This window comes from Dermacentor andersoni, chromosome 7, assembly GCF_023375885.2.
Source record: "Dermacentor andersoni chromosome 7, qqDerAnde1_hic_scaffold, whole genome shotgun sequence".
Lineage (NCBI taxonomy): Eukaryota > Metazoa > Arthropoda > Arachnida > Ixodida > Ixodidae > Dermacentor > Dermacentor andersoni.
Window position 1 is genome coordinate 70,989,452 of NC_092820.1, and position 288,358 is coordinate 71,277,809.

The 288,358-nt window shown below is 47.0% G+C and overlaps 2 protein-coding genes, 2 long non-coding RNA genes and 2 pseudogenes across 5 annotated transcripts; 3 read left to right on the forward strand and 3 right to left on the reverse strand.

Moving 5' to 3' along the window:
- The first annotated feature begins 4,648 nt into the window (after window positions 1-4,648).
- On the forward strand, window positions 4,649-21,601 carry LOC126534825 (uncharacterized). The gene is made up of 4 exons (XM_055072807.2): window positions 4,649-5,265; window positions 7,148-7,282; window positions 11,753-11,911; window positions 19,827-21,601. The coding sequence occupies exons 1-4, from the start codon at window positions 4,804-4,806 to the stop codon at window positions 19,995-19,997; spliced, it is 927 nt and encodes a 308-aa protein (XP_054928782.1). The 5' UTR covers window positions 4,649-4,803; the 3' UTR covers window positions 19,998-21,601.
- Window positions 21,602-31,180: 9,579 nt separating this feature from the next.
- Polr2D (RNA polymerase II subunit D) lies at window positions 31,181-36,308 on the reverse strand. The gene is made up of 2 exons (XM_050181597.3): window positions 35,970-36,308; window positions 31,181-31,514 (listed from the first exon to the last, which is right to left on the reverse strand). Exons 1-2 carry the CDS (start codon window positions 36,150-36,152, stop codon window positions 31,263-31,265), a joined length of 435 nt encoding a protein of 144 aa, XP_050037554.1. The 5' UTR covers window positions 36,153-36,308; the 3' UTR covers window positions 31,181-31,262.
- Window positions 36,309-36,595: 287 nt separating this feature from the next.
- On the forward strand, window positions 36,596-146,476 carry LOC140219423 (uncharacterized). Of its 2 annotated transcripts, XR_011895709.1 has the most exons (3): window positions 36,596-36,896; window positions 126,718-127,041; window positions 146,361-146,476. It is a non-coding gene; the product is annotated as an uncharacterized lncRNA (long non-coding RNA). The 2 variants fall into 2 exon arrangements; XR_011895708.1 differs by lacking the exon at window positions 36,596-36,896 and having other exon boundaries at window positions 121,583-127,041.
- LOC126534313 (uncharacterized) lies at window positions 39,838-43,138 on the reverse strand (annotated as a pseudogene).
- On the reverse strand, window positions 110,711-112,780 carry LOC126534317 (tigger transposable element-derived protein 6-like; annotated as a pseudogene).
- A 1,212-nt stretch (window positions 146,477-147,688) lies between the features above and the next one.
- On the forward strand, window positions 147,689-161,288 carry LOC129385745 (uncharacterized). The gene is made up of 3 exons (XR_008613282.2): window positions 147,689-149,656; window positions 151,361-151,449; window positions 160,411-161,288. It is a non-coding gene; the product is annotated as an uncharacterized lncRNA (long non-coding RNA).
- The last annotated feature ends 127,070 nt before the right edge of the window (window positions 161,289-288,358 follow it).

Sequence of the window (288,358 nt, forward strand, 5' to 3'; positions counted from 1 at the left end):
AAGGTGTGCAATGAGTGCATTTTGCCAGTGCTGACATATGGGGCAGAGACTTGAGAGCCAGTTAAGGACCGCGCAAAGAGCGATCGAACGAAGATTGCTAGGCATAACGTTAAGAGAGAGAAAGAGAGCAATTTGGATCAGAGAGCGAACGCGTATAGACGATATTCTAATTGACATCAAGAGGAAAAAATGTAGCTGGGCAGGTCATGTAATGGGTTACAGAATGGGTACCGAGAGAAGGGAAACGCAGTCGAGGACGACAAAACACTAGGTGGAGCGATGAAATTAGGAAATTCACGGGCGCTAGTTGGAATCGGTTGGCGCAGGACAGGGGTAATTGGAGATCGCAGGGAGTGGCCTTTGTCCTGCAGTGGACATAAAACAGGCGGATGATGATGATGATGATGACAATGATGATGGAGGTGGTGCCCCCCCCCCCCCGAAAAAAAATCCTGGGTACGTGCCTGAATTGGAGATCGCAGGGAGTGGCCTTCGTCCTGCAGTGGACATAAAACAGGCGGATGATGATGATGATGATGATGATGATGGCGATGATGATGGAGGTGGTGGGCCCCCCCCCCCCCCCCGAAAAAAAATCCTGGGTACGTGCCTGGTTGCATGACATAATGGACGCTTCAAGAGTTGAACAGCGTGGTGTCGTGAGGTTTTCAACAACTGAAGGTGTTTCCAAAAAAAAAAAAAAATTAGTCGCCGTGTGGCTGCCGTGTACGTTTGAACATTGTATTTAATTGGCCACTGTGAAGCGTTGGAGCAAACGGTTCAAAGAAGGACGGGAAAGTTGCAAAAACATTCCAAGACCAGGCCAAAGCCAACGTGCAATCACCCCCCACACAATTTCAAAGTTTGATGAGCTGATGAGACAAGAACAGAGGATAAGCATCGATAAACTGGCAGACCGTGAGAACATCAGTCAAGGTTCGGTTCACGCCATAATTCATGAACACCTCGGTTATCGGCTATTGTGTGCGCAATGGATGCTCAAGATTTTGATCCCCCGCCAGAAGACGGAGAAGTTTGGCGCTGCCGTGACTCATCTGATCCGGTATCACCATGAGGATGACGACTTCTTGTCTGCAATTGTGGTCGGGGACGAACCAACGTGCCACTACTACGAGCATGAAACACGACGGCAAGGCTTACAGTGGAAACAGAATATACCACGCCCAGCGGGGAGTGGAATATGCCAGCGGGGTTGGAATGGGTGAGCCGAACATGGTGAAACAGTCTTGTGTGCGCAAAGGAGAAAAGCGGAAAGCAAGCGCACTGCCTTCCGTCGCGCGCGACACATCGGGGGTAATGGATGGAATGGGTGAGCCGAACATGGTGAATCAGTCTTGTGTGCGCAAAGGAGAAAAGCGGAGAGCAAGCGCACCGCCTTCCGTCGCGCGCGACACATCGGGGGTAATGGATGGAATGGGGGCGGAATCTGGGATTCTGTGAATCTGTGATTGCGCAACATGTTTATTTGCCTTGTTTGACGCATTATATACAGTAACTTTTGCTTATATACGTAGATTTATTGGATATTTATACGTATATTTAAATATCTTGTTGCGAGGTTTTGTGTATACGTGCAATGAACTTTGTTTCCAGTGACACTTTTTAGCCCTTTATCAAACCGTATTTTCACATTTGTATATCCCGTTGTATCTTCGCATTTCTCATGTACAAGGGCGAGTCAAATGAAAGTGAGCCTACGCTCACCGCGCAATAATGGTTCGGTTCATTATCTGCGAGGCCTGCGCGTAGCACACACGCATCTCTCATTTAGAAAAGTGACACGCAGGTGTAAGGATAAATGTTCTTTAATGCTCTCATACACTGGATTGAACATGGTTCCATGACATAATGGACACTCCAAAAGTTTAACAGCGTGGTGTCGCGAAGTTTTTGACAGCTGAAGGTGTTTCCAAAAAAGAAATTAGTCGTCGTATGGCTGCCGGGTACGTGGAACATTGCATTTCATTGGCCACTGTGAAGCGTTGGAGCAAATGGTTCAAAAAAGGACGGGAAAGTTGGGAAGACATTTCAAGACCGGGCCAAAGCCATCGTGAAATCACCCCCCACACAATTTAAAAGGTTGATGAGCTGATGAGACAAGAATGGAGGATAAACATCGATGAACTGGCAGACCGTGTGAACATCAGTGACGGTTCGGTTCACGCCATAATTCATGAACGCCTCGGTTCGGCTCTTGGGTGCGCAATGGCTACCCAAGATTTTGATCCACCGCCAGAAGACGGATAAATTTGGCGCTGCCTTGACTCATCTGATCCGGTATCACCATGAGGATGACGACTTCTTGTCTGCAATTGTGGTCGGGGACGAACCATGGTGCCATTACTACGAGCCTGAAACACGACGGCAAAGCTCACAGTGGAAACATTCGAATTCACCACCCCCAAAGAAAGCAAAGGCCGTCATTACCGCCGGGAAGGTGTTGTTGACCTTTTTTTTTATCGTCAGCGGTCATTACTGATAACATTTGCTAAATCTTGAGACACTATCAATTGTTTCCGATATTTTGGAACGCCGGAACGGCTGCGTGTCTCAATCAAGGACAAACGACATGGAAAATTGACGAATGGGATCATCTTGTTCCACGACAATGCCCGTCTCCACGTCGCTGATGTGGTTAACAGAAAACTGGCAAAGTTCAAGTGTGAAACGCTGCAACATCCGCCATACAGCCCAGATATGTCGCCTTGCGACTTCCACATCTTGAGGCAACCGAAAAAACAGCTCAAGGGAACCAGATTCGTGTCGGACGCTGACGTGAAAGAGTCAGTTACAGACTTTTTGAAGCAGCAACCCAAGTAGTTTTATGTGACGAAAATGTGACGTGACTCGTTAGTCAATGGGACAAATGTCTAAATGTTCATGGAGAATACTTTTAAATACAGTACCCCGTTTGTCATATATTCGCATTGGCTCACTTTAATTTGACTCGCCCTCGTATATCTTGCAGAACTCCTGCTTTTTTTACGTGCTCTCTGTTGCTACTATAATTTCGGTACAATTACTCACGATACACGACCGGTGACAGCTGCTCCTGCGTAATACATTGGAACAAATGACAGCGACATTGAGATTTTTCACTGGTCATTGCATATGGACAAGAATGTAAACACGGTTCTTGAATGACAAAGTTTCATTAACGTATTTGTCCTCAACTTGTTCATTTTATAGCCTTTTCATTTTTCATATCAGCGGCATGCACTGCTTTCCTGATTTCGAACTGATATAGTTCTAAAGTTCGTGTGATATTTTGTTTACTTATTAAAGAGACAAAAAACATGGAAGCATTGATATAAGTTATTTTGGTCGCAATTTTTGGCACATACGAGTATGTTCTTTTACGAAAAATGCATATTTTACTTGTTTTGACAGTGCGTAGTGTTCAAGAATTCGTTTGCAGCATCTTTGGCAATGGCAATGCAATTATTATTCATGTATTTGATGCATCGAGAAAATTTTTAAGAGGAAACTTTAGCTCGGTGCCAACTCCGACGTGGCCCATTCAAATACATGTAAAACGGAGATACGCTATTCTGAGATAATCCCTGAATCGCTTTTAATGAAATTTGTTGCACTTGAGACAGAAAGTTAAATTCTAGTGTCTGTTGGAAGCGGAATTTCGATTTAGGGCCTGAATTTTGTTTAAGATATTTTGAAAAATTCGACAGTTCGAAAAAATAGAAGCACGACGTTTACAAACTAATAGCTATGTATCAAGAACAGATATGGCGGTTCTGTAAACGGCATCTACTATAACAGTCAAAACAGACGGATTTGCTGTCAATTTGTATCTTACGTGAATTTGTTGCGTTGTGTATAAGGGTTCTGCAGAAGCCGTATTTCCATAATACAATTTTTTCAATTCATGTGTAGCATATCTATTTCTTCCCTGTAGATGTACTATTAGATGCAATTCAAACAATTGTGATATAATTTTTCATTGTTGAGAGATAGTTTTAAACATGATAGTCTCGTTTTCTGAAAATTTGGGCTTTTGGCCAATTTTTCAAAATTCGAAACCAACAATCCTTACAATTTAAGTTTTTCTTTTTGCTCAGTGGCTATGGTGTTGGGCTGCTGAGCACGAGGTCGCGGGATCGAATCCCAGCCACGGCGGCCGCATTTCGATGGGGGCGAAATGCGAAAACACCCGTGTACTTAGATTAAGGTGCACGTTAAAGAACCCCAGGCGGTCGAAATTTCCGGAGTCCTCCACTACGGCGTGCCTCATAATCAGAAAGTGGTTTTGGCACGTAAAACCCCATAATTAAATTTTTTAAGTTTTTCTTTTAAATGCAACGAACTTCGTCAAATTTGGTGCTCCTAAGCTTCCTCTTAGGAGGAGGCCGAGCTGCAACGTAGCGAAAATGTGTAAATATAAATTTGCAGTTTAAATAAAGCACCAATTTAAGAGCGTACGCGCGCAATTAGTCTCAGCGCCCGCAGTGAAATTGCGTTGAATATGCCGCGAAACGCGTCTCCACCCCAAGCCAGTTCACTCGCAGCGCCCTCGCAAAATTTTTCCACACGCAGCGCCTCAGCTGGAGAGCGCCGTTCGTTCCACGAATACCTTTGGTTCCACTCGACCATTATCTAGTACATGCTACGCGAAACCGTTTAGAGGGTCTGGCAACCAGGAGCAGCAGCTGTAGCCTACGCGGCGTGACGCGGCTGACAAGGCGGTGAAGGCGGTAGAATTTGACGAAGAACACAGGTTTGTCGGCAGTTACTTCCTTCGAGAGCCCCTGACGGCACCTCGTCGGCATGGCTGGAATATCGGCAGCCAACCTTCTGAATTGCCGAGACGCCTCTATGCTGCTAGGTGCATTTAACATGATCGCCAACGACGACAACGGCGAGGTTAAGCAGTTGTTTTTCGCCCCCGGACGCCAGCGCCTCGAGCTCCTTCGCTGGGTGCTCACCGCCATCGACCCGTCGGGAAAAACCGAGCAAGAACTGGGGGCCGGCGACGGGACTAGAGAGGCGCTGACAGAGCGCATATCGTCGGTGCTGAAGAGGCTGAACCCGGCACGCGCCCAGGACTTCGCTGCTTTCGCGGAAGGCACGGCCGCCGACAGCGACCAGACGCGCCTCTGGCACATGCTTCTAGGGACGGCTGAAATGGTCCAGAACTCCGAGGGTTCTTCGGCGTCGTCGACGTTTTCCAGACCGTGTTCCGGGAGCATGACCTTCAAGCCCATGGTGGCCTCCACGCCCATGCCACAGGTTCGTGACATTTGGGCTAATTGGTTTAGAAGGCTGAGACGAAATTCAGCGCAATAAGATAGAAGTTATGAGAAGAAGCACGTAGTTTGCTTTGCTTTTCTTTCTTGCCGTACCTTGTGTGTTATTGCGCCTGCCGGCGTCGTCAAGAACAATGCGACGCTGGGAGAGGCGCTCGTTCGACGCCCAAGTCTGCCGACGCTGAAAACCCGTAGGAAACTTGTCCCATGTGGTTGGTTCGTCTCTGCGTTCATGGCGTGAAATGGTGCGAAGGCAATTGCACGTGACCGCTCAAGATGAACACGCCTATTGATTAGCCGAGCCGGCCATTCTCGCGAGACGACCGTTCTTTTTTCTGTGCATGGCATGACCTGCTAAATACAGTACTTTCACTTACGTATTAATAATATTCTATAATGCTTAGAATCTGATAGCGCATAGGGTGTATGCATTAAAGCTCACCCGCGGCGCTGCGGTGCCTCGGTGCAGGTTGCCACATTTGTGGTTGCTTCTCAACAGACAATGTGTTCTGCCCGGCGTTGCTGTGCAAAGGCATCTTGTTTTGTCACGTGTGGTTTTGTTCGACAAGAAAACTAGTATTAAACGCTTCACTGAATGTGCTGTGTGAACGTGCGATATTGTGAGCTTGGTGGTGTAGGTGTGAGCTTCGCCCAAATATGTTAATCAATCTCCGAGTGTGCGCTCGCAGGTCCGGATTCATTAGCAGTGAATGGTGTGGTTCATGCGCTTCTTATAACAGCTCAAGAAACAAGCGCGACGTCAGCATTCGAGGGCTGGTTCCTATGGCATGCTTACGGAGCGAAGTGTACGAACAAGCATCTGCGATTCCTGCTGTGCAGGTACTGTGCCAGTAGAGGAAAGATGAGTTTTATCTCCGCCACGTTTAGTCATCCCAACTCAAACCCATCCACCCTACTAAGTACGCAGTCACGAGAACGCAAAGTCTGTGCGACCAGTGGGAAATAGCTCTCGCTTCACCACCGAGCCAAATAAACGAACGATATACGTTGTGCGTTGTGGTCATTTTGAAATCAAGTTGACCGCGTGAAGCTTGCATCAGGGACAGGGCCCTTTAAGAATGCGAAATCAATGTAGTTCGCCGGGCATGAAATGCCAACGAAGCGTGATGCTGAGCTGCGGTCTATTCAAAACGTTGCAATCGCAACCATTCAAGTGCGTAACTTAGAGTTAGATCACACCCCTTATCACAGAAGGTGAAACTTCTTCGTGATAACGTCATCGTGGTGCGTTTAAGAAGTCGCAGCAGGAATACGGGCTGCTGCTGAAGTCCGACGAAGTTAAATACACTATACACTCGTAGACACAGATGCTTGTTCACACATTCGGTTACGTAAGCACGTCGTAGAATCTCGACCTCGAATACTGACATTTTTGTGCTTGTTTCTTGACCTGCTAGATCAAGCCCGTGAACCACACCATGCACTGCTAATGCGTCTGTACCCACAAGCGCACACTCGGAGATCGATTCACATATTTAGGTGAAGCTCACACCTACACCACCAAGCTCACCACATTGCACATTCACACAGCACATTCAGTGAAAGATTCAATACTAGTTTTCTTGTTGAAGCGGAACCACACGCAATAAAACAAGATGCCTGTGCACAGCAACACTGGGCAGAGCACGTCTGCTGGGGTGCAACCACAAATGTGGTAACCTGTGCTGAGACACCGCAGTGCAACGTTGCGGCCGACCTTTAGTTCATACACCCTATGCTCGGATACAAGACAGGGGTTTTTGCGTTAAAGTATGAGATTCGTTGTTACAACTGTCGCAACAAAGCCCCTGTTTATTTCTTATTTATTTATTTGTTGTTCATTTTCTAGTTTTCTTTTTTTGCAGGTGGGGCCATCTGTGGTGTCGTCATCCTCGGACAAGCGTGAAGGGAAGGCTGCCAAATGTCTGTGGCATTCTGACAATGGAGCCAGACCCAGTGACAAGTCGACAGTCGCAGAAGAGGACCCTCTGGATGTGCTGGTATGTCGCTTCAGCACAGAGCTGACCTGCAGTTAGTCCGATATCCCTCGGGCGATGGATTTTCATTTCAAAAATATTCTTAGCGTTGAGTGAAATGTCACCTGCAACAGAATTAACAAATTGTTATGCAAGCACAATATCCCACAATGCAATCTTATGCCTCCTTCTGCACAACTGCTGACGATAGAGCTCATTTTGTGGAAGAGACCCAGCAAACGCAAGTCTAGAATACTGGAGTTGGAAATATGAGTTTCTCCTATGCGGCGCATTTTGACTACTCGGATCCTCTTGACAGCCACTTTAGGCACATTGTTCGGGGTTGCCAGAAAGCCTGTATTAACTGAATAAGTAAAATAAACGGTGGGTATCCAGTGAATGAACCAAGAGCATGACTTCAATTTATTTTGCCGACTGTGAAGACTTGGCGGCTGCGGCATAACTCTGCCAAGAACAAGGTTGCAGGTGCCACATTCCAGCTTGCTTTGAATTCATAGAATGCCTTTGTGCAGAGCTTTAGGCGAATGAGGCTGAACTGTATTTCATCAAAATTAATCCAGTGCCCTCCAGGGCAGCATCTCCCGAAGTCATCCACTTTGCTTTGCGGAAATAAATAGTATTGACCCACTGTCTGTTTACATTAAGTGGCTTCGAAATGCATTTTAAGAATTTGCAGTGCATCCATCCTTTGGAGGTGATTGGGGACATTAATGCAATTAACGATCTATCTTATGATGGGCGTGTAATAGGATGAAATGTTCATGATATTTACTATGAACAGCAGCACATACCTAGAAGATCTTGGCCTGTGGCCCAGGTTGGCGTCATAGAGATTCATTGAAGAGATGCAGAGACTTAGTGACCCATGTTGGCGTGAAACATGTTGAAGAGCGATAAATATCCAGTACCCCAAGTTGCCGTGAAGGAGGGTCACCTAAGAACGGCTCAGGTCCGGGGACGTCGACCGACGGCTTGAACTGGTGGACTGGGCGGAGAAGGCCAAGCAGGCCCAGGGCCTTACTTGAGCCCGATCTCTCAGCCATCTCCCCCTTTCCCCTGCCCGCTTTCAATAAAGTTTACCACCACCACCTGAAACGGCAGATGCCCAGTGCCCCAAGTTGGTGCTAAAGTTGGTGTCAAACTCGATTCCTTGAGCACAGCAGACCAAGTTGGCATGAAAGTGGTTAGACATGGACGGACTTATGCACAGACAATACTCCAAACTGGTTGAAGTTCCCAAAGAATGCTAATCACATTAATGTTACGTGCCAGTCAACATCGTTGAGGTACGTTGGACTTATTGGAGCGAGAAATGTGGTTACTTGACCGCTTAGCTAAGAAATAGTGTTTTACCAAAACTACTACGTAGTGTAAGCTGCAATCTTTCCTATCACATCGTAGGTTCCACATTATCTGCTCCACACTCCTACCTGTAGGTGTCAGGGCTGAATGAAGCAAGTGCCCCAGAGCTATATAGGATGGGCACACATTCTTGTGGTCATGCTATGTCATTCTTCCCCATCCCGTGCACACACATTAAATGCATCATGGGAAGACTTAATCCTTGGCAGCTGCCTGTATCGGTTGAATGAGAGGCGGGAGTGAGGAGCCCAGTTTTTGTTGGTCACAGCCATATGAAGCCAAGGGATAAGCCTGGGATGAGGCATTTAGAAGGGTGGCATACTAGGTTGCCCGTGGAATGTCCACTGCGCAATGTTCTGTGCAGCCTCTATCACACTGGCTTATGCTGTCAAGTGCTGATTTCAGAGTATTATAGAGGTCATGAAGTACAGTTTTCAAACTCCCTAGCGAGCCGTATAAACTGAGCACAAGCAACAAATCTGATATGTGCACGAGTGCTACACTTGCAATTGAATTTTATTGCGAAAATGCGAGCCTAGGGAGCCCTGAACCACTCTGAGCTCATAGACAAGCAAGCGATTTCTCTCTTGCTTTTGCCACCCTCCGCATCGTACTCTTCTTCAGGAGGCATGTGGGCACTACACCCATACCAAATGTCATGTTGGCACTCTTATTGTTTAGAGGTGCCGTCAACTTCCGATTAACAGGACTCCACGCTTTTCAGTGATATCCAGTTGCTGTCACATGCGTAGTGCAAAATGTACTGCACCAGGCGGAGTCAACTGATTGCAGATGACAGACAAGCAAGACAACAAATTGCTTCAGCTGGGAAACAGATCAGAAGTGTCGTCCTTTGTAGATTGTGCTTTTGCCCGGTTGATGTCACGACTTGTGAACAAGGGACTGGAATAGCCTGGAGAGGGGCACAGGACTGTTTTTCTGCCACTGATTAATTGTGCTAGATGACGCCATGCCAAGTCCTGCCGGCAGGTTTGAGGGGTAGGGTAATGCACACCTAAATTTAGTGCTGGAAGCGTGTTGTGCTGAATCGGAGAGCTTGTAGCAAGTCCATTGTTAGTGAGGGAGTCTGTAGGAAATTTACTTGATAACCATACTGGATTTTATATGTTACTATGCTGTGCTTATGTGCTTTTATGTTGCATTTTCTTTTACACCAAAATGGCAACATACTAACTTATAACTTCATGCCAAAAGCTTACCAGTTATGCAAACAAGACATGCTGCACTGCGGGAGATGGTATAACATTTGTATCGGTGGCGGCATTCTTGGCTGACGCTTGTGTAATTTTTCAGAGCTCACAAAAGCTCTGTGCACAGTAACAATACCTGGAACGATGTGCAGTACCCTTTTGTCATTTAAGTTTGACTTGCATTGCAGCTGCCACGGTGGCTATGGCATTCTGCTGCCAAGCACAAGGTCGTGGGTTCTATTCCTTGTATAAATTGGCTGTGCTCCAATGATGACGGATAGCAAAAATTTTCTGTGTTGTGCTTTAGTGTACAATAAGGACACCATAACTGAAATTAATTGTGAACCCTTCATTACAGCCCCGCTAATCACTGATGTGTTACTTTGAGACGTTAAATCAAATAACCGGAAATTATTGCAAGAACTTCTGGGCTCTCCTGATATCTAATATCTGGGCAACTCAATGATATATGACTGATTCTTGTTATAGTGTTGCCTCGCGTAATGAACTTAATTTATTCCATGGGAGGGTTCTTCCTGTTAGACATTTGTTCTGCAGGACACATTTTCCGTTTTTTTTTCCATGGTAAATCTATTAATTCCCAGACCACTGTTAATCAGTCAGAAATGCACAAAAAGAAATACAAGCATTGTAACACATAAAGTACAATTTGTCAGCTAATTTACCAAGGAAGCAGGGCACTCGAGATCCAGCGAGGTGGTGGATGATAAAAGAAAGGGGACTAATTCCACTGGTGCTTACAACCGCTTGTGCATTTTTAAACGCTTTGTGGTTCAGTGCAAGTCTGTCTCCCTCTGCTAGATAAAGCTGAAGACATTTCCGTGAAACTTTCTCCGGTCTGTTGGAAATGCGCAGGTTCGCCCATGAACCAATACGTCTGCTTTGCTCAGAGGAAATGGGCTTGCTCTATTAGTTAAGAGGACACTTTGGCTCAAGGCCAACTCCAATTTCACTATTCAGATGTGTACTACATGTAAAACACAGAATTGCTTTTGATGCAACCACTGGACCGATTTGAAATTTACTGCATTTAAGAGAGAAATGTAAATTTTCGTGACATCTATGAAGCAGCATTTTATCTAGAGCCAGGAAATTTTTGTGAAAGCTACTGAAAATGCAAGTTTAAGAAACAGTAGAAACACAGAGTTAACAAATTTATAACAGTTCACCAAAATTGAAATATTGCAGTTTTTTAAACTGCATCTGTCGGAGAAGATGAAGTGGGCAAATTTTGATATTGTCACGGGTATAAAGCTATTTACACGATGTATTTACAAGATGCATATATAAACAGTAGCCCAGAAACCTGAGAGGCTGTTGCCACTTCGTCGTCTTCACCGTCCACAACCTTGACCTCTTTTTCCACCGTAACAATATATACATTTACAGCTTGCGTGAGATCGTCACATATTTAATAATAGTTCTGCTAGATTCTTATCTATAAATTAATAGCACGTTCCAGAGTGGTGTATACTACATCGATTTGGTCTGTTTTAGATTTGTTAAGTGTGGCTCACAGAACAGTGATATTTTTTCATTGCCGAGCTAAAGTTATAGACTTCGTAATTGATTTTTCTGAAGTTTTGTAATTTTGAAGTTTCTGAAAACATTGACGGCCTAAGGTCAATGTCAGCTTCCTACAGGCACTAGAGTGTGGCATTTCCTTTCTATGCAAGAAACATCGTCAAAATCAGTGCAGCCATTACTGGGAAAAACGATTTCTCTGTTTTCTTGTACTTAGGTAGGGATTCTGAGCTAAAAATGTATTGTGAACGAGCCCATTTTGCTTCACAAAATTTCTCGGTGAAGCACCACTGTAAACTGTCGTCGCTGATGCTTCCTGTGTGTTTAGTCCTCTTCGTGAACTTTCAATGTGCAGATTAAGCAGCTCGAGGAATCAATTCGTGTCGACAAGGCAATGTTGGCTGCCGCAGCCGCATCACCGGAGCCCGAGGAGCCACCACTGGACCACCGGCTCTGTGCCAGCTACCGCCAGGCTGCCGAGCGACTCGTCAAGGCTGGCAAATCCCTGATGCAGGCAAGCAGTGTCACATGTGCTTTCAGTGTTGTGTGCATTTCAAGGAGTGCTGCAGAACAAAAAAATTTATATAAACGGGAACAGACATGCAAAGCACCATGCTGTCCACACTCCAAAGCCATTGGTGAGGATTAAAAGGCGGAGTCAGCACCATTGCTGGTAGCGGCAAATTGCTTCCATGAAAAACGGCACCGAACAGAAAGAAGCTTGGCAGCAAACGTCAAAAGTATCTAGGCCTAGCGTTGCCGCGGTGTAGCTTTGGCTGCCAGCAGATCTTTGTGTGAAAACCCCAGCTCAAGGTGGCGAGACAACCAAAATGGCGGTGGGGGTGGTTTTGATTAATGCCATTTCAGACCTGCTGTCATGGCAAAAAGTCCAGAAAACTGGAAGGCAAAGGCTTTTTGCATCCAAAATTTCAGACGCTCTTATACGTTCACTCTATGGGGTTCATGGCAGTGCCGCGAAGGCGTCCAAATTATCAGGCATGTCCAAAAAATTGAGGGTCCGGAAAATCTGTCATTGACTGTACAGCACACCCGTCACTAACAGAAGAATTGGTGATGCGTGCCTGTACATGTCTGCTCACAAATTTCTGCCACATTTTTTCTTCTTTTTTTTTTTCATTATTGAGGGCTCTTATGCCTTCCTCTATGGTAGTGTCAGAGGAATGCTGGTTGAAAACGCCGCCACGTGATTTGGCACGCTGCTAAGAGCATTGTTGGAGCACAGTATGTTCAAATTAACCATCGCAAATGTTTGAACATTTGAATTACAGTTGAACCCACTTATAACAACATTCAAGTTTTACGAAAACTCCATTGTACCGATAGTGGTTACAACTGGGATGCATGAAAGAAAAATCAGAATGGGAGATGGCATAGCTGTTCCGAGAAAACCATAATGGCAGGGAGGCCTGTTTCCCCCCCCTCCTTCCTCCGTCCGGCTTCTGATTGTGGTAACTGTTTAACGCTGGTTCCTGCGCACTCCGATCGCGTGTTGTTAAGCTGCAGGTGTCGACGTTCAAGAATGGCACTGCTATAACAACTGCAAAGGAGGGACCACGGGCGGCAAGTGACATACGAGCTTCGCCAAGGCATAGCTTTGGTGGCCCCAAAAGGCGCCTTTTAAACAATGCAGGAAGGTAGCCACAGCAGCATCTCACCTTGAGAAATCTAGAAGAAACGCTGGGACGTGATCGCCACAAGCATCTCGCCACTTACGTCCCACTGGCTTCCACGAGAAAACTGCATGTCCGTTGGCCTTGCTTGCTTTACGCGAAGCTTGCAGACATCCTTCTCCAAGGCATCAAAGTGATCCACGTAGTGATATGGAAGGTCCCTCGTGAAAACAGTCCCATGAGGGACTGAATCATCTAAGGGACCTCCCGCGGGGACAGTGTTGAGGCAGCCTGTCTTACCGTATCAGCGCTGCCGTCATGGCTGTCACTGTCTTATCCGATGCAAGCACATTCACGACAATCGTCTCATCGGTTAGAAACAGTTCGTTTCCAAATCTATAGCAGTGCACTTTCTTTTCACTGGCAATGTCGTGCATTGCCGATGATCAGTGGGCAGATCAACCATCTTCCGTTTCGGCAGTGAATGAAAGAGGCTGAGAAACAATGTGGCCAGGAACGACTTCGACGCAGTGAACAAAGACAAGCACGGGCGGCTTAATCTGTTAGCAGAATTACGCAGAATGAGGGCCTTATAATAAAAGACCAACTGCGAGGGCCCAGTGAGCAATCTGGGAGCAGTGCTAGTAGGGCCGGCAGCGCAGTTCGCGCGGTCCATTCTTGTTTCAAAGGGTGGCACAGCCCATTTGCTTTTGTAGGGTTCAAAGGGCGACGGAAGGGATACGTGTGATGCTGGCGCTTGTCTCTCATGGAGAGAAGTGCGTGGCAGCAGTTGGGGTGGCGGGCGATGGTGCAGCGGCTGGCATTTCACTTTTTCCTTTCTTTTTTTTTTTTTCAAGGATTTTGCATTCCATTACTTTCGGCATGAACACCCAGCAGCCAGACTTCGTTATAACCGGTAATGTGGCATGGGGACTTGTAGTAAGCGGGTTTTTTCTCCATAGAAAACATGCAAGTGTTGACTGTGCAGCAGCTTTTCATTGTTATAATCGATATATCGTTAAAACTGGTATCGTTATAAGTGGGTTCGGCTGTATCAGGCGTTTTCAGCCATTGGAATGACCATAACTTTGATGGGGCCACAACGTCAGTCGGAATAAACCGAAAGTTCGAATTAAGTGTGTTCAAATTAATGAAGTGCGACTAATTTGTTCAAAAAACAAGATTGCAGCCATTCCACTCGTTGAATGTGGGCTACCAACGGAGCTGTAAAAAAGACGAAGCACGCCACTGAGTGTGAAAGTTTACCTATTGTGGGGCTTTTCCCTTCTGTGTCTGTAAAATATTCTGTGAACTCGCACAGTTGCTACTAATAGCGGCTCAACCTGTTAAGGTGTCCAAATAGAAACTCCAAGCATCTGAAGACGCTGGCTTGCCTGAAAGAAATTCATAAGTGCATTCTATGCCACTCGATGCATGCATTCATTGCATAATGGTTTCGGTGTGGAGCTTGTGTGCTAGAGGTCTTGTGTTCGAAACCTGCTGGCGGATGATTTTAATAATGTTTATGTAATCATTTATTACACAGTACTTTGTTGAAAATGATGAATTTAAAAATTCAAAGAGATGTTAAAAGCCAGAAGGTTGAAGTGTAGGCAAATCCATGTACAGTAGCCGGCCAATTTTTCGGACTCCAAAAATTCGGGCCTTATGGGTATTCCAGACTTCATAAATGCACCGTCAGGGTTCCCATAATCATTTTCGGACAACATAAAGCCAGAAGTTAGATTTTCTGGACAAAATTTGCTGCGACCGACCAGCGCTGTGACTCGAGGGGGACACCATCTTGAATCTTGAGCCACCTGGCTAGCTTCGGATCAGATGTGGATTGACTTGCATTGGTACAGTAATTTGATTGGCAAGTGTAGGAGGCCTCCAAATCCGTGCTGGAACGGTGACGCCTGTTGTAAGAAATGCCAATCTTAAAGGTGATGCTTTTTTTCTGTAGCCTGCAGTGGAAGCGGTTTTGAGAACCAGACACAGGTCATGCACGGCCATTTTTGGACACTACCTATGAACACCAAGTGATGCTGACGATAAGCACCATCATCATCAGTTTTGCTTCAGTGTCGTAGGTAGTGTCGTGCACGTTTTCGTCCAGCAGTGATCCCTCAGCCTTTGTCAATTCCAGTGCAATTGAAATCATCGCCTTCCATGACTAGCCGCTGGACAATGTATCATCGCCATTTGAGTGTCTTGTGGCCCTTCATTCAGAGCAACGCTGGCGTGTTTTCGACACCATGACCCCAGCTCTTCACCTGCCTCCACCGAGTGTGTCGAAGAAGTGCGGAAAATATTTGACCATGACACTGGACAACAATGCTGCCATTATCAGGCCTATTGAGCTAGGATGGACCCAAGTCGACGTCACGAAAGAGTTTAAGCTCTCCAAGCAGACATTGTCTGATTACGTGAAAAACAAAGATATTTTCTGCAGTCTACTAGTCGCACGGCAAAACTACAAAAAAATGACCGAAAAAGACAATATCCGAAGCTTGAAGAGGCCCTGCAGCTGTGGTTGAGAGGAGCCCTACCAGAGAACCTTCAGTTTGGGGCAACATGCTCAAGCAAAAAGCAGATTCTCGCTTTGAAAATTGGCATTCAGGACTAAGTTCACTGATAGGTGGAACCATGGTTTCAAGAAAAGGCACGGAGTCTGTTTCAAAAAAGTTTGTGGGGAGAGCATGCTAGGGATCAATCTACTGTCAAAGATTACCGGACGAGTAAGTTGAAGGCTCTGATACAAGAGTATGCTCCTGCAAACATTTTTAATTGTGACGAGACAGGTCTGTTCTTCAAAATGCTGCCAGACCGCTCACTTTTTTTACTAGTAAGGCCCGCACTGGTGGGAAGCATAGTGAGGAGAGGGTAACTGTCATGGTTGCAGCAAATGCGGTTGGCACCGAGAAGCTGCCCTTCTAGTGATAGGCAAGGCGAAAAGTCCCAGTTGCTTTAATAAGGGTGCAAAGAACCTTCCTGTGTGGTACAGCAGCAATACAAAGGCCTAGATTACGCAAAGCTTGTTTGAAGATTACGTCCGCCGTCTGGACCAGTTGTTTGAGCGCCAGAAGACGCAAGTGGTAACATTTGTAGACAGCTGCGGGGTACATGGCACCCTAAACAACCTGCAAGCTATTCATCTTGGATTCTTACCGCCGAATACAAGAGTGCTCCAGTTGAGGGACCAAGGGGTCATTAAACACCTCAAGCTGCACTACAGGGCCAGCCTGCTTTGCATATGCTTGCATATGCGTGGAAGGCTGCTCAGCCTTTGACAACTGCAAATTCTTTAAGGCATCTGAATTTTGCAACTTTGAAGAGCCCATGGCCGGAGAGCCAAAAGGCACCACTGAAGACATCGTCAATGCAGTCGACAACGGCGAGCAGCTGATTAGACTTGCACAGCAGTGGGATGAACCTTCCTGTTGCTGTTACTTTTCACGAGTTTGTCGCAACCGACAACACCTTAGAGTTGTGCGCGGAGCTGACGGAGGAGATAGTGCGCCAGGTGATCGCGCCGCCGCAAGGCGACTCGGATGACACATCTGGCCATTCACAACTGTCCGCGCTCTGACATTGTTGTCTAGTGCTTATGACGAGAACATGGCACTTGCACAGGTACGAGCAGACGTCATTACAGGTAGCAGGAATTGAAAGCAAGGGACCATCCGCAACTTTTTTTTAAAAGTCCAGTTGAGCTGGAATAAAGTTCTGTTTTGCGACTCACTGATTTTTTAGACCTTTATTTTATTTGGACAATTACTCGGCCCCCTCCAGGTCCGGAAAATCGGCCGGCTGCTGTACTTCCCATGATTCCCATGCTGGGTGAACCACCCCGATTGCCGCTCCCGTAGACCTAGTGCCCGAGTTCCTTCTAGTAATTATTGTATGAAACTATATGTTAGGTGGTTTCTTAGCTTTCATGTTGCTACACCAGGTGTCAGCATGTGCCTTACTGGTTTGCCTTGTCTCCTCATGGAGGGCGCGCGAATTTTGAGGCACGGACATTGAAAAATGTGTGGGAGGATAGACACATACAGCTCCACTGTAAAACGCATCCGACTGGAACCACCTTCTCCTCCATGGCTATTGCATTCTACTGCCAAGCAAGAGGTCTTGGGCTTGATTCCCAAGCAGTCTCTGCTCCACTCTGATGGGCGAAGGATGCAAATTCCGTCTTCCATCGTGTACAGTGCTTCGGGAGCACATTAAGGCTGAATTCATGCGATGGGCCAAATGGCTGATTGTATGCACCAAGGGACACAATGCGTCTGTGTCGGTGAATCATACGGCACAGCAGCACAAAGCAGACTAGCTGCTTGCAGGGTGATTTGGCACAGCTGAACAATGTAATGCTCATCCACTGAATGAAGCAGTGATTTTAACTGCCAGATGAATCCAGCTTTACGAATCCCAAATGGTCAAGATTAATCTGCAGCCTTTTACTGTGGTCTCCCTCCTAACCGAGCATGTAATTCTAGGATGAGGAACAATTGTATTTTAATTTTAAGTACCTTCCTTGCAAACACCTTTTGTAAATGCATGCATTTGAAATATTTATAACATCCTAACTATGCTGTAAAGCACAATGCTAAATGTAGACAGAGGCAGGGAAAAAACATGGACATACCATTCGCACCTAATCCTTTCACTGTGGTGTTTTCATTGCACGGTCTTGCGTAAGTGTTGTTTGTGTGAACAAAATCTGTTGGAAGTCAGTGCAGTCTGTGTTGTATCTTGTTTCTGTCTGTTTTGGCCTTGAGCTGTGAGCATATTTAGGATGACGCACCAGCTAGCCCAAACACTTACCGTATTTACTCGAATCTAGGCCAACCCCCGATTCTAAGCTGACCCCCTAAAGTTCGAAGCCAAAAAATATATATATATATATATATATAACCTTGAATGTAGGTCGAGCAAAAAAAACGAGGACAGCGTTCGCAAAATGCGAACAGCATTTATTGAATCTGAATGTGCCGAGCTCATTAAACGTCGTCGTCGCTGCTAGACTCGTCACTGTGTTCTGTGTCACTGTCACCTTCAAACAGTGCACTATCTTCGGTACCGACAAGCGCATTAGTTATGCTGCACTTCTTAAAGGCACACACAATCAAAGTACCTGGGATGTCGTCCCACGCTGCAACTACCCAGCCCGCCAGCTGCGATAGCGATGTACGTTTGATGCGGCCCGTTGCCGTTAGCATGTGGTCTTCGTCAGTCAACTAGTCCGTGTAATATTTCCGCAGACGATCCTTGAAAGGTTTGTTGATGCAGACATCAAGTAGCTGCAACTGGCCCGTCATGCCGCCCGGTATAACAGCAAGGTTCGTGTTAGCTTGAGTGAGCCTTCACGTTGTCGATCAAGTGCCCATGGTAAGAGTCGACGACAAGAAGCGAGTTCTTTGTCAAAAGGGCTCCTGGACACCGTCGCCACACAATCTTAACCCACTCTTGCACCATTGCACTTGTCATCCACCCGTTCTCATTTGCCCGCACAATGACATTTCTTGAGAAAGTTTCTCGAGCAGGCAGTGTCTTCCTTTTAAATATCATATAAGGGGGAGTTTATGTCCATCAGCTGTGCAGCATAGCATCACAGTCGCGCGCTGCTTCTCGTAGCCCACAGAGCGCACCCTTTTCATTCACGGTGTATACCACTGGCATATCAAAATACACAGCCGTCTGGTCGGCGTTGCCGATTTGCCCAGGGTTGTAGCCTGCCGCTTCTCTCTTTCGCAGCATGTAGCGCTGAAAAGCTATCAGCTTTTCTTCGAAATCGCTTTGCAGCTTCCGGGTGATTGAAGTGCGACGTCGGAGGCTGAAGCCGAGGTGCTTCATGAATTTCTGAAGCCAGCCCCGGCTGGCTTTGAAATCCTTTGGCGTTAGGCCTTGCTCCCTCGAAAGTTCCCTAGCTTTCGCTTGGAGCACTTCTGTTGTCACTGGAAGGGCAGCTGCTCTCTGCGTTGGAACAAAGTCGGCCAAAATTGTCTCCACTTTGTGGTGACCGCCTTTCTTTGGTCCGCTAAATGCCACCCTCGTTGCGGCGCACCCAAAAAGCTGCTGGCGTTGTCCCCTCCAACGACGGACGTTTTTCTCGTTGACGCCAAAGTCCCGCCCGGCTTGAAGGCTCGACAATGCCTCTGCGGCTATCACAACTTTTCGCTTGAAAGCGGCACTGTAGTGGCATCTCCTGCTTGGTGCCACCGCAATAACACCACGCCGCACGCCGATACAGCCGTCACGGCACAGGTCAAAATGGCGACCTCACTTGTGTACGGTTGGCCACTGGCACAGCTGCGATAGTAGCTGCGATACTGACTTTTCTAGATGGCACTAGCTATGCACCATATTTAGCAGTTTCAAATGAAAAACTGGCACGTTTTTTAAAATCCTCGAATCTAAGCCGACCCTAGAGTTTGGAATATGATTATTTGAAAAAAAGCCATCAGCCTAGATTCTAATAAATATGGTACTTCGCTAAGTTTAGTAATAATATTTATTTCATACAGAAGGTTACATGTGTTCACAGCATTTTGAGTACAATACTTGTTCTAGGGAATTTATATTTAAGGCGATGTTGCTTGGAGGCACCTCATTCGTTTGCATTGCAAATGGCCACGAACAGTAGGGAAGAACATTGCTTGTTCTAATTTCTAAACCAATTCTCTATGGTAGCACCTGATAGTTGAGCCTTGAACCCAAGGAAAAGAAATGGAAATAGGCGGACCATAATGACAGTGATGCAGTATTGGTTGAAATGTGGTACTGGTACCATTACAGGGGCCACCTTCTCATCTGCCTCCTCTGGTGCTGGACGACAAAGACGGGAGGCTTGTTGCAGCTGCCAGGGCTTCCCTTGAGGCCCTAAAGAGTAACCTGTTCCATGCAACACTTCTCAATGCCCTCGAAGGCCATGCAAAGAACAGGTCATGCGGCACTCGGTTCAAGTAGAACTGAAATGTATTGCCTATGTTGCATTTAACTTTGTTGCACTTTAGGCTTGTATTTAATGTCTTAGAACTTGTGTAAATCATGTATTTTACTTATTTATTTTTTTAATGTAAAATTGCATGGGGAACTATAGATCATAAATTAATCTGGCAGTTGAAAAAAGCTTTCCTAAACACAAGCTTAACGAGTGGGGTTGCCATTTTTATATTGCCTTTCGTGTTACTTAACCATCAAACTGCCTTCTTAAGAAAATGGCACATTCTCAAGCTTTTTGTCCCTGCTGCCTGCATTTCTTGTCTATATTTAAGAATTTTAATAGTGAACTGAAACCAGGTCTTTTTGGAAACAGGAGGCTATCTGCGAGGCCCCATGCTCTGCCACTTTTAAGTTTGAGTTGGAACCAGATTTTCACTGGAAGTGAAAGAACATAACAGAATTCAGCAGTGGTCTAATCTCCAGATCGAATCCTATGTTTGGGTTGTTTGTTTCTTTGGGAAAGCAGGGAAAAGACGGGGAATGAGGGAGATGGAAATTCAAGACGATGAGCAAAACGTGAACAAGGTGAATGCAGGAAAGCAGTAATTTGTGGCAGCATTTAGCTTTTGTTTGTCCATTCTTAGCATTTTTCATTTTTGTACATAACACGACTGTTCTTACGCATTTAATCTAAATTTCAACCTTCCACTTCATATGTACACGAAGTGCCTTATTTACACAGTTGTGCACAGTTTTAAAAAACTAACTCTCTGCTTACAGTAAACATGTTTTCACTGCTCTGGTGCTTAACACGATCCAAGGCCATCCCTGCCTTGGTAGATATGTATGGATAGTGTAATGGTTGACCCACATAATTTGTCCCATAACTTGAATATATGCAAGTGTCACATAGTTTCGCAGAACCTAGGTAATGTTGTTTGCCGTCGCTTGCAGCAAGTTGGGCAATTTTTTTACTATGCCTAATTGCATAATTACCTAATTAACATGATTAGATATTATGTTCAGAGCAAAAGTATCAATGAGAAAATTGTAAACCATTCTGAAAAATTCCCAATCCAGTTCTTGGTTGCTCAATACGTGCTACGCAAGTTTTTCACAAGCCTGAAAGGAAGCCTGTGAAATGAAATAGGTGCTGGCACGTTCTTGCGCGATACTTCTTTTGTAGGAAAACACTTTTATGTAGCATGTATTAGGCAACAGAAAGCTGGATCTGCAATTTTTCAGTATGGTCTACAATTTTTTAATTGACACTTTTGCTCTGAACATATTTATGTAATGTAGTTAGGCAAAATACAAGAAATTGTCTGGCTTGCTCCAAGCCACGGCAAACGTTACTTTGGTTCTGTCCAGCTACGTAGCATTTGCATATTTTTACATTTTGCCGCAAGTTGCATGGGACATGTGCTATGTGTGTATGCAGAGCGTTTGTACATTTTTGTTCTGCCATAAAATAAATACTTATTTATAAGTTGTCCTTAATATTATAGCAAGCTCACAATTTCTCATTAGTTTTGGTGTGTGTTGTTCATCTGTTGAAGTGCTCTTGCAACAAATGTGTACACCTAGTGCCAATTTTATAACTATTGTAATAAATTTTTTGACAACTACCCGTGTTTGTTTGGCAAAGGCTGACATGGAAGGCTGACAGCTCTGTGTTCGCACAGTGGTGTGCACGAGATGCAAATTGGGTATCGAGTGTCAGATCTTTAAGACTTGCAGGTTAGAGATCATACAACATAAGCAAGCAATGAGAGGGGTATTGTTTGTGTGAATCCATAGCAGATTGCAAGTATTAGCAGTCAATTAAGTATTACAGAACAATTATTCACATCCCACACACCACAGGAATCGCTGCTGTGCAAAGCATTTTGTGGCTAGCTGGCTGTCCAGTGTCATTGTGCATTCTGCGATGCCCTACCAGACGGACCTATGTGTTTGTGCGAGGCAAGGCATTATGCATGCGACAGCAGCATTATTGCACGAAGCTGACAGCATGGCGACTCATTTTGCTTTTTAATCCAGTGAAGAAATGTTTCTTTGTGCTACAAACGAAATCCCAAAGCCAGCACAATGTTGTGTTCAGTATCCACGTAGCGTCTGCTGTCAAATGAAAGGACTGGGGAATGCACATGGAGGGAGGAAACAACTATGATGGGGCATTCTGTAATACGATTGAAGCCAAACGAGTCGACCCAACACTTTGTCACTTCAAATGGCGTGGTACATCTTAGCGTTTCCAGTCCATACACGCTCTGCTGATGTAGCAGCGGATTGAAAACTGTGCATTGATTAAAAACAATATGCAGTGCCAATGCACGTTGGAATATGTGAGGCAAAGCTCGGGTCAAGCGGTCATTTAAGTGCTGTACAACTTGCGGCAATGCATACAATTTTGCTTACTTTCGTTCAGTGCGACATGTAATCTCGTGGAATGTATGTTTAACCACTGCAAAGGTCACAACTTCAATTTCATGCGAATTTTTCGTTCATGTACTACACTGTTTGCAAGCTATGCCGAATCAAAAACACCAAATCTGGCAGATGTGCAGTGCAAGTCGTATGCGCAGTGTTGTGAGTGCAAAGGCAGCGTATGATGGTTGTTTAGGGAAGAATCATGATTACGAGCGCATGCACAGAAAAGTGTGATGCGTATCAAGCAACATTTAGGGATTCTGTACATCTTATGTGACAGTGGGACATACCCAATGTGAAGTATTGGCCGAGAACGGGAACACTCCCACTGGCATATGCCGAATGGATAAAGCAAAGAAAATGAAAGGTTCGTTCAATTTCCCTGCACTCTCTTAACTACTTCACCAGGTGCTGCACGTTGTTGCTATTCGTTTCACCAGTTTAACCTTGTGGCGTCTGCACGTCATCGCCAGTTTCACTCGGTGTGGGCTTCGTCCAGGACGAGTTCACAGCAGGTGCCACGGCAGTGTCGCGCGAGCAAGAACTGACGAACTGGCAGGAACCAGTTCATGAAACGCAGGGTGAATCGAAACAACCCAAAGTAAATCTGTTAAATAAAGCAATGAAAGAGGCTAGTTGGTGCACGTTCATGATTATGTTGCGCTTAGTTTACGCCGGCCAAAAATTAGAGCAGGGAACAAGAACGCAGACGGGCGAAGCACAAAACTACCAACTGCTTAATTTTGTTAGAGAAAGTGTTAAGATGCACACTGATAAGTGGGGAGGAGGGGAGAGCAGTGAGGTGTCCTGTAAAAGAGTGATGACCACGCAGTTCAATTGCACCCATTCCGTCCAGTGAACTGGATTTCGGCTTCTGTGAGCATGATAGTGGGAGTGCTTATGCACTGGTCTCTTTCTTTTTGGATTGCAAAGGCTTCCCCCTTTTTCTATTTACGCTTTTCCGATAACTGTGGCCCTGTCTGGCAGAGGCAAGCATTCACGCTATTTACAGTGGGCCACCAAGTTGCCAGGCGTTGTTATGAGCTGTCACTTGTGCTTATGCGTCCTTAATCTGTCATTCAAGCAGCATCTGCTCTGACCTATGCATGTGAGTGGAATGCGATACACCACACAGGCTCTTTCATTCGACTTACTTGGTCTTATGCTTGGCCTGACAAGCTTTTCTTGCTTGTGTTCTGTTTTCACTTTTTTTTTGCACATGCCTTTTAATTTGTGTGGTGCTGAGAAAAGCGCTTTCATGTCGTGATGTTTGGCTGTCTTTGGCCTGTGCGATCGACACTGGCTAAAGCCACAAGCCATCGACGAATACGGTTACGTGAATTTCAAAGACTTGTGCAAGTGCAGTGCCACGAGTTTTGTGAACTTACTCAAGTTATACCTACAGTCAGTGTTTATTGAACGTACCTAATGATTATACGTGCATGAACAGAAGGACGGTATTTCTACAGGTTCCTACATTGCTCCCATCCTTTATGACTTGTTTTATAGTGAAGCTGTATACCTCTGCCCTTCGATGCATTTGTTGTGTGCGTGAGCAAAAGTAATCTCTTTTCTGGGCTAATCTCGGAGGTAGTGCAATCGTAGGCTAAAATTGAAAGGAAAAGTTTGCATATGCTTTCGAATCACGCATACAGTGCATACCACATAGGTCGTCTCAATGAAGAAAAGCATAAAACATGTCTTGTGTTAAAATGATGGGTGATAAGGCAGTCGTTAACAATGGGGAGCACAGAATGATTGATAATGACATCTGCTTGTAACATGGGACGTGGCGTCAATACCCATATAAAATGTAAAGTGCAGGTTTGTGACCACACAGTTTGTAGCACAATACGTGACATGACTACATTACATATATATAAAGAGGGACCGCCTAGTAAGGTATTGAATTTGTGTTGCGACAGTGCTACGGGAAGACGACGTATAGCGAGGACTCCTGAAGATCAGCATACGATATGCATACGAGAAGCGGCGAAGAAAACAGAACAATGTGAACAACGGCGTTGTGCTCGTGCCATGGATGAACATCATGGCCAAGACGCTCCCTGTGCAAGCGCCAGGGGTGGCAGGATGATGACGGGTGTCATGAAGCTGAGAATGCGGCCAAGCAACGATGGTACAATGGAATCAATCGTTTCAAGGATGAAAATGCTCAATTTAAGAAGGAATTTCTGAACACAAAGTTTGGATTTAGTTGCTTCATCTGTGATCCACTGTGGTTCCAGGGCAAGTGCATTCCGCCTGTCTCTGGTCCACTCTTTGTAGCTGCAAGAAGGAGTGCCACAAGCCAAGTCGCAGGCCGTTGAAACGTCTTTGGCTAATAATTAGGTAAAGTGCGTGCGATTATTTCCATGCAAGTAATTTCAAGTCATATCGCAATGAGTGATCGTTCTAGGTGTCGTTTACAGCTTCGCTGTCCAACTACCTTCACAGCGTGGATTGTAGCCCAAGTTCTTTTTTTAGTGTTGGTTACCAAAAACGGACATATGTGTCTGATGCAATTGACATAATCTGCTGCTTTAGATAGGTAGATTATTTCATTGTAAGCACGAAAGCAATGAAGCACTGAGTGAAGACACTATCATCAGCATGTTGACAAACGCTCACGACGGTCTTGAATTGATGTTGACTTAAAGCTAAGGCTAACCAACTCCCATGTATGCTGATCGTACAAGACTAGAGAAGAAACTACTGCAGTGCGACTCTTGCCACTGCAAAAAGAGGCATCGCCTAGAATGTATCAACAAAGCAGTCGCCATATTGTGCCACCATGCCATTGGGGAGGAGGAAGAGAACAGGAATAGGCGGAAAGACAGGGAGGTTAGCCAGCCGTAGGGGAGAGCACCAAAACACGAGTAAGCTGCCTTCAAAAGAGTGGCTAGCCCAACAGTTAGCTGGCGCACATATGCGAACAAATGCTGCCGGAAATGAGGGCAAACAGCAAAAAAGCACAAAAAAGGAAAGAAGAAAAACCAAGAAGCCAGAAACCTTTTTGAACTAAGCAGTTTCAGCCAATATGGTGAGACTCTGGGAAGGGGGGGGGGGGGGCACATGTTGGGCTAAATTTTTGAGGGAAAAGACAAAGGAAATGGCATCAATGAGTGTTGGCCTGCCAAGGCTGGCTGTATGATGTAATTGTACTTTCTCCCAGTTTCTTTCTCTATGGGAATCTGGAGTGAACACAACATGTCAAAGCGTAAGCTGGCATGACAGGACAAAGGGGAACTCTTTATTTTCTAAACATCTTGTTACTGTACAACACGACCCATGCGAAAGACAGTGATAAATCAGTGGCGAATCGGAAACTGGCATGAGCACATGCTCTCACTCATCCTATGCCATGTGATGGATGCACCCGTGTCATCAAAGAGCTAGTTGCCATAGGCCTGAGGGATGCATGCATGCAATGGTGGCCTAATGGTTCGAGCATCATGCTTTTATGCTGTGCTCCAGCTTAGGGCGCCATTGAGCACTGGAAAAATTTTTATTTTAATATGTCCTAAATGATGCAAGACAGGATCCTACCTACGGCAAAGTGCTTGGAATGAGCCAAACAATGCTGTCCCATCTTTTTTCGTCATCTTTTTACCTGCTTGCGCTAGACTTGGTTGTCAATTGAAGCACGTAAAGAAAGCAGTGGCTTTATTCATTTTCAATTTATATTGTTGAGAATGTTATGCAGTTCACTAAATCAGTCTTCTGCTGTGGCCCAGAGCTGTAATGTATACAAGAAAACTTTGAGAAATTGTGCAGATCCCATGCACTGTGGGAACTGATGCAATGCAAAGCATTTTGCAGGTGCCAAGCTATCCACCATAGCTTGGGGTTCCGTAAAGCTATACCAAGTAGACCAACATGTTTGTGTTAATTGAGTATAGTTGTGTCTATGTGGGTCACGAGCACACGTGTAACGACAGCAGCATGACGATGACCACATTGAAGACAATCAACTTATGCAAATGGTATGATTTCTAGGCCAGCCGTTTGGCACGAGCTTACAACATGGCGGTTGGGTTCTACACAGGTAGCGGACGAGCGTAAGTGAGAGAAACAGGGATGGTGATGCCATTAGCGACTATGTATTGTACAGTCATATGTACTTCTGGCCATGTCATGTGGTGTTTGTTAAAATGTTGATTTCATATGTACTTTGCAAAGAAATTTTACAACATGATTAACATGGTTGATCATGGAGTCGGTGCAACTTTGCAAAGTTACCACATAGTGTAAGTTGCGGGGAGGAAAGTACTGGGGAAAGTGGGCCACTCAGAGAGATAGTGCAACCTAACATGACACTCCAAGGTGTGCTGTCACAAGGGAAGAAGATGGGAAAGTGGCACGGAGCGCATGCGTGGAAGGTTTCAAGGCGCTTGCTGGCATTGGAACGAGAGAAGTATATGTGTGATCGTGGCCTAATGGGTACCTGCACAGCAGAGGTTTGATTCCACCATAGGTCAATTTCTTTTTGTTAAAGCGAAGCGAGACAGTAACTTACCTGCCTAGGTGTACTTACCCGCTATGTATACTGCAAAGTGCCAAGAATGAGGCAAGGAATGCTTTCCATTAAAAGTGACACAGCCAGTGACACCTTCGGAGCTGTCGTTAACTGCTCCAAGCATTGAGTCGATGAGCACATACCGACTTTACCAGAGTGTTGGGAACAAGCTGCATATTCTTGATGGCTCTTGCAGCCAATCAGTACAGCTCATCTGCATAATCATTAGTGACACGCACCTGAGCTCTAGCCAGTATCATTCATAGTAGTACTTGCCTTGGTATCAGTGATGTAGGTTTGATGTGATGTTCAGACAGCCGCCAAAGTTTACAGACCTTGGGATTTGAGAAAAAGCTGAATATTTTCACAGCCTCCAAATGCAGCCCAATATTCATATTCACAGCCTGTGTGTGTGTGTGTGTGTCTATATATATATATATATATATATATATATATATATATATATACAAACATCATAGTGTTGTACATATTTATATTGGATGCAGTCACAAATGGCTCAGAAATTATGCTTTTGTCGCATTTCTCACATAGAATTGAAAAAGAACTACACCTACACTGGAGCAATGAAAAGAAGTTAGGATAGGGAGCACAATGAAACAGTTTTGAAATGTATTCATAACAAGTGTTAAGGAAGACTCATGGAGGAAAAAGCCTTCACCACGTGATTTCCAGGCTAGAGAGTTTCTCGCTAAAATTACTATAGGCAGAATCCTGGCACTGCAATGGTTCAGTTACCATGGGAACAATTAGTAGCATACGAGTCTGCCTAATATTTCTGTTCGTGGTGTGTGTCGTGGTGGTTGTCGACAGCATGTTGTCTGATACCCCAGTCACACGAGGCACTTTTGATCATGGTCGAGCCAAATCGGGATATAAATTCTCTATTTCGATTCGCTCCTCTGTGCATGCTGCAAAAGGGAGGAGCCAGTCACGATCAAGAAATGCAATCTCTATTGGGTTTGATCGCAACTAAAACTGCCCAGTGTCACCAGCATATGTGCAAACTCTGCCAAATTCTCCGTAGGGTTTACGAATTTTGGTTATTTTTACGGTTTTAATTATCTTGCGTCAAGCCCAACAAAAATTAAATTATGCTTGAGAACATGCTTGAAAGGTCATTACAGGGCAGTGCAAAATGGAAAAGTCATGTAAAAAATAAATTGTAATAGTAATCTGTGCTGCCCCGTTGTGGCAGCACAGAGACAAAATACTCATTATCAATCAAGACGCAAATACTGATTACAGTTAACTTTCACACAAACTAACCTTCAGGTGTAGTTATAGCCCCAGCACAGTGTCTGACTAGAATTCACTGTCTTCAGATCTGTGTACATCTGGCAATTTTCTGAATGAGGCTGTCGCCTTTTTCACTCATTCGTCTCTCCTGTAACACTTGTTTTCATTAGATATACTTATCTATGTTAATTTTTCTCCCCGTGATCCTTCACACATTCTTTTGCCTGTCAATATGTACAGCCAGATGCCTCTCTAACGAAGTCCTTGGTACCTCCAAAATCCTTAGTTGCCTATCACTTCAATGTAAAGATTGCGAACCATACTGCTCACCTCACTATAGCACAGGCAAAGCTCATTTGGGAAGAGAAAATCTTTATTTAGAATAAATCATAATGATACTTTGCGGTTTAAGTCACCAAGTTCCTTCTGCACACATGGTTCGATGGAATGTGCAACTGCAGTTGACACTGGCAATGAGATTCACAGCATGATTAGCGGCAGAATCCGGAAGTGGCGCTCGGCACAGCTCGTCAGCAAAAATCACATTTTATAAGCATTTCACGACTGCTGTCTTTATTTGCCTTCACCTCCATCCCGTCCTCAATAGCCATGACAATGTTGACAGTGGTCAATTTTAAGCAGACCATCACGTTGGCTGAAAGTAGTGGGGGAGGGGGGTCTACAATAGCTATTGTGGTATCTGCACCCTCCCGCTTCGGTCTCCTGCATGAATGGACGAGACTCCTGCTGCTTCTCCTTCTCCTGCCTTCCACTCTTATTTACCACTTACCCTACTCATGACACTGCGATGTGCTCCCTAGGGGGATGCAGAAATAAGCGTCTTTCCCCAAATTAAGCCACTACTACTACGGTTACGCTTCCTATGTGTATCGTCTAGGGAGCCTTCGCAGCATACGAAGGCTCCCTAGCACTGCCAGTTTGTGGGGGCTACGAAGGAAAGTGGTGGCACCGTTACGTGCCAATCTGTTGTAAAGCAACACATCTTCCCTCGGGGTTGCCTGTATTCCTTCGTTGTACAGGCAATTTCGTTGCAGGGAGTCTTTGCTGCAGAGGCATTCACTATATATATGGCAGACAGGAATTCAGCTTGAGCATACGAAATTCTTCGTTATACAGGTCATTTTGTTGTAGAGTCATTCGAATGTATTGTGTGAGAAGCCCATCCTGTCTGGGCCAAAGCTCTAGCGCGCAGTATGTATATATAGTATAAAAAAACTATCGGCAGCATGTTACACTCCTGTAACACATGAAGATGAAAGCCTGCTGCTGCAGCTTGCACAAAGAAACGAATCGTAATGGAGAATTTAGATCCCGATTGGGCTCGACCATGATCGAAAGTGCCTTGTGTGACTGTGGTATTAGATAATATGCTGTCTTCACAATAACTTATGGTATTTTACGCATCCTCGTACACCACGTCCACATGTCCACGGTCACCAACGCTACCTTAACCTGTTGATCTACTAAGAAGCATCTATTCGAGCTGCGAGTTTCTTCTTGCAAGACATAACGAGCTGCACTGTGATGTAAACGTATTGCACTGTAGGTCGATTTCCTCAATGACACATGCGAGTACCTAATGTACTATCTAAAGGTTCTTTTGTTCCTTTCTCTGTCTTTCTTTCGTTTATTTTTTCATATTCAGCCACGGCATTTTTGCTTGCTTTTGGGGCTATGAGCCATTCCTCATTTTGTTGTTTCCTTTCTTTCGTGTATTCATTCATATTCAGCCACTGGAACTTTGCTTGCTCACGGAGGTACGAGCCATTTCAGATTATGGGCCATATAACGTAAAACTATTCCAATGTTTTTATTCCAATCTTCTGACGTCAAATTTGCATAACCGCCGACGCAAGGATCAGGCGGTCACCCGCAGGGTTGTCTTTCTCTCTTTTTCGATGTTATATACAGCATCTAAACATACATCACCACGTCAGGAGGGAGGCTAAAGGCTGTATATGCCTGACGAGGCACAGGAGGTCACTTTTGTTTGCTTGAAAAACGAATAACATTGCCTACACTGAGTGGCTTGTCTTATCTAATTGGCTGACAAGAGGCGAGGAGCACACTCAAGTGGAGAGGGATTCGATGGGGCCGAGCCACTGCACTGAAACTCTTTAACCGGATCAAGAGGGTGGCGCCGACGTCTGCGGTTGGTCCGCTTTTTCTTACTTAGCTTCCAGTGGCTGGTCAAAAGTCATGCCGGCATGCAACGCAAGCTTAAGAATGACACTAAAACATATCCTCAGCAAAGAAGAGTTGGAAGAATGAGGTCGTAAACGTGCTGAAAGTGCTCGAAAACGTTACACGGCCAAGCAAAACCTTTTATTATACGCAAATAAACCCATGCTCTCGGGCAGGTGCAAGTAGCCAGTGCCTCAGCGATCGGCGGCAGCCATCTTTTATTCCTTTCGGAACGGGGCACCCTGCGGCTATTCAGAAGAAAATTCAGTTTTGTTCGGCATATTAATGCATCTTTAATGCGTACACGTCATTTTGACGCGGTGAGTTTTTACAGTTTTGTGAAGTCGCGTGACAGGCAAGTGAAGTGGGTGCAGCCCGAAAAGTTTTGACCAATAGCTGAGGGCTTAATGGCGAAAAGGGGTTGAATCAGAAATAACTTCTTCTTTTGTTCGATCAAATCATGCATGATCAGAGTGTACACATTGTATCAGATTGGGCGCTATCACGGTTTTTGTGACGTCGCCTGACAGACAGGTTAAGTGGGGGTGGTCCAAAAAAGTTTTTGACCTACTGTGGAGGGCTGATTGCAGAATTGGAATAGAAAAGTTTGAAATAGCGTTACGTTATAGCGCCCTATGTCAATTTTTTTAGGGTATGAGCCATTGCTGATGATAATATTGTTTGTACCACTCATCAACTTTGTTTAAAACCACTTGATTATATCTTTTGAACCACTCGACCAAACGGTGGGTATGAGCCGCTGCAACAAGTCACTGAAGGCTTTGACCATAATAAATAAATAAACACTGGTCTTATTTATTGGAAATTTACACTGTGCAGACACTTTCGTACAACACCAGACAGTACAACGGGGGGTCTCAGTACTGGAAGCTGCGCTGTGTCTGGATATCATCCAGTATTTGCCGGAGCTGGTCGTCCTCGAAACGCCCTTCAAGGCTGGGCACGAGGGCGCGTGCCTCCTCCGGATTGTCGGGACACAGGTTGGCCAGCTGGGCGAGCTCGAAGCGATGCAGCTTCTTCTGGGCCAGCAACTGCCGCACGGCTGTGATGGTCTCCCGGTTCTTGAACCGACTGAACCGCTGGCAATAGCCCAGCGTCTTCATGAACACCTGCACGAAAACGAACAATTATTGTGGTAATTAAGCTTGGAGGCACAAAAGAAAATTATGAAGAAAAATTTATTACGTCTTACTTCCACACATTGTGCGAAGCTGAAATGTTGTGTAAAGCATTTTGCAGGTAGCCGGCTATCTAGCCTTGTTCGGAGCATGGCGTAGTGTTATCAGATGGTGTAATGCTTCCGTAGGTTCTGTTTCGGACACTGTCAAATTCTACCATGAAGTTGAATTCCGCCGAGTTGGCATTCCGCATCAATGAGGCCATAGCAGCCCTGAGGGCCAATCAGAAGTGTAAGTACACTTGTAGCCATACCGATCTTAACAATGAGCAGTCAATGCACAGTCCACTTTTGTATATTTTGTATGGTAAAATGAACTGCTCGCTCCAACGATCCCATGCTCCATTATCAGCTATAACAATCGAATCTGGCTACTGGTTGTGTGTGCCCAAAGGAAAAATAATGTAAAAGCCTTGAAAAAAAAGAAAAATGAGAGCTTATTCACCACACTAGTCTTTGCGCTGCAAACCCCGCAGGGCATGCCTGTGGTGCATTGCATTGCAGCCCTTCATGTCCCTCTCCCTTCCACCCTCTCCCGGAAGTCACAGGGGTGGAAGGGAGGCGGGAGAGGGATGACTATAGCATGTCACACAGAGTGCGCAGCCCAAAGGTGTGTGGTGCGAAGTGGCTGGATTTCTTTTTTCCTGGATTTCACATCCTTTTTGGGTGCAGACACCTAATAACCAGATTTAATTGTTATAACTAATATTGCAGCATGGGATCATTGTAGTAAGCGGTTTATTTTACCGTAGAACACATACAAGTGTTGATGACCATTCACTGGCTGCTCATTGTTACACCTGAGTAATGTTAGAACCAGCACATGCTATTAGAGGGTTCAACTGTACTTCATTCTGTGTAATTAAAATGTTTGACTGTATGCGCCCTCTCTTTTTTTTGTGCAACCTAGTTATCACAATCATCGGTCATAACACTGAGATTTTCTTGGCACTTGAATATTGTTGTAAGTGGGTTCGACTGTATGGTGAATCCAGCAACATGGTGGAATTTGACAGTCTTCGTCCAGAATAGCACCCTCTGCAAGGCGAGCAATTGCCTGTGTGATGCCGATGACACCTAAATGATGCCAACAATGATGAAGCTACAGCATCGCAGCAGCGGTCAATCCCGAAGGCGGTGTGCCCGGAATCGAGGCGAGACAGGCAGCTGCCTGCAATAGGCATGGCTCTTTTAGTGCCATCTGTTGTCCTCTCCAATCACTGCACATCACGAAAGACTAAGTTTCTGGGTACAGTAACATTGTTTGTTTGCTTTGTTGCACTCCGTTACCCTCATCTTAATGTGTACTGGAGCTGTAAGGCGAACCGTGCAAGACAGACGGATACTGTAACATTGCTGGAAGAGTAAAAAAATGGCAACTGCCACTGGAAGGGGCACAACGCCTGCCTGCTCTCCAAGAAGGAGATGTGAGAAACGTAGGTAGGAGGAGGTCAGTAAAAAGAAAAACATGATATGGCCAAGAAGTCCAGGAATGTTTATGTAAATTATTTTATGTCCGAGTCTTGCTGTCTAATTATTGTCAGTTCTCAATGCCTCTCACTCACATCGCTCGGCACATTTTAAATTACTTTCTTTTTTCTTTTTCTGTTCACATCAGTCCAAATGTTCTCGATGCGGGAGAAGGCCTTCAAGCTTGTCTGATGCACTGTGCCCTGCTCAGGAATGCTTCCTGTGGTGTTTGTGCAACACATCCAGCAGGAACACTGACTGATTTGATGACAGGGCAATGCTTTTGCATGCACGCTGGTTGCCTGGTGCAAGGCAATGGCGTTGTGGTTGACGTGCTATGTGCTGGCTTCACAGGTGTTGCGCTGTTGTCAATGTTTGCCCTGTCGAAGTTGGAATTTGTTGTGGCACTTGAAGTGTGGTCAGCACACCAGTGGAAGAGTAGGGTAGCATGGAGTCTCGAGTGCGATAGGCGGCACAAAGTTGTGAAGGGGTGCACGCGTTGCTGAAGTTGCCGCTTGCAGGGCATTGGAGCCAAACTGGCTACTCATGCTTTCCATATTGCGACTGGAAAGATCGCACAGTGCAGCAAAAACAAACATGGCTTCCTGACTCGATAGGGGTGAGGAAAGTGGTAGGGATAAGCTGGATAGGGATGGTACTTGCATAGGCATACTATAGCTGGAAGGGCAAGTGGCCTAGTCCGAAAGAGAACTAATGTGTCCTGGATTAGGCGTGGACGCGACAGGTGACAAGGTTTAGTGGTGCGAAGTTGTGTGGCTTGCAGGCTAGCTTATGCTGCAGTCTGGTAATCGGTCATCACCATGTGTTCAGAGGCAAGCTGCTTGTCCCGAGTGCTGTGCCGTGGGGATGTGCTTGGAAAGGCGAAATAGAGTGATGGAGAGTGGCGGCAGAGCATGACTGGAGTTGCACGTGCCACAGACTCTTTCTTGAGCAGACGAAGCAGATGGCAGTCTTCTGGAAATCACAGGCGCTTTGAAAGTGAGGCGAAGCACTTCAACATCACGTGATGCGTGTTACATCAACAGGAAGCACACAAACAATGGTGAACTGGCCTCACTCGCAATAGCCTCATGGTTCAGCAGTTCAATACTAGCTTCTTTCTGCCATATTTCAAAAGTATGCATCCACCGAACAGCACTAGGTTATAGCAGTGCGCTGTATTTGTAGACGGGGTGCTGTTACACGGTGCTGTGCTGCATACGTGCAAAACTATGACGAAAAGCTCTCAGCGGTAAAATCATTGTCTGCTAGGCTGTTTTCTAAAATGCACCAAAGTCCACAACATTTAATGAAGCTCCCACAGTGGTGGCTGCTGCCAAGCCACTTGCCAAGTTGACATGCTGCACAGGTAACTGCTTTCGACTCACCCACACTGCATTATATGCATGAGCTGCAGAATGCTGCATCACAGAGGGTGGCATGCTTGTACTTTAAAAATACTTCTACCTATATGCCTTGCGGCACACCCCGTGTATAAAAGAAAAAGTGAGATGAAGCTGCGATGCTGTCGCAACTGCTGTTAATGTCGGCGAGCATAACTTCCTCTAAAGAAATCTGGTGTCAACACTCCCAAAGCGATTAACTGCTTGGGGACACTTTCAGCCCATAGTCATAAAAAAAAAAAGCTGCTGCAACGTGGCGGCGGTTACGGAAAGCAAGAGGGTCAATGCATTTGTCTCATTAACAAACATGCAGCCTTTCATCACACACCATGCTACAATGGGTGCTCTCACAGAATACTTGCTTTTGCTCCCATTTGCACTAACGATGCTGTGGATGCTAATTTTTGTGTCTGAGAACTGTTAAAGATTAGACTGGTATATACATTTCACACCTCTTAATTGGACCTCAGTTAACTTGACATTTTGCTTCACTAAACAGCACTGGCAAGTCCCTGCAGAAAACCATACATTGCTATGGAAGAAAAACTTGTTCAATTCAAACTCGAAAGCATGCTGCTTAGGCTAATCGACCCCCACCGGTTAAGTCGTCACCGACATGGCACTGGCGAAACCAGCCCATTGCTACATGTACAATATTATCCAAACTGGAAGGCACAACGACTGGCCACAAATGAAACAAGGTCACTTTGCCATGCAGTGATTTGATTTCTGAGGTATTATGTGCCAAAACCACAATTTATGAGGCACTTCATGGCGAGGGACTACGGAAATGTTTTCACTGCCAGGGAATCTTTAACATGCAAAGAATTACCATCAATATTTGACTTAACACGGTCACGAACTTTTGATGCAACCGTCAGCTGCTGTTTCCACACTTCGATTTTTACAGAACTTGTTTCCACGGCTCGTTCCTGGGGTCATCTCGCTGCTAATGTAATATAACGCAATCCAGGTGGGAAAACAGCTTCTGCTGTTAAAGGCATATGATACTGATGCTCCGCTTCTGAGGCCCTTTATAACTTTTCTTTCTCAAAGAAAAGTTGTAGAGGGCCTCAGAAGCAGAACATCAATTTTAGCATTAACGTGCTTAAAACAATGTTTTACTTTGGTTCAGTTAGTATATGCCCTTCTAGTTCACTGCAATACCGCTGCATTGTTCACACGTTCCCTTCCGTTAAAATCGCTTTTGCTAAGACAATACAACTGGCAATATGAACCTGCCGAATGTTGCTTAAATGAGGGAGCTAGGTATATTAATTGACGCCTCCGGCTCTGATAACAAACACCGTAATAATTTCACTGATCTCGTGCGCTAGAACTGTGAAATTCCTGATACATTTGACGCTCCATCGGGCCGAGAGCGCACTGCCCGTCCGCGTTGTAGAGCGAACACAACAGGGCAGCGCTTAGTGACACTAAGCTCAGCGTTACCGTACGATGCGCTACAAATACACCAAGAATAAACCACCCGATTCGCAACTGAGCGCGCTAACCTCCGAGAGTTCCTGTTCTTCCTCGGCGCTCTCGTTTTGCTGCTTGCGGTGCTCAAGCAGCATGTGGACCTCGCTGATTAGGAGGGTTTCGGCGTTCTCGAACTCCTTGGGGAACTGCAGCTCCGACGCGTCCTCTTCCACCTGGTCAAGCACGGGTGCCGCGGCCGCCGGAACGCCCGCCATTCCGTCGCACTGTTCCTTCCTTGAACACACTCAGAAACGTACACGCTTAGTCGGGTTTTGCGCGAGTGATTTGAAGCGGGCAACGGCAAGTCGTTCGCCGATTACGCAGTTGTCAGGGGCAAAAGTAGGCGGCCATCTTTGTGAGGGTGTTCTGATAGTGGAGAGATGAAGGCATGAATGGGGGCAAATATTAGCGTGTTGAGCAGTGAAAAGTTTCCTTCCTCCATGGAAAAGCACAATCACAAGCTGGTAAGGCAACAAGACTTGAGTTTAGTTTTAAAGTTATAGACTACCGCACTTTGGCATAAACCTTCAATTTCTTTTACGCCTCGCGAACAGCTATCAACATACCTTATTTTTTGTTTCTGTCACATTGTATAAAGACGCCGTAGAAGGCGCGCACAAACATTTCACTCAACGCCTCAGTTTTGCTATCTCTTCTGTAGCGTAAAGAAAAAAATAAAATGCATCGCTTAAAAGGCGTTGGCGCGTAGTCGTACACGTGCATATGCGTGATGTGTTTCTTATGTGCGGCTTTCCGAGTAGTGTACGTACGTGTTTAAAATTTCGATATTTATTGCGACACTGCCGTGCTTGCACTCCTAGGTTAAATGTCACCGCGAAGTATGACGCCCGTACGTACTAACGTTAAACAAATAAATAAAAGTAACAAACCGGGGTGTGCGGAGTTCTACCGGGAAGACGGATCGTGACAGCCGGCAATGGTGCACCGCGTCGTTCGAGGTGAGTAGTAATTACGTGTTACAAAAGACAGTATGCTAATAATAATAATATTATAGGCAAACGTATCGATCGTGGAGATAGAGACTTGTACCAATCTTTTTGCGTTTGTGTTGACCAGAGTTGAGCAAGTGGAGAACAATCTTTGGGATGAAATGGCACACCCTAGGTGCTGGCGCGTATCATCCAAGGAGGGTATATAGAATTTGCTGGAGTGGGAACCGCCTATACGCGCCTATTGGGCAGTGTGTGTCCTTGGGTTGCTGCTCGGGTTGGTTATGTTTCTTCGAAGCAGATTTCTGGCTTGTGTAGTCTGTCAGATGTTCATTTGATGGTTGCACTGCGCGGTTGTTTTTTCCCACTTTGAGCCATGGGCCTGCTCCGTTTTCCTCCCCGGACTCGCCGTTTTCCGTAGGGTAGCATGCTTTTTTCTGAGGGATTTGTTCTAGGCTGGAAGGCTGGTGGGCAATTCTGTTGTTTGAGGACTCAGCGTTGTCTTTGGGCATAGCAGTGTCACTGTTGTTGGCCAGGTGGCCTCGTATGGATCTGGGGTTTTCAACGCAGTCTTGGAGAGCCATCACTTTTGCCAAGAGTTCTTCACGTAAAGAACGTTCTGAGTTGAGCTCATGAGTGAGTTTTTGTATTTCTGCCTTATTTGTAGCTTCAGCTGTTTGCCACTGGTATTTCATTGTTTCCACCAGTAGGTTAAACTCTTCCCTCATTTTTCGTTCCTGCAATACTATTGTGTTGTACAGTGCAGATAGCTTGGTGCAGGAATTGCATGTGTATGCCTTCCCCTCAGCCTCTTCTAGACTAGAGAAAGGGGAGTCCTCCAAGTGAATCCATCCTTGAGTTGCCGCACTGTACCATGCCCGATTCTTCCACTGCGGCATCCGGCTTTTTCGTTGTGCGGTTGCGTGTTTTGGACATACTGACGTTAAGGGGGGCTGTCCTTTCATTCAAAGTTTGTAGGATGCGTTTTCATTGCAATCGCACATTGCCATTTGCGCCGAATTGCCGCACGTACTCTGCCAGTCCAGTGGTGCCAGTTCGGCGACGACACCCGTCAGGCTTTATGGCTCAGTCACACCGGCGACTTGAGAAGGTCGCGCGACCATTTGCGACTCGCGATCAAAAAACGATTGAAGGCCTTAGCGGTCGCAATATGCTAGGCCTATCGCTCAACGTCCGTTCATTGCACTTGCCAGGCGAATGTTCATGGCCCCCTCTATTTTCTCTGTGCCTGCCGGATCAAGGAGCGAACAAAGGGGGCGCGCCGTCAATACAGTTGCGCGGGGCCGCCACTTATCGCGGTGGGGGCGCCACTCACGTCGGGGTGCTCTGGTGAAAGCAGTGGAAAAAAAACTTTAAAAGATAGACAAATACCAGAGAGTTGGCGACAAAGTAGAATGAATTTAATTTATAAAGGTAAGGGGGAGAAAGACAGAATTCACTCGTATAGACCGTTGACCATTACATCGGTAATATACAGGCTAGCAATGCAGGCAATCAAATTAAAGCTTCAAGCATGGGCAGAGAATAATGGCATTTTGGGAGGGCTTCAGAATGGCTGTAGAATAGGTAGGCGTTTGGATGATAACTTGTTTGTTCTTACTCAGTGCATTGAAGTATCAAAAGCAGAAAGCAGGCCGTTGTATGTGGCCTCTTTGGACATTACAGGAGCCTACGACAATGTAGACCGCAACATCTTGTGGGATATTCTGGAAGGGGAAGGCTTAGGTAACGATTGTCTACAGCTTTTGAGAGAGATTTACCCAGAAAATACCGTTTGCGTTGAATGGGAAGGGATGAGAAGCGAGGAGAAAGTTCATATCAACAAAGGACTGAGGCAGGGGTGTCCTTTATCCCCGCTGCTGTTTATGATGTACATGGTGAGGATGGAGAGGGTGCTAGAAGGAAGTAATATCGGGTTTAATCTCTCATACAAACAGGCAGGTACAGTAATAGAGCAGCGACTCCCGGGTTTATTTTATGCGGATGACATTGTGTTGCTCGCTAACAAGCAAAGTGATTTGCAATGTCTGGCTAATATCTGTGGACAGGAAGGCAACAATTTAGGTTTGAAATTTAGTGTTAGAAAATCGGGTGTTATGGTATTCAATGAAAACAGTGAGCAGACAGTGGAGATACAGGGCCAAGAAATACCTCGGGTAACAGAATATAAAAACCTTGGTATATGGATAAATGAAGGCAATGGATATATGGAAACACAGGAAAAAACCATAACAGTCAAGGGGAAGAGAAATGCAGCCATAATGAAGCACAGAGCGCTATGGGGATACAATAGGTACGAGGTCCTCCGAGGTATGTGGAAAGGAGTAATGGTTCCAGGACTTACTTTTGGAAATGCGGTTGTTTGCTTTAAATCAGGGGTACAATCGGGACTCGACGGGAACCAAAGGTCAGTGGATCGCCTCGCATTGGGTGCTCACGGGAAGACTACAAATGAAGCTGTGCAGGGGGATATGGGCTGGACTAGTTTTGAAGTGAGGGAAGCTCGCAGTAAAATTGAGTATGAAGAACGGCTGAGGAATATGGAAGAAAGTAAATGGGCTGGGAGAGTGTTCAGGTATCTGTACAGGCAAAACATTGATTCACAGTGGAGGAAAAGAACTAGGAAGCTTACCAGCAAGTATGCGGCCTGTGGGGTGGGCAACACAGCAACAAAGAAGGTCAAGCGGAAAGTCAGAGAGGCTGAATTAATCTCATGGGTGGCGGCAATGGAAAAGAAACCTGCCATGAGTAACTACATAAGAGGAAAAAACGAAATCGGGAAAGAAACCATTTATGATAACTCAAAGGGAAGCTCATTACTTTTCGAAGCGAGGTCGGGATGCCTTAGAACACGCACCTATAAAGTGAGATATAAGAAGGAAGAAGAAGCATGTGCTTGCTGCCGTAAAGCAAGGGTAACGACGGAGCATACTTTATTAGAATGTGAAGACTTCTACCCAGCAGTCGATTTAGGCACCACTGGCCTCCTTGAAGCCCTTGGGTTCAGCGGGAGCAGTGGTAAAGCAAACAGGTCCGCAATAGACATTAGTAAGAGGCGATTGGAGGATTGGTGGAAGAAAAGTAGGGAAATGACAAAAGACGGATACGTACAAAAGCACAATTCGCAATAGGGGATCAGAAAATTTGGAAGTGGTAGTTCATAGTGTTTTTTTTTTTTTTTTCTTTTTTCATTGGTTAACGTAGGTAGGATATTAGGCAGCGTAGTAGCAAGAGCTTGGTGGCGCAACCCACCGCCCCATTCCAAAGGGGACGCTCATAACATCCATCCATCCATCCATGCTGCGCATGCAGTTTCAGCGGCGAAGTGGTGGTTGCGCTCCGCTTGTGAGGCAGGTTGCGCATTTTTCTGTGCATTTCCTGTGCAATTTATCAGCGTCCACGAATAATTCATGTTTCAAACTGGCTGCTTCTTGTCAGGAACGTGAGCATCATCTTTGGTACATAAGCACTGCGTGCTTGTCAGATAGAAAAACCAAACTTCTTTTTATGTCTAAGCAAAACAAGAAATAAAATTATTCCCAGCATGGAAAGGAAACGGAGTGAAGCATCAGCAGTTCACAACGTGACATTTTTTTCTCGACACTGGCTTCTGGAAGAATGTTTTGTAGATGTCACTCTTGTCAGTGGCAGCAAAGGCATAGTTCACTAGTAGCGGCTTTATAAATCTTGAGCACACCAACTTAGCTACATCATGGTGGTGCTGGGTGTTGGCGCAGTGAAGAAGGCCAGACTTAGAAACAACTGGAACAGCTGCATCTAAGAGCATTTGCAGAGGTTTGTGAAGCGTTGGGCATATTTGAAGTGCTGTCTGGATAAATATCCGCAGGGTCTCTAGGACGTGAAGCAGGTTGTCTGAAGGGTATAACAATCCGCCTCTGTCCTGGTGAAAAGTAAACATCTGAAGTGGCTGTTTAGTCAAAGGCTTGGTGACGATCGCACTGCAGCTGTCGCATTCAATATGCTCTTTAACTACACGGGCAATATATCCGCCAACATAAACCGTTGCTGACACTTGCAGTGTTGCAAACTTTGCCACATTTGGCCACCTGAGATCATCCAGTACATTTACAGCTTGCTTTGGAAGCTCAGCTGAGCTCTTCGACACCTGTGGAGTTTCAAGTAAAACCCCCTTAGATGGTCCAGGCTCTTCAGCGCAAAGAACGTTACTGTCCTGCAACACAGCTGCAATGCCCGTCTTCAAAACTATTTCTAGCCCAGAGATTGCAGAATGGACATCCAACTGGTCATTGCAACCAACCTACCGCCTGAGTGTCCCAAACAATGACTCGATGGGATCAGTGCTAAACTTCCTTGTTAACACAAAACTGAACTTTTCTCTCGTTAGAAGGAAGCGGACACAATGAACAGTGGAGTATGTCGTGAGCAGCAGCGCTTCATATGTTTCAGTCGTAAGGAATCCACGAGGAGATGATGTATTTCTCTTCAATTCCTCCATGTACAAGGGAAACGTAACTTCTAGCCACTCAAGGCGATCATCATCTGGGCTGTCGTAGTGCCGCACATCTGGAAAGCATTGCTGGACATGTTGCACGGTGTTACTTGTGTCATGCAAAATGAACCATCGATATATATTTCTCATAAAGGTTATTGTCGGTCCTGCACCAACAAAAGCAGGATGGCAGCTATGGCCTGCTTGCTTCACGAGAACTTCGAGTGCTGAAGTAACATCTGAAGAGAATACTTCCACAGGCCTCTTAACATTCATTTTCTCAATATTGTTCGGATAGACATGTTTCCTGCTCAATTTCCTTACTGGCTTGACCATCCGTGCTTTCTGCATTTCATACAGTTTCTTTAGGTGGGATGAAGACACCTCTCCAGCTTTGCCGAGGTCTCGTGACAGAAACTGGGACCGCACATTTTTCATTATGTGACAGTAATCAAAGCTTCGGAAAAGTTCTCAGTCGGGATTGCATGGGTGATGAATTCTGTAGGTCAAAAACCCACCGCAGCGCTCTTTTATTGCACTTACGTTGACTTTATGATTATGTCACCAAGCGTACTATATGGAACCCTATTTCTTCTACTTCTTTCATTACATAGAGAAGCAACTTTGATAGCTGACAGCCACTTAGCCCTTTCGTAAAAAAGTATGAAACGGGAATCTTATAAGTAGTGCTGAGCCCATTTATGATAAAGCATAGCGAGGAGTTTGCCAAAACAAGCTCACTGTCAGGTGCACTTGCTATGCCCATGTCAACTTGACTGACAAAGCAATCTCGCTGCTTATTATATTGAAGCTTCGGCTTTATCCGCATCTCATCTACTATTGGTGAGCAGGTTCTAAATTGGGGTGCATCCAGCTTTTCTAATTCAGCCTTCAGTCTTGCTTGCACTAGGTGGTTGACACCTGTCTCGCCCGAGCTGCTCCCAAGGTAATTCAGAAGGGTGCTTCTGCTGGGTAGCTTCAGTAGCATTTTCCTCTTTGTGTGCTCGTAAACTTTTGTTGACAGGTGGCGTAGTACGATGCAGTGGCGCACTACGTCTTCAGTCCAAGTTGGTTTTTTTCAGTGGAAGTTAACAATTTGATCCAATAAAAACAGAGCTGAAATATGCTTCTCTTCAGCCTGCTGGCGAATGTACTGCAGATCACCAAAATTGCAATCATTTTTTATTTTTTCAAGCTCTGTTTTGTACTGGTCAACTGTACGTCGAAGCTTTTCAACCTGCTTTTTCAGATCCCTTTCTCTGCGTTTCCATCTTGTTCTTTCAGTTGCAAGTAGGCTAGATACTCCAACGTTCACTTGCGCTGCTTGATGTGAAACCTTTGCATGTGTGCTATTTGAAGCCTCCTGCGATTCCTTTTCATTTTCAGGTCTTGCCTGTTCATCTCTTTCTGGATAAGCCGACGGGCTGGCCTCTTTGTTGTCCTCCGACATTTCTGCATCTGTGCCATCCTGCAACTTCTGCCGTTTTGTAGCCGGTTCAGGTTCCTTTTCTTTGGTTTTTGGAAACGCCCTCTTCTTGATGCTTTCTGTATTCCTTTCTTGAAACTGCCTTGGCTTCATGTATGAAGGGTATTCCGGAAACAAGGAGGGCACTACACCTTTCTTGAGACGGCGCCGCTTGCCCTCCGCAAAGTCGGTTTCCTTGAAGTGTCGGCTACATACTCTTGAATAATTCGAAATAGTGTTCGGCACCCAGTTGTCCCTCCGTATGGCTCTCAACCACTGTTCCCGTAGCGCCATGTCTGCCGGAATCTCGTGGAAAGAGATGCTTGGAATCTTGCTTTTCCCATCTGAGCGGCAAAGCGGCACACAGCACTATGCCATGAAATCCTGCAAGGCAATGGTCAGTGGTTTAACAATGCGCTTCGATATTACAGTCGTCTGCTTAAAATTTTCAGTGCAACCACACAAATTCGTCGAGCGCGCTCAGCGCAATAACAAAACTAAGATCTGTCAGTCTGAGAAAATGTGCCCACGAATATTCATATTGTTCGCACAGTACGCCACAGACAGATATAGGACTTTATGCAGGCTACAAATAACATTATTGCTATCACAAAATTCTTGGCTCACCGGTGGAATGGAACAGGTGGATCAGCATGTGTTGAGTGTCGCCGATTTTCGGTCCCTAAAGCACGAAATCAGCGCCTAAGCAATGCTGTCACAACAACGCACACCAGCAAGCTTTAGTTTTTTTGCACGTGCGAGCCAAAGAGACTAAATTGCCACTGTACAATGGTCAAAATACGTGCATGCGACTGACCAACAGCGCGGTGCAGCCGCGGAAGACGAATGCACACGACCCCGACGTGACTAGCGCCACCACTCGGCATTCAGTAGCGTAACAAACCGAGGTGCGCCGACGGCTGCGGAGGGTGCATTCGGCAGGCACAGAAAAAATAGAGCAGGCTGTGGAATGTTTCATCACTTGCCCGGTGTCGTCCTGGTGTCACCCGTTGTGCACGGTCATACGAACTCCGCTAGTCTCCGCGATGACGTTAAACAAGCGCGTGAAACACTCAAACACAACGCAAGGTTACCATATCAACACTGTTAGTGGTTTGCCGACAGCTGCCGCTTCTACAGGAACGTCCAAATAAAACAGATTTTGCGATTTCTGCTAAATAGTTGTTTCTCAAATTTCGCAGAAAGATCGAATTTTTAAGTCTACATAGAGTAACACCTCGGATCGCACGGCAATGTGGCACGCCATCCCGCGACTCCATTCCTGCGCCTGTCGCCAGGCGGCGGAACCGTCTCATCCGGCTCCAGCTGACTGCCGTTTGCAGCAGTGCGCGGCGGTTCGTTGGTATCGGGCTGCTGACGCGCGCTTACCTTTTAGAGTCGCAGAATTAAGCATTTTATTTCGCAGGCTGTAAGTCCTGGTTGTGCCGCTTGCCATAAATAGCATAGTTATAATTCTGCACGTCATTGCAGCCTGGAAGAAAAAAAAGAGCCGGAGATCCTTCCATACGCATAGCACGCGTCACCTGATGAAGCTATCCACATTCATCATTTGTGCCTTGTTGAAGAAATATGTGGCTGGAATGCATTCATTGTTACTCAATGTCATGCTAGAAAAGCACACGATACTTTTTTTCGTATTCAAATTTTATTGATCTCGACTAGCTTCCATTTAAGCGAGAATGCCTCTAAAGCAACTTTGCCTTCTTCCTTGCTGCCTTTACTTGCACACTCTGGTCCTTTTGCTGCCTCAGAAACTTTGCATAAAAATGCACGCGTGTAACTAGATAAAACTTTATATAATTCCGGCGTAAAGCTCTTCTGAGTGCGTGGAGCAGCCTACAGACAGGACATATAGGACATTCTTGTCATGCAACAGAGAAATTATATCCAGAACAGACATGAGGGTCACGCGGAGAGATCCTGTTGTCGTCTGAGAGGCAAAAAGCTTTGTGTTTTGCTGGAGGCTGTTTTCTTTTTTTCGTTGTATTCAGCAATTCAAGGAAATCTTGAATGACCTACAACACTGCACAAAAGAGGTGCAGACAATTATGTATTATTCTTGTTGCCTTCAGTAAACAGCAATTGCTTGAATACACAAAAATTTTACCTTGATCTGGCGAGAGTTCTTTATTCCCTCAACTGGAAATTTGGCATTCAGCGCATCGAAGAGATCATTCATGCGCAAGGTGAATATTTCTGTGCCCTCTGTGTTTTCAAAGCCTGGTGTACGTTGCTCCCTATAAAACTTTAATCCTATTCCAACACTTCTGCTGAACAGCTGAAAAAGAATATGCATGTTAAATACAGAAAGAAATGCAAAGAAGATGCACGTTCAAACTTGATTAACAGTTGCAAATGCTAAAAATATGCAAAGACAGCCAGAATGAACAAAAAGCACTGGAGCTTATGAATGCACCTGAGTTGCCAGCCGGACATTCATTTTTTTCCAGCTTTCCAGGGTTCACATGTGAAGCTGTAAGTTTTGGGACGACTTTTAGGTGTGCCTTCTTTTCTGTGTCGAAGAGATGCTGAAAATCCTTGAAATTAATGCAGTCACAGCCAGCCTGCAATAAAGAACAAGGTAACAGTTATATTGAATTAGAAAGAGGTTGAGGTGCTTACTACCTTTGCATATGGGTGAGTGAGAAGATGATTCGCACACATTTTATGATATGTGGTACATCACACATGAAGTTCAGGAAGCATCCATCTTCAAGTGAAGGATGTGGAACTTTGTTCACTGGTTTGCAGAGCTTCCCTGATATTCCTGCATGTGTCCACATAGAATGATTGTTCCCCGCACCTTCACTGATGACAGCCATAACCAATGCCCCACGATGCTCGAGTTCAAGCACAGCTTCCAGAACGAGCTTGGCAAGAACGCTTCCGGGCGCAGCACCTTCTGTGGCAAAACTTGCGATTGGCTGTACCCACTTCTGAAACATCGGCACAAACATAATCGCAAGAGCGTGATCAGCTGGTACTACGCCCTCTTGGCCTGTTGAACCGCCGAAGTCCACAAATCCACCAAACTTGTAGGTGGATTTGTTGAAATCTAGTGATGGTCTCAGCTTAACTTCATCAATTACGAGTGTGCCATATTTTTCAGCTGTAGGCAACCCTTTAAAGGGACACTAAAGCTAAAGGTTACCAGAAAGTCAAGTTAAAGTGATAAAGCAATGCTCTAGAACGTCTAAGGCGTCAATATAATCGCGAACAGAGCTTTAGTAACCGAGAAATTGAGGTAAATGCATGGCACGATTTGAGACCCCCCAACGACATTCCGGTACTAGCCCGATGACAAAGGCACTCTTCATCTTAATTTATGTCACTAGTACTCAACTACCCGTATTAAAAAGATAATTTCATTAGATTATAAGACTGAAGAAAATGTTACTTGTCTACTTCTATTCGATGCTAATAAAAAATAACATTTCGACGTTACCCTTGAGTAGTATGGGTGATCGAAAGGTTCCATTTTTGCTCGACTTTGCGCCGCGCGCGCTTTGGAGTTTCAGTTGTTTCTCTATCGCGTTGTGCTGCGGTGGTCCTGCTGGCTCGCGAAACTTGCATTTGGAACAAGCGGCGAGAATGCCACGTCCATGTGATGTTGTGGGATGCATGAACGGTCCGCAGAACTTGGCCAAGGGCAGTTGCAGCGGCGAATCCAACGTTGCTTATCACTGTGGGCCAACGAGTGAACCTCTCCGTTCGAAGTGGTTAAGTGCCGTAGTGTGCTCGCTGCACTTTCGTCCAGAGGATTACGAGTTCAACGCCGACTTACTGAAGTCGCGTGGAGTGCCTTTCAGAGCAGGCCGCCATCGTAGTAGTATGCAACGACACCGGCAGCATGAGCCCTCAGCAACAGGTCACATTCATCAGTGCTTAAATCGCTGAACTCGAGCCCAGCATTGCGAGCCAATGTGTCATTGTCAGGGTCGTCCGTTGCAACGAGCGTCGAAGTTGGCGTCATAAAATAAAGAACCAGCTTATCGTCGTGTGCTTTCCCTTCTGTTAGCCACCATAGTTCCGCTTTCGCGCTGCTGTCGGCTCTGTCTTGGCTCCGTTCCTGACCACGCATTTGCGTTTTGTGCAGAAAAGCCGTAGCGCCGTCTACGGGAGCCGTTTTACTCACTGACGGTGCAACGTCACTGAGACCATGACGTCGCAGCTCCTCGATTGGAGGGCGGGTGATTTGAACGGCGCTAGAGTTACGCGGATGCTTTAGAACTCATTTTCTCTTAAAATAAGTCTTCGCACGAAACAAGCGTTTCGAGGTTTCTGGGATGGTATTTCAACAGTCCACATTGACTTAATATTAACCTTTAGTGTCCCTTTAAAAAATGTTTGGACTGTTTCCAGGGCTATTTGATTGTAGCCATACTCGCATGGCACACGTGAAATAATCTGGTTTAAGCGGCTACATGTTGGAAGTGCAAGCAGCTTCATGCTGCGCAACAAATTGTATGCCTTAGGACTGGCAATGCATGGCAAAAGGCAGTTCGTGTGTATCTTATCCCCTGCGGTCGTTTTACTTCAACTTGCCTTAAAGAATTTTCAAAGGCCACTTGCTGCAGTGCAGGTAACGAGTCCAATGCTTTCGCTATCTCCTATGAACGCTCATTCATCAGCTGCTCCTTTAAGGTATTTATGTTCCTCACAAAGGAAGCTCTGGCCGCTGCTGCTCTCGGGGCCTTGTGAAGATTCTTTATCTTCTTCCTGAACGCCAGATGCTCTTTATTCTGGAACGTTTTCTTAACTTTCCTCTTCTTTTGCGTGCGGCATCTAGTACATATTGGCTGCACTGAAAGAGTTTCACACTTTTGTGAAACACTCCCAATGACAGTGCAGCCCTGGCGGACGTGCAGCTTATTTACTGAATCCACCAGGGAGGATATGTCATTGACGTTGCGAATGTGCACATTTGTAAACGCCTTCGCGGCGCGCCCATAAGCACTTGCCGTGGCCACATTATCTCCACCCACAGCAACACACTTCTCAATCCGCAGTAGCCTGTCTTCAGACTTGAGTCTGGAGAATGCAATGAATTTGTCGCCTCCGTCTTCAACGATAATTTTTTTCCACGACCCCGGCATTTGAACACGTTCCACGTCATTTAGGCTGCATTGCATATCTTCAAAGCTTGAAAAACTGCCGTCCTGATCACTGCTGCACTGCAAGTCGCTGCGCTGTTCAATTCTTCCGCTTGTGCTGCATCGTACTTTGCGCTTCTTAGCTGGAGGCTTTGTCATGTATGCAGGAAGATTAGGAAAAACTTTTGGAATAGCCTCACTGACGAGGGTCCACTTACCGCAAGGCATTTCCACTGTTTTCCCGTCAATTATGTGCACATAATTTTTGAGGACATCCTGGTCGTGGAAGTGGAGGTCGCATACTCTCGACTTAACTGATGACTCCCTGTCAGCATGCGGGATGGCTCGATTCCATGCAGCACGCAAGGCGTCGTCGCTGGGTGCAGAAAAGTAATGCTGTGACGCTGCTCGTGTCGTTGTGGTAGCCGCTCTTGCAGCCCGGCACGCAACATGTGGGCATGGTAATTGCTTGCTAATCGCAAACATCAAGCGACCAAGACCTGCCTGCATGCATCCACCACAGAAGTCTGAAAGGCCAAGACGAGTCGCGACGCGCAGCTCCGTCGCAGTCGCATCTGGTCGCGCCGGTGTGGCAGGTGGAGCCGGATTCGGTGGCACCGCCACTAAAGCACGAACCAGTGGTGGTTCCGCGCAACAGAGCGGAGTTTTGAAACTGACCCTGTCTAGTAACAGTGGCCAATGACGTCTTGTGACGGTAAAATAAGTCCACCTCGGCTCGTTTGCTTAATTAAAGGTGCCAGCTCATCTGAATGCAGGGCGGTGATGCACTGCTCACATGTTGTTGCTGTACAAACTTTCCGAACGATGAAGCCTGCTATGTATGTACCATGGCATCGAAAAATGCAGAAAGGCTTTCGGGCCAGTCAATGCGATGTGTATAATTGTGGGCATCGGGCTGTAGGATTGATGACCTGCGCATGTCAGTGAGCGTGCTTTTTGCATCTACCATGGCTACTGTTGTGGTTGCATGCAAGATAAGCACCATATCTTGGGAGAAGTTTCCAGAACTGGTAGACGTTACTTCCATCTGAACCAACGGGTGCTTGTATGCAGCCATAAATTGTGCGATTGTTGTTATGTCCGCCTCGTCCACGTATGCATCCGAAGAAGTCAGCAAGTACTTCAGCTGATTCTTGCCAACAAGCTCGTCGAACATTCTTTCGGTGCTTGCCATGCATATCAAAAAGCCAACGAGCCCAGCTTTTTCAGACCTTCTCAGTCTGTAATTGCATGCCCTGCCGGATCTCTCAGTCCCTTTATGTATGCTCGGGTCTCAGAAAAAAACGGCTTCCAGCAGGCTTCGTTCTGCTTCAGAAGGTGTGGTTTATACGACCTTGCTAGTGGGTTGCTGGAGTTCAAGATGTAGAACAAGTCATCGAAAGTTCTAATGAACTTTGATGTTGCGCTGGCACCCTTGAATTGTGGCAGCCTGAGCACCTGTTCGCAGAAGTCCAAAGCATCGGCAACTGAGGCACTCAATGGTTGTACAGCATATCGCACCTTCACTTTTTGCTTTTCCCACTGGACAGTGACTTTCGTAAGCTTGTTGCCAAGCCGCAACCCTTCTTCACGTTGCAGTGCCTCCAATGCCCCTACATAAGACCATTTCACATGCCTTCCTTCCATGTCAACGAGGTGACTTGCGGTTGCCAGCGAGTTACGGTTGAGCTTAATCACATGGCAGGCATCTAAGATAATGTAAACCTTTTTAGTGCTATCAGTTGGGTTGGCAAAACTTGTGATAAACTGATAAGTGTCCGGTCGAAGCTGAGCACCTAAACACTTAGCCATTGTGAAGTTCGACGACGCACCGTCAAATGCAAGAGAGACAACTTCAGCCTGCACTGATGCAAGTTTCTCAATACAATGCTTGGTCAGCTCCACTCTCTCTGCGCCAGTGAGTGCGTGAATTAAAAAATATGCAACTGGCATCTTGATTCTGATGTTTATGCTAACAATCGTGAAGACACACATTTTTGGCTTTGCGGAGACTGTCATCATCTAGCCCCGTTCCAAAGTCTACATACCCAACTATCTTGTCTCCAACAAGTTCTACATGTTTTTTTATGGCCATGTCATCCACGACCAGTGCGCAGTAAAATGGTTCACTCTGTGCTTGCGCAAGCATTTTCAAGAAAAGAAAATGCTTCAGCCATGAAACCAGGAGCTCCGTTGATTGATCGATACCAATCCTGAAGTGTACGCTGTGACGGAAGGGCACCATTAAATTTGGATCGGATGTACTCATAAGCGGCCGGAGAATAAAAATGTAATGTCAGTGCGAATGCATGGAGCTCACGTGGGTACTTGCCCTTCTGTTCGTTGCCCACCCTGCAGAGAATCTGCTGAATGTCACTTGAAAAGGCAGATATTAACACGTGTGAGCCTTCTTCTGAGAGGAGTTTTCGTTCTCTGATTTCTTTGACTTCTTGTGCTGTCTCATTTCTCTTCGCAAGCCTTCGCTTCGTTTGCTGCAAAGTCTTAATTCTTTTTTCAACTGCATTGTCTTCTTCAGGGGCACTGACTTTGTCCCTGTACCATTGTTTGGCTGATGAAGACGCAGGTGGGTCTTCAACATCAGGCACTTCGCTCAGATGGGCAGTGCCACTGGCTGGGCAGTCTCGGTGCTTGTGTTCTGGACGCTTCCTCTTTACCTGAAATGGACACCATATATTTTTGTTAAGTTTCAAGTTAGATAACACATTGGCTAATAAACCAAATGTATTTTATTGGCTATACCACAAACTTAGTGCTGGGACGTCTGAGCACCCAAAGCTTTCGCCTGACGAAGCAACTTCCAGTGTGAGGGAGCTGTCGTACGCGAACAGAGGGGACACTGTACAGACTGTTTTCATTTTTGCAGGTGAACAGGGCATTAATTGCATCTTTATATCCAGCTTGACTGTTATCACGCAATCACGAACACCTCTTTTCAACAAAACGCAGCAGAAAAACAGCGCCCATGGCACACCTTTTTCCACGAACACAATCATGCAGCACCACATCGAGAAAAAAAAAAGAATGAACGAGAGCACTGTCGACATCGAGACGTTTTGTTTCCTTTACTTCAATATACCTATCCGATAAGGGCTTTCGTCGACTCTCTATTTCGGTGCCGTATTAATACCACGAATACATATCACGTTAGGCAAATCATTTTTCCCAGCACGTGCCATGGAATGACATTCTGCAATAATACTCGCAGGCTTCTGTAGATGCTTCTGTAGGTTAATGCAGATTGTTGAAAAGGCATACAACTAGCAATACTGTGTTGTTGATGATAATCTGTGCACAACTGCGAACTGTTGGGAAGCTGAAGAGTCTGTCGAATTCAAAAAGACGCTCATATACGGATGCGGGAACCTTATAAACCATGCAGGTAAAATATTTTGGGGGATTTTTCACTTAGGAGCGACGCAATAGTCGGCTAAAATTGCGCTGTCGCTCCGCCCCCCGTCAATCGCCGCGCGCTGCTGCTGACGCTGACGATGTCAGCGGAGACGGGAAACCGCGGTGTAGTGACGTCAACACTGGTGTTGCGTTCCTTTGCAGTCACTGCGACCGTGCCTGACTGTGCTTGTTTCTGTGTGCGTGCTGTAGTTAACGTGCTCAGCATTAATTGAAGTGGTGGGCCAATCATGCTGGCATTCTGTGCAGCCTATGCTTGCACAAGCACCAGCGGCCGCGATGATGTCTTCTATTGCTTCCCGTTTTCAGCTAAGTGGGAGGCTGCTGCAAAGCAAAATAAATTCAAACGCTCGAGAACAACAGTGCTTGGAATACGGTGATGGCAGGAACACCCATTAAAAGTGGAGTGTGTTTACAATGGCATCGCTGATATGCCAAAAATGCTTTTGCATTCATGAACACAGGCAAAGAAATAGTAACAAATTACCAAGTACAGTTTAGCTTGATACATTTTACAGGCGTGCAGCGCGTGTGCTACAGCCAGCCCTGTAGTTCAACCTATGCAGTTACTGTATCTTGCCACAGAATTAGTGAGAGGATGACTTGCTGCTAGCAGGCTTTCTAAAGGCAGCACGAGAAGGTTGGGGCAACGAACACAAAGACGGGACGGGTGCAGACGGACGGATGGTAACTGGTCTTGGAAGACCTTATGAATACACGAGCTCGCCCAAACCTGGATTTTGATTTACTGCTAGCTCCTTCATGTTAGCACGCTGAATGGAAGGTGCATGTTTATCTCCCACCCTTGATGCAGGTTTCGTCGCAAAGCGGCACAAATTTTCTATTCACATGTGTGTTGTGAAACAGCCCGCATGCAGCTACCATAACACAGTGCAAGTTTGGAGTATGCATGTGTTGCGAAGCCGGCGCACGCCAGGACGCTGCGCTCCCCCTTCTCTCGCGGACAGAGAGAAATGGACCGTCTCATGTAGCCGACGAATTCGCCGCCTTTACGGCTCTGGGCATGAGTAGCGTGCAGATGCCATGCTGATGAAGGTCACTACACGTGCTACACGAGCCGGGAAACTTTTCTCGCATTTAAACCGTCTGCGTAGATTGCTGACAGCTTTGGGGCAGCGCACAAATGCCGACGATCACATTCCCGCTTACGTTCCACGAGGAGGCATGCAAGAACATAACACTACAGTTGTTTGCCCAGAAACGAATCTACTGTATCGCTGAATGCACCAGTTCAACCTACCTACCTGCCTATTTCTGTTCTTTTAAAAAGTAATATAAAGTGAATGCGGAGTTCTTGTGGATTTACGAGAAATAATCTGCAATAATACGTGAATGGGTTCAAAAGCCACTGGAGTCTTGTATTGCCATCTGTGGCTGTCTATTCGGCAACGTTGGTGCAGGCGGGTGAACACTGGGTGCAGTGTAAGGCTGTACATTGGGAGGGCATGGGTCACGCAGAATTCTGCTGACGTTGTGAAACACCGCACATGTAGTGATGACTATAAGTGAAGTGTTCATTTCAATTTGTAGCTTCATCTGAAGGCATGGGAACCTCCTCTTCCATATGCCAAACACGCGTTCCACGCGGTTTCTTGTTTTTGCTTGCGACTTGTTGTACCTGAAAAAAATAGTTGTATTATTTTTCTTTGCCGGGAAAACATTAACAGAGAGGGAGATGATCAATTGCTCTTGATGTAATACGGACAGTGTTTTGTCTTTCTTTGTTTGACACATTTTGCCTTTCAATGACGAGCTCTTGAAATGAATCGTGAGAACATTCTTGAAAATGAGCAAATAAAAAGTGTTTCAATTCTGTGTTGGCTTTTGTCTAGTCTTGCATGTTCAAATATGTTGCTTTGCATGCAAGAAGCTTTTCAACCATTTTAGCAGGACACTTTTTCTTGAAAATAATTCTGATATTCTGCAACACTGCTTCATAGAAATTGGCTAGCTTGCCTGTACTCTGCGCTGCCTTGGTCAGGATCCTTGACTGGAGTCGTAAGGTGTGGCCTGCAGGCGTAGCCCATATCTCCGAGGAGAATCCCGGGGATGACACCAGTCTTGTACAGAACTCTGGCACAGCTGCTGTCAAATTCTGCTGTCATGGGCAGACTCTGGCCAGCTGACCACTACACCGTAAAATTGTAGGTCAGGGCCCGTGATTCCCTGAAACGGCAACTTTCGTTAATAAGGGCGGTAGGTATCCAAAATGTACTTGCACATCGAGAAAATTCTGTACAGGTAAGCATTTTATGGTGGCATCACATTTTTAACTGACAGACTGTTTGACTTTTTTAGTCTTAAGCAAATATGAGCATTACTGTAAAGCTCCACAGTAACGCTCATATTGATTGTGCAAAATGCGCGAATACTCTTGTTGAAACCATAGTAGTAAAACAAAAGGGGGTGCTCCAATAATTCTGTTCTCGTAATAGTGTAGCTCTGTGATAGTTATGCAGTTGAATCTCGATTACATGATCATGCCCGATACGAATTTTTGGATCGCCCCGGCCCAAGTACATTAGCTTAACAACGTGCTAAATTTCAGATGTTGCGAACCGCTTGTCGTACCGCTGTGGGTGATCCGAAGCGCTGAGTCGTCATGTGATCTCCTGTGGCATGTGTGAGCGTGAATAATTAAGGAACGCGTGTGACCTTTTTGCTACTTATAGCATATGTTTCACCAAATTACATGACGCAATCTTCGCTGTATAACAGCACTGTATTCCAACACAGTTGACTTAGGTAATTATATGTACTCTTGTCGAATTTTCGGGCGTGCTTGTTCTCGTTACATTCTGGTTAATAACCTACTGATTTTTATGCCCCTAAAGATACACACAATCGAGATTATACTGGGTGAAAACATAAAGGGTTATACACTGGCGGCGCTGTGATTTCATTGGAACTACGATATTACGATGCTGAGGAAGACCTTGCGGTTTCAAAGTGCTGGTCACGGCAGTTGCATTTCAATGAGGGGCGAGACGTTGGTGCATATTCGGGTTAGCAAATTCGAAGCATTGACAAGTGTCGTTCCGCAGATGTACACTGGTGGTGTGAAACCGCGTTGTAAAGTATTCAGGTGGTTTACTTGGTTTTACGTCTTACATTTACAGTCATACCATCAGTGGCATTCTGTACCGCTTCTGTTTGCATTTCCGTATCAAACCACCTCTGCTATATTTGAAATGGGCACTAACCTGAACATTTATCGAAAAATATCCTTTCCAGTTGTGATAAACCTCGGCGTGGTCACCACCAGGGCTCTTAATTGGCACATGGGTGCAGTCAATGCACCCACTGACACCGGGAAACTCGCCTAACTTATAAAATTCTTTCATCACACCGCTCATTTCTGAAGCAGCAGGAAACTTCACAAGCGCAGTGAATAGCCTTCTGGCGATCATAGTAGAAACGCGCTCGATGACCCGCGAGAACGTCTGCTGGCAAACATTCACAAGGTCCCCGGTCACAATTTGAAACGTGCCTGCTCCATTCAACTGCAGTGTGATAAGGAGCTGCAGGAGAGGCGGCACAGGGAACCCACGTCTGTCAGTGTGTTCCCGCAGAGGCAGCATTGCGAGCAGCTGCTGTGCGGCACTTTTGCTAAATCGAAATCGGTACAAAAACTCGTAGTCATTGTACAGCTGCAAGCTTTCAGCAAAACTCATCATGTTCGTCTTGTCCACTAATCCCATCTTCATATTGTATTCGAGAACACATGCGGGCTTTCGCTTGTTCTCGCCTGTTATCCTATCCACCTTCCCTGTGTCTTCCAGACGTACATCATGCATCTTGGTATGATATGACTCCACTTCCCCTTTTTTCATCTTTTTTGAGAAATTTGGAAGCCCCTTCCTGTTGGTCCGAACAATTCCACATGTGTTGGTTTTTTTATCTTGAAGGCAGTTGAACAGTGCTGGACTACTGTGCCAATTATCTACAAATGGCGAATGTCCTTTTCCGAGGTAGTCTTCAAGTAGCTCTAGAATGACGGAGCCAGAAAATCCCAAATCCTCGACCGTGGTCATGTTTGTCGTCGCTCCAGTGTACACAACAAATTTCAGAATGTAGCCGGTTTTGACATCGCCAAGAACAAATAACTTGACACCAAAGTGGTGCCTCTTCGAAGGAATGTATTGCCGAAATGACAGCCGCCCTTTCCATGGCATCATAGACTCGTCTATGCACAGGTCTTGGTGCGGAATTGGTAGGCTGCTCAGCTTGCTCTGAATTGCTTCCGTAAATGGCCACACTCTTCTCATCCGATCTGTGGAGTCGCTCAGATGGAGAAGCCGCAGGAGAAGTAGGAAGTGGTTCAACGAAAAAATGGTTGCAAAAAATGGTGTGTGCAACATAGGGTTCGTGCTCCAGTAGTCCTGCAAGGCATTCTTTCTTATTAGGCCCATCAGCAGAACGACTGCAAGGAAATGGTACATTTTTGCTACATCTGTCTCCACCCAAGCTCTCAGCCGCGACGTGCGCGCAACTCCTTGTGCGCTTGTCTTCACTCGCGATTTGTGAAACGATTGGCTCGTCAAAAAACAGCTTGAAATAGTCACCTTCTTGCGCATCCGGTTGAAGAGTTGCGCTTGCGGACGGTGCTGAACGTGACGTGTTGAAAGGAAACAACGTCAGTGAGAAATCTCTTCCACATAGCTTCCGTTTGCCGCGCACGCTTCCGGGATGATGGTCCCGCCGTTTCAACATCCGAATCTGATGATGCGGAACTCACCTCTTCCTCGGATGAGACGCTGTCCGAATCCGATCTCGGCTTGTATTCTGAGTCGGAAGAGCCACCGCTCCAATGAGCAGACAAAGGTCCCGCACGCTCAGCCATCCGAAACTAACTGCGCGCAGGGAGGATGCGCTTTCAGTTGCCCGCACAACGGAGAGATACGGGACGTTGTGTGATCAAGAAGATAGAATGAGATGGAGAAAGGCTAAAGCAAAGTTTGAGCGGCTTTACATTTACTGCAGCAAGCCAGAAGCGAGGGTGTGGCGAGAGAGCGAAAGCAGCAATCGAGTCATGTGTCGGTCTCTTTTCGGAGAGCCGTAGCAGACGCACCAACAGAAGAAAAATGAAAACCTTCAAACCAGCGGAGATGGCAGAACAACCCTTGAACCCATAACCACACGCGCGCGACGCATGATCCAGTGAACGTGGAGCGACTGCGCCACTAAGCAAGGAGAGAGGGGGGAGTGGCAGTTGCACCGTACTCTTCAATACATGTACCAACACAGTGCTGGACGAAAATACGAACTTGTAGAAAGATTCAACAGATGGCGTGGCCAGTCCAGGAGCGCCAGCTTTGCGCTCAGGCACGAAATTTTGAACGTATGATAGAGAACGTGCCGGTACGTCAGTGACACTGAGGGGGGGGGAAGCACGATAACGTATTGGTACGTCCGTGACAGCGAAAGGGTTAAGTGCTTCTTTGCAAACAATGCACGATGCCCGATTGACTAGCTTTCTTGTTACGAATCTGGTGACATAGTAGATAATGCAGTCAACAACAGTTGCATTGCAATAACCATGCTCAAGTACTTCGCACTCCCAGTTTCCTTCGTTGGTCAGACGATCAACCTTATGTCTCAGCTCTTCCAGCTTTTCTGGCCATTCAGCAGTTGAACTCTTGTATATGCCTCTCAGGTTGGCCAAAGTCGCAAAAGCAGACTGGCTGCTTTCAGCGGCTGTGCAGTTCCCAAACTGGTGGCTTCAGCATTGAATACAGTGAAAGCATTTGGTAAAGCTGCAAATATGTCGGAAATGTAGGATGTTCATTCTGGCCTCCTGCTTGCCTTATTATCCCAAAAAAGCATTCCAAAGGGTCTTGAATCATCTTAGAGGAGAGAACATATTTGAAATTGCATTCCATCAAGAGATAAATTCACAACTCTCGCACTGACTTCAATGTCACTCGCAATCCCTCTGCAGTTGACTGGGTCAAGAAAGTCTTTAGGAATGTCGCCATCAACAACTTCTTGCTCCCACTTGTCCAGCCACCTGGAGGCATTTTCCATTACTATGAAGTCATTGCATGCAGAATGAGGCCTTCTCTTGGGAAGCGCCGGTTAAGGGCATGAAATAGGTTATTTAGAAAGAGTGTAAGCTCGACAGTTAGCTCTTCATTATAAAGTTGAGCTTCACCTCTACGTGCATAAAACTGCATGCCTTACGCAACAGAATTTCTGGAAATTTCAGTGGCGAGTTTCACTCTTTTTCAGCATATTCGACGGATTAACGTGGTTGAATGTCAACTTTGGGCATACCCAAGCTCAGCAGCATGCTTTGTGTCTGCCACATAAAGAGTATCGTAGCAGGACTATTTTATGAATCGGCTTTGTCTTTTCAAAACTTTCTTCTTGTAAAGACTATTTCGTATGCATTTAAAATATGTGGAACATCTGACACGACGTACACTTCTCTAGATGCATCCGGTATGCTTTACTTCATACCATGCACCATAAATGAACCACACGGCTTTCAAAAGGCTGGTCTTCAGGTCAGGGGGCCCGTCTGCATGACCCGACATGAAAGGAGCTGCGCGGTCAATGACTAAAATTAGTCACTCCAGCATGCACCGCCGATACAGGACATTAAAGTTGGCGATCATGCCGGCGTCCAACGGCGGCAGGCCTGCCGTAGTATTCGGAGGCAGAAACATCAATTGAACAGATGTTAGCTTCGGGCTAACGCTGTGTGCGCTACAGTTGTCAAGTAGCAACACTACTTTTCTTCCTTGGCCTTCAATTATACTGTCGAACACGAGCAGCCAATCTTCGAACAGGTCGCGGGTCATTCACGCCTTCTGATTGCTGCGATAGCGGACTGGGATGTGTTGATTCTTAAAGCACGTTGGCATCTTTGATCGCCCAATCATGAAAGGGTTGAGACGATGGCTTAACCGGTTGTGCAGGTGGGTCCTCAGCCAGGAGATCTGCGGCCAGGTGAAGCCCCACCAGTTCTGTCGAGGTCGAACTCGCAGGGAACGGGAGACGGCATTGCCTGCTGATGGCTCTGTCAGGGATGACGCACACTGCTGCTGCTGACCCATCCTGCATCACGGATCAGTCGGTGAACACTCGCAGCCGGCCCTCCAGTTGTTCCTGGAGTTTGCAGGATGCTGCCTGCTGCAGAGTGGCCACAGGTGTCCGATGTTTTGTAGCCCCACCGAGGGAGAGGTGGACCTCTGGTGGCCGGTGTTGTGGTGGTGGTGAGGCAGTCACCACTGGTGGGTGTGTCACGATCTGCTCATAAAGAAGGCAGAGCCCTCCCATCTGTGAAGATGGTAGGCTGCGAAGCCGTTCTAGGAGAGCCCTGCCGTCAGGTGTCCGGTGCAGCCGGTCTACATGTCCCAGCGCTCGCTGGAGCGTTCGGAGAGAGAGAGGCCACTCGTTGGCCTCGGCAAGTGTAGCTGCCACTGGGGAATACTTGGGGAGCCCCAGGATGGCCCTCACGGCGCTGCCGCGCCGCTTTGCTTGTCGCATTTTTTCTTCTCTCTTTCGGAGTGACTGTGGCTGAAGCGCATGAAGCAGCTACGCCATCTTGTGGTGCGCTGGCCTACTCAGGTACTCTCCGGTGCGCGGGCGGGGCGGGACGCGCTGCGTGGTAATGGCGGCAGATACGAACTTACGGAGGTAAACATCGTCTCGTCTCGACATCGTTCGTTTCAGGGAACTAAGCAACGCAAATGTTACGATTATTTGGCACGGAAAATGCCGCCCAGACGGCAAAATTTTGATCGTTATATCCAATATGCGGTGAATAACCTATCGTCCTAAATGTTTTTTTTTTTCGCCATAGACCTAATGCATAAAATGACTCATGCCGACTCATCGTTATAACCGATATATCGTTATATGTGGTATTGTTATAAGTGGACTGCACTGTACTTTGTGATGTACCTTCACGCTGGGTAGCGCCGAGCAATGGCCTCTAACAAGCGCAGAAAAATCTTGATACAAGTAGTGCCGAGCGATGGTTTCTAACAAACACAGAAATGTATTTGCAGCACGTGTGGCCATTGACCTCCACCACAGCTATCTGAGGTGCGACTCCAGCAGCGGTCCTGTTACCCTGCAGCCGGCGAAGAGACGGTGGCGCTTCACTTTCTTCCAATAACTTTCTATTTTTTACGTGTGAACCCCCATGATCGCGTCCACAAAGTTCACGCTGTGGTTTACTGTTTCCCATTGCAGATTGAGGCTCGCTCCGTTAGCATCCACTAAGTTTGGGATGCAGTTGTATGCGGCCCATTCATCACTGTGGATCGTGGTCCCTGGTTCAACATTGGCTGCAATAACGGGGCCTAGCGTTGCCGCGTCTCATCGGTCGACCTTGAAAAGTTGGAGCTCCTTGGTGGTCATGAAGATCATGCTAAATACCGGTTGTCCACGATCTGCAATGCCGCTGTAATTTTGGCGGCTCGGCGAAACGTTGTCGCCCGCCATCAGGCGGCCTTGATTGTACTTTCGCCAATTTGCATTCACCAGGTTCTTCTCAAGGTGCAACACTTATCAGTGAGTGCCAGTGATGGAGCGCTTATACATTCATCAGAAGCGTTTGAAATGCAATACGCCTAAAACATTCCCCTATCCTAACTGTCTGAGCACTTACGTGTTATGAAAACATGGAGAGCATTTACGAGTATATCTACGGCAGTGGTCAACCAAGTGGCCAGTGCCTACTAAATCGTTTAGTGTTTTGGTGCTCCCTAGGCCGGTCATTCAGGCCTGTTTGTCCAATATAGCACTTTCCACAGGAAAGTGGAATCTTGTATACCACCCCCACATTGCAGTTAGCAAAGCAGGTGACGTGTTCATTAGTGCACGTACCTTGACTCTCGGTATTGTTTACCAACCTGCACATTCTTGCGAGCTTTAGTGATGTTGAAAAAACACTTACACTGCACTTGTTTGCCGCCTTTTTAGGTGGTGGGACACCCTGCGTATGTTCATGCGCATTTTATGTGAAATGTGGCAGCATGTACTTGCCAAGTGACAGGAGGCAAACATCGAAACAGTCAGGCACTTGACTGCCGTACAGATACACGTGGCAGTTGGCAAGAAGGGTTGTCACATGGTACATACACCCCACTTGCTGACGTGACATTTAATTTTTGTGGAAGCCCACAAAGGCGAACTCTGTGGCAACCTTAGCAAAGCCCCACTCCACAGCTTGCCACACCTTGCTCACGGCCTTTTTAAAGAATGCTTCGTAAGGTTTCAGGCTCGTGACTCCGAATTGCTTGCATAAGTCTGGGAGTAAAAGGTAGGCAGTGTTGCCATAGGTGACAAACTTCTTACTCATTGAGATCTTAAGGTTTTCGTACTACTTGGGTGCCTTGAGAATGCCTGAAATGTAACGTTTAAGATCATGCAGGAACAGCAGTGACACTCTTTGCATTCAAATACTAAAACAAATTTCATTATGATGTAGACCTATATTGAAATCCAGGGTTCAATGGAAACCTGTCTGATCGGGAAAATTTATGCCGGGAAATACAAAGTGTCGACCAAGCCTGTTACACCGATATTAAATAAGCTGAGTTCAGTATTTTGCAAATAAAATATTAAAACTTGGGTTGGCCTGCTACACTGTCAGCCTCGCAAAATGAAGCAAATAAAGCAGGGCATTGAACCACAATAAATAATGTGAGCACAGTTGCAAGTGATGAATGACTAAACATGCCCACATTTAATAATCGGGCTGCAATACTCTTTGGCTCATGCCGCTGCAAAACGACTATGTGTGTTTGCAGGTATCATGCACAAATATTCCTCCAGCATACATTTAATGTTGTCAGTTGTGCACAAGGAAACGGTAATTAGTGCAACAGAGTTCACACTCTGTTGTCCTACCCAACCTACAGAATTGTCGTCGACAAGCTTTAATGCTTATGTTTCTTGCACACTTGAGATATCCATGGCTTTGGCAGTTACCACTTTGGTTCAACTGCATGCCCAGAAACTTAATCTCTCTTCTGATGAAAAAGAACTGTAGGAGGTAAATTTTGTGTCAAGTGCAAATTGCTTATGTCGCATGACTAATTTTCAAAAGCATCCATCCACAACAGTTTGATCAACCACTACAAATGCTGTACTGAAAATGTCTGGCAGCCATACTGAATGAACCCTTGGCTTTTACTGCAACAGTAGTTATGAGCTAGGAGATCCACTTGCGCCATTTTGTTAAAGTGGAAATTGTAAGTTGGCTTTTGACTCAGGCTTATATGCTGGTGCACTGTTCATTGACCTTACTAAAGCTTTTGATTGCATCAGTAATAAAATTGCAAGTAAACTGCTTCAGGAATTGTTTGACTTCCACTAGCCCTCATAAGGAGCTTCTTGTCAAACAGATGACTAACTGCTTACATTCCTGGAGTATTGTCTAACTTCAAAGTTACGACAAACGATTTACTTAAAGGCTTTACAATTGGACCGCTTTATAAATGCGTAAGCATTTCGGTGCCTACCCAAGGAGAAATCTGTCCGTCACATAAGACAATGAATGGCTCATACCCCCTATAAGCAATGGCTCATGCCCCTTAAGCAAGCAAAAAATACAATGGCTCAGACTTGAGCACTTGTAGAGGCTACAAGTGCCTGCCTTGTGCCTACAAGGCTACAAGTGCCTGGTATGTAATGCTTTACCGATGGATCAATCGGTAAAGCATTACATACCTCCCTCAGCAAATGTAGTGGTGGTTTTGCAACAGCTATGTTAAATTCATCTTAACACCAAAGGGTTATGGATTTACTCCCACCAAAGGTAGAGGGTTCGATTACCTTAATTAACTCTATATTAACTGTGGCTAATTAGCTTTAGCCTTAATGCCAGTGTTCATAGGTTCGAGTGGTATAATGAACTCTATCCTAATTAAACCTACCTTCGCTATCGAATGTGAGCAGCGAATGATGATGAAGGTTGATAAGAGTTTATACTGGTCGGATCAATTTCCATAACATTGATAATGACACCGGGCTGCGTGGAGATGAGCAAGTGGCACAATGCTTAGGCATACTTAGACAACTACCTGAGGAATTTATGCATTAATTTTTTTTCATGTACGTTAATGATATCGCCAACTCTTTATAACTCTACACTTTTCTCTGTGCAGATGACATGACAAGAGTTGCAATAGATTCATCAATTCCTTCCCAAACTACACAGGTTAGTAATGACCTGAACAAGTTGACAAAACGGTGCAAACTCAACTCTCTCCAGATTAATAGTTAAATTTCAATATAGCAAAATTCTCGATATAACAAAGTATTTAACTTTTGATAACCTATTGTCCATAAATGCGTTTATGTGCGATTTCAATGTAACATAATTTCACTGCTGCCGCAAAGGCATGCCGCCGAGACAATAAATATGCAGATAGTCAAATTATTGAATTAGAAGCAGCTGCTTGCAAACGTACCTCTCAAATCGTGTGCTGCGCAACAAGAGCAACCGCCAAAGTGGAGCCGCATCATGTTTCATATAAAGTCCAAGTGTGGTAAGACCCTATCGCGCCCCGGCTCTTTGTGCTTTAGGTGCGAGTGAAAGTACGAGGGTGAGACAAGAAAGATGGTGGCTTCACGAGTGCCGCCTTCCTGTGCGTGCAAAGGGGAAGAGACGGAAGGGGTGGGAGTGGACTTGGCCACCACCACCTAGACTCTCTTCAGGCCTCTCCACTTGCCGGATGACGTCACCACACCTGGGCCTCGCACGCCTCACGTCGTAGCGCGCGTACGTTAAAGAGAACGTGCAGCGGGTTATATTGTTGCATCCTAAACTCCTCAGTCTCAAAAGTTGCAGAATGAACTTTATTCTCGCGTGTTTATAAATAAACATAACAGGTTATTCAATGTAAATGTACAACAAAAAATGTTTAATTGACTATACTTACATGAAATCTGATATTTTACATTGATGGCAGCCTGCTAGAATATAGAATATTCTAGCAGGCTATTCACATAGAATATTTTTTGTGAAGGCTACGACAGTAAGGCTGACAGCATTACATTCATAACCTTTTTATACATAACACAAGCATTCAATCCATAGGAATCGCATGTATATTACACAATGAGATTCACATTGCCCACATGAGAACTCACTTTGCTGAAACATTTTTGCAGCAACAAAAATGCTCTATTCTATTTACAAACTGCTGTACTATAAATGGCTTTCTTTCACATTGGTGACCACATACAAGCACACATTCTTGAATTTTTGTAATGGTGGCAGAAGTGCTGCGCTCCAACTCCACCAAACCATTTGGACATACTAATACCGATCACTTGAGAGTCATTAGCTTTCTTTGCTTTGCTTGGATCTGACTTCTCTGTATGTTATCATTCTTTGCCGCTGCGTAGTTCTTCAGTAGGGTGTTAATAGCTGTTCCGAGCACATTTGTCAGAACGATGACTGGATCATGGCTACTTGAACAGGCTTCCAGATCTTCTTTGTCAGCAAAGAAAAACGTCGTTATGCTTTCCAGGGCCAATCTCTGGTTGCTTTCTGCGAGAAGCAAGTTCTCATATCGGTCATTTGTTCGAAAACTACCTTAGTGCACAGCACTGCATCTACAACACATGGCTGGGGGAACTTCAGGCCTCCTCTGCTTACGTTTTCGATGAGCACATGGTCACTTGGTGGCAGGTCTCTCTCTGCTAGTGTGAGTTGTGCACGGCAGTCGACACATGGTTTTCGCCTCAATGCAGCATGAGCACAAAAGCCTGCAATGTATACAAGTGCTGGCATGTCCGTACGAGGCCTTTTAGAGTGTTGTCCGTCAGCTTAATCTCGTACTTCTCTACCAGCAACTCGGCTTTCGATTCTTTGCCATCTGGTTTGCAGGAATCTGGAAAATCAGCCAGCAGCAAGGTTCCCTGAAGGCGTAACTTCTTTTCTGCCTCAAACACTTCCGTAATTGAGACATTGTAGTGGGATCCACATAGCTGTCTGTATTTCCCAAACCTGGCCTCAAGGGAGTCAGTTTGGAAGTTCCCCAAAAAGAACATAATTAAAGCCAACTTCATCCAGGCAGTAACGTGAAACTTCGATTGAAGCATATGTTGGTAATCGCAGGGCTGAGTGAGTCCTCTTTGTCAGGACGCCAACTTGCTGTTCTTTTGCCCTCCACCTATCACGCCAAGTGACAATGTTGTCCAGGTATTCTATCTGCTGACATACCACATTTCTTATTGGCTCTTGCCAGACTTCTCGCAGCCTTTGTCCCTTGTGAGGATCTTGAAAATTAACTATGCTCCACCACTGTGCAACTATGTCGGTGAACTCTGCGGTACCCTCAGCAAGTAATAGCTGGAGTTCCCTGCGTTTGATCCTTAGGGCTGCTGAAAAGAAACTATTAACCTTCAGAGCCAACTTCACATTGTGCCGCTCCAAATTAGTTGGGTGCAGCGCCTTATAAGTTAGCCCGTATGCAACCACTAGCCTGCTCAGCTTCATAAAGTTTTCTGAGAGAATTGAATGAAGCTCCTCGCATTATCTCGTATTCGCTTTCATCACGCTCCAAAGCAGGTAGTAAAGGCACTTATCAACACTGTTCTGATTGAGTCAATTATTGCGGATACATTTTAAAAGATGCACGCTGTCACTGGCATGAAAGAGGGGTTGCTGTCAGTTTGCTGGATGCGGGTACAACATGGAGGCCAGCATTTTCTAGACTCGGGATCGCTTTCCTGAGGACATTATGGAGCTCCTCTCCCAATATTTTGGAAATGGGGAAATATGTGTGCGACGTCTTCATAAGATGAAAAAAAGTGACTGCACCATAAACACGTGAGCTGTCTTAGCTGCCTCGGCACAGTTTGCTGCAGCACCTGTTAGACATCCACCCTTGTACTGAAAATACTGTTGCAGATGTATTTCATCCAACATCAGCGTTGCATTTCTCTCATGAGGTTTTAGCAAGCTGGTTCTCCATCTCGTGAAATTCAAAAATCCTTCTTCATTCTGTTCTTTGGATGGGTCGAGATCTTGTGTTGCACAAACCCGCCGATTCACCGGCAGCGAGCTGACGGCCGCTTGCTCTGGCTTCCTGCCTCCCACTTCGCCTATAGGGTCTACCCTACTTTCTGAGTTTTTGCCACCGCTTTGATGTCCTGACCCGACATTCCCCGCTGCCCGCGTCTCAAGTCTCAAGCGCATCGAGCCGCCTTTCCAGTTCGGCGCTCCTTTCTTTCTCTTCCTCAAGCTCGGCCACGGTCCTTACTAACTGCGCGGCCTGGGCCGCCTCCACCTTGATGAAATTGTCACCTTTTTCCTGCAGTGCTACCCGCTTCTCCTGCTCCTCCCTCAGGTCTGCCTTAAGCTGTTCGAACTTAGCCGCCTAATTCCCTTCCAGTTTTTGGACGGCTTCCCTGACACCCTCGCACGACCTGCACGTGAAGCTAGACCCTTCCGCGTCTGCTAAATTTTGGAATTCAATCTCGTCGAGGAAGCACCATCACAGGCACTCGTCGCACTGCACTTGCTCCCATCCCCCGCAGCCTTCACGTTCTTCGATTTCATCGCTAGGCCTACGTCCCTAGGCCCAACGAGCAAGTTCGCCAAATCACTCAAGCAGAGCTGACCTTGACCGCTATCCCAAACGAAAATAATTATCACTCCCCACCCCATGTAAGAATCCGAAGAGCTAGCTGAAAGAATTAAATAAGCCTATCAAACAGGTCCCTCCTACCACCTAGGCGGCTAATGGGGGAGCCGCCAAACCTAGACAAAGCCGGTACGTTTATTACTCTTATCAAGAATTCAAAATTTGCGCCCCTACTCCATGCAATGGAAAACTCTTCAAAACACTAGCTAATGAAGATATGAGTACTTAGCTATGAACGAAGTCGCTGAAGCCTCGACCACAGGAGCGTTCGCGAGCCTCAAAAAGGCAACGAGCCACGAAAAGGCAACGAGCGTCTGGCAATGAGCATGGAATTCCTGTCTGAGGTGAAAGGCGCAGCTGCGCCACCTTGCGGCTGCTTGAGATTTCTGGGATTTGAGCTTCACGCGCACAGCCTACCAGGGCCTTCCCTTGGCCCACTACACCTAATCTAGTACACTATAGCTACGACAACGCTCTGAATGTGGGTTAACTTGTCTTGGCTCCACATGTAGCGAAGATGCCTGATGTTAATGGCACTGCGGCTTGCCTAACGAAACCGAAACTCCTGATAGTACTTGAACGCACTTTTGATATTCGTTCACCCCGAATACTTCGAAATATCGGAACTCTTAAATTCGGGTTGAAGCGAATTCGAATACTCTAATATTCGTTTGAATATTCGAAGCGCTCAAATATTCGCAGACGCCTAAAACATAGGTAAGGAAATGTCTACTTCTTTAGTGAAGACAGATGAAAAAGCCTTGTTAGAAGCATCGGCACATTCAGCTTCTGAAATAACCTCTTCAGAGTCGTTAGTAAGAGTGATAGAAGCTACTGCTTTGGCGTTAATTATCTGCCAGAACTTTCGGGGGTTATTAGTTACCATATTAGGCAAATCGTTAAAAATGCGAATTTGGCATTACGAATTCCTGTGAGATAAGCTTTTCGGCTGCATAATACTTGCCCCAGTTTTGGGCGCCCCCTTTAAGTTTGGCATTCCAGAATAAAAAAATTTTCTTATCTACGCGGTGCAAAAGTTTTGCTAAACCATGGTTTTTGGCTGTTTACATGGATAGTAGTTTTAGAGATGAACATGTGTATTAGCTCGGTTGATTCCTGCTTAAAAGTGAGCCAGTTCTCCTGAACAGAACAATGGTAAAAATTGGCCTCATATGTCGGTAAAAAGGTGCAAAGTTCATTATTTATGGCATCATAATTACCTTTATTGTATAAGGTTATTGTTTTCTTGTGCGAGGGATTGGCAGTAGGGCAAAAACTGAAATATACATAAATAACTTTATGGTCACAAATTTCACAGAGATAGTGAATCGAAGACAGGATATTGGGATGTGTTAGCCGTTGCAGTATCTTCACTCCAATTAATACCAGGAAAATTGAAATGGCTAAAAAGAATAAGATCGGCTTTAGGATATGTCAAGGTAAGCTGGATTAGAATGTTATTAAATGCCCGAGAAAAGTTAGGATTGTTATATGGTGGCCTGTAGCAAACACCCAAAAATACAGATTGTGGTAAAGCTTGAAATAATACCCATAAGATTTCCAAGTCGGAGTCAGTGTTAATTACAGAACATCGTAATTGTTTACTGGCTGCACACAATGCACAATGCCTACAGGGCAGGCATTGTAGCAAGTAAGTGGGGTCTTGATTCCGTGTAGAGTCTAAGTGTTCTGTTCGAAGATGCTCCAGTGCAAATGGAGGACTTTTCCACAGTTGCTGGCTAAGAATGCTTTCCTTCCAAGTTTGTTGCTCAGCGGTGGGTGGAAAATGTACCTGTAATTGAGAGAGCTTTGGTGGTGAGGCATTGCATCAGAAAGTACATTCAGACCACCCAAAAAAGAAGGGGGGGGAGTCAACTTGCCAAAATGTGGTTCTTTCCACAACTTGTGTGAATTTCAGTGACACTTTGCTGCCAGCAAAGTTGAATTTTGCACTTGGCATAGCAATAGTACTAAAGCTACTGACAGACGACCAGCCAGACAAACCAATGGCTTTTTTCGTGCCAAGGATTTGGAAACTGTTGTCGGGAAGCTTTTTGTGCAACAAAAATGTCCGACTTTCTTGCAGCATTGTTTTTTGATGGGATCAGGCTCATCGCATTATCGACTTGATTTCCCATTTTAAGTGTATCTTTTCCTTGCAATTCTTTTGTAAGTTCAACCTGCACTAACTACAAATTGTTTTCTTGCCCTCCTGTTGTACTCTAATCTGCTTTTGTTGTACTTCTCACTATTGCCTTTTTCCTTTTTGTCTTTATCAATTGTATGTATGTTTTCACACTGAATAACAATTTTTGAAGAACTTCTGCATATAGTATGAGCTGAAGTACTTTAATAGCGGGCCTTGAAAATTCTTCATAGGGTGCTTGAAGTTCCTTGAAAGTCCTCGAATTCCGTTCTTTTCAACCTGTACAAACCCTGGTGAAGGTGTGCAGGCGGATCTGTCAACACTTGCGCTTCACTGGGCTTGTGTCCAGGCTTGCAAGGGAGTCGACCAAGGTCACCGACTGTTGCATGCCGTCACTAAGCTCTGCTGGTGCAAGCCAATTTACCATGCTGCCACGACGCATCCACCTCCTGGGTACTAAAACTGAAATGAGTACCTATGTGCTTTAGTAAATTATTTAGGGTGCTCTGACAAACCCTAATGTTATGTTTAGGGTTGAGAGGGTGTGTACTTTGTGGGCTCACTTGTGTCTGCCCGCATGGATTTGGTAATTGGCCCCGAGAAGGGCAGCTTCACGACACGGCACGATGGCATACGGCGATAGGCCCCACCACAGGTTCTAGCACAGAGCCGAAAGGCCTGGCCAGCCCTGGCCGTACGCATTGGTACTCTCCCAGGAAGACGAGTCATCCAGGACAGTTCATGCATTTATTGGTTACACTATGGCCAGTGCCTACGAAACTGCGCCTAAACACATGGAGCACACTCGGCGCCGGCGGCCCCCAATGGCGGGGGGGAAGGCAGGTTCCACGCCGCGTCAAACAATGGTTCGCATACGCGGGCAGAGATGCGTTCGCAAACACTACCTAGTGCTTCCCCTCACCGACACTAGTCAGCGACGGTTTGAACACGCAGAATGTGATGCACCGAGCACCTCTGACTACTGCAAGGGCAGAACGCAAAGCCACTCAGCAAGCCACACTTACGCAAGCTGGCAAAGCACATGAACGTCCCAAGGCCGGGGGCGTTGGGGACACAAATTGCTGGTTGCTCGCGTACCTTGCCACTTCCCTCTCGTGACCAGTGTTCGTCCCTGCCACTGCCCGACTCTCACACGCACCGTGATCCTCCCCAGTCGGAGCCTGCTCCCTATGTCACGCCCCACGACCCAATCGGGGGGGCCATGTAGCATGACGTCGTGGGATGCGGCGCCCGGGGAGAATGGCGCAGGGTCGAGAGGCAGGCATTTGGGGGTTTCCTCGCAATGGCGAATGAGTCCGGAGCCGGAGGCACAGCAATGACTGCGCCCGGTAGGCCAAAGGAACTCCCACATCTCTCGCCCCTTAAAATGTCCTTACCGGCTGAGAAATAAGCCAGTGGCATGTAACACAAAGGAAAAGTCCCCTGTATCAGCCACCATCAGACATTGCAAGGACGGCTAACCTCTTGCCTCCATTCCAGCCCTTAAACACATGTTAAGGAAATGAGAACATTACAATCGGGGCAGATACACTAATAGCATAATTATATAGCACGTACAGCAAACCCAATGAAAATTACGCACAACCAAATAACTCAAAGGGAACTGTACAAAGCACTGCCCCAGAATGCCACTAGAATAAATGTACTGTCTGCTACACGCACACACACACTCAAATAAACACACTAAAATTGACACACACACACACACACTCAAATAAACACACTCAAATAAACACAAATAAGAGGTTAAAGAACCCCACCTAGAAAATAAAATGGCAAGACGTCTCCGGAGCCATAGCGATCAGTCCCGAATGCCTCATTCCAAGGCTGTCGCGGGCACTTGGTCGGCGGCCACCACGTTCGGATGTGTTTGGTTCTGTGGAATAATCCGTTGCTCTCTGTGATCTACCTCTTCATCGTCTGGAGCCCCCTGCTGAACGAGTGCGGCGAATCCGGGGTACTCCCGCACCCTCTGCCGGCACAACTCGGTCAGTGCCGTCGCTGCGCCAGAAGGCACCGGGACCTCCTGCCGCACTCTTCCCCCTCGCCTTCGTCTGGGGCGGTAACGAGCAATGTGGCCCAGCTCGCTGCACTCGGAGCAGCGGACTCCATCATGCGCATTCCCGCGGTTGAAAGTCCTCCCCCACTGCGCTGCCCTTAGGCTGTTCGGGAAATGTCTTCCGCATGGCGTGCGCTGCTGCGGGTTGTTTAGCATATTTGAGGGGACGGATTGGGCCTGTGCACCGCACTGGCTATGCGCCGCATGTACGCATGAAGATCCAAGGTGCATTCGCTGATCCCCCAAACATGCCGGTTTTTGACACCCGCCGCAGCAAAGGTGGATTGCGCAGGCGATTGCTGTTGGCGTGAGCGAAAGAAAGTTCCCGTCCACGCACATTGCAGCTCTAATGCTTCGGAAGAACTTCACTTTGGCCTAGTTGGTGTTAACTGCATATCATATTAACCGCAAATAAAGACGGGGACAGAGGGAGAGAACACATAAACAGCACGAGCGGTAACTTTCAACTGTTTTATTCACGGCAGCCCGTGGCCATATATAGGCATATAGAACTTGCACACAACGCAGCAAACAAGAGCACTCATCAGCCTAGCGTGGCAACCAATTATCAAAAAAATCTATTTCCGATTGAAACAATCTAATAGAGGTGTCACTAACAGTCTCTTGGCCTTTCTTTTTTATGTGATAAGCCTCCATCAGTTCGCGTGCAGTCTGGTCATGGCTTCTCCCCAAAATCTTTCTCCTTAAACAGAGGTGCACAGCGACAGGCATTGCAGTCCGCAGGCAAGTGCGCCAATTCATCTTCTGTTAACTTTTGTTCATGTTCCCTGGCTCGATCATTCAGGCACTGTCCTGTCTGCCTTATGTAGGACTTGCCACACGCCAGGGGGATTTTGTACAGAACTCGTACATTGCATTTTGCATACGGCTTGGTGTGATTCTTGCCACAGCGTTGCCTTCCTTTAGGATCACGGGAGGTGCGGGGGCAGAGCCGCGCCAGCTTAAAAGGGGCTGAAAAGACAAGGGGGACTCCAAACCTGCCTGCCACCTTCCTTAGGTTGTGAGTGACCCTGTGAATATACGGCACCACTTCAGGTCTTACGGCCATAGTAGTCGTCCTCACCCTTGCTTTGCTCCTAGATCCTTTTACCTTCTGCAGGATGGTTTCCACCACTGGCGTTACCATCGAGTAAGGGAACCCTGCCGTCTTAAGACGGGAAATCTGATTGTCAAAGGCAAGCTGCATCTTGTGCACACACGATTTGTGGAGAGCTGATTCTAAGCAGAGCATTGCTAATCCTCGTTTAACGATCTTTGACTGGGAGGAATCATGTGGCACCAAGCCCTTCTGTGCCCGAGGGAAGTACTGCCAGCACGCGTGGCCTTTAGCAAAGGAAATGCGTAGGTCTAAAAAACGCAGGGAATTGTCGAGTGGAAGTTCGTGAGTAAAAGAAAGCCCTTTACCAAGTTGTTTAAAAACGGCTAGAATGCTGTCACAAGAAGTTAAACTCCCTTGCCTGTTAAAAACAATTAAAAAGTCATCCATATAGTACATAAAAACTTTCTATACATAAAAATGTTCAAAAACGCCTCCCCAAATGCTTCGCTCGCAGTCGGTGGAGGGCGGTAGCTACACATGGCCAGCAGGTCACCTTGTATGCGGTTGGCTTCGGCGGCCATGTCCTCCAGATCACGGAACCGACTGCCGTGCTGGTAGGGCGCAAAAGTCGGGTGAGCCTGCCTTATCACCCTCTCGACTCGTCGTTAGAGGCTGTCGGCTTCAACATCCGAAACAGCTCCTGCATCGCTCGCACATACTTGAGGAGTGATTCGTCCGGGGCCTGTGTCCGCAACTCAAGCTCGCACAGCATCCTACGATAATAGTCAACGGGTAAAAATTGCTGGCGAAGAGCCACCTGGAAATTTTTGAGCCTCGTTGCTGGAAAGTCGGTACCACTGTGCTGCTCGCTCTGTAAGAGCAAAGGGCACAACACGAGCCAGCATTTCGTGGTCATCAAGCCCTACAGCTCTCTGATAGTGCGCCAAACCGTTGAGGAAGTCTGTGACACTAACAGCATCCGCGATACGTGGGCACTGCCGGCTTAACTGCCAGCCGCGAGTGCCTTGGCGACTCCAAGGAAGTCCGGAGGGCACCAGAAAGAGACTGAATTAGTCGTATGGCTTCGCTAAGCAACTGCCGGCGGGATTTGGGCGTGCTGGGGCACCTGCAGCCCTTCCCTCAGTTTGGTTAGCAGTACTTCGCTAAACTGGACATGACCCGAGGCTACCTTGCATAATGGGACTTGCAGCGGGCAGCAACTCGATGCTTCCTCTGCGCTTGGCGTCAGTGGTGGAAGCCACAGCCACTTAGCTCCTCAATGCAGGTAGGGTTCGCGGCAGTCACCCCTCCTTCATGGTGGCAAGCTCATCATTGCTTACCACTGCTTTTGTAGAACCACACCCGTTGCAGAGCGACGTTGACATATCACGTGTACCTAGGAGGTCTGCGCCAGCTAAGTTTGCACTCCGTGTTTCGTGCTCTGGGAGTGGAGCAATGCCTCCTCGCTAGACACTAGCATCGGCTAAGTAATCGAACAAAGCGACATTCGCAAGAGTCGTCAACAATGACGACTCCTTCAAACTGGAAAACATGGCATGGCGAGCCGATCGCACAGGTCCCCAGCTCGGTATGGACGGCAGCAATGCAAAGGCAGTTACTGCCCCACGTTTGGCACCAAAATATGCAATAGGCCCACCGCAGGTTCGAGCACCGAGACGAAAGGCCCAGCGAGCCCTGCCTGTAGTATGGGTACTCTCCCAGGAACACGAGACGTCCAGGACAGTTAATGCATTTATTGGTTACAATGTGGCCAGTACTTACCAAACTGCGCCTAAACACATAGAGCACACTCGGCGCCTGTGGCCCCCTATGGTGGGGGGGAAGGCAGGTTTCACGCCGCGTCGAACAATGGTTCGCATACGTGGGCAGAGATGCATTCGCAAACACTATCTAGTGCTTCCCGTCACCGACACTAGTCAGCGACGGTTTGGACACGCAGTATGTGACGCACCGATTGCCTACGACTAACTCAAGGGCGGACTTATGCAAGCTGACAAAGCACATGAATGTCCCAAAGCCGGGGGCATTGGGGGCTCAAATAGCTGTTTGCTCACTTACCGTGCTTTGTCAGATGGAAGAGAGGGCAGCTCAAAAAGCGCTGTTCCCTAGTGAGAGTTCAGATCTTGGCCGAGCATCATCATCCATACAACCGCCTGAAGCAAGGCCACCAACACCACGGGGGTGAAGGAGATTTGGGGTTCAAGGCGGAGGTCATGTTCAAAACGAGTTTGAGCCACTATACTTTGACAGGAGGGGCTCGCGGCACCATAACACTGCATTCGAGCGCGCTACCAGTGCCTTCGTAAGTGGCAATCAAGTTCTTCAAAACTCCACAGCTATCTTTCTCTGTCACTGGCAGAAAATTATCATTGGTCGGCACCGTGTTTGGGAGAATTGGAGTGTACCCAAATGACTTCTCTCCTTTTCCAGGTGGAACCACTGTTCCTCCCTTATTTTTGCCACTATCTCGTGAAGTCCTGGCTGTTGTCTGTAAACGTCGCTTTGCATCTCGCCAGCCATACCTGATAGCTACACTAAGCCATCAGTAGAGCAAACTGGTTTACCCTTCTTTCGGGAGTGGGCTTAAATACCGGACAGTCTGGTACGGCACTTCTGGCAGCTTGAAAGTATTTTTCACTCTCTCAATCAATGCTGCCAGGATCAAGCACTCGTAAAAAAATGTGCTCCGGCGTTTGTTTTGCATTGCAAAATGGGCAGTTTTTGTTGAAACCACCCATAGGGGATACAAAGGCTCTTTTCCTTATAGGCAGACACCCGCGTGCAAAACGCCACATGAATGGTGCCCTTCTAGCATCAAGGAAATCTGCTAAGATCAATTGCCAGTTCAGCTCTTTGGCCAGTTTGTCCAGAGATACCATTTATTGTGGTAGCTTTGGCGACACGTGTTCTATAGGCAATTTGAGAGCCGTGCTTGTCAGATCAAAGTTCGGGATGCTCTTCTTCGGTGTACAGTGCGCATTCGCAGCTTCTTTTAAAAGGGTAGGGGGAATTCCGAACGGGGGGGCCGAATGCGGGAGTGGGGGACCAGTGAAAGAAACAATTCTCGTACTGAGAATAAACGAAGTTAGTCTTTGATAGGTGAATATCAGTCTGGGGCTATTTGTGTCCACTTGGTGTGTAAGGCTAGTACCATTGCATTTAAATCGGAACGCCCAGGCCACCTTGGAATTGTGGCAGTTTTACTATTATTCGTTTTACTTGATCAGGCCCTCCTTCCAAGAGGAAGCGAAAAATTATCTTTTCTAGCTTAGTTTTTACTCCATTAGGGATATTTAGCACGCTCGCAGTATACATAAGGAAAAATATTAACAAACTTCTTATTATATTAGCTTGTGCCGTAATGGGGCATTTCAATGCACTATAATTGTTTACTTTCTGCCGAAGTTTCTCTTCTGCTGTTTACCAGTTAGATTGAGAAAGTCCCTTCCCATCAAATACGTAGCCAAGCATTTTTATTTATTTTTTGTGGATGATCCAGGCTCGGGAAGCAAGCTCATTTAGCACGGTTGAGGCTTGCTCCACTTGCTTGGCAGTACAGATCAACTGTTTCAAGTAACCTAGTGACAGAATTACTGTCTGGTACAACTACAGTAATATCATCCGCGTATGCGATATGTGAGTGCATTGTGGACCTACAGAAAGGGGGAAGTTTCTAATGCTGTTCTTAGAGGCAATTTGTTGTACTATAGTAGTAGCAGATCTATGGCAAGTATATGCAGTAGTGGACTGAGTGGGCAACCTTGCCCTACACTTCTTTCTATTTGGAAATTTGCTGACGTTCTTCCTTGTACTATTACTGCTGATGTAAGGCCATTGTATAAACACTGGATTTGTTTACAGAAATCTTTGCTTATGCCTGCCTGTTGAAATATCTGAAAGAGGAATTCGTGGCTTATTTTATCACAGGCTTTCTCTTGATCTAGTGGGCATATCTAGCCAGGTAAATTTCTTGATGCAGCCCATGCTAGTAGGTCCTTTAGTCCTAAGCCATGTAATTCAGCTGTTCTACCGGGGATGCAGCATGCTTGGTAGGTCCCGACTACGTTTGTTAGAGCGGGTGTCAAACGGAGCGAAAAGTTTTCGCGATAATCTTGCAGTCGCTGTTTAGGAGCGTAATAGGAGGCCACGCTTGGAGGTCAAATGCTCTTCCTACATCCTTGCATAAAAGCGTGATTAAACCTTGTCTTTGCGAAGCTGGGAGCAACCCTTCTTTTAAGGAGACATTTACTAGAGCTGTGAAATATTTTGTGTGGAAAGCCACACAAAATTAGGTGGGAGGCCATCTCTTCATGGCCTTTTGTTTTGCTACATATCCTTTTAGGGCTTAGAAAAGCTTTCGCTTGAAAGGGCGTATCTACAACTATGGGGCTGATTTATGGACTTTTCAGAGGGAAATAGGAGGGGTTGCAATGGGTTCTTTGATATACAGTAAAAGCTCGTTAATTCAAATTTCACGGGGACAATTAACGAGTTTGAATTAACCGAAATTCGAACTAACGAAAGTGATTAAGAAAATGCCACATCTGATGACAAAAAGAAAAGTAGAGCAACTCTGGGTACCTTAATTTGCAAAAAAAAGTCCGTAATGGTTTTTTGCTTTTTTTCCTCTGAAAGCGATTGCTGCTTGTTTATCTTCCAGAGCTCGAATGAGCCAAAAAGCATCGTCTTCGCCTTCTTCGAAACTGAAGAAAAGCCGGGCGTGATTCAGTCCGTCCATCACCTGTGCCAACGAAGGTCGTACCGATGTTTCACCAACATCATCTTCATCATTCGCGTCGTCATCGTCCACGGCTGGTTCTTCGTCTTCGCCGATGACTTGGGCGGTGATTTCATCATCGGTCACAGCACCGCAGACTGCGGCACAGCTGTTGACATTCACGTAGTCGCTGAAGTTCGTATCGCAGAGCGCCTTCCGTACATGAACCGGAGCGTCAACGTCCTCTTCAACTTCATTACCGTCTGCGTTAAGGGCTCCAAAAGCACAGTACCGGGAACAATTTGCAATTGTTTCTGTGCTTACCTGATTCCAGGCACACACAAGCATGTGCAGGGCTGTGAGCAGAGTCACGGTATAGCTTTTCTCATCGGAGCACAGGAGCAACTTCTCGAGAATGTGACGTCTATAAAAACTGTTCAAATTTTTTATAACGCCCTGATCCATAGGCTGAAGAGCCGCAGTGGTGTTAGCCTGAAGAAAAGCAGCTCAGTGGCTCTCAATTTGATTTCCACCTTGTGCGCCGAGCAGTCGCCGACGAGGAGGACAATCTGCCTCTTGCCAAGCTCAAATTTTCGGTCGAGTTTCCTCGGCCACTGCTTAAAAAGCTCGCCTGTCATCCAGGCCTTCTTATTTGCTGCATAGTCGGCCGGCAGCGTGCAGATGTTCTTAAAACATCGAGGTTTCTGTGACTTCCCTATCACAAACAAGGGGAGCTTCTCTGTTCCAGTCATGTTCGCCCCAAGCAACACCATCACGCGCTCATTGCTGCGCTTGCCGCCTGCGCACACGTTCCCCTTGTACGTGATCGTTTTGTCTGGTAAGAGTTTAAAGTTGCAGTTGGAGTGGAGTGGTAAGAGTTCAAAGTTAAGAGTTGGAGTGGAGTTGAAACTACACCGATGCTGGGGCGAACCTTGCGATGGCTTGCCAAAGAATTGGCAGCCGCCGCATAAATGGTGGACGGGGAACCTGACTGAGGCACACACTGCGAAAATGTGCTCTGCGAAAACAAGCGGAGTCGGGTGCTAAGAAAAAAGGAAGTAAAGCTTCGAGTCAGGAGCATATCAGTCGAGAGCTACCTGGGTCCACCTGACGTGTAGTGCAGTAGCCACGATACCCAGGTCGGGAATTCCGAGTGCTTCCTTATCCCTGGGCAACTTGAGCTACACAACCAGTTGTACCATTCTAGAGGAAGCGAAAGAGGACCCTCTCCAAAAAAAGCTTGGTTCGGGTTGGAATAGGAGACACACACGCCACATACGTCGGGAAGGAAAACGGAAGTGAGCGAAGGATTGTCGCTCGAGCAGTCAGTGGGCATGACAATGCGCTGAATTCCTGGATCGTTGGTTCAAGCTTCTCCTTAGCATTTTGCCAATTTTCAGGAGAAAGACCGTCTGGTTCGAATTGGAAACCTAGAATACGCACCCGCGTTTTCACGGGGAGACCATGAACGGGCTGCGGACTGGACAGAGTGGAGTTCAAGTACATGGCTGCACTTTTCGACCTATTCAACTTTGCACCACGCGCCCCGCAGTAACTGTCCATGACCTCCAAGATGCCGCAAGCTGATGCCTCGTCCGGGACGACAATGGACAAGTCATCCGCATAGGCAAAGAGTGCAACCGGAGGGGAACCTGGTGGGAGGAGGAACCTGCCAATTCTGCTGTCACAGGCCAACCTCTGCAGAAGCGGTTCAAAAGCGAGCATGTAGAGGGCAGGTGAGAGTGTCCCCCTGCCGTTCCACAATGAACGCCTCCGAGACGCAGTCCCGTATGAGAACAGCAGAAGTCGGTTGAGAATACAAAGCTTGGACCATCTGGCAAAAACCCACACTAAAACCAGCCTCTTCCCGAACACGGAAACGGTACCTATGGCTATCGAAAGCCTTCTGATCAAAGGAGCAAAGAATACCTGAAAGTTTCCTGGTGTTTGCCCACAGGACAAGGTCCTTCACTGCTAAACCGTGAAGCTGAGTAGAGCGCCCCTGGACACTACATGCCTGGTACAGACCCAAAACAGTGCTGAGCGCTGGTGTGAGTCGCGTACACAGGCACTTTGCTATGAGCTTATAATCGTAGTTCAGAAGTGTGATTGGACGCCATGCTCTCAGATCGGACCTCCTTGACTCGTCCTTACAAAGGAGAGTGATTAGCCCCTCTCGTTGAGGTGCTGACAGTCCCTTCACTGAGTAGCCTGTTCACTAGTGATGTGAACGGCTTTCCTAACACTGTCCAAAATTTAACATAAAATTCGACTGTCAGGCCATCGGATCCTTGACTGCGACTACGCTTCATAGACTTCAAAGCCGAAAATAGCTCGTCCTCATCTATGGCTGAGTCGCACACTTGCAGCGGCTCAGCTGGTGAAGCAAATGGAAAAACAGCTGGAGAGGCAACTGGTTCGGCATACAAGGACATGTAAAACTGCCTCGCCAGTGCAAGAACTCCATCTGGTGAGTTGACTATGCTACCATCACTTGGATCTACTAGGGAAGAGAGAGTTGTGCTCTTCCTTGAAAGATGCTTACATAGGACGTTTCTGCTGCACCACGCTTCCATTTCCCACAGCTTTGCTCAGGTTGCGACCCTCAAGCCATCCCAGCGTCGCTGCAGGAGAATCCGAAGTTCCTTTCGGAGTGAGGCCAGCGCCGAAGCAACACTAGGCCCGCCGGACAGTGGCCTCGAGAGCAGGAGGATCGCGTCGGAGACGATTTTAATCTCCTCATGCACCTCGCGCGCTCGACGCTTGCCCCAAGACCTGAAGCACTCGCGCACTCTGACCTTCACGTCATCCCATTCTGTGCTACTTAGATTCGCTATGTTGTGAAGCGATTGAAATAGAATGGATAATACCTCTGCGGTTGCCTGCCTGTCTTTTAGGAGACGTGGATTTAAGCGCCACGGTCTCTTTGCTCTCGATACTATGCTAGAATCGGAGAACTGCAGAATTAGGAAGCAGTGGTCGCTAAGGGCAGAAGAAATTAACCAAGAAGAATGCATACTGGAAGCCAGTGACGACGAGATGTAAAAACGGTCGATGCGGCTCTACATGCCCCTCTCTCTCCAAATCATTCCTGACTGTCCAGGGCGAAGCACACGCCAAGCATCGACCAGTCCCAGCCCATCGACGAGCTCTCGCAGTACAGCATTTCCACGCCTATCTTTAGATATTGGAGGCCCTCTACGCGAGAGGCGATCAACCTGTTCTAACACACAGTTGAAGTCGCCTACTAGAATTAGTCAAGAGGGACCGACCAAACAGGGTTCTAATGTATCGAAAAACTGTCTGCTCTCTAGACCGGGTTGCAGCATATACATTAACAATTCGAATGCCACAATCAAGATCTACCGACAGGACGCGGCCCTCGGAATCCCTGGCATGGCGAATAACAAGTCAGTCGAAATTCGGCAACAGAACGATGGCCGTACCCAGTCTACCCGTCACGCCATAACTCCAGAAAGACCGAGTGCTTCGAAATTCTGTCGAAGTGTCTGATCTGGCCTAGCCTATGAATACAAGTTTCCTGAAGTATGAGAATACCTACCTTTTTGGATTTAGCCTCATTAACAACTTCTGACTGTTGAGAAGCTCGCGGCAAACCTCGACAATTAAACGTAGCTATGGTTAGAGAAGGAGCCATATCAAGGGTGAGAAAAATTTAGCAGAAAGCTAGTGAAAGCAAAGGAAAACAAGAAAAACTAGAGAAACAGCAGGCTAGTATTAGTTAATACTAGCCTGTGAAGACACTTAAGTTAACAAAAAGCTACTTATGAGAGAGTCTCCGAACTTGGAGACCCCTCATTAGTAGACTCATAGGACCTGTCTGATAGCTCGGAGCAATCGCACCGAGCCCATTTGCAGTTCGGACAAGGAGAGGAATCCTCCGTGTTCGATGGGACCTCAGTGTCAGAATCCGAAGTTTCCACAGCAGTACGCTTAGATTCTGGAGCACCAGCCTCCGAGCCCTAGGAGCCACTGTCATCCAAGCTCGACGCACGCTCTGCGGCCGCCGCCCTGGAAGCGGAGCCAGCGCGGTGAGCACATTGTTTCTTACGCTTATGGCTCGACCGACGAACAGTGCCGGTCTTGCCAGTCAGCAGCTCTGACCTGCCAGGGGCAGCGGCCGGCGTAGCGAGCGGCGAAAGAGGCGGCAACGACCCCCACTTCAGCCTCCTCGCCAGCTCCCCCCTTGCACGTTGCCGTGACAGACGGGGGAGTGACCGCGGTGGCATCCACGGAATCGCCGCCGCACTCGGCGGCATCGACGAAGCTCAGAGGCCCGGCTCCCCTCGTCCTCCAAGGCAGCTACCGTGTTAGCTACCGGCAAAGTAACCGCTTCCTCAACTTCAGGTTCCTGCTGGTCTGGCCTCACGGTCACTGACGTGTAGGTGCGGACACTACACGCCGTAACCACATGGTCTCCGGCACATCGCATGCACGCCGTGTCGCAGGCCACGTGGCTGAACTGCTTGCTGCGCGCGCACTTCGGCGTGTCTCACGCGGCCGCGTGATGTCCTGCCAGGCTACACCTACGGCACAACCTAACGAATCCCTTGTACTCGCACTGGACGACACCCTCAGCTACATGAAGAAGGTTAGGAATGGGCCGCGCCATCTCTATCCGAATGGGCCAGTTCCCTGTGCCAATGGCAGGGAACCCGGGCATGCACTCTTCGGAGATCCCGTGGAACTTTCCAAAGACCTCTAGCTCGGAAACAAGAGCCTGGTCTGGAAAATCTCTAGGGTAGCCAAATACCCTGACCATCTTCACCCGCACACCTCTATACTCAAAACGAACTTCCACATCACGAACCTTCAGTGCGGGATCAGCTGAGAAGCGATCAACCGCGGCCTTAGTCTTAAACGTTATCTCGAACCTTCCTGCACCAAAATCCTGCACTGCCTTAAGGTCGTTTAACGAAAAGCGCTTTACGAGCGCCTTGCAAACATCAACATTGGACGCGCCTTTTGGAACTCGCCCGAAAAACGTGAGCGGCCGAAGCCGCGAAGGGGCCACCATCGCGGTGAAAACCACGTGGCGCCCGCGCCTAGCTGAAGTTAAGCTAGCACTACAGCAATGTAGGAAGCTAAAAAAACCTCAGCCAGACACTGGAAAAAACCAAAGGAAAGCCACCAGGACACCTCACCAAATTGATGAACAGCAGGTTGGAGTCTTCAAGAATCCGCACTGTATCCTATCCAAACATTCCGGGAGGGGACCATGTGGAAGGGATCAGCAGTCCTCGAACTCGAACGTGGCGAAGTTGCACCGTCCACTGCTGTCTCCTTGCTCTTTTCAAAGCTACTCAAACTCTTCCTTAAATGACTTTCTGCAGCATTCAAGGGACCCGCGGACCGGTGGGAGGCGCAGGCTTCTCCACCAATGGGTTATTTCGGCCAATCAGACAGGCCGACAGCATCCAATAAGAGCCAGAGTTTAAGAGGCCGAAAATGGTCGCGTAAACACTCCGCATACAAAATCAATTCGCCCATAACTAATCAGTTTTTGACGCCCGATACAGCCGACCGTGAGAAGAGGGCGCGACACGTGCACGTAGTGACTTCTCAGGTGCAGCGGCGTCGGCCGGGCTGGAGCACATGCCTGAGGCGCTGTCGCTGTTATTTCTGCATAAAGGCTTCCCCAGAATTGAGACTCGCAGCACTCCTGGAAAGAAAGAAAAGGGGCCCACGGTACACTCTCTTCACGACACTGCAGAGCCCGAATGTTCGCCCCCTACCATCATGATTACACTGCCGTACACATCGAGTGGCGCATGCAGTTAAAACGTCTTCGGTCAGCGCGGTAGGTTAGCACAGAACAATATTACCGTACCGTACTGCGGCACTTCTAAAACTCTCTCATATCGATGTCGACGGGCCCGTGTCATAGTGCGTCGTTGCGAGCGTCCGCTCGGTGGTCGAGAGACGATAAATCCGCAGTTTTTTTGTCCGCCTTTTGTTGGAGCTGGTCGTGATGATCCTTGCTGAGGAACGGTGCATCAATTCTCTGTCGATGTTCGTGGCTGCCATTTCCAAGGGAGCCGGCAGAGAGTATCGTGGACTTGCCCGACGTTGTTTGGTGCGTCGATTTGTCTTCCAATAGTGCGCCGTTGCCCGATGTATTTTTGCTGAGGCACGTTGCGTCAATTATCCGTCGCTCTTCCTGGCCGCCACTTCCAAGGGAGCCGACAGCAGGTATCGCGGATATGCCCGACGTTATTGGGCTGGCCGTCGGTGCTTCCACTGATTCGCCTTCCGATAGTGCGCCGTTGCCCGATATTGTCGGCGAAACGAAGGAGTCCCCTAGCCTTTTAACGCATTTCCTGTGCTTTTTCGCAAACTTGTGGATGGTGCGGTACTTACGATACAGCGGCATATCGCACGTTCGCGCGCGTCGTTATCCACTCTAAAAAAAACACAAAATCAAATTAATGTTCATATACACGTGCGGCCAATCTACCACCATGGGTATGCGCATTCCCCATAAGGCAGCAACAACACGGAGGGCCACAACTAGGCCTTTAGCTAAATGCCAGCTACAATACAAATGCAAAGTTACCTGCTGTCACGCAGATTTCTGCGCCATTCTCCCTCACGCCGCTGCCGGACCCATCTACGACAGGGTAAACTTCCCGCAACGCACCGTTGATTTCAAGCAGCATATCTGTGTCATGTGCACACGTCGCCTGCAGGCCGCGTCGAAGCGTGCACAACCTTCTTGCACCTCCTTCGAAGCTGGTTCCGCGGTTCCGTACACCACTGCGGCACCACGCTTGCACCTCGCTTAATCGAGGACGGCAGTGCAGGGGGTGCTGTGAATCGAGAACATTGAGTGCAGTGCACAATGAACCGCTGCAAGAGGTGCAGTGAACTACGGCTGAATCGAACGCAGCTTTTGTCGGCATTGACGTGACACGTGAGGCTCATCTACGGTGGGAAAAAGAGCTGAAGGATCGTTCTTTCAAACGAGGCCAAGATGGCCGCGTAATGCAGCGCTGCCGAATATGGGCGTTTTTTGTTATGTTTTCACGAGAAACCACATTGAGTTCGCTGGTTTATCTGACAATTTCTTTAAATTCTACGCATCTCAAAGGCCCAAAACTTCGGCTATGGGTGGAAGGGACCCCGATAATTACGAATATGACAAAATAAATAAAAATTTCGATTTTAAAGACTCATGTCCCCTCTTAAACACATATTAAAGAAATGAGAACATCACAATCAAGGCAGACACACTAATAGCATAATTGTATAACACGTACAGCAAATTCAATGAAAATTGCGCACAACCAAATAACTCAAAGGGAACTGTACAAAGCACTGCCCCAGAATACCACTAGAATAAATGTACTGTCTGCCACACGAACACACATACATGCACAGACACACTCACAAATAAACATAAATAAGAGGTTAAAGAACCCCACCTAGAAAATAAAATGGCAAGATGTCTCCGGAGCCATAGCGCTCAGTCCCGAATATCTCATTCCAAGGCCATCGCGGGCACTTGGTCGGCGGCCACTACGTTCGGACGTGTTTGGTTCTGCGGAATAATCCTTTGCTCTCTGTGAGCTGCCTCTTCATCATCTGGAGCCCCCTGCCGAACGAGCGCGGCGAATCTGGGGTACTCCTGCATCCTCTGCCGGCACAAGTGGGTCAGCGTCGTCACTGCACCAAAAGGCACCAGGGATCAACTGCCATGCTCTTCCCCCTCGCCTTCGCCTGGGGCGGTAACGAGCAATGTGGCCCAGCTCACTGCACCCGAAACAGCGGACTCCACCGTGCACTTTCCCGCGGTTGAAAGTCCTCCCCCGCTGCGCTGCCCTTAGGCCGTTCGGGAAATGTCTTCCGCATGGCATGCGCTGCTGCGGGTTGTTTCGCGTATTTGAGGTGGCGGATTGGGCCTGTGCACCGCACTGGCCGTGCGCCACATGTACGCGTGAGGATCCAAGGCGCATTCACTGATCCCCCAAACATGCTTGTAAACAGACTTTGCTGTATTTGCTGTCGTGACAGAGGTGCCGTCGCATGCCACTGCTCACCTGCTGTACGGGGGGTGGGAACTTAGTCAAGCGTCAATCGCTTTTATTCCCATCCCCTCCATCAATGTAATGGTGATGGAAATAAATCATTATTATTATTATGCCTGTTTTTGACACCCGCCGCAGCAAAGGTGGATTGCGCAGGTGATTGCTGTTGGCGTGAGCAAAAGGAAGTTACCGTCCATGCACAGTGCGGCTCCAAAGCTTCGCTTGCACTCGGTGGAGGGCGGTAGGTACGTATGGCCAGCAGGTCACCCTGTATGCATTTGGCTTCGGCAGCCATGTCCTCCAGATCACGGAACCGACTGTCGCGTAGGTAGGCCGCAAAAGTTGGGTGAGCCTGCCTTATCACCCTCTTGACTCTCTCGTCGTTAGAGGCTGTCGGCTCTGCCATCCGAAACAGCTCCTCCATCGCTCTCACATACTCGAGGAGGAGTGATTCATCCGGTGTTTGTGTCCGCAACTCGAGCTCTCACAGCATTCTATGATGGTAGTCAACGGGTAAAAATTCCTGGTGGTGAGCCACCTGGAAATCTTTGAGCGTCGTTGCACAGTTGCCGAAAAGCCGGTACCACTATGCTGTTCGCTCTGTAAGAGCGAAGGGCACAACATGAGCCAGCATTTTGCGGTCATCAAGCCCTGCAGTTGTCTGATAGTGCGCCAAACCGTCGAGGAAGTCGGCATCCGCGTAACCGCGATACGTGGGCATTGCCAGCTTAACCGCCGGCCTCGAGTGGCTTGGCGACTCCAAGGAAGTCCGGAGCGTACCAGAAAGAGACTGAATTAGTTGCGTGGCTTCGCTAAGCCACTGCCGGCGAGATTTGGGTGTGCTGGGGCACCTGCAGCCCTTCCCTCAGTTTGGTTAGCGGTACTTCGCTCAACGGGACGTGACACGAGGCTACCTCGCATAACAGGACTTGCAGCGGACGGCAACTTGATGCTCCCTTTGCGCTTGCCGTCGGCAGTGGAAGCCACAGCCGCTTAGCTCCTCAATGTGGGTGGGGTTCGCGGCAGTCGCCCTTCTTTCATGGTGGCAAAGTCATCATTGCTTACCGCTGCTTTGGTAGATCCACACCCATTGCGGAGCGACGTGGACATATCACGTGTACCTAGGAGGTCTGCGCCAGCTAAGTTTGCACTCAGTGTTTCGTGCTCTGGGAGTGGAGCAATGCCTCCTCGCTCGACGCCAGCATCAGCTGAGTAATCGAACAAAGCGACAAAGCTCACAGTATACATAAGGAAAGATATTAACAAACTTCTTCTTATGTTAGCTTGTGCTGTAATGGGGCATTTCAATGCACTATAATTGTTTACTTTCTGCTGAAGTTTCTCTTCTGCTGCTTACCAGTTAGTTTGAGAAGGTCCCTTCCTATCAAATACGTAGCCAGGCATCTTTATTTATTTCTTGTGAGGCATGCCATGCAAGAGTCCTGATTATCCAGGCTCAGGAAGCAGGCTCTTAATTGCGCATTTAGCATGGTTGAGGCTTGCTCCACTTTCTTGGCAGTACAGATCAACTATTTCAAGTAACCTAGTGACAGAATTACTGTCTGGTACAACTACGGTAATATCATCTGCGTATGCAAATATCGGAGTGCAGTGTGGACCTACAGAAAGGGGGAAGTTTCTAATGCTGTTCTCAGAGGCAATTTGTTGTACTACAGTAGTAGCAGATCTATGGCAAGTATATCCAGTAGTGGACTGAGTGGGCAACCTTGCCCTACACTTCTTTCTATTTGGAAATTTGCTGACGCTCTTCCTTGTATTATTACTGCTGATGTAAGGCCATTGTACAAACACTGGATTTGTTTACAGAAATCTTTGCTAATGCCTGCCTGTTGTAATATCTGAAAGAGGAATTCGTGGCTTATTTTATCACAGGCTTTCTCTTGATCCAGTGGGCATATGTAGCCAGGTAAATTTCTTGATGCAGCCCATGCTAGTAGGTCCTTTAGTCCTAAGCTGTGTAATTCAGCTGTTCTACCTGGGATGCAGCATGCCTGGTAGCTCCAGACTATGTTTGTTAGAGTGGGTGTCAAACGGACCGAAAAGCTTTTCACGATAATCTTATAGTCTCTGTTTAGGAGCGTAATAGGAGGCCATGCTCGGAGGTCAAATGCTCTTCCTACATCCTTGCATAAAAGCGAGATTAAACGTTGTCTTTGCGAAGCTGGGAGTGACTCTTCTTCTAAGGAGACATTTACTAGGGCTGTGAAATATTTTGCTAGGAGGGGCCAAAATTTTGTGTGAAAAACCGGTGGGAGGTCATCTGTTCCTGGGCTTGTTTTGCTTCATATGCTTTTAGGGCTTCGAAAAGCTTTCGCTTGAAAGGGCGTATCTACAACTATGGGGCTGATTTCTGGACTTTTCAGAGGGAAATAGGAGAGGGTGCAATGGGTTGTTTGATATAGTTGCTCATAGGACGACGAGTAGATGGTGTCTGACATCATAGAGCAATCACAGTTGCTCAGGTGACAAAATTCGCATAGCGTTTTCGCTGTTGGCATCGATACAACACTCTCTGCCTCGCTTCCTGAGTTACTTTCCTCAGTACTACTTGCCAGGATTTGCCGCTTGTGGTGTGGCTTATCACAACTTTTCGAGCTGGGGCTTTCATTGTCCGACCTTGTTCCTGCCTTGGTGGGCGTAGTGGTCGGGGTGTTCTTTTTCGTCTTTAGTTTTCTTTTTCCTGCAGCCTTTTTTGTCTCTGCGACTTTTGACATGTCTGTCACATTATCAGGGGGACAATTGGCCCGCTCCTGGTCACTGTCTGGCCGGGCTTGCTCGCCATTGCCACAGCTGAGCTGTTTGGGCTAGCTCGGGCCACCTTTGGTATTCTTTAGCTAGGTGTCATTCTCTGCAGCTGGTGGGGCCGAGAGTGGGGGGCAACACTAGAGGTGTCTGCTCCCTGTAGTAGGCCACAACTGAATTTTCCTTGTCCATGTCTAGCCCCTCATTAGCCACTGCGGCAAACGTGCAATTTTTGCATTTGCTGACTGACCGCGCAGTCTGTGTGGACCGTATTTTTGGCAAGGGTCACAACACTCCACATGGTCATATGTGTCACATCTCTCTCATTGCGGAGTGTCGCTGGAAGCGCCGAAATGGTCTTCGCCGCCGCAGCATCTGCACACTCGCAGAACACCTTTGAAATATCACTGAACGGTCGTATCAATGACCTCCAGAAAATAAGGTACTGGGGATGACATTTCGATTTTTACGTGGCGTATGCCGGTGGTCACCGAAGCAAATCCTGGTACACTCTCGCGTGTGATGCTGAAGATCTTTCCGTACATTTCCATCGCCTTTGACAATTCAAAATCTTGGTGTTTGGCAGTGTATCCAAATACTCGAACGACCTTTGCTGCGGATCCTCGGTATTCAAACTGTACGGCCCTCTCCCGAATTATGACGACGGGATCGGTTAAGCACCGTTTGACCGCCGCGCCTGTCTTCAAGAAGATTTCGTACTTCCCAGACGTAAAATCTTGGACACCACCTAACTCGCTCTTCGTAAACTTCAGCGTCAGACATTTCGTCAATTTAACAGTAGTTACGCTGTGCAGGATGCGCCCGAAGAAATGAACGGCTTGAACCGCTTCTGGCTTTACCATCGCGGTTGGAGTACCGCGTGGCTAGCGCTTACTGGTCACACCAGAGAAAGACTATCTAGCACACAACAAGAAATATGAACACGACCTTGAAAGAAAGAGGAATAAGAAACGGTTGGCTTTCTCACTGAACTTGGGGGATCCTAAATCTTGAGGTAATCCAAATCCTTGCCGCCCTGCCTGACCGGCCTGGCCTCCCTTGGTGGTGTGCCGTGTGCTGAACTGTGCCGTGTGCTGCTGTCTCCTTGCTCTCTTCAAAGCTACTCAAACTCTTCCTTAAATGATTTTCTGCGGCATTCAAGGGACCGGCGGGAGGTGCAGGCTTCTCCACCAATGGGTCATTTAGACTAATCAGGCAGGCCGACAGCATCCAATAAGAGCCAGTTTAATATGCCAAAAATGATCACGTAAACACTCCGCATACAAAAACAATTTGCCCATAACGAATCAGATTTTGACGCCCGACACAGCCGAGCGTGGGAAGAGGGTGCGACATGTGCACACAGTGACGTCTCGGCTGCGGTGGCGGCGGCCGGGCGGGCGGGAGCACATGCCCGAGGCGCCGTCGCTGTTAGTTCTGCACAAAGGCTTCCCCCGCATCGAGGGACCCACAGCACTCGTGGAAAGAAAGAAAAGAGGCCCGCGGTATAACGTAAAAAAAAAAAATAATGTGTTGTCAGTACTGCTTTATGTTTAAGATAACGCGAGGCTTGCATTGGACCTCTTGAGATGATAAAATTCAGACCTTCCTATTTTCATTTAAGCTTACTAGTTACTTCTGGAAACTTGAGACAAAAAAAAAAAAGAAAGAATAACCCTTGGTGTTACACATATGGAATCCAGCTGGCCAAAGTCTAGGCTACAGTGACTGTACTGTACATTCCTCTTGTGGCCGCCAAGGTTTTATGTAACTAGTGTTGTAGGCCTTAAGTATTCTGAGCCTTACTGGTTTCTCAGCAGATATGAACATGGCAACCTGAAAGTGATATGTGCATGCCATTGCCAGAAGGAAGTGCTGGTTCACCAGGCAGGAGATTCTTGGCCAATCGCATTCAGAGTTTGTGGTGAAAGAGAATACCGTGCAACAAAATGAAGTTTACTGTGATACAGCCTCCCATGCTTGGGACACATCATGCCAAGTCCTGGTTTTTGCCACATTTTTACACATGCACCTTAATCTTACAAGTGGCAGATCTTGAAAATTGTTCTGAAAGCATGATTGTTGTCCTGAAAGCAAGACTGTGGCTGTGAGACTGACTTTCAGCGTTGCGATGTTGTAAAATATCATCGGGACCAACTGACATACGGAGTTCTTGAGGCTTCGGAAATTCCTAAGCAACATGCATTAGCAGGCCTTTGATGACTTTATCTAACGAAGAAATTTATTTTCTTGTTTCTTGGCATTGCATTTTTGTGTGCACAATCTGTATTCAAGGAACAGTGGCACAAACAGGAACGAGATAGAAAAACTCGCCTATGTTTTTCTATTTCGTCCGTTTGTTTGCACCATTCTTCCTTGAGTATAGATTACCAACACGCCTGACAATCAGTACTTCTAAAGGAATATTTATGGCATACAGTGGTGGTGTCTGATTGAGTACTCCTTTTCCAATGTTTTTCATAGTTCTTTCTCCTTCTTTTGCTATAGACTGTCCAAGTATACGTTACGCAGTTGTGACAGATATACCTTGTGAGTCAGCACCGTGTCTGTCACCTTTTCCCGGTCCTCTGTCTTTTGCCGTGTTCTAATTTCATACCAACTCTCCCAAGTGCCTACTTTAACAAAGTTGTAAAGAATGGGCACACAGCAGAGCATCTTCAAACAAAGTTAAACCTTTGTTGGACACGAGGGAAGAAATGTTATCTTGTGGAAAACATGTTTAGTCATCTATTGATCCCTTCTTGGTTCCAAGAAAACCAATCCGAAAGCTGTGAAGTATTTTATTGTGAACAAAAAAGTGGGACCTATACGTCCCCCTGTCCAGTTAGGTTACATTGATGAAGTGGGACTCATGTGTCCTGCTGTCCAGTTGAGGCAGTTCACATTTTCTTGTGAAATGGTGCAAAGCAACGTGCACAGAGGGGAACGTTGCACACATGTACTTTGTGTAGACTTCTTTTTTGCTAGTTGAGCACCAGCAGCACCGCTGTCGTGTGTCTGTCAAGTTTGGGTGGTGAGTGTTTCCGGAGAACCGATGCTCATCCGGAACACCAGTCTTCATGCGACCGTTGCTCTTGCCTTGCTTATTCTTGAAGGCAGTTATGGTTGCCCAAGGCTTACAGAAGCTCCTTTGAGCGATGAGTTGTCTGCCAAGCTTCAGGCGGAAATGAAGGTATCCAACTTGCTTGATGGAGTTTGCTTGTTTAAATGCGTTGACAATCGCTGCGTCAAGAATGAAGTAGAAAATTCTACTCCACCATCGCTTAGACTGCCGGTCTGCAGGGTAAGCATTCCTCTTTTGGTTAAGCTTATCGACCCCACCCATTCAAGCATTATAATCTTTGACCACCTGAGAGCACTCCACTGATTTCTTCTTGCCATTCTGCAGCGTCGTTTCAACATAGACGTGACATTCTGGGTCGTGGTAATTGGACATCAGGTGGACATTCTTTGTGTCCTTGATGTCCCACTTTCTTCGCCACAAGTATGATCCCCTGTCCATATTGTCGCTGTTCACCTCTGGCGGAAGGTCTTTCTTTTTTGTACAGAAAGTGCCGCAGGCAAAAATGCCTATGTCCCGCAATTCTTGCAAGAGTTTTGTTGATGTAAAAAAGTTATCAAATAACAACTGAGACCTGGTGGGCACGACACCATCTGCTACTGTGAGAACAACATGCTCGCCTAATGTGTGGTCAAGGGGTTTTGAGTGCTTCTGCCCTCATAGAGTTGAAACTTGAGTAGGTAGCCCGTTTTGGAGTCTGCCAGGGACCATACCTTGTAGCCTCTCTTGATTTTATGCTTCATAGGCATGTATTGTTTCTTGCATGAGCGCCCTTTGAACAAAATCATGCTTTGATTGAAAGATGTGTACATGGGCTGTACTCTGAAACCTCTTGTTCATCATGTTGATCAAAGGACACACTTTATACGCGCGATCAAAATCTTTGTCACCATAGTCTGGCATTGTGGCGTTGTCGTTCAAATGAAGACAATTGCATGTCAATTGCTTGTTTGTCAATTTCACTGACATAGAACAAGCTGTCGGAACACCAGTACATCTGAAGGTGATGCATACGGTTGAGGCTCATAAGAATTAGCATCCCAATATAAGCTTCAAGCTCATCGCGTGTCAGTGGCACCCATCCCTTTCTCTGCGTGTCTTCAGCATAGAGGTTTGTCTGCTCGACAATATGGTCCAACACCTCCTTGTCAAAATATAGAGAGAATGCATCAAGGGCAGTGCTTGTCTGACTGAGCCTTTGGGAGATCCTGAAGCTCCGATTCGTCGGCGTAGGCATTCAAACAGTCGACGTATCCCACTGAGGTCCTTCTGAATCATTTTCATTGTCGGCTTTCAAAACAGTACTTCTTTTCTTTTTTTTCTTTCTTCTACCTGCATACGGTGAACGCTGCCTCTTTTTCAGCATGCTCGAGCAACCAGCGGGAGCTTTTTCTTCAAGATCACTCTCGTTCTCGCTGGGATCATCGGGTGGTAGATTCCAAACTTCATCTTCAGTGCTTTCGAACTCTTCATCATCACTGTTATTAGAGTTCTCTGGCAAGCTCTAGAACAATTCCAGTGCTTCTTCAGCAGTGCGACGTTTCTTCTTGGCTTTAGAAAAAGAAAGAAGCCCCCACACTACCGCTACACTACACTAAGCCTAACCTGGAACAGGTGAATGCCACTACTTTTTGTAAAACACGTTTCATTTATCTATGCACAGCTAAACATCACAAAATATAGCTGATAGTTGTTTGTAAGTGGTTACTGTAGTGCAAGAAAGACAAGATTTACTCACCTGACATTTTTTCTTACTTGAAAGTAGCTCGAAAAAACACAGAAAAACTGGAAAAGGACGCGAAAAAACACGGACTGCTACTTGTCTTGTTGCGTGCTTCCACCTAGCGGTAATGCCAAGACAGTGGATACAGAACATTGTTGTATACTCAATAGATGGAGCTAGTTGCGTGTACGTGGAAGAGTGAGCTCTCATAAGGAGCTACAGCGGCAAGAATGTGGAATGAAAAGTGGGACATGTCCCGCTGTCCAACAAAGGGTTAAAGTGTGGTGTTTAGCACCCCTGACTTGTAACAGTGGATTGAGAACTGCAGTGGACAACACAATAATCTGGACCCCTGTAGTACGTAAAAGTGCACTGAGAGCTTGATGCACGACCATTTCATCATTCCACGCTCCTGGGAGGGCAGCTGCTACATTCGGCAATCGAATCCCTGACCACGTGCTTACCAGCACAGCCCGCGGTTCACCCTGAAACGTCTTATGTTCGTTATCAGTGAGGCAGTCTGCAAATTTAGTTCCGCAAATTCATACAAAACCACAGGTTAAGTCGGCAAATAACAAATATAAAACAGGCTAAATAATCACAGGCTCAGTCTCTGGTTAGGCTAACGTCACTGCCACGCTGGCATAAGTTGCATATTCGGAACAATATGTACCGTTATTGCTACGTTAAATAAAATGTTATTCGCTTTATTGGGCAAAGGCATGAATTTATGGCTCTTAGAATTACAGTGGCCAAAAACATAGTTAGAGCTCAATTCTGTGGTCACGCGACACGGTATTAGCACTCTACCATGTCACAATGATCAAGACGAAACATCGAATTACCGTTTCTCCTCCATCAGCACTACAAGTTCCAGATGCCTCTGATGACAAGCAGCAGTCATCGCTGATGCTGCCTATGGCAGCTCCAACGAGGGGCGCGTACTTCCTCACAAGAGCGCGCGACTTGCCTGTACAAAATATAGAATATGGCTGAAGAAAGAGTTGCGTTAATCGTTTATCAAGGAAATTAAACATTGGTATCTTGCCGATGTCCAAGAGCTCAGCAGGGGCAGCCTCTTGTCCTTGCTCTCATGTGCACATGAGGACAGTGCCGCGCAAATCTTCGATAGCGTTCTCGTCCGTAAATGAACGATAGCCTATTGCTACGTCTACTATACAGCTTATAGGATATATATCCCACTTTTGCTCTTCTGTTCATTTAATCAACATGTGGCTCATTGCGATGGTGCTGCAAAGTGCGGCGTTCGAAAGTTTGGAATGCGAATGGCCCGCCTGGCGGCTGTCGAAGTCCAAACTTTACAGGTTCCAAATATGGATATCATGATGTATATTGGGTTCTTGAAATTGGTTTTCGTTGCGACATTATACATGGCCTTAAGATTGGCATTCAGTGCACTTTTCATTAAGTTTGCTGTCGCCACCGTTTCCGCGTTTCACGTCACCTTTGTAACGTCGGGTACACATAATGCTCGTCAATACCAGTTCACCTGCCGGTGGGAATATTGAAATTGTCAAACGCATCTGTCGAACTATTGGCATCCGTCGAATGCTATCGAAACAGTCGATACAGATTGTTTGTTTGTAGGAGGCGATCTTAAAACTTCCCGGAATCAATTGGTCCTGTAATGGCATAGCGAAGAATATAAGAGATGCGTCAAGGTGGGAAATGCTTGGCATATGCGCATCCTTTTTGCTGCATCAATGCATAGTCCAGCCCACTCGTGGGAACAATATACTAAAACTTCTATTTACTATAATGTACCTTCTGCAGTGCAGTCCATCCTGGTCATGCCTGGGATAAGCAATAACAGTGCTGTGTTAAGTGAGGTTAGAATAAGCTACGTAAAAGTATCAAACAACAGTCCCAGGCTCATGTATACGCAACATATCTCTTGCACTTCATCAATACTATGACATGTTGAAACACTGGCTGAATCAAAGGATGTGGAAGAGTTGTGGAACATACTTAACGGGAACTTATTTCAGCTATGTGAATAATATGCGATGTCATGCACAATGATGTCATGGCGCAGCAAAAGCAAGCCGTGGTGCACTAAAGAAGCTAGCAAAGCCGCCATGCACAGACAACGTGCTTATGCTGTTTATAAGACTCACCCCTCTGCCACACACAAACATAACTTTATAAGAGTAACGCTAAAACGAAGACCATTCTTAAGTGGGCAAAGAGAGTTCATTTTTTTTCTATTCAATACTTAAAACTTGAGCAAAAGAATTCTGGCGATATATCAAAATCAATGGAAAGAACGACATATCTATTCCAGCCTTAAACCATGATGGCACTGTTCATGACAGCTTGGTACATTTTTATTCATGTTTCCCCCACTGGTGGTCGGGGGGTGTAGTGGACAGCCTGGACGACGACCATGTTGAGCAGCGGGGCAGCGTCAACAGCGAAGGGCGGCAGGATTTCCTTTGGCTCCTTTCTCCATTGGAGTGATGATTAGTTTCGGGGTGGCATATGTCCAGGCTCCCGTACGTGTCTGCCGCTTGAAAAAACAGAAAGACAGAAAAAAAACCCACAAACACGAAGAGAACAAGAGAACACACGATAAAACATACAAAAATGAGTTGCGTGCAGAAAATTATTTTATGGAAGAGTTAACCGCAGTGGTAATGGGACTGGGGTTGGCTCCCACGCTAATTTTGCTGGGAGCCTCAGAGTTTGGTTGCCCTATGTTTCCCCAGTTGAGGCCGTGTATTCACCAGAAGATTGGTAGCATTGTGCTAAAAAAAAAAAAAAATTAAAAGGCGATGTGTGGAAAAATTAGGAACATTTAAAAAGAAACATTTAGAGAAATAATAATAATAAAATAAAATATTTAAAAAAAAACGAGGTAAGAAATGAAAAGAGCAGGAAAAGCTAAGACATGAGAGCTGATGCAGGCATCAACCAGGCTGCCACTTCCCCGAGGTTAAGAAACCACTTGTTTTGAGAACCGGTTGAGGCAAATCAGACTGCTCACGAGTGTTCTGGCCGCAAGCCAGGCCATTTCCCCTTCCTATAATCCAATTTCCTTGGCAGCCTGTTTGGTGCTTGGACGCAGGAAACCAGAGGCACCGAACGCCAGGCCTAGGACCTTAACCTTCTGAGGATGGCGTTCGCTCAGGACGGACACAACGGGGTTCGTATTTGTCCCTCTTGTGCATGCATATTTTCTCCAGTGTATCTGTCCTGGCATTCCAAGTGAACGGTGCACAAGTTCGGTGCACAAGTTATCAGCAACCGCAATATCCAAAGCTGTATCAATGTGCACTGGTGATGCGAAGTCCGGCACTTTGTACACAGAGACGCATGTTCGGAAAGCCAACAGTTATTAGAACAGCGTCCTCCTTTCCACTTCGTTTCCTTCGGCGGCCGCCACGTATCGCCCATAGCAGGGTTCGAGGCTGTCTTGCATGCGCTCCTGTGTTCCCGCTCATATTGCTCACGATAGTACATTGGCAGAATAGCAGGGCATTCAACTGGAATGTGTGTCTTCTGCTTTTTGTCCCATCTTTCTATGGTTGTTATTGGTTCAGCGCCAACACAACTGGAAATGAGTGTCTCTGGTCTGTTGTCAAACCACTTCACAGCAACTGTGTTTGCTCGCCACACGATGCAACGCAGAAGTCCAATGTGTCACGACTCTTCTTTTTAATTTCTTTCTCATTCATCAGCTTGCATGATTGCAGTCTGTTCTCTCTCACAGTGCCAATGTAAGAGATTTCTGTGTGTTAGCTCGCTTACCAAATGAGTACTTGAAAAAAGTTATCACCAATAATGAGGTTATTTTTGTGGTAGGGAGACTTGAACACAGCTGGATGACAACTCCTGCACCATGACCGAGCTCAAATCCACCTTGATCACCATGGAAACCGTTGCTTAATGCTGGACATTGAAGTCGTAGCAGAGCCCCAAATCTCTTGCCCGGGCCCAAAAGCTTGAGACCCCACTTGCATTTTGGCTTGTTTGGCAGGTACTGTTGTATAGGCCACCTTCCTTCCATAGAAAGGAATCAAAATCTCGTCAATACAAGATTTTGTTTCCTGTAGAATTTTCAGCATGTTTTCGCGCAGTTCTGAAAGCCAGGGGCGCACTTTCCAGCATTTGTCTTGCATTGTCTTTTTTGTCTCGGCATCATTGTCGACGAAGTGCAAATCACTTGTTCTCGAATCGGTTCCGTGACATAACTTGTGCAACCAGCTCATACCTGCTTCCCTGTTCCCAGTATGCGCGTACATTGTGCATATCCACGAGGCCCATACGAGAAAACATTCCAAGCACAGAAGTGAGTTCAAGTCTCATGCCTAGAGCCATTCCATTTTATTTCATATAGTATTTGTTCGTTCCTATCGCAATGCGTGTCAGCATCATTCTTCACATGAACAATTCAAAAAGCTACTTTGCTGTGAGAGGCTCGGAGGCAGGAAAAGGCGAGTCTTTTTTGAAACAACTTCCTGGCTGCTGAAAGGATGTTTTCTTCCACGTATAGCGCTTCTTCGCGTATGTCACTCTCAAGCCTGTTGTGGAGGCCATGACCTCATTCTCGGACTCCGTATAACTACTTTCTTCATCAGTGCTTCGATTAACAGTTGCCGCTTCTACTTCTTAATCACTGCTCTCATCGAATATGCCACTCTAGTTGCAATGAATGTGGCGAAGCAAGTTGTCATTTCCGAGGAAACGCTTTTGTCGTGTTCTCGGCAATCCATAGAACAAAGCCGAAATGCCATCCTGCAGATTCCATTAAAATAAATTAAAAGCAATTTTAGTACACTTGAAAAGCATATACCGTATTTACCCGCGTATAACCCGCCCCTGCGTATAACCCGCACCCCTAACTTTGAACTCGGCGGAAAAAAAACTCGCGTATAACCCGCCCCTGCGTATAACCCGCACCCCTAACTTTGAACTCGGCGGAAAAAAAACTCGCATATAACCCGCACGTTTACCTGAAAAAAAAAAATGAGCGCTAGAAAGATGCAACTCACACTCAGTGATCATTTGGTTTTCAGAACATTTATTCAAACGATCGCCACCACGTCACTGGTTATCCGATTCTTAATCGTCGCCGCTCTCACTACTGCCATCCGAGGCTTCATCGCCACTCTCAAAGACGTAGTCGTCCTCGGAACCATCCAAACTATTACTGATCGCACATTTTTTAAAGCTTTTGCGCACCAAATTGGCCGGTATCGCTTTCCACGCATCCACGATCCACTGGCACAGCAATGGAATATCAGGCCTTCGCACGCGTCCCGTCGGTGTGAGGGCGTAAATGCCGTCGGCCATCCACTGGGCATACAGCCGCTTCACGTGTGCCTTGAACGGCTTGTTCAGGCACACGTCGAGTGGCTGTAGCATGGACGTCATGCCGCCAGGTATTATGACGAGGTCGGTGCTGGTCTCGGCAAGGCGAGCCTTCACCGCATCAGTGCAGTGGCCTCTGAAGGAATCTAGTACGAGCATCGACCGGCGTGCCAGCAAGGCACCTGGTCTTCGCTCCCAGATTACTCGAAGCCAGTCACCGACTAGGCCACTGTTCATCCACGAATTTTCTTCCGCATGCACAACGATTCCTGGGGGCAGTGGAATGCTAGGTAGCGTCTTGCGTTTGAAAATGACATACGGGCGCAGTTTCGTGCCGTCAGCCAAAGCGCATAGCAAGACTGTGCAGCGCAGCTTGGCATTTCCGCCGGTCAGCACGCTGACTGATTTGGAGCCCTTTTTTTCCATGGTCGTGGCCATCGGCATCTCAAAGTACACAGGCCGCCGCACATTGCGGTGAAGCCGACCCCCCCCCCCCCCCTCCCAAGGAAAAAATTCGCAGATAACCCGCACCCCCACTTTTTAAGAGAGTTTTTTCACATTTTGGTGCGGGTTATACGCGAATAAATACGTCTTTAGCACAAATAGTCTTTAGCACAACAAGATGACATCACACTGCTAATAAGGAGGATGGAGTCATGTTGCATATAAGCAACAGGGGTTCAGTGGGACACTACGGCCTGCTGTTGCACATGTGCAGTGTGGCATATAAAGAAAATATTTAACTCCATCTAATGCTTGAAAAGCAAATCGTTGCATGCGAAACGAACAAGAAACATCTTTGTTTTAAACCTCGGCAATATGAGCTCCCTGACGGAAAGATTGTGTTATTTGAAAAATAAACGTACCTGCTCAGTGGAGCTCACTGGTGGCAAGGAAGACACCATGTCATAAACAGTGGTGGGATTGTGAACTTCTGTGTAAAAACTACTAATTAAAAAGAGTAACATAAACTTTTTTGCGGACCGTGGCCATCTGCGCCATTGGTAAATTGGTCAACTGTGCATTGCATATATGCAACGCGCTGTTGATTATATATGGTCAGGATTATATATGGCACCTACATATTCATTACGTCACAGTGAAGGCCTTCAGAGTGTTGGTTTTCCTGCATCGAAATACCAAGCATTTCCCACAAGAAACCAAACGGCTTCTATATCAAGCAAGTATACATTCCGTGCTTGAGTGCGCTTGTATTTGGGACCCATGACTTCAAAACGATGTAAAAAAAAAAAAAAAAAAACATTAGAAGGAGTTCAAAATATGCTGACAAGGTAACTCACCTCAGATGGGGCACACTAGGAAAACAGGAAAATAGCTGGGATTAAAATAGTTTCATAAAATATTGCATTGCAGAACAGGAATACAGAATGGGACACCTATATTTATATTCTGCCCACACTACATTTCTTCTTGAGTTGATCATATTATTAACACCCCGCAGGGGCGTCTGCGTTCGCAGGGGCGTCTGCGTCAGCAGGCGTTTGGTGTGTTGCGACACCACGTACACAAACACACAAGGGTTGTGTTGTATTCGCCGTCGTGCCTGCCCGACTATGCCGCGGGCGCCAGAGAACAGCGAAGTGAACCACACCAGCCTGTACCTCGAACAACTCTTCTTTATTAGCCCGTGATGTGCATATATATACAGGTGCATGCGTCAGCTGACATGATGGGTGGGTGGATGGATGGATGGATGGTAGGAGCGTCCCCTTTGAAACGGGGTGATGGCAGTTGCCACCATGCTCAGCTTTTTATTTTTGTTCGACTGTGTTGTAAGTTATTAAAATTTGCCATTTTTTTTAAATACTTCTTCCTACACTTTTAACCTTATGTCGCCTCTCTGCTTTTGAGCCACCAATCTTCCGATCACTTTTTGCTGATTTCCACTGCATATTTATTTATGACTATTGTTATCTCTAAACCCTAGGGCCTCGGGAAGCGTGACTGTGCCTGCATCGACATCGGGATGGATACCATCACATTTTAGTATGAGGTGTTTTATTGTTTCTACAGATTTACCACACGCAGTACGTGTTTCTTCTTCTTCTTCGTTAAATTTCTTTAATAGCCGTGCGTTCTAAGACGTCCTGACGTAGCTTCAAAGAGTATAAAAGGCTTCCTTCCTGATCTGCCGTTTCCAGTATCGACATAGTTCAACACTATGCTTCTTTTCCATTGAATGTATCAAATTTTTATCTTCTGCATTTTTAACCTGTCGTTTAATGCTCTCTTTCTCCGTTCTCATGTCTGGTACACTTACTGGTTAGCTTCCCAGTTCTTGTCCGCCATTGTGAGCCAATGCTCTTTCTGTATAGGTATTTAAATACTTTAGCTGCCCACCTGTTATCGTCCAATTTCCTCCAGTGTTTTTCGTATAAGATTTAACTCTGAGCTTCCCGTGCTTCGAACGATGCTCAGCTCATATCCCCCTGTACTGCTTCCTTTGTGGTTTTCCCATGGGCACCTAGTGCTAATCTTCCAACAGCTCTCTGATTTACTTCTAGTCTCGACTGAACTTGTGCCTTTAAGCACAGGACCGCATTCCCGAAAGTAAGCCCCGGCACCATTATTCCTGTCCAAATACCTTTGAGTACTTCATACCTGTTGTACCCTCACAATGCCCTATGTTTCATTATCCTGGCATCTCTTTGCCCTTTGTTTATCCCTGCCCCGAGATATTTGTATTCGGTCACGCGGTGTATTTCATTGCCTTGTATCGTTGAAAAACATCGCACCGGACTTAGCTGCACTAAAACTGAAACCTAGACTGTCTCCTTCGTCTCCACAATAATTAACCAGAGTTTGCAAACCTTCCTGGCTATCTACTAACAGTACAATATCGTCTGCATACATTAAACCCGGTAGTCGTTGCTCAACAGCCTTTCCGCCTAATCTGTACGGCAGATTATACCCTAGATTGCTTCCTTGTAGCCGTCTTTCCAAACTTATATAAAGCATGAACAGCAGCGGTGATAGAGGACAACCTTGCCTTAATCCTTTGCGTACCTCAATAGTTGTCGTACTCTTAATTCCTTCCCATGTTATTTCAACATTATTTTCTCGATATATTTCCTGTAGGAGATCAATTACCTCATGACCGATACCTTCATCTTTTAATATGTTCCACAGGAGTTCCTTGCTCACGTTGTCGTATGCACCGCTTATGTCCAAGAAGGCTAAATACAGAGGTCTATTTTCTACCTTAGCTATTTCTATGCACTGTGTAAGTGCGAATAGGCTATCATCTAAGCGCCTACCGCTTCTGAACCCGTTCTCAAGTTCTCCGAGTATTCTATTAGTTTCTACCCATGACTGCATTTTTATTTTCACCACCTGCATCGCCAGCCTATGTACAACTGATGTTATCGTAATTGGTTGGAAGGGTTTTATGTTCATCTTATCACCTTTCCCTTTATAAATCAAATTCATTTTACTCTGTTTCCAGCTGTGCGGAATTGGCTTATTTGTTATGACTGCCTCCAATGCTTTTATCAGTGTTTCCTTGCTTCTTGGGCCAAGTTCATTAATTAACTTGATTGGAATTTTTTCTATCCTGCGGACGTGCATTTTGGAACATTTGCTTCTGCCTTTTTCCAGTTAAGATTGGTCAGTTCTAAGCTGTTTTCTATTGTGCTATCCTGTGTTGCTCCCTCATTTTGGGTGATTATCCTATCGTCTTTCCTAAATGACCCATCTGTAACTGAACCAATGTAGTTCACAGCGTCATCTCCCTCTAAACATTTTCCCTCGGCATCGTAGATCTGTTCCTGCTTTCTGTGATTCGCTTTACCCAGCCAGCTTATATGGTTCCAGAATTTTCTTGATCCCCCTTTAGTTGCATCGCGAACTTCAGCCAGCCAGCGATCAGAGGACTGCTTTATTTTAGCTTGGACGAGGACCTGCACTTGTAGTTTCTTATGTCGATAAGATTCCCATTTTTGGCCTATTTCCTCTTCACGTAACTGCGCCCTCTTTGCTTCTCTGTGTTCCCGTGATGCCAGCGGTCGTTGTTAGATGGCCTCCCTAATTTCCTCATTCCACCAACTTCGTGGCTTCCTCTTTCCTCTCCAGCGGTTTACTCCTTCTACTTCTTTTATTTTTATACTAATGAGTAGTTCTAACTGATTATAATCCCACTTTTCTATGGGATGTTTCTCTGTTGCTTTCTCTATGCTGGCCGCTATTTGAGCTATTTGTCATTTAATTTTGCGTACTCTTTTTGACTTCTCTACATTTCTCTTTTGAGCAGGGCTCCCAGCTGTAGACTTATATGCTTATGATCACATTGAGGCTGTACTTCCCCTCTTCGTCCATTTCCATTATTGCGAGCTTGCTATACATCCCCTGCGACATTAAGCGGTAGTCAATGGTCGTTTGCCTGTTACAGGATTCCCACGTGATTTGTCCCTCACATTTAGTTTCTCTATTTACTATAAATAGGTTGTATCACCCACAGAAGTCTAGCATCAACTTCTCGTTCCAATCTCTGTATCCATCCAGATCCTCGATGTGGCCATTCATGTCACCCAGCAGAATAATATTGGCACCTTCTTCAAACTGCTTTATATCGTCATTGAGACACTTCACTATAGGTACTTGTTCTCTTGCCTACATTTGTCCCCTGTCCCTAAATAAGCTACTCCTAGCGATGCCTTTTTACTGGCAAATGTACCTGATACCCAGACATGTTCTTTGCAAGTTCATTTTATTCTTTGCCAATTTGTTCCTTGATGTATCAGCATACCTACTCCTCCTCCGTTCCTCTCCGTTGTTCTGTTGCTCCCTTCCCAGATGTAGCCCTCAATAAACGGTGGGTCTTGTAGATCCCTGAGATGTGTTTCGCATAGCTCGTATACACCTACTAGTGATTACGCGACCACGCAGGTCCTCCAAGCAGGCCGTGGTCGCCTCCGTGGCCACGATGTTTCTTTCTACGTTAACACGGACCGCAGACACACCTGGTAGCGCATAAAGCACCGCGGCAATCGCAAAACGGGATCCTCGCTCGAAGGCCCCCCCCCGGCACAGAAGGGCGGAACAGGGCCGTCCCAACCACCGCTGCGTTAACTGGTATGGTGGCGGCTTGTTGTAGAGCCCTGGCGCGATGCTGGGCGTTCCTAGAGAGGACTGTAGTGAATGCGTCCTGTGCTGGTTTGCCGCTCTCGGGTGCCGGGGAGAGTGCGATCTGGGGACTGGTGGGAGTGTCCTTCAGTGGCGCCTGTTGCAGCGGAGAAGCCACTGGGCCCGAGGTGGTAGCCGTCGCTGGAGGCTGCAGGCTACCTGGAGTTGTCCGTCGCTTCCCGTTGCCCTTCTTTTTTGAGGCAAGGCGCTTTGTCGGATGAGCTGGCGGATCCTTCAGGACGGCAGCTGCGCTCTGTGGCTTGCCGCTTGTCACCTTCGCAGCTGGTGTCTTTCTGAGAGCAGCAAGTAGTGGAGGTTTCTGGGGAACCTCCGAGATCGCCTTGGCCCCTGATTGACTTTGCAGGAGTGTCTACAAGTGAATCCGTTGCCTGGGCAATCGCAGCGTCTCCGGGGGTGCAGTATCTGTCAGGAATGGCAGGACCGGGCACCGTGGTACTGGTTGCAGATGCGGTCAAAGCGGCAGCCCGGTCCTCAGCTGTGGAGCAAGGAGGGACAGGCGCTGACTTCTTCTTGCTCTCTGGGAAGGCAGTGGAACCCATCGACTGCTCTGGAGCGTCACCGTTGTTATCGCTGCCGCGACCGTGTTTCCTAGAGGCAGATTAATCCAAATCTTCCGCATCGGACCTCACGGGGAGTTCCACGGAAGTTGGTTCGGGAGAACCAGCAGGCCGAGCCGACTAGGGAAGTGAGGAGGGTGAATCTTGCGAGAGGGCCGGGGTAGGAGGCTCCGGCTGGCTAACAGCACCACTGGGAGTGACAGGGGCATTGTAGGGTTGCGCGACAGCTGCGGCAGCGGCGCGCTTGGCGAGCCATTTTTTTGTCTACGATTTCTGCGGACCTCGCCTCTGCGGCTTCGCGTTGCCGAAGACCAAGGCAGTATGTGGACCAGGTTTGCGGTACGTCGATGCTTGTAGCACTCGTTCGTCAGTGGCCAGCGTGAGAAGCGCGCTAGTTTGGTTCGGCAAAGTCTGCCATAGTACGTTATAATTCGTGCGCGCACGCACAAAAGAAAACCACACGGCACCAACACACGTGAATCGCAGGGTTCACTCGCATCAGTGCGGCGCGCGTGGAAGCGCAGTACACACAAATGTCATGCACGTGGTGAGCGCCACTGTCACACGCAAATACTATGCACACGGAGGTTGTAATTCGAACACGCGCACTAACACGACACCGGCGAATGTCGATACAGCCCACCGTACACGTGGTGAGTCACTCGCACAACTCCGGAGCACGTGGTGATTATGAATGACCAGCCATACACGCACAAAGCCGCGCACGTGGGGATAAGAGATTCCTCATTCGCCAAAGCCCGGCATGTAGCGCATGTAGTGGCCAATAACATAGTTTGAGCAAAATTCTGTGGTCGCACGACACGGTATTAGCACTCTACCATGCCACAATGATCAAGACGAAAGATCGAATTACGGTTTCTCCTCCATCAGCACTAGAAGTTCCAGATGCATCTGATGACAATCAGCAGTCATCGGTGATGTTGCCTATGGCAGCTATAACGAGGGGCGCGAACTTCCTCACAAGAGCGTGCGGCTTGCCTGTACAAAATATAGAATACGGCTTAAGTCGTGCAGAAACAGTTGCGTTAATCGTTTATCAAGGAAATGAAACATTGGTACCTTGCCGATGTCCAAGAGCTCAGCAGAGGCAGCCTCTTGTCCTTGCTCCCATGTGCACATGAGGACAGTGCCCCGCAAATCTGCGATAGTGTTCCTGTCCGTAAATAAACGATAGCCTACGGCTACTATACAGCTTATAGGATATATATCCCACTTTTCCTCTTCTGTTCATTTAATCAACATGTGGCTCATTCCGATGGTGCTGCAAAGTGCCGTGTTCGAAAGTTCGGAATGCGAATAGCCCGCCTGGCAGCTGGCGAACTCCAAACTTTACAGACTTGGATTGACCGCTGGCTATGGGTTTAGGTTCCAAATATGGATATCATGATATATATTGGGTTCTTGAAATTGATTTTGGTTTTGACATTGTACATGGTCTTAGAGATTGCCATTCAGTGCACTTTTCATTGTTTGCTGTCGCCGCCATTTCTGTGTTTCACGTCACCTTTGTAACGTCGGGTACACATAATGCTCGTCAATACCAGTTCACCTGCCGGTGGGAATGTTGAAATTGTCAAACGCATCTGTTGAACTATTGGCATCCGTCGAATGCTATCGAAACAGTCGATGCAGATTGGCGATATATCAAAATCAATGGAAAGAACGACATATCTATTCCAGCCTTAAACCATAATGGCACTGTTGTTCACGACAGCTTGGCACATTTTTATTCATGTTTCCCCCACTGGTGGTCGGGGGGTGTAGTGGACAGCCTGGACGACCATGTTGAGCAGCGGGGCAGCGTCAACACCGAAGGGCGGCAGGATTTCCTTTGGCTCCTTTCTCCATTGGAGTGATGATTAGTTTCGGGGGGGCATATGTCCAGGCTCCCGTACGTGTCTGCCGCTTGGTCACAGAAGAAAAGACAGAAAAAAAAAACACAAACACCAAGAGAACAAGAGAAGACACGATAGAAAATACAAAAATGAGTTGCGTGCAGAAAATTATTTTATGGAAGAGTTAACCACGGTGGTAATGGGACTGGGGTTGGCTCCCACGCTAATTTTGCTGGGTGCCTCAGAGTTTGGTTGCCCTATGTTTCCCCAGTTGAGGCCGTGTATCCACCAGAAAATTGTTAGCACTGTGCTATAAAATCAATTAGAGCGATGTGTGGAAAAATTAAAAACATTTAAAAACATTTAGAGAAATAATAATAATAAAATAAAATGCTTAAGAAAGCAAGGTAAGAGATGAAAAGAGCAGAAAAAGCTAAGAGATGAGAGAACAGATGCAGGCATCAACCAGGCTGCCACTTCCCCGAAGTTAAGAAACCACTTGTTTTGAGAACCGGTTGAGGCAGATCAGACTGCCCACCAGTGTTCTGGCCCCAAGCCAGGCCTATTCCCCTTCCCATAATCCAATTTCCTTGGCAGCCAGTTTGGTGCTTGGACAGAGGAAACCACATGCACCGAACGCCATGCCTAGGACCTTAACCTTCTGAGGATGGCATTCGCTCAGGGCGGTCACAAGGGGTTCGTATTTGTCCCTCTTGTGCACGCACATTTTCTCCAGTGTATCTGTCCTGGCATCCCAAGCGACCACCACATCCAAAATGAATGTTTTGTCCTTAAGGTCAAGTACGATATCAGGCCGAAGCCTTGTGCCGCACTTGGCCACAAGGAGGCGCTCGCTTGAGATGTCAGCATTTGGATGATGCTTTTGAAGCTTACTAATAATAGCTTTGCTACTGAAGCTATGCCGTGAGCAACACGGCTTGTGGATGGATTCATACATCTGGAGGATGTGTTATGTTGTTTCCTGTGCCTTGTGGCACCTTCTACAAAGCTTGGCCGAATCGTCGTTACTGTGCCGATTGGAGAGTGGTTGAGTTGGGAACAGGTTGGAGCACAGCCGCAGGGCTTTTATGCGGTCTCCATTACTCATGAACCTTGAATCAGGTCTGAGCCACCTATTCCCAAGTGGATCATTCTGAAAAGCGACAAGGCTTTGGTTTGTGTATTTTCATCTTACGTCCTCCAGGTGTGTTTTCCTAGCGGCCCGAAGGGCCTTCTCAAGGGATGAACTTTCAACGATTCCCGACAGGACCCCAATTCTCTCCTCTAGAGTTGGTCGGGAACCGTCGAGCGCGCCCTCTAGGACCGCGTCTACGATAGGAGAGCCCAGATGCTGAAGCCTCGCGAAGGACTTTATTTGGTTTTCGGCCGAAACGCGAGACACCTCCACGACGCCTAGGTCTCCAGCTCGGTGAGGTGCATAAATAAGAAAGTCCGGAAAATAGTGAGGAAGGTGAAGAATGCGTTTAACTTCCTGCCTAATGCTTCTGTCTAGTGCAGAAGCGATAAGCATTACTGAAAGGGAGCTGGAGGTAGGATGTAGCAATTTTCGCACCAGTAGAGAGGAAATGCACTGTAATTTTTGAAAAGGCTTCAATTTGGCCGAATTGATTAGAGCCAGTTCTTTCTGAATTAAGTTAATTGAAGTCTTTGGTGGCTTTTTGACGAAGAAGTCAACGCCGAGATATCTGATGGACTCGTTCCGGCTCTTTGGAGCGACCATGACATCTCCCAGCTGAAGCTGGGGGATTTCATAATCAAACCATTTGAGCCGGTGAGCCTTGTATCTCCACCCAAAATATTGGGTCTTCTTGGGGTTGATTTCTAGTGCAATTTTCTTGAAGTGGTGCTGTGTTACCTCCAGGTTCCTTGCAAGTTCTTCAGCGCTTTAAGCTAACAAAATAATGTCGTCCGCATATGCCATCGCGGATACAGTCAAACCTTTTATGTTGTATCCAAACGCTGATGAGTTAAGCTCATGCAGAAGAGGATCAAGCGTTAAGTTGAATAAAAATGGAGAGAGGGGGTCACATGCTTGATCCCTCTCTGCAAGAGCACTTGCGTTCCATCCGTGCGGCCCCTGTAGGAATAAGTGATAAATTGATCAGTGTACTAATCTGCTATCGATTTCACGTAGTCATCATGTGCCCCTCCCTCCCGTAAAGACGTGAGGAGCACCTGATGGCTTACGGAATCAGCTTTCCTTAAATCCAGTGAGGTCGCATAGAAGTGATGGTTAAAGCACTTGGCATGTTTCATTACGCCTTGTAACAGTAGAAGGTTCGACTGTGCAGCTCGGTCCTTAGAAAACCCGCTCTGAAGCGGGTGAAACGTGTGCTGCTGTTGCAGCCTAGCCAGCAGCAGGCGTCGGTATAGTCTGTCGACCACTGAGGAAATGGTTATGGGTCTCAGGTCGGAGGCGGAGGCAGAGTCCGGGTACTTTGGTATGAAAACTGTCCGTGATAAACGGAGCTCATCTGGCAGTTGTTCATAACCAGTGCCAGGACCTCTGTAGGGAGCTTGCGCAGCTCTTTCACTGACAGGCCATCCGGCCCCGGAGCTGATGCCGTTCTGATTGCTTTCAGCGCATAAGTAAGTTCTGTTGTAATACGGGGGCATTCTGAGGGGAAGCGACTTTTGATCCCTACTTCACTTACTGTAGGGGATTGACTAGTAAATATGGGGTCGTAGGCCAAATGGATTTTCTGGAGGGCGATTGGCTTAACTGTGCCTGTGTCCAATATGAGTTCTTCCAGTAAGACTTTAGGGCCCAATGCGTACAAACGTTGATGCTCCTTGAAGAGGTGCTGTTTGAACTCCCGCGAGCGCTCCCCAGGCCACCTCCGCAGAGGGGACTCTTCTGTCTGTTGCTTACTGCAGCTATTCCGTCTCCGCGCAGGTCGCGATCGTACCCCAAAGAATTCGTACGAATTTCTTAGATCGGACACGGTCAGGGGATATTCAACTAGATTGGCCGCCATACCAACGTCGTCGAGCCCAAAGGCAAGCATAGTCTCGTGGGCCTTGTCTTCAGTTGGAGGGAGTATTGGTACGTTAGTCGGAATTTTGTTGTTGGTAGTCGGTACGTCAGGCGTTGGCTCAGGTAAAGTTGGCGTAGGTAGCCGAGTTGACTCTTGGGCCAAGATTTCTCGATATCTGCCCTGCCTGCGGAGGCCTTTGATGGATTCCGCTGATCTTGATGGATAGATCGCAACAAGGGCGGCATTGATGAGCCGCTCTCCGGGCGGAAGCCTAACCTCGACCTGTGCGGAAATTGTCATCTGTGGCTCCGTCCACCTCTGGTAGGAGCTGGCCGTAGGCATAGCTGAGTATCTCTGCCTCACTTTCTCCGTCTCTCCCCAAGGAAATGTGCCATCCGCAGGCGTGGGAGAGACGTAAGGGGATCCCTGGGGTAGCGCAGCTATCATGTCAGCGTTAGGCCAGGCGTCAAGAGGAACCCGGGTTTTGGCGGGGTCGGCAGGAGAATTGGGCAGCACCTGCCCTGGTGTAACTGGGCTTTTCGGCATGGAAGTGCAGCCCTCCTCCTCTAGTGCCACAGGAACACCTCCCCCCGTGTAGCTGGATCGGGGCTCTGGTGCGGTGGGTGATGGTGGCCGAGGCGTGAGCTAATGGCTGCCAAGCTCTCCCCTCCCGGCAGAGGGTGCGAGTGCCAACGTGTTGCGCCATACCCCGGCGGCGTCCGGCCCGACGCTCCTATCGGCACAGTAGATGTTGACTGGGGGGACCCCCGAGATTCGTCCAACTCCAATGCGCACTCACTAGACTCTGGTGGCACCCCGGCATAGCCGGCAGGGCTGTCTACCTCCGAGGAGAGACCTGGTTGTGGGGTTGGCGTCCTTTTAGGGCCGGGCGTGGGCTCATCCTCACCGGACGATGAGGAGGACGAAGAAAAGTGTAGTCGTAGTGACTGCAATGCCGCCTTGGGTGAGCTCCTGCATTTCGACCGTGGCCGTGACCCGCCAAAAAATGGTAAGAGCCCGGTCCACTCATTGTCGCCACTGCCCTTCGCGACGTCTAGCTCGCTCTTAACCTCGGCTTCTATGTTTTGGTATTGAGTTGAAGTGACAAGAGCGCCGATATTCCATGTTGTCCTCCCAGGGATCTAAAGGCTCATTCAATAGTTGAAGGCACAGTCCCCCAACTGAAGCCTGACTGACGTGACGAGGCGGATTTCTGTTATGTCCCAATGATGGGGTCACTTAAGCTTGTCTATTTTCGGCGGGCTAATTGGGGATTAATTAATTGGGGGTGACCTAAATGGTTTGGAGCTAGAAGTTGGAAGTAGAGGCCGAATTTTGGTTACGGAGGGAGGGGTTTCTTTATTACTGAATTTTGATGTCGACGGGTGTAATAAGCCCACGGGAGTGCTTGTGCCCTTCGGATCTCGTGGATGCAGGCCGGGATGACTATCCAGTCTCTGTAAACTGTCCTGATGAACCTTCTTTCGGCACTTCGCGAAGTGCTACGAGGCGGAATGTGAAGTTGTGTACTGGGCTGTGTTACAGGCCGAGCATTGCCACATCACCCTGAGCTTATGGTTTTTAAGATAATGTTCCTCGAGAGAGACACGTGAAGTGAACGAACTTTTGCGCTTGGTGCAGTCATATTTGGTCGACGGATAATTTAAAGTAATATTAGTCGGAATGTTTTGATAAGTCGCTTGCGCTCGGCCCAGAAGCAGAGCCAGTGAGGAGGGTCGCGTCATCCAGTCCGCCAGCCTGTTCGGAGTCAGACCCGGGTGGCAGCGGCTCGTTGGCCCACCTCGGAGCTGCTGAATGCTCGCAATGCCAGTAGTGAAAGGCAGTGCTTCTCAAGCGTTCTTGAATGAGCCCGCAGAATGAGTATTTCCATTTATTGGAGAGGCCGTGCTGCTGGCTGTAGTGCCGTTCTAGGCCGATCAATAAGGCCAAATGTCTCAACTTCTTTTTTGGCTCAGTTTTCGCATATAAAGAAACTGGCAATGAAGCTGTATTTGGCTTTAGTAAATTGTGCTCAGTGTCCATGGAAGCTACAACAGTTAATCAGCAGGGAATAGAATTACTACTAAAATAGCTTGAGATACGCAAAGCAGATTATCCACTGCATTGTTTTCTTTGAGTGCTCATTATTTTTCCAAATATTTGTGTATTACCTTCGAGAAGTCACTTGATGAGTGTGCTTTGACTGACGACTAGAAATGAGACATTGTTCCTGTGCATAAGTTGGAACCTCACGATGTGGTTTCAAACTACAGACCAATTTCGCTTACTAGTATGATATGCAAAGTACTTGAACACGTGGTTTTTACTCACATTATGACACATTTTAAATGCCGAATGTCTGCTGTTGCTGCAACAACACTGTTTTTGTAGTGCCCGTTCCTGCGCCACCCAACTTGCGGAACTATTCCATGACTTAGGAAATTCTATAGATAACGATTTGTCAGTCAATGCAATCTTCATAGATTTTAAGAAAGCCTTCAATCTTGTTCCTCAGTGTGTATTGCTTGAAAAACTGGCATGGTACGATGTAGGGAGGGTGGTCCTCTCGTGGATCAAAGAATACTCAAGTACACGACGTCAGTAATCGTAAACAATGTTAGATCACATGAAGTTAAGGTTACGTCAGGTGTAGTACAGTGATCTGTTCTGGGGCCTTTGTTGTTTTAGATTTACATAAATCATATGTGCAGTGGTCCATCTTCTTCAGTGCGCTTATTTGCATATGACTGTGCTTTATATAGAGAAATCAATGACTCAGGGGCTGCATGCACGGAAGACCTACAAAAAATTTCTGAGTGGTGCCATCATTAGAAAATGCGCATTAATTTTAAAGGGACTGTCACGAAGTTTTTTGCAAGAAGGCAAAATTTACACGAGTTTAGTTGCACAATACAAGGAAATTACATTACCCTCATCACCGAGATCAGATACTTAGGTATCTTCTTAACCAAGTAATTCCCAGTCCCAGAAAACGCGAAGAATACAGGAAGGCGAGTTGTATATTTGCATTTAAAACGAAAGTAACGATACAGACGCCATTGAAGTAGTCGCAAACAGTTTTTATTAGAAATTACAGCTTGTTGCACATATGCAACACTGGGCAGTAATGGAACATAATGTACAATGAGAGCTAAATGTTAGCTGAGCTTGCACAATTTTTTTTCGATTGTCGGTAGGTGTTCTAAGCCTGGTGGAAGTGGATAAAACAATTCTTGTATTTACAGTCCAGCCCACATATAACGAACTTGATCGTCACGTGGCATTTGTTCGTTGTATCCAAAGTTCGTACTAAGTGGACCACCTATAATACGGGAAAAAAGAGCCAGCGAGACAAAAGTTCACTTTATTTTTGAAAAAAGTCCGTGATGCATGTCTGCTTCTTCAAAGCTGATCGCATCACTGCCGTTTCTAATTTTTCCAGCGCGGTAATATGTTCATCGCCAAGGCCTCTACTGCACACGAGTTCTTTAAGCTACGCGATGTAACAGATTGCGGTTGAGGCGTTTACAGCAACCGGCGGTAGAGCAGCATCCTCGTCATCGTCCTCGTTGGTCTCTGGGCAGCCGGGAAGGGCTCGCACTTCACGCACAATAGCTTCGTCAGTGCATGGCTCCGCAATGTCGGCGTCGTCATCAGCAGAAACGAAATCGTCCCAGGCAACGTCAGGTCCGGCCAGCTGCGTGTCAACGACTCGTTGCCACAAGTCCTCGTGCGACCGGCCTTCCGGTGGGTGATCTATGGCGTGCTTGGTGCCTGGGCCCATAAAAGCCGCCTTGCGGAAGCAATTTTCTATGCACTCCGCGGTGAGTTCCATCCACGCCGCTTTCAACATGTCCACGGCGGCAAGCAAGCTGATGCGAACTGGCATGGCAGCATCAGTCGCGATCAACAAGCGTTGGATGACGCGCCGCCGGTAGCACACCTTGAACGCATGAATGATGCCCATATCCAGCGGCTGAATTTTGCAGGTTGCATTGGGAAGCAAGAAGAGCACTGTCACCGCACTCAGGGAATTCTGCACATGGTGCGCCGCACAGTTATCCAGCACGAGCAGGACCTTCCTGTTTTTTCGTGCCATGTCGCGGTCGAACTCGACAAGCCACTCGGCAAATAAGTCACGACTCATCCAGGCTTTTGTATTGTTCCTGTAGCGTACGGGCACGTAGCTTCCAAAGCATCGCGGCTTACGTGACTTGCCAATGACAAAAGGCAGCCACCGGTCACTGCCGTCCATATTGACACACAGAAGAACGGTTATGCGCAACTTGCTGTTCTTCCCTCCTGCGCACTTGTCGCCTTTCAAGGCATGCGTTTTAGATGGCAACATCTGATAAAACAACGCAGTCTCGTCGGCATTGTAAACGTCCCGTGGAGCATAGCTTGTGATTGTTGGGAGGTAGTCGGAAAGCCACGCATCGATGTCCTCGTTGTTCAGACGCGGCCTCGCCGACGACCGCCTTGAAAACAATTCCGTGGCGAGCCTTAAACCGGTGGAGCCATCCATTGCCTGGGCTGAAATCGGGAAAGTCCAAAAGGAAGGCGAAGTCTTTAGCCTTGGAGAGCATCAGCGGTCCACTGATCGGAACGTTGCGAGACCGCGCGTCAGCGAACCACTTCAGCAGTGCGTCCTCAACGTCCGCGTAGGTCGCCTTCCGAAGGCGCTTTCTAGTCGTTGGGTCGGCATTCACGGTAGCACCAAGAATCTTTTCCTTGCCCTTAGCAATGGTTGAAATGGTCGATTTCGACGGTCCGCACTTCTTCACCAGTTAGCAGTTTTTTGCACCTTGAGCAAGTTCATTAACAATGGCCATCTTTGTTGCGATGTCGACAGCTTTCCTTTTAGCACCTGAAGAGGTCGGCGTACAGTCCTCCATCGCACCAGGCGCAAGTCAAGCCCTTGGGCTTGCGCGCTGAGGCAGCCTTCAATTCCCCGATCTGGGAAAGGCACGGATGCGGCAGCGATGTCAATGCAGTGCCATCACACAGAAAGAATCGACGGCGCAATGCCCTCAGCGCGGGGTGGCAACGGAGCAACAAATGGAGAACCGGTTTGAGCCGGTAGAGCAGACGCCTGACTTTTCGGATTGGCCGACGCAGATCACGTGGATGCATCACAGCGACGCGGGCGGCGCCACTTTCTCTTTCGTCACCGCGCGCGCGCGCGATTTTTCTTTTTTTACTTTATTTTACCCGCAAAGGAGCGCCGGGGGACGCTCTGTGTTCGCGTCGTGTCAGGGGAACACAAAGTGCCCGAAATTCGCCTGCCGCGGGTTCGCAGTCCAGCGAAACCGCACCAAACACCGTCGGCTCGGTCAACTACAGGGGCCCAGCTTCGCGTTCGCTCTAAACGAGTGTTGAGGCCACAACAGTTCGTTCTATGTGAGACACTGTGCCATTGCCCCAATACATATTTTGACGGTAGCACCGCCCTCGTTCGTACTAAGCGAGCGTTCGTTATATCTGCGGCTGTTATAAGTGGGCTGGACTGTATTCAGGCACAGGTATACCTGGCACATTGAGCAAGAAATAAAGGTGTAGCCCCCTTTGCATGCCTTGCACCTGGTTCTGCGCTCATTCCAAAGTGGCTAATGCTGTGTTCCGTCCTTTCGGACATTTCATGGTACTGAGGAACTTCTTGACGAGCGGGAGATATTGCTGAGATGGTCGTCCAGGTGCACGCTCTCTGTAATCTACCAGTGCCGTCGCAAGAGAAAACTACACGGGCATTGTACTATTGCCTTGCTGTTGTGCATGACGTTTATGCAGAAACCATGCATTCACTGTGGCCACTTTGACAGTGTGCCACAAGATGTACATGTACCATTGCTTTGCCCACATTGGAAAGCGATAACTGTAGCAAATCTTGTCTAGGAGGTCAACACCACGCATTGAAATGTTGTTCTATCGTGAGGAATATGAGCGGGAACACGTGAATGCGTGGCAAATAGCCTCGAAACTGAGTTAGAGCGATACGCGGATGGCGCTGCCGAAAACGGAGGGGAAAGAGGGACGCTCATCCGCTAACTGTTGACACTCCCACCGCACCTGCGTTTGTCAAAGACGGCGGTTTGCGGTATTTTACTGGCCGCTGATAGCCGATAAGACGGTTAAGTGCACAGCAACTTACAGCGGGGAATTTTTTTTCAGTCATGATTTTTTTTAAAGCTCTTGGGCACCCGTTCCTGCGTTTAGCGTAAGGAATTTTCAGATATACTCCCGTAGGACCTGATGTTAACTTTATGGAGTGCATCGTGTCACGCGTTCCCGATAGACGGACAGATTTTGCAGTTAATTAGCTCTCGAACGTTTGCGCTTCAAAAGAGTGCTGCAATTGGCCGCGCTTCGGTGCACAAGTTATCAGCAACCGCAATATCCAAAGCTGTATCAATGTGCGCTGGCGATGCGAAGTCCGACACTTCGTATACAGAGACGCATCTTGAGAGTGCCAACAGTTATTAGAACAGCGTCCTCCTTTCCACTTCGTTTCCCAGCTGTAGACTAATACGCTTATGATCACTTCTGAGGCTCTACTTCCCCTCTTCGTCTATTTCCATTATTGTGAGCTTGCTATACACCCCCTGTGACGTTAAGTGGTAGCGTGTATACACCTGCTTCTTCGTCCTTTAACTGCTGTTCTATTTCTAACCACTTCGCTCTCTTTCTGCCGCCTTGCATGTTTTTGTACCTGATCCTGGTGGTAAATTTCTTTTTTGTAGTTTTCTTCCTGGACCTCCTAGTGGACATTTTATTGGCGTCAGCCTCTATTGTTGCACTTTCTACATTGTTTCTACCTACCCCTACGCCCTGAGGCGTAGTGGACCCCCTAGATAAGCTACTGCACGACCTGCCAGGCGATCTCTGCTCCTAGCCTTCCATAAAGTGGATGCCATCTCGTGTAAAGCCTCCGCCAAAGCCTGCTCTGTGCACATCTCTGTTTATGTCTGCCACTTCAAATCCTTTCTCCAGGCTTAGCTTTCTTATCTCCTGATTAACAGCCACAACGTCCTTGGTAATTTCTCCGTTCCGTCCTTGCACCTCCGGCACTGTGCATACCATGATCTGGACTTGCTGTGCTATCACCCTTAAATCGTCAACTCCCTCCACTAATCTTTCCTCGACGTTTGCGGCTTCACCATTCAGGACATCATTTAGCCCCTCCGCTACCACTACCAAATTGCGCTCTGCAACATTCTTAGAAAGTTCGCTTTTTGTCTCTCTCAGTACTGCGTTCATTGTCCTGCCTGGAAACGCCGCGACTGCTACCCGCTTATCACCCTTTACACGCTCCATTATAGCCTCCTCAGACCCGAGAAGAAAGTTCGGTCTGAAAATGTTTATTTCATATACAGTCAACGACCGATTTTTCGAACCCTCTAGGGAACGTAAAAATGTCCGAAAATTCAGGCAGTCTGAAAAAGTGAATGCATTAAAAAAAAACGCACCTTCTTTCTTTTTTTCTCGGATCTAGAGGTAAAGGGCAAAGTACCAGGCTTCCGAAACCCTGCCAAAGCATCAGTGAAGTGGCTATAAAAAGAGGCGTTCAAAAACTCTTTATGCAGCCGACTGCCACTTTATTATGTACATGTGCATCGTCGGGCAGCCGGTGTTATTGCTGCAGTGGCTTGAAGAACGTGTTGATAGTTGTTTGGACGGCGTTCCGGTTGCATGCGATCATATTCACACCCGGCATGGGCTCAACCCCCAGGGTCCCCCTTTCCCCGGACACGGCTAAACCGCGCACGGCTACACGCGGGAGGGTCCAGCCCTCGTGTGCTCGGGTACGTGGTGTCGCAACACACCAAACGCCTGCTGATGCAGACGCCCTTGCGGGGGCGACTGCGTCAATGGGCGACAATGTGTATTTCGCGCCCATTGTACAGTCCATTAACCATCGGCATAGTTTTGTATGGGTTTTATGCACTTTAGAGCGACTGTTTTTAGGCCCCTTTACAGCCACCGTAACATCTGCCCTTCGTTATTCATACCTCCATTGCGAACGCATTACCACCGGCCTGGCACTCTTTGGCCACATTTGGCCCTTGCGCCACAAACCAACACATTCATCATAACATCTCTAGCTCAGCACACTATTCAAATTCATTCTTAAAATATAAAGAATCGGCGGAGAAACAGAGACTGCCCACCACTGGGGCTTTAGCTGAAATGTATAATAGCCCCCTCACTATATATGAATTGAACAGAGTTCTCTCTGCCGGTAAAAAACGGCAACAGGTCTTGACCGTGTCCACTACACAATGCTGGCACACCTATCTCAAGCATCGCTGGGGCGCTTCTTAAGTTTTTCAATAAGATATGGGAGTCTGGCGTAATGCCCAAAGATTGGAAAAATGTGGTAGTAGTGCCTTTTTTAAAATCTGGTAAACCCTCAACATCCCCTAGCAGCTAGAGGCCCATTGCCTTAAGCTGTATAGCCAAATCCTACGAGAGTATCATAAACATAAGGCTCACATTCATCCTTGAATCAAGGAACCTAATAGATGTGCACCAGTACGGATACAGAAAGGGCTGTTCGACAACTGACCACCTCGTACGGCTAGAACATGAAATACGTAACATGTTTCTACACAAAGAACACTGTCTCGCAGTATTTTTCGATCTAGAGAAAGCGTATGATACCACGTGGCGGTATGGAATTTTAAGAGACCTGGCTGACTTGGGAGTGCGTGGCAGAATGCTAAACTGTCTGATTTTATGGCAAATAGAACATTTCAGGTGCGTCTCGGCGCAATACTTTCACGCACATTTACACAGGAAAATCGCGTTCCACAGGGTTGTATTCTGAGCACGACACTCTTCATAATCGAAATGAACTCTGTTAATAAAATCATCCCATCCTCTGTTATGCACTCATTATATGTCGGCGATTTGCAAGTGGCTTGCCGCACCTCAAATCTACCCACTTGCGAAAGATAACTACAAATAACCGTAAATAACCTTACACATTGGGCTGACAAAATGGATTCAGTTTTTCAACAGAGAAAACTGTTACAGTTCTCCCAGAAACGAGGGTTACACTTCAATCCAGTTCTCACATTCCAAGGTACAACCTTGCCAGTCAAAGAAGACTACAAATTTTTAGGCGTAACATTTGACACAAAGCTGAACTTCCTGGCCCATATTAACACAACTAAAATTAAAGCAAATCAAGCATTAAATATCCTCAAGGTGCTATCGCACAAGCACTGGGGATCTGACCGAACTTGTCTACTACGTATATACCGGTCCCTCGTACGTAGCATCCTCGACTACGGTAGTGTAGTTTATGGTGTAGCTAGGCAGTCATACTACAAGCGACTCGATCCAGTTCATAATCTCGGCCTACGACTGGCGAGCGGTGCCTACAGAACATCACCTGTCCAAAGTTTATATGTTGACTGCAATGAGCCTTCCTTACAGCAACGCAGAGCACTACTTACACTTTCCTATGTACTATGAGTTCAATCATCACAACAACATATATGCTACTGCATCGTAACACAATGCAAATCACGGATACACTACACAAGCAAACCGAACATGATTCGGCCACTAATCTTACGACACGAAGAATACTGTCAGACATGTTCCTCATGAGGCCCTGCAGGTTGCTGAAAGGCCACCAAGATTGACACCATGGTACAACTTTTCACACCTATGTGACTGGACACTAACACAGCTAAAGAAAAAAGACATTCCACAAGAACACAATACAAGAGTTCCGAGCTATTCAAGAAAACTATAAAAATTACAAGGAATTTTACAGTGACGGCTCCAAAACACAAGAATACGTAGGTGTCGGAATGATAACAAAAAATTGGCAAAATAGCATTCGAATAAATAATGTTTCTTCAGTGTTTACCGCCGAAGTTTTTGCGATATGGATGGCAGTAAAAAAATTACCAGCAGCAAGCAGATGAATGCATACTGATTCGTTAAGCGCACTCAGAGCTCTAAACCTTAACTCCGCGTCTGAACCCCTACTTGGTGATATCCCAAAGATGTTGGCCTATAACGAAATACGGAAGAACCTTACGATTCTGCTGGGTCCTAAGCCTTGTTGGGATACCAGGGAATAAAGCAGCAGATAGATGTGCGTTCATGACAGCTCGCAAAGGTATAACACAAACAACACTTCCATACAAAGACAGTATCCGAGCGATTCATAAGGCCCTGACATCAAAGTGTCAACTAGAATGGGACTCTTGCACAAATAACAAGTTCCACACAATAAAACCCCTGCTTAGCGAATGCAAGTCATGCAGTCACCAGCAACGCTTCCATGAGGTGATCCTATGTAGACTCCGAATCGGGCATACACATTTGACACAATTTTCTGCTTCAAAACGAAAACCCGCCAACTTGCGAGAAGTGCCATGAACCACTCGCAGTAATCCACATTATTATGACATGTCCAAATATTGAAACACAGAGACAAAAGCTTTTACAGAATTTCTATAACTTGCACATACCTTTACACCCCGCCTCAATACTTGGAGATGAACCGCTAGTGCCCTTTACTGACCTGTTCAGCATTCTAGAGGAAAGCGGTTTTTTGTTCAGCTTTCTAGAAGAAACCGGTTTTTTACAGACTCTAAAGTAACGCAGCTTCCGCTGCTTTAACATTTGAATTCTTAATATCTTGTGGCTGGCGCAGCATGGCCTTAGACGCTTTTGCACCATTAAACCCGAATTAACTAACTCTTCTCAATGACGACAGAACGAGCTTCGCTGTCGTACGAGGCCTGCACGTATGCAGCACCAGCATAATTTGGAAAATTGTGCATAGCCCACTGGTCAGTCGATTTGGGAACATTTTTACTGTCAAATGGAACGGCTGGCTCCACACATTTGTCCGGTTCGCTGGGTTGCGGCGCTGCACAGCAGCCGTGTATGTCTTCATCACATAATTTTTTTCCGTCATCTTTCGTTGCTTCTTCACACCGCCTCTTCGGTGGCGGTCGTTCTCGAGTGGGCTTCTTCAAAAGATACTTAGGAAGGTTCGGCAGTATAGTGGGCACGGCGTCCGGTGAAAGCGATGGCTTTCCACGCGAAAGGAGCACCTCTTTTCCATCAATCACATGCGCATAGTCTCACAAAATGTACTTATCCTTGAAGCGCAACTCACAGAGAGCGTCAGTCACTTCTAAAGCCTTGTCAGCGCAATGAAGGTTGTGCTCCCAAATCCAGCGCTTGCATTCGTCATCGGGGACTCCGAACAAAAAAAGTTTTGGCGAGTTTTTAGCACCGCTATACCCCGTCCTGCAACCAGGCGTGAAGCAGTAGTTCCTGCGTTGAGGCTTCATCGTGAAAAAAAAAACACAGTACACCACGAACATCGGAGTACAGCGAAGCGTCAACACACAAGAAGCACGTCAAGACAGGCAAGCCGGCAAGCAGCCGCTGCGCCGCGGCGGAATCCCCAGGATGGATGGATGGATGGATATTATGAGCGTCCCCTTTGGAACGGGGCAGTGGGTTGCGCCACCAAGCTCTTTCACCAGGTAAAAGGCGCAGCTGCGCCACCTCGCAGCCGCTTGAGACTTTTGGGATTTGAGCTTCACGCGCGCAGCCTACCAGGGCCTTCCCTTGGCCCACTACACCTAATCTAGCACACTATAGGCAGAAGTGCTGCGATGAACATAGCTAGCGTGGCCAGACCAAATCGGTGTGTGATGGCTATATTCGGCTAGTAGTGGTTCAAAGCGGTGATGTGCTTCGGCTGCAAGTCGATTTCCTTCGCAAGGGCGCTGCGCGAGGAGCCAAAGGACCTTCCGTCGCATCAAAAAGTCCGGAAAATTGGACGGCGGGGGGTTCCAGCGTCTGAAACTTCAGATATCCTTATACACTGATTCTATGGGGCTCATGGCGGTGCCGCGAAGACATCCGAAATATCGGGCATTTCCGAAAATTTGGGCGTCAGAAAATTCAGTCGACTGTATGATGTTTTCAGTTGTAGCCCCCAGAACACCAATTAACAGCAATTTCAGTCATAGCGATCTCAAGCTGTGTGATAATGCATGTCCCCCTACAGGGACGTCTGCAGGGATCCCTATCTATATTGGCTGTGCATTGTGACACCACTCAGAGCAGGAAGAAACGGCAAAATTTTATTGGTATTTACAAATGAGCAGTAAAATGCAACTGTGAAGTCGGGCATGAAAATTGTAGAAGCAGTTTCTTCCAACCTCAATGCAGAGGTAGACCTTGCACTGCGCGCATCGGTGGTGCGTTTTCATCTCTCAACCTGCGTTGCCGCTTCTTTGTCCGCTGGCGAGATCATCTTTGAGTGGTAGGTGAAGAGCCCCTTGTTTTCGGAGTGTTTGCGAGGGAAGAGCATTAGGTAGCTTTCTGGGTTCGATGTCCATTTCGTCTTCATCCGAATGTACTGGGTCCATGTTTCCACAAATCAGCGCCTCCGCAACACACATCTTGAAATCAAGGTAGTCCAAGATATTCTTCCTCGGCAGCCCCAGGGCGTTTTTGTCCGCTCTGTACTGAAGCCACCCGTTGACGCAAGCAATGTCTGACATGTGCAAGATTGTACGAAGCGTCCACCGATTCATTCAGCTTCTCTGTGCATACAGAACTAGCATTCTGTCGCTAGGTCTACTCCTCCCATTTTGTCATTGTAACTTTTGATTGCAGTGGGCCGAGGCACATCCACGTACTTCTTTTCTTTTTTGCACCACCTTTTACAGGTGTGCTCCGGATCGACTCCAAAGGCAGTAGAAATCATGAGAATTCGCTTCTTATCTAGCCATTTGGTAAAGGCCACCTTGTTATCCCATCTCATTACTTCTTCAGAAGTCCCCCGTGACTGCTTCACAAAGTCTTTGTCATTCATCAAATGAATTTCCTTTTGAAGCCGGTTCTTCATCAGCGTGCCAGTAGCAAATATGTCTTTATCAGTTCATCCATCAAAGAGCTGGATGAAAACCAGCAGTCAATGTTCAGCGTTGAACACTGCCGAACAGTTTCCACTAGCGTCAGAACTGAGTTGCCAGACACACCAAGGATGAAGTCGGGAAATGTTTCTTTGCCCTTGTAGATTGTGAAATTATAAAGGACCCCATCCTTGCCGGCCAGAACAATTTTTCAGCCCCACTGGATGTGGTTTGTTTGGAACGTACTGCTTGACAGGGCAATGGCCAGAAAATGGGATGATTTGCTCATCGACGCAAAAGAAATTCGGTCTTCCTATGGACAAGCAACCTTTCCACACCATCTCAACAAAAAGGTGATACTTTCCATAGCCTATCTGACTTTTTGTCATTGCCAGTGACGTCACTCTCAGTTCGGCAGCATAGCTTGGACCTAATCTGGAAGAAGTGATCTCTTGGCATTGTGTCTGCTATTTCGCTCACAGCAAATCCTTTCTTCCAGAAAAACCAAATCCTTAGGGAGCCTATTACTCCCATGAGCATCGAACAGCCCAAAAATTGCTTAACTTCCTGGCCACTAATTTTCGCAACAATTCCCCTGTCCTTGTGGATACGTTTATTTGTTTTGTTAGCCATTTCTTCAAGCATATCATCCTTCACGTACTGCTTGTAATAGTCTAGTGGGGAGAAATCACATGTCTTCTGAAACAACACATCCAGTCTCTGGATCAGGCACAGTATTCTCTGGAGTTGTACTCGCTGCTCTCCACAAGACACGTCGCTGTGAAGTTTGAGCAGCTGATTCTTCACTGTCACTATCCAATGAGGCATCACTGTACTCCTGTGTCATAGTTGTATGCATCGTCTTCTCCTTCACTTTCAGAGTTTGATATGTCGGAGTTATCGCAATCACATATTGAAGTCAGTATTTCCTCGGCCTTGCTAAGGGGTAGGCCTGAAATAAACAAGAACACTTATTTATTTTTTAGCTTCCGAACGTGTATTCAAAAGATTTTAGTACACGAAACCGATCAAGAACTGTCAGCACTGAGACCCAGCGTCCCGTCCCTGTACAGGGACATATCGTTCAGCGCACAGCGCGGAACAGAAAACAATGCATTTTCGCAAGGAACATCACTGAAATGTTCTCTCTACCATAACGATTCTAAAAACAGCATAAGGCTTCCTGAAATGGGGTTTATTGTAGCTCGTTCGGGGGATCGCAGGTAGCTCTAGATCACGAGTCCTAGCGCTTCGCATCAACAGCCCGAGCTCGTGTCTCGCGCCGCAGCGGTGGCAGTCCGCACAGTGCCACATGCATATTGCCCACTACATTCCATAAAATGTGTTATCAATGATCAAAATGCTCTTGCCTGGCCGTCGTGAGTAAAACGTGCTCGTGCTGGTTGCAGCCATGTTGTCTTCTCGACGAAGCGAACAAACTCTTCCCGCTCTTCACAGATGGCGCCACAATGCTTGTCCTCCGGCAAGGACACCGGTTGTCTGTTCTATAAAAGCTCAGTCTTAAGTCAGAACCTGAGAACGAAAGTCCCCATACAGGGACATGGGGTCTGAAGAGGTCTTTTGCACCTATTCGTATTTGAGTCACCACCGATAAGCACTAGGGTATTCCCTCCCTCCCTCCTAACTTCCAGATTATGCTGCCTCTTATCATTGACTGTGACCTCATTCCTTGGGGTTAGCTTTTTCCCCTCCATCGCCTCCTGACTTCATAGTTGCCATGTGTGCACAGGTGTTCCTGTCTGAACCTGACTGACCTTTCCTATCGTTGTTCATGCCAGTGCAGGCCCCATCCACGTGGCTCGCGCTGGGAATTCCGCCAATTTGACTTCGCATGGCGGTGTCAGCCATTTTTTCGTCCAACAATTCACTAAGCTGCTCTTGGCGTTTGCGATTCTCTGCCCTCTCTACCTTTAGCTCCTTTTCTAGAGCATCCATACGTAACCTTAGGCTGGTGTTCGCTTCATCAGCCCTGTCCAGGCGTGCACCTAATATGCAGCATTTGCACATGAAATCTGTGCCTTCGGCCTCCTCTACAGATTCGAACCGTGTTTCCTTCCAGTTCACCGATGCCTCACACTCCTTGCATTTAACCTTCAGTTGCTTGACCATTTTAGCAGCACTCTATTATCGCTACCACAAAAGCTAGAAAAATACCACTTGCAATCACGTGCTCAAATAAAATTCTGCCTACCGCAAGAAGCCGATCACCTAGAAAAGAAACTAATTAACTACCTGTCTAAACTAGTTAAATCGCAAATGAGCCCTGCAAATCTATAGCTGCCGGCCGGAAAAGATCCGGCCGTTAGGTCACTGATCTGCTCTTTCGCGAGCACTTCACCTGACTAGCCTAGATCTAAAAACTAGCCTAAATCTAAATTCTTAAAATAGTAAAGGAAAGAACTCGTCTATTTGTCGCAGTCACGGCGCTCTCGCAGTTGTCCGTGCGTCTGGTCCCGGTCACCATGCGTAATCCGAAGAGCACCGAAACAAGCGTCCGCACCGCACAAAAACTGCAATGGCTGATAAGGCGCGTGCCTAGCTCCATCTAGGTTATATAAACACAACTGCTAAATACTCCGTTTTCCCGCCTCAAAAAGAGTTACTTAACAAATTAACAACTGGAAACACTATAAGCACTCAATGTTTATGATAGTCTTTAAACCACAATGGTGGTGGTCTTTGCCTTTTCGAGCGCCTAATTTCTGGCGTTCGATAAGTACATGAACTAGAATATGTACACACGAAGATACACTCGCGCATGCGCAACAAGGTGACAGGGTTATCACTTCATCACCTAACAGTGGTAAACACATGTGCTGCATTCCAGATACCGACACAACAATGGGCACAAATTCCCAACCACATTTTCCCGTATCTCTAATGGCATTTCGCTCCTGGCACATTGTCCTTTATGCTTTTACTTAGGGCATGAACTCGCTTTTCTTGTTGTTGTTGGTCATCCCGGTGGGATCCGTCCTAAACCCCTTGGCAAGCCAGTTGGTCAACTTGCTAGGCTTGTTGGCTTTACTTTAATTTTTTTGCCATGCCTCTTCGTTGCCACAGCAGAAGCCTTCAACCTTAGTAGGAATTCATGAGTGGCACTTGTGGTGGTGATTCCATCCAACTGTGTGCTCAGACAGTGCAGGAGTGCAGCACTATCGGGGTCTCTTGCAGCTGCTGAGTAGATGTGCTTCATGCTCCTGTTGAACAGTGAGCACTCATATTCTTCTGCCAGGTCCTGCAAAGGATTTCTTTCTTTGTCAACTATTGTACATCTATTCTAGCACGAACCTGCTAGCTGTGAATATGCCATATGCTTAAAAATGTAGACACTCATAAGCAAAAACCCATCTCTCCCTTTTATAAGGTTGCATGCCCAAAAATTGGTAATGACGGCAAATTGTTTTAATTTGTGAATGTGCCCAAAGTTGTTGCAGATCTTATATGTCTGCAATGTGACCAGTAAATTATACTTTAGTGTTTATCACGAGCAGCTTAGAACAAAACCGCCCCTTTATGTGAATGCATACATTCACCCTTAAATACACGTACACACACGTGCATGCACACACACAAACACAGTAGAACCTTGTTGATACGTTCTCAAAACATACGTTTTCCCGGCACCAATGTTCGCAATCGAGAACACAAAAAATGGCCCAATTGAATTGCACTCATTTTTTACCGGTTCATACGTTCCTGGAAAACAAGATTTCTCGGCACCAATGTTCAGTGCGTGGCCAAACTGACATCTATGATACGCTTTCCAGCCGCTATATCTGATAAAAACTAGAAAATGTGCGAGGTGCGCACGATCAAGAACAGTATATAGCTGCCCGCCGTGGCAGCTTCATCGTAATACTCGCACGCCCCTCTCACTAAAAATGACTAAAAATGAAAGAAAACATGGCGTCTGTATCAGGTTATCAATGTGCAGAAACATGGAATGTAACACACCTCGGGCTGTATGCTGGAGCGAGCATGTAGCTCTTGTGGTGCAGTCGGCACTTTCTTGTGCAGCTGGCTCACTGGCCCCAGGAGTTAAAGTGCCATGTTGTTTTTCTGAGTGGTAAATGGCATGAAGAATTGCTCTGGGGGGCGTTGATCCCCGAGTGCCAGATGAGCCCGCTCTCTGCAGTCTCCTGGTGTGAGCTCTGGGCTGTTTGGGAATGGCCCACCAAAGGCCCACTGCACAACTGTGGTGCTTGCAGAAAGCTCCCTGGCTTCCCTTCCAGTAGCTGCAGACTCCTACATCAGCCCTTACCTCATACGTAGCATTACCCAGAGTTGGATACATTGTAGACATTCTTTCACTTGGACTATTAATTCTGGTGGAATTACATGCAGTTTTTGGAGGAGGTGCTTGAAATCAATTTGGTGTGATTGTTCACAATGATTTGCATGATGCAGCAGCCACGTTCCAAATATTTTTCCCAATTAGTCAATACAAATTCAATTAGCACTACTGCATTGTAGGCATTGGTGCAGTTGAGAATTACATGCTTGAGGATTCTGGTAGATGCCTCAGAATAATCGTTAGTATTCTGTCCTCTTGTGACAATCCCAACACCATAAAAAAGCACCCACTTACATTCACGTTGAAGGAATGCCTCAACTCTTCGGACATAGGATGTATGAGGCAGGGCGTGTAGGTATGCTTTGGCTGCCTGAAATTCGCCATAATCTTTTGCGTAAAGAATCTGAAACATAATATGAAACATTGATATGTATCAGTTTGTTTTCAACACCCTCATTTTCTTATAGTGATGTTTTTCATATAGTTGATTAGCTTAAAGAGCCCATTCTTGCTAGAAAATTTAGTTTGCAAAATATGAGTACCAGGCCAAATTATTGCTGTCTTGTGCACATAGCCTGTGAATGTTGTTTTTTTTTGGTTGAATAACTCCATTATTCAGTGGCTATCAGTCTGTAGCAGACATCGTGCATCATAATTATTGCATTTTTTATTTGTCCGAATTGTTTCAAATAAGTGTCATGAAACCATTTCTTTCACTTCGTGTATTATGCAATAGCTAGCTAACATACTAACACTGATGAGTGAAAAAAATTGCCACGACAAATGGCAGTCACTCACGCAGTAAATTAATCACTATGCTAACATTAAAGACCTGTGGTTCGTCCTGCGTGTTCACATTCAAAATGACCAGAAATTACTGACAACTGTCATCACAGGCCATAAATTGGTGCATTTTAGAATAAGACCCAGATAAAAAATTGTAGACTAAGGAGTCGCAGCATTGAAGCTTTACTGAACCCATAGAAAGCAGAGATGAGTAAAAGTAAACTCAAATTGCAGGTTATTTTATCTATTCTGGGACCGAATTGCAGCAGATACAGAATAATCTTGCCTCCAGACTAATCAATGAACCAGTCTTTACCTGTGACATTCTTTGATGACTTCAAAACATTGTGCTTCACATGGTGGCCAGTGATTGCCTAGCTTTGATGCTGCACCATGACAATGTCCCACATCACATGGCACTTTGACACCAATACTGGCGACTGCGTTTCCACTGTCGTCACTCATCAGATCATCTAAAAATCAACTAATTTTCATATGTGTACATTTTTCTCTGCAAGTTGCAAATCAATGCAATGGAGTGACATTTTTGGACTGTGAACAGCATCCTCTAGCTCATGATAGACAAAATGACTGACTGCAGTTGAGGCTTTCCAGTGATGCTATACTGTGTAGATGGAGGAGCTCTGAAAGCAAGTGGTTTCAGAAAGAAGATAGCTTTTAAAGGAAATATCCCAATAAAAAATTCCAACAAGTTACCAGTCTGTTTGTTATATGAAAATCTAGCATATCCGCTTGTAGGTCTATATGCTTGGGAAGGAAAAGTATCTGCGTTCACCCGGTCGACGGAACGCAGGCGTTAGGTTCACCGAAAAGTCACGTCCGGGACGCCATATCTGTTCTTTGTTTTTTCACGTCCGGGATGTCACATCCGCCCTTTCTTTTGGCAGTATAAGGGCAGGCTAGGAGTGCATGGAGCAGTGGATCGCTTATTTTTCGAGCTTTTCCTTATCGTAAGTACTTCGTCTTTCCGTTCGATGTGCATCTACTACGCGGAGCTAAGCTTTCGACTGCATGATGCCATATATAGGTGTTCTGTGACGATACTTTATTGCCAGGTTCCTCACGAGCTTATTTTTGTTGTGATGCATTGCCGGGACCGCCACACCGGCCAGCCAGTGGAGGGCGTACCGCAGGCGTGAGGTGCCTGCTGCATCGTACAGCCGCAGAGCCCACCTAGTGGTACAGCCCTGTCCTCGGGCAAGAAGCTGGGAGTCTGCCTTGTGGACCCGAAGGACCTGGACATGCAGGGTCTTGACAGCAGCCAGCCAGGACAGCCGGTGATGAATGCACAGCCCCGGATACACCACTGCTGTGCTCCTGGGTAACTGGACGCCTTCCAAATGCAGCCGGGCAGCTGTGCGGCGGGCAGCTGCTCTTGGGTGGAGCAGCATGGCCTCCGTCTTCCTTGTTGAGATGGCAAGGCCAATGCTGCTCAGGTAAGCAGCGATGGTGTCGAGGTCTCTTTGCAGAGCCAAGCGCGCGCTGCTGTGGCTGTGTGGTGGACTTCGCACCCGTAGGACGATGTCGTCCGCGTAGATGGAGGTATTCACGGGGTTGTGGGGGTCGATCGGCAGGGCAGCAGGCAGTTGGGCCAGGGCCAGGTTGAACAGGAAAGGGCTCACCACTGATCCTTGTGAGAGGCCCGCTGCCACTGACCGAGGGGAGTTCCTCGATCGGCCCACTCGTACCCTGAGGGTGCGTTCTTCCAGGAGCGACAAGATGAACCGCCGCAGGTTCCCGTTGATGCCAAGTAGGTTCAGGGCCTGCTGAACGACTGGATGGGGCAGACTGTCAATAAGCACCAGAAGCACGGCGTCACCGCAGGCCTTTGCCTCTTCCAGCGTGGAGACCAGGTCCGCGATTGAGTCCGTGGTGCATCGGCGCTGCCGGAACACTGTGTGCTCGTCGGCCAGGAACCCATGGGCACGGGCCACCCAGTCCAGTCGGACCAAAGCAATGGCCTCCATCACCTTCCCCCGCAGGGGCGTCTGCGCAAGCAGGCGTTTGGTGTGTTGCGACACCACGGACCCGAGCACACGAGGGTTGGACCCTCCCGCGTGTAGCCGTGCGCGGCTTAGCCGTGTCCGGGGAAAGGGGGATCCTGGGGGTTGAGCCGATGCCGGGTGTCCGGACCTTTAAGGCCCCCCGGCGGAGGCAACACACCTCTTTGGCCTCTGCTTCACGTAGACGGCACCCCCGGACTGACCCACCCGGGGGAAATCGGTAGTTGCCTTTTCCTGTCTCTCTCTCCCTACAACCTTCGTCTTTTTCTTACTTTCCACCTTTCCAGTCTCCTTCTCATTTCTTTATTACTTCCGACCTTCCTGGCAGCAAGGGTTAACCTTGTGTGAGTAGCCAACCTTGGTTATGCCATATTGGGTTATAGTGGCAACGTACAGCTGGCGTTTGCAGGCCCTGTTTTTCAGGCCCTGCAGCGTCCCCTTGTTGGACTCCATGGTGGGTGGCTGGCGTTGCTGCCGAAAACTACACGTCCACACATGGCTACTTCCTTCCCTCCACTACTTGATCGCCCTCAGAAAAGAGGGCGCACCGATGAAGTCTTCCAATTTTTTGGCCGCAAAAAAGAATCCTTCCCGCGCTTCCATGTTATCCATTCTGCAAAACCAGATAAACCAGTAAGAACTATCTCACCCTTCCTTGTCTCGAAGTCATTGACTGAAGCCTTTGGTCCTGGATATAAGGCGTCGAGGATGGCAAGCGGGGATCTCCTCTTGGAGCTCCACGATCAAAAACAATATGAAAAATTGTCAACACTAGTGTCATTTGGGGAAACCCAAATAATTATAACCCCGCACCGCACGATGAACACCACCCGTGGTGTTGTCTCTGACGATGACTTGATGGAGCTCACTGAGGCTGAACTCTTGGAGGGCTTCAGTGACCAGAATGTAATAAATGTTAAACGAATTAAGATGAGGCGAGATGGAAAAGAGATCAAGACGAAACACCTGATACTCACCTTCGGCTCAAGTGTCCTTCCCGAGTCTATCGAAGCCGGTTATATCAAACTTCGTGTTCGGCCATACGTTCCCAATCCTCTCAGATGCTTTAAGTGCCAACGTTTCGGCCACAGTTCACAGAACTGTCGAGGCCGGCTGACTTGTGCCAAGTGCAGTGACAAAGAACATTCTTCCGAAACGTGCCAGAACACTCCACATTGTGTTAACTGTGATGGCGAGCACGCCGCGTACTCGCGGTCGTGCCCTGCCTGGAAAAAAGAAAAGGAAATCGTTACAATCAAAGTCAAAGAAAACGTAACTTTCAAGGAGGCACGGAGGCGGGTATCATACCTGCCCAAGAAAACCTTTGCCGATGTGGCGCGTCAGGGGGCAGCGTCACAACAACCTCCGGCGGCTGTCCGGCTCACAAGCAGTGAGTCGCCAGTCACGCCATCTGCCCCCACGGTGGTTGCAGCTAGCGCTGCTCCGCCAACAGAGCAGACGGAGCCATCGACCCCGAAGGTGGGCGCAGCCGAGGCTGCCCCAACCTCTGAGGCCCCCTCCAGCGCTGGCAGCGGCCAGCGCAGCCAAATCCCTCTGGGAGCCCCATCGACCTCCGGGCTGGTGGGCGCAGGGGTCTTGCCCTCCAAGGCGGGACTCCCTCTGAAAACTTCCCGCTCGCAAGAGCACGTGTCCGGCGCCTCACAAGAGGCAATGGACACCACACCTATCCTCAAGGCGCACCAGACGCCTAAGGAGCGTCGAGAATCACTCGAACGCTTCAAAAAGAACAAAACACCTATTACAGGGCCTCGAAAGGGCTCTGTAATATAAGGCATCTTTCCGTTTCCGTACACACAGCACTAATTTACCTTAAACATGGATACACAAATCATTCAATGGAACATCAGAGGTCTCCTTAGAAACCTTGATGATTTGCAAGAACTCATTCACAAACATAATCCAAAAGTGCTGTGTTTACAGGAAACACACTTAAAACCAAAACACACAAACTTTCTTCGACAGCACGTTACTTTTCGCAAAGATCGCGATGATGCTGTCGCATCATCGGGCGGTGTCGCCATTGTTATCCATAAGAGCATTGCGTGTCAACTTTTACAGCTACAAACGCCTCTCGAAGTAGTGGCGGTTCGAGCTGTTCTCCTAAACAAACTCATCACCATTAGCTCTCTTTATATACCCCCACATTACAAATTAACGAAACATGAATTCCAATCCTTTATAGATCAATTGCCAGAACCTTATGTTGTTCTTGGCGATTTCAATGCGCACAACTCCCTATGGGGCGACTCTCGTATCGATGCGCGAGGTCGTCTCGTTGAACAGCTCCTTTTTTCTTCCGGTGCGTGTCTGCTTAATAAGAAGGCACCCACATATTATTGTCTTGCCAACAAAACCTTTTCTTCAATTGATCTGAGCATAGTTTCCCCGTCCATACTGCCTGAACTCGAATGGGAAGTTACTAACAATCCTTACGGAAGCGACCACTTCCCCATACTATTAAGAACACTTAAACAAAACGAATACCCACCACAGGCTCCTAGGTGGAAGATTGACACAGCAGACTGGGAGAAATTCCGAACCCTAACTAGCATAACATGCGATGACATGTCCTCGTTAGAAATTGATGCTGCTGTGGATTACTTTACAGCCTTCATTATAGATGCCGCATCTAAATGCATACGTGAAGTAAGTGGCTTGGCGTGCAAACGGCGTGTCCCGTGGTGGAACGACGATTGTAGGATCGCTCGTAAAAATCAGAACAGGGCGTGGGGGTTGCTACGCGCTTCTCCCACTGCGGAGAATCTTAGCAATTTTAAAAAAGTAAAATCCCAAGGCAGGCGAACCCGCCGACAGGCCAGACGAGAAAGTTGGCAGAAGTTCCTATCGAGTATTAACTCGTTCAGAGATGAGGCCAAAGCCTGGAACAGGGTCAATAGGATAAGAGGGCGACAAGCATATGCACTCCCTTTGGTAAACACAGAAGGCGATACCCTACAAGATCAGGCGGACTCACTTGGGGAGCACTTTGAGAGTGTGTCAAGTGCCAACCATTACTCACAATCCTTTCTCAAATATAAACAGATAGAAGAATGTAAGCCAATAATTAGAAACTCCAGGCAGAATGAACCCTATAACCGGCCTTTCACTATTGCCGAGTTGAGAGCTGCGTTGAACACATGCAAAAGCACTGCACCGGGACCTGACAGAGTCATGTATGATATGATCAGAAACTTACATGCTGACACACAAGTTACACTACTCACACTTTACAACACTATTTTAGCTACGGGATACCTCCCATCTACATGGAAAGAGGCGATTGTCGTTCCTGTCCTGAAGCAAGGAAAAGACCCCTCGTTGACAGCAAGTTATCGTCCAATAGCTCTTACGAATTGTTTGTGTAAGCTCTTCGAAAAAATGATTAATCAGAGACTCATACACTTCCTTGAATTCAACAATATACTCGATCCCTATCAGTGTGGCTTCAGACAAGGGCGGTCAACAACAGATCATCTTGTGCGCATTGAAGGATATATTCGCGATGCCTTTGTACACAAACAGTATTTCCTCTCCATATTCCTCGATATGGAGAAGGCATATGATACAACATGGCGCTACGGGATCTTGCGAGATTTGTCGGGAATGGGCATCTGTGGAAATATGTTGAAAGTAATTGAAAGCTATTTGTCCAATCGTACCTTCCGTGTAAAAGTCGGCAATGCACTGTCACGTCCCTTTACCCAGGAAACTGGTGTACCCCAGGGAGGCGTGCTCAGCTGCACTCTCTTTATTGTTAAGATGAACAAACTACGTGCTTCACTACCACCTGCCATTTTTTATTCCATATACGTAGACGATATACAAATAGGTTTCAAATCCTGCAACCTCACAGTATGCGAAAGACAGGTACAGCAGGGATTAAACAAAGTGTCCAAATGGGCAGACCAAAACGGATTTAAGGTCAACCCCCACAAAAGTTCTTGTGTTCTCTTCACAAGAAAGAGAGGCCTGGTCCCCGATCCTTGTGTAGAACTGGGCGGACAACAAATTCCTGTTAACAAAGAACACAAATTCCTAGGTATTATTCTTGACTCCAGGCTCACTTTCATTCCTCACTTAAAACATCTTAAAGAAAAATGTCTTAGAACAATGAACTTACTTAAAATACTCTCCCACACAACGTGGGGTAGCGACAGACAGTGTTTATTGAATATTTACAGGAGCCTAGTTCGATCACGGTTAGATTATGGTTCCGTAGTATACCACTCTGCCGCACCGAGCGCGCTTAAGATGTTAGATCCCGTACACCATCTGGGTATCCGTCTGGCCACTGGCGCATTTAGGACAAGCCCTGTTGAAAGTTTATATGTAGAGTCGGATGAGTGGCCACTCCATCTTCAGCGAACCAACATCAGCTTAACGTATTTTCTCAAGGTTCGCTCTAATAAGGAACATCCGTGTTTCACAACCATTAACGACTTCACGTGTGAAACACTTTTTAATAACAGACCCTCTATGAGACTTCCTTTCTCACTGCGTGCAAGAGAACTTAGCAAGGAAATGGATGTCCCAATTCTCGAACAACGCCTAATGCCTCCAGCTAAGCTAGTACCGCCCTGGGAGTGGCAGCTGATAGAGTGTGACACATCGTTTGTAGAGGTCACTAAACATGCACCAGAGACACATATCAAAATGCATTTCTTGGAGCTCCAGTACAAGTACTCGTGCACAGAGTTTTACACAGACGCTTCTAAGTCGCATGCCGGAGTGTCCTACGCTGCCATTGGTCCATCCTTCTCGGAATCCGGTGTACTGCACCCTGAAACAAGTATATTTACGGCTGAGGCCCATGCACTATTGTCGGCTGTGAAACATATCAGAAAATCAAATATTCAAAAAACAATTTTATTTACAGACTCCCTAAGCGTAGTGAAAGCCTTGAAGTCACATTGTAAACACAGAAACCCCGTAATTACTGAGCTCTATTCCATTCTCTGTAGAGCGTATATGTCTAACCAGCATGTCATTGTATGCTGGGTGCCTGGACATAGGGGCATCGAGGGTAACGTTCTAGCAGACCAGATGGCCACATCAATTTCATTGCATACAGTTAACCCTACCGCTTCGGTCCCTGTCACAGACCTGAAGCCTTTTTTAAGAAGGAAACTGCGAAACTACTGGCAACGTAAGTGGGACGCAGAAGTAAACAACAAACTGCACGTGATAAAGCCACAATTAGGATCTTGGCCCTCCGTAACAAAAGCACGGCGAACAGATGTCCTATTCTGTCGCCTCAGAATAGGACACACATTTGGCACACATAACTTTTTACTCACTGAAAATGATCCTCCAACCTGTGGTAGATGCGGGGAGAGGCTGACCGTCCTCCACGTCCTCCTGGAGTGTCGGCTAGCCGAATCTGAGAGAAAGAAACATTTCCCCCTAGCATACCGGCAGCAGATCCCCCTTCATCCAGTAATGTTACTCGGCCCAGAACCGCTATTTGACACCAACGCAGTCCTAAGTTATCTGAAAGATGTCGTGTTACATGTAATTAGTCCCATACGTTCATAGCGTCTCCTCTCTTCGGAGGATGGCGCTGTGATAGTTCTTTTGTATAGCACGTGCCTCTAGGCCCTTGTGTTTCAAGGGCTCCGGTGAGGCAACTGTGCTCCAGGTATTTTTATCTCATATATTTTCTATTCTGTGTCACTCTTTTACGATGGATTTTATTGTTCATAGTATACGTCATTAGTCATCGCCATAATTTTATAGCAAGTAGATTTTACGCACTTTACAGCGACTATTTTTAGGCCACTTTACAGCCAAGTCACATCTTCCATAATACATCAACATTAACACTTGTCATGGCGCTCTTTGGCCAAACCTGGCCCTTGCGCCACTAAACACAACACATCATCATCCATCACCTTGCATGCGGCGGAGGTGAGGGAGACCGGCCGATAGGAGCTCACTTTTCCAGCCGGCTTTCCGGCCTTCAGGATGCGGGCCACGATGGCCGTGCGCCATGACTCCGGCACCTGCCCTGACTGCCAGATGTCGTAGCAGTCGAGCAGGCACTGCTGCTCGCTAGTGGCCAGGTTGCGGAGCATTTGGGTCGTCACTCCATCGGCTCGTGGTGCGCTGCGACGCTTCCCCCTCTCCAGGGCTACTTGGAGCTCGTGCAGTGTCAGTGGGTCCTGGCAGATAGCCGTAACCTGGCTCGATGTCCACCCCTGGTGGTGGTTGTGCAGGCAGTTAGGCAGGCTGATGGAAGGCTGTCCTACCGACAGGATGGCTGCAATGCGTGGTACAGCCGGCGCGAACTGGTCGGCGAGGAGCTCCCCAAGGGCCTCTTCGCGGATGCCCAGCGGGATGGCCACGGGGAGGACAGGTTGTAGGCTTGCTCTCCTGCCGGTGAGGGATTTGAGCAGTCTCACGAGCTTATTTTTCCAGGCCAGGGATTCCCTAGACCTGTGTTCGATGGCAGAGCATGGGCTCCTCCAGCTCTGGTTCCTCCTACGCCGGGCCTGGCGTCTACAGCGGGCATCCGCGCATCTGCCAATGCTATGCCTTGCCCGTCCGGATTGCTCTGCGCTCCATACGGCACGGAGGTTGAGAGGGGGAGGTCCGGAGCAGGGGTGTCTGGTTGGGCAGAGCACTGAACAGTGGCAGCCTGAGCACAATCTGCGATGGCGCTCAGGAAGTCATAGCCATCGTCCAACTTGCTGCAGTGCTTTCCGAACAGGGACCAGTCTGTGACGTGGTTAGTTCTTGACCTAGGCCTTCTCGCAGACCCGGGGCTGATCACGATAGGGAAGTGGTCAGATTCCCACGTGTCCGGAGTTGTGGCCCAGGAGTAGGAGCACTGCTTGGTGGTGAGGGAGAGGCCGATGGCCGTGCGAGCTCCGCGGTGGATGTAGGTGGGCTCTCCGGTGTTCAAGATCAGCAGGCCAGCTCGGCTGATGGTGTCTGTGAGGACCTTGCTTGGCGGGTGCAGCTGCGGCTTCCCCAATCCGTGTGGTGTGTGTGGAAGTCACCGCACAGGACTTAGTGTCCACCGAGGCGAACAGCCAGCTGGACAAGGCTAGAGGGATCTCACGGTTTTCCTGGACGGATGTAGATGCTCGCCACAGCCGTGTCCTGGCTGCCAAGGCGTACTGTGATGCTGCATGACTCCAAGGGACCACCCGCGATGTCAGCAACAGGTAGAACAGCATGCGCCACGGTGCTGCGGACGTAGATCGCCGTGCATGGCTTCCCTGGCTTGGCTCCATCTAGGCAGGGTGCTGCAGTGCAACTGCGTGTGGCACAGGTGGTGGCGCCCGAGTAGCCCATGTAGCCAGGGAGCCGTAGGTTCTCGGCCACGGCGTATACCTCCTGCAGTGCGAGTACGAAGAAGTCACACTGAAGGAGGTACACAGCTCGCCGTGCCGTAGCCGCAGCGAGTTTACATTCCACTGGAGCAACCTCGGGCGGCGGTGGGAGGACCCGGTGGGTTGCTAGCCATGCTGGTGTTGGGCTGATGGCACGCCTCCCACCTGGAGGCAGAGCTCGGAGTGGGCTATCAGCAGGCAGCATCTCTCCGATGGCCTTCAGTGTCAGCTGCAGGCTCGCGATCAGCTGGTCGCGGGGGTCTGGACAGGCCTGTGCAGTGGTGGTGTGGCTGGTGCGTCCATGGTTGTGGTGGCGGCTTCAAATGGTCCGGCTCGGAGGGTCCGTGGGGCTGCTTCGGGTGGCTGGCCAGGAGGGAGCATCGCCCACTGGTACATTCGTGAGTGGCTGGTTAGGACCTGTGCATATGAGACCTCTGTAGAGGTCTTCGCCTGCTGTGTCTCTTCCCGCACAGAGGCCCGGACAGCACGACGAGAGAGGGGAGTAGGGGCGGCCGCCATGATGGCTGCTACCCTGCGTTCTTCCTGCTACCTGGGGCAGGCAGGAGTATTAGCAGGGTGATTGCCACCACAATTATTGCAGTGGGTGGCATTCGGGCAGCTTTCTCCTCGCTCGTACGACCTTTCACAGTCCAGGCAGCTGGTAGGTCTCTCGCAGGTTGCAGCCACGTGCCCAAGCGGCCACATTGTTGGCATTGCAGTGGATGTGGTCTTCCAGGCCTCACCCTGAACTGGAGCTTGTATATGGACACGTGCTTGGGAGAGACCGGGATGCTAAAGCGGAGCGTCGCCTTGTTGCCGGAGTGGGTCGCAGACAGGATAGGGACACTGGACTCCATCGCCCGAGCCAGCTCTCCGTCGGTAGACTCGCCGTCAATGCCGTGTATAAAACCCGTGCTGTTTCCACGGACAGCTGGTGGACGAGCAGCAACGAGAATGCCTCGGAGCTCGGTGGTGGCGAGCAGCTCCTCCAAGCAGGCCTGCGAGGTCGCATCCGCGGCCACGATGTTTCTTTTTGTGTTAACACAGACCGCAGACACACACACCTGGTAGCGCATAGAGCACAGCGGCAATCTCAAAACGGGATCCTCGCTCGAAGGCCCCTCCCGGGAGAGAAGGCCAGAACAGGGCCGTCCCGACCACCGCTGGGTTAACTGGTATGGTGGCAGCTTGTTGTAGAGCCCTGGCGCGACGCTGGGCGTTCCTGTATTTTTTTGCTGTTCATTAATTGGTGGATGATGAAGGCAGTTCTTGCATTTTAGAGTCCTGAACAGTCGTATGGCAATGATCGCCAAGCCTCGCGACGTGGAGGAGGAGGAGATAAACTTTATTAAAGAAGAGGTCTTAGGCGGGGGTTGGGGTGACGTTCCTCTTCTAGGCCGGACGCCAGGTGGCCGACCGACAATGTCGTTCGGCGACCTCTTCGGCCCGCTCCGTGACTCGGAATTGAACCCCCGCAGGAGCATCTGCGTTAGCAGGCGTTTGGTGTGCTGCGACACCACGTACCCGAACACAAGGGTTAGACCCTCCCGCGTGCAGCCGTGTGCGGCTTAGCCGTGTCCGGGGAAAGGGGGATCCTGGAGGTTGAGCCAATGCTGGGTGTTCGGACCTTTAAGGCCCCCCGGCGGAGGCAACACACCTCTTTGGCCTCTGCTTCACGTAGACGGCACCCCCGGACTGACCCACCCGGAGGAAATCGGCAGTCGCCTCTTCATGTCTCTTTCTCCTCAAACCTTCATCTTTATTTCTCACTTTTTGATCTTTCCTGTCTTCTGCTCTTTTCCATTTACTTCCTTTCTCCACGGCGGCAAGGGTTAACCTTGTGTATGTGCCCTCCCTTGGGTATACAGTCGAAACCCGCAATAACGAAATCGCCGGGGAAAGCAAAACATTTCGCTTTTGCGGGAATTTCGTTAGCGCGAGAATGAGGCAGAAAAGACAGGGAAGGGAACTGGCTTGCAAAAAAAAAAAAAAATTATTGCCAAAAGTCTTAGCTTACTTTGCCGAGCCTTGCCTTGCAGCAATTTTACTGCTCTCGACTCGCACTGCAAGAAGTGGTCCATTGCCACGTCGTCATCATGCTCACCGAAAAATGATCGAATTACATCGAAGGCATTCAACACATCCCGCGGGTTCGCAGTCCTCTCTTGATTTGGTGTCTGGTGGTCGTCGGCGTCGTCGGCACCTTGGCCTCGAGCCAGCTGCCAAATATGGCAGCTGGCCTCCATGCCATGGCATCCATGCCTTCAGGTTCGCTGTGTACTGTACGGGCAGCCGACGATTTCCCTTGAAGCAGCGGGGCTTCTTACTTCTGCCGATCACAAGTAGTGGCCGTTTATCTGTGCCGTCCATGTTGGTGCACAACAAAATTGTTACACGCCACTTGCTGTGTTTCCCCCCGCGGCATTCTTGGCCTTTTAAGTCCAGGGTCTTCGATGCCAGCATCTCGTAGAATAAGGCCGTCTCATCTGCGTTGTAAATGTCCGAGGGCTTGTACTGGTCCAATACTTCTTTGTTGGTCAGCAGCCACGACGACGTTGTCAAAGGGTCGACGGCTGCTGCCTCCCCGGAAATGACTTTGGCCACTATGTCGTGGCGGGCTTTGAAACGGCTCAACCAGCCAGGGCTAGCCTTAAAATCAGCGTGCCCGAGAATGCATGCGAAGTCCAGCGCTTTCTGCTGAAGAACTCTGCCAGACAGCGGCACTTTGTTGGCACGCTGTTTACAAAACCATGCAAACACCGCCTTGTCAACGTCTGGAAAAGCCGCAGCGCTCACTGTTTTGTTTTTCGCACTCACACCATTTCCCAGCGCGCCGAGAATGGAGGCCTTGTTTTCCAGAATTGTCGATATCGAACTGCACGCAATTCCAAATTCTTCGGCGATATTCATTTTCTTCCTGCCCTTTTCAGCTTGGGCAATAATTTCAGCCTTATCCTGCAGTGTGATAAATTTCCTCTTTTTGGATGGAGGCGGCATCTTAGCAGGCTGTCAAAGCAAATGGTCCAATCGGCACAGAGACACACAATTGACGCACTCTAGCACCAACGACACTGAGCAAACGACCATGTGCGGCGGTACACAAAGCCCACTGATACTAAAGCGTCATCCGGGTTATCGGAGCCTTCACGTGTAGTAGATGTCGATTTGGCTGCCACGCACGCAGGCGTTTCACTCCGCATTTAGCACAAGCTGTAATGGCACACAGGATTAAATAAAATCTGCTCATTGCGAGATCGCCTACGGTTCTTGTCTTCTTTTTTTTATTTGTATCATTTAAATGCTAATTGCATTTTTGGCCCGGACAGTGCGCAGTCACCCGTTGCGACGGGCGAACGACCACCATCATCATCATCGCTGTCTGTCACGAGAGGTGGTGCGAGGCTTTTTTTATTGTAAACAATGATGGCGGCGGCCACGCAAGTGTGCTGTGGCGGTAGTTAATGCAATTTAAGCGCACAACGAATGCATTTGAGCAGTTTCCGGACACTATTAGTGTTACATGAGTAGATTATTTGCGGACTGTCGTTTCAGAAAATTTCGTTGATGAGGGATTGCTATAGAAAAAAGTTTCGTTGTCGCGAGATAGGAAATGCATTGACTCCTATGGCTGTTCGCCGGGGATCCGAAAATATTTCGTTGCGGCGAGAATTTCGTTCCCTCAAGATCTCGTTACCGCGGGTTTCGACTGTACTATATTAGGTTATAGTGGCAATGTACGGTTGGCGCCTGCAGCCTTACGCGATAAGGCCTGCAGCGTCCCCATGTTGGGCTCCGTGGTGGGTGGCCGTCATTGCTGCCGAAAACGAACCGAAATACCATGGGAACACCCGCATTTCCCCGCCTACTTGATCGTCACCCTCGAAAGAGGGGACGCACCGAAGACTTCAGCACATGTTTGACCCGCACAAAAGAGAACTACCCGAAATACCATATTGTACATAGTGAAAACCCTGAAAAGCAAGCCAGATTCAATTCGCCATTCACAGTAGCAAAATCTTTGACCGAAGCCTTAGGGTCAGGTTATAAGGTAACGAAAATGGCTAGCGAGGACCTACTCCTTGAGATCCCTGAGAAACATCAGTACGAGACGCTTGGCAGTCTTGTGACATTTGGTAACATACCAATTTCTGTTACACAACACCGAACAATGAATAGCTCACGGGGAGTCGTGTCAGAGGCAGACCTCCTAGACTTGACAGAAGCTGAACTCCTGGAAGGGTGGAAAGAACGAAATGTCAGTGACGTAAAACGTATTATGCTTAGACGAGACAACAAGGAAATCCTCACTAAGCATCTTATCCTAACATTTTCATCCAGCGTACTGCCCGAAACCATCGAAACAGGATACATCAGGTTAAATGTTCGACCATATATCCCCAACCCTAGACGGTGTTTCAAATGTCAGAGGTTCGGCCATGGCTCGCAGAGCTGCCGTGGTCAAATAACTTGTGCAAAGTGTGGAGTCCAGGGCCACCCCTCAGACAACTGCAGTGGCACACCTCACTGCGTGAACTGCAGTGGTGACCATTCAGCCTACTCACGCTCCTGTCCGAACTGGAAGAAAGAAAAAGAAATAATTACCCTCAAAGCAAAAAAAAACATTTCGTTTAAGGAAGCCCGTAAGAGGTGCTCACCTTTCCACAGCACACCTTATGCTGATGCGGCCCATCGGGGGGCAGCGTCACAGCGGCCAATGCCAAGTACCCAGCCCGCGTGCAGCGAGCAGGTACCTTTGGCTCCTGCCCCCAGGGTGGAAGTAGGTAAGCCTACTCCATCCAACCAGCAACCAGGCCAGGCTACCCTTGGGTTGCTGGCCCCACAAGAGTTATCTGCAGCATCCTGCGCTACACGCAGCGATCCCGCAGGACCGATAGCGGCCACGAAGGTAGGCGCAGCCGAGGCTGCCTCAACCTCCCCGGCCCCTTCCAGCGCTGGCAACAGCCGGCGCAGCCAAATCCCCCAGGGACCCCCATCGACCTCCGGGCTGGTGGGCGCAGGGGTCTTGCCCTCCAAGGCGGGACCCTCGCTGGTAACTTCCCGCTCGCAAGAGCACGTGTCCGGCGCCTCACAAGAGGCTATAGACACAACACCTATCCCCAGGGCGCACCAAGCGCCTAAGGAGCGGCGAGGCTCCCTCGAACGCTCCAAAAAAAGGCAAAACCCCGGTTACAGGGCCTCGCAAGAGCTCTGTAATCTAATTCAACATTTCTGTTTCCGTATACACAGCACCAATTCACATTTAATATGGATACACAAATCATACAATGGAATGTCAGACGTCTTCTGAGAAACCTTAATGATGTACAAGAACTGATCTACCAACACAATCCAAAAGTGCTGTGTTTACAGGAAACACACCTAAAATCAAAACACACAAACTTTCTCCAACAGTACATAACCTTTCGTAAAGATCGCGATGATGGTGTCGCATCATCAGGCGGTGTTGCCATTGTCATCCATAAAAGCATTGCGTGTCAACATTTACAGCTACAAACGCCTCTTGAAGCAGTGGCGGTTCGAGGTGTTCTCCTAAACAAACTCATCACTATTAGCTCTCTTTACATACCCCCACATTACAAGTTAACTAAACATGAATTCCAATCCTTTATAGATCAATTGCCGGAACGTTATGTTGTTCTGCACACAGCAGCTTGTGGGGAGACTCATATCGATGCGCGAGGTCGTCTCATTGAACAATTCCTTTTTTCGTCCGATGCGTGTCCGCTGAATAAGAAGGAACCCATTTATTATTGTCTCGCAAACAGAACCTTTTCTTCAATTGATCTTAGCCTAGTTTCCCCGTCAATACTGTCTGAACTCGAATGGGAAGTTAACAACAATCCTTACGGAAGCGACCACTTCCCCATACTGCTAAGGACACCTAAAGAAAAGGAATATCCACCACAGGCTCCTAGGTGGAAGATTGACACAGCCGACTGGGAGAAATTCCGAACTGTTTCTAGTATTTCATGGGATGACATGTCCTTGCTAGGAATTGAGGCTGCTGTGGAGTATTTTACAGCCTTTATAATAGATGCCGCATCTAAATGCATATCACAAGTAAATGGCCTGTCATGCAAACGGCGTGTCCCGTGGTGGCCCGACGATTGCAGGATCGCACGTAAAAAACAAAGCGTGGGGTTTGCTATGCGCTTCTCCCACTGCAGAAAATCTTATCAACTTTAACAAAGTAAAGTCCGAAGGCAGGCGAACCCGCCGACAGGCCAGAAGAGAAAGCTGGCAGAAGTTTTTATCGGGAATCAACTCGTACACAGATGATGCCAAAGTCTGGAACAGGGTTATTAGGATAAAAAGGCGACAAGCACAATCACTCCCTCTGAAAAACACACAAGGTGATACCCTGCAAGATCAGGCAGACTCACTTGGGGAACACTTTGAGAGCGTCTCGAGCTCAACCCATTATTCTCAGTCCTTTCTCAAATATAAACAAACAGAAGAATGTAAGCCAATCATTAGAAAATCCAGACAAAATGAACCCTATAACCGGCCTTTCAGTATTGTCGAGTTGAGAGCTGCCTTGAACACATGCAAAAGCACTGCCCCGGGACCTGACAAAGTCATGTATGACATGATCAGAAACTTATATACTGACACACAAATTACACTACTTACACTTTTCAACACTCTGTGGACTGCGGGATACCTCCCATCTACATGGAAAGATGCTATTGTGGTTCATGTCCTGAAGCAGGGAAAAGACCCCTCCTTGGCGGTAAGTTACCGTCCGATAGCTCTAACAAATTGTTTGTGTAAGCTTTTTGAAAAAATGATAAATCACCGACTTATACATTTCCTTGAGCTCAACAATATGCTCGATCCTTATCAGTGTGGCTTCCGAGAAAGGCGGTCGACTACCGATCATCTTGTGCGCATTGAAATATCCGCGATGCATTTATACATAAACAGTTTTTCCTATCAATATTCCTCGATATGGAGAAGGCATATGACACGGCTTGGCGTTACGGGATCTTGCGAGACCTGTCGGAAATTGGCATCCATGGAAATATGCTGAACACAATTGAAAGCTATTTGTCAAATCGTACCTTCAGAGTAAAAGTCTGTAACGCACTGTCACGTCCTTTTACGCAGGAAACTGGTGTACCCCAGGGAGGTGTGCTCAGCTGCACTCTCTTTATTGTTAAGATGAACACACACGTGCTTCACTGCCACCGGACATTTTTTATTCCGTTGACGTAGACGATATACAAATAGGCTTCAAATCCTGCAACCTCACAGTATGCGAGAGACAGGTACAGCAGGGCTTGAACAAGGTTTCCAAGTGGGCAGACGAAAACGGATTTGAAATCATCCCCCACAAAAGCTCTTGTGTTCTTTTTACTAGAAAGAGAGGCCTGGTTCCAGATCCTTGTGTTCAACTGTGTGGACATCAAATACCTATCAACAAAGAACACAAATTTCTAGGTATTATACTAGACTCCAAGCTTACTGTTATACAGCGCATTAAATATCTTAAAGAAAGATGTCTAAGGACAATGAACTTACTCAAAATTATATCCCACTCAACATGGGGTAGCGACAGGAAGTGTCTGATGAATGTTTATAAGAGCGTAATTCGATCACGATTGGACTATGATGCTGTCGTGTATAACTCTGCCGCTCCGAGCGCACTAAAGATCCTAGATCCTGTCCACCATCTAGGTATCCGCCTAGCCACTGGCGCTTTCAGAACAAGCCCGATTGAAAGCTTATACGCGGAATCAAATGAATGGTCCCTCCATCTACAGAGAACTTACATCAGCCTTACATATTTCCTGAAAATACATTCCAATCATCAACATCCTTGTTTTAACACTGTTAACGATATCACATGTACTACACTTTTCCATAACCGTCCCTCTGTAAGACAGCCTTTCTCGCTTCGTGTGAGGGAGCTTAGTAATGAAATGCGTGTCCCACTCCTCGAGCTTCGCCTAATGCATCCAACCAAGCTGTTACTACTTTGGGAGTGGCAGCTGATAAAATGTGACATATCCTTTTTAGAAGTAACAAAACACGCACCAGAGATAGAAATCCGAATGCATTTTCTAGAACTCCAGCACAAGCACTCCTGCGCAGAGTTCTACACAGACGCTTCGAAGTCAAATGCCGGGGTGTCTTATGCTGCCTTCGGCCCATCCTTCTCAGAATCTGGTGTACTACATCCGGAAACAAGTATCTTCACGGCCGAGGCCTACGCGGTATTGTCTTCTGTAAATCATATAAGAAAATCAAAACTTCAAAAATTAGCTATATATACAGACTCCCTAAGCGTCGTGAAGGCCTTGATGTCACTCTATAGACACAAAAATCCAGTACTTAACGAACTGTACACTGTCTTGTGTAAAGCGTATATATCTAACCAGCATATCATTATATGCTGGGTGCCTGGCCATAGGAGCATCGAGGGCAACGTTCTGGCGGACCAGATGGCCACATCAATTGCATCGTATTCTGTTCATCCTACTGCTGCAGTCCCTGTCACAGATCTAAGGCCCTTCTTGCGCAGGAAACTGCGAAACTACTGGCAACGCTTGTGGGACAGGGAAACAAATAATAAGCTGCACGTAATAAAGCCACAATTAGGGTTCTGGCCTTCTGCAATAAAATCACGCCGGACAGATGTCCTATTCTGTTGTCTCAGAAGAGGACACACATTTGGCACCCATAACTTTTTACTCACTGGAAATGACCCTCCAACCTGTGGCAGATGCGAGGAGAGGCTGACCGTGCTCCACGTCCTCCTGGAGTGTCGGAAAGCCGAATCTGAGAGAAGGAGACATTTTTCCGTAGCATACCGTCAACACATTCCTCTTCATCCTGTTATGTTTCTCGGTCCAGAACCGCTTTTTAATACAAACTGTGTCCTAGGTTTCCTCAGAGATGTTGTGCTACACGTTATTAGTCCCATACATTTGTAGCGCTTTCTCTCTTGAGAGGATGCCGCTGTTTTAGTCATACTGTATAGCACATGCCTCCAGGTCCTTGTGTTTCAAGGGCTCTGGCGAGGCAGTAGTGCTCCAGGTAATTTTACTATCTCACATATCTTTTATAATGCATCATTCTCTCACGATGGATGTTATTCCTCGTAGAACATGTCATTATCATCGACATAATCTTATAACAGATAGATTTTACGCACTCTAGAGCGACTATTTTTAAGGCCCCTTTACAGCCACGTCACATCAACCTCATTGAACTCGTAACTACATTGCGAATTCATCAACACTGGCTTGGCGCTCTTTGGCCATACCTCTGGCCCTTGCGCCAATAAAAACCAAACATTCATTCATTCATTCGAGTTTTGGGACTCTATCTTCCAGTGAGGGATTTCTTACGTCAGCTATTGCTCGTTTTATTGCGAGGTGTTTCTTCCTTGCTTGCTACGCTTACTGGTGTTTCGACTGATGCGGCCACTGTAGTTTCCATTTGTGACCTCCGGCATTGGGAATGGTTTTGGAAGAGGGTCGTTAGATTTTGCGGGGGCCTTTAGTTTACTATTTTCTTGTTCCAAGTGTTTGATTCGGTCCGTGAGCATTTGAATGTGGTGGAGTGCCTGATCGAGTTTAGACTGTAATGACTGCAGCTCCGTCCCCTTTCCGTGAGAGGCCACTCCCGCCCAGCTCACCTGTTTCGGTCCGGGACTCTGAGTCCGGCTGCGGGTGCTGTTGCCACCTCCGCTGCTGCTGCATCCGCTGTCCAAGGACGGGAAGAAGCTTGAGCGGTCCTTCCTTTGGGTGGATGTTGCGTCGTCGCAGGTCCGGGATTTGGATCTTGACTGGGGCTCCGATGTTTTCGTTTGGGGTCGTTGAAATAGTTTCTTGCAACTGTTATCTCCTGTGCGGTGCCTTCCTCCGCAGACGATGCAAACTGGGTCGCAGATTTCTTCCTTTAGGTGCGGGTTGCCAAAGTACGGGATGACTGCATTTCGAATATTCCCTGTTAGCATATCTTGCGGAAAAAAAAAGAGTTCTGGCTGAGTTTGACCTATACCAACCTTCGGTTGACGTCGTCTGCTACAGCTAGCGCATTAGTTAACTCCATAGTACATCACTATTATGGTGAGTCTTGAGGGATGCTTCCTTAAAAGTGCAATAGAAGATGAAAGCAAAATGTGAGATCACAGTAATGTCGTAAGACATTTGGCATGAGAATCGCCCAGCTCTGAAGGTAATTTTCAGATGTGGACTGGCATTTATAATCAAATGGTGCCTAGCACGAGTCCCAAGAAAAGTATAATGGTGATTAGGCATTGAAAGGGCCAGGAATTTTTGCACATGCAAGGGAACACAATATCGTCACGCAGTAGTGACGGTGAAGAAAGCAGTAAAACTGTGAAGGACAAAACTAGCATTTTATTGGGTGAACTTGTTCCCTTAAAACAGGCTACCCTCAAAGAATGGTGACAGCGACGAACACAGTTTGTGATCGTCGAAAATCTGATCAACGGGTCAAGCGCATCGGGCTTTTATACATCAGTCGTCGAATGTTGGGACCTGCGTGTCTTCCACAAAGTTCTACACTATTCATGTCGCGCATACATGCAATCAGATTACACAAGGTTCAGTGACAGCGGATGGAACCATCGATGACATTCCAGAAAGTTTCGATACATGCAGGCACGTCCTGCGCTGTGTGAAAAGTGGTTGCCCGATAAAGATAAATATGTACACGTGTCAATATGCAATGGTATCTGCAATGGATATGGCTTAGATGTACCGTACCACATCAACAAGAACCACACTAACTTCCTTAGCCATAAGCATGCAGCATAATCAAGGACCAGATGAAGCTTCAAACAAGGAAGTGTATTTTATGTAGGCTAGGAGTGAATTTGTGTTCAAGATCGGTGACAGACTAAAGGCATGCACTATGCAGGAGGTCCCGATACAGTCTTTGACTATGGGACCTCGTTATGTATACTACGCACATGCAATTATCTGTATCTTTACTAATAAATAAATTATGAAAATAAAAAAAATAAAAAAAGCATAGTTCTTATAGTGTGTGTATCATCTCTTATGCAGAACCAGCTAGGCTGGAGTTTCGACATTCTGTGTCAGTTCATTTAAATACTGCATGGTTCAAGGCACAATATTGCTCTACAAGGCGTATATGCAAGATCTAGCATGCAAACCCTCGTGGCTCAGCAATTACTAACCCTATACCTGAATGAGCAGGGTAGCTTCGTTATAATTTTATGGTATCCATACTGTTGCTCTTGACAGTGAACCTCTAGTGAATTTGCTCGTTTATGACTTTTTATGTAGGGATGTCTTTTACATGTTACTTTCTCAATCTTATCTCTGTTCAAAGCTAAAGCACCTCTTCTTTTAATTTGATTGTTTGACCCAGGAAGCCATCATCCGGCACTGTGTACAGCAAGTACATGTCTTGGGCAAGAAGCAGGCCAGTGCCGTTTCGATAACGTGAAGAATATCAATGCTGAAAATAAACGTTTCCTGCCGAAATATGTGGTTGTCTTCATACTGTCATCATGAATTAACAAACTTCCTTCATATTCAGGAAGGTTTGTAAGAATAGAATGGTTATTGAATTGAATGCAAGGGAATAACCTTGAAGCCTTTCTATTGTGCAGTATGGCGACGGCATGAGAGTCCTGGCAGCACAACGGTATCGCAGCCTTACGCGCATATCTATTGGCCCAAGAAACAACTTGGGCCACTGAATCGGGTTGAACGCGTGGCAAGAGTCATGACGGAACAATGACAACATAAGGCCCAACCTGGTAGATAACTTGTGCTACTGAGTCGGCATTAGAGGCTGGGTAGATGCACAGATAGGTTCAAAATGCCTGAACTGGGCAAAAAATGCGAATTCCATTAACACTATTTTACACTGTGACGTCAGGTGGGTATGAAAGTGTGAGAGGATAAGGCGAGGAAGATAGTGGCTTGATGACCGGAGTCTTCCCACATCATGTGGTCAAGTGTGCATTAAGGTAAGGGTGCGCGTCGCCTCTAGTCCATTTCCAGCTGCCGGCACTCTCATCATGCTAGCGTTGACGTGAAATGCTTGGGGCCATCTTGTGAGATCTTGTTTGTCTATGCACGCGGCGTTCCGATTGTTTACTAGTAAGCAAATTTACAGCGAAGCAGTTAAGGGATAGTTTCCCCAGGATCATGTCCGTGTGCAGACACAAAATCCCGAAAATAGTGCAATGCCGGGCTCACCCGCGGCGGAGGTGAAGCGGGCGTTAACGTGGCCCGATCCTGAAAATAGCGTAATACCGGCCGACCGGCGGCGAAGGTGAAGCAGGCACCCACATGCACAGCTTCGCTGGTCATTCTTCTTCACAGAGTGGAGGAGCACCGAGTTTTTACTGCAGTTTATACGGCTGATAAAGCGAAGGACCTATAGCTTATTGTCTAGTGCTTGCAGTCTAGTGCTTACCAAAATTTTGGTGCGCATCCGGTACATACAGAAGAATACGTTATTTTGATGTAACGAAGTAGAGTGCCGAATTTTACGTCTTCGCTACATCTATATTAATAAAAAGCCCGTGAAAAATATAGAAAACGTCGTGACGCCATAGCCCTTAACTTTTTGCAATTCAGGTAGTCACAAAAATTTTAAATATTCTGCTGCATAATCTGAAGTGAAGGCGCTAAAACGACGGTGGACGAAGAAGGAACACACACAGGGCGCCTGTGTGTGTGGTGCGCTGGAGCCTTTGTTTTGTATTTGATTGGGGTCGCTTTTTACAGCGGTATTTCAGAGCTCTGCAGTGATCTACGCAGCTGAGGCACAGGTTGCCTTTCGCAGTGACACTGTTTTGACGGGTTACGTGTTTGATGAAATGGGCAAGACGTACAAGAGCAACAAAATGTGCTGTGTGCCTCAGTGCACACACTGTGCAGTCAAAGGCTAGGTAAGCCTTCACTCGTTTCCTTGCGACGAACGAATGAAAAAGGAGTGGACAGTGAAATTGCGCATTGGGAAGCCCATCACGAAAACAATGAAGGTGTGCAGCGCTCACTTTGTCCCCGCAGATTTCTTCTCGGGTACAACTGGTAAGTGAATATTTTGTACTTGCATTATGTTGTGTCTCAACGAGGGGCGCACACCGTGAGCACTTATGTGTTGAGCGGTATTTTTGCTGGAGGACATTTTCTTTCGTGGGGCACCTTGTGTCATGTTCGATAGCGAGCTGTGACGAACTGCCAGACCACCTCACAGTCGCTGTTAGTATATGCACGCATTGAAATTGCTAATAAAACATAATGGCTCCAAACATGCCTTGGTTGATAAATTTTGATTACTTCATTTTTTTAACACGCACTAAACATTTATGCTAGGCGCCAGTGTTTTCTGCCCTTCGGTTGTATCGAAGTGCAGCAGCTGTGAGCTAACATGTGCTTTGCGTTTGAACATCTAAGCTATGGAGCCGGGAGGAAATGCTTTTATTGCAGCACTTCCTTGCAGAGTTAATGTATCAAATCAGAATTTCTACAGGCCGCTACTCGATGGTTGTGGAGGCGCTCGCGGAATGAGCTGGTGCTTTCTAGCGAAATGAAAAAAAATATATATATTAAGGGGAGCAGTTGAAATGCATGTAGTGGTGTCCGGTATTGGCCCAAAGGAAAAGAAAAATATTTAGTTCGGTTGATGTGCTGGTATTAACTACATGCACAAGTGTGAGCACATTTCCCTGTATGATTTATTTTTCATTTTTACAGTTCGTGCAGAATTCAGAGTGTGAGTTATTTTGTTAATTATTGTTATAATTATTCACCTATGGCGAACACATCAATCACTATCTTGAAAACTATTGATGCGAAACTAATCCAGTCTGCAAAACTTTCTTATGTGCAATGTTTCTTGAATATTTTTCAATCAATTCCCTGATATTTTGCCACTCTTTCTGCTGTGTTGTTCAGCATGCACCAGAACTGGGTGCATGTGAATGTTTTGAGACCTAAACAGGTTCTGTAAGATGGATTATTATTCTCACAAACTGTTATCGAAGTTAAAAAAATAGAGGATAATATACTTCATAAAGGTTAAAATCATTGAAAATAATTAGGGAGGATGAAAATAAGCAGATAGTTGTTAAGTATTGGCTACCTAGTTGAATAACCGTGACTGTTATCCAGTCTTTGCTGAGCCCAATATGCACTTAGTGATGGCAGGATTCATTTGGCCATTGCGGCGATTCTTGAAATAGAGCTGTGAAAATCTAGAAAGTGTCACTGTGTGTGCTTTCATGGGAACTTTTTTTTCAGTAGAAGTCCTTAAAAGGTATTAAAACTCTATCCATACACTCACTCGAACTGAGTACAGATTTATGGCACATCTGAAGTTGAAAAAATCTTTTTATTCCTTTTCTTACTTTCTCTTTTATAAGCTTTTACTATTTTGTGCCCTTGATTTCAGTAGTGGTTGTATTTATCTGCCCATCTTGGTTGCATACAGAATGTGTGCCTCCAAATAACACCGTGGGAAATATGTTACTAAGACCGTGATCTCATATTTCAAAGCACCAGAAATGTGGCGACCAGCCCGGCGACAACTGAAGAAAACGGCAGCACCATCACGGTGCCTACCTGTGCGGAGCCTTGACAGCACAGATCCAGCCACGAGCCAGGCATCGGCTGAGAGAGCCTTCCGGACATCAGCAAGAGCAGCAAGTAGGCCACATTTTACAAAATATCAATTGACAAATTGTCTTGAAATGGTTATGAAGTGAAATAGTAACTTGTTTTAACGTGAGGAATTTGGCTGTTGGTACATATTCATATTAGACGAGCGCTTAAAGACGAAGACGACATAGAAGAAAGTAACAGCACGACACAAGCGCTCACTCGTAACTGAACGTTTATTTGAAAAACTGCAATTATACATGAAAAGTTGTCAATACAAAGACAACAGGAAAAAAAGAAAATCGATGCAGCTTCATCAGAGATCCTAATCGGACATTTGAAACACACACACGTACACCCGTGAGCAAAAGTATACGGACCACGGGAGCGCGTGCCAAACTGCATCGACGCGCCGTCTACCGACGCGGTGCCTGCTGTCGAGAGGGCCGCTAGAGCAGCGGTGCGCATGCGCGTCCCATCATATCTGCTGGCCTGACATGTAGCTTTGCCTGACGTGGCTGTGGTGCTCGTACACTAAACGTCCACTGGGCGTCGTTTTCTGTGCTCTGTACTCTGTCGCATCTGGGCTATTGCTTTACGCAGCGGCTGCGGCTGGGCTGGCACGCGCGTCCGCCGCGCTTCGCTTTCCTTCTTTCTTTGGGGGGATTATCGCGCGCCGCACTGCCTTCTCTGACGCCTTTAGATGACTCGCGCAAAATGGCTTTCTGCGGTGTTGTATTATCTCGAACTGTTCCAATGTTCTACTTCTTAACGCGACGGCGGACACCGATTGCAAAACCTTGCTTCTACCTGCGGCAGCAAACATTGGAACAGTTCGAGATAATACAACGCCGCAGAAAGCCATTTTGCGCGAGTCATCTAAAGGCGTCAGAGAAGGCAGTGCGGCGCGCGATAATCCCCCCAAAGAAAGAAGGAAAGCGAAGCGCGGCGGACGCGCGTGCCAGTCCAGCCGCAGCCGCTGCGTAAAGCAATAGCCCAGATGCGACAGAGTACAGAGAAAACGACGCCCAGTGGACGTTTAGTCTACGAGCACCACAGCCACGTCAGGCAAAGCTATATGTCAGGTCAGCAGATATGATGGGACGCGCATGCGCACCGCTGCTCTAGCGGCCCTCTCGACAGCAGGCACCGCGTCGGTAGACGGCGCGTCGATGCAGTTTGGCACGCGCTCCCGTGGTCCGTATACTTTTGCTCACGGGTGTACAACAGCCTAAAGCAAAGCTTTGCACATTAGCACGAAACGAAAGACATAAGGCAAAATCAAGTGGCATCAAGAAAATCAATTTCATTGCATGTTAAGGTTACTGAGGGAGTGCTAGTGCACATGTCACTTGTTATGCAATTTATAGGCTCCCTTTAACTCACGCATGAATTTATTATGGTGTGTGAAAATAACGGTAGTGTTCTCAAATTTCTTGTGCAACGAACTCTCTTGCCTGGCCTACTAGGTTAGAGCGGTTTTTACTCAAATAAATCCACCCATGGGATATGATGCTTCTTATACACTAAGTTCATGAAAACACCCTTCTAAATGTTGTTGCCTGGAGGTTCTTGGTTTTGTACATTCTCATTTTCTGCAAAGTGGGCAACATTTCTTTCTTATTGGTGAATTAGTTGTTAGCCACTAATTTCACTCGTGATGTGAATTAAACACGCTATAGCCATTGTTTTTATTGGCAGGCAAAGAAACTACACGTGATGAGTGTGACATTTTCACGCTGTTTCTTTCAGGAATCCCTACTCTCGACCCACATAATGTCCCACCAAGCATTACTTGCTCATCACCGCAGGATAATTCAGGAAGTGCAAGCCCAGCCTGTGTAAGTTTGAACTCAACGTAATGTAGTAAAGATTGCAAAGCTTCATATGGCGTGCTTCACAACTGAGCACATAAGGCAAGCCATTTAGATACCCAAACGAAGTCAAGAGTGGCTAAAAAACTACTGCATTCTGAAATGCGTAACTCACTTTAGCATGAGCTGTTTACAAGGAGCAGAGAGGTTGGCTAGTTGGTTGAAATGCATATTGAAAATTGGGCAGAGACACGAGGGCAAGTCAAGGAAAACAAGGACAAGCGGTAACTTACAACTGATGTTTATTCAAACACATGCATGAATAAATACGAAAACCAAAACAATACAAGGCAGTCATTGTGAACATCACGTGTTACCCTGTGTGAGTAGCCAAGAAGCGAAATTCCCTGTTAGAGAAGCGGAAGGAAGTCTGACTGACGCACTGATCTTCGCTGATACTCTTATGAAAGGCTTCCATGAGCTCACGCACGAGTTGATCCCTATGTCAGTATGGAATTTTTGTTTTGTCGAAGAGCGGTTTGCATTGGATCTTCTTTTTCTTATCATTCGTGCTACACGTGCGGCAGTGTTTAGGGAGGTTATCAAGGGAACCTTCACCAAGCGATTACCGGTGTTCTCCCAATCTTCCATTTTCGCATCGCCTGGTTTGGCCGATGTATAATGCGCCACAAGGTAGCAGCAACTTGTAGACAACGTCGCTAGCACAAGGAATGAACGGGGCAGTGTGCTTGATATTGCAATAATTTTTCTTTCTTTCCTTCTGCCGCCTGCGCACCAGGGAACAGATTGCTGCCAACTTTCGAAGGGTGAAAAACACTATGGGAATGTTGTAACGCCCTGTTACATTCTTAAGGCTATGTGCCAGTCTGTGCACGCATGGTATTACGGCATCATTTTGACGGTCTGTTTCCTGGAGTTTGTGTCACGCCCCTGCCTCAATCCACCTAGCCAGCCTCTCTCAAGTTTCCATGATTGCATGCCGAGGGTACCCACTCCCTTTCAGCCTTCTCAACTGGGACGCAACACTTTCATTGTTTGCATGTGGGCAAGACTTGGAGATAGCCGCTTGAAGACAGGAAGTGACCATCCCATTCTTTATGGCTTTGGAGTCATAAAGAACGGGATAATGGGTAGAACAGGCAGGCACACAGGCATAAGGAAAGGAAGAAAAAAATTCTTGCAATACCAAGCACACAGCCGTGCTCGTTCCTTGTGCTAGGGGAGTTGTCTAAAAGTTGCCGTTATACTGTGGCGCATTGTACATCAGCCTAACCGGACAATGCGTAAATGAAAGATTAGGAGAACACTGACGATTACTTGGGGGAGATGAGATTCCATTGATAACCTCCCTAATCATTGCTGCACGTGTAGCACGAATGATAAGAAAAAGAAGATCCAATGCAAACCGCACTTCGACAAAACAAAAATTCTATTTAGACACAGAATCAACTCGTGCGTGAACTTGTGGAAGCTTTTCATATGCGTATCAGCGGAGATAAGTGCATCAGTCAGACTTCTGTCTGCTTCTGTGATAGAGAGTTTCGGTTCTTGGCCAACTCACATGGGCTAACACGTGGTGTTCATGATGACAGCCTTGTTTTGTTTCGATTTTCCTATTTACTCATGCATGCGTTTGAATAAACTTCAGTTGCGAGTTAGCGCTCACCCTTGTTTTTCTGGGCTTGTCCTCGTGTCTCCGTGCAAATTTTTTCAATATGCTGTAATACAAGATTCAGAAGTAATGAAGTGCATTAAGTTATTCAGAAACATTTGTAGTGTTTAATTTTCTATTCAAAATATGTATTGTCATTTATTGCATGCAGTGAAAAAAAAGTTGTTTCTATTGTACTGATGAAGAACGAGCAGTAGGCACTGCTTAGAGAAAGACAACGACAAGGAGTGGTTAGAAGCCTTGTGCCTGTGTTGCCGAAGCTCTGTGTCCTCTCGCTGCGGTGCTCTGCTATCTGAGCGTTTCAGCAATCGAACTATAACGCCTCTTGACATTTGGTGGACGTGCTGGGCCCTTCCCAAACCTGGAACTCCGCAGCCGAACGCTCCCTACTGTTTCTGCGATGCCTCAGGACACCACGCAGCCCGATCCTCCCCTGGCATCGCTGTCGTCTGCTCCGGTGCTCTACGCCAACGAGATCCTCCGGTATTCAGCGGCAACGACGACCATGACGTGGCTATCGTCATACGATCGCGTGAGTGCGCATGGGATGACAAAGCTAAACTGACTAATGTCATCTTCTATCTTTCTGGAGTCGCTAATCTCTGGTTCCGGAATCACGAATCCAACCTTTCCACCTGGACAGCATTTACCCATTCTTTCAAAGAAGTCTTCGGTCTCCCTGCTGTGCTCCCTGTGGGGTGACTGTCGTATAGATGCGCGAGGTCGTCTTGTTGAACAGTTCCTTTTTTCTTCTGGTGCGTGCCTTTTGAATAAGAAGAAACCCACTTATTACTGTCTTGCAAATAATACCTTTTCTTCAATTGATCTCAGCATAGTTTCCTCGTCTATACTGCCTGAACTGGAGTGGGAAGTTGCGAACAATCCTTACGGAAGCGACCACTTCCCCATACTATTAACAACACTTAAAGAAAACGAATATCTACCACAGGCTCCTAGGTGGCAGGTTGACACAGCCGACTGGGAGAAATTCCGAACCATAACTAGCATATCATGGGATGACATGTCCTCGTTACAAATTGATGCTGCTGTGGATTACCTTACAGCTTTTATTATAGATGCCGCATCTAAATGCATACGTGAAGTAAGTGGCTCGGCATGCAAACGGCATGTCCTGTGGTGGAACGATGAATGTAGAGTCGCACGTAGGAATCAAAACAAAGCGTGGGGGTTGCTACGCGCTTCGCCCACTGCAGAGAATCTTGTTAAATTTAAGAAAGTTAAGTCTCAAGGCAGGAGAACCCGCCGACAGGCCAGAAGAGAGAGCTGGCAAAAGTTTTTATCGAACATCAACTCGTTTACAGATGAGGCGAAAGTCTGGAACCGCGTAAATAGAATTAGAGGGAGACAAACATATTCACTCCCTCTGGTAAACACACAGGGTGATACGCTGCAACATCAGGCAGACTCACTTGGGGAGCACTTTGAGAGTGTGTCAAGTTCAAAACATTATTCGAAATCCTTCCTGAAATATAAGCAAATAGAAGAATGTAAGCCACTCAAAAGAAAATGTCCACAGAGTGAGTCCTACAACTGCCCATTCAGTATTGCTGAGTTGAAAGCTGCCTTGAGCTCATGCAAGAGCTCTGCACCCGGATCTGACAGAATCATGTATGAAATGCTCAAAAACTTACCCGATGACACGCAAGTTACACTACTCACACTTTTCAACACCATCTGGGATGCAGGGTACCTTCCAACCGCATGGAAGGAAGCTATTGTGGTCCCTGTTTTGAAACAAGGCAAAGACCCTTCCTCAGTGGCAAGTTACCGCCCGATAGCCCTCACAAGTTGCCTTTGTAAGGTATTTGAAAAAATGATTAATCGGCGACTGATCCATTTCCTTGAAATGAGCAAAATGCTTGATCCTTATCAATGCGGCTTTCGAGAAGGGCGGTCCACGACCGATCATCTCGTACGTGTTGAAGCAAATATTCGGGAGGCATTCATACATAAACAGTTCTTCCTATCGATATTTCTCGATATGGAAAAGGCGTATGACACAACGTAGCGTTACGGAATCTTAAGAGACCTGTCAGAAATGGGCATCCACGGTAATATGCTTAACATAATGGAAAGCTATCTGTCAAATCGTACGTTCCGGGTAAAAGTAGGCAATGCACTTTCACGTCCTTTTACGCAAGAAACGGGTGTACCCCAAGGAGGTGTGCTCAGCTGCACGCTCTTCATCGTGAAGATGAACACGCTTCGCGCTTCATTACCTCAGGCCATCTTTTACTCTGTCTACGTGGACGACATTCAGATAGCTTTCAAATCCTGTAACCTCGCAGTGTGCTAGAGACAAGTACAGCATGGCCTGAACAAAGTCTCAATGTGGGCAGACAGGAATGGATTTAAGATCAATCCTAACAAAAGCACTTGCGTTCTTTTTACAAGAAAAAGAGGAATGATCCCAGACCCTTGCTTAGAACTGGGTGGACAACAAATACCTGTAAACAAAGAACACAAATTTCTAGGTGTCATACTTGACTACAGACTCACTTTCGTCCCCCACATTAAACATCTTAAAGAAAAATGTCTAAAAACGATGAACATAATGAAACTCCTATCCCAGAGTACATGGGGTAGTGACAGGATGTCTTTATTGAAACTCTATAAAAGCCTCATTCGTTCACGCCTAGACTATGGTGCCGTGATTTATCACTCTGCCGCCCCGAGTGCGCTAAAAATGCTAGACCCTATTCACCATCTAGGTATCCGTTTAGCCACGGGCGCTTTCAGGACAAGTCCTGTTGAAAGTTTATACGCCGAATCGAACGAGTGGTCACTTCATCTCCAGAGAACATACATCAGCCAAATATATTTTCTGAAAGTTCACTCTAATCCTCAGCATCCGTGTTATACTACCGTTAATGATTTGACATATGCTACACTGTTTCGTAATCGTCCTTCCGTAAGACAGCCTTTCTCGCTGCGTGTGAGGGAGCTTAGTCATGAAATGCATGTTCCACTTCTCGAACTTCGCCTAATGCATCCAGCCAAGCTGCTACCTCCTTGGGAGTGGCAGTTGATACAATGCGATACATCTTTCATGGAAGTTACAAAAAACGCTCCAGAGATTGCAATCCAAATGCATTTCCGGGAACTCCAGCACAAATACTCCTGTGCGGAGTTCTACACAGACGCATCGAAGTCACACGACGGGGTGTCCTATGCAGCCGTCGGTCCATCTTTCTCGGAATCCGATTTACTGCATCCGGAAACTAGTATCTTCACGGCTGAGGCCTACGCAATATTATCGACCGTGAAGCATATAAGGAAATCAAAACTCAAAAAATCAGTTATATATACGGACTCCCTTAGTGTTGTGAAGTCTTTGATGTCATTTTGTAAGCACAAAAATCCAGTAATCAATGAACTATATTCCGTCTTATGTAAAGCGTATATATGTAACCAGCATGTCATCATATGCTGGGTGCCGGGTCATAGGGGCATCGAAGGTAACGTTCTAGTGGACCAGATGGCCACATCAATTTCATTACATGCAGTTAGTCCTACTGCTTCGGTCCCTGTCAAAGACCTGAAGCCTTTCTTAAGAAAGAAACTACGAAACCACTGGCAACGCATGTGGGACGAAGAAATAAATAATAAACTGCATGTAATAAAGCCACAATTAGGTTTCTGGCCTCCTGTAACAAAATCCCGCAGGACAGATGTCCTATTCTGCCGTCTAAGAATAGGACACACTTTTGGCACACATAACTTTTTACTCACGGGAAACGAGCCTCCAAACTGTGGTAGATGCGGGGAGAGGCTGACCGTCCTCCACGTCCTACTGGAGTGTCGGGAAGCCGAATCCGAAAGAAAGAAACATTTTCTCTTAGCATACCGGCACCACATCCCCCTTCATCCCGTTATGTTACTTGGTCCAGAACCACTCTTTGACACCAACGCCGTCCTAGGTTTTTTGAAAGATGTTGTATTGCATGTTATTAGCCCCACACGTTCGTAGCGCCTCCTCTCTATAGAGGATAGCGCTGTGATAGTTCTTTTGTATAGCACGTGCCTCTAGGCTCTTGTGTTTCAAGGGCTCTGGTGAGGCAACAGTGCTCCAGGTATTTTTTATTATCTCATATATTTTCTATTCTGTGTCATTCTTTTACGATGGATTTTATTGTTCATAGTATTCGTCATTAATCATCGCCATAATTTTATATCACGCAGATTTTATGCACTTTACAGCAACTATTTTTAGGCCACTTTACAGCCAAGTCACATCTCCATAATACATCGTCAACATCACCACTTGTCATGGCGCTCTTTGGCCACACCTGGCCCTTGCGCCATTAAACACCACATATCATCATCATCCCTGCTGTGCGCAAGCTACGCGCAGAACAACGCTTGCGTAGTCGCGCTCAGCAAAAGGGTGAAAACTTCACAAGCTACATTGGGGACGTAGTTGACCTTTGCCGGCGCATCAATCCCGCCATGCCCGACTCTGAAAAGATCAAGAATGTCATGAAGGGCATAGAGGATGACGCCTTCCAAGTGCTCTTGGCGAAAAATGCTCAAACGATTGACGATGTCATTACGCTGTGCCAGAGCTACGATGAGCTCCGCAAACAACGCCTTACTACGCGCCCAGCTGCCGTGCCCGACGACACGATTTCGGCTTTAACTGACACTTCCAGTGCTGCTCCCGCCCACTCTGCTTTCCTCGACCAAATCAAGTAATTCGTTCGCGAAGAAATCGCGCGCCAACTGTCACTGCTGCCTGCTACCCAGTCGTCTGAGTCCTCTTTGTCCCCGGAACTGCGACGCGTCATACACGAAATCAGCGACGCACTACCTCTCGCTAATCAGCCACCCCCAGCGCCGGTTCCGTTCACGTACGCTGCCGTAAATCGCCAGGCCAAGCCCACCGCCTGAAGTTGCGCACTACACCCCCACAAGCGGCTTCTACGCCTCGCCTTCTCCAGCTGCGAGCTACTTGCCCAGAAGCGGCTTCTGCGCGCCTCCGCATCCCCTACGCCCAGCTCAAAACAGTGCACTGCTACCTAGGCCCCCTTTTGATATTCCGTGGTGTACCCAAGACAACCGGCCGATCTCCTTCGCCTGTGGCTTTGCTGGCCACGTGGCACGGTTCTGCCGCCGGCGGGGTTGGTATCCTCCCGATACTGCGAGATGTCAAGGGAATACTACTGACTCCCAGTCCCGATATTCGCCACCAGTTCCGCACTTCGCTCCTTCATCTCCTGTTCCCCGAAGCTTCAACACACGTCGGTCTCCATCTCCCCGTCGACGTTCCCTCTCCCCCATCGTCCGCCGCCCTCCAGCTGTGGAGGAAAACTAAAAGGCGCAGTTCCGGAGGCAAGAACTGCGATCTCTTCAAACTGCTCAAGCCCTCGTTTATTGCCTACGAACATCATTGAAGTTTTTGCCGAAGGTGTCGCCGTTCACGCGCTTGTCAACACGGGTGCCGCAGTGTGCGTGATTGCCGACCAGCTTCGCCGTACGCTCTGAAAAGTCGCGACGCCGTTTTCTGTCATTTCGCTACGTACAGCAAGCGCTGAGCCAATTGAGCCCTTAGGAACATGTACCGTCCGTGTCGCCATACAAGACAGTTTACACCACATTGAGTTTGTTGTTCTTCCCCGCTGCTCTCATGCCATCATTCTAGGATGGGACTTCCTCTCATCTCATCACGCTGTTATTGATCGTGCCCGTGCAGAACTTGCGCTGACTCCATTTTGCGGCAGTCCTGAAGATTTGCCTCCACCTTCTGCTCGGGTGTTCGCCGCCACCGACGCTGATATCCCTCCCTTCTCTTCCGCCCTTGTACCCGTTTCCTGTGCTGCTTTCTGCGATTCCACAGTTCTTTTCGCGCCATCTCAACTTGCTGCACGCAGTCATCCCTTCTTGCTTCCCTTCGCCCTCCTTCCCTTTCGCCAGGGCTCCAGCGCACTTTACGTTTCGAATCCGTTTTCGTGTCCATAAAGCTTACATAGTGGCGAGTGCCTCGGTTTGCATAGTGGCGACTGCCTCACGTCCTCTTGCCTTTGTGCTGAAAATCGCTGCCACAGTGCATCATTGCTAAATGAGAATCATCAAAGCCCAAAGTGCGTGAGATTGCCTCTCGGCTGCAAAATGCAAAACCGGTGCACTATGCACTGGGTGGCCATTAAGGAACCCCAGGTACTCAAAATTAACCTGGAGCCTAGGCATAGCATAGGCAATTCGTTTTGAGAGAGCTATGCTTAAATTCAATAAGCGCTCGCACCTGACATCAAAGCTCCTGCTTTCAGTGGCCTTTCATTTTGCATTAACTCTAAATGGCTGGACAAGGTATACTTATTTTAGAACCTGTGATCAATTATGGTGAATTATTTGTTTTGTTACTTATATGCAGGAAAACCAGTATATACATGCAGAAACATTGCTTATTGTCCTTCAAAACAATTGCCTCCCACGGTACTTCACTTTTAAGAATGCTTATATAGATATCCCACACTTTGGGCTGTGTCTGTACAACATATCCGCTTCACAGTGAGAGGAAGATTTAACTGAGGAAAATCAGCTAATGTAGCCTGAAGCAAGTCCGCTAGCCTGCTATCTGTTAAGTGGGAACGAGATGTGCGCACGCCAGCAAGTGCATTGAAAACTTATGATAAAATACTACTTGCTCTTAGCATGGCTGTCAATGCTTAAATGTAATTGTAGCGTTGTAGAAACATTGGTTAATCCTTCTTTCATAGGAATCACTCATAACATGAAAGTGAAACATGTCTTACGACATTTGCCCATGAACTTCACTGCCTTTCTGCTGCACTTAACAGCATTGTTAATTGGCGCCATTCAAGGCGAAGCAGTAGGCGGCAATCGAACGTTAAAGGGAATCCATGCGACGAAACTGCGTTGTTACCGCTGACAGTATGAGCACAACGCTGAGAGAATATCAAAATAGTGCCATCTCCTGGGGTGCTAGAAAACGAGCCTTGTCTTTTCAAGACATTTCTGTGATGCTCGTACATGCTAGAATTCTTGGTGAAGACCAGTAAAACATTTTTCATGTTAAGAAAAGTGCAACAGACCCTTCATCAGTCTGAATATTTCTTTATTAGTTGCAGCAACTCAATCTGAAAGTCGAGTTGCCGTTCCTCTGGCATTTTCCTTAAGAATTTTCCTATATTGAGGGCCATATGATAGTACTCGTCCTCTAAAGGGCAAGCCTGGAGGGTCTTGGACAGTTCGCCCATTTCAGTCACCAGAGCGTCTTCACTTGGCCTTCTCTTCTTTTTTTTTTTTTTTTGCAGTCTTTGGCTAGCGGCTCCCTGCTGACTTGGGGCAGCCGCTCCTTGTGCTGCTGATATCAAGGCTGGTGCCGTAGACGTCGAAGCTGATGTCATAGATGACGTCGAGGCTGGCGCTGGGGATGACGTCGAGGCTGACGAGACCTGGGACGCTGACACCAAGCCTGACAGATCAGAAAAATCTGATTGTTCGTCCAAGTCCTGGTCTTCAAACTGGGTAATGCCCATTAAAATTTTTTCTGCACTACTGTGCTGCTGGTTCGCACCAAGTGGCTCACTTGTGTCCAGCTGCTGGCCACCTCTCTCGGGCTTGCAGGCACTACATAATTGCCTGAAGTGCTGCACATAAGAAAAAGTGCATGTTTTCTATGTTGTGACGTTTTGTAACATTGCAATAAAACAAAGTGAAACCATTTCAGTGTTTTTCTTGCTCTTCATTATTGTTATAGCCTCACACACTGTAAAACTGTTATGAACAATACTAGCACTTTCATAATGTTGAAGTTGTCATTCACTAATGTGATCCGTATTACCATGCATTGTGCAAAAGAGAGAAATGCAAAAGAAAAATATAAGTAAAGGTGCATCAAAATATTTTCGTGCATCTCAGTGTATCTGTAAAAGAAAATATATATTCCTTGTAAAGTGTCTAATCGCAGTAAAAATGCCATGCTAGAAGTAACTTATATAAGTCGGCAATTTGGCAAGCATACATGAAACATAGCCATGCGCATCATATTCATGATTTAAGGTAATGACTACGATCGAAGCGGCACCACATGCTATAACATGATGTGAAAACCCTTGCCATTAGTTGTTCACAAGTGGAATTGCACTGTGATAACTCCGAAAACTATAATTCACAGCCTAGGCATGTGGTATTTACAATGAAGGCCACCTGTATATTACAGCTTGCTTGCATAAACGTTGAATTGCCAATTTTCGCCCTAATTTTGTTTGCTTGGGTGAGCAGGCGTGGGTATCAGCATAGCCAAAAAATACGGATGTAGCGACACCGAGCACAAGCCCCTCCCCACCACTCCCCTACCCTGATTAATTGCCGGACCCTGTTCCCCTCGTAATTCCTGGCGGCACCACTGGTGCATACCCAAGCACAGAATGGCCCCCCTTCCTTTGTACGCGCCTCCACCGCAAAAAACACTCATTGCACACTGAAATTTGTTACATTTAAATGCCCATTACCATCGTTCATAGCAGTAGGCTTAGCCAAGTATATCTCAAAATTATTAGCCGGTAAAAGGCTTACTATCTCGCTCTACGATGAGGTTAATTGCCCATTCGGAAGAAACAAGCACCTCATCTCACTGACATAGACGTAATCAAGGAGGGTTTCCTTTGGCCAGTAAAATGTTCGCAACAACAATAATGTCAAGCTTACGGTCTCGTCACCATGGTGTCTTAAAAACAGCAACAGCTCAAAAAAGGACCATGCTGTGTCGACCGACTCGACATCGTCGGCGCCGGCGCCGCTCTTTTGTGTCTTTGTGCGGCCATTGAAGATGCGGCGAAACTTATCACGGAGCGATTTCCATCTCTTCTGCACCAACTCCAGTCCCACTGCACAGAGAAATACAAGACTGCTTAGTAAACGATTATTCACGTGGAAGCTGCAAAATCTCGTGCTTACCTTGGATGTTGACATCTCGCAGGACGGAGGCCGTCACTTCATTCCACAGTGCCGCTTCGAGGTTGCGGTCCTTATGTTGTTTATGAGAGGCCATCCACAATGGTTGGCGACGTTGCACCTCGGCTATCAAAGTTGCATTATTAATGCAGCCGTCACGGCTGAAGATTTCCGTACCTGCCATGAAGAACGATCTCAACGCGCACAGCCAACAAGGAGGTACTGAAGCAGCTTGCCCGGGCTTGCCTGAACGTCGCGCGAAGAGTCGTTCGGAAGTGACGTTGACTCGCCGTGGTCATGTGAGGTGCGTCATGCTACTGACGCGAGCGGCAGCTTCCGGCGCGGACGCAATAATCCTAGCGGTTGTAGGTCTCCACGCCGCCGCGCGCCGACACGCGAAACAGCCTCCGCGCCTGACGCCGTACGCGCCCAGGCGTGGTGCGGCGCGTGCGGGCGCATTGGAACGCGTACGTCTGGTTGAGCCTTTAGATGCTCCCCGCAGGGGCGTCTGTGTCAGCAGGCGTTTGCTGTGTTGCGACACCACGTACCCGAGCACATGAGGGTTGGACCCTCCCGCGTGTAGCCGTGCACGGCTTAGCCGTGTCTGGGGAAAGGGGGATCCTGGGGGTTGAGCCGATGCTGGGTGTTTGGACCTTTAAGGCCCCCCGGCGGAGGCAACACACCTCTTCGGCCTCGGCTTCACATAGACGGCACCTTCAGACTGACCCACCTGGAGGAAATCGGCAATCGCCTTTTCCTGTCTCTCCCTCCTAGAATCTTCGTCTTTATCTCTCACTTTTTGACCTTTCCTGTCTCCTTCTCTCTTCTATTTACTTCCTTCTTCTTGGCGGCAAGGGTTAACCCTGTGTGGCTATCCAACCTTGGGTACACCATATTTGGTTATAGTGGCGGCGTACGACTGGCGTCGTGCAGACTTGCATGCAAGCTCTGCCGCGTCCCCTCGTTGGGCTCCGTGGTGGGCGGTCGGCGCTGTTGCCGCATTTTTATATATCTTCATGGAAACTTCTTTCCCCAAACTTCCTGATCGCCCTCAGAAACGAGGGCGCACCGAAGATCTCTTTCAATTTTTCGGACGACAAGTCCACAACTTTCCACGATTCCATGTGATTCACTTAGAAAAGCCAGACAAACTAGTGCGTAACATTTCACCGTTCCTTGTTTTGAAGTCTTTAACTGAAGTTCTTGGAACAGGATATAAGGCGCCGAGAATGACAAGTGGTGATCCCGTCTTGGAGCTCCACGATCAGAAGCAGTACGAGAAACTGTCGAAACTTGTGTCATTTGGGGAGACCCAAGTAACAGTAACCCCGCACCGTACCATGAACACCACTCGGCGTTTAGTGTTCATGGTACGGCGTTTGGTGTGTTGCGACACCACGTTCCCGAGCACATGAGGGTTGGACCCTCCCGCGTGTAGCCGTGCGCGGCTTAGCCGTGTCTGGGGAAAGGGGGATCCTGGGGGTTGAGCCGATGCTGGTTGTTTGGACCTTTAAGGCCCCCCCGGCGGAGGCAACACACCTCTTCGGCCTCGGCTTCACATAGACGGCACCTTCAGACTGACTCACCTGGAGGAAATCGGCAGTCGCCTTTTCCTGTCCTCCTCTCCAATCTTCGTCTTTCTCTCCCACTTTTACATCTTTCCTGTCTTCTCTTCGCTTCTTATTACTTCCGTATTTCCTGGCGGCAAGGGTTAACCGTGTGTAATATATCCAGTCTTGGGTATATATATATTAGGTTATAGCGGCGATGCATGGCTGACGTCTGCCGGTATCATTCTCAACCTAGTAGCGTCCCCTAGTTGGGCTCGGTGGTGGGTGGCTACCATCGCCGCCGAATTTTCCAATGCTATATGGCAAGAAACTTTCCACCATTACCTGATCGCTCCCTCAAAAGGGGGCGCACCGACGAAACTTTCACGTTTTTCATGCAAACAAAGCATTCTTTTTCCAAGTACCACGTTGTACACAGTCACAACGATAGCAAAACAGTCAGAATGATCTCACCATTTGTTGTAGCAAAATGCCTCACGGAAGCAATCGGCCCAGGCTATAAAGTAACGAAGATGGGAAGGGGTGATCTTCTCGAACTTCGTGACAAAGCGCAATATGACAAGCTCTCGAAACTTTTAGCATTTGGGGAAATTCCAGTCTCAGTGGGCCCACACAGATCCATGAACCCCCGCAGGGGCGTCTGCGTCAGCAGGCGTTTGGTGTGTTGCGACACCACGTACCCGAGCACACGAGGGTTGGACCCTCCCGCGTGTAGCCGTGCGCGGCTTAGCCGTGTCCGGGGAAAGGGGGATCCTGGGGGTTGAGCCGATGCCGGGTGTTCGGACCTTTAAGGCCCCCCGGCGGAGGAAACACACCTCTTTGGCCTCTGCTTCACGTAGACGGCACTCCCAGACTGACCCACCTGGGGGAAATCGGTAGTGGCCTTTTCCTGTCTCTCTCTCCATGCAACCTTCGTCTTTCATTACCGTCCACCTTTCCTGTCTTCTCTTCACTTCTTGTTCTTTCCTTTCCTGGCGGCTAGGGTTAACCTTTGTGTGGATAACTACCCTGAGTTACGCCATATTGGGTTATAGCCGCAGTATACAGCTGGCGTGAGCAGGGCTTGCTTGCAAACTCCTGTCCCGTCCCCTCGCTGGGCTTCGTGGTGGGCGGCTGGTACCGCGACCGAAAACTACAATTTTTATGGCTAGCTCTTTTGCTTCAAGCGATCGCCCTCCAAACAAGAGGGGGCGCACCGATGTCACTGCCCAGTTCTTCACGAAAACCAAAAGCAACTTTCCCAAATTCCACGTGGTTCATAGTGAGCATTCAGAAATTACTGCACGATATGTCTCTCCTTTCAGTGTTACAACGACCCTAACCGACACCATCGGACAAGGATATAAAATAAAGAAACTAGCAAGTGGTGACCTTCTTTTAGAATTGTTGTACCAACATAAGTACGAGAAACTTTCAGGAATAACAGCCTTTGGTGACATTCCCGTAGCAATCAGCCCTCACCGATCACTGAATACCGTTCGTGGCGTCATTTCTGACGATGACCTTAAGTATGTGACCGAAAAAGAACTCCTCAACGGACTAAAAGAACAAAATGTCACAGATGTGTACAGAATAAAGATCAGACGGGAAAACAAGGAAATCGAAACAAAGCACTTTGTCCTAACGTTTGCATTGAGCACACTGCCTGAATCGGTGGAGGTAGGCTACACCAATCTGAAACTCCGACCGTAGATACCCAACCCGCGACGCTGTTTCAAATGCCAAAGGTACGGCCACGGCTCGCAGAGCTGCCGGGGCCAAACCACATGCGCTAAGTGTGCTTCCCATGATCACCCTTCGGACAACTGTGAAGTCGAATTACACCATTGTATAAACTGCGAGGGCAGTCATCCTGCCTACTCGCGTGCCTGCCCAACATGGAAACAAAAGAGATCATCACACTCAAAGTAAAAGAAAATATCACTTTCAGGGAGCGAGAAAGCGACTTTCATTGGTGCAAACAAAAAGCTATTCCGTTGTGCTGCAACAGGGCGCGGCAACACAGCGGCCTTCGGAGCCTGCCTAGGTCACACACAGCGAGGCTCGGGCAAAGACTCCAGCGCCCACAGTGGACGCAGCTAGCGCTGCGCCACTACCTCATAAGCAAGCCGTGCGGACCCCCAGGTCAGCAGGCTCCAGGGTCCCTCCCCACACGGCGAGGCCCAACTTGAACGATACCGTGCGTCCAGCACCGGCGTCCAGCGTATCTGAGGATACCATGGACACAAGTCAAGGAAGCCCTGTACCGTCGAGGTCGGGTGAACGGCGGGGCTCCTTGGATCGCCACAATAAAGAGAGGCTTCCAATCAAATGGCCTGAAAACACCACTTAGATCCTCTTTCACTCCACACATATAATACATCATGTCTTTCGTACACTGGAATTGCAGGGGACTTTTACATAACATAAATGACATAAAAGACATACTGACCACCCTCTCACCCGTGGCCCTGTGTCTCCAAGAAACAAACTTAGGTTCCAAACATGAAAACATACTCAAAAAGTATAAAGTCTTCCGCCGCGACCGAGACCACGGAAACAGGCTCTCAGGTGGCGTTGCTATTATAGTTAAAGAGGGGATCGCAGCTAAAGAACACCATCTTAATACTAAACTAGAAGCTTTGGCAGCCATCCTGCACACATTTAAAACAATTACATTATGCTGTCTATACCTGGAGCCGCATCTAGGAATAACTATACATGAACTGGAGCACCTTATAGAACAGTTACCCGAGCCATATTTGATAGTCGGAGATTTTAACTCGCACTCCAGCTTTTGGGGTATTGACAAAACCGATAAAAGAGGCCTAATTATTGAGGATCTTATACTGAGTAATAACCTATGTTTAGTAAACACTCGAAAACCAACCTATTGTTCACCTAGCTCAGGAAATATGAGCTGCATCGATCTCTCCTTTTGTTCACCCTCGATTTTCACTGAATTAAAATGGGACGTACTAGACAACCCATATGGAAACGATCACCTACTTGTACTAATCAGCTTAACATCCTCACCGGAAGTAATCCCGACAAAACCACAACGGTGGCAGCTCCATTTAGCCGACTGGGCCCTTTTTCAAGAGAAAGCCAGCCTAGAAAAAATTGTGTCAGAAAATCTCACCATAGACGAACTAAATGAAGCTTTTACAAACTGTATTATTGACGCTGCAAACCTAGCTATACCTCAGTCGTCTGGAGTAGTAAAACAATATCACAAAATTTGGTATACACAAGAATGTAGAGAAGCGAAAAAAGAACAAAACAAAGCTTGGGGAATATTTCGCAGATACCCAACGGCAGAAAACTTTATAAGCTTTAAAAAAGCAAGAGCAAAAGCTCGATATATCCGCCGCAGTGCTGAAAAGAATTCATGGAGAAGCTACGTGTCCTCTATAAGCAGCTCAACCACATCAAAACAAATGTGGGAGAAAGTACGAAAGCTAAATAACAGCTATTCCCCATTCACAGTTCCACTTCTCACAGCCCCCGGTATACAGACAAGCATAGAAGAACAGGCAGATATATTGGGTGAATATTTCTCGGCAGCTTCCAGTTCATCACACTATACAGAATCATTTCTAAGAATCAAAAACACAGCTGAGAAACAAAGACTACCGATAAATAGCAGCAGGAATGAACCATACAATACTTTAATTAAAGTTCAAGAAATCCGTAGGGTACTGTCCGCTGGTAAAAAAACTGCACCTGGCCCCGATAGAATACATTACCAAATGCTAGGCCATCTCAGAACATGTCGTAAAAGCCCTCTTAAATTTTTTAAACAAAATTTGGATATCGGGGAAGATACCTGAAGCATGGAAGAAAGCTATAATTGTTCCATTTTTGAAACCCGGAAAACCAGCAACCTCCCCCAGTAGCTATAGGCCTGTAGCCCTTACCAGCTGCCTTGCGAAGTCCTTCGAAAACGTCCTGAATATTAGATTAGCCTTCGTGCTAGAAATCCGTGAGCTGCTCGATATCCATCAATGTGATTTCAAAAAAGGATCATCCACTAATGACCATCTAGTTCGTCTTGAAAACACAGTACGAGAAGCATTTATACATAAACAACAGTGCCTTGCTGTTTTTTTCGATTTAGAGAAGGCATATGACACAACCTGGAGGTTCGGGATTCTTAATGATCTGGCCGACCTTGGCATCCACGGTAGGATGTTGAACTGCATAAAAGATTTTTTGTCTAACCGTTCGTTCCATGTGCGCCTAGGCTCAACCCTGTCGAAAAATTTCGTTCAAGAAAATGGAATACCTCAGGGGTGTATTTTAAGCACAACACTTTTTACTATAAAACTGAATTCCATTAGTAAAAATAATCCCAAAGTCCATTATGTATTCAGTATACGTCGACGATCTTCAGATAGCCTGCACATCATCAAACATATCAACAGGGGAAAAACAGGTACAGCTTACAATAAATAAACTAGCAGCATGGGCAGACAGAAATGGTTTCCGCTTTTCTCCACAGAAAACAGTGGTCATTCTCTTTTCACTCAAACGAGGAGTACAGACAGACCCCACCCTACACCTGAACGAAGCCACATTACCTGTGCAAAACGAGCATAAATTTCTAGCATAATTTTTGACAAAAAACTCACCTTCCTTCCGCACATCAACGCGCTGGAAAAGAAAGCATCTCGATCTCTGAACATACTTAAGGTCCTATCTCGCAAACACTGGGGTTCTGATAGGGTATGCCTCCTACACATTTACCGTTCTGTTATACGCTCCTGCTTAGACTATGGATCCATAGTGTATGGCTCAGCAAGGAAGTCATATTTGAACCGCCTTGACCCAGTACATAATTTAGGTTGACGTCTTTCAACTGGTGCATACAGGACGTCTCCTGTACACAGTCTATATGTAGAAACAAATGAACCACCCCTTTCCGACAGAAGAACCATGCTTACATGCTCATACATCCTAAAAATTCGTTCACTGCCGAAACACATCTGCTACCCAATAGTTACAAGGTGCCCATCACGAATACTATTTACAAACAAACCCCAAGCAATAAGACCACTTCTTCTCCGCTTCGAGGAGAGATGCCAAAAACTAGATATAAGGGACACATTGGCCTCAGATAGCCCGAAAACCCGATCCACTCCCATCTTGGTATTGCCAGCCGTCAGTGTGTGACTTCACATTAACACATCTTCAAAAAAACAAACACCACATGAACACATAATACAAGAATTTTTAGCACTAAACGAAAAATACGTGGAATACACAGCGTTTTATACTGATGGCTCCAAATCGGCAGGATGCGTTGACAGTGCCGCGATACAAGACATTTGGGAAAAAACGGTACGCCTACCTCAGTGTGCATCCATTTTTACTGCAGAGTGCTACGCAATCTCTGTAGCTGTAGAAAAAATATTAAATGAGAACAATGAAAACAGCATAATTTACACAGATTCACTAAGCGTACTAACAGCACTTTAACCTGGAAATGCAATTATACCATTAATCGGCGACATCCTACATAACATAAGAAAAACCACTAGAAAAGGACACAGCATAATATTTTGCTGGGTGCCCAGTCACGTCGGAATCGGTGGCAACGAAAAAGCAGATGAATGTGCAGCGAAAGCTCGACATAAAAAAATCATCCAAACAAGAATTCCTTACAAAGACTCTATGAAATTAGTGAACCATAAACTAAGGAATAAATGGCAGACTACATGGAATAGTGAAGTAACCAATAAACTACACCTAGTAAAACCTGTAATACAGGAATGGAAGACATGCTCACACCAAGAACGCCTCATCGAAGTAATTTTATGTCGCATTCGCATAGGGCACACGCACCTTACACACAACTTCCTCCTGGCAAAACAAGACAAGCCTTGCTGTGAAAAATGCGGAAATGAACTTACTGTAACCACATCTTATTAACATGTGTAAAACTCGAAACACTAAGGAAAAAATACTTTACTTCGTTTTATAATCAACACATACCCTTTCACCCAGCATTCATTTTAGGCAAAGATGCACTTGTGGATACCACACATGTTATTAGCTTCTTAAGAGAAGCAGGTATCATTGAAAAACTATAAATGAGCCTATGCCCAACTTCATCTTGGTATACACCTCACCCACCTTCTCATATTTGAGAAGACTGAGGTCTTTAGTTTGTTGGGATCCTCGGAGTCCTTGCCCAGACAAGGATCGGCGCTGAGGTGACCCAACTTTTTTAAAAGGAATTTTACCTTGCGTTGGGCGCATGATAGCCTAAGTTGCTTATGCGCCATTAAACCCAACACAACACAACACAACAGATCCATGAACACAGTGCGCGGGGTCGTCTCAGAAGATGACCTTCTCGAACTGAGTGAAAGCGAACTACTAGAAGGATGACAAGACCAGAACGTAGTAAAAGTGCAAAGAATAACATTAAGGCGAGATGACAAACAAATACCGACTAAACACATAATCGTTAGTTTCGGAACCAGCAACCTGCCTGAAACAATAGAAACCGTCTACTGCAAGCTACGTGTTAGACCATACATCCCAAATCCGCGTCGATGCTTCAAGTGTCAGCGTTTTGGGCATGGGTCGCAAACCTGCAGAGGGCGTGATACTTGCGCTAAATGTAGTTCAACAGAACACGCTTCAGACACCTGCACTTCAGCAATGTTCTGTGCCAACTGTAAAGGAGATCACCCATCCTACTCGCGATCGTGCCCCTCGTGGAAGATTGAGAAACAAATCATAGAACTGAAGGTTCAACTAAACCTGTCTTTTCAAGAGGCACGTAAACGTTTCGCTCTCCAAAATCAGTCCAGTCCTTCCTAAACCGATGTGGCGCGCCGGGGGGCAGCGCTACATCTTCAGGCGGCCGCGCAAGTCACACGAAGTGTGACGGCGGTTACGCCATCAGCCCCCCTGGCGGTAGCAGCCACGGCTCTTCCGCCCCCTACCACGAAGGGCCAGCAGACCTCAGAGCCTGCCGGTCCTAGGGCCACTGCTCGTGCAGACAGGCCCGGAAAACCCCCGCGCGTGCCCGCTGAGCGGGCGTCATCCAGCGCCTCTGACGAGGCGATGGATGTAACAAAAACTTCTCCGGCGTCTCAGACGCCGAAGGAACGGCGTTGCTCCCTGGAGCGCGCCCACAAAAAAAGAAATATCCCGCATCGAAGGACCTGGAAAGGTCCCTTGAGCCAACGTAAGTGATATCTCTTGACACACAGCACATAAACACAAACAATATGGATACACAAATATTACACTGGAACGTGAGAGGTTGGATCCACAACCTCGACGATGTCAAATAACTCTTACACAAATACAATCCAAAGGTGCTGTGTGTTTAGGAGACACATCTTAAATCTACGCAAACAAACTTTCTTAGGCAATACGCTATTTTCTGGAAAGACCGAGATGATGCTGTTGCATCGTCCGGCGGGGTAGCAATAATAGTCGACAGAGGCGTTGCTTGTCGGCAACTGCAACTCCAAACTCCTCTTGAGGCAGTTGCTATCGAAGCAGTTCTATTCAATAAACTAGTTACCATCACGTCTGTATACATCCCCCCAAGTTATCAACTCTCTAGCACAACATTTCAAAGCTTTATTGATGAGCTGCGTCACCCTTACATAGTCGTCGGTGATCTAAACGCGCATAGCACACTGTGGGGCGACTCACGATGTGATGCGAGAGGACGGCTTATAGAAAACATCCTATTCACTTCAAGTTCCTGCTTGCTTAACAAGAAAAAGCCAACATTTTACAGCTCTACACATAAAACATTTTCTTCGATAGACCTAAGCATAGCGTCCAGTACAATTGTGCCATATCTCCAGTGGGATGTCATTAATAACCCTCATGTCAGTGATCACTTCCCCATCGTTCTAAACCTTAAAACCCCGCAGGGGCGTCTGCGTCAGCAGGCGTTTGGTGTGTTGCGACACCACGGACCCGAGCACACGAGGGTCGGACCCTCCCGCGTGTAACGGTGCGCGGCTTAGCCGTGTCCGGGGAAAGGGGGATCCTGGGGGTTGAGCCGATGCCGGGTGTTCGGACCTTTAAGGCCCCTCGGCGGAGGCAACACACCTCTTTGGCCTCTGCTTCACGTAGACGGCACCCCCGGACTGACCCACCCGGGGGAAATCGGTAGTTGCCTTTTCCTGTCCTTCTCTCCAATCTTCGTCTTTCTCTCTAACTTTTGATCTTTCCTGTCTTCTCTTCATTTCTTTTTTACTTCCGCTCTTCCCGGCAGCAAGGGTTAACCATGTGTGCTGCAATCAACCTTGGTTGTACATATCTGGTTATAGCGGAAACGTACAGTTGGCGTCCGCAGGACTTGTTTCTTTATAAGACCTGTGGCGTCCCCTTGTTGGGCTCCATGGTGGGCGGCTGCCGTTACTGCCGAAAACTGAACATTCCCTTATGGACTATTCCTTTCCAAAACTCCCTGATCGCCCCCAGAAGCGAGGGCGCACCGAAGAAGTATTTAAATTTTTTGGCCGACACACTGAAAACTTTCCCCGCTATCAAGTCATTCATTCTGAAAAACCTGGACAGACAACGAGAATGATCTCGCCTTTCCTGGTTTCCAAATGTCTAACGCAAACAATTGGCCCAGGCTATAATGCATCTAGGCTAGCAAGCGGCGACCTCCTCTTAGAACTGCATGACAAAAACCAGTACCAAAAACTAAGTAACCTAGTGTCTATTGGGGACAATCCTGTTTCAGTAACCCCACACCGCACCATGAACACCATCCGTGGTGTGATCTCTGAGGACGACCTAATGAACCTGACCGAGGCTGAACTTTTGGAAGAATGGAAGGACCAAAATATTATCAACGTAAAACGAATTAGAATCAGGCGCGACGGGAAAGAAATCGATACCAAACACCTAATTCTCACGTTTGGCTCCAGTGTATGACCAGAAACAATAGAAGCAGGTTATATTAAGATCCGAGTAAGGCAGTACATTCCTAACCCTCTCCGTTGCTTCAAGTGCCAAAGATTCGGCCACAGCTCGCAAAACTGCCGAGGCCGATTGACCTGTGCTAAGTGCAGTGCACACGAACACCCCACTGAATCCTGTGATAAACCTCTACACTGTGTAAACTGCGATGGGGACCACGCGGCATACTCGCGGTCTTGTCCATCCTGGAAAAAAGAGAAAGAAATCAGTGAGTCGGCAGTTATGCCACCTGCCCCCGCGGCGGTTGCAGCTAGCGCTGCTCCGTCACCCCAGCAGAAGGGGCCATCCACCTCCGGGCAGGTGCCCCAAAAGGCCTCGTCCAACGTGCCGAGGCCTTCTCGTCAAACAAAGCGCTCGGAAGAGCGCGTGTCCAGCGCCTCGCAAGAGGCGATGGACACAACGACCAGCCAGACGGCGCCACCAGCGCCTAAGGAGCGGCGAGGTACTCTCGACCGCTCCAAAAGAGACAAAACTCCCGTCACGGCGCCTGAAAAAGGCCCATGAGCTAACCTCAGTCTCTTAAACACACAGCACCCTACACATATAGCATAATGGATACACAAATACTACAATGGAATGTGAGAGGACTTCTCCATAACCTCGACGACATTAGAGAACTCCTTCGCAAACACAATCCCAAGTTGCTGTGTGTTCAGGAGACACACCTAAAACTAACGCAGGCTAACTTTCTAAGGCAATATGCCACTTTTCGCAAAGACCGCGATGATGCACTCACCTCCTCGGGGGGTGTAGCCATAATAGTCGATCAGGGTGTTGCACGTAAGCAATTAAGTCTCCGGACCCCCCTCGAGGCAGTTGCAGTACGAGCTGTGCTATTTGGTAAGCTAATAACGGTTAGTTCGATTTACGTCTCCCCATCTTGTCACCTTACTAAAACAGACTTTGAAAGCTTCATCGATGAACTTCCTCCACCATATATAGTCGTTGGTGATTTAAATGCACATAGCCCCCTGTGGGGCGACACGCGTTCCGATGCACGTGGACGACTGATAGAAAACTTTCTATTTTCCTCAGGTGCATGTTTATTGAATAAAAAAGAACCAACGTACTACAATGTTACACATCAAACGTACTCGTCCATTGACTTAAGCATAGCTTCCAGCTCACTATTCCCGTACCTGGAGTGGTCTGTTCTCAAGAACCCCTATGGGAGTGACCACTTCCCAATTACATTAAATCTAACAAAACCAGATACATGCTCGCCCCATTTCCCTCGATGGAACGTCGAAGCAGCAAACTGGGAACTGTTTCGAGAACTCACATATTTAGGCGAGGATGACATTTCTAATTTTAATATAGACGATGCTGTGGCATACCTAACTGGTTTTATTATTGACGCTGCAACAAAATGCATTAAACAATTTAACGGACTGGCAAAGAAACGCCGCATCCCTTGGTGGAATGACGAATGCCGAGAAGCACGCAAAAATCAAAACAAAGCTTGGGGATTGCTTCGCAATTCTCCAACAGCTGAAAATCTTATTAACTTTAAACAGGTCAAATCACAAGGCAGGAGAACACGTCGACGTGCAAAGAGAGAGAGCTGGGAGCGGTACATATCAGGGATAAATTCTTACAAAGACGAGGCAAAGGTGTGGAATAGGGTAAATAAACTAAAAGGCCGGGAGACGAACCCCCTGCCCTTATTAAGTACCCAAGGAGATGGCCTGGAAGACCAGGCAGACTGCCTGGGTGAACACTTTGCCTATATCTCCAGTGCATCTCATTACACGCAATCATTCCTCAAGTTCAAAGAACGTGCAGAGCGACAGCCCCTTGATCGGAAATGTGGCCATTATGAAGAGTACAACCGCCCGTTTAGTTTAGCTGAGCTCAAAAATTCTCTTGCTTGTTGTAACAGCTCAGCACCAGGTGGTGACCGTATCATATATGAAATGGTCAAGTATCTGCACCCTGAAACACAGAAAGCACTCCTCTCACTTTTTAATCTCATGTGGGCCGCTGGATATATTCCATCTTCTTGGAAAGAAGCTATAATAGTACCCATACTCAAACAAGGTAAGGACCCGTCCGTACCTTGTAGTTATAGACCTATCGCTTTGACAAGCTGTTTCTGTAAGCTCTTTGAAAAGATGATAAACCGACGCCTAATCTATATCCTTGAGAGCAATGGACTACTAGATCCTCACCAGTGTGGTTTCAGGGAAGGCAGATCGACCGTAGATCACCTTGTCCGCATTGAGGCAAATATAAGGGATGCCTTCACACACAAACAGTTTTTTCTCTCCGTATTTCTTGATTTGGAGAAAGCATACGACACCACATGGCGCTTCGGCATTATTCGAGACCTTTCCGCTATGGGTATCCGCGGGAGTATGTTAAGTATAATTGAAAGTTACCTTTCTAACCGCACATTTCGTGTAAGGGTGGGCCATGCCTTGTCAAGGTCTTTCACCCAGGAAACTGGGGTTCCACAAGGCGGTGTGCTAAGCTGCACACTCTTTATTGTGAAAATAAATTCTTTGGGCATGGCTATCCCACGAACAATGTCATACTCTGTATATGTAGATGATGTGCAGCTTGGTTTCAAATCGTGCAATTTAACTATCTGCGAACGACATGTCCAGCATGCCCTAAATAAAGTGGCAAAATGGGCTGAAGAAAACGGTTTTAGATTGAGCCCACAGAAAAGTACATGCGTCCTTTTCACGAATAAGAGAGGAATAGTATCATGTCCTGCTATTGAGCTGTCTGGTAGCAGATTACCGGTACGCGCCGAGCAAAAGTTTCTCGGCATTATATTAGACTCTAAACTGACATTCATCCCGCATATCAAATACTTGAAGGCTAAGTGCCCCAAGACAATGAACCTATTGAAACTTCTATCAAGTACAACATGGGGCAGTGACAGGAAATGTCTTTTGAACTTGTATAGGTGTCTTGTTGGTTCACGTCTTGACTACGGTGCTATAGTATATCAGTCCGCTACACCAAGTGCTTTAAAGATGCTGGATCCTGTCCATCATTTAGGAATCCGCCTCGCGACCGGAGCCTTCAGGACAAGCCCCGTACAAAGCCTTTACGCAGAAGCAAATGTATGGTCACTCCATCTTCAGAGATCATATAGCAGTTTTACATATTTCCTCAAAGTAATTTCAAACCCTGAACACCCCTCTTATTCATGCGTAAACGATATGACCGATGCCATGCTCTTCAATAACAGACCTGCAGCGAGAAGACCGTTCTCTTTGCGTGCAAGGAACCTTAGTGAGGAAATGGGTGTTCCGGTGCTTGAATATTGTCTTATGTCTCCAGCGAAACTGTTGCCACCATGGCAGTGGCAGCTGATAGAGTGTGACACATCCTTTGTAGAGATCACTAAACATGCGCCAGAGACACATATTAAAATGCACTTCTTAGAACCACAGTACAAGTACTCGTGCACAGAGTTTTACACTGACGCTTCTAAGTCGCATGCCGGGGTGTCCTATGCAGCCATTGGTCCATCTTTCTCTGAATCCGGTGTACTGCACACTGAAACAAGTATATTTACGGCTGAGGCCCACGCACTATTGTCGGCTGTGAAACATATAAGAAAATCAAATCTTCAAAAGACAATTATATTCACAGACTCATTAAGCGTCGTAAAAGCATTGAAGTCACTCTGTAAACACAAAAACCCTGTACTTACTGAGCTATACTCCATTCTCTGTAGAGCGTATATGTCTGACCAGCATGTCATTATATGCTGGGTACCTGGCCATAGAGGCATCGAGGGGAATGTACTAGCTGACGAAATGGCTACATCACTCACCTAGCAAGCAATTATTCCTACGGCTGCTGTACCTGTTACAGATCTGAAGCCTCTCTTACGGAAGAATCTGCGAAGCCACTGGCAACGCTTATGGGACATTGAAACTAAGAATAAGCTTCACTTGATTAAGCCAAAGTTAGGTTTCTGGCCCCCGAAAACGAAAACACGACGTACTGATGTCCTATTCTGTCGACTCAGGATAGGACACACCTATGGCACCCACAATTTTTTACTGACAGGAAATGAGCCTCCAACGTGTGGTAGATGTGGTGAGAGGCTGACCGTTCTCCACGTACTACTGCAGTGTCGGGAATCCGAAGCTGAGAGAAAGAGACATTTTCCTCTTGTATATCGTCAGCACACCCCTCTCCATCCAGCAATGTTTCTTGGGGAAGAAGCGTTCTTTGACACCACAGCAGTCATAGCTTTCCTGAAAGATGTAGACTTGCAAGTTTTTAGCCCCATAAATTCATAGCACATCCTCTTTTTAGAGGATGCCGCTGTGATGGTTGTATTGTAAAGCACATGCCTCCAGGCCCTTGCATCCCAAGGGCTCTGTTAAGGCAGTAGTGCTTATTGCAAAACGTTTCTCTGTGAGATATGTCACTATCTGATCATTATCTTACAATGTGAATTTCGTGTTCATTGTGCAGCCCATTAATCATTGGCATAATTTTATCTTCTGTAAGTTTTATGTACTTTAGAGCAACTGTTTTAGGCCCCTATACAGCCACCGTAACATCTGCCTTTCGTTATTCATAGCTCCATTGCTAACTCATTAGCACCGGCCTGGCGCTCTTTGGCCATAATTGGCCCTTGCGCCACAAAACACCACATTCATGATCATCATTCTAAACCTTAAAAAACAAAGTGAGTGTCCTGCACATGTTCCTCGATGGAAAGTTGATTCAGCCGACTGGACGAAGTTTCGCGAACAAACGCAGCTGCCCTGGAATGATATCTGTGAACTTAGCCTAGACGACGCGGTAGCATACATAACAGCGTTAATTATTGATGCTGCATCAGTATGTATCCCTCAAACAAAAGGGTCGCCCTCGAAAGGACGTATTCCATGGTGGAATGAGGAGTGTAGGGAAGCCAGGAAAAAGCAAAACAAGGCTTGGAATCTCCTCCGTAACTCACCAACCACAGAGAATCTAATTAATTTCAAGGCGATCTAGTCGCATGGTAGAAGAACGCGCAGCCACGCTAAACGGGAAAGTTGGAAAAACTACATAAGCAGCATCAATTCATATACAGACGAACGAAAAGCCTGGAACAGGGTTAACAAAATAAAAGACCGCGAAACTCATCCCTTACCTTTAATAAATACACAAGGAGACACCTTGGAGGATCAGGCAGATTGTCTAGGAGCACATTTCGAGCACATTTCCAGTGCATCTCATTAGACAGATGCATTCCTAACATACCAGCGACTAGCAGAACAGATGAATTTGGGTCGGAAAAGCACATCCAGCGAAGTATACAATCGTCCATTTGGAATGGCTGAGTTCCAGGCCTCACTGAACTGTCGCAACAAGTCCGCTCCAGGAAGTGACAGAATAATGTATGAGATGATCAGACACTTACACCCCGAAACCCAAAGAACACTACTGTCACTCTTTAATTCCATGTTCCCTGCAGGCTACATTCCTTCTGTTTGGAAAGAAGCAATCGTAATCCCTATTCTCAAAGAGGGCAAGGACCCTTCCTCACCCAACAGTTATAGGCCTATAGCTCTGACAAGTTGTATATGCAAATTATTTGAGAAAATGATTAACCGTCGCCTCATCCATTTTCTTGAAAGCAACAAGATGCACGATCCCTTACAGTGCGGTTTTAGAGAGGGTAGATCCACAACAGATCACCTTGTCCGCATCGAGACAAATATCCGTGATGCCTTTGTCCACAAAGTTTTTCCTGTCCGTATTTTTAGATAAGGAGAAGGCATACGACACAACCTGGCGCTTTGGCATCCTCCGTGATCTGTCTGAAATGGGAGTTCTAGGCAACTTGCTATAGATCATTCAGAGTTACCTCTCCAATCGCACGTACCGTGTTAGAGTTGGTAACGTTCTGTCTCGTCCATTTGCGCAAGAAGCTGGTGTTCCACAAGGAGGTGTACTCAGCTGCACTCTTTTTATTGTCAAAATGAACGCGATCCAGACTGCCATACCACGTAGTATGTTTTATTCTGTATATGTAGATGGCATCCAGATAGGTTTTAAATCATGTAATCTAAGTATCTGTGAGCGACATGTACAGCTCTGCATAAATAAATTGTCTAAGTGGGCGGACGAAAATGGTTTTAGGCTAAATCCGAAAAAAAAGTACGTGCGTCCTGTTCACTAATAAAAGAGGGATACTGGCGGGCCCCGTAATCAATCTCAATGGAGAACGGTTATCTATGAGCTGTGAACACAAATTCTTAGGGATCCTTCTAGACAGTAAGCTAACTTTTGTGCCACACCTGAAGTATCTTAAGGCAAAGTGCCTCAAGACTATGAATCTGCTGAAGCTGTTGTCACGCACAGCTTGGGGAAGCGACAGGAGATGCCTAATAAAGTTGTACAAAAGTCTAATATTAACACGCCTTGACTATGGGGCCATAGTCTATAATTCTGCTGGACCTAGTACTCTGACAATGCTAGATCCTGTCCACCACTTAGGCATCCGCCTTGCAACAGGCGCCTTTAGAACTAGTCCTGTGCAAAGCCTTTATGTCGAATCTAATGAATGGTCCCTATACTACCAAAGGACATATTTGTGTCTTTCGTATGCCTTGAAGGTAAAATCAGCTGTGGATCATCCATGCCATTCAATTATTCACGACTCCTCCATGGCCAGGCTATTCCGTAACCGCCCAGGTGTCCGGCCTCCTCTGTCCCTCCGGTTGGAAGTACTCTCAGAAAACACAGGGGTCCCTCTTTTACACACTGTCCTAATGACTCCTACATGACTTCCACCGCCTTGGGAGTGGCAGACTATAAGATATGACATCTCTTAGAAATACCGAAACAAGCACCTGAGGCTCACATACAATCGCATTTTCTTGAACTTAAAGAGAAGTATTTCTGTGACGAATATTACACAGATGTTTCGAAGTCTCCTGGTGGTGTTGCTTACGCAGCTCTCGGACCCTCATTTTCAACATCTGGGCCACTAAACCCACACACCAGTATCTTCACGGCAGAAGCGTACGCTATACTTTCGGCTATTAAAAACATAAGGCGCAGAAATGTCGCTAAGGCTGTTGTATTTACAGACTCATTAAGTGTCGTGAGAGCCCTAATTAGCTTACGAAAGCATAGCAATCCCGTTTTGAATGAGCTGTATAGCTTCTTGTGCTTCGCATATATGTGCTACAAAGCGATTATTCTATGCTGGGTACCTGGCCATAAAGGTACAAAAGGCAACGTAGCTGCTGACGAAAACGCTACGTGAGTGAGTTTTAGCGGCACAGATGGAAATATCCCCATTCCTGCCACAGACCTGAAGCCCTTTCTGCGCCGTAAATTGAGGAATCATTGGCAAGCACAGTGGGATACAGAAGCATTCAACAAGTTACACATCATAAAACCAAAACTGCGGAATTGCATAAGTGAGAAAAAAGCACGGTACAAAGAAGTACTTCTTTGCCGATTAAGAATGGGACACACTTACAGTACTCACTCCTACCTCTTGACTGGCGGGGATCCTCCTACTTGTAGTAGGTGCGGCGATAGCCTGACAGTCCTCCATGTTCTCATCCAGTGCCCTGCAATACAAACGGAGAGGAAAAAGTATTTCCCTTCTGCATATCGCGAAAATATACCTCTCCATCCTGCATTTTTTCTTAGTGACGAACCGCTTTTTAAGCTGCAAATAGTCTTAGATTTTTTAGCCGAAACCGACATTCTGAAAATCATTTGGCCAGGCACTTTTTAGCACGTGACTAGCAGCCCTGCATTCAAGGGCTCTCTTGAAATTCTGGTGTCCGTGTTGTTTTATTGCATAATGTTTTTAGCGACAGCCCATTGCCATAGCCCACATCACTGCCTAGTCACCGTCATTATTTTAGCAACTATATATTCTACGCCACTTACAGCTACAGAGTTTAGGCCCTTTTACAGCCATGTGACATCTACCATGAGGAATTCATTGTGCACGCCATCCATAATACATCGTCAAAATTACCACTTGTCATGGCGCTCTGTGGCCAAACCTGGCCCTTGCGCCATAAAACACCACACATCATCATCATCATCATCATCATTCTCTTAGATGCTTTAAGTGCCAAAGGTTCGGCCACAGTTCACAGAACTGTCGAGGCCGGCTGACTTGTGCCAAGTGCAGTGACAATGAACATTCCTCCGAAACATGCCAGAACACTCCACATTGTGTCAACTGTAATGGCTAACATGCCGCATACTCGCGGTCCTGCCCGTCCTGGAAAAGAAAAAAGGAGATTGTGACAATCAAAGTCAAAGAAAACATATCTTTCAAAGAGGCACGCAGGCGGGTGTCATACCTGTCTAAGAGCAGCTTTGCCGATGTGGCGCGTAAGGGGGGCAGCGTCACAACGGCCTCTGGCGGCTGTCCGACCCACAGGCAGTGAGTCGGCAGTTACGCCATCTGCCCCCGCGGCGGTTGCAGCTAGCGCTGCTCCGTCAACACAGCAGAGGGGACATCGACCCCTAAGGTGGGCTCAGCCGAGGCTGCCCCAACCTCCCCGGCCCCTTCCAGCGCTGGCAACAGCCGGCGCAGCCAAATCCCGCAGCGTGCCCCATCGACCTCCGGGCTGGTGGGCGCAGGGGTCTTGCCCTCCAAGGCAGGACTCTCTCTTGTAACTTCTCGCTCGCAAGAACACGTGTCCGGCGCCTCACAAGAGAGGGCAGAACGCTCCAGAGAGTGCAGAACCCCCGTTACAGGGCCTCGAAAGAGCTCTGTAACCTAAGGCATCAGCTCCGTTTCCATACACACAGCACTTATTTGCTTTCAATATGGATACACAAATTATTCAATGGAACGTCCGAGGTCTTTTTAGGAACCTTGATGACTTGCAAGAGCTTATCCAAAAACACAATACAAAAGTGCTGTGTCTACAGGAAACACACTTAAAACCACAACACACAAACTTTCTCTGACCGTATGTCAAGTTCCGCAAAGATCGCGATGATGCTGTCGTATCATCAGGCGGTGTTGCCATTTTTATTAATAAAATTATTTCCTGTCAACGTTTACAGCTGCAAACGCCCCATGAAGCAGTGGCGGTTGGAGCTGTTCTTCTAAACAAACTCGTCACCATTTGCTCGCTTTACGTACCCCCACACTACAAATTAACGAAACATGAATTCCAATCCTTTATAGATCAATTGCCAGAAACTTATGTTGTTCTTGGTGATTTCAATGCGCACAGCTCCCTGTGGGGCGACTCTCGTATAGATGCGCGAGGTCGTCTTCTTGAACAATTCCTTTTTTCGTCCGGTGCGTGTCTGCTGAATAAGAAGGAACCCACTTATTACTGTCTTGCAAACAATACCATTTCTTCAATTGATCTGAGCATAGTTTCCCCGTCCATACTGCCTAAGCTCGAATGGGAAGTTACGAACAATCCTTACGGAAGCGACCACTTCCCCATAATATTAAGAACACTTAAAGGAAACGAATATCCACCACAGGCTCCCAGATGGAAGATTGACACAGCAGACTGGGAGAAATTCGGAAACTTAACTAGGATATCATGGGATGACATGTCTTCTTTAGAAATCGATGTTGCTGTGCAGTACTTCACAGCCTTCATAATAGATGCCGCATCTAAATGCATACGTGAAGTAAGTGGCTCGGCATGCAAACGGCATGTCCCGTGGTGGAAGGATGAATGCAGAATCGCACGTAGGAATCAGAACAAAGCGTGGGGGTTGCTACGCGCTTCGCGCACTGCAGAAAATCTTGTCAACTTTAAAAAAATAATGTGCCAAGGTAGGAGAACCCGCCGACAGACCAGAAGAGAAAGCTGGCAGAAGTATTTATCGAGTATTAACTCGTTTACAGATGAGGCCAAAGTCGGGAACAGGGTTCCGACTGTGGCGGAACATATTAGTCGGGAACATATTCACTCCCTCTAGTAAATACACAGGGCGATACACTGCAAGATCAGGCAGACTCACTTGGGGAGCACTTTGAGAGCGTATCAAGTTCAAATCGTTATTCGCAATCCTTCCTGAAATATAAACAAATAGAAGAACGTAAGCAGTTAACAAGAAAAAGTCGAGGGAATGAGCCTTACAACCGTTCTTTTAGTATTGCCGAATTGAGAGCTGCCTTGAGCACATGCAAGAGCTCCGCACCAGGATCTGATAGAATCATGTACGAAATGCTGAAAAACTTACACAATGACACGCAAGTTACACTACTTACACCTTTCAACACTATCTGGGACGCAGTGTACCTTCCGACCGCATGGAAAGAAGCCATTGTGGTCCCTGTTTTAAAACAAGACAAAGACCCTTACTCAGTGGCAAGTTACCGCCCGATAGCCCTCACAAGTTGCATTTGTAAGGTGTTTGAAAAAATGATAAATCGGCGACTCATTCATTTCCTTGAACAGAGCAAAATGCTTGATCCTTATCAGTGCGGCTTCCGAGAAGGGCGCTCCACAACCGATCATCTGGTACGTGTTGAAGAGAATATCCGGGACGCATTTATACATAAACAGTTCTTCCTATCGATATTTCTCGATATGGAAAAGGCGTATGACACAACGTGGCGTTACGGAATCCTAAGAGACCTGTCAGAAATGGGCATCCACGGTAATATGCTTAACATAATAGAAAGCGATCTGTCCAATCGCACCTTCCGGGTAAAAGCCGGCAATGCATCCTCACGTCCTTTTACGCAAGAAACGGGTGTACCCCAAGGAGGCGTGCTCAGCTGCACGCTCTTTATCGTGAAGATGAACACGCTTCGTGCTTCATTACCACCGGCCATCTTTTACTCTGTCTACGTGGACGACATTCAAGCAGCTTTCAAATCTTGTAACCTCGCAGTCTGCGAGAGACAGCTGCAGCATGGCCTGAACAAAGTGTCAATGTGGGCTGACAGGAATGGATTTAAGATCAATCCTAACAAAAGCTCTTGTGTTCTTTTTTGCAAAAAAGAGAGGACTTATCCTAGACCCTTGCATAGAACTGCGTGGACAACAGATACCTGTAAACAAAGAACACAAATTTCTAGGTTTCACACTTGACTACAGACTCACTTTCGTCCCCCACATTAAACACCTTAAAGAAAAATGTCTAAAAACAATGAACATAATGAAGCTTCTATCCCAGACTACACGGGGTAGTGACAGGAAGTGTTTAATGAATCTCTATAAAAGCCTCATTCGATCACTACTAGACTATGGTGCCGTGATTTATCACTCTGCCGCCCCGAGTGCACTAAAGATGCTAGACCCAGTCCACCATCTAGGAATCCGACTGGCCACTGGCGCTTTCAGAACGAGTCCCATCAAAGTTTGTATGTGGAATCAAATGAGTGGTCACTTCATCTGCAGGGAACATACATCAGCAAAACATATTTTCTGAAAGCACACTCTAATCCTCAACATCCGTGTTTTAATACCGTTAACGAGATAGCATATGCTACACTCTTTCATAATCGTCCCTCCGTACGACAGCCTTTCTCGCTGCGTGTGTGGGAGCTTAGTGGTAACATGAATGTCCCACTCCTCGAGCTCCGCCTAATGCATCCAGCCAAGCTGCTACCTCCTTGGGAGTGGCAGCTCATACAATGCGATATATCTTTTGTGCAAGTCACAAAGCATGCTCCAGAAATTGAAATCTAAATGCATTTCCGGGAACTCCAGCACAAATACTCCTGCACGGAGTTCTACACAGATGCATCGAAGTCAGGCGACGGGGTGTCTTATGCAGCCGTTGGTCCATCCTTCTCGGAATCCGATGTACTACATCCGGAAACCAGTATCTTTACGGCTGAGGCCTACGCACTGTTGTCGGTTGTAAAGCATATAAAGAAATCGAAACTCCAGAAATCAGTTATATATACGGACTCCCTTAGTGTTGTTAAGGCCTTGATGTCTTTCTGTAACCACAAAAATCCGGTAAATAATGTACTCTACTCCGTACTGTGTAAAGCATATATATCTAACCAACATGTGATTATATGCTGGGTGCCTGGACATAGGGGCATCGAGGGTAACGTTCTCGCGGACCAGATGGCCACATCAATTTCATTGCATGCAGTTAATTGTACTGCTTCGGTCCCTGTCACAGACCTGAAGGCTTTCTTAAGAAGGAAACTGCGAAACCACTGGCAACGTATGTGGGACGCAGAAGTAAATAACAAACTGCACGTGATAAAGCCACAGTTAGGTTCTTGGCCCTCCGTAACAAAATCTTGGCGAACAGATGTCCTATTCTGTCGCCGCAGAATGGGACATACATTTGGCACGCATAACTTCTTACTCACTGAAAATGATCCTCCAACCTGCGGTAGATGCGGGGAGAGGCTGACCATCCTCCACGTCCTCCTGGAGTGCATGGCAGCCGAATCTGAGAGAAGGAAACATTTTTCCCTAGCAGACCGGCAGCACATACCCCTACATCCCGTAATGCTACTCGGCCCAGAACCTTTATTTGACACCAACACAGTCCTAAGTTTTCTGAAAGATGTTGTCTTCCATGTTGTTAGCCCCACATGTTCGTAGCGGGTCCTCTCTTCAGAGGATGCCGCTGTGATAGCTCTTTCGTACAGCACATGCCTCTAGGCCCTTGTGTCTCAAGGGCTCTGGCGAGGCAGCAATGCTCCAAGTAATTTTACCATCTTATATATTTTCTATTTTGCATCATTCTTGTACGGTAGATTTTAATGTTCATAGTACTCATCATTAGTCATCGCCATAATCTTATAGCACTAGGTATTACGCACTTTACAGCGACTATTTTCAGGCCACTTTGCAGCCATGTCACATCCTCTTCACAGAAGTCATCATTCCACCGCGAAATCACTAACACTGTCTTGGCGCTCTTTGGCCATATCTGGCCCTTGCGCCACTAAACCACACACATTCATTCTCTAGCATTTCATGGGCTGACATGTCTTCTTTAGAAATTGATGCTGCTGTGGAGTATCTTACAGCATTCATATTAGATGCCGCATCAAAATGCATATCCGAAGTAAGTGTTTTGGCATGCAAACGACGTGTACCGAGGTGGAACAGCGAAGGTAGGATCGCCCGTAAGAATCAGAACAAGGCGCGGGGGTTGCTACGCGCTTCTCCCACTGCGGAGAATCTTGTTAACTTTAAGAAAGCAAAGTCCCAAGGCAGGCGAACATGCCGACAAGCCAGAAGAGAAAATTGGCACAAGTTTTTATCGAGTATTAAATCGTTTAGAGATGAGGCTAAAGCCTGGAACAGGGTTAATAGGTTTAGAGGGCGGCAAACATATTCACTCCCTCTGGTAAACACACAGGGCGATACACTGCAAGACCAGGCAGACTCACTTGGGGAGTATTTTGAGAGCCTGTCAAGTCCAACAAATTATTCACAATCCTTTCTCAAATACAAACAAATAGAAGAACGTAAGCCATTAACAAGAAAAAGTCGAGAGAATGAGCCTTACAACCGTTCTTTTAGTATTGCCGAATTGAGAGCTCCCTTGAGCACATGCAAGAGCTCCGCACCAGGATCTGATAGGAATCATGTACGAAATGCTGAAAAACTTACACAATGACACGCAACTTACACTACTCACACTTTTCAACACCATCTGGGATGCAGGGTACCTTCCAACCGCGTGGAAGGAAGCCATTGTAGTTCCTGTTTTGAAACAAGGCAAAGACCCCTCCTCAGTGGCAAGTTACCGCCCGATAGCCCTCACAAGTTGCATTTGTAAGGTGTTCGAAAAAATGATAAATCGGCGACTCATTCATTTCCTTGAACAGAGCAAAATGCTTGATCCTTATCAGTGCGGCTTCCGAGAAGGGCGCTCCACAACCGATCATCTCGTGCGTGTTGAAGGGAATATCCGGGACGCATTTATACATAAACAGTTCTTCCTATCGATATTTCTCGATATGGAAAAGGCGTATGACACAACGTGGCGTTACGGAATCTTAAGAGACCTGTCAGAAATGGGCATCCACGGTAATATGTCTAATATAATAAAAAGCTATCTGTCAAATCGTACCTTCCGGGTAAAAGTCGGCAATGCACTCTCTTGTCCTTTTACGCAAGAAACGGGTGTACCCCAAGGAGGCGTGCTCAGCTGCACGCTATTTATCGTGAAGATGAACACGCTTCGTGCTTCACTACCACCCGCCATCTTTTACTCTGTCTACGTGGACGACATTCAAATAGCTTTCAAATCTTGTAACCTCGCAGTCTGCGAGAGACAGGTACAGCATGGCCTGAACAAAGTGTCAATGTGGGCAGACAAGAATGGGTTTAAGATCAATCCTAACAAAAGCTCTTGTGTTCTTTTTACAAGAAAGAGAGGACTTATCCCAGATCCTTGCATAGAACTGCGTGGACAACAGATACCTGTAAACAAAGAACACAAGTTTCTAGGTGTCATACTTGACTACAGACTCACCTTCGTCCCCCACATTAAACATCTCAAAGAAAAGTGTCTAAAAACAATGAACATAATCAAACTTCTATCCCAGACTACGTGGGGTAGTGACAGGAAGTGCTTATTGAATCTCTATAAAAGCCTCATTTGATCACGACTAGACTATGGCGCCGTGATTTACCACTCTGCCGCCCCGAGCGCACTAAGGATGCTAGACCCAGTCCACCATCTAGGAATCCGACTGGCCACTGGCGCTTTCAGAACGAGTCCCATACAAAGTTTATATGTAGAATCAAATGAGTGGTCACTTCATCTGCAGAGAACATACATTAGCCATACATATTTTCTGAAAGTCCACTCAAACCCCCAACATCCCTGTTTTAGTACCATTAATGACATGACATGTGCTACACTCTTTCGCAATCGTCCGTCCGTAAGACAGCCTTTCTCGCTGCGTGTGAGGGAGCTTAGCGAAGAAATGCACGTTCCACTCCTCGAGCTTCGCCTAATGCTCCAGCCAAGCTGCTACCTCCTTGGGAGTGGCAGCTCATACAATGTGATATATCGTTCGTGGAAGTCACAAAGCATGCCCCAGAGATTGAAATCAAGATGCATTTCCGGGAACTCCAGCACAAATACTCCTGCACGGAGTTCTACACAGACGCATCAAAGTCACACGACGGGGTATCCTATGCAGCCGTCGGTCCATCCTTCTCGGAATCCGACGTACTGCACCCGGAAACTAGTATCTTTACGGCTGAGGCCTACGCACTGCTGTCGGCCGTAAAGCATATAAATAAATCACAACTCCAGAAATCAATTATATATACGGACTCCCTCAGTGTTGTGAAGGCCTTGATGTCTTTCTGTAATCACAAAAATCCAGTATTTAATGAGCTCTACTCCGCACTGTGCAAAGCATACATATCTAACCAACATGTGATCATATGCTGGGTGCCTGGACATAAGGGCATCGAGGGAAACGTTCTAGCCGACCAGATGGCCACATCAATCTCATTGCATGCAGTTAATCCTACTGCTTCGGTCCCTGTCACAGACCTGAAGCCTTTCTTAAGAAGGAAACTACGAAGCCACTGGCAACGCATGTGGGACGAAGAAATAAATAATAAACTGCATGTAATAAAGCCACAATTAGGTTTCTGGCCTCTTGTAACAAAATGCCGCCGGACAGATGTGCTATTCTGCCGCCTAAGAATAGGACACACTTTTGGCACACATAACTTTTTACTCACGGGAAACGAGCCTCCAACCTGTGGTAGATGCGGGGAGAGGCTGACCGTCCTCCACGTCCTACTGGAGTGTCGGGAAGCCGAACCCGAAAGAAAAAAACATTTTCTCTTAGCATACAGGCACCACATCCCCCTTCATCCTGTTATGTTACTTGGTCCAGAACCACTCTTTGACACCAACGCCGTCCTATGTTTTTTGAAAGATGTTGTGTTGCATGTTATTAGCCCCACACGTTCGTAGCGCCTCCTCTCTATAGAGGATAGCGCTGTGATAGTTATTTTGTATAGCACGTGCCTCTAGGCTCTTGTGTTTCAAGGGCTCTGGTGAGGCAACAGTGCTCCAGGTATTTTTTATTATCTCATATATTTTCTATTCTGTGTCATTCTTTTACGATGGATTTTATTGTTCATAGTGTTCGTCATTAATCATCGCCATAATTTTATATCACGCAGATTTTATGCACTTTACAGCAAATATTTTTAGGCCACTTTACAGCCAAGTCACATCTCCATAATACATCGTCAACATCACCACTTGTCATGGCGCTCTTTGGCCACACCTGGCCCTTGCGCCATTAAACACCACATATCATCATTCCTCCGCCCCGAGTGCGCTAAAGATTCTAGACCCTGTTCACCATCTAGATATCCGCTTAGCCACGGGCGCGTTCAGGACAAGTCCCGTTGAAAATTTATATGCGGAATCGAATGAGTGGTCACTTCATATCCAGAGAACATACATCAGCCAAACATATTTTCTGAAAGTCCACTCTAATCCTCAACATCCGTGTTATAATACCGTTAACGAGATGACATATGCTACACTTTTTCATAATCGTCCCTCCGTAAGACAGCCTTTCTCGCTGCGTGTGAGGGAGCTTAGTCATGAAATGCATGTTCCACTCCTCGAGCTTCGCCTAATGCATCCAGCCAAGCTACTACCTCCTTGGGAGTGGCAGCTAATACAATGCGATATATCTTTCATGCAAGTTACAAAACACGCTCCAGAGATTGAAATCCAAATGCATTTCCGGGAACTCCAGCACAAATACTCCTGCACGGAGTTCTACACAGACGCATCGAAGTCACACGACGGGGTGTCCTATGCAGCCGTCGGTCCATCCTTCTCGGAAGCCGATGTACTGCATCCAGAAACTGGTATCTTTACGGCTGAGGCCTACGCACCGCTGTCGGTCGTAAAGCATATAAATAAATCAAAACTCCAGAAATCAGTTGTATATAGGACTGTCTTAGTGTTGTGAAGGCCTTGATATCTTTCTGTAACCACAAAAATCCGGTAATTAATGAACTCTACTCCGTCCGTTGTAAAGCATATATATCTAACCAACATGTGATTGTATGCTGGGTGCCTGGACATAGGGACATCGAGGGTAACGTTCTAGCGGACCAGATGGCCACATCAATTTCATTGAATGCAGTTAATCCTACTGCTTCGGTCCCTGTCACAGACCTGAAGCCTTTCTTAAGAAGGAAACTGCGAAACCACTGGCAACGTATGTGGGACACAGAAGTAAATAACAAACTGCACATGATAAAGCCACAGTTAGGTTCTTGGCCCTCCGTAACAAAATCACGGCGAACAGATGTCCTATTCTGTCGCCTCAGAATAGGACACACATTTGGCACGCATAACTTCTTACTCACTGAAAATGATCCTCCAACCTGCGGTAGATGCGGGGAGAGGCTGACCGTCCTCCACATCCTCCTGGAGTGTCGGGCAGTCGAATCTGAGAGAAAGAAACATTTTTCTCTAGCATACCGGCAGCACATCCCCCTACATGCTGCAATGCTACTCAGCCCAGAACCTTTATTTGACACGAACGCAGTCCTAAGTTTTCTGAAAGATGTTGTCTTGCATGTTTTTAGCCCCACCTGTTCGTAGCGGGTCCTCTCTTCAGAGGATGCCGCTGTGATAGCTCTTTCGTATAGCACATGCCTCTAGGCCCTTGTGTTTCAGGGGCTCTGGCGAGGCAGCAGTGCTCCAAGTAATTTGATCATCTTATATATTTTCTATTTTGCATCATTCTTCTACGATGGATTTTAATGTTCATAGTATTCGTCATTAGTCATCGCCATAATTTTATAGCACGTAGATTTTAGGCACTTTACAGCGACTATTTTTAGGTCACTTTACAGCCATGTCACATCTTCCATAATACATCGTCAACATTACCACTTGTCATGGCGCTCTTTGGCCAAACCTGGCCCTTGCGCCATAAAACACCACACATCATCATCATCAAAGTATAAGAACCCCGTCTTCAATGAGCTGTATAGCTTGTTGTGCTCGGCATATATGTGCAACCAAGCGATTATCCTATGCTGGGTACCTGGCCATAAAGGTATAATAGGCAACGTAGCTGCTGATGAAAACGCTACGTCAGTGAGTTTTAGCGACACAGTTGGAAATATCCCCGTTCCTGCCACAGACCTAAAGACCTTTCTTCGCCGTAAATTGAAGAATCATTGGTAAGCAGAGTGGGATACACAAACATTGAATAAGTTACACATTATAAAACCAAAACTGTGGAATTGGATAAGTGACAAAACAGCACGGTACAAGGAAGTACTTCTTTGCCGATCAAGAACAGGACACACACACAGTACTCACTCCTACCTCTTGACTGGGCGGGGACTCTCCTACTTGTAGTAGGTGCGGCGATAGCTTAACAGTCCTTCATGTTCTTCTCCAGTGCCCTGCAATAGAAAAAGTATTTCCCTACTGCATGTCGGGAAAATATACATCTTCACCCTGCATTTTTTCTTAGTGATGAACCGCTTTTTAAACTGCAAATAGTCTTAGATTTCTTAGCCGAAATGGGCACTCTGAAAATAATATGGCCAGGAAATTTTAACACGTGATTACCAGCCCTTGTGTTCGAGGGCTGTCTTGATGCTCTAGTGTAACTGTTGTTTCGTTTTCGTATGTTCTTTATATCAAAATACAATTGCCATCGTCCACGTTCATAACTAATCAGTGTCATCATTTTAGTAGCTATATATTTACGCCATTGACAGCGAAAATTTTTAGGCCCTTATACAGTCATGTCACACCTACCATAATAAATTCACCGTCCACGCCATTCACAATAAATTCTGTAAATTACCATTTGTCATGGCGCTCTTTTGCCATAACTTACCCTGGCGCCATTAAAAAACCACATATCATTATCAGGATCCCCCTTCCCCCAGAACGGCTAAGCCGCGCACGGCTGCACGCGTGAGGGGCCAACGCCCATGTGCTCGGGTCCATTGTTTCGGAAGACACCGAACACCTCCTGGCGCAGACGCCTCTGCAGGACAAGTGTGTGTGCATCGTCGTGGATTGGGACCAATCACAATTGACGTCGCTTCCTTAGCAGCTCAAAAAGAAAACTGGTTGCCAAGTGATATACTGTGAAGTGGTGAATAGTTCTGATAGCTGTAATATTTGCTCGGCGAGCGCTGCGTCGAGTTCTGTTTCTGTCGTTATACTAAACACAATCACAATAAATAAATGCGGCGTACCACTGTTGCCTTCGTTCAGGTACTGTCCTTGATTTACCTCACACGCAGCAGCTGGTAAAGCTGAAATGTGGACGGCCTTGCGCCTGTGTTCTTTTTTCTTTGCATGTTGGCTGTTGTCGCGCATTCAGCAAACGAAAGCCGTGTGTCGCATGTTTGAACGCAACGTAAAAAAGATACGCTCGTGGCTTTGGTACATATAAGGTCCTTGATAGCCTCCGGGCACGTACTGCTGGCCTCAGAATGAAAGCTGCTTGTTCTATATTTTGACTCGCTGCAGCTGCACAGGTTGCCCACAGTCCATCTATTGGGGATGGCACTGTTTGGGAAGGCAGAACAAAGCTATTCTGCCGAGCGGCGGCCATCTCAACGGTTCGGGGCGCATTTGTTTCGGAATCGTATTGTGGTTTTAACTACCCTGAGTAATGAATTGAATTCTAGGGTTTGACGTGCCATAATCACAGTTTATTAGGATCTGTATAATATATATCTGCCTAAAGCTACCATTGGCCCTATAGCGTCAAACTATTCCAGTATGTTTTTTATTCTAATTTCCTGACGTCAAATTTGCGTAACCGCTGACGCCAACATCGGGTGGTCACCCGGAGGGTTGTCTATTAAAACGCTCTCCTCGTTCATAGGTCACTTTTGTTTGCTTGAAAAACGAATAACATTGCCTACATTGAGTGGCTTGTCTTATCTAATTCGCTCACAAGAGGCGAGGAGCACCGTCAAGTGGAGAGGAAGTCAATGGGTCCGAGCCACTGCACTGAAAATTGATAACCGGATGAAGAGGGTGGAGCCGGCGCCTGCGATTGGTCCGCTTTCCCTTGCATAGCTTGCTGTGGCTCGTCGACATCGCGGCGGCATGTAACGAAAGCTTAAGAATGATGCTAAAACGGATCCTCACCAAAGAATAGTTGGCAGAAACGTGCCGAAAATGCTCGAAAACGTTACACGGCCACACAAAAAGGTTTATGACACGCAAATAAACCAATCCACTCCCGTAGGTGCGAGTAGCCAGTGCCTGAGCGATCGGCGGCAGCCATCCTTTATTCCTTTCGGAACGGACCAGCCTGTGGCTATTCAGAAGAAAATTCAGTTTTGTTCGGCATATTAATGCATCTTTAACGCCTACACGTCGCTATGACGCGGTGAGTTTCAGCGGTTTTGTGACGCCGCGTAACAGGCAGGTGAAGTGAGTGCAGCCCGAAAACTCTTGCCCAATAGCCGAGGGCTAATGGCGAAACGGCGTCAAATCAGATATAACTATTTTTCTTTCGTTCAGTCAAATCATGCATAATCAGTATGTGCACGTCTTATGAGATGTTGAGCTATCGCGGTTTTCGTGATGTCGCGTGACAGACAGATGAAGCGGGGGTGGTCCCAAAAAGTTTTCGACCAATCGCGTAAGGCTGATTGCAGAATTGGAATAGAAACGTTTGGAATAGTTTTAAGTTATGGCGTCCCGTATCCATTGATTTTGTCAAAATAAGCCATTACCTCAATTTCTACCCTCTTCAGAGGGTATAATGTGCAATAATATTATGCAAACACAAGGTGTTTGGTTCATGTGATAGCACAGCTTCATAATAACAAGAACGTTCCTCTGTTACGATTTATGTAATCAAATAAATTATGAAATAAAATCATCACATAAGTGTCGGCTCGTAGATATTTAACAAGCACGAAGACGCCTTCATGGAATAGCGCTTTATAATCAGCGGCTTCTTTGATATTCCCATTGTGTCTCTTCGAGGGCTTTAATTATTGCTACCCCGCAGGGGCGTCTGCGTCAGCAGGCGTTTGGTGTGTTGCGACACCACGTACCCGTGCACACGAGGGTTGGACCCTCCCGCGTCTAACCGTGCACGGCTTAGCCGTGTCCGGGGAAAGAGGGATCCTGGGGGCTGAGCCGAAGCTGGGTGTTTGGACCTTTAAGGCCCCCCGGCGGAGGCAACACACCTCTTTGGCCTCTGCTTCACGTAGACGGCACCCCCGGACTGACCCACCCGGGGGAAATCGGTAGTTGCCTTTTCCTGTCTCTCTCTCCCTCCAGCCTTCTTCTTTCTCTCACTTTCCACCTTTCCTGTGTTCTCCTGGCTTCTTCTCACTTCCAATTTTCCAGGCAGCAAGGGTTAACCTTGTGTGAATAGCCAACCTAGGTTATTTCATATTTGGTTATAGTGGTAACGTACAGCTGGCGTTTGCAGGCCCTGTTTTTCAGGCCCTGCAGCGTCCCCTTGTAGGACTCCACGGTGGGTGGCTGGCGTTACTGCCGAAATCTCACATATATTTATGGATAGCTCCTTTCCTCCACTTCCTGATCGCCCTCAGAAAAGAGGGCGCACCGATGAAGTTTTTCAATTTTTCGGACACCAAGCCCACAACTTCCCACGTTTCCATGTAGTTCACTCGGAAAAACCCGGCAAACCAGTGCACACTATTTCTCCGTTCCTTGTATCAAAGACTTTGACTGATGTTTTTGGAGCCGGTTATAAGGCGACCAGGATGGCAAGCGGTGATCTTCTCCTAGAGCTCCGCGATAAGAAACAATACGAGAAACTGCCTAAGCTTGTGTCATTTGGGGATAACCAACTAACAGTAACCCCGCACCGTACTATGAACACCACCCGCGGCGTTGTGTCGGACGATGACTTGCTCGAGCTCACTGAGGCTGAACTCTTGGAGGGCTTCAGTGAACAGAATGTAATAAATGTGAAAAGAATTAGGATTAGGCGAGATGGCAAAGAAATCCAAACCAAGCACTTGATAATCACCTTCGGATCAAGTGTCCTGCCCGAGTCAATCGAGGCAGGGTACATCAAGCTCCGTGTTAGGCCATATGTGCCCAATCCGCTCAGATGTTTCAAATGCCAACGTTTCGGCCACAGTTCGCAGAGCTGCCGAGGCCGTCAAACCTGTGCGAAGTGCTGTGCCCACGAACACACCTCTGAAGCTTGTGAGAACACTCTCCATTGTGTAAACTGTGAAGGGGAGCACGCCGCATACTCGCGGTCGTGCCCATCCTGGAAAAAAGAAAAAGAAATTGTGACGATAAAAGTCAAGGAAAATATAAGTTTCAAGGAGGCACGCAGGCGGGTATCCTACCTGCCCAAAAACACATTTGCCGAAGAGGCGCGTCAGGGGGCAGCGCCACAACGGTCACCGGCGGCTGTCCGACTCACACCCAGTGAGGCGGCAGTAACGTCATCCGCCCCCCCCCCCGGCGGCTGCAGCTAGCGCTGCTGCGCCAACCGAGCAGACAGGGCCATCTACCTCTGTGCTGGTGCCCCCAAAGGCCTCGTCCAACGTGCCGAGGCCTTCACGCCAAACAAACCGCTCGGAAGAGCGCGTGTTCAGAGCCTCGCAAGAGGCGATGGACACAACCACCAGCAAGACGGCGCCACCAGCGCCTAAGGAGCGGCGAGGCGCTCTCGACCGCTCCAAAAGAGACAAAACTCCCGTCACGGCGCCTGAAAAAGGCCCGTGAGCTAACCTCAGTCTCTTAAACACACAGCACCCAACACATATAGCATAATGGATACACAAATACTACAATGGAATGTGAGAGGACTTCTCCATAACCTTGACGACATTAGAGAAATAATACACAAACACAATCCGAAGCTGCTGTGTGTTCAAGAGACACATCTCAAACCTACCAATACAAATTTTCTTAGAAACCACACCATCTTGCGCAAAGACCGTGAGGAGGCTAATGCCTCCGGCGGTGTAGCAATAACAGCGGACAGGTCTGTAGCTTGCCGACACGCAGCCCTTCAGACGACCCTTGAGGCAGTGGCAGTTCGGGCCATACTCTTTAATAAATTAATCACTGTCTGTTCTATTTATATACCCCCGAACCATCATCTGAAAAAAACAGACTTTTACAACCTTATTACCCAACTTCCCGAACCTTACATACTTGTGGGTGATTTTAATGCTCACCACACGATGTGGGGAGACACACGATGCGACGCGAGAGGCCGATTAGTAGAAAACTTTTTAGTAAACACGGGAACATGCCTCTTCAATAAAAATGAACCGACTTATTATAATATGTATCACCACTCACATTCTTCCATAGACTTATCTATCGGTTCCGCAGATCTTTTCCCTTACCTAGAGTGGAGTGTTATTAAAAATCCATACGGAAGTGACCATTTTCCGATACTTTTAAACTTAATTGAAGAACATCAATGCCCTCCATATACGCCTCGGTGGAAGCTAGCTTCTGCCGACTGGGAGCATTTTAAGCAATCGACCTACCTATCATGAGATTTTATCACAGATTTTAGTATTGACGACGCGGTAGCGTATTTTACCGCTTTTATCATCGAGGCAGCAAATAACTTCATCCCACAATCAAGGGGCACCTCTTCCAAAAGACGAGTTCCATGGTAGAATGAGGGATGCAAGGAGGCGCGGAAAAAACAAAGTAAAGCGTGGGGCATACTGCGCCGATACCCCACTGCAGAAAATCTGATAGAATTTAAAAACATTAAATCGCAGGGAAGGCGGACGCGAAGGCAAGCAAAGAAGACAAGCTGGGAGAGATTCTTGTCCGGCATTAACTCCTACACACAGGAGGCAAAAGTATGGAACGGGCTGAGGAGACTAAAGGGAACACAATTTCAGCCATTGCCCCTTGTTGACGAAGAAGGAAACAAGTTGGAAGACCAGGCTGATGCTCTTGGTGAATACTTCGAGCGCGTGTCTAGCTCCACTCAGTATTCGGAGAACTTTCTTAAACATAAAGCAATAGAAGAACTTAAGCCACTGAATCGGAAATCCATCCCAAATGATCCTTATAATCGTCCTTTTACGATGGCGGAACTTAAAGCCTCCTTGTCAGTATGTCGGAGCTCTGCACCGGGCCCCGATAGAATCATGTATGATATGCTTAAACACCTGCACTCCGACACACAAATCACGCTACTTACACTTTTCAATGCTATCTGGGCTGCTGGTTATCTCCCATCGAAGTGGAAGGAGGCTATTGTGATCCCTATATTGAAGCATGGTAAAGACACTTCATTGCTCACTAGCTACCGTCCCATAGCGCTTACAAGCTGCCTCTGTAAGCTTTTCGAAAAAATGATCTATCGCCGTCTGATACATCTCCTAGAGTCTAGTAAAATGCTTGACCCATTTCAATGCGGTTTTAGGGAAGGGCGATCTACAATCGACCATCTCGTGCGCATCGAAGCGAGCATTCGCGATGCCTTCGTGCACAAGCAATCTTCTCTATCTGTATTTCTGGATATGGAAAAAGCGTACGACACAACCTGGCGGTACGGTATCCTGCGCGACCTTTCAGAGCTGGGCATCCGCGGTAATATGTTAACTATCATAGAGAGCTACCTAGCGAACCGTACATTTCGGTTTAAAATAGGTCCTGCACTGTCGCGTACATTCATACAGGAAACTGGGGTACCCCAAGGTGGAGTACTCAGCTGCACGCTCTTTCTCGTAAAGATGAACACGCTTCGGGCATCATTACCACCAGCTATTTTTTATTCCGTCTACGTAGACGATATACAAATAGGTTTCAAATCCTGCAATCTCACAGTCTGCGAGAGACAGATACAGCAGGCCCTAAACAAGGTGTCCATGTGGGCAGACCAAAATGGATTTAAAATCAACCCCCACAAAAGTTCCTGTGTTCTCTTCACAAGAAAAAGAGGCCTGATCCCAGATCCCTTTCTAGAACTGGGCGGACAACAAATTCCTTTTAACAAAGAGCACAAATTTCTAGGTGTTATACTTGACTCCAAGCTTACATTAATTTCACACAAAAAATGTCTAAAAACAAAATGTCTAAAAACAATGAACCTACTTAAAATCCTATCACACACAACATGGGGTAGCGACAGGAGGTGCCTGTTGAATCTTTACAAGAGCCTAGTTAGATCACGGTTAGATTACGGTGCCGTAGTATATCACTCCGCCGCACCTAGTGCGCTAAAAATGTTAGACCCCGTTCATCATCTGGGTATCCGCCTGGCCACTGGCGCATTTAGAACAAGCCCTGTTGAAAGTCTATGTGCAGAGTCAGACGAATGGTCACTACATTTTCAGAGAACGTACATCAGCTTTACCTATTTTCTCAATGTGCGCTCCAATAAAGAACATCCGTGTTTCAAAACTGTTAATGACTTAACGTGTCAAACACTTTTTAATAATAAACCCTCCATGAGACTTCCTTTCTCACTGCGTGCAAGAGAACTTAGCACGGAAATGGATGTCCCTGTTCTCGAACATCGCCGAATGCCTCCAACTAAGCTATTACCGCCCTGGGAGTGTCAGGTGATAGACTGTGACGTATCCTTTGCAGAAGTCACAAAACACGCACCTGACATCGAAATCGCTATGCATTTCCGCGAACTTCAATCGAAGTACAACTGCTCTGAATTCTATACAGACGCGTCTAAATCACATGCTGGTGTATCTTATGCTGCTGTTGGTCCCTCTCTTTCTATATCTGACTTACTGAACCCGCAAACAAGTATCTTCACTGCAGAAGCTTATGCAGTACTGTCTGCAGTAAGACATATACGGAAATTAAAACTCGACAGAGCAATTGTATACACAGACTCGCTAAGTCTCGTAAAAGCGTTAATTTCATTACAAAAGCTTAAAAATCCTGTATTCATTGAACTTTACTCCCTCTTATGCAGTATTTATATATCACATATACATATAGTAATATGCTGGGTACCTGGCCATAGAGGTATCGAGGGTAATGTACTGGCTAAACACTTCTTCTGCAGCTGCTGTCCCGGTCACAGATCTGAAGCCTTTCTTGCGTAAGAAACTGCGACAACACTGGCAACGCATGTGGAACGCAGAAATAAACAATAAACTGCACATTATAAAGCCACAGCTAGGTTTTTGGCCCTCGCCATCAAAATCACGGCGAACAGATGTCCTATTCTGCCGCCTCAGAATAGGGCACACATTTGGTACACACAATTTTCTTCTTACTGGAAATGAACCGCCAAACTGTGGTCGATGTGGTGAGAGGCTGACCGTCCTCCACGTCCTCTTGGAGTGTCGCGAAGCCGAACCTGAAAGAAAAAAGCATTTTCCTCTTGCATATCGTTATTGCATACCTCTTCACCCAGCTATGTTTCTTGGCAAAGAACCATTTTTCAACACCAAAGTAGTCCTCAATTTTTTAAATGAGGTTGTCCTACATGTTATGAGCCCAATAAATTCGTAGCGCATCCTCTCTCCAGAGGATGCCGCTGTGATAGTTGTTTTATATAGCACATGCCTCCAGGCCTTTGTGTCTCAAGGGCTCTAACGAGGCAATGATGCTCTAGTTAATTTTAGAAACCTATGCATTTCTTTATATCATATCATTATTTTGCAATGTACCTTAATGCACATAGTACACGTCATTTGTCATCGCCATAATTTTATTACACGTACATTTTACGCACTTTACAGTAACTATATTTTAGGCCCCATTACAGCCACGTCACCTCAACTTCACAGAATTCATAACTCTACTGCGAAATCACTAACACTTGCATGGCGCTCTTTGGCCATACCTGGCCCTTGCGCCAATAAAAACCATACATTCATTCATTCATTGAGCTAATGCCGGGTGTTTGGACCTTTAAGCCCCCCCCCGGCGGAAGCAACTCACCTCTTTGGCCTCTGCTTCACGTAGACGGCACCCCCGGACTGACCCACCCGGAGGAAATCGGTAGTTGCCTTTTCCTTTCTCTTTCTCCCTCAAATCTTCGTCTTTCTCTCACTTTTAATCTTTCCTGACCTCTCTTTATTTTTGCATTACTTCCGGCTTCGTAGGCAGCGAGGGTTAACCTTGTGCACTATATCCAGTCTTGGGTATATGTATTCGGTTATAGCGGGGTTGTACCGCTGGCGTGCGCAGAACTGAATATTTCCGTCCTGTGTCGTCCCCTGGTTGGGCTTCATGGTGGGCGGCGGCCATCCCTGCGGAAAACACCATACTTCTAATGGCCACTTCTTTTCCCCGACTACCTGATCGCCCTCAGAAACGAGGGCGCACCGAAGATATTTTCCAATTTCTTGGAAACAAACCGCCAAACTTCCCCCGATTCCATGTATTTCATTCAAACAAACCTGAAAAGACCATGAGAATGATTTCTCCTTTCCTTGTGTCTAAGTATCTTACTGAACCTCTTGGTACAGGCTACAAAGCATCGAAACTGGCTAGCGGCGATCTCCTTTTGGAACTCCGGGATCCGAAACAGTTTGAAAACCTTCCTAAAGTTGAGTCGTATGGGGAAATCCCAGTAACAGTAACCCCACACCGAACTATGAACACCAGCCGTGGTGTTGTTTCTGACGACTATTTGATGGAGCTCACAGAAGCCGAACTGTTGGAAGGCTGGAGTGAGCAAAACGTGATCAATGTTAAAAGAATCATGCTAAGGCGCGACGGGAAGGAGATAAAAACCAAGCATCTTGTACTGACTTTCTCCTCAAGCATTCTGCCTGAGACACTCGAGGCCGGCTATGTAATGCTACGGGTCAGACCGGATGTTCCAAATCCTCTCCGCTGCTTCAAATGCCAGCGTTTCAGCCACAGTTCCCAGAACTGCCGAGGCCGGCAGACATGTGCAAAATGTAGTTCCCGTGACCATGCCTCTGAAAAATGCGAAAACGCTCCACACTGCGTGAACTCTGATGGCGAGCATGCCGCATACTTGTGGTCATGCCCGTCTTGGAAGAAAGAAAAAGAAATAGTCACAATCAAGGTAAAAGAAAACATATCATTCAAAGAGGCACGCAGGCGGGTTACATACCTTCCTAAGGCCACCTTTGCCGAAGTGGCGCGTCAGGGGGCAGCGTCACGACGGCCTCCGGCAGCTGTCCGACCCACAAGCCGTGAGTCGGCAGTTACGCCATCTGCCTCCGCGGTGGTTGCAGCTAGCGCTGCTCCGTCAACCCAGCAGACGGGGCCACCGACCGCGAAGGTGGGCGCAGCTGAGGCTGCCCCAACCTCCCCGGCCCCTTCCAGCGCTGGCAACAGCCGGCGCAGCTAAATCCCACAGGGAGCCCCATCGACCTCCGGGCTGGTGGGCGCAGGGGCCTTGCCCTCCAAGGCGGGAGCCTCGCTGGTAACTTCCCGCTGGCAAGAGCACGTGTTCGGCGCCTCACAAGAGGCGCCGAACATTACATTACAACCATCCTCAACAACCATCCTCAACCACAACCATCCTCAACAACCATCCACAACCACATTACAACCATCCTCAAGGCGCACCAAGCGCCTAAGGAGCGGCGAGGCTCTCTCGAACGCTCCAGAAAGGGCAAAACCCCGCTTACAGGGCCTCGAAAGGGCTCTGTAATCTAAGGCATAACTTCAGTTTCCGTACACACAGCACCTATTGACTTCCAATATAGATACACAAATAATTCAATGGAACGTCAGAGGACTTCTTAGAAACCTTGCTGATGTGCAGGAACACATCCAAAAACACAATCCAAAAGTGCTGTGTTTACAGGAAACACACTTAAAATCGAAACACACAAATTTCCCCCTACAGTATGTTACGTTTCGCAGAGATCGCGATGATGCTCTAGCATCATCGGGCGGTGTTGCCATTGTTATTCAGAAAGGCATAGCGTGTCAACGTTTGCAGCTACAAACGCCCCTTGAAGCAGTGGCGGTTCGAGCTGTTCTCCTAAACAAACTTATCACTGTGTGCTCGCTCTACATACCCCCCCCATTACAAGTTAACATGAATTTCAGTCCTTCATAGATGAATTGCCAGAACCTTATATTGTTCTTGGCGATTTCAATGCACACAACTACCTGTGGGGCGACCCTCGTATAGATGCGCGAGGACGACTTGTTGAACAATTCCTTTTCTCTTCTGGTGTGTGCATTCTGAATAAGAAAGAACCCACATATTACTGTCTTGCCAACAAAACTTTTTCTTCAGTTCATCTCAGCATAGTTTCTCCTTCTATTCTGCCTGAACTCGAATGGCAAGTTACAAAAACAATCTTTACGGAAGCGACCACTTCCCCATACTGCTACGAACAGCTAAAGAAAACGAATATCCACCACAGGCTCCTAAGTGGAAGATGGATACAGCTGACTGGGAGAAATTCCGAACTCTCAGTAGTATTTCATGGAATGACATGTCCTCGTTAGGAATCGATGCTGCTGTGGAATATTTTACAGCCTTCATAATAGATGCCGCAACTAAATGTATATCACAAGTAAATGGCTTGGCATGCAAACGACGTGTCCCGTGGTGGAACGACGACTGTAGGATCGCTCGTAGGAAACAGAACAAAGCGTGGGGGTTGCTACGCGCCTCTCCCACTGCGGAGAATCTGTTGAACTTTAAGAAAGTGAAATCGCAACGTAGGCGAACACGCCGACAGGCTAGAAGAGAGAGTTGCAAGAAGTTTTTATCCGGTATCATCTCGTATACAGATGAGGCCAAAGTCTGGAACAGGGTTAATAGGATAAAAAGGCGACAAACATATTCACTTCCTTTGGTAAACACACAAGGCGAAACACTGAAAGATCAGGCAGACTCACTTGGGGAAGACTTTGAGAGCGTGTCGAGTTCAAACCATAATTCGCAATCTTTGTTGAAATACAAACAAAAACAAGAATGTAAGCCAATAATACGAAAATCCAGACAGAATGAACCTTATAACCGGCCTTTCCGTATTGCTGAGTTGAGAGCTGCCTTGAACACATGCAAAAGCACTGCACCGGGACCTGATAGAGTCATGTATGACATATTCAGAAACCTACATACTGACACCAAACTTGCACTACTCACACTTTTCAACGCTATTTGGGCTACGGGATACCTCCCATCTACATGGAAAGAAGCGATTGTGGCCCCTGTTCTTAAGCAGGGTAAAGACCCTTCCTTGGCGGCAAGTTACAGTCCGATAGCTCTTACAAATTGTCTTTGTAAGCTTTTTGAAAAAAATGGTCAACCGCAGACATGTACATTTATTTGAACTCAACAATATGCTCGATCCCTTTCAGTGCGGCTTCAGAGAAGGGCGGTCCACAACCGATCACCTTGTGCGCATTGAGGGAAACATTCGCGACGCCTTTCTACATAAACAATATTTCCTATCCGTATTCCTCGATGTGGAGAAGGCGTACGACACTACGTGGCGCTATAAAATCTTGAGAGACTTGTCGGGAATTGGCATCCGTGGCAATATGCTCGTCCTAATAGAAACGTATTTGTCCAGCCGTACATTCCGCGTGAAAGTCGGCAATGTATTGTCACGACCTCCTATGCAGGAAACTGGTGTACCTCAAGGAGGTGTACTTGGCTGCACGCTCTTCATCGTGAAAAGGAACACCCTTCGTGCTTCATTACCGCCAGCCATTTTTTATTCTGTTTACGTAGACAACATACAGATGGGTTTCAAATGCTGCAACCTTACAGTATGTGAGAGGCAAGTACAACAGGGCTTGAACAAAGTGTTCAAATGGGCAGCAGAAAACGGATTTAAAGTGAACCCTAACAAAAGTTCTTGTGTGCTTTTCACAAGAAAGAGAGGGCTCATTGCAGAACCCAGTATGGAAATGTATGGTCAGCGAATTCCTGTGAAAAAAGAACACAAGTTCTTAGGCATCATACTTGATTCTAAATTAACTTTTATTCCACACATAAAATACCTCAAGGTGAAATGCTTAAAAACAATGAACTTACTTAAAGTGTTATCCCACACAACATGGGGTTGCGACAGGAAATGTTTAATGAATCTTTACAAGAGCCTAATTCGATCACGGTTGGACTACGGTGCCGTGATCTATCATTCTGCAGCCCCGAGCGCGCTAAAGATGCTAGATCCGGTCCACAATCTGGGAATCCGACTGGCCACTGGAGCTTTCAGAACAAGTCCCATTGAAAGTTTATATGCAGAATCAAATGAGTGGTCACTTCATCTGCAGAGAACATACATCAGCCAAACATATTTTCTGAAAGTCCACTCTCCCCGCAGGGGCGTCTGCGTCAGCAGGCGTTTGGTGTGTTGCGACACCACGTACCCGAGCACACGAGGGTTGGACCCTCCCGCGTGTAGCCGTGCGCGGCTTAGCCGTGTCCGGGGAAAGGGAGATCCTGGAGGTTGAGCCGATGCCGGGTGTTCGGACCTTTAAGGCCCTCCGGCGGAGGCAACACACCTCTTTGGCCTCTGCTTCACGCAGACGGCACCTCCAGACTGACCCACCTGGAGGAAACCGGCAGTCGCCTTTTCCTGTCCTCCTCTCCAATCTTCGTCTATCTCTCCCACTTTTCCATCTTTCCTGTCTCCTCTTCACTTCTCATTACTTCCGTATTTCTTGGCGGCAAGGGTTAACCGTGTGTAATATATCCAATCTTGGGTATATATATTAGGTTATAGCGGCGATGCATGGCTGGCGTCTGCAGGTATTGTTCCAACCTTGTAGCGTCCCCTTGTTGGGCTCGGTGGTGGGTGGCCACCATCGCCGCCGAAATTTCCAATGCTATATGGCAAGCAACTTTCCACCATTACCTGATCGCTCCCTCAAGAGGGGGCGCACCGATGAAACTTTCACGTTTTTCATGCAAACAAAGCAATCTTTTCCCAAGTACCACGTTGTACACAGTCAGAACGATAGCAAAACAGTTAGAATGATCTCACCATTTGTTGTAGCAAAATGCCTCACGGAAGCAATTGGCCCAGGCTATAAAGTAACGAAGATGGGAAGTGGTGATCTTCTTCTCGAACTTCGCGACAAAGCACAATATGACAACCTCTCGAAACTTGTAGCATTTGGAGAAATTCCAGTATCAGTGGGCCCACACAGATCCATGAACACAGTGCGCGGGGTTGTCTCAGAAGATGACCTTCTCGAACTGAGTGAAAGTGAACTACTAGAAGGATGGCAAGACCAAAACGTAGTAAAAGTGCAAAGAATAACATTAAGGCGAGATGACAAACAAATACCGACCAAACACATAATCATTACTTTCGGAACCACCAACCTGCCTGAAACAATAGAAACCGGCTACTGCAAGCTACGTGTTCGACCATACATCCCAAATCCGCGTCGATGCTTCAAGTGTCAGCGTTTTGGGCATGGGTTGCAAACCTGCAGAGGGCGTGATACTTGCGCTAAATGTAGTTCAACAGAACACGCTTCAGACATCTGCACTTCAGCAATGTTCTGTGCCAACTGTAAAGGAGATCACCCATCCTACTCGCGATCGTGCCCCTCGTGGAAGAAGGAGAAACAAATCATAGAACTCAAAGTCAAACTAAACCTATCTTTTCCAGAGGCACGTAAAGGTTTCGCTCTCCACAATCAGTCTAGTCCTTCCTACACCGATGTAGCGCGCCGGGGGGCAGCGCTACATCATTCGGCGGCCGCCCAAGTCACACGGAGTGTGACCGCGGTCACGCCATCAGGCCCCCCGGCTGGAACAGCCAGCGCTGTACCGGCCCCCGCAAAGGAGGACCAGCAGACCCTCGGGCCTGTTGGACCCACGGCCACTGCCCCAGCAGATCGGCCCAAGATTCCCGCAAAAGTGCCCGCCGTGCGGGCAGTATCCACCGCCTCAGATGAGGTGATGGATACGAACACAAATCCGGCGTCCCAGACGCCGAAGGAACGGCGCAGCTCCCTCGACCGCGCCAGGAAGATAGAGAGATCCCGTTTCACGGGGCCTGGAAAGGTCTCGTGAGATAATCAAATCTATATTTCTTAGACACACAGCACAAAACACATACATTATGGATACACAGATAATACAATGGAATGTGAGGGGGTTTACTCCACAACCTAGACGACATTAAGGAACTTTTACATAGGTACACCCCAAAGGTGCTGCGTGTCCAAGAAACACATCTTATTCCTTCAAACACGAACTTTCTCCGACAGTATGCCATTTACCGGAAAGACCGCAACGATGCCCTTGCCTCGTCTGGCGGTGTGGCAATAATTGTACATAAGGGTGTTGCTTGCCGGCAATTACCGCTTAAAACACCCCTAGAGGCAGTTGCAGTCCGTGCGATACTGTTTAATAAACTAGTAACAATTTCCTCACTATACATCCCCCCGTACTGCCATCTTTCAAAAACAGAATTCCAAAGTTTTATTAGTGAACTGCCCGAACCTTATATTGTCCTCAGAGATTTCAATGCACACAACACCCTTTGGGGAGGTTGTCGTTGTGATGCCAGGGGACGCTTAGTAGAAAGCCTCCTCTTCACTACAGATGCATGCTTACTAAATAATAAAGAGCCTACGTTCTATAGCGTGGCAAACAACACATTTTCATCGATCGATTTGAGCATCGCATCTGGTACACTCGTACCGTATCTAGAGTGGAACGTACTTAAAAACCCATATGGGAGCGACCATTTTCCAATTCTCATAAAATCAACAAAACATGATCAATGCTCCCCATGCGTCCCCCACTGGATAGTCGAGTCAGCTGACTGGAAGCGTTATAAAGAACTCACCCGCATGACCTGGGAAGACATCTCTGCACTTTCAACTGATGACGCCGTGGCATATCTGACAGCATTTATTGTTGATGCGGCGTCACAGTGTATCCCTGAATCAAATGGATCACTCACTAAGCGACGTGTTCCCTGGTGGAATGCGGAGTGCAAAGAAGCTCGTAAAAATCAAAATAAGGCTTGGAGTCACCTTCGCGAACCTCCAACTGCCGAAAATCTTATCAAATTCAAGAAAATAAAGTCACTAGGTAGAAGAACACGCCGCCAGGCCAAACGGGAAAGTTGGCAAAAATACATCAGTAGCATCAATTCATATACAGACGAACGGAAAGCCTGGAATAGGGTCAACAAAATAAAAGGCCGCCAAACTCACCCCCTACCTTTAGTAAACACACAAGGAAACACTATTGAGGACCAAGCTGATTCGCTAGGGGCACATTTCCAGTACATCTCGAGCTCATCCCATTACTCAGATACATTTCTAAGATATCAGCGACAAGCGGAACGACAGCCTCTGAACCGGAAAGGAAATAAAAATGAACCTTACAACCGGCCATTTAACATGGTGGAATTTCAGGCTGCACTGAACACTTGCAATAAATCAGCTCCTGGAGGTGATCGAATAGTTTATGAGATGATAGAACACCTACACGCCGAAACACACAAAACACTACTATCACTCTTTAATTCCATATTCTCTGCCAGTTACATTCCATCTGCCTGGAAGCAAGCAATCGTTATTCCTATTCTCAAAGAGGGCAAGGATCCAACTTCGGTCTGCAGCTACAGGCCTATAGCCCTGACAAGCTGCATATGCAAACTCTTTGAGAAAATGGTAAACAGAGGCCTAATTCATTATCTTGAGAGCAACAAAATACTAGACCCCTTGCAGTGTGGTTTTAGGGAGGGTAGATGTACGAGAGATCACCTTGTCCGCATGGAAGCGAATATCCGTGATGCCTTCGTGCACAAGCAGTTCTTATTAGCCGTATTTTTAGATATGGAAAAGGCATACGACACAACCTGGCGTTTTGGAATTCTTCGGGATCTGGCTTGTATGGGTGTCCGAGGCAATCTCTTAAATCCGATTCAAAGCTACCTCTCTAATCGTACGTTCCGTGTGAGGGTTGGTAAGGTGCTATCTCGTCAATTTACGCAGGAAACAGGTGTGCCACAAGGTGGTGTACTGAGCTGCACGCTCTTCATCGTAAAAATGAATTCCCTCTATAGCGTCATACCGCGAACAATGTTTTATTCAGTGTATGTGGATGGCGTACAGATAGGATTTAAATCATGCAACACTTCTATCTGTGAGCGACATATACAGCTTGGCCTAAACAAAATATCTAAGTGGGCTGACGAGAATGGATTCAAGTTAAACCACCGAAAACGCACATGCCTTCTATTTTCGAAAAAGAGAGGTATATTACCTGACCCTGCTATCTATCTTTATGGACAACGGCTATCTGTCAGCCACGAACATAAATTTTTAGGAATCATCTTAGACTCTAAACTAACGTTTGTCCCTCACCTTAAATATCTGAGAGCGAGATGTCTGAAGACAATGAATTTACTAAAGCTCTTGTCCCGCACATCTTGGGGAAGTGACCGGAGATGCCTTTTGAGCCTCTACAAAAGCCTTATACGGTCCCGCCTCGACTATGGAGCAATAGTATATAGCTCTGCTGCGCCTAGTGCTTTGAAGATGCTAGATCCCATTCACCACATGGGTATACGCCTGGCTACAGGCGCTTTTAGGACAAGTCCCGTAGAAAGCCTGTATGTGGAGTGTAATGAATGGCCATTACACCTCCAAAGGACATATTTAACTTTTTCCTATGATATCAAGGTCAAATCAGATGTTCAGCATCCATCTCACTCATCTATTCATGAAGTGTCTACAGCCAGATTGTTTCGTAACCGCCCAGCTATTAGACCTCCGTTGAGCCTTCGTTTGACAACACTGGCAGAAGAAACAGGCGTCTTAGTCCCAGAGAATGTCCTAATGGCACCCATTCGCCTGCTCCCACCATGGGAATGGCAGACCATCGAATGCGACGTTTCTTTTGTAGAAATATCTAAGAGGGCACCAGAAGCACATATACAATACCATTTTCGTGAACTTCAGGAGAAGTACTCCTGTACAGGATATTATACAGACGCTTCCAAGTCCTCTAAAGGAGTTTCCTACGCAGCTCTGGGACCTTCATTTTCAGTATCCGAAGCACTAAATCCACACACAAGTATATTTACAGCTGAAGCCTACGCTATACTTTCGGCAGTTCAAAACATAAGGCTCACAAAACTTGCTAGGGCTATTGTATTTACAGATTCATTAAGTGTAGTCAGAGCCCTACTTAGACCAAAAAAATATAAAAACTCAGTTTTTATTGAGCTGTACACTCTGTTGTGCTCCATATATATGTGCAATCAAGTTATTGTCATATGCTGGGTACCTGGCCACAAAGGTATAAAAGGCAACGAAGCTGCTGACCAGAGCGCTCGGTCAGTAACTTTTAGCGATGCAGATTCAAACATCCCCATCCCTGCCACAGACCTAAAGCCTTTTCTACGCAGTAAATTGAGGAATCATTGGCAAGGCGAATGGGATAAACAAGCAATGAATAAGCTTCACATAATAAAGCCAAAACTCGGGAACTGGATAAATGGAAAAATAGCACGGTACAAGGAAGTAATTCTTTGCCGATTAAGGATAGGCCACACGTACGGTACCCACTCTCATCTCTTGACTGGGGGCGATCCCACAACTTGTGTTAAGTGCGGCAATGGTCTCACAGCCCTCCATGTTCTTATTCAGTGCCCTGCAATAGAAACAGAGAGGAAAAAGTATTTCCCTGCTGCATATCGCGAGAATTTACCCCTTCACCCTGCATTTTTTCTTAGCGATGAACCGCTTTTTAATCTGCAAACAGTCTTAGTGGTTTTAGCGGAAACGGACACACTGAAAATCATCTGGCCAGGTAACTTTTAAGCACACTACTAACAGCCCTGCATTCAAGCGCTCTCTTGAAACTCTGGTGTCAGTGTTATGTTTTATTGCATCATCTTTTAACGAAAGCCCATTGCCATAGCCCACATCACATCCTAGTCACCGCCATTATTTTCGCCCCTATATATTCCACTCCACTTGCAGCGTTTTTTAGGCCCCTTTACAGCCATATCACATCTACCATGATGAGTTCATTGTGCATGTCATCCACAAGACATCGTCAACATTACCACCTGTCATGGCGCTCTTTGGTCAAACCTGGCCCTTGCGCCATAAAAGACCACACATCATCATCATCATCATGAAAGTCTACTCTAATCCTCAACATCCGTGTTTTAATACCATTAACGATATGACATACGCTACACTCTTTCATAATCGTCCCTCCGTAAGACAGCCTTTCTCGCTGCGTGTGTGGGAGCTTAGTGATGACATGCATGTCCCACTCCTCGAGCTCCGCCTAATGCATCCAGCCAAGCTGCTACCTCCTTGGGAGTGGCAGCTCATACAATGCGATATATCTTTTGTGCAAGTCACAAAGCATGCTCCAGAAATTGAAATCTAAATGCATTTCCGGGAACTCCAGCACAAATACTCCTGCACGGAGTTCTACACAGATGCATCGAAGTCACGCGACGGGGTGTCTTATGCAGCCCATGGTCCATCCTTCTCAGAATCCGATGTACTACATCCGGAAACCAGTATCCTTACGGCTGAGGCCTACGCACTGTTGTCGGTTGTAAAGCATATAAAGAAATCGAAACTCCAGAAATCAGTTATATATACGGACTCCCTTAGTGTTGTGAAGGCCTTGATATTATTCTGTAACCACAACAATCCGGTGACTAATGAACTCTACTCTGTCCTGTGCAAAGCATATATATCTAACCAACATGTGATTATATGCTGGGTGCCTGGAAATAGGGGCATCGAGGGTAACGTTCTGGCGGACAAGATGGCCACCTCAATTTCAATGCATGCAGTTAATCCTACTGCTTCGGTCTCTGTCACAGACCTGAAGCCCCCGCAGGGGCGTCTGCGTCAGCAGGCCTTTGGTGTGTGGCGACACCACGTACCCGAGCACACGAGGGTTGGACCCTCCCGCGTGTAGCCGTGCGCGGCTTAGCCGTGTCTGGGGAAAAGGGGATCCTGGGGGTTGAGCCGATGCTGGGTGTCTGGACCTTTAAGGCCCCCCGGCGGAGGCAACACACCTCTTCGGCCTCGGCTTCACATAGACGGCACCTCCAGGCTGACCCACCTGGAGGACATCGGCAGTCGCCTTTTCCTGTCTCTCCCTCCTCGAATCTTCGTCTTTATTTCTCCCCTTTTGACCTTTCCTGTCTCCTTCTCTCTTCTTTTTACTTCCTTTCTCCTGGCGGCAAGGGTTAACCCTGTGTGGCTATCCAACCTTGGGTACACCATATTCGGTTATAGTGACGGCGTACGACTGGCGTCGTGCAGCCTTGTACGCAAGCTCTGCCGCGTCCCCTCGTTGGGCTCCGTGGTGGGCGGTCGGCGCTGTTGCCGAATGCATACATTTTTCATGGAAACTTCTTTCCCCTCCCTTACTGATCGCCCTCAGAAACGACGGCGCACCGAAGATGTCTTCAAGTTTTTTGGACGCCAAACCCAGAACTTTCCCCGCTTCCATGTTATTCATTCCGAAAAGCCAAACAAAGCAGTGCGAAACATCTCACCATTCCTTGTTTCAAAGTCCCTAACTGATATTTTTGGTGCAGGTTACAAAGTGTCGAGGATGGCAAGCGGCGACCTCCTCTTGGAGCTCCGCGATGTAAAACAGTATGAGAAACTACCGCAACTAGTGTCATTTGGAGAGACCCCCATAACAGTAACCCCGCACCGTACAATGAACACCACCCGTGGTGTTGTGTAAGATGATGATTTGCTTGAGCTGACTGAAGCGGAACTACTGGAGGGCTTCAGCGAACAAAATGTGATCAATGTCAGAAGAATTAAGATGAGGCGGGATGGAAAAGAGATTCAGACGAAGCACCTAATAATTACTTTTGGATCAAGTATCTTGCCCGAATCAATCGAGGCCGGGTACATCAAGCTCCGTGTCAGGCCGTACGTGCCAAACCCACTCCGATGTTTCAAATGCCAGCGCTTCGGCCGCAGCTCGCAGAGCTGCCGAGGCCGCCAAACATGTGCAAAATGCAGTGCCCACGAACACACATCTGAAGCTTGTGAGAATGCTCTCCACTGTGTAAACTGTGATGGGGAGCACGCCGCGTACTCGCGGGCGTGCCCATCCTGGAAAAAAGAAAAGCAAATTGTAACAGTTAAAGTAAAGGAAAATATAAGTTTCAAGGAGGCACACAGGCGGGTATCGTACCTGCCCAAGAAAACCTTTGCCGACGTGGCGCGTCAGGGGGCAGCGTCACAACGGCCTCCGGCGGCTGTCCGACCCACAGGCAGTGAGTCGGCAGTTACGCCATCTGCCCCCGCGGCGGTTGCAGCTAGCGCTGCTCCGTCGACCCAGAATGAGAGACCATCGACCCAAAAGGTGGCCGCCGCCGAGGCTCTCCCAACCTCCCTGGCCCCTTCCAGCGCTGGCAACAGCCGGCGCAGCCAAATCCCGCAGGGTGCCCCATCAACCTCCGGGCTGGTGGGCGCAGGGGTCTTGCCCTCCAAGGCAGGACTCTCTCTTGTAACTTCTCGCTCGCAAGAGCACGTGTCCGACGCCTCACAAGAGGCAATGGACACTACTCCGGTCCTCAAGGTGCACCAAACGCCTAAGGAGCGGCGAGGCTCCCTCGAACGCTCCAGAAAGGCCAGAACCGCCGTTACAGGGCCTCGAAAGAGCTCTGTAGCCTAAATCATCACCTCCCTTTCCGTACACACAGCACTTATTTACTTTCAACATGGATACACAAATCATTCAATGGAATGTCAGAGGTCTTCTTAGGAACCTTGATGATGTGCAAGAGATTATACACGAACACAATCCAACAGTGCTGTGTCTACAGGAAACACGCCTAAAATCACAACACACAAACTTTCTCCGACAGCATGTTACTTTTCGCAAAGATCGCGATGATGCAATCGCATCATCGGGAGGTGTTGCAATTGTAATCCAAAAGAGTATAGCATGTCAACATATACAGCTACGAACGGCCCTTGAAGCAGTGGCGGTTCGAATTATTTTGCTAAACAAACTTATCACTATTTGTTCGATTTATATACCCCCACACTACAAACTAAGCAAACATGAATTTCAGTCATTTATAGACGAATTGCCAGAACCTTATGTTGTTCTTGGCGATTTCAATGGGCACAGCTCTTTGTGGGGCGACTCTCGTACAGACGCGCAAGGTCGTCTTGTTGAACAGTTCCTCTTCTCTTCTGGTGCATGCCTGCTGAATAAGAAGGCACCCACATATTATTCTCTCGCCAACAGAACATTTTCATCAATTGACCTCAGCCTAGTTTCCCCGTGTATACTGCCTGAACTCGAATGGGAAGTTATGAACAATCCTTACGGGAGCGACCACTTCCCCATACTGATAAGAACATCTAAAGAAAACGAATATCCTCCACAAGCTCCTAGGTGGAAGATAGACACAGCCGACTGGCAGAAATTTCGAACTCTCTCTAGCATCTCATGGGCTGACCTGTCTTCTTTAGAAATTGATGCTGCTGTGGATTATCTTACATCATTCATAATAGATGCCGCATCAAAATGCATATCCGAAGTGAGTGGTTTGGCATGCAAACCACGCGTACCATGGTGGAACAGCGAATGTCGGACCGCCCGTAAGAATCAGAACAAGGCGTGGGGGTTGCTGCGAGCTTCTCCCACCGCTGAGAATCTTGTCAACTTTAAAAAAATAAAATCCCAAGGTAGGAGAACCCGCCGGCAGGCCAGAAGAGAAAGCTGGCACAAGTTTTTATCAAGTATTAACTCGTTTAGGGATGAGGCCAAAGCCTGGAACAGAGTAAATAGGATTAGAGGGCGGCAAACACATTCACTCCCCCTGGTAAACACGCAGGGAGATACACTGGAAGACCAGGCAGACTCACTTGGGGAATATTTTGAGAGCGTGTAAAGTCCAACAAATTACACACAATCCTTCCTCAAATACAAAGAAACAGAAGAACGTAAGCCATTAATAAGAAAAGGTCGAGAGAATGAGCCTTACAACCGTCCCTTTAGGATTGCCGAGCTAAGAGCTGCCTTGATCACATGCAAGAGCTCTGCACCAGGACCTGACAGAATTATGTACGACATAATTAAGAACGTACACACTGATACACAACTGACTTTACTTGGACTTTTTAACACTATTTGGGCTGCTGGATATCTTCCACTTGCATGGAGAGAAGCGATTGTGATTCCCATTCTGAAGCAAGGTAAAGACCCTTCGTTGGCGTCAAGTTACCGCCCGATAGCCCTCACAAGTTGCATTTGCAAGCTGTTTGAGAAAATGATTAATCGGCGACTCATACATTTCCTGGAATTAAACCAAATGCTTGATCCCTTTCAGTGTGGCTTCAGGGAAGGGCGGTCCACAATTGATCACCTTGTGCGCATTGAGGGAAACATTCGCGACGCCTTTCTGCATAAGCAATATTTCCTATCCGTGTTCCTCGATATGGAGAAGGCGTTCGACACAACGTGGCGCTACGGAATCTTGAGAGACTTGTCGGGAATGGGCATCCGTGGCAATATGCTCGCCCTAATAGAAAGTTATTTGTCCAACCGTACCTTCCGAGTAAAAGTCGGTAATGCACTGTCACGTCCTTTTACGCAGGAAACTGGTGTACCCCAGGGAGGTGTGCTCAGCTGCACTCTTTTTATTGTTAAGATGAACACACTACGTGCTTCACTGCCACCGGCCATTTTTTATTCCGTATACGTCGACGATATACAAATAGGCTTTAAATCCTGCAACCTCGCAGTATGCGAGAGACAGGTACAGCAGGGCCTGAACAAGGTTTCCAAGTGGGCTGACGAAAACGGATTTAAGATCAACCCCCACAAAAGCTCTTGTGTTCTTTTTACTAGAAAGAGAGGCCTGGTTCCAGATCCTTGTGTTCAACTGTGTGGACATCAAATACCCATAAACAAAGAACACAAATTTTTAGGTATTATACTAGACTCCAAGCTTACTTTTATGCAGCACATTAAATATCTTAAAGAAAAATGTCTAAGGACAATGAACTTACTTAAAATTCTATCCCACTCAACATGGGGTAGCGACAGGAAGTGTCTGATGAATGTTTATAAGAGCCTAATTCGATCACGATTGGACTATGGTGCCGTCGTATATAACTCTGCCGCTCCGAGCCCACTAAAGATCCTAGGTCCTATCCACCATCTAGGTATCCGCTTAGCCACTGGTGCTTTCAGAACAAGCCCGACTGAAAGCTTATACGCGGAATCAAATGAATGGTCGCTCCATCTACAGAGAAGTTACATCAGCCTTACATATTTCCAAAAGTACACTCCAATCATCAACATCCATGTTTTAACACTGTTAACGATATGACCTGCTCTACACTATTCCATAATCGTCCTTCTGTAAGAAAGCCTTTCTCGCTTCGAGTGAAGGAGCTTAGTGATGAGATACATGTCCCACTCCTCGAGCTTCGCCTAATGCATCCAACGAAGTTGTTACCGACTTGGGAGTGGCAGGTCATAGAATGTGATATATTTTTTAGAAATAACAAAACACGCACCAGAGATCGAAATACGAACTCATTTCCTGAGAACTCCAGCACAAGCACTCCTGCGCAGAGTTCTACACAGACGCTTCGAAGTCTAATGCCGGGGTGTCGTATGCTGCCGTCGGCCCATCCTTCTCAGAATCCGATGTACTACACCCGGAAACAAGTATATTGACGGCCGAGGCCTACGCATTACTGTCTGCCGTGAAGCATATAAGAAAATCAAAACTCCAAAAGTCAGCGATATACACAGACTCCCTAAGTGTCGTGAAGGGCCTGATGTCACTTTATACACACAAAAATCCAGTACTTAATGAACTATATTCCGTCTTGTGTAAAGCGTACAGATCTAAGCAGCATATCATAATATGCTGGGTGCCTGGCCATAGGAGCATCGAGGGTAACGTTCTGGCGGACGAGATGGCCACGTCAATCGCATCGCAAGCTGTTAACCCTACCGCTGCGGTGCCTGTCACAGATCTGAGACCTTTCTTGCGAAGGAGATTGCGAGACCACTGGCAACGCATGTGGGACGCGGAAACGGATAATAAGCTCCACCTGATAAAACCACAGTTAGGATTCTGGCCCTCTACTGCAAAATCACGCCGAACAGATGTCCTATTCTCTAGTCTCAGAATAGGACACACGTTTGGCACCCATAATTTTCTACTCACCGGAAGTGAGCCTCCAACCTGTGGTAGATGCGGGGAGAGGCTGACCGTACTACACGTCCTCCTGGAGTGTCGGGAAGCCGAATCTGAGAGAAAGAGACATTTTTCATTAGCATACCGACAGCACATTCCTCTTCATCCTGCAATGCTCCTTGGTCCAGAACCGCTTTTTAATACAGACACAGTGCTACATTATCTTAGAGATGTGGTCTTACATGTTATTAGTCCCATGAATTCGTAGCGCCTCCTCTCTCGAGAGGATGCCACTGCGATAATTGTTTTCAATAGCACATGCCTCCAGGCCCTTGTGTTTCAAGGGCTCTAAGGAGGCAGTAGTGCTCTGGCATTTCTCATAATCTGATATATTTTACCTATCGTATCATTCTTTTAATATGCATCTAAATGTTCATAGTACAAGTCATACGTCATCGCCATAATTTTATTACACAGATTTTACGCGCTTTATAGCGTATATTTTAAGGCCCCTTTACAGCCACGACACACCAATTTCATAGTAATCATAGTTACACTGCACACCCACTACCACAGGCATGGCGCTCTTTGGCCATTCCTGGCCCTTGCGCCATGAAACCCCATACATCATCATCATCACAGACCTGAAGCCTTTCTTAAGAAGAAAACTGCGAAACTACTGGCAACGCTTGTGGGACCTGGAAACAAATAATAAGCTGCATGTAATAAAGCCACAATTAGGTTTCTGGCCTCCTGTAACGAAATCCCGCCGGACAGATGTCCTATTCTGTCGTCTAAGAATAGGACACACATTTGGCACACATAACTTTTTACTCACGGGAAACGAGCCTCCAACCTGTGCTGGATGCGGGGAGAGGCTGCCTGTCCTCCACGTCCTCCTGGAGTGTCGGGAAGCCGAATCTGAAAGAAAGAAACATTTTCTCCTAACATACCGGCAGCACATCCCCCTTCATCGTGTTTTGTTACTTGGTCCTGAACCACTCTTTGACACCAACGCAGTCCTAGGTTTTTTGAAAGATGTTGTGTTGCATGTTATTAGCCCCACGCGTTCGTATCGCGTCCTCTCTTCAGAGGATGCCGCTGTGATACTTATTTTGAATAGCACATGCCTCTAGGCCCTTGTGGTTCAAGGGCTCTGGCGAGGCACTAGTGCTGTAAGCAATTTAACATCTCGCATATTTTAAATAATGCATCATTCTTCTACGATGGATTTTAATGTTCATAGTATTCGTCATTAGTCATCGCCATAATTTTATAGCACGTAGATTTTACGCACTTTACAGCGACTATTTTTAGGCCCTTTACAGCCAAGTCACATCTTCACAGAACTCATCATTATCACCGCGAAATCACTAACACTGTCTTGGCGCTCTTTGGCCATATCTGGCCCTTACGCCACTAAACCACACACATTCATTCATTTTAATTATTGCTACTTCCCCCATATCAAAATTCGGAGTACAGGTTGTAAGCGTCGCTGATTTTCATTTCATTGTTAATGTGAACGAAAGCACAAGTTCACGCATTCATAAAGAAACAAAAAAAAAGGAGATGCAGGTGCACACAATTGCAAGCGCAAGGCGGCCTCATTCAGTCATCGCCTGCTGTCGCATGCAGTGAACGGCACAAATATTTTATGGGGCCAAGGCAATAGCGAAAAGTAGAAAAAACACGAAAGTTTTGCGTGCACTGTTAACCGCAAAAAGGGAGTGCAAGAGATTATCAAAGCTGTATTTGCCCAAAGCAAGGCCGGACGCACGGAAAACTCAGCAAGGTGAGCTCACTGTACTTTCGAGGGCGAAAGCACATGGCCCGGAGTGTGGGCGCCACCTCTATGCGGTACTAGGAACCCATCCTTTCCAGTAGAAGCTGCTGGCACGAATCTTGAGGTACGTGATTGCGCGCGTGCTGTAGGATGTGAAAGATCACGACACTAGATGAATTTGTCCGCACAAGCTTTCGGCAGAGGATTTGCGTTCGATACTTGGCATAAGTTCAGTGCTCCACTAGCCAATACCGATGGAAACTGGTCTCTAAACACGAGAGAAAAAAAGCGACATGGCTGAGAGCTTCAACGTTGGTTAGTGCTTCCGGGGTGGCTGTCCTCGCTGAAACTCCGTGTAGGCGGTAACGGAGGGCGTCGTTGGACGCGCGAGCTTTGCGAAGTGCGAGACGTGGCCACGCTTGAGTATGCGCCTGACCATCGGACAGTGTTAAGGTGAGACCTTCATTGTCTAAATTTTAAGTTAAATTCCGGGGTTTGGCGAGCCAGAACTACGATAAGGTTACGAGGCACGCCGCAGGGGGTTGTAAAGGGCATCGAGCGCCGCCGCCGGCGTTTCAGCCAATCGGGTTCAGTCGCGGTTGCTAAGCCACTGTGCCTTCTACATTTTCAATATATGCGTCCAGGAGATTCTACAGACTAAAAAATGCGGGAACATAGGTGCTGCTGCTGTGACGATTGGTTGCCGTGATGTTGCGGGTCTCTCTTTTTCTCTCTCGGTCTTTATATATATATATATATATATATATATATATATATATATATATATATATATATATATATATATATATATATATATATATATATAACACAGTTACCTCGTTAACTCGTACTAGTAAAAACCGGAAAAATTTGGAATTAAGCGGATTTTCGATATAAGCAATGTTGCCCAAATTGCCGTGAAAAATCAAGTTCTTTTAACGAAGATCACTATTTACCTGCTCTTCAACAGCAGCCTCTAATCTTGCTTTTTGTGAAGATTCAAAAGAGTTCGTGGCATTGCCATTTTATTTGGCAGAAAAAGAGAACTGCGTAATGCTGGTCTACTGTGCGGTCGCGCTCGGACCTAGGAAGGCGTCTTCTAGCTGCTTGACACATCGCGTGAGCCGATCTTCCCCGCCGCAGCATTCAACCTTATTTCGCAGAAGGCGCAGCGAATTCCTCGTTTCGGCGGATGTTGGCACCTTGTCTTGTCTTGTCTTGTGTCCCAGATAGTGGCGCGTACCCACTATGGGGGATTGGCCAAGAAGCATGCGGTTTTCCGTAAGGTTAGAAGTATAGAGAAACTAGATTTGAATAGTGGAGCGTGGGACGATAGAACTGTAATTTAGACTTGCAATGAAAGTATTGGTAAGAATTTTGATAAAATAATTTAACGTAAAGAAATTAAGTAATAGAAACTATGGATAATTGTAGAAAATCAGCAAGGTACTCTTTTTGTCTCTCTAATAAAATTGTAAACAGCAAGAAAAGCATCTCTGTGGCTGGTTCCCAGTGAAGTTGCCCCAAAAGAAAGAATGTTTGTCGAGGTTAGTGATAGGCCAAGTTTGGTAAATGAGTATTCTAATATTCTTCTTTGTCTTAGAAAGCGGCGGCATGAGAGAAAATAATGTTCGATAGTACCTCTCGAGGTGGTTCGTCGTCGTCGCCATCGTCTTCACTGTCCCCTGCGTTTGTGGCCTTTTCAGCGATTTCGGCGTCCGTTAGTTCTCCTGTCAGCGGCACATCCTGCTCGCATAGCGCGTACTCGTGAAAGGTCGCGTCGCTTTGAGTTACACCGTTACCGGTAAGGTTTACCGCCTCTTGGCAGCATTCCTCACAATCTGTGAATTCACCTGTCTCCGCCTCTGGCAAACTGGCGGCACGTGAAAATGCAATTCGATAGCGCGGCACAGCGATGCAATTCGATAACGCGCTAGCGCGGACAGGTGTTTTTTTATTTTATATTTCGTGGGCTTTATTCAAACGCCGAAAAGAAAAATCGCCACGCGGCATCTAAACGGTTGCCGCAAAAATTGGATCGGTCTTTTCTGAAAACCTCTACAACGCAACAAAACGTATATTAAAAATTGTGCTTAATTGATCTTAGATAATCAACTAATTAGGCGGAATATAAGAAAATACTCTAAGGAGGGCCGCATTACGGCAAACCATGTGCCATTTGTTTCATTCAGTTGCGGCTAATCATATTTTCTTTTTTTTTTCTGTTAATACTTGGTTCAAGTTACGTGAAACATCCTGCATAAAGGGCGCATGCACTTGGCAACAAAATTAACGGCCGGAGGAAAACAATACCGCCGTGGGCGTGGAGTTCGGATAAGCACATAAAATAGGTTTCGCACAGACTTGTGCTACTTTCCAGCTCGTGGCTCCCATTCGTTGGACTTGTCTGATGTCAGGCACGACTGTCTGAGCGAGAGTTTGCGAATTAGGTTCGCCCATTTTGCCGGCGCTTGCTGAACGTAACGCTCCCGAACCTCCTGTGACATTGGAGTAGTTGCGGTGTCAGAGGATCGCCTCAGTCGCGATGAGCCGTACGCTCGCGGATAAAAACAATGGGAACGTGTGACGCTGTTTGGAAATAACCCACCTATGTGCATGCGGGTCGTTTGACGAATACAGAAAGTAGAAGTGAAGTAATGTTAGGCGGGCGGTTCATACACAAGAGCAAGCTGGCATCGTTTGGCGCGACAACACAATATGACAATAATGACAAAAATAAATCATTAACATTATCCTACGGCTACATTCTAATAGAGTACCTCTAGCATCCAAGCCCGACACTGTAATCATTACACCATAGACGGTTATGACACAAAACGGCGTGCATCATAATCAGATTGTGATTTTCCCATGTAAAACTTGCGGAATATTTAAAATCAATTACCACGTCATCATCAGTCAAACTGCCCCGCAGGGGCGTCTACGTCAGCAGGCGTTTGGTGGGTTGCGACACCACGTACCCGAGCACATGAGGGTTGGACCCTCCCGCGTGTAGCCGTGCGCGGCTTAGCCGTGTCCGGGGAAAGGAGGATCCTGGAGGTTGAGCCGATGCCGGGTGTTTGGACCTTTAAGGCCCCCCGGCGGAGGAAACACACCTCTTTGGCCTCTGCTTCACGTAGACGGCACCCCGGACTGACCCGCCCGGGGGAAATCGGCAGTCGTCTCTTCCTGTCTCTCCCTCGCAGGGGCGTCTGCGTCAGCAGGCGTTTGGTGTGTTGCGACACCACGTACCCGAGCACACAAGGGTCGGACCCTCCCGCGTGTAGCCGTGCGCGGCTTAGCCGTGTCAGGGGAAAGGGTGATCCTGGGGGTTGAGCTGATGCTGGGTGTTTGGACCTTTAAGGCCCCCCGGCGGAGGAAACACACCCCTTTGGCCTCTGCTACACATAGACGGCACCCCTGGACTGACCCACCCGGGGGAAATCGGTAGTTGCCTTTTCCTGTCTCTCTCTCCCTCTAACCTTCGTCTTTCTCTTACTTTTCATCTTTCGTGTTTTCTCCTAGCTTCCGCTTACTTCCAATTTTTCCAGGCAGCAAGGGTTAACCTTGTGTGATTAGCCAACCTAGGTTATCTCATATTTGGTTATAGTGATAACGTACAGCTGGCGTTTGCAGGTCCTGTTTTTCAGTCTCTGTAGCGTCCCCTTGTAGGGCTCCACGGTGGGTGGCTGGCGTTATTGCCGAAAATTACATGATTCTATGGCAAGCTTCTTCCCTCCCCTCCAAGATCGCCCTCAAAAACGAGGACGCACCGAAGATGTATTTCCGTTTTTTGGACGACAAAGACCCAACTTCCCGAAATTTCACGTGATTCATTCGGAAAAGTCAGATAAACAAGCATGAACAATCTCCCTATTTCTAGTTTCGAAGTCTTTAACTGAGGCTCTTGGTCCAGGTTACAAGGCATCAAGGATGGCAAGGGGAGATCTCCTTTTGGAGCTCCGTGATCTGAAACAATACGAAAAGTTACCCAATCTGGTGTCTTTTGGGGACTTTCAAGTGACAGTGACTCCGCACCGCACTATGAACACTACACGCGGCGTTGTCTCAGATGATGACCTGCTTCAGCTGACAGAGGCAGAGCTCCTAGAGGGCTTCAATGAGCAAATGTTGTTATTGTGAAAAGAATGAAGATGAGGCGCGATGGCAAAGAAATTGCGACCAAGCACCTAATTCTCACCTTCAATTCAAGTGTCCTGCCCGAATCAATCGAGGCCGGGTACATCGAGCTCCGTGTTAGGCCGTACGTGCCAAATCCGCTCCGATGCTTCAAATGCCAGCGCTTCGGCCACAGTTCGCAGAACTGCCGGGGCCGCCAAAAATTTGTGCGAAATGTGGTGCCCACGAACACACCACTGAAGCTTGTGCAAACGCCCTCCACTGTGGTAAATTGTGATGGGGAGCACGCCGCGTATTCGCGGTCGTGCCCGTCCTGGAAAAAAGAAAAGGAAATTGTTACAATTAATGTCAAGGAAAACATAAGGTTCAAAGAGGCACGCAGGCAGGTTTCATACCTGGCCATGAAAATCTTTGCCGATGTGACGCGTCAGGGGCAGCGTCAGAACGGCCTCCGGTTTCCGTTTACTTCCAATTTCCAGGCAGCAAGGGTTAACCTTGTGTGAATAACAAACCTCGGTTATGTCATATTTGGGTATAGTGATAACGTACAGCTGGCGTTTGCAGAACCTGTTCTTACAGTCCCTGTAGCGTTCCCTTGTAGGACTCCACGGTGGGTGGCTGGCGTTATTGCCGAAAATTCGATCCCTTTATGGCAACCTCTTTCCCTCCGCTTCCTGATCGCCCTCAGAAAAGAGGGCGCACCGATGATGTATTCCAGTTTTTTGGTCGGCAAAAAGAATCCTTCCCTCGTTTTCACGTGATCCACTCTGAAAAACCAGCTAAACCAGTTCGAACAATCTCACCATTCCTTGTTTCTAAGACATTGACTGAACCCTTTGGTCCAGGTTATAAGGCGTCGAGGATGGCCAGCGGTGATCTCCTCTTTGAACTCCGCGATCAGAAACATTATGAGAAATTGACAAAACTAGTATCATTTGGGGAAACCCAAGTATGTAACCCCGCACCGTACGATGAACACAAGCCGCGGTGTTGTATCGGACGATGACTTGCTGGTGCTCACTAAGGATGAACTCTTGGAGGGCTTCAGTGGCCAGAATGTTATCAATGTTAAAAGAATTAAGATCAGGCGTGACAGCAAAGAAATCAAGACCAAACACCTTATATTGACTTTCGGCTCAAGTATTTTGCCCGAGACTGTAGAGGCCGGGTACATCAAGCTCCGTGTTAGGCCATATGTGCCAAATCCCCTCAGATGTTTCAAATGCCAGCGGTTCGGCCACAGTTCGCAAAGCTGTCGAGGCCGTCAAACCTGTGCGAAGTGCAGTGCCCACGAACATACTTCTGAAGCTTGCGTGAACACTCTCCATTGTGTAAACTCTGAAGGGGAGCACGCCGCATACTCGCGGTCGTGCCCGTCCTGGAAAAAAGAGAAAGAAATAGTCAAAATCAAAGTTAAGGAAAACATATCGTTCAAAGAGGCACGCAGGCGGGTAGCCTACCTGCCAAAGAAAAGCTTTGTCGAAGTGGCGCGTCAGGGGGCAGCGTCACAACGGCCTCCGGCGGCTGTTCGACCCACAGGCAGTGAGTCGGCAGTTACGCCATCTCGTTACGGTTGCAGCTAGCGCTGCTCCGCCAACTCAGCAAACGGGACCATCGACCCTGAAGGTGGGCGCAGCCGAGGCTGCCCCAACCTTCCCGGCCCCTTCCAGCGCTGGCAACAGCCGGCGCAGCCAAATCCCCCAGGGAGCCCCATCGACCTCCGGGCTGGTGGGCGCAGGGGTCTTGCCCTCCAAGGCGCGACTCTATCGGGAAACTTCTCGCAAGAGCACGTGTCCGGCGCCTCACAAGAGGCAATGGACACAACACCTATCCTCAAGGCGCACCAAGCGCCTAAGGAGCGGCGAGGTTCCCTCGAACGCTCCAGAAAGGGCAAAACTCCCGTTACAGGGCGTCGAAAGGGCTCTGTAATTTAATCTCTGTAATTTCCATAATCACTACTTCTGTTTCTGTACACACATCACCTATTGACTTCCAATATGGACACACAAATAATTCAATGGAACGTCAGAGGTCGTCTTAGGAACCTTGATGGCGTGCAAGAGCTTATCCAAAAACACAATCCAAAAGTGATGTGTCTACAGGAAACACACCTAAAACCACAACACACAAACTTTCTCCGACCGTATGTCAAGTTTCGCAAAGACCGCGATGATGCTGTCGTATCATCAGGCGGTGTAGCCATTTTTATTCATAAGACCATAGCATGTCAACCTTTACAGCTACGAACGCCCCTTGAAGCAGTGGCGATTCGAGCTGTTCTCCTAAACAAACTCATCACCATTAGCTCTCTTTACATACCCCCACATTGCAAACTAACGAAACATGAATTCCAATACTTTATAGATCAGTTGCCAGAACCTTATGTTGTTCTTGGCGATTTCAATGCGCACAGCTCCCTGTGGGGCGACTCTCGTATAGATTCGCGAGGTCGTCTTGTAGAACAGTTCCTTTTTTCTTCTGGTCGTGCCTTCTGAATAAGAAGAAACCCACTTATTACTGTCTTGCAAACAATACCTTTTCTTCAATTGAGCTGAGCATAGTTTCCTCGTCCTTACTGCCTGAACTCGAATGGCAAGTTACGAAGAATCCCTACGGAAGCGACCACTTTCCCATACTATTGAGAAAACTTAAAGAAAATGAATATCCACCACAGGCTCCTAGGTGGAAGATTGACACAGCAGACAGGGAGAAATTCCGAAACCTAACTAGTATATCATGGGATGACATGTCTTCTTTAGAAATCGATGCTGCTGTGGAGTACTTCACAGCCTTCATAATAGATGCCGCATCTAAATGCATACGTGAAGTAAGTGGCTCGGCATGCAAACGGCATGTCCCGTGGTGGAACGATGAATGCAGAATCGCACGTAGGAATCGGAACAAAGCGTGGGGGTTGCTATGCGCTTCGCCCACTGCCGAAAATCTTGTGAACTTTAAGAAAGTAAAGTCCCAAGGCAGGAGAGCCCGCCGACAGGCTAGAAGAGAAAGTTGGGAGAAGTTTTTATCGAGTATAAACTCTTATACAGATGAGGCCAAAGTATGGAGCAAGGTAAGTAAAATTAGAGGGCGACAAACATATTCACTCCCTCTGGTAAATACACAGGGCGATACACTGCAAGATCAGGCAGACTCACTTGGGGAACACTTTGAGCAAGTGTCGAGCTCAATGCACTATTCCCAATCCTTTCTTAAACATAAAAAAATCGTAGAGCGTAAGCCAATCATACGAAAGTCCAGGCAGAATGAATCGTATAACCGGCCTTTCGGTATTGCCGAGTTGAGAGCTGCCTTGAACACATGTAAAAGCACTGCACCCGGACCTGACAGATTCATGTATGACATGATCAGAAACCTACATACTGACGCACAAGTTACACTTCGTACACTTTTCAATACTATTTGGGCTTCGGGATACCTCCCATCCACATGGAAAGAAGAGATTGTAGTTCCTGTTCTAAAGCAGGGAAAAGACCCTTCCTTGGCATCAAGTTATCGTCCGATAGCACTAACAAACTGTATGTGTAAGATTTTTGAAAAAATGATAAATCGCAGACTTATACATTTCCTTGAGCTCAACAATTGGCTCGATCCTTATCAGTGTGGATTCAGAGAAGGGCGGTCGACAACCGATCATCTGATGCGCATTGAAGGAAATATCCGCGATGCATTTATACATGGACAGTATTTCCCATCGATATTCCTTGACATGGAAAAAGCGTATGACACGGCATGGCGTTACGGGATCTTGCGAGACCTGTCGGAGATGGGCATCCGTGGAAATATGCTGAACATAATTGAAAGCTATTTGTCGGATCGTAGCTTCCGCGTGAAAATCGGCAACGTATTGTCGCGACCTTTTATACAGGAAACAGGTGTACCCCAGGCAGGAGCACTCAGTTGCACTCTCTTTATAGTTAAAATGAACACACTTCGTCCTTCACTGCCAGCGGCCATTTTTTATTCCGTCTACGTAGATGATATACAGATAGGTTTCAAATCTTGCAACCTTACAGTGTGTGAAAGACAGGTACAGCAGGGCTTAAACAAGGTGTCCAAGTGGGCAGATCAAAATGGATTTAAAATCGACCCGCACAAAAGCTCTTGTGTTCTCTTCAGAAGAAAGAGAGGCCTGGTACCTGATCCCTGTGTAGAGCTGGGTGGACAACAAATTCCCTTCAAGAAAGAGCACAAATTTCTAGTTGTCATTCTCGACTACAGGCTCACTTTCATTTCACACATAAAATATCTTAAAGAACAATGTCTAAAAACCATCAACTTACTTAAACCCCGCAGGGGCGTCTGCGTCAGCAGGCGTTTGGTGTGTTGCGACACCACGTACCCGAGCACACGAGGGTTGGACCCTCCCGCGTGTAGCCGTGCGCGGCTTAGCCGTGTCTGGGGAAAAGGGGATCCTGGGGGTTGAGCCGATGCTGGGTGTTTGGACCTTTAAGGCCCCCCGGCGGAGGCAACACACCTCTTCGGCCTCGGCTTCACATAGACGGCACCCCCGGACTGACCCACCCGGGGGAAATCGGCAGTCGCCTTTTCCTGTCCTCCTCTCCAATCTTCGTCTTTCTCTCTCGCCTTTTTCATCTTTCCTGTCTTCTCTTCACTTCTGCTAACTTCCCAGTCTCCCGGCGGCAAGGGTTAACCTTGTGTAGCTAGCCAGCCTTGGTTATGCTGTATTTCGTTATAGCAGCGATGTACGGCTGGCGTTGGCAGGGTTTCTCTAGCAGGAACTCCTGTCACGTCCCCCTGTTGGGCTCCATGGTGGGTGGTCGGCATCGCGGCCGAAAACCCTACTGTACTCATGGAAATCGCTTTTCCTAAACTCCCTGATCGCCCTCACAAACGAGGGCGCACCGAAGATCTCTTTCAGTTTTTCGGACGACAAGTCCAGAACTTTCCTAGATATCATGTGATCCACTCAGAAAACCCAGACAAACTAGTGCGTAACATTACACCGTTCCTTGTTTCTAAGTCTTTAACTGAAGTTTTTGGAACAGGATATAAGGCGTCGAGAATGACAAGTGGTGATCTTCTCTTGGAGCTCCACGATAAGAAGCAGTACGAGAAACTGCCGAAACTTGTCTCATTTGGGGAGACCCAAATTACAGTTACTCCGCACCGAACCATGAACACCACCCGCGGCGTTGTCTCGGACGATGACATGCTAGAGCTCACTGAAGCTGAACTCTTGGAGGGCTTCAGTGAACAGAATGTCATAAATGTTAAGCGAATTAAGATCAGGCGAGACGGTAAAGAGATAAATACGAAACACCTGATACTCACTTTCGGTTCAAGTGTCCTCCCCGAGTCCGTCGAGGCTGGTTATATCAAACTTCGTGTTCGGCCATACGTTCCCAATCCTCTCAGATGCTTTAAGTGCCAAAGGTTTGGCCACAGTTCACAGAACTGTCGAGGCCGCCTGACATGTGCCAAGTGCAGTGACAATGAACATTCTTCCGAAACATGCCAGAAAACTCCACATTGTGTCAACTGTGATGGCGAGCATCCCGCATATTCGCGCTCATGCCCGTCCTGGAAACGAGAAAAGGAGATTGTTACAATCAAAGTCAAAGAAAACATATCTTTCAAAGAGGCACGTAGGCGGGTGTCATACCTGCCTAAGAGCAGCTTTGCCGAAGTGGCGCGTAAGGGGGCAGCGTCACAACGGCCTCCGGCGGCTGTCCGACTCACAGGCAGTGAGTCGGCAGTTACGCCATCTGCCCCCGCGGCGGTTGCAGCTAGCGCTGCTCCGCCAACCCAGCAGACGGGGCCATCGACCCCGAAGGTGGGCGCAGCCGAAGCTGCCCCAACCTCCGAGACCCCTTCCAGCGCTGGCAACGGCCAGCGCAGCCAAATCCCTCAGGGAGCCCCATCGACCTCCGGGCTGGTGGGCGCAGGGGTCTTGCCTTTCGGGGCAGGACTCTCTTGGAAAACCTCTCGCTCGCAAGAGCGCTTGTTCGGCGTCTCACAGGAGGCAATGGACACCACACCTGTTCCCAAGGCGCACCAAACGCCTAAGGAGCGTCGAGAATCGCTCGAACGCTTCAGAAAGAACAAAACACCTATTACAGGGCCTCGAAAGGGCTCTGTTATATAAGGCATCCCTTCCGTTTCCGTAAACACAGCACCTATATTTCTTTAAATATGGATACACAAATCATTCAATGGAATGTCAGAGGTCTTCTTAGGAATCTTGATGATGTGCAAGAACTCATCCATACACACAATCCAAAAGTCCTGTGTTTACAGGAAACACACTTGAAATCAAAATACACAAACTTTCTTCGACAATATGTTACTTTTCGGAAAGATCGCGATGATGCTGTCGCATCATCGGGCGGTGTTGCAATTATAATTCAAAAAAGCGTAGCCTGTCAACGTTTACAGCTACGAACGGCCCTTGAGGCAGTGGCGGTTCGAGCTGTTCTCCTTAATAAACTCGTCACCATTTGCTCGCTTTACGTACCCCCACACTACAAATTAAACAAACATGAATTTCAGTCATTTATAGACGAACTCCCAGAACCTTATGTTGTTCTTGGCGATTTCAATGCGCACAGCTCCCTGTGGGGCGACTCTCGTACAGACGCGCGAGGTCGTCTTGTTGAACAGTTCCTTTTTTCTTCTGGAGCGTGCCTTCTCAATAAGAAAGAACCTACATATTACTCTCTTGCAAACAGAACCTTTTCTTCAATAGATCTGAGCATAATTTCCCCGTCTATACTGCCCGAACTCGAATGGGAAGTTACGAATAATCCCTACGGAAGCGACCACTTCCCCATACTATTAAGAACACTTAAAGAAAATGAATATCCACCACAGGCTTCTAGGTGGAAGATTGACACAGCAGACTGGGAGGAATTCCGAAACTTAACTAGTATATCATGGGATGACATGTCTTCTTTAGAAATCGACGCTGCTGTGGAGTACTTCACAGCCTTCATAATAGATGCCGCATGTAAATGCATACGTGAAGTAAATGGCTCGGCATGCAAACGGCATGTCCCGTGGTGGAATGATGAATGCAGAATCGCACGTAGAAATCAGAACAAAGCGTGGGGGTTGCTACGCGCTTCGCCCACTGCAGAAAATCTTGTCAACTTTAAGAAAGTAAAGTCCCAAGGCAGGAGAACCCGCCGACAGGCTAGAAGAGAAAGTTGGGAGAAGTTTTTATCGAGTATAAACTCTTATACAGATGAGGCCAAAGTATGGAACCCCGCAGGGGCGTCTGCGTCAGCAGGCGTTTGGTGTGTTGCGACACCACGGACCCGAGCACACGAGGGTTGGACCCTCCCGCGTGTAGCCGTGCGCGGCTTAGCCGTGTCTGGGGAAAAGGGGATCCTGGGGGTTGAGCCGATGCCGGGTGTTTGGACCTTTAAGGCCCCCCGGCGGAGGCAACACACCTCTTCGGCCTCGGCTTCACATAGACGGCACCCCCGGACTGACCCACCCGGGGGAAATCGGCAGTCGTCTTTTCCTGTCCTCCTCTCCAATCTTCGTCTTTCTCTCCCACTTTTACATCTTTCCTGTCTTCTCTTCACTTCTTATTCCTTTCTCCACGGCGGCAAGGGTTAACCTTGTGTATGTGCCCTCCCTTGGGTATAATATATTAGGTTATAGTGGCAATGCACGGTTGGCGCCTGCAGCCTTACGCGTTAAGTTCTGCAGCGTCCCCATGTTGCGCTCCGTGGTGGGTGGCCGCCATTGCCGCCGAAAAGAAACTGAAATACTATGGGAACACCCGCATTTCCCCGTCTACTTGATCGTCACCCTCAGAAGAGGGGACGCACCGATGACTTAACTACATATTTGACCCGCACAAAAGAGAATTACCCGAAATACCATGTTGTACATAGTGAGAACGCTGCAAAACAGGCGAGACTCATTTCACCATTCATAGTTTCAAGATCCTTGACCGAAGCCTTAGGGTCAGGTTATAAGGTGACGAAAATGGCAAGCGGAGATCTTCTTCTTGAGATCCCCCAGAAAAATCAATATGAAAAGCTAGGCAGTCTGGTAACCTTTGGTGACATACCAGTTTCTGTTACACCACACCGATCAATGAACAGCTCACGCGGAGTCGTGTCAGAGGCAGACCTTCAGGATTTAACAGAAGCTGAACTCTTGGAAGGGTGGAAAAATCAAAATGTGACCGAAGTAAAGCGTATTATCATTAGACGGGACAATAAGGAAATTCCAACCAAGCATCTTATCTTAACATTTGCATCCAGCGTACTACCAGAAACAATCGAAACAGGATACATCAGGTTAATTGTGCGACCATATATCCCCAACCCTAGACGGTGTTTCAAATGTCAGAGGTTCGGCCATGGCTCGCAGAGCTGCCGTGGTCAAATAACTTGTGCAAAGTGTGGAGTCCAGGGCCACCCCTCAGACAACTGCAGTGGCACACCTCACTGCGTGAACTGCAGTGGTGACCATTCAGCCTACTCACGCTCCTGTCCGAACTGGAAGAAAGAAAAAGAAATAATTACCCTCAAAGCAAAAAAAAACATTTCGTTTAAGGAAGCCCGTAAGAGGTGCTCACCTTTTCACAGCACACCTTATGCTGATGCGGCGCGTCGGGGGGCAGCGTCGCAGCGGCCAATGCCAAGTACCCAGCCCGCGTGCAGCGAGCAGGTACCTCTGGCTCCTGCCCCCAGGGTGGAAGTAGGTAAGCCTACTCCATCCAACCAGCAACCAGGCCAGGCTACCCTTGGTTTGCTGGCCCCACAAGAGTCATCTGCGGCAACCTGCGCTACGCGCAGCGATCCCGCAGGGCCGCTAGCGGCCACGAAGGTAGGCGCAGCCGAGGCTGCCTCGACCTCCCCGGCCCCTCCCAGCGCTGGCAACAGCCGGCGCAGCCAAATCCCCCAGGGAGCCCCATCGACCTCCGGGCTGGTGGGCGCAGGGGTCTTGCCCTCCAAGGCGGGACCCTCGCTGGTAATTTCCCGCTCGCAAGAGCATGTGTCCGGCGCCTCACAAGAGGCAATGGACACAACACCCATCCCCACGGCGCACCAAGCGCCTAAGGAGCGGCGAGGCTCCCTCGAGCGCTCCAAAAAAGGCAAAACCCCGGTTACAGGGCCTCGCAAGAGCTCTGTAATCTAATTCAACATTTCTGTTTCCGTATACACAGCACCAATTTACATTAAATATGGATACACAAATCATACAATGGAACGTCAGAGGTCTCCTTAGAAACCTTGATGATGTGCAGGAAATCATCCACCAACACAATCCAAAAGTGCTGTGTTTACAGGAAACACATTTAAAATACAAACACACAAACTTTCTCCGTACTTATGTTACGTTTCGTAAAGACCGCGATGATGCCGTCGCATCATCGGGTGGTGTTGCGATTCTCACACATAAAAGTATAGCATGTCAACCTTTACAGCTTCGAACGCCCCTTGAAGCAGTGGCGGTGCGAGTTGTTCTTCTAAAGAAACTCATCACTATTTCCTCGCTTTATATACCCCCACATTACAAATTAACTAAACATGAATTTCAGTCCTTTATAGATGAATTGCCAGAACCCTATGTTGTCCTTGGTGACTTCAATGCACACAACTACCTGTGGGGCGACTCTCGTATAGATGCGCGAGGTCGTCTTATTGAACAGTTTCTTTTCTCTTCCGGTGCTTGTCTTCTGAATAAGAAGGAAGCGACATACTATTCTCTTGCAAACAGGACATTTTCTTCAATAGATCTGAGCCTAGTCTCCCCGTCACTACTGTCTGAACTAGAATGGGAAGTTAACGACAATCCTTACGGGAGCGACCACTTCCCTATACTACTAAGAACATATAAAGAAAACGAATGTCTACCGCAGGCTCCCAGGTGGAAAATCGATACAGCCGACTGGGAGAAATTCCGAACTCTCACCAGGATCTCATGGAATGACATGTCCTCTTTAGAAATTGATGCTGCCGTTCAGTATCTTACAGCCTTCATTATAGATGCCGCATCTAAATGCATATCTGAAGTGAGCGGTTTTGCATGCAAACGGCGCGTCCCGTGGTGGAACGACGAATGTAGGACCGCCCGTAAGAAACAAAACAAAGCGTGGGGGTTGCTACGCGCCTCTCCCACTGCGGAGAATCTTATTAATTTTAAAAAAGCAAAATCCGAAGGAAGGAGAACGCGCCGACAGGCCAGAAGAGAGAGTTGGCAGAAGTTTTTATCGGGTATCAACTCTTATACAGAGGAGGGGAAAGTCTGGAACAGGGTTAACAGGATAAAAGGACGACAAACTTATTCGCTCCCCCTGGTAAACACTCAAGGCGATACCCTACTTGAACAAGCAGACTCACTTGGGGAGCACTTTCAGAGCGTGTCAAGTTCCAACAATTATTCAAAACCCTTTCTCAAATATAAACAAATAGAAGAATGCAAGCCACTCATAAGAAAATGTCGGCAGGATGAACCCTACAACCGCCCCTTTACTATTGCAGAGTTGAGAGCTGCCTTGAGCTTATGCAAGAGCTCTGCAGCAGGATCTGACAGAATCATGTACGAAATGCTGAAAAACTTACACAATGACACGCAAGTGACACTACTTACACTTTTCAACACTCTCTGGGACGCAGGGTACCTTCCGACCGCATGGAAAGAAGCCATTGTGGTCCCTGTTTTAAAACAAGGGAAAGATCCTTCCTCAGTGGCAAGCTACCGCCCGATAGCCCTCACAAGTTGCATGTGTAAGGTATTTGAAAAAATGATAAATCGGCGACTGATCCATTTCCTTGAACAGAACAAGATGCTTGATCCCTATCAGTGTGGCTTCCGAGAAGGGCGCTCCACAACCGACCATCTTGTACGTATTGAAGGAAATATCCGGGACGCATTTATACATAAACAGTTCTTCCTCTCGATATTTCTCGATATGGAAAAGGCCTATGACACGACGTGGCGATACGGGATCTTGCGAGACTTATCGGAAATGGGCGTTCATGGTAATATGCTAAACATAATAAAAAACTACTTGTCCAATCGTACCTTCCGGGTGAAAGTCGGCAATGTGCTGTCACGTCCTTTTACACAAGAAACAGGTGTACCCCAGGGAGGCGTGCTCAGTTGCACACTTTTTATTGTTAAAATGACAACGCTTCGTGCTTCCTTACCACCAGCCATTTTGTATTCCGTCTATGTGGATGACATTCAAATAGGCTTCAAATCCTGTAACCTCACAGTATGTGAGAGACAGGTACAGCATGGTTTGAACAAGTTGTCAGGGTGGGCAGAGAAAAATGGTTTTAAAATCAATCCTCAAAAGAGTTCTTGTGTGCTGTTTACAAGGAAGAGAGGCCTTGTTACGGATCCTTGCTTACAAATGTGTGGACAACAGATACCTGTAAACAAAGAGCACAAATTTCTAGGTGTTATACTTGACAATAGACTCACGTTCGTCCCACACATTAAACACCTCAAACAAAAGTGTCTGAAAACAATGAACCTAATGAAACTTCTATCCCAGACTACGTGGGGTAGTGACAGGAAGTGCCTAATGAATCTGTATAAGAGCCTCATCCGGTCACGATTAGATTATGGTGCCGTGGTATATAACTCTGCCGCCCCAAGCGCGCTAAAGATGCTAGACCCGGTTCACCATCTAGGCATCCGTTTAGCCACGGGCGCCTTCAGAACAAGCCCGATTGAAAGTTTATATGCCGAATCAAATGAATGGTCTCTCCACCTACAGAGATCATACAACAGCTTTACGTATTTCCTTAAAGTACGCTCAGATCCTGAACATCCATGTTTTGATACCGTTACCGATATGACGTGCGCTACACTTTTCAGCAACCGTCCATCCATAAGACAGCCTTTTTCGCTGCGTGTGAAGGAGCTTAGCAATGAAATGCATGTCCCACTCCTCGAGCATCGCTTAAAGCACACAATCAAGCTCTTACCTCCCTGGGAGTGGCAGGTGATACAATGTGACATATCCTGTATAAAAGTTACAACGCACGCTCCTGAGGCCGAAATCAGAATGCATTTCCTAGAACTACAGTACAAGCACTCCTGCGCAGATTTCTACACAGACGCTTCGAAGTCAAATGCTGGGGTATCCTATGCAGCAGTCGGCCCATCCTTCTCGGAATCCGATGTACTGCATCCCGAAACAAGCATCTTTACGGCCGAGGCCTACGCATTACTCTCTGCCGTGAAGCATATAAGAAGATCAAAACTTTCAAAAGCAGCGATCTATACAGACTCTCTAAGCGTCGTGAAGGCCTTAAAGTCACTCTACAAACATAAAAACCCCGTATTCAATGAACTATATTCGGCATTATGTAAAGCGTACTCATCTAACCAGAATATCATAATATGCTGGGTCCCTGGCCATAGGGGAATCGAAGGTAACGTTCTCGCGGACGAGATGGCCACGTCAATCACATCGCAAGCTGTTAACCCTACCGCTGATGTGCCTGTCACAGACCTGAGGCCTTTCGTACGAAATAAACTGCGAAGTCACTGGCAGTGCACGTGGGACGCGCAAACAAATAACAAACTGCACGTTATAAAGCCCCGGTTAGGTTTTTGGCCCTCCCCAACAAAATCTCGGCGAACAGAAGTCCTATTCTGTCGCCTCAGAATAGGACACACATTTGGGACCCATAACTTTTTACTCACGGGAAACGATCCTCCAACCTGCGGTAGATGCGGTGAGAGGCTGACCGTCCTCCATGTCCTCTTGGAGTGTCGGAAAGCCGAACCTGAAAGAAAGAAACATTTTCCGCTAGCATACCGTTATTATATCCCTCTGCACCCGGCTATGTTTCTTGGTCATGAACCGCTTTTTAACACCAAGGCAGTCCTCGACTTCTTAAAAGATGTAGTTCTACACGTCATAAGCCCAATAAATTCGTAGAGCATCCTCGCTCCAGAGGATGCCGCTGCGATAATTGTTTTAAATAGCACATGCCTCCAGGCCCTTGTGTTTCAAGGGCTCTAAGGAGGCATTAGTGCTCTAGCATATCTTATATAACCTGATTTATCTTTAGACATCATATCATTCTTTTTAATTGTCTTATTCTTCATAGTACACTTCATAAGTCATCGCCATAATCTTATTATACAGATTTTACGCACTTTAGCGCTACCATTTTTAAGGCCCCTCTACAGCCACAGCACACCAACTTCATAGTACTCATGATTTCACTGCAAACTAATTAACATGGACATGGCGCTCTTTGGCCATATCTGGCCCTTGCGCCACTAAACCACACACATCATCATCATCAAAGTATGGAACAAGGTAAATAGAATTATAGGGCGACAAACATATTCGCTTCCTCTGGTAAATACACAGGGCGATACACTGCAAGATCAGGCAGACTCACTTGGGGAGCACTTTGAGAGGGTATCAAGTTCAAATCATTATTCGCAATCCTTCCTAAAATATAAGCAAATAGAAGAACGTAAGCCATTAACAAGAAAATGTCGAGAGAATGAGCCTTACAACCGTCCATTTAGTATTGCCGAATTAAGAGCTGCCCTGAGCGCATGCAAGAGCTCCGCACCAGGATCTGATAGAGTCATGTATGAAATGCTCAAAAACTTACACAATGACACGCAACTTACACTACTCACACTTTTCAACACCATCTGGGATGCAGGGTACCTTCCAACCGCGTGGAAGGAAGCCATTGTGGTCCCTGTTTTGAAACAAGGCAAAGACCCTTCCTCAGTGGCAAGTTACCGCCCGATAGCCCTCACAAGTTGCATTTGTAAGGTGTTTGAAAAAATGATAAACCGGCGACTCATTCATTTCCTTGAACAGAGCAAAATGCTTGATCCTTATCAGTGCGGCTTCCGAGAAGGGCGCTCCACAACTGACTATCTTGTACGTGTAGAAGCAAATATTCGGGACGCATTTGTACACAAACAGTTTTTGTTATCCATATTCCTAGATATGGAGAAGGCGTATGATACGACGTGGCGTTACGGAATCTTAAGAGACTTGTCAGAAATGGGCATCCATGGTAATATGCTAAACCTCATAGAAAGCTATTTGTCCAGTCGTACATTCCGGGTAAAAGTCGGTAATGTACTTTCGCGTCCTTTTACGCAAGAAACGGGTGTACCCCAAGGAGGCGTGCTCAGCTGCACACTCTTCATCGTGAAGATGAACACGCTTCGCGCTTCATTACCACCGGCAATCTTTTATTCTGTCTACGTGGACGACATTCAAATACCTTTCAAATCCTGTAACCTCGCAGTGTGCGAGAGACAGGTACAGCATGGCCTGAACAAAGTCTCAATGTGGGCAGACAAGAATGGATTTAAGATCAACCCTAACAAAAGCTCTTGTGTTCTTTTTACAAGAAAGAGAGGCCTGGTTCCGGATCCTTCCTTAGAACTGTGTGGACAACGAATACCTATCAGCAAAGAGCACAAATTCCTAGGTATCATACTTGACTACAGACTCACTTTCGTCCCCCACATTAAACATCTTAAAGAAAAATGTCTAAAAACAATGAACATAATGAAACTTCTATCCCACACTACGTGGGGTAGTGACAGGAAGTGTTTATTGAAACTCTATAAAAGCCTCATTCGATCACGATTAGACTATGGTGCCGTGATTTATCACTCTGCCGCCCCGAGCGCACTAAAGATGCTGGACCCAGTCCACCATCTAGGAATCCGGCTGGCCACTGGTGCTTTCAGAACGAGTCCCATACAAAGTTTATATGCAGAATCGAATGAGTGGTCACTTCATATCCAGAAAACATACACCAGCCAAACATATTTTTTGAAAGTCCACTCTAATCCTGAACATCCCTGTTTTAACACCATTAATGATATGACATATGCTACACTGTTTCGTAATCGTCCTTCCGTAAGACAGCCTTTCTCGCTGCGTGTGAGGGAGCTTAGTCATGAAATGCGTGTTCCACTCCTCGAACTTCGCCTAATGCATCCAGCCAAGCTGCTACCTCCTTGGGAGTGGCAGCTCATACAATGCGATATATCTTTCATGCAAGTTACGAAACACGCTTCAGACATTGAAATCCAAATGCATTTCCGGGAACTCCAGCACAAACACTCCTGCACGGAGTTCTACACAGACGCATCGAAGTCACACAACGGGGTGTCCTACGCAGCCGTCGGGCCATCCTTCTCGGAAACCCATGTACTACATGCGGAAACTAGTATCTTTACGGCTGAGGCCTACGCACTATTGTCGGCTGTGAAGCATATCAGAAAATCAAAACTCCAGAAAGCAGTCATATATACGGATTCCCTTAGTGTTGTGAAGGCCCTGATGGCATTCTCTAACCACAAAAATCCGGTAATTAACGAACTCTATTCTGCTCTGTGTAAAGCGTATATAGGTAATCAGCATGTCATCATATGCTGGGTGCCAGGTCATAGGGGCATCGAAGGTAACGTTCTGGCGGACCAGATGGCCACGTCAGTTGCATCACATTCTGCTAATCACACCGCTGCAGTTCCTGTCACAGACCTGAAGCCCTTCTTACGGAGGAAACTACGGAACCAGTGGCAACGCCTATGGGACGCGGAAACAAATAATAAGCTCCACGTGATAAAGCCACAGTTAGGATTCTGGCCTTCCGTAACAAAATCACGCCGGACAGATGTCCTATTCTGTCGTCTAAGAATAGGACACACATTTGGCACACACAACTATTTACTCACCGGAAACGAGCCTCCAACCTGCGGTAGATGCGGGGAGAGGCTCACCGTCCTCCACGTCCTTCTGGAGTGTCGGAAAGCCGAATATGAAAGAAAGAAACATTTTCCCATAGCATACCAGCAGCAGATCCCCCTTCATCCAGTAATGTTACTCGGCCCAGAACCGCTATTTGACACCGTCGCAGTTCTAAGTTATCTGAAAGATGTTGTGTTTCATGTTTTTAGCCCCACATGTTCGTAGCGTCTCCTCTCTTCAGAGGATGGCGCTATGATAATTATTTTGAATAGCACATGCCTCTAGGCCCTTGTGGTTCAAGGGCTCTGGCGAGGCAGCAGTGCTCCAAGTAATTTTACCATCTTATATATTTTATAATTTGCATCATCCTTCTACGATGGATTTTAATGTTCATAGTACTCGTCATTAATCATCGCCATAATTTTATAGCACATGGATTTTACGCACTTTACAGCGACTATTGTTAGGCCACTTTACAGCTAAATCACATCTTCCATAATACATCGTCAACATTAACACTTGTCATGGCGCTCTTTGGCCAAACCTGGCCCTTGCGCCACTAAACACAACACATCATCAACTTACTTAAAGTTCTATCCCAGACAACATGGGGTAGCGACAGGAGGTGCCTCCTAAATCTTTACAGGAGCCTAGTTAGATCACGATTAGATTATGGTGCCGTAGTATATCATTCTGCTGCACCGAGTGCGCTAATAATGTTAGACCCCGTTCATCATCTGGGTATCCGCCTGGCCACTGGCGCATTTAGAACAAGCCCGGTGGAAAGTCTTTATGCAGAGTCAGACGAGTGGTCACTACATTTTCAGAGGACGTACATCAGCTTTACCTATTTTCTCAATGTGCGCTCCAATAAAGAACATCCGTGTTTCAAAACTGTTAACGACTTGACGTGTGAAACACTTTTTCATAATAAACCCTCTATGAGACTTCCTTTCTCACTGCGTGCAAGAGCACTTAGCACGGAAATGGATGTCCCTGTTCTCGAACATCGCCTAATGCCTCCAGCTAAGCTATTACCCCCCTGGGAGCTCCAGGAGATAGACTGTGACGTATCCTTTGTAGAGGTCACAAAACACGCACCTGACATCGAAATCGCTATGCATTTCCGTGAACATCAATCGAAGTACAGCTGCTCCGAATTTTACACAGACGCGTCAAAATCACATGCTGGTGTATCTTATGCTGCTGTTGGTCCCTCTCTTTCTCTATCTGACTTACTGAACCCGCAAACAAGTATGTTCACTGCAGAAGCTTATGCAGTACAGTCTGCAGTAAGACATATACAGAAATTAAAACTCGACAGAGCAATTGTATACACAGACTCGCTAAGTCTCGTAAAAGCATTAATTTCATTACAAAAGCTTAAAAATCCTGTTTTCATGGAACTTTACTCCTTCTTAAGCAGTATTTATCTATCACATATACATGTAGTGATATGCTGGGTACCTGGCCATAGAGGTATCGAGGGTAATGTACTGGCTGATAAAATGGCCACATCACTCACATCACTAAACACTTTTCCTACAGCTGCTGTTCCTGTCACAGATCTGAAGCCTTTCTTGCGCACGAAACTGCGACAACACTGGCAACGCATGTGGAACGCAGAAATGAACAATAAACTACACATTATAAAGCCACAGTTAGGTGTTTGGCCCTCCCCAACAAAATCACGGCGAACAGATGTCCTTTTCTGCCGCCTCAGAATAGGGCACACATTTGGCACTCACAATTTTCTGCTTACTGGAGATGAACCGCCAACCTGTGGTGAATGTGGTGAGAGGCTGACCGTCCTCCACATCCTCTTGGAGTGTCGCAAAGCCGAATCTGAAAGAAACAAACATTTTCCTCTTGCATATCGTTATGGCATACCTCTTCACCCAGCTATGTTTATTGGTAACGAAACATTTTTCAACACCAATGTAGTCCTCAATTTTTTAAATGAGGTTGTCCTACATGTTATGAGCCCAATAAATTCGTAGCGCATCCTCTTTCCAGAGGATGCCGCTGTGATAGTTGTTTTATATAGCACATGGCTCCAGGCCCTTGTGTCGCAAGGGCTCTAACGAGGCCATGGTGCTCTAGTGAATTTTAGAAACTTATGCAATTTTTAATATCGTATCATTATTTTGAAATGCACCTCAATGCTCATATTACGCGTCATTTGTCATCGCCATAATTTTATTACTCGTACATTTTACGCACTTTACAGCGACTATATTTTAGGCCCATTTACAGCCACGTCACATCAACTCCATAGAACCCATCAATCCACTGCGATATCATTACCAGTTGCATGGCGCTCTTTGGCCATACCTGGCCCTTGCGCCAATGAAAACCACACATTCATTCATTCATTCAAACTCGTAGAGCATCCTCTTTCCAGAGGATGCCGCTGTGATAGATTTTTTATAAAGCACATGCCTCTAGGCCCTTGTGTCTGAAGGGCTCTAACGAGGCCGTGGTGCTCTAGTGAATTATAGAATCTTATACATTTTTATGTAACATTATTATTTCGTAATGCACCTTAATGCTCATTGTACACGTCTTTTCTCATTGCCATAATCTTATTACACGTAGACTTTATGCACATTAGAGCGACCATTTCTTAAGGCCCCTTTACAGCCACGTCTCATCAACTTCATAGAAGTCATAACTTCACTGCAAACTCATCAACACTGGCTTGGCGCTCCTTGGCCATACCTGGCCCTTGCGCCAATAAACACCATACACTCATTCATTCATTCATTCATGAACGTGATGGCACGTAGATGGGAGCGGAAAGAAGAGCGTCTTTTAGAATCAGATTAACATGATAGATATTGTGGAACAATGAAAGGCGAAAGCATTTACTGCGAGATCAGGTAACGAATCTGTTGCTTTTATTGATGATACGCTGGCTTGCCGAGAGCAATTTGATAGAATCATGTGCGCGATTCTGGACAGTTTCAATGAATGGTAAAAATGCGTTTTGAGGGTCCCAGAAAGTGCTTACGTAATGTAAGTTAGGACGAACAAGCGTTTTCTATGGATGAGGTTTTACTGACAAAGGTGATCGGGATACATTACGTCGTTAGCCCAGCATGCAGTTTGCGTTCTTAGTAACACAGTTAACATTTATGCGCCAAGAAAGATCGCAACTGTTGTGGATGCCGAGGTACTTGCGTGAAGTCACAGGATCTAGTAGGATGCCGTTAAGAAAAGACACGTTGCTCACAGTGTGGCCCATTCGAGATATTCGGATGCTTTTACACTTTTTGATGTTGAGCCGCATCATGTATTTATTGCAACTTGAGGACAAGTGGTTAAATCTTCTTGAAGTTCATGCTGATCAGACGGTTGGGCTAGTTTTTAATAGAAGACGCAATCGTCGGCAAGAAGTTTATTGATGAAAACGTGATAGTCAGGTAGGTCGTTAATATAAATGAGGAAGAACAAGGGCCCCAACACAGATCCTAAGATACCGGATGAGACAGGAGAAAGACTAGTCGAACAGTTGTTAGTAGTGCATTCAGAAATAAAATCTTTAATCCAGTGGTATACCTTGGTGTCTAAGTTTGCCTAATTTAAGAAGTAAGTGATGCGCCACCCCATCGAAAGCTTTAGTAAAATCTAAGGATATCCAATCAATGTCACAGCTGATGTGGCTACGTATAAAGAGATCATTAGTAAAAGATAACACCTTCGCTTCACAGGAAAACATTTTCTTGAAACCATGTGGTAGTTAGTGAAGAAAGAATTTCCTTCGGTAAATTTGATTAAATGAGAATACACAACGTGCTCAAGAAGCTTACATGAGATGGTTGTAAGGAATATGGGTCTGTAATTATCAGGAATATGTACGTTACCTGACTTATCGACTGGAATCACCTTCCCTACCTTCTAATCAACGGAAATTGTGGAGCGCTAAAGATGGAGCAAACAATTGCGTAAGATACCAGAGAAGTACACTATGCCCCCCCGGCGGAGGCAACACACCTCTTCGGCCTCGGCTTCACATAGACGGCACCTCCAGACTGACCCACCTGGAGGAAATCGGCAGTCGCCTTTTCCTGTCTCTCTCTTCCTACAACCTTCGTCTTTCCCTTACTTTCCACCTTTCCTGTCTCCTTCTCTCTTCTATTTACTTCCATCTTCTTGGCGGCAAGGGTTAACCCTGTGTGGCTATCCAACCTTGGATACACCATATTTGGTTATAGTGGCGGCGTACGACTGGCGTCGTGCAGACTTGCATGCAAGCTCTGCCGCGTCCCCTTCGTTGGGCTCCAAGGTGGGCGGTCGGCGCTGTTGCCGAATTTAGTATGCCTATCCATGGAAAATTCTTTTCCCCCACTTCCTGATCGCCCTCCTAAACGAGGGCGCACCGAAGTCTTTCAATTTTCGGGCAACCGAACATGTAACTTTCCTCGCTTTCACCCCGCAGGGGCGTCTGCGTCAGCAGGCGTTTGGTGTGTTGCGACACCACGGACCCGAGCACACGAGGGTTGGACCCTCCTGCGTGTAGCCGTGCGCGGCTTAGCCGTGTCTGGGGAAAGGGGGATCCTGGAGGTTGAGCCGATGCTGGGTGTTTGGACCTTTAAGGCCCCCCGGCGGAGGCAACACACCTCTTCGGTCTCGGCTTCACATAGACGGCACCTCCAGGCTGACCCACCTGGAGGAAATCGGCAGTCGCCTTTTCCTGTCTCTCTCTTCCTACAACCTTCGTCTTTCCCTTACTTTCCACCTTTCCTGTCTTCTTCTCTTTTCTATTTACTTCCTTCTGCTTGGCGGCAAGGGTTAACCCTGTGTGGCTATCCAACCTTGGGTACACCATATTTGGTTATAGTGGCGGCGTACGACTGGCGTCGTGCAGACTTGCATGCAAGCTCTGCCGCGTCCCCTCGTTGGGCTCCGTGGTGGGTGGTCGGCGCTGTTGCCGAAGTTGTATATATTCTCATGGAAACTCCTTTCCCTAAACTTCCTGATCGCCCTCAAAAACGAGGGCGCACCGAAGATGTCTTTAAGTTTTTTGGCAACAGACTACAAAGCTTTCCCCGATTCCACGTCATCCATTCCGACAAACCTAAAAAGACGATGAGAATGATTTCACCTTTCCTTGTGTCAAAATGTCTTACCGAAGCACTTGGTGCAGGTTACAAGGCATCAAAGATGGCTAGTGGAGATCTTCTGAAACTCCGCGATGCGACGCAACATGAAAGCCTTCCGAACCTAGTTAAATTTGGAGAAATTCCAGTCACTATATCACCGCACCGAACTATGAATACGAGCCGTGGTGTTGTCTCTGATGATGATCTAATGGAGCTGACAGAAGCCGAACTGATGGAAGGCTGGACCGAACAGAATGCCCCGCAGGGGCGTCTGCGTAAGTAGGCGTTTGGTGTGTTGCGACACCACGTACCCGAGCACTCGAGGGTTGGACCCTCCCGCGTGTAGCCGTGCGCGGCTTAGCCGTGTCCGGGGAAAGGGGGATCCTGGAGGTTGAGCCGATGCCGGGTGTTCGGACCTTTAAGGCCCCCCGGCGGAGGCAACAGGCCTCTTTGGCCTCTGCTTCACGTAGACGGCACCTCCAGGCTGACCCACCTGGGGGAAATCGGCAGTCGCCTTTTCCTGTCCTCCTCTCCAATCTTCGTCTTTCTCTCCCACTTTTACATCTTTCCTGTTTTCTCTTCACTTCTTATCACTTCCGTATTTCCTGGCGGCAAGGGTTAACCGTGTGTAATATATTCTGCCTTGGGTATATTCATTAGGTTATAGTGGCGGTGTAAAGCTGGCGCCTGCAGATTTTCGGAACCTGCAGCGTCCCCTTGTTGGGCTCGGTGGTGGGTGGCTACCACCGCCGCCGAAATTTGAAACCATGTTATGGCAGAACCTTTCCCCCGCCTTCCAGATCGGCCTTCGAAACGAGGTCGCACCGAAGTACCTTTCGATTTCACAAAGTAAATCGAGAGACATTTCTGCATTACCATGTCATGCACAGCGAAGGAACCACCCCTATGCGACAACTCTCCCCCTTCTTAGTGGGAAAATGCCTCAAAGAAAAAATTGGAGAAGACTACAAAGCCTCTAAAATGACAAGTGGAGACGTTCTCCTGGAACTTAAAAAGAAAGAACAATTGGAAAAAGATGTCCGATCTCACCAGTATTGGTGACATCAAAGTAACGATCTCACCACATCGATCACTAAATACATGCAGGGGCGTGATCTCTAAAGAAGATTTCCTTAACTTAAGCGACGAAGAACTGCTCGAGGGTTTCCAAGAGCAAAACGTAATCAAAGTGCAGAGAATAACGATCAGGAGAAACGATGAACAAATCCCAACCAAACATGTGATACTTACTTTTGGCACAAGCATTCTTCCCAGTTCACTCGACGCAGGGTATGTAAAAATCAACGTGAGGCCATACATGCCGAACCCAAGACGGTGCTTCAAGTGCCAAAAGTTCTGGCATGCATCACAATCATGTAGAGGAAAGGCAACATGCGCAAAATGTAGTGCCAATGTTCACCCTTCGGACAACTGCAATGCTCCTCCGCGTTGCGCAAACTGCAAAGGAGATCATGCTGCTTATTCGCGATCTTGTCCCCTTTGGCGGAAAGAGAAAGAAATAATTGCACTCACAGTGAAAGAGAAAATCTCCTTCTATGAAGCAAGAAAGAAACTATCTCACCTACCTCAAATGAGCTATGCCAGTGTGGCGCGACAGGGGGCAGCACCACATCGGTTCCAGGGGTCTACAGGGGTCACAGCTAGTGGACCCGTAGTACCTCCATGCGCCCCCTTGGTGGCAGCGGCCAGTGCTGCGCCATCGTCAGCTAAGGCGGGCCCCCAGACTGCTGTGACGCAGGGCCCAAGACTTAATCGAACTCCGAGGCCCGTGACGAGCGTCTCACGGTCTCAGACCCTCGTTCGATCCTCCAGCGCCGCGGAGAAGGCTATGGAGATCGACCCAAAAACCACGGCGTCGTCGACGCCAAAGGACCAGCGCTCCCTGGAGCGCACTAAAAAAGACAAACATCTCGTAACTGGTTCATCAAAGGGTCAGGTAACCTGAACACTTACCGCCCTTGTTTAGACTAGCTATCTTATCATTACATGTCACCTATAAACTTCTAAAACACACACATATAAGTGAACCGTTCTAATTGTTTGACACTGGCTTTCATCATCCATTGGAACTGTAGAGGTCTGCTACATAATTTAGGTGACATAAAAGACATAATAAATAAGTTCTCACCAGTGGCATTCTGCCTTCAAGAAACAAACCTAGGCCCCAAGAACAGTCAAATCCTTAAAGGTTTTACCGTTGTCCGAAAGGACCACGAACACTCTAGCCGTCTGTCAGGAGGAGTCGCCATAGTCGTCCAGGGCGGCACCCCTACAGGAAATGTTCAGCTGAATACCTCTTTCGAGGCTGTTGCCGTTACCGTTCTCTCCCATAAAACCATCACCATCTGTTCACTTTACGTATCACCTCACACACATTTTACCACTAGACAATTGGAAAATCTAATACACCAGTTACCGGAGCCTTTTGTTTTAGTAGGAGATTTTAATGCCCATTGTACCCTCTGGGGCAGCGATAGAACAGACCAAAGAGGGCAAGTAAACGAAGATTTTATTTTGTCTAACAGCATATGTCTTTTAAACTCGGGTTCACCAACGTATTTTTCACCAAGCTCACGCAAATTTAGTTGTCTCGATTTAGCCTTCTGCTCACCATCTGTCTTTAGTAATTTTAAGTGGGAAGTCCTCGACACTTCATATGGAAGTGATCATTTGCCGGCTTTTATCAAGCTAACATCCCCATTACCTACCCTAAACTCCAAGCCACGTCGCTGGAAAATACATCTTGCCGACTGGCCGCTTTTTGTGAAACACGCAAAACTCGAAGAAGTGTTTTCAAACGAACTCAGTGTAAATGAAATCAATGAAAAGTTCACTGCGGTTTTCATTTCAGCGGCAGAAAAGTCAATACCACAAACATCCAACCGTCTGCAGAAAAAAATCTACCCCTGGTGGACTCCCGAGTGCACAGAAGCAAAAAAGCTTCAAAATAGGGCCTGGGGCATATTACGAAGACACCCCACCTACACCAACCTCTTACGCTTTAAGCAGGCCAAAGCCAAAGCACGATTTATCAGAAGGCAGGCAGAAAAATCATCGTGGAAAAAATACGTATCGTCCATAAACAGTTCAGTCACGTCTAAACGCATGTGGGAACAGGTAGGAAAGTTTCGGGGAGATTACTCATCTCACACAATACCGTTACTTACAAGTCCAGACACACAGACAACAATACAAGAACAGGCAGATATACTTGGCGAACATTTCCGTGGTGTATCCAGTTCAGCAAATTATACAAAGGAATTCTTACAGTACAAACAGTCTGCTGAAAAGCAAAGGCTGCCCACTACTGGGGCATCAAACGAACCGTACAATTCCCCCCTCACACAACAAGAAATAAACAGAGTCCTATCTGCAGGAAAAAACACAGTGCCAGGGCATGACCGTATTCACTACGCCATGCTGGCTCATCTATCCCAGACATCTGTAGAAGCTCTCCTTAAATTTTTCAACATAATCTGGGAATCAGGTATAATGCCCGAAGAGTGGAAAAAAGCTATTGTAGTTCCATTTCTAAAAGCCGGTAAATCCCCAACATCCCCAAGCAGCTACAGACCCATTGCCCTCACGAGCTGTTTGGCAAAATCATATGAAAGCATTATCAATATCAGACTCTCATTTATTTTGGAATCAAGAAACCTCATAGACCCTCACCAGTGTGGATATAGAAAGGGTTGTTCAACTACTGACCATCTTGTCCGTCTTGAACATGAAATCCGACATGCATTTTTACACAAACAACACTGTCTTGCAGTTTTCTTCGATTTAGAAAAAGCCTATGATGCCACATGGAGATATGGAATTTTAAGAGACTTGGCTGACCTCGGCATCCGTGGTAAAATTCTGAAATGCCTAACTGATTTCATGTCTAATAGAACATTTCAGGTACGTCTGGGTACAGTTCATTCTAATACATTTACGCAGGAAAATGGCGTTCCGCAAGGCTGTGTTCTCAGCACGACGCTGTTTATAGTAAAGATGAATTCAGTTAATAAGATTATACCGTCGCCTCTTATGCACTCCGTTTACGTTGACGATCTCCAAGTGGCTTACCGTGCTTCAAATTTGACAACCTGTGAAAGGCAGCTTCAAATGACAATAAACAAACTTACACAATGGGCTAACAAAAATGGTTTCCGTTTCTCCACGCAAAAAACAGTTACTGTTTTGTTCTTTCAGAAACGAGGGCTACACAGCGATCCAGTCTTAAAACTGAACGACACCATACTGCCGGTGAAACAAGACCATAAGTTTTTAGGAGTAACCTTTGACATCAAACTTAACTTCCTAACTCACATAAAAGCACTAAAGGTTAAAGCAAATAAAGCTCTAAATATCCTTAAAATTTTGTCTCATAAGCACTGGGGTTCCGACCGAACGTGCCTTTTACGTGTTTACCGGTCTCTTGTGCGTAGCCTTTTAGACTACGGCTCCGTAGTTTACGGCTCAGCCAGACAGTCCTACATCCAACGTCTGGATCCGGTACATAACCTTGGACTGCGACTGGCAAGTGGTGCCTAACGAACTTCACCTATTCCAAGTTTATACGTCGAGTGTAATGAACCCTCCTTATAGCAGCGCAGAGCATTCCTCACTTTTTCCTACGTACTCAGAATTCAGTCATCACCCCAACACATATGCTACAACATCCTCACACAATGCAACACACGCTTACACTACACAAATAAACCGAACACGATTAGGCCACTTATCCTGCGGTATGAGCAATACTGTAGGGATTATGACATTCCCCACGAAGTCCTCCAGGCTGCCAAGAAACCACAACGGTTGGCCCCGTGGTACGATTTCACACACTTATGTGATTGGACGTTAACACATCTAAAGAAAAGAGACATCCCACACGAACACATTATACAAGAATTCCGTGCACTTCAGGACAAATATCAAAATAACATGCAATATTACACTGATGGCTCTAAAACAAAAGCTCACGTGGGTGTGGGGGCCGTAGCGGAAAATTGGGAAACAAGTATTCGATTACCACAACACGCTTCTGTTTTCACGGCTGAAGTTTACGCTATCTGGGTTATTGTTAAAAAGATTATAACTGATAAACACAAACATGCAGTCATATACACTGACTCTTTAAGCTCACTGAAGGCTCTACAGTTGAAATCTGAGTGTGAACCCCTGATAGGAGACATTTTAAACATGTTGGTGCTTAACAAATACGGGAGGTCAATTCGTTTCTGCTGGGTCCCAAGCCATGTTGGGATACCAGGTAACGAAGCAGCTGATAGGTGTGCATTGATGGCAGCGCACAAAGATATTACAAACACGAAACTCCCATATAATGATAGCATCCGTGCAATTAGAAAAGCCTTCACGGTAAAATGGCAACGCGAATGGGACCGTTGTGCCGACAACAAGCTACATCTCACGAAACCCATAGTTGGCGAGTGGAAGTCATGCTATCATCAGGAGCGGTTCATCGAAGTAGTTTTATGCCGACTACGCATTGTGCACCCACACCTCACGCACAATTACTTACTTACGAAAGAAGACACACCAACATGCGAGAAATGTCAACAGCCACTAACAGTTATGCACATATTACTCACATGTACGCAGACTGAAACACACAGACGAACACTTTTGCACAAATTATATCAACTACACATACCTTTACACCCTGCTCTGATTTTAGGTGATGATCCGCTAGTCCCATTATGTGACGTCCGTAAATTTCTACACGACACTGGATTTTTACATAAAATATAGATTACTAACACAGCCTTTTTCTTTACAAACTGGATTTCAAAACACCTCGTGTTTGGCGCAGCATAGCCTTAGCTGCTTTTGCGCCATTAAACCCCATTTAACTAACTAACTAACTAACGAACAGAATGTTATCAATGTCAAGCGAATTATGCTAAGGCGTGACGGTAAGGAAATCAAGACAAAGCATCTTATACTCACTTTTGGCTCAAGCATCCTGCCTGAGACAATCGAGGTAGGCTATGTAAAGCTACGTGTCAGACCCTATGTCCCAAATCCTCTTCGATGCTTCAAATTCCAGCGTTTCGGACACAGTTCCCAGAACTGCCGAGGCCGGCAGACATGTGCTAAATGTAGTGGCAGAGACCATACGTCAGAAAAGTGCGAAAGCGCTCTACACTGTGTCAACTGTGATGGCGAGCACGCCGCATAATCACGCTCGTGCCCGTCATGGAAAAAAGAAAAAGAAATCGTGACGATAAAAGTTAAAGAGAATATTTCATTTAAAGAAGCGCGCAGGCGGGTTTCCTACCTGCCCAAGAGCAGCTTTGCCGATGTGGCGCGTCAGGGGGCAGCGCCACAACGGCCTCCGGCGACTGTCCGACCCACACCCAGTGAGGCGGCAGTGACGCCTCCCTCCCCCCCTTAGAGCAGGTGGCCTCAAAGGTCTCTTCCACAGGGACGAGGCCTTCTTCTCGAACGCAGCGCTCGCAAGAGCGCCTGTCCAGCACCTCTTCCGAGGCGATGGACACAACCAGCCAGACGGCGCCGCTAGCGCCTAAGGAGCGGCGAGATTCTCGCAATAGCTCCCAAAAAGAAAAGCACCGTATCTTGGCGCCCTCAAAGGGCTCCGTTAGGTAACTCGTCTTTCTTAAACACACAGCACATAAACCACATTCAACATGGATACGCAAATAATACACTGGAATGTCAGAGGTCTGCTGCATAATCTTGATGATATCAAAGAACTCCTATACAAGTATACTCCAAAAGTGCTGTGTGTTCAGGAAACACACCTCAAACATACGCAAACTAATTTTCTCCGACAGTACGCTATTTTTCGTAAAGACCGTGATGACACTGTCGTGTCGTCCGGGGGTGTGGCCATTATAGTTGCCAAAAGTGTTGCTTGCCGGGAATTAAGACTTCGTACGCCCCTAGAGGCAGTTGCTGTCCGAGGAGTGTTGTTTAACAAACTAGTCACGATTAGTTCCATATACATTTCTCCAAATTACCAACTTCACAAAACAGAATTTCAAAACTATATAGATGAACTTCCGGCACCTTACATAGTTGTCGGCGACTTCAACGCACATAACACTCTGTGGGGAGACTCTCGTTGCGATGCGAGAGGTCGCCTAAGTGAAAATTTTCTCTCCTGCTCAGGAGCATGTATAATTAACAAGAAAGAGCCGACGTACTACACTGTGGCACATAACACGTACTCATCAATAGACTTAAGTATAGTATCGAGTACACTAATTCCGTATATTGAGTGGAGTGTTCTGAAGAACTGCTTTGGGAGCGACCACTTTCCAGTTATTTTAAACCTAACCAAACAGGATGGATGCTCGCCACATTTTCCGCAATGGAACATGAACTCAGCCAACTGGGAACTGTTCCAAGAGCTGACGCATTTAGGCGCAGATAACATTGCTGGTCTTAATATAGACGGCGCTGTGGCATATCTAACAGGTTTTATTATTGACGCTGCAACTAAATGTATCAAGCAAACTAACGGTTTGGCAAGTAAACGTCGCATCCCATGGTGGAACGACGAATGTCGGAAAGCACGGAAAAATCAAAATAAGGCCTGGAGATTGCTTCGAAATTGTCCAACCGCCGAAAACCTTATTAATTTCAAACAAGTCAAGTCACAAGGCCGGAGAACGTCGACGAGCAAAGAGAGAAAGCTGGGATAGGTACATCTCTAGTATAAATTCGTACACTGATGAAACAAGAGTATAGAATAGGGTAAATAAGTTAATAGGCCGGGAGTCACATCCCCTACCGTTCGTAAGTAGCCAAGGTGATAGCCTGGAAAATCGGGTGGATTGTCTAGGCGACTACTTTCAATATATCTCCAGTGCATCGCACTATACAGAAACATTTTTAAGACACAAAGAACGTGAGGAGCGGCATCCCATAAACCGCAAAGGCTCATCGAGTGATGCTTACAATTGTCCATTTACTTTGGCGGAACTTAAGGCCTCTCTAGCTTCTTGCAACCACTCGGCGCCAGGTGGCGATCGTATCATGTACGAAATGATTAGACACCTACACCCTGAAGCTCTGGAAACACTTCTATCTCTTTTTAATACCATGTGGGCGGCGGGGTATATCCCATCGTCCTGGAAAGAAGCTATAGTAATTCCCATACTTAAACAAGGGAAAGATCCTGCCTTAGCCAGCAGCTACAGGCCAATAGCGCTAACAAGCTGTCTCTGCAAAGCTTTTGAAAAAATGGTAAACCGGCGATTAATCAGCTTCCTAGAGAGCAACAATAAACTAGACCCCCTTCAATGCGGTTTCCGAGAGCGAAGGTCGACAATAGACCACCTTGTCCGCATTGAGGCAAACATTAGAGATGCCTTCATTCATAAACAGTTTTTACTTTCAGTGTTTCTGGACTTAGAGAAAGCGTACGACACGACGTGGCGATATGGGATCCTCCGCGATCTTTCCGCGTTGGGAGTCTGTGGGAACATGTTGAACACAATCGAAAGCTATCTGTCTAACCGCACTTTTCGCGTAAAGGTTGGTAATGTCTTATCCAAATCATTCATCCAAGAAAGTGGTGTTCCGCAAGGGGGCGTACTTAGTTGCACACTGTTTATTGTTAAAATGAACAGCCTACATACAGTCGTTCCACGGGCAATGTTTTATTCCGTTTATGTTGACGATGTACAAGTAAGTTTCAAATCTTGCAATATTGCTGTCTGCGAACGACAAGTGCAGCTTGGGATAAACAAATTGTCCAAATGGGCGGATGAGAACGGCTTCAAAATAAACACCCAAAAAAGTACCTGCGCACTCTTCTCAAACAAGAGGGGGGTAGCACCACTGCCTAGTATTATGATCAAGGGAGACCACCTCTCTGTGAGCAGCCAACATAAATTCCTGGGAATCACCTTAGATTCAAAGCTCACGTTTATTCCCCATATTCAAAATCTGAAAATAAAATGTTTGAAAACAATGAACCTTCTCAAGCTTCTGTCACGCCCTACATGGGGTAGTGATCGAAAGTGTCTTTTGAACTTAGATAACAGTCTTGTCCGCTCCCGCCTTGATTACGGATCAATAATTTATAATTCTGCAACACCAAGTACATTAAAAATCCTAGACCCCGTCCATCATTTGGGTATCCGTCTCGCGACGGGCGCTTTCAGAACCAGTCCAATCCAGAGCCTCTACGTAGAGTCAAATCAGTGGTCACTTGATCTACAACGGTCATATAGCAGTTTCACATATTTCCTGAGAGTACAAGCGAACATTGAACATCCTTGTTATCCAACCACAAACGATATCGCCGCTGCTACGCTCTTCCATAACCGGCCTGCAATGAGGAAGCCGTTTGCTTTGCGTGTGAGGAACCTAATTGAGGAAATGGGTGTTCCCCTCCTTGAACATTGTCCTATGACTCAAGCGAAACTGTTACCGCCTTGGCAGTGGCAGATCATAGACTGTGATTTGTCATTTGTAGACGTCGGGAAACATGCGCCAGAGGCACATATTAAAATGCATTTTTTAGAACTCCAGTATAAGTACTCTTGCACTGAGTTTTACACGGACGCTTCCAAGTCGGATGCAGGGGTTTCTTACGCAGCCACCGGCCCATCTTTTTCAGAATCCGGTGCGCTGCACCCGGAAACTAGTATATTTACGGCAGAAGCCCATGTACTATTGTCGACAGTGAAGCATATAATGAAATCAAAACTTCGAAAAACAGTCATATATACAGACTCTCTAAGCGTCGTAAAAGCCCTGAATTCACTCTCTAAACACAAGAATCCTATACTTGTTGAGCTCTACTCCGTTCTCTGCAGAGCATACATATCTAACCAGCATATCATTATATGCTGGGTGCCTGGCTATAGAGGTATTGGGGGAAATGTTCTGGCGGACCAGATGGCCAGATCAATTACATCGCAAGCTACTCTTACCGCTGCGGTCCCTGCTACTGACCTGAAGCCTCTCTTACGAAGAAAACTACGGAACCACTGGCAACGCCTGTGGGACGGGGAAACAAATAATAAGCTCCACATGATAAAACCACGGTTAGGATTCTGGCCCTCTGTAGCAAAATCACGCCGAACAGATGTCTTATTCTGTCGTCTCAGAATAGGACACACGTTTGGCACCCACACTTTTCTACTCACAGGAAGTGACCCTCCAACCTGTGGTAGATGCGGGGAGAGGCTTACCGTCCTCCACGCCCTCCTGGAGTGCCGGAAAGCCGAAGCGGAGAGAAAGAAACATTTTCCTCTTGCATACCGTTACCACATTCCTCTTCACCCGGCTATGTTTCTTCGCAGAGAGCCCCTTTTTAATATTAAGGCAGTCCTCAATTTCTTAAATGACGTTGTCCTACATGTTATAAGCCCATTACATTCGTAGAGCATCCTCGTTCCAGAGGATGCCGCTACGATAATTGTGTTGCATAGCACATGCCTCCAGACCCTTGCGTTTCAAGGGCTCTAAGGAGGCAGTAGTGCTCCAGCCAATCTTATAACCTTCTATATTTTTACACATCGTATCATCCTTTTTATATGCATCTAAATTTTCATAGTACAAGTCATACGTCATCGCCATAATTTTATCATACGGATTTTACGCACTTGAGAGCGTATATTTTAAGGCCTCTTTACAGCCACCTCACACCAACTTCATAGCAATCATAATTACACCGCAAACTCATTACCACAGACATGGCGCTCTTTGGCCATACCTGGCCCTTGCGCCATAAACCTCCACACATCATCATCATCATCCTCGCTTTCACGTCGTCCACTCTGATCAATCTGGAAAGACGGTGAGAATGATCTCACCTTTTCTGGTATCGAAATCCCTGACTGAAGTCTTTGGACCTGGTTACAAAGCGTCGAAAATGGCGAGCGGCGATCTCCTACTGGAGCTTCGTGACGAGAAACAGCATGAAAAACTACCTAAACTAGTGTCCTTTGGCGATGTTCCGGTTACAGTTACCCCACACCGCACCATGAATACCACCCGTGGCGTCGTGTCCGATGCTGATTTGCTAGAGCTATATGAAACTGAACTCCTGGAGGGCTGGAGTGATCAGCACGTCATCAGTGTCAAACGAATTAAGATGAGGCGGGACGGGAAAGAAATTCAGACAAAACACCTAATACTCACTTTCGGCTCTAGTGTTCTGCCCGACACCATTGAGGCCGGGTACCTCAAGATTCGTGTTAGGCCATATGTGCCAAATTCCCTGAGATGCTTCAACTGTCAAAGGTTCGGCCACAGCTCACAGAACTGTCGAGGCCGGATGACTTGTGCCAATGTAGTCAAAACGAACACTCCTCTGAAACATGCCAGAATACCCCACACTGTGTCAACTGTGATGGCGAGCATGCCGTGTACTCGCGGTCCTGCCGATCTTGGAAAGTAGAAAAAGAAATTGTGACCATGAAAGTAAAAGAAAATATCACTTTCAAAGAGGCACGCAGGCGGGTTTCATACCTACCGAAGAAAAGCTTTACCGATGTGACGCGTCAGGGGGCAGCGACACAACGGCCTCCGGCGGCTGTCCGACCCACAGTCAGTGAGTCGGCAGTTATGCCACCTGCCCCCGCGGCGGTTGCAGCTAGCGCTGCCCCGTCAACCGAGGAGAGGGGACCATCGACCCCAAAGGTGGGCGCAGCCGAGGCTGCCTCAACCACCCAGGTCCCTTCCAGCGCTGGCAACGGCCGGCGCAGGCAAATCCCCCAGGGAGCCCCATCGACCTCCGGGCTGGTGGGCGCAGGGGTCTTGCCCTCCAAGGCAGGACTCTCTCTTGTAACTTCTCGCTCGCAAGAGCACGTGTCCGGCGCCTCACAAGAGGCAATGGACACTACACCTGTCCTCAAGGCGCACCAAACGCCTAAGAAGCGGCGAGGCTCCCTCGAACGCTCCAGAAAGGGCAAGACCCCGATTACAGGGCCTCGAAAGAGCTCTCTAATCTAATCTCTGAAATCTCTGTAATTGATACTTCTGTTTCCGTACACACAGCACCTATTCACTTCAAATATGGATACACAGATAATTCAATGGAACGTGAGAGGTCTTCTTAGAAACCTTGATGACGTGCAGGAAACACAATCCAAAAGTGCTGTGTCTACAGGAAACACACTTAAAATCAAAACACACAAATTTCCTCCTACAGTATGTTACGTATCGCAGAGATCGCGATGATGCTCTCGCATCATCGGGCGGTGTTGCCATTATTATTCAGAAAGACATAGCGTGTCAACGTTTGCAGCTACAAATGCCCCTTGAAGCAGTGGCGGTTCGTGCAGTTCTCCGCAACAAACTTATCACTGTCTGCTCACTCTACATACCCCCACATTACAAATTAACTAAACATGAATTTCAGTCCTTCATAGATGAATTGCCAGAACCTTATATTGTTCTTGGCGATTTCAATGCACACAACTACCTGTGGGGCGACCCTCGTATAGATGCGCGAGGACGACTTGTTGAACAGTTCCTTCTCTCTTCTGGTGCGTGCCTGTTGAATAAGAAGGAACACACATATTACTCTCTTGCAAACAGAACCTATTCTTCAATAGATCTTAGCATAGTCTCCCCGTCTGTACTGCTTGAACTTGAATGGGAAGTTGCCAACAACCCTTACGGCAGCGACCATTTCCCTATACTGCTAAGATCACCTAAAGAAAACGAATATCCACCACACGCTCCTAGGTGGAAGATTGAGACAGCTGATTGGGAGAAATTTCGATCTCTAACTAGTATCTCATGGGCTGACATGTCTTCGTTAGGAATTGATGCTGCAGTGGAGTTTTTCACAGCTTTCATAATAGATGCCGCATATAAATGCATATCACAAGTAAATGGCTTGGCATGTAAACGGCGTGTCCCGTGGTGGAATGACGATTGTTGGATCCCTCGAAAGAAACAAAACAAAGCGTGGTGGTTGCTACGCGCCTCCCCCACTGCGGAGAATCTTATGAACTTTAAAAAAGTAAAATCACAAGGCAGGCGAACCCGCCGACAGGCCAGAAGAGACAGTTGGCAGAAGTTTTTATCGGGTATCAACACGTATACAGATGAGGCCAAAGTCTGGAACAAGGTAAATAGCATAAGAGGGCGACAAACATACTCCCTCCCTTTGGTAAACACACAAGGCGATACACTGCAAGACCAGGCTGATGCTCTCGGTGAACACTTCGAGCACGTGTCTAGCTCCACTCACTGTTCGGAGAACTTTCTTAAGTATTAAGCAACAGAAGAACTCAAGCCTCTGAATCGGAAATGCACGCCAAATGATCCTTATAATCGCCCTTTTACCATTGCTGAACTTAAAGCCTCCGTGTCAGTATGTCGGAGCTCTGCACCGGGCCCCGATAGAATCATGTATGATATGCTTAAACACCTGCACTCCGACACACAAATCACGCTACTTACACTTTTCAATGCTATCTGGGCTGCTGGTTATCTCCCATCGAAGTGGAAGGAGGCTATTGTGATCCCTATATTGAAGCATGGTAAAGACACTTCATTGCTCACTAGCTGCCGTCCCATAGCGCTTACAAGCTGCCTCTGTAAGCTTTTCGAAAAAATGATCAATCGCCGTCTGATACATCTCCTAGAGTCTAGTAAAATGCTTGACCCATTTCAATGCGGTTTTAGGGAAGGGCGATCTACAATCGACCATCTCGTGCGCATCGAAGCGAGCATTCGCGATGCCTTCGTACACAAACAATCCTTCTTATCTGTATTTCTGGATATGGAAAAAGCATACGGCACAACCTGGCGGTACGGAATCCTGCGCGACCTTTCGGCGCTGGGCATCCGCGGCAATATGTTAACTATCATACAGAGCTACATAGAGAACCGTACATTTCGGGTGAAAATAGGTCCTGCACTGTCGCGTACATTCATACAGGAAACTGGGGTACCCCATGGTGGCGTACTCAGCTGCACGCTCTTTGTCGTAAAGATGAACACGCTTCGTGCATCATTACCACCAGCTATTTTTTATTCCGTCTATGTAGACGATATACAAATAGGCTTCAAATCCTGCAACCTCACAATCTGCGAGAGACAGGTACAGCAGGCCCTAAACAAGGTGTCCATGTGGGCAGACCAAAATGGATTTAAAATGAACCCCCACAAAAGTTCCTGCGTTCTCTTCACAAGAAAGAGAGGCCTGGTCCCAGATCCTTTTCTAGAACGGGGCGGACAACAAATTCCTTTTAACAAAGAGCACAAATTTCTAGGTGTTATACTTGACTTTAAGCTTACTTTCATCCCACACCTAAAATGTCTAAAAACAAAATGTCTTAAAACAATGAACCTACTTAAAATCCTATCACACACAACATGGGGTAGCGACAGGAAGTGCCTGTTGAATCTTTACAGGAGCCTAGTTCGATCACGAATAGACTATGGTGCCATAGTATATCACTCTGCCGCCCCGAGCGCACTAAAGATGTTAGACCCCGTTCATCATCTGGGAATCCGCCTTGCCACTGGCGCATTTAGAACAAGCCCTGTTGAAAGTCTGTATGTCGAGTCCGATGAGTGGTCACTCCATTTTCGGAGAACATACATCAGCTGTAACTACTTTCTGAAAGTGCGCTCTAATAAGGAACATCCGTGTTTCACGACAGTAAACGACTTAACGTGTGAAACACTCTTCCGTAACAGACCCTCCATGAGACTTCCTTTGTCGCTGCGTGTAAGAGAACTTAGTGAAGAAATGGATGTCCCAATACTCGAACATCGCCTAATGCCTGCTGTTAAGCTATTACCGCCCTGGCAGTAGCAGGTGATAGAATGTGACGTATCGTTTGTAAAGGTAACAAAGCACGCTCCTGAGCTTGAAATTATCATGCATTTCCGGGAGCTTCAATTGAAGTACTCCTGCTCCGAGTTTTACACAGACGCATCAAAATCACATGCTGGCGTATCCTACGCTGCTGTTGGTCCCTCTTTCACTGAATCTGACGTGTTGAACCCCATAACAAGTATCTTCACTGCAGAAGTCTACGCAGTACTGTGTGCAGTAAAACATATAAAGAAACTGAAACTGGACAAAGCCATCATATTCACAGACTCCTTAAGCCTTGTAAAAGCACTCATTTCTTCTCAAAAGCATACGAATCCTGTCTTCAATGAACTCTACTCACTCTTATGTAACATCTACTTATCACATAGGCATGTAGTAATATGCTGGGTTCCTGGCCATAGAGGAATCGAGGGAAATGTGCTTGCCGACGAGATCGCCAAATCAATAGCATCGCAAGGTATTCGCTCTGCTGCTGTCCCTGCCACAGACATGAAGCCTTTTCTAAGACACAAACTCCGAAGCCACTGGCAACGCTTGTGGGACACAGGAACAAGTAATAAGCTTCACCTAATTAAGCCGAAGCTAGGTCCCTGGCACCCAACTACGAAAATGCGAAAAACAGATGTCCTCTTCACTAGACTGAGAATAGGACACACATTTGGCACTCACAACTTTCTCTTGTCCGGTAACGAGCCTCCAACCTGTGGCAGATGTGGCGACCGGCTGACCGTCCTCCATGTCTTCCTGGAGTGCCGGGAAGCCGAAAGAGACAGGAGGAAACATTTCCCGTTTGCATACCGCCATTGTATTCCCCTGCATCCGGCTATGTTTCTTGGTGAAGAACCGCTTTTTAAGACCAAAGCAGTCCTCGCTTTCTTAAAAGATGTACTATATATTGCAAGCCCATTCATTTCGTAGCGCATCCTCTTTACAGAGGATATCGCTAGGATAGATTCTCTGTATAGCACATGCCTCTAGGCCCTTGGGTTTCAAGGGCCCCGGGGAGGCAGTAGTGCTCTAGTGTATTTTATACATGTAGATAAGCACATATTTTATATATTGCATCATTCTTTCTCAATGCCTTCTAATGTTCATAGTACACGTCAATAGTCATTCCCATAATTTTATTACTCCTACATTTTATGGAATTTGGATCAACTCTTTTAGGCCCCTTTACAGCCAAGGCACATTAAGATCACAGAACACATCTGTCCACGGCGAACTCATTAACATTAGCATGGCGCTCTTTGGCCACACCTGGCCCTTGCGCCATTAAACACCAAACATCATCATCAGAGAAGTACACTATAGTCATTTTCAATACTTTCGACGTAATTTATTCACAGCGAGACGCAGATGAAATTTTAAAATTACTTATGAGTTAAAAATTCAGTATCACGGGGCCTGGAAAGGCCTCGTGAGCTAATCTAATCTATATCTCTTAGACACACAGCACAAAACATACATAATATGGACACACAGATATTACAGAGGAATGTGAGGCGTTTACTCAACAACCTAGACGACATTAAGGAACTTTTACATAGGTACACCCCAAAGGTGCTGTGTGTCCAAGAAACACATCTTAAACCTTCACAAGCAAACTTCCTCCGACTGTATGCCATTTTCCGAAAAGACCGCAACGAGGCCCTTGCCTCGTCGGGTGGTGTGGCAGTAATAGTAGATAAGAGTGTTGCTTGCCGGCAGTAGCAGCTTTAAACGCCCCTAGAGGCAGTTGCAGTCAGAGCAGTGCTTTTTAGTAAGCTGCTGACAATTGCATCCTTATACATTCCTCCCAACTGTCAACTCTCCAAAACTGAATTTGGAAGCTTTTTTGCGGAACGTCTGGAGCCCTACATTGTCGTTGGAGACTTAAATGCCCATCATACCTTGTGGGGCGACTCTAGGTGTGATGCTAGAGGGCGTCTGATTGAAAACTTCCTCTTCAGTACGGGTGCATGCTTGCTAAATAAGAAGCAGCCAACTTTTTACAGCGTTGCGCACAAGACATTTTCATCTATAGATTTATCCATTGTTTCAAGTACAGCCGTGCCGTATTTGGAGTGGAAAGTGCATAAGGACCCATACAGGAGTGATCATTTCACGATTGTTTTAAAATTAAGGAAACGGGATGAATGTTCTCCACATGTACCCCAGTGGAAAGTTGACTCAGCGAACTGGCAGTGATACAGAGAGCTGAAATATATGATCTGGGATAATATTCGTGCGCTTAGTATTGACAATGCAGTGTCATATTTAACCAAATTTATTCTCGACGTAGCGTGAATATGTATCCCGCAAACAAATGCATCGCCTAATAAACGACGTGTTCCCTGGTGGAACGATGAATGTAAGGAAGTACGAAAGAAACAGAATAAGGCTTGGAATCAGCTCCGTGACTCTCCGACTATCGAAAACCTTATTAGCTTTAAGAAAATAAAATCAGAAGGCAGAAGATGGCGCCGCCGTGCCAAAAGGGATAGCTGGCAAAAATACATTTCCGGAATCAACTCTTATACAGACGAAAGAAAAGCCTTGAACAGGGTAAACAAATTAAAAGGCCGCGAAACTCATCCTCTACCATTAGTAAACACAGAATACACTCTTGAGGACCAAGCTGATTGTCTAGAAGCACATTTCGAGCACATTTCCAGTACATCTCATCATACAGATACATTCCTAAAATACCAGCGACTGGCACAACAGCTGCAAATGTCGGGAAGATACGTCCAATGAAGCATGCAATCGTCCATTTGGAATGGCTGAGTTCCAAGCCCCACTGAACTGTTGCAACAAGTCCGCTCCGGGAAGTGGCAGAATTATGCATGAGATGATCAGACACTTACACCCTGAAACCCAAAAAACACTACTGTCACTCTTCAATTCCATGTTCTCTTCCGGCTACATTCCTTCTGTCCGGAAAGAAGCAATCGTAATCCGTATTCTCAAAGAGGGCAAGGACCCTTCCTCACCCAACAGTTATAGGCCTATAGCTCTGACAAGTTGTCTATGCAAATTATTTGAGAAAATGATTAACCGTCGCCTCATCCATTATCTTGAAAGCAGCAAGATACTCGATCCCTTTCAGTGCGGTTTTAGGGAGGGTAGATCCGCAACAGATCACCTTGTCCGCATCGAGACAAATATCCGTGATGCCTTTGTCCACAAACAGTTTTTCCTTTCAGTATCTTTAGATATAGAGAAGGCATACGACACAACCTGAAGCTTTGGAATCCTCCGTGACCTGTCTAAAATGGGAGTTCAAGGCAGCTTGCTGAACGTGATTCAGAATTGCCTCTCCAATCGGACGTTCCGTGTTAGAGTTGGTAACGCTCTGTCTCGTCCATTTACGCAAGAGGCTGGTGTTCCACAAGGTGGTGTGCTGAGCTGCACTTTTTTTATTGTCAATATGAACTCTATCCAGACTGCCATACGACATACTATGATTTATTCTCTATATGTAGATGACATCCAGATAGGTTTCAAATCATGCAACCTAAGATCTGCGAATGTCCAGTACAGCTTTGCATAAATAAATTATGTATGTGGGCGGACAAAAACGGTTTCAAGCTAAACCCACAAAAAAGCACATGCGTCCTCTTTTCTAACGAGAGGCATACTTGCGGACCTCCCCGCAGGGGCGTCTGCGTCAGCAGGCGTTTGGTGTGTTGCGACACCACGTACCCGAGCACACGAGGGTTGGACCCTCCCGCGCGTAGCCGTGCGCGGCTTAGCCGTGTCCGGGGAAAGGGGGATCCTGGGGGTTGAGCCGACGCCGGGTGTTCGGACCTTTAGGGCCCCCAGGTGGAGGCAACACACCTCTTTGGCCTAGGCTTCGCGTAGACGGCACCTCCAGGCTGACCCACCTGGAGGACATCGGCAGTCGCCTTTTCCTGTCTCTCCCTCCTCGAATCTTCGTCTTTATCTCTCACTTTTTGACCTTTCCTGTCTCCTTCTCTCTTCATTTTACTTCCTTTCTCCTGGCGGCAAGGGTTAACCTTGTGTAGCTAGCCAGCCTTGGTTATGCTGTATTTGGTTATAGCAGCGATGTACGGCTGGCGTTGGCAGGGCTTCTATCGCAGGAGCTCCTGTCACGTCCCCCTGTTGGGCTCCATGGTGGGTGGTCGGCATCGCGGCCGAAAACCCAACTGTACTTATGGAAAATGCTTTTCCTAAACTCCCTGATCGCCCTCAGAAACGAGGGCGCACCGAAGAGGTCTTTAAGTTTTTCGGACGCCAAGTCCAAAATTTTCCTCGTTTTCATGTCATCCACGCAGAAAAACCAGCTAAACAAGTACGAACAATCTCCCCGTTCCTTGTATCAAAGTCTCTTACCGAAGTTTTTGGCCCAGGATATAAGGTGTCGAGGATGGCTAGCGGTGACCTCCTCTTGGAGCTCCGCGACCAGAAGCAATTTGAGAAGCTGCCACAGCTAGTATCATTTGGGGAGACCCAAGTAGTAGTAACCCCGCACCGCACGATGAATACCTCCCGCGGCGTTGTCTCGGACGATGATTTGCTGGAGCTCACTGAGGCTGAGCTCTTGGAAGGTTTCAGTGAACAAAATGTTATAAATGTCAAAAGAATTAAGATGAGGCGAGATGGTAAAGAACTTGCGACCAAACACCTAATACTGACTTTCAATTCAAGTGTCCTGCCCGAGTCAATCGAGGCCGGGTACATCAAGCTCCGTGTAAGACCGTACGTGCCAAATCCCCTCCGATGTTTCAAGTGCCAGCGTTTTGGCCACAGTTCGCAGAGCTGCCGAGGCCGCCAAACTTGTGCAAAATTCAGCGCGCATGAACACTCCTCTGAAGCCTGTGAGAATTCTTTCCACTGTGTAAATTGTGATGGCGAGCATGCCGCATACTCGCGGTCATGCCCGTCTTGGAAGAAAGAAAAAGAAATAGTAACAATCAAAGTAAAAGAGAATATCTCATTCAAGGAGGCACGCAGGCGGGTTACATACCTTCCTAAGGCCAGCTTTGCCGAAGTGGCGCGTCAGGGGGCAGCGTCACAACGGCCTCCGGCGGCTGTCCGACCCACAAGCCGTGAGTCGGCAGTCACGCCATCTGCCCCCGCGGCGGTGGCAGCTAGCGCTGCTCCGTCAACCCAGCAGACGGGGCCACCGACCCCGAAGGTGGGCGCAGCCGAGGCTGCTCCAACCTCCCCGGCCCCTTCCAGCGCTGGCAACAGCCGGCGCAGCCAAATCCCTCAGGGAGCCCCATCGACCTCCGGGCTGGTGGGCGCAGGGGTCTTGCCCTCCAAGGCGAGACTTTCCCGGGAACATACTCGCTCGCAAGAGCACGTGTCCGGCGCCTCACAAGAGGCAATGGACACAACACCTATCCTCAAGGCGCACCAAGCGCGTAAGGAGCGGCGAGGTTCCCTCGAACGCTTCAAAAAGAGCAAAACCCCGGTTACAGGGCCTCGAAAGGGCTCTGTAATCTAAGACATTCCTTCCGTTTCCGTAAACACAGCACCAATTTATTTTAAATATGGATACACAAATCATTCAATGGAACATTAGAGGTCTTCTTACAAACCTTGATGATTTGCAGGAACTCATCCACAAACATGGTCCAAAAGTGCTGTGTTTACAGGAAACACATTTAAAATCTAAACACGCAAACTTTCTCAGTACGTATGTTACGTTTCGCAAAGATCGCGATGATGCCGTCGCATCATCGGGTGGTGTTGCGATTCTTACTCATAGAAGCATTGCGTGTCAACCTTTACAGCTACAAACGCCCCTTGAAGCAGTGGCGGTTCGAGTTGTCCTACTAAACAAACTCATCACCATTTGCTCCCTTTACATACCCCCGCATTACCAACTGAACAAACATGAATTTCACTCCTTGATCGATCAATTGCCAGAACCTTATGCTGTTCTTGGCGATTTCAATGCGCACAGCTCCCTGTGGGGAGACTCTCGTATAGATGCGCGAGGTCGCCTTGTTGAACAGTTCCTTTTTTCTTCTGGAGCGTGCCTCCTCAATAAGAAAGAACCCACATATTACTCTCTTGCAAACCGATCCTTTTCGTCAATAGATCTTAGTATAGTCTCCCCGTCTGTACTGCCTGAACTTGAATTTGAAGTTACCGACAACCCTTACGGTAGCGACCACTTCCCTATACTGCTAAGATCATATAAAGAAAACGAATATCCACCATACGCTCCTAGGTGGAAGATTGAGACAGCTGATTGGGAGAAATTTCGATCTCTAACTAGTATCTCATGGGCTGACCTGTCTTCGTTAGGAATTGACGCTGCAGTCGAGTTTTTTACAGCATTCATAATAGATGTCGCATTTAAATGCATATCAGAAGCAAAGGGCTTGGCCTGCAAACGACGTGTCCCATGGTGGAACGACGATTGTAGGATGGCTCGTAAAAAACAGAACAGGGCGTGGGGGTTGCTACGCGCTTCTCCCACTGCAGAGAATCTAGTCAACTTTAAAAAAGTAAAATCCGAAGGCAGGCGAACCCGCCGACAGGCCAGACGAGAAAGTTGGCAGAAGTTTCTATCGAGTATAAACTCGTTCAGAGATGAGGCGAAAGCCTGGAACAGGGTCAATAGGATAAGAGGGCGACAAGCACATGCACTCCCTTTGGTAAACACAGAAGGCGATACCCTACAAGACCAGGCGAACTCACTTGGGGAGCACTTTGAGCACGTGTCGAGCTCAATTCACTATTCCCAATCCTTTTTGAAACTTAAAGAAATAGAAGAACGCAAGCCATTCTTACGAAAATCCAGAGAGAATGAACCGTATAACCAGCCCTTTAGTGTCGCCGAGTTGAGAGCTGCATTGAACACATGCAAAAGCACTGCACCGGGACCTGACCGAGTCATGTATGACATGATCAGAAACTTACATGCTGACACACAACTTACACTTCTCACACTTTTCAACACTATGTGGGCTGCGGGATACCTCCCACCCTCATGGAAAGAAGCGACTGTGGTCCCTGTTCTTAAGCAGGGCAAAGACCCTTCCTTGGCGGCAAGTTACCGACCGATAACTCTTACAAATTGTCTCTGTAAGCTTTTGGAAAAAATGATTAATCGCAGACTTATACACTTCCTAGAACTCGCCAATATGCTCGATCCCAATCAGTGTGGATTCAGAGAAGGACGATCGACTGCCGATCACCTTGTGCGCATTGAAGGAAATATCCGCGACGCATTTGTTCATAAACAGTTTTTCCTATCAATATTCCTCGACATGGAGAAGGCGTATGACACAGCATGGCGTTACGGGATCTTGCGAGACTTGTCGGGAATGGGCATCCGTGGAAATATGCTGAACACTATTGAAAGCTATTTGTCAAATCGTACCTTCCGAGTAAAAGTTGGTAATGCACTCTCACGTCCTTTTACGCAGGAAACTGGTGTACCCCAGGGAGGCGTGCTGAGTTGCACTCTCTTTATCGTTAAGATGAACACACTACGTGCTTCACTGCCACCGGCCATCTTTTATTCCGTATACGTAGACGATATACAAATAGGCTTCAAATCCTGCAACCTCACAGTATGCGAGAGACAGGTACAGCAGGGCTTGAACAAGGTTTCCAAGTGGACAGACGAAAACGGATTCAAAATCAACCCCCACAAAAGTTCCTGTGTTCTTTTTACTAGAAAGAAAGGCCTGGTTCCAGATCCTTGTGTTCAAGTCTGTGGACATCAAATACCTATCAACAAAGAACACAAATTTCTAGGTATTATACTAGACTCCAAGCTTACTTTTATACAGCACATTAAATATATTAAAGAAAAATGTCTAAGGACAATGAACCTACTTAAAATTCTATCCCACTCAACATGGGGTAGCGACAGGAAGTGTCTGATGAATGTTTATAAGAGCGTAATTCGATCACGATTGGACTATGATGCTGTCGTGTATAACTCTGCCGCTCCGAGCGCACTAAAGATCCTAGATCCTGTCCACCATCTAGGTATCCGCTTAGCCACTGGTGCTTTCAGAACAAGCCCGATTGAAAGCTTATACGCGGAATCAAATGAATGGTCGCTCCATCTGCAGAGAACTTACATCAGCTTTACATATTTCCTAAAAATACACTCCAATCATCAACATCCATGTTTTAACACTGTTAACGATATGACCTGCACTACACTATTCCATAATCGTCCTTCTATAAGAAAGCCTTTCTCGCTTCGAGTGAGGGAGCTTAGTGAAGAAATGCATGTTCCACTCCTCGAGCTTCGCCTATTGCATCCAGCGAAGCTGCTACCTCCTTGGGAGTGGCAGCTGGTACAATGCGACACATCTTTTATTCAAGTTACAAAGCACGCTCCTGAGGCCGAAATCAAAATGCACTTCCTGGAACTCCAGCACAAGCATTCCTGTGCAGAGTTCTACACAGACGCTTCGAGATCAAATGCCGGGGTATCCTATGCAGCCGTCGGCCCATCCTTCTCGGAATCCAACGTACTTCATCCGGAAACAAGCATATTTACGGCCGAGGCCTACGCATTACTCTCTGCTGTGAAGCATATAAGAAAATCGAAACTTCCAAAAGCAGCGATCTATACAGACTCCCTAAGCGTCGTGAAGGCCTTAACCACAATCAGCAAACATAAAAATCCCGTATTTAATGAGCTCTATTCCGTCTTGTGTAAAGCGTACTCATCTAAGCAGCATATCATAATATGCTGGGTACCTGGCCACAGGGGAATTGAAGGCAACGTTCTGGCGGACGAGATGGCCACGTCTATAGCATCGCAAGCCGTTAACCCTACCGCTGAGGTGCCTGTCACAGATCTGAGGCCTTTCTTGCGAAGGAGATTGCGAGACCACTGGCAACGCATGTGGGACGCGGAAACAGATAATAAGCTCCACCTGATAAAACCACAGTTAGGATTCTGGCCCTCTACTACAAAATCGCGCCGAACAGATGTCCTATTCTGTCGTCTCAGAATAGGGCACACGTTTGGCGCACATAATTTTCTACTAACCGGAAGTGAGCCTCCAGCCTGTGGTAGATGCGGGGAGAGGCTGACCGTACTCCACGTCCTCCTGGAGTGTCGGGAAGCCGAATCTGAGAGAAAGAGACATTTTCTCTTAGCATATCGGCAGCACATTCCCCTTCATCCATTAATGTTACTCGGCCCAGAACCGCTATTTGACACCAATGCACTTTTAAGTTATCTGAAAGATGTTGTATTGCATGTTGTTAGCCCCACATGTTCGTAGCGCCTCCTCTCTTCAGAGGATGGCGCTGTGATAGTTCTTTCGTATAGCACGTGCCTCTAGGCCCTTGTGTTTCAAGGGCTCCTGCGAGGCAACAGTGCTCCAGCTATTTTAACCATCTCATATACTTTCAATTCTATGTCATTCTTTTACGATGGATTTTAATGTTCATAGTGTTCGTCATTAGTCATGGCCATAATTTTATATCACGTAATTTTATGCACTTTACAGCAACTATTTTTAGGCCACTTTACAGCCAAGTCACATCTCCATAATACATCGTCAACATCACCACTTGTCATGGCGCTCTTTGGCCACACCTGGCCCTTGCGCCATTAAACACCACATATCATCATCATCATCATTTAAACTAAGAACAGCAAAGGACCGAGAACTGACCCCTGTGGCACCCCTGGGTGCACTTCCAATGTACCAGAAACGCAGTCTTTAACAGCAACTTATTGTTTTCTTGAGGACAAATAAGATTCTATCCAACGGACGATATTGCGTTCAATGCCCATAGAGAGCAGTTTAGTTACTAAATCGGCATGCGGAACTACATCGAACGCTTTGGAAAAGTCCAAGAACACTGCATCGATTTGACCCCTCATATTCAGTGCATTCATAAAATCATCCGTTATCTCAGCTAACTGTGTTATTGTGGATACACCAGCCCTAAGTCCATGTTGATTTGCATGAAGTAAATGATTATTCTCTAAATGTGTTATAATCGCTTTAAATAAAATGTGTTCTAGCAGTTTACAAGTTGTGGATGTTAAGGAAACTGGTCTGTAATTATTTAGATCTAAAGGGGACCCAGATTTGTGAATCGGAATTATCCTTGCAAAGCGCCAGTCATCCGGTATCACACAGGATTCTAACGATGTTTTATATATTACATATAAGTACTCTGCTACCCAGATTGCGTATCTGTTGAGGAAAACATTAGATATTTTGTCCGGACCTGATGACTTTTTTTATGTCTAGATTACGCAAAAGACTAAAAATGCCGTTTTTGTTTAAATCTTCTTCGGGCATCGGATTACGCAGCGTGTGATGTTGCAAGTGCGCGTACGATGCGTTGATAGTAAACACCTATTGAAGAAACGCGGTAACTTCTTTAGTAATGGTCAAAGGATCGTCAATGCTTACGTCAGATCTCTGTGATTCCGCTTTTATCTTTAGATTAATATTGCCAGAATTTCCTTGGTTGCTCCTACATGAAAGAATTAAATGGATTATGGGGTTTTACGTGCCAAAACCACTTTCTGATTATGAGGCACGCCGCAGTGGAGGACTCCAGAAATTTTGACCACCTGGGGTTCTGTAACGTGCGCCTAAATCTAACCACACGGGTGTTTTCGCATTTCGCCCCCATCGAAATGCGGCCGCCATGGCCGGGATTTGATCCCGCGACCTCGTGCTCAGCAGCCCAACACCATAGCCACTGAGCAACCACGGCGGGTGACATGAAAGAAGTCAATGTGGAAGAAAAGAACTGATCTCTTGCAGCGCGTACTTTATCTTTGAAAGTGCGCACTAGACTTACAAGTTGTTTCCTGTCACCACGTTTTCAAGAGCGTTTTATTTTGCGTTTCAGATGTATCAGATTACGATCCATCCACGGGTACTCCCTGTTGATGCGCTTTTTCTTTAAAGGCACGTAGGTGCTTTCACAGTGCATGACTATGTCTTTAAGCTTTGACCACAGCACACTAACGTCATTTGTCTCATTAAAGGAAGGAAATAAATATTCCATACAACTAATAATTCCGTCATCATTAGCATGTGTATAGTCTCTTACAAATGTGTCAGAAGGTTTAACATACGATCGCAAGCCCGAAATAGGACACTCAAGAACAAGTAACTGATGATCAGATATACCGTCCCTGATACTGACTGAGCAGTCTGGAAGCAAGCTACTTGCAAACACAAGGTCAACAGAGCAGAGCTGGAAATTCTTGTAGCATCCAAAACCAACTGGGTTAACGAAAACGTAAATGCAGTTAGTAGTAATGATTCAGCATTTTTGGAACCTTTGCCGTCATGAGAAAGGCTGCACCAGTTAATTCCGGGAAGGTTAAAATCTCCTGTTATAAGGATGTTGGAACGCGAATTTGTATTTTGCAGCAAATAATCATATAAGGAATCTAAGTACTCCTGAGGAACATTCAGAGGCCGGTAGACCCCTCCTAATAATATAATTTTACCAAAAAACTTTATTTTGCACCATATGTTTCATGATAATTGATGCCGTTTAAGCAAGTGAATTTAATGTTATTCTTTATAGCAATTGCAACATCGCCACCCCTTGATCCTCTGTCCTTACGGATAAGCGTGTACGAAGGAGGCATTATTTCTGAATTTCGCACATCGGAATGCAGCCAGGTTTCAGTTACCACTAGGACGTGTGGTTGATAGGTCAGAATTATATCTTCAATGCTAGCCCACAAGAAAATCTGACCCGTGAATAGATATGTGGGCGCGTTCACATCTGTCTACGGAATCCTGCAGGAGAGCAATTGTTGCGTGACGAGAGCAAGCGCTGGCCTTCGTCCTTCCGATGCTTCTTTTCAAGCCTAACGCTTAGCCCTCCGATTTTGGACATGGCAGTCATCTTGTTCGAGTTGGTCTCTCTGGGAACTAAATGTTTGTCGTGAGCACTAACAGCTGCAGTTAATCAAAGTATGCCCATTTTTAGCTTAGAGTGTATGCGTCATATGAGGGGTGCTGGTACAGTTTATGCCATTAGCTACAAGGCATTGCAGCTGTGCTGACTTCTCTTAAATATTTAGTCGGCGTGTAAGCTTGACAGCTCTTTAATTTAACTGGAGTTTCATGTTTGAGTTGGAGTTTTTTAACGGCTTTTTAAAGAAGCGCAACAATTTTTGGTAACTTACAGCGCTTAGAGACACCACACCTAATGAGTGCATTAAGTACTGGCGCATTGCGTCTACGAAAAGGCCTTCGCGAGCCCGCTCCTAACGTATGTCAGTATCTTTAACGCAGGTTTCCTATGGGCGGCCATCCTCATCTAACTGCAATAGCGCTGGTGTTATGGCTCGTTTGCAAGGCGGACACATCGCATGGAACCAGGGCGGCTTGGGCTGCACTAGATGCCGGGACTCAGAAGCTCCTCATACAAGACGGCAAACCGCAAAAAGCCGACTTTTCCACCGAATCCAAATACGTTCCCGTCGCGTGGGGGACCTTTAGGAATGACATCAACGAAACAGGGTGAGAAACAACGGTACATCTGTAATCTAGAAGCTTCGTAGACTCCGCTCAGGTAAACGGCGGACAACAGACGAATGGTGCGATCACTGGCTTGATGTTTCGTGGGTAACACTTCGTTGGTAACACTACCGGTCGTCTACAAGTTAAGTCTCATGCGCTGCATAAGCCAAGACTGCGTGACGGCCGCGCAGAGCCAGCAACGGGCCACAGTAATACGTATCATATTAATCAAGTGACACGTGAAGGAGATAGGCTAGTGTAGTAGGACAACCTCTTCTGCCCATTTTTATTTCGCTCTTAACATACAATGTCTTTCCCGTCTCCGGACCGGTCGAGCTCTTAAACATTACATTTTGTCCTTGATTCTTCGCGTACGCAATCTCGCGATAACCTTTTTTCTAGCGATGCTGTTAGCCTCTGGTTGGCCGGAATTTTTCGTGTCTGCGTGTGCGTTATTCAGACAAAAACAAACGGCAGTGCAAGGCTCTGTGTTTGAGTTTGCGCGTAATAGGAATAATTTTACAGCGAAGCTGCCTATAGACCTCAGACTCTGCCCAGGCGGCGCTGCGGAAAAACCCGTCACCAGCGCCCCCATCGCAGCCTTAGCGCTAACTGAGTAGTGCAAGGAGAGCTGTCCGCAAGCGAAGGTGCATAGGCCACAATGGACTCTTCTCTTTTGTTTGTGTTGAGGCACGGTTTCCTAAAAATCAAGGACCTGGAAAGCTTCTTCTGCCCATCCCCGCTTCGGAAAGGAAGCTCAGCAGGGCGAAGTACGTGTACAATATAAAATAAAGTCTCAAGTGTTATTTCGGCGTGCTGCAACTCGCAAGTACAGAGAGCATCAGGTTTGTCTATATGCATATCAGCATAAACATCTAAGCATTTCACATTGGTTCATATTGAATATGTCCTGAACACAAGACTTAAGTATCTCCTATATTTTTATGTATTTTATCGTAATGTTTTGTCTCGCAATTATTTACAGAGAGTAAATCCTTTCATAGCCTTTTCCAGGGCAGCAAAGAGAAAACGTTTTCCAAGGCAGCAAACAGCGTGCGATCATAACGAAAGTAAGCTTCCTACAGTGACTGCGCGCTGCATCTTTCTTTCTCGCAGGATCTACAGCATCGCTCAGTACCTTAATTTGAACTTTTCGCAGACGCTTCGAGCAACAAGCGCGCACAAATAAATGTAAATAAACGCGACATTTTTTTCTTTACACACGTGCGTTACTTCGCAATTACTCATCCAGTGCTTCTACAGCAACTTTATTGCTCACATTTGAAAAACGCAGTCGAGCAGGCTCAGCACGTTGCGAAGCGTGCTTGTTGTATCGGCGCAGGACATACAAAATACCGAAATTAGAAATGAGCTCGCGATACAACGATGCTCTAGAACAGGATTTTGAATTCATAAACGAACCAAAATGTTTGGTTATAAGCTGACCTGCCAAATGCCTCCGTTCCACTAGTTGAGTCAAGCGGAGGCGGACGTCTGCTAAAGGTGGAGATATCGATGGCACATAAGCAGGATGGTTCGCAACATCGTTTCTTTTTTTTTTTTTTTTTTGTTACCGACGAAGGGCTGCATATTCTTGAGTTTTCGCTTGGTTACCACTGTCCTCCGTCAGGGCTACGCAACACAATTACAGAACAAAATTGTCGCACTTTCTCATGCGAGCCGCTGTGTTGTGGGGAATGCAAGTAATTCGATTACCCAACAGGTTGAACGGCCCGTATCCAGCGCTCTCGCCATTCCCCTTCATACGATCGCGATAGAAATCGGTAAAACTGAACGTTGTTATTCCGTCCTTCACGTTCACGGCAATTTACAACACAACAGTAACGTCGATTGCGGCGTTTCTTCGTAGCGCGCGGAGCTATCGCGGTTGCCGTCGTTTCCGCCATCAGTCTGAAGAGTGAGCCAGCAAGCGCTTTATGGCAGTTCAGCGGCGCGTCCGACTAGCGTAGAAATTCATAGCTCTCTGTCTGGGTGTTAAATGCGCAAAACACTCGCCATATGGACCAAAATCTAGTTAAATCGTTGTTTCGCAGTCGCTAGCTGCATAGGCAACTTAGCAAGGGAGTCGGGCTTCGCACTACTCAATTACTGCCTCTTCGCAACGACAGGTGGCGCTACGCGTCTTGCAAAACTCCAGAGTCTGACGTCCATTGCTAGCCGATTTGTCCGTCCATCCGTCCGTCCGTCCGTCGGCTGCCTGTACGCCGAAAGCTCCTCCGGCGCAACCCCATGCGCTTGCGCAAGAAAAAAGAAACAAGAGAGAAAAAGAGGCGCGCAATTAGCCAACACCTTCTAGATAGCACAAAGCTTATTTACTCTCGATGCATGATGTCACGCAACCTGGCCCGAAATTTTCATTGACAGGGCTGTCGTGGTGAAAGCGGTGACGTCAAAATCAGTCTTGCCTACTCGGTAGCATCCCCATTACATTCTATGGCAGTCGGACCAGGTAACATGACGTCATGGATCGGAGTGAACAGCACTTGCACTATCTAGGTGGTGTTGGATTGGCTGCGCCAGCAGTGACGTCGTTGCTCTCCATCGCAGCCGAGCGCACAGCTGTTTCTCTCCGGCTCCGGGTAGGCCACGTGTCATACGTACTCCTTAGGAGCAGGCAGCTTTCGATCAACAACGCCGCGAGCAGAACTGCAAACGAACTCGTCTCCATCGTGCCGATGCTGCAGCCAGGGCACAAGAATATGCTCACGCAGCCGAGAGCAACTGCGTACTGAGAACTGGGCAGCCTACAAAGCCGCCGTTTAAAGAACCGTCGGGATTAACCCAGTGACAAACACCGGGGCCGCACGGTTCAGCTTCGCTGGTTAACCATCTGTACGTAGTGCTTGGACGGTGATATTTTTCTTATATTCGAATTACAATCGGATGCCATCATATGTGCAGGTTGTGCGTACGTCGTATTCTGCGAACTTCCTGGCGCATTTTACGTTGAGAAATTCAATTAGTTCAATACCACACTTGCGCTAGTCGGAGGGCCTAGAAGAATACGCATTTTTCCGACGCATTCTACTTCTAGCATCCATTTGGTTCAATAATGCACTTGCAATTCTCCGAGGGTCTAGAAGAATGAGGATGCAAGCTACACATCCGGTATACGTGCGTGCAGGCGTGACGTACGTCGCTTGTCGTGATGTGTAACGTCGGCAACAGCTTTGCTGTACATCCACTTTCACAGTGTGGAATGAAGGCGGATGTCTTTAACGTATCGTAACTTTCTTTTGTTGTTTCCTGTTGCCGCGCGCGTGTATCAGTTGGAGTAACTTTCCCAAATACCTCACTACCAAAGAAAACGAATGAAGTTTCGTACCACGAGCTAACTTTATGTGCTTCTGCATATTTTTGGGTGCATGACCCTTTATTTCTGAGCTACCCATGGTCATTCAATATAGCCAGATTAGTACGTGAATAATTGAACCGCTGAAAATAAATGCAACTGGCAGTCGATTCTGTGAAAGACAGAGCGGGAAGAGGAATCAATTGCGGTTGAATTAATCGTTTTTTTTTGCGGCTCTCTTCCACACGCAATCGTCAACAAAACGCCAACTGTATCCCACGCACTTTATAAATTTTTCATGATCGGTAGAAGAAGTGGCGAGTGGCGGCGCTCCATAACATCATGTCTTCTTTCGGCAACCTTCATTAAAACTTGGCAGCACAGAAATATTATACATCGCGCTTTTTATTTGTCGGAAAACATTGCATTGCTTCCTTCTGCGTGCTTTTTTGTCTACTCGATTCGCACGTTTCTTGGTCACATGGAGTCGTGCGAAAAGTAATGTTTGTTTGTGACCGGATGTGGCCCATGGCCACTGCGTGTGTACAATTACCACAGGTATAATAACAAGAACTGGAACGTGTCAGGCCCACAGTGCTACTGTATGTTTGCCTTTAAATGACGCAATAACCGCAGTGCACAAAAGTCGAGGCACGTGTGCCCACAGAGTGCTAAACTGGATGCTTCATTCGAAGAACGATAAACAGAAACAAAAAATAAATGAATTAGGTAATGAAGATTCCATGCACTGCAGAAAGGGATGTCTTTAAGCATGTTACGGGTAGGCTATCTACTGGTTAGGAGATGGACAAATACAGTACTTGCAAAGTAAATACCCTACTTTGCATTTTCGGTCTAGGATCACTGTAGAACAATAATATATATTGTTACGAGCTCCCTCCTTGAACTAATGAAGAAGAGGACGACCACCGCGACGCTTGACGTGTTCAGCCATATTGGCCATCTCTGAAAACAGTCGGTTTATATATCGTGCTTCGCTTTTCATTTGTTTGATGTCCCTTCACACATTGGTGGAGCTGCGAGGTATTCAAGCAAGACAACGGAGCTCCGATGTGGCCGGCAGTGCGGTGCGACCACCATGGCAGCCAGCCGCAATGTGCTCCTACGCCGCGAACCACGACTGTGTTAGCCGACTCTGGAGAGCCTGGTACGTTCAACGGGACCGATGGCGTAGACGTTGATGAGTGGCTGACGCAATAAGAAGGATAAGAATTACGATGATGCGATCGCAGTGATGGGGACCTGACAGTCATGGTGGCCAATGTGGTCCTTTATCTTAGTGGATCGACGAAATTGTGGGTTTACAAGCATGAGGCCGAACGTGAGAGCAGTGATACCTCTAAGCAGAAGCCCCGTGACCTATTCGGTGAGGCTACCAGTCGGAAACTTTCGTGCGATGAGCAGCCATAACTATTGTATCATGAACAAATTAAAAATAAAATATCATGAAATGATAAATAAAGCATGATGAAGTAAAATTATCATCATCATCATCAGCCTGGTTACGCCCACTGCAGGGCAGAGGCCTCTCCCATACTTCTCCAACAACCCCGGTCGTGTATTAATTGTGGCCATGTTGTCCCTGCAAACTTCAGTATCTCATCTGCCCACCTCACTTTTTGCCGTGCCCTGCTACGCTTCCCTTCCTTTGGAATCCAGTTCGTAACCCTTAATGACCATCGGTTATCTTCCCTCCTCATTACATGTCCTGCCCATGCCCATTTCTTTTTCTTGATTTCAACTGGGATGTCATTAACTCGCGTTTGTTCCCTCACCCAGTCTGCTCTTTTCTTATCCCTTAACGTTACACGTGTCATTCTTCTTTCCATAGCTCGTTACGTCGTCCTCAATTTAAGTAGAACGCTCTTAGTAAGGCTCCAGGTTTCTGCCCCATACGTGACTACTTGTACGACGCAGCTGTTATACACTTTTCTCTTGAGGGATAATGGCAACCTGCTGTTCATCATATGAGGACGCCTGCCAAACGCACCCCAGCCCATTCTTATTCTTCTGATTATTTCAGTCTCATGATCCGGATCCGCGGTGACTACCTGTCCTAAGTAGACGTATTCCTTTACCACTTCCAGTGCCTCGCTACCTATCGTAAACTGCTGTTCTCTTCCGAGACTGTTAAACATTACTCTAGTTTCCTGCAGATTGATTTTAGACCCACCCTTCTGCTTTGCCTTTCCAGGTCAGTGAGCATGCATTGCAATTGGTCCCCTGATTTACTAAGCAAGGCAATATCATCAGTGAATCGCAAGTTACTAAGGTATTCTCCAATAACTCTTATCCCCAATTCTTCCCAATCCAGGTGTCTGAATACCTCCTGTAAACATGCTGTGAATAGCATTGGGAAGATCGTATCTCCCTGCCTGACACCTTTCTTTATTGGGATTTTGATGCTTTCTTTATGGAGGACTACAGTGGCTGTGGAGCCGCTGCAGATATCTTTCAGTATTTTTACATACGGCTCGTCTACACCCTGATTCTGTAATGGCTCCATTACTGCTGAGGTTTTGACTGAATCAAACGCTTTCTCGTAATCAAGGAAAGCTATATATAAGGGTTGGTTATATTCCCTACATTTCTCTATCACCTGATTGACAGTGTGAATATGCTCTATTGTTGAGTAGCCTTTCCAGAATCCAGCCTGGTCCTTTGGTTGACAGAAGTCTAAGGTGTTCCTGATTCTATTTGCGATTACCTTAGTAAATACTTTGCATGCAGCGAACAGTAAGCTGATCGGTCTATAATTTTTCAAGTTTTTGGCGTCCCCTTTCTTATGGATTTGGAATTGGTTAGCGTTCTTCCAAGACTCCGGTGCGCTCACAGTCATGAGACATTGCGTATACAAGGTGGCCAGCTTTTCTAGAACAATCTGCCCGCCATCCTTCAACAACTCTGCTGTTACCTGATCCTCCCCAGCTGCCTTCCCCCTTTGAATAGCTCCCAAGGCTTTCTTTTCTTCTTCGGGCGTTACTTGTGGGATTTCCAATTTCTCTAGACTATTCTCTCTGGCATTATCGTCGTGGGTGCCACTGGTACTGTATAGATCTCCATAGAACTCCTCAGCCACTTGAACCATCGTATCCATCCCCGCAGGGGCGTCTGCGTCAGCAGGCGTTTGGTGTGTTGCGACACCACGTACCCGAGCACACGAGGGTTGGACCGTCCCGCGTGTAGCCGTGCGCGGCTTAGCCGTGTCCGGGGAAAGGGGGATCCTGGGGGTTGAGCCGATGCCGGGTGTTCGGACCTTTAAGGCCCCCCGGCGGAGACAACACACCTCTTTGGCCTCTGCTTCACGTAGACGGCACCCCCGGACTGACCCACCCGGGGGAAATCGGCAGTCGCCTCTTCCTGTCTCTTTCTCCCCAAATATTAGTCTTTATCTGTCGCTTTTTGATCTTTCCTGTCCTCCACGGCGGCTAGGGTTAACCTTGTGTGGCTATCCTACCTTGGGTACACCATATTTGGTCATAGCGACGGCGTAACGACTGGCGTCGTGCCGACTTGTACACAAGCTCTGCCGCGTCCCCTCGTTGGGCTCCGTGGTGGGCGGTCGGCGCTGTTGCCGAACATAAACATTTTCCTCATGGCAGCGCAAGCCTCTATTCTTTATGATCGGCGTCTGAAAAGATGCCGTACCGAAGCAACGTTCCAGGTCTCTTTTTGGAGCAACGCTCCATCATTTCCTAAGTTCTGTGTACTGCACAGTGATTACAACGTACCAGTGCGAAAGCTCTCTCCATTCCTAGTGGCCAAGTGTGTAAAAGAAAAAATCGGACCTACATACAAAACCTCAAAAATGTCTAGCGGGGACATCCTTCTAGAACTCAATGACAAAGACCAAGCGCAAAAGCTCACAGAACTTACCAGTATTGGTAACGCAACAGTGACAATTTCACCGCACAGAACATTAAATACAAGCAGGGGTGTAATATCAGAGGAAGATTTTATTGGCTTAAGCGACGAAGAACTGCTGGAAGGTTTCCCGGAACAAAATGTCACCAAAGTCCAAAGAATTGTCATCCGCAGGAACTACCAAGAAATCCCCACAAAACATGTAATGCTCACCTTCGGAACGAGTGTGATGCCTACCTCGCTGGATGCAGGTTATGTAAAGGTAAATGTTAGACCATATATTCCGAACCCCAGACGATGTTTCAAATGCCAAAGGTTTGGACACGCTTCACATGCATGCCGAGGACAAACAACTTGTGCTAAATGCAGCTCCAACGAACACCCATCTGAGAATTGCACCTGTTCCCCACATTGTGTTAACTGCAAGGGAGATCACCCAGCTTATTCGCGGTCCTGCCCTTGCTGGAAAAAGGAAAAAGAAGTCATTGCACTAACTGTTAAAGAAAAAATCTCGTGCTTTGAAGCCCGAAAACGACTCTCGTACCTTTCGCGACGCAGTTATGCCGATGTGACGCAGGCGGGGGCAGCGTCACAGAGGCTTCCGGAGTCCTCCGAGCCCACGCGCATTGGTGCCGCAGTGACTCCTCCCGCCCCCGTGGTGGAAGCAGTCAGTACTGCTCCGCCCTCTTCAACGGCCCTGCAGACACCAGTCCCGCAGGGTCCTAAGATCAAGCGAACTCCAAGGCCCGAGACACGTGTCTCGGCGCCGAACTCTCGGTCCTCCAGCGCCTCAGAGAGAGCAATGGAGGTCGAAACAAAAACCCCGGTGTCCTCGACACCGAAGGACAAGCGCTCCCTCGAGCGCGGTAAGAGGGACAAAATCCCAATAACAACTCAAAATAAGAAGGCGATATCCTAAGGGTTATCGCTCATTTGTATTAGCCTTTTTAATCCTTGTCACCTATAATCCCACCTCTTACTTTTCCGTAGTGCCATTTCTGACCTTTCAGTTTCAATATGGCTTTTATTATCCATTGGAATTGTAGAGGCCTTTTACACAACTTAGGTGACATCAAAGACTTGTTAAGTAACTTCTCTCCTGTGGCCTTGTGCTTACAAGAAACAAACTTAGGCGAAAAGCACAAAAACATTTTAAAAGGATTCACTGTTGTACGGCGTGATCGTACTCAGGCGAACCGGCTTTCGGGTGGCGTAGCTATAGTTCTACGGAACGGCATTGCAGCTAGAAAAGTTACCATTAATACTCACTTGGAAGCCATTGCTGTCACGGTTTTAGCACACAAAACCATTACCATTTGTTCAATGTACATTCCACCACATTCCCATTTTACTGTAGGTGATCTGGAGTTAGTTTTAAACCAGCTACCCAAACCTTTTTTAATAGCAGGTGATTTTAACGCTCATAACATATTATGGGGTAGCAAAACAACTGACACCAGGGGACAAACACTTGAAAATTTTATCTTGACTAACGAAATATGCCTTTTAAACACTGGTGCGCCAACCTACTGCTCCCCAAGCACAGGAGCAATGAGCTGTCTTGATCTGGCGCTGTGCACTCCATCTCTGTTGATCGATTTTAAATGGAGTGTGATTAACAATCCTTATGGTAGTGATCATATGCCCGGCATTATTAAAAACGCATCTCCTTTCCCTACAGTACCATTAAGACCACCCCGTTGGAAACTCCATCTAGCAGACTGGCCTCTCTTCAGCGAGAAGGCCAGTCTTGATCACATATCAGATGATCAAACAATAGACGAAATGAATGAAAAGATTATTGCCTCCATACTTGCTGCAGCAGAACAGACGAACCCGCAATCCTCCGGCTTCTTAAGGAAAAAACTAGAACCCTGGTGGACGAATGAATGCACTCAAACTAAAAAAGCACAAAACAAAGCATGGGGTATCTTTCGGCGATATCCAACACATGATAGCCTCCTGTATTTCAAAAAAGCAAAGGCGAAAGCCAAGTACACGCGTAGGCAAGCCGAAAGACAGTCTTGGCAAACGTATGTATCCTCGATCATTAGCTCAATAACATCCAAAAGAATGTGGGATCAGCTTCGTAAGTTTAGAAGCGAGTACGCTCCTTATACAATCCCCATACTCTCACCTCCAGGTACACAAACGAATTTAAAAGAACAAGCAGATATATTAGGGCAGCATTTCCATAACATATCAAGCTCACTAAACTACTCCACTGAATTTCAAGAGCATAAACAATCAGCAGAAAAACAAAAGCTTCCGACAGCACCCCGCAGGGTCGTCTGCGTCAGCAGGCGTTTGGTGTGTTGCGACACCACGTACCCGAGCACACGAGGACTGGACCGTCCCGCGTGTAGCCGTGCGCGGCTTAGCCGTGTCCGGGGAAAGGGGGATCCTGGGGGTTGAGCCGATGCCGGGTGTTTGGACCTTTAAGGCCCCCCGGCGGAGGCAACACACCTCTTCGGCCTCTGCTTCACGTAGACGGCACCCCCGGACTGACCCACCCGGGGGAAATCGGCAGTCGCCTTTTCCTGTCCTTTTCTCCAATCTTCGTCTTTCTCTGTCGCCTTTTTCATCTTTCCTGTTTTCTCTTGACTTCTTATTACTTCCTTATTTCCTTGCGGCAAGGGTTAACCTTGTGTATTATATCCAGTCTTGGGTATATATATTAGGTTATAGTGGGATTGTACCGCTGGCGTACGCAGAATAGAATTTTTCTAATCCTGTGACGTCCCCAGGTTGGGCTCCGAGGTGGGCGGCGGGCATTCCTGCCGAACACATTGTCCTATATATGGCTTCAAATTTCCCCAGACTCCCTGATCGCTCCCTGAAGAGGGGGCGCACCGATAAAACCTTCAACTTTCTGATGAAACCAAAAGAAATATTTCCCAAATACCACGTAATACATAGTCAACATGAAACCAAGACAGTCCGTACAATATCCCCATTTGTAGTTGCAAAATGTCTGACAGAAGCAATCGGCTCTGGTTACAAAGTAACTAAGATGGGAAGCGGCGACCTTCTTCTGGAAGTACGTGACAAGCTTCAATACAGCAAACTGACTAAACTTGTTGCATTTGGTGACATTCCTGTCTCTGTGGGCCCCCACCGGTCAATGAACACTGTGCGTGGTGTCATTTCCGATGACGACCTCCTTGAACTCAGTGAAAGCGAGCTGTTGGATGGATGGCAAGACCAAAATGTTGTAAAGGTGCAACGAATTAAATTAACACGCGATGACAAGGAAATCCCAACAAAGCATGTAATAATAACGTTCGGAACAAGTGAACTGCCTGATTCGATAGAGACCGGATATTGTAAACTTCGGGTACGACCATACATCCCCAATCCGCGCCGATGCTTCAAGTGTCAGCGTTTTGGGCATGGATCTCAGAGCTGCCGAGGGCGTGCTACTTGTGCAAAATGTTCATCCAAAGACCACACATCAGATAACTGTTCTTCCGCAACCCACTGCGCTAACTGTGATGGAGACCACCCCGCCTATTCGCGATCGTGCCCGTCATGGAAGAAAGAAAAAGAAATAATCGAACTGAAGGTCAAACTAAACATTTCTTTTCCAGAAGCGCGCAAGCGTTTTTCTGTCCACCACCAATCGAATCCGTCCTACAGTGATGTGACGCGCCGGGGGGCAGCGCCACATCCTCTGGCGGCCGCGCAAGTCACACGCAGTGTGACAGCGGTTACGCCATCAGCCCCCCCTGGCGGGAGCAGCAACTGCTCTTCCGCCCCCTACCACGAAGGGCCAGCAGACTTCCGAGCCTGCCGGTCCCAGGGCCACTGCTCGAGCAGACAGGCCCGAAAAACTCCCGAGAGTGCCCGCTGAGCGGGCGTCATCCAGCGCCTCTGAAGAGGCGATGGATGTAACAAAAACTTCTCCGGCGCCTCAGACGCCGAAGGAACGGCCTGCTCCCTGGAGCGCGCCAACAAAAAGGAAATACCCCGCATCAAGGGGCCTTCAAAGGTCTCTTGAGGTAACCTAATTAATCTCTTGACACACACCATAAAACACTTCCAATATGGACACGCAGATAATGCATTGGAATGTGAGAGGTTTAATACACAATCTTGATGACATTAAGGAACTCCTTCGCAAGTTTAATCCAAGGGTGCTGTGTGTGCAAGAGACACACCTCAATCCTTCACATACAAGCTTTCTCAAACAATATGCCAGTTACCGCAAAGATCGCAGTGACGCTTTCGCCTCGTCAGGCGGTGTTGCTATTATAGTTGATAAAGGTATCGCCTGCCAACATTTACATCTGCAAACACCCCTTGAGGCAGTGGCAATCAGAGCCGTGCTATTTGATAAGTTAGTAACAGCTCCCTGTCCATCCCTCCATGCCATCAACTTTCCACAACAGAATTCCAGAACTTTATCGCAGAACTCCCCGAACCTTACATTGTAGTGGGTGATTTAAACGCACATAACACCCTCTGGGGAGATTCTCGTTGTGATACGAGAGGGCGCTTATTAGAAAAGTTCCTTTTATCCTCCTATGCATGCTTACTAAACAAGAAAGAACCCACATTCTACAGCGTGGCTAACAAAACGTTCTCATCCATTGACTTAAGTATAACATCAAGTACACTAGTTCCATACCTGGAGTGGGACGTGATCAAAAATCCATATGGGAGTGACCATTTCCCAATTCTCTTAAAATTAACAAAAGGCGATAAGTGTTCCCCACATCTTCCACGTTGGAAGGTCGACTGTGCTGACTGGAAACGATACAGAGAGCTGACACATTTGACCTGGGACGACATCTGTACTCTTTCAATCGATGATAGAGTATCATATTTGACGGCATTTATAACTGATGCTGCATCAATATGTATCCCTCAGACGAATGGATCACCCTCTAAACGGCGTATTCCTTGGTGGAATGAGCAGTGTAAGGAAGCCCGCAAAAATCAAAATAAGGCTTGGAGTCGCCTACGGGACTGCCCAACTACGGAGAACTTGATCAGCTTTAAGAAAATAAAATCAGAAGGTAGAAGAACGCGCCGCCTTGCCAAAAGGGAAAGCTGGCAAAAATACATCTCTAGTATTAATTCTTATACAGACGAGGGAAAAGCCCGGAACATGGTAAACAAAATAAAAGGCCGCGAAACTCATCCACTACCATTGGTAAATACACAAGGAGACACACTCATTGACCAAGCCGACTCTCTAGGGGTACATTTTGAAACGATTTCTAGCTCATTCCACTATTCAGACACATTTCTGAGATACCGGCAACAAGCGGAACGACTGCCTCTAAGTCGGAAAGGAAATAGCAACGAACCTTACAACCGCCCATTTAACATGGCGGAATTTCAGGCTGCGCTGAATGGCTGTAACAAGTCCGCTCCAGGAAGTGACAGAATATTGTATCATCATCATCATCATCATCATCATCATCATCAGCCTGGTTATGCCCACTGCAGGGCAAAGGCCTCTCCCATACTTCTCCAACTACCCCGGTCATGTACTAATTGTGGCCATGTTGTCCCTGCAAACTTCTCAATCTCATCCGCCCACCTAACTTTCTGCCGCCCTCTACTACGCTTTCCTTCCCTTGGAATCCATTCCGTAACTCTTAATGACCATCGGTTATCTTCCTTCCGCATTACGTGTCCTGCCCATGCCCATTTCTTTTTCTTGATTTCAGCTAAGATATCATTAACTCGCATTTGTTCCCTCACCCAATCTGCTCTTTTCTTATCCCTTAACGTTACGCCTATCATTCTTCTTTCCATAGCTCGTTGCGTCGTCCTCAATTTAAGTAGAACCCTTTTCGTAAGCCTCCAGGTTTCTGCCCCGTACGTGAGTACTGGTAAGACACAGCTGTTATAAACTTTTCTCTTGAGGGATAATGGCAACCTGCTGTTCATGATCTGAGAATGCCTGCCAAACGCACCCCAGCCCATTCTTATTCTTCTGATTATTTCAGTCTCATGATCCGGATCCGCAGTCACTACCTGTCCTAAGTAGATGTATTCCCTTACCACTTCCAGTGCATCACTACCTATTGTTAACTGCTGTTCCCTTCCGAGACTGTTAAACATTACTTTAGTTTTCTGCAGATTAATTTTTAGACCCACCTTTCGGCTTTGCCTCTCCAGGTCAGTGAGCATGCATTGCAGTTGGTGCCCTGAGTTACTAAGCAAGGCAATATCATCAGCGAATCGCAAGTTACTAAGGTATTCTCCATTAACTCTTATCCCCAATTCTTCCCAATCCAGGTCTCTGAATACCTCCTGTAAACACGCTGTGAATAGCATCGGAGAGATCGTATCTCCCTGCCTGACGCCTTTCTTTATTGGGATTTTGTTGCTTTCTTTATGAAGGATTACGGTGGCTGTGGAGCCGCTATAGATATCTTTCAGAATTTTTTTTCATACGGCTCGTCTACACCCTGATTCCGCAATGCCTCCATGACTGCTGAGGTTTCGACTGAATCAAACGCTTTCTCGTAATCAATGAAAGTCATATATAAAGGTTGGTTATACTCCGCACATTTTTCTATCACCTGATTGATAGTGTGAATATGGTCTATTGTTGAGTAGCCTTTACGGAATCCTGCCTGGTCCTTTGGTTGAATGAAGTCTAAGGTGTTCCTGATTCTATTTGCAATTACCTTAGTAAATACTTTGTAGGCAACGGACAGTAAGCTGATCGGTCTATAATTTTTCAAGTCTTTGGCGTCCCCTTTCTTATGGATTAGGAGTATGTTAGCGTTTTTCCAAGATTCCGGTACGCTCGAAGTCCTGAGGCATTGCGTATACAGGGTGGCCAGTTTCTCTAGAACAATCTGCCCACCATCCTTCAACAAATCTGCTGTTACCTGATCCTCCCCAGCTGCCTTCCCCCTTTGCATAGGTCCCAAGGCTTTCTTTACTTCTTCCGGTGTTACCTGTGGGATTTCGAATTCCTCTAGACTATTCTCTCTTCCATGATCGTCGTGGGTGCCACTGGTACTGTATAAATCTCCATAGAACTCCTCAGCCACTTGAACTATCTCATCCATATTAGTAATGATATTGCCGGCTTTGTGTCTTAACGCATACATCTGATTTTTGCCAATACCTAGTTTCTTCTTCACTGCTTTTAGGCTTCCTCCGTTCCTGAGCGCATGTTCAATTCTATCCATGTTATACTTCCTTATGTCAGCTGTCTTACGCTGGTTGATTAACTTCGAAAGTTCTGCCAGTTCTATTCTAGCTGTAGGGTTAGACGCTTTCATACATTGGCGTTTCTTGATCAGAACTTTCGTCTTCTGCGATAGCTTACTGGTATCCTGTCTAACGGAGTTACCACCGACTTCTATTGCAGACTCCTTAATGATGCCCACAAGATTGTCGTACATTGCTTCAACACTAAGGTCCTCTGCCTGAGTCAAAGCCGAATACCTGTTCTGTAGCTTGATCTGGAATTCCTCTATTTTCCCTCTTACCGCTAACTCATTGATCGCCTTCTTATGTACCAGTTTCTTCCATTCCCTCCTCAGGTCTAGGCTAATTCGAGTTCTTACCATCCTATGGTCACTGCAGCGCACCTTGCTGAGTATTGAATTGCTGAGTATTGAGTTGAATATTGTATATAATGATCAAACACCTACACCCTGAAACCCACAAAACACTACTGTCACTCTTCAACTCTGTGTTCTCCGCTGGTTACATTCCATCCGCCTGGAAGGAAGCCCCCGCAGGGGCGTCTGCGTGAGCAGGCGTTTGGTGTGTTGCCACACCACGTACCCGAGCACACGAGGGTTGGACCCTCCCGCGCGTAGCCGTGCGCGGCTTAGCCGTGTCTGGGGAAAAGGGGATCCTGGAGGTTGAGCCGATGCTGGGTGTTTGGACCTTTAAGGCCCCTCGGCGGAGGCAACACACCTGTTCGGCCTCGGCTTCACATAGACGGCACCTCCAGGCTGACCCACCTGGAGGACAACGGCAGTCGCCTTTTCCTGTCTCTCCCTCCTCGAATCTTCGTCTTTATCTCCTACTTTTTGACCTTTCCTGTCTCCTTCTCTCTTCTTTTTACTTCCTTTCTCCTGGCGGCAAGGGTTAACCCTGTGTGGCTATCCAACCTTGGGTACACCATATTCGGTTATAGTGGCGGCGTACGACTGGCGTCGTGCAGACTTGCATGCAAGCTCTGCCGCGTCCCCTCGTTGGGCTCCGTGGTGGGCGGTCGGCGCTGTTACCGAATTTTTATATACTTTCATGGAAACTTCCTTCTCCAAACTTCCTGATCGCCCTCAGAAACGAGGGCGCACCGAAGATGTCTTCAAGTTTTTTGGACGCCAAACCCAGAACTTTCCCCGCTTCCATGTTATTCATTCCGAAAAGCCAAACAAAGCAGTGCGAAACATCTCACCATTCCTTGTTTCAAAGTCCCTAACTGATATTTTTGGTCGAGCTTACAAGGTGTCGAGGATGGCAAGCGGCGATCTCCTCTTGGAGCTCCGCGATGTAAAACAGTATGAGAAACTACCGCAACTAGTGTCGTTTGGAGAGACCCCCATAACAGTAACCCCGCACCGTACAATGAACACCACCCGTGGTGTTGTGTCAGATGATGACTTGCTTGAGCTGACTGAAGCGGAACTACTGGAGGGCTTCAGCGAACAAAATGTGATCAATGTCAGAAGAATTAAGATGAGGCGGGATGGAAAAGAGATTCAGACGAAGCACCTAATAATTACTTTTTTATCAAGTATCTTGCCCGAATCAATCGAGGCCGGGTACATCAAGCTCCGTGTCAGGCCCTACGTGCCAAACCCACTCCGGTGTTTCAAATGCCAGCGCTTCGGCCACAGCTCGCAGAGCTGCCGAGGCCGCCAAACATGTGCAAAATGAAGTGCCCACGAACACACATCTGAAGCTTGTGAGAATGCTCTCCACTGTGTAAACTGTGATGGGGAGCACGCCGCGTACTCGCGGGCGTGCCCATTCTGGAAAAAAGACAAGGAAATTGTAACAGTTAAAGTAATGGAAAATATAAGTTTCAAGGAGGCACGCAGGCGGCTATCGTACCTGCCCAAGAAAACCTTTGCCGATGTGGCGCGTCAGGGGGCAGCGTCACAACGGCCTCCGGCAGCTGTCTGACCCACAGGCAGTGAGTCGGCAGTTACAACATCTGCCCCCGCGGCGGCTGCAGCTAGCGCTGCTCCGTCGACCCAGAATGAGGGACCATCGACCGCGAAGGTGGCCGCCGCCGAGGCTGTCCCAACCTCCCCGGCCCCTTCCAGCGCTGGCAACAGCCGGCGCAGCCAAATCCCGCAGGGTGCCCCATCGACCTCCGGGCTGGTGGGTGCAGGGGTCTTGCCCTCCAAGGCAGGACTATCTATTGTAACTTCTCGCTCGCAAGAGCACGTGTCCGGCGCCTCACAGGAGGCAATGGACACTACACTGGTCCTCAAGGCGCACCAAACGCCTAAGGAGCGGCGAGGCTCCCTCGAACTCTCCAGAAAGGCCAGAACCCCCGTTACAGGGCCTGGAAAGAGCTCTGTAACCTAAGGCATCATCTCCCTTTCCGTACACACAGCACTTATTTACTTTCAACATGGATACACAAATCATTCAATGGAATGTCAGAGGTCTTCTTAGGAACCTTGATGATGTGCAAGAGATTATACACAAACACAATCCAAAAGTGCTGTGTCTACAGGAAACACACCTAAAATCACAACACACAAACTTTCTCCGACAGCATGTTACTTTTCGCAAAGATCGCGATGATGCAATCGCATCATCGGGAGGTGTTGCAATTGTAATCCAAAAGAGCATAGCATGTCAACATTTACAGCTACGAACGGCCCTTGAAGCAGTGGCGGTTCGAATAGTTTTGCTAAACAAGCTTATCACTATTTGCTCGATTTATATACCCCCACACTACAAACTAAGCAAACGTGGATTTCAGTCCTTCATAGATGAATTGCCAGAACCTTATGTTGTTCTTGGCGATTTCAATGCACACAGCACCTTGTGGGGAGACTCTCGTATCGATGCGCGAGGTCGTCTCGTTGAACAGTTCCTTTACTTTTCTGGAGCGTGCCTTCTAAATAAGAAAGAACCCACATATTACTCTCTTGCGAACAGAACCTTTTCGTCAATAGATCTTAGTATACTTTCCGCCTCCTTACTGCTCGAACTCGAATGGGAAGTTACGAGCAATCCTTACGGGAGCGATCACTTCCCCGTATTGCTAAGAACATCTAAAGAAAATGAATTTCTTCCACAAGCTCCTAGGTGGAAGATTGATACAGCAGACTGGGAGAAATTCCGAAATCTAAGTAATATTTCATGGGATGACATGTCCTCGTTAGGAATTGATGCTGCCGTGGAATATTTTACAGCCTTCATAATAGATGCCGCAGCTAAATGTATATCACAAGTAAATGGATTGGCATGCAAACGGCGTGTCCCGTGGTGGAACGACGATTGTAGGATCGCTCGTAAGAAACAAAACAGAGCGTGGGGGTTGCTACGCGCCTCCCCCACTGCGGAGAATCTTATCAGTTTTAAAAAAGTAAAATCCCAAGGCAGGCGAATCCGCCGACAGGCCAGAAGAGAGAGTTGGCAGAAGTTTTTATTTGGTATCAACTCCTATACAGATGAGGCCAAAGCCTGGAACAGGGTTAATAGGATAAAAGGGCGACAAACATATTCACTTCCTTTGGTGAACACACAAGGTGAAACACTGAAAGATCAGGCAGACTCACTTGGAGAACACTTTGAGAGCGTGTCGAGTTCAAACCATTATTCGCAATCCTTTTTGAAATACAAACAAATAGAAGAATGTAAGCCAATAATACGAAAATCCAGACAGAATGAACCTTATAACCGGCCGTTCAGTATTGCTGAGTTGAGAGCTGCCTTGACCACATGCAAAAGCTCTGCACCGGGACCTGATAGAGTCATGTACGAAATCATCAGAAACTTACACACTGACACGAAACTTACACTACTCACGCTTTTCAACGCTATTTGGGCTACGGGATACCTCCCATCCACATGGAAAGATGCGATTGTGGTCCCTGTTCTTAAGCAGGGTAAGGACCCTTCCTTGGCGGCAAGTTACCGTCCGATAGCTCTTACAAGTTGTCTGTGTAAGCTTCTTGAAAAAATGCTTAACCGCAGACTTGTGCATTTCCTTGAACTCAACAATATCCTCGATCCCTTCCAGTGTGGCTTCAGAGAAGGGCGGTCCCCAACCGATCACCTTGTGCGCATTGAGGGAAACATTCGCGACGCGTTTCTACATAAACAATATTTCCTATCCGTATTCCTCGATATGGAGAAGGCGTACGACACTACGTGGCGCTATGGAATCTTGAGAGACTTGTCGGGAATTGGCATCCGTGGCAATATGCTCGTCCTAATAGAAAGCTATTTGTCCAACCGCACATTCCGCGTGAAAGTCGGCAATGTATTGTCGCAACCTTTTATACAGGGAACTGGTGTACCTCAAGGAGGTGTACTTAGCTGCACGCTCTTCATCGTGAAAATGAACACCCTTCGTGCTTCATTACCGCCAGCCATTTTTTATTCTGTTTACGTAGACGACATACAAATAGG

Coding starts and splice junctions, on each gene's coding strand:
- LOC126534825 (XM_055072807.2), top strand. CDS start 4,804: ATGGCTGGAATATCGGCAGCCAACCTTCTGAATTGCCGAGACGCCTCT. Junction 7,283..11,752: donor AGGACCCTCTGGATGTGCTG/GTATGTCGCTTC, acceptor TTCAATGTGCAG/ATTAAGCAGCTCGAGGAATC. Junction 11,912..19,826: donor CTGGCAAATCCCTGATGCAG/GCAAGCAGTGTC, acceptor GTACCATTACAG/GGGCCACCTTCTCATCTGCC.
- Polr2D (XM_050181597.3), bottom strand. CDS start 36,152: ATGGCGGGCGTTCCGGCGGCCGCGGCACCCGTGCTTGACCAGGTGGAA. Junction 31,515..35,969: donor AAGAACAGGAACTCTCGGAG/GTTAGCGCGCTC, acceptor GTTTTCGTGCAG/GTGTTCATGAAGACGCTGGG.